The sequence below is a fragment of the Lepus europaeus genome, chromosome 6 (genome assembly GCF_033115175.1).
Source record: "Lepus europaeus isolate LE1 chromosome 6, mLepTim1.pri, whole genome shotgun sequence".
In the NCBI taxonomy this organism is placed as follows: domain Eukaryota; kingdom Metazoa; phylum Chordata; class Mammalia; order Lagomorpha; family Leporidae; genus Lepus; species Lepus europaeus.
The window spans coordinates 122,997,235-123,241,027 of NC_084832.1; the positions used below are offsets into that span (position 1 = coordinate 122,997,235).

General features: G+C 48.6%; 1 protein-coding gene across 5 annotated transcripts; it reads left to right on the forward strand.

The window, feature by feature from the left end:
- Positions 1 to 22,369: 22,369 nt before the first annotated feature.
- On the forward strand, positions 22,370 to 243,103 carry BICD1 (BICD cargo adaptor 1). Of its 5 annotated transcripts, XM_062195051.1 has the most exons (11): positions 22,370 to 22,582; positions 125,280 to 125,492; positions 181,832 to 181,984; positions 191,352 to 191,777; positions 200,894 to 201,988; positions 208,041 to 208,192; positions 211,725 to 212,042; positions 212,959 to 213,152; positions 224,969 to 224,977; positions 233,132 to 233,207; positions 240,032 to 243,103. In XM_062195051.1, exons 1-11 carry the CDS (start codon positions 22,370 to 22,372, stop codon positions 240,117 to 240,119), a joined length of 2,937 nt encoding a protein of 978 aa, XP_062051035.1. In that variant the 3' UTR covers positions 240,120 to 243,103. The 5 variants fall into 5 exon arrangements, with proteins under 5 accessions (XP_062051035.1, XP_062051034.1, XP_062051033.1 ...); XM_062195050.1 differs by lacking the exons at positions 224,969 to 224,977; positions 233,132 to 233,207; XM_062195049.1 differs by lacking the exons at positions 212,959 to 213,152; positions 224,969 to 224,977; positions 233,132 to 233,207 and having other exon boundaries at positions 211,725 to 211,932.
- The last annotated feature ends 690 nt before the right edge of the window (positions 243,104 to 243,793 follow it).

A 243,793-nucleotide genomic window follows, 5' to 3' on the forward strand; every position in this document is an offset into this window, starting at 1 on the left:
GAGTTTCTGACAAAATTAGGCCACCTTGCACCGACATTTATTGGGTGTGCACTTGTTCACAACCAGACACACACCAGTTCCTGCGGCCTGTCCTGGGTCAGTCCCTGACCTGTTAGTGCGGTTCCTTCGTGAGAGGGCTCATTCCGCAGGCAGAGGGTCAGCATCCTGGAGGCAGGCTGTGGTTCACTGCGTTGCTATCCTCAGACAACAGAATCTGCTGGATCTGTGGCTGGGAACAGGAGGCTGAGCCTCGTCGTTTGGTGCCGTCGCTTGGGGAGCAGGCCCAGAGCATCCTAGATCTTTCTACTCTGTTCTGCAAGGGTGGTATAGATACTTCACCCAGTTCCCTGTCTGGACCACCACCAATTTTTACCACCGAGAGCTCATTTCTAATCTAATAATGCTAATGGACAAGGTCTCCAGGGAGGTGATTTGGCCTAGTGGTTAACACCCATGTTGGGATCTCCACATTCCATACTGGGGGGCTTGGGTTCCAGCCCTGGCTGTACTCTTGATTAGCTCCCTGCTAATGAGTACCCTGGGAGGCAGCAGATGATGGCTTCAAGAAGATGGGTTCCTGCCACCCACAGGGGAGACCTGGATTGAACGCCTGGCCCCAGGCATTTGGGAGGTAAACCAGTGGATGGGAGCTCTCTGACTGCCTGAGTTTCTCTGTCTCTCAAATACGAAAATATTTAAAGACAAAACCAAAGTCTTTAAAACAAAGCAAAGTTCTTACAGGCCAAGGCTGCCAGCCAGTCTTCTGCAGGGCTGCGGGAGTTTCTTAGAGGTTGCTGAGTCATCTACATGCCGCGTGCGTCACGCATGTGCTGGGCCACAGCCTCTGCAGTGGCAGGTGGTGTGCTCACTGCCTTTGCACACTCAGTCATACAGGCTTACACCCTCTTACTGCCATATGTGGAGCAGAGACACACTGATACGTTTCCCATTTTCACACTCATTTGCACTCCTATGAAGATAAGGTAGAAAACAACTCAGTGTTTTCCATGTGTTGCTTGATCGCCATTTTATTATTCTTTTTGCCTTCCCTTTCAAAGCTGGAACATATTTTTTATTATATGCTGTTAGTGGAATGATTCAGGGTTTATCCAATGCCTCCTTCCCATTCCCCCTCAATTGTAAGTTCTCCTCAGGCCAAATAGTAGCCGTAGTTTAATTTCGCACAGTAGGCTTGGTTTGAGGTCATTACCACGACTACTCTTCATGGAGTCTGTTTCTCTTTCTCTCTTAATCATTCTCTCTCTCTCTCTCTCAATCACTCCCCCCCCTCCCCGTCTCAAAGTCATCATATTTTGCACAGGCTTCGAAGATGGTAATCTCTATTCCCCCAGATGAATGAATCCATAGGAACCCAAGTCATGCCCTGGTGAGCTCAGTGGAGACACAGGGGAGTGAATCCCTGCAGGCTCAGGTGTATCCCACAAGTTGTGGTTTGCATCTACAGCATTCGTCTGTGGAATCCATCCGAGAGAGCCAACTAAGATACGGACCCAGGATTGTGAAGGAAACAGCAGTAGGCATGGTTTGATGGTCTTGGGGCTCAGGGAATGGTATTTTCCAGTATGGAATGTTTTTGGCATACTGAGTAATTTTACATAAAGATAAGTAAAAAGTCTTAAAAGTATTATTGATTAAAATTTTAGTGCCGGCGCCGTGGCTCTCTAGGCTAATCCTCCGCCTAGCGGCGCCGACACACCGGGTTCTAGTCCCGGTCAGGGCACCAGATTCTGTCCCAGTTGCCCCTCTTCCAGGCCAGCTCTCTGCTGTGGCCAGGGAGTGCAGTGGAGGATGGCCCCAAGTGCTTGGGCCCTGCACCCCATGGGAGAACAGGATAAGCACCTGGCTCCTGCCATCGGATCAGCGCGGTGCGCCGGCCGCAGCGCACCGGCCGCGGTGGCCATTGGAGGGTAAACCAACAGTAAAGGAAGACCTTTCTCTCTGTCTCTCTCTCTCTCTCACTGTCCACTCTGCCTGTCAAAAATAATAAAATAAAAATAAAAATAAATAAAATTTTATTTAGGGGCCGACTCCATGGCGCAGTAGGTTAATCTTCCTCCTGTGGCGCCAGCATCCCATATGGGCACTGGTTCTAGTCCTAGCTGCCCCTCTTCCCATCCAGCTCTCTGCTATGGCCCGGGAGGGCAGTGGAGGATGGCCCAAGTGCTTGGGCCCTGCATCCACATGGAGAATGGGAAGAAGTACTCGGCTCCTGGCTTTGGATCGGGGCAGCTCCGGCTGTTGCGGCCATTTGGGGAGTGAACCAACAGAAGGAAGACGTTTCTCTCTGTTTCTTCCTCTCACTGCCTGTAACTCTACCTCTCAAATAAATAAATAAAATCTTTAAAAAATTTATTTTATTTGAAAGGCAGAGATAGAGAGACAGATAACTCCCATCTGCTGGTTTAGTCTTGATTTGCCTACTGTAGTGGGGGCTGGGCGGGGGTAGGGTGAATGGGGAAGAACATCTTGATGTTGCTCTTGTCCCGAGGAGTTTCTTTTCCAGGAACCCCAGGCCCACAGCATAAAGTAACCACCACCTGTGTGCAACCCCCAGGCTGAAGGAAGCCCACGGTGCCGTCACCAAAATTCCCTAAAGATCAGGGTATGGCTGATGGTTCAAAGGGAGGCCATGAGCATCGCTGACCAACCAGGAACCTGGGCACGCACTGAACATGCAGCTCTCAACACAAACTTTAATCTGACAATCCGTCAGGGAGCCCAGGAATTAAACAACAGCTACCTGGTTCCTAGTTCTGTGCTGTGTGATAAACACCTTCTTCCACAACCCTGGTGTCAGCGATTGGCTTGCTGTGCATTGAGTGAGCGGACCCGGTTTCGGTTTTGGGGGTTCTGTAGCAACTCCAGCCAGTTTTGGGTGTGTTTTTGTGTTCTGTATCACCACTTCCAGGTGGGCAGCATTTGCTGCACTTGTCCTCTGCGCTCTTCACTTGTACCAATTGCTTCAGCAGTGATGTTTGGAGACGTGAAGAAGCAATCACCAGTAGTGTTTCCTTCATGGGGCTCATTCTGAGTGCCTTGAACCTTAAAATTCACTCCTAATTTGTGGAAGTGCAGGTTGGGAACTGTTTGGAGATAATCCAGATTCCTGGTCCTTTTTATTCAGGTCTCTGATGAGCTCCTGGTCAAACTGAGGGCAAAGCCTGAATAAGTGTGCAATCAGGTAAGAAAAACCTCCTGAGTCTCCTATACAATGGGAAATGGCTAATTTAGTTGTCAGGCCAGTTCTGTTCCAGGCTGCCCCCTCTCAGGATGTGGCCACTGACCAAGAGGAACTATTCCTATCATACTATTTGTGAGTCTTGAGTTCTTTTTTTTTTTTTTTTGACAGGCAGAGTGGACAGTGAGAGAGAGAGACAGAGAGAAAGGTCTTCCTTTTTGCCATTGGTTCACCCTCCAATGGCCGCTGCGGCCAGCGCATCGTGCTGACCCAAAGCCAGGAGCCAGGTGCTTCTCCTGGTCTCCCATGCAGGTGCAGGGCCCAAGCACTTGGGCTATCCTCCACTGCCTTCCCGGGCCATAGCAGAGAGCTGGCCTGGAAGAGGGGCAACCAGAATAGAATCCGGCGCCCCAACCGGGACTAGAACCCGGTGTGCCGGCGCCGCAAGGTGGAGGATTAGCCTGTTGAGCCACGGCACCAGCCAAGTCTTGAGTTCTTATAGGTCCACTCATTTTGGGAGCTTGGGTTGTTACCTTCAAAGTCTGTGCAGCTGTTGTTTCAACCCGCAGCCCCTCTCTTTGGGCTGTGATCAGTGGATGACAGCAGGAGCAGCCTTGTGGGACCAGGTTAATAGGCCTTGACACAAGCAGGCTGGCCAGGGCCTACCTGAATGACGTCATCAAGTTGTCGTAGGCATCGAATGAGCCTGGGACACAGTAATTGCCCAGCAGATGTTATCTGTGATTACCGCGGACCACACACACCCTACTAAGTGTGGTTCCAGCATTGCCCTTTTTGTGAAACCACCCTGGCACCTCTCACTAGCACAGATATCAAAAGTCATCATAGGAGGCTGGTGTTGTGGCACAGTGGGTTAAGCTGCCGCTTTGTGACACCGCACATCTCACATGGGAGTGCTGGTTTGAGTCCCGGCTGCTCTGCTTTCAATCCAGTGTCTTGCTAATGTATAACCTGGGATGCAGCAGGAGACGGCCCAAATATTTGGGTCCCTGCCACTCCAGATGGAGTTCCTGGTTCCTGGCTTTGGTCCCACCAGCTCTGGCTGTTGAAGGTATTTGGGGAATGAACCAGTGGATGGAAGATCTGCCTGTCACTGTCTGTCTGTCTGTGTCTCTCTGTCACTCTGCCTTTAAAATAGATACACAAATAAATCTTTTTAAAAAAATCACTGGAGTTGCTCAAAACTTTCCACCTAGCAAAGATCTCACATCTTGGTCATCTCAGTTGATTTTTATAACTAAACTGTGGAGTAATACATGTATTATTTTTCTTTTAAATTTTATTCCTTTATTTTTACTTCATTTGAAAGATAGAGAAAGAGGGACAGATACAGATGGAGAGATCCTTCCATCCACTGGTTCACTCTCCAAGTGCTTGCAATTGCCAGGACTGGGCCAGGCTGAAGCCAGGAGCCAGGTCCTCACATATGTGGTACCTGCTACCTCCCAGTGTGAGCATTGGCAGGAAGCTAGAATTGGAACTGGAGCCAGGACTCAAACCCGAACACTCTGATATGGGATGTGGGTCCCCAAGAGGTAGCTTTACTGTGCCAAATGTCTATATATTGTTATTAAACAGATACCATTATTACTATTATCTAACATATAACAAAACTGAAGCCCAGTGGATTTGCGACTTGATCAAGGCCACTCGAGACGTGAATTCAAGTCTCGTGACCTCCTGTTTACTCAGCATTTCGGTAGACAACATGACTTGTAGTTCTTGGTCATTCATTGAGGAAGTGGCAGAGGAGAGAAGTTCTAACACAAGTTGATGAACACCATTTACTAGCCCTAAGGCCTTGAGCTGGGTGCATAACCCCCCTAAGCCTTTATTTTCTCATCTGTAAAATAGGAATATTGTCTTAATACCCTCAATCTCCCTATTGTAAGGGTTAAATTAAATGATGTATTTAGAAATCTTAGAATAGGGCCTAGTACACATGGAAAGCCAAGACACTCTGGAAAAAAAAAAAAAAAGAAGACGACCTAAATGAAAGATCTCTGCGAGTGAGATCCCAGTGGAAAGAACGGGGCCATCAAAGAAGGAAGTACCTTTCTCTGAAGGGAGTTCCACTTTGACTATGACCCTGTCGGAATAAGATTGAAGTCGGTGAACCCTAAAGGCTAGAGCCTAGGGAGATTACTGACACCATAAATAAGAGTGTCAGATTGTTAAATCAACAACAGGAGTCACTGTGTACTTACTTCTCTTGTGGGATCTGTCCTTAATGTGTTGTCCAATGTGAAGTAATGCTATAACTAGTACTGAAACAGTATTTTTACACTTTGTGTTTCTGTGTGGGTGCAAACTGATGAAATCTTTACTTAGTATATACTGAATTGATCTTCTGTATATAAAGATAATTGAAAATGAAAAAAAAAACTTGGTGTTAAAATGGAAATTGCATAGAAAATTAATCAATTTTTAAAAAAATATCATGTAGGATCCCTGTCCTTAATGTGCTGTACATTGTGATTTAATGCTATAGCTAGTACTCCAACAGTATTTTTCACTTTGTGTTGCTATGTGAGGGCAAACTGTTGAAATCTTTACTTAATATATACTAAACTGATCTTTTGTATATAAAGAGAATTGAAAATGAATCTTGATGTGAATGGAAGGGGAGAGCGAGTGGGAAAGGGGAGGGTTGCGGGTGGGAGGGAAGTTATGGAAGTTATGGGGGGGAAGCCATTGTAATCCATAAGCTGTACTTTGGAAATTTATATTCATTAAATAAAAGTTAAAAAAAAAAAAAGAATAGGGCCTAGTACAGAGTAGCATCCAAGTTTTTTGTTTTTTGTTTTTTTTGTTTTTTTTTTTTTTGATTGTGAGAAATAAGGAAATCCAGGCCTTTATTTTGTAATACAGAGGCCATCCTATGGCTGTAACCCCATTTGCTACTCCACAACTTTTGAATGTTTATCACTCTAGGAGCAAAGTCATTATTTTTTAAATGTTGAGGACGGGTGTTTGGCACAGCCGTTAAGATACTGCGTGGAAAGCCTGCATTCCATATCAGAGAACCTGGGTTCAGGTTCCAGCTCTGCCCCTGATTACAGCTTCTTAACTAATGCAGGCCCTGGCAGGCAGCCTGTGCTTGGCTCAAGTACTTGGGTCCTTGCCCTCCACAATGGAGACCCAGCTTGAGTTCCAGGTTCCTGGCGTTGGCCTGGCCCAGCACCAGCTTTTGCAGGCATTTGGGATTTGGGGAGTGCACCAGTGGATGGAAGCTCTCTGGGTCTCTCTGTCTCTGTCTCTGCTCCAATGTTTGGGTAAAGGACAAAGGAATAAAGCTTTGAATACCAAAGGCTTGAACCCAGCATCCATCACCCAAAGAGTAGCCGCTCTTTTGTTATGTCTGAGGCTGTTTGGCACTGTTTGGTGTCTTGGCACCCTCATGAAAATGGGCGAGTGTGTGTAGGGACCTCATTAGCAGAGACTTAGAAGAGGAACTAGGGAATGGTTATGGAATGTGCTTTGTGCTTAAAACACAGAAAAAAGCAAAAATTCCAAAGAATTCCAAGAGAAGCTAAAGAGTTGGCACTGTGGTATAGGTTTAAGCTCCCACCTGCAATGCCAGCATCCCATATGGGTGCCAGTTTGAGTCCCAGCTGATCCACTTCTGATCCAGCTCCCTGCTAATGTGTTTGAGAAAGCAGCAGAAGAGGGCCCAAGCGCTTGTGCTGCTGCATCCAGATTGGAAACCTGGAAGAAGTTCTGGACTCCTAGCTTCAGCCTGGCCCAGCCTTGGCCATCGCAGCCATTTGGGCAAGTAAACCAGTCGATGGAAGAGCTCTCTCTCTCTCTCTTTAACTCTTTCAAATAAACAAATAAAAATAAAAATATAAATAATTTTTTTGTAAAAAAAGAGAAGAGTAGCTAGGAGGTTGATTTATATGTATAAAGCAGTGCCAAAGCATTTAAATTCCCTCCCCCAGCTATAAGGAAGCTCTTAAAATTGAAGCGATTATAGCAAATCCATTGGTTTGACTTGGTTTACCAAGTCATCTGTGTAAGGTGGTTAGTTAGCTGTGGCATTGGCTGGGTTTCCATGGCTGCAAAAATAATTACTCTTCTGCCCACAGTCTTTGCAACAGAGAAGTGTTTTATTAGGATATGAAAATCACTTGGTAATTCAAGGAATTTTATTTGAAGCTCAAGAACAAAACACAAGGAGTAGCTGTGTTCCTGGAATTGGGCGTGTTTTAAAAGGACGAGAAGAGAGACAGAGCACGGCAGTGTTCCAGAGACTGTGTGGCGTGTGTTTTGCTTTAGGATGATGGCTCCGTTCTCAGGAAGTGAGCTGGCAGCTCCCTCCGCGGGACCCACCTGCAGCCTGCTCACTGCGAGTGTGTCCTTGGTCACCTCTGCTTCCTCCATGACTGACTCCTCCGGAGCTCTGTGTCCCAGCTTCCTCCCCACAGACCACCAGAGATAACAACAGACCCCTCCCCCCACTTTAAATAGATGAAAGGAAGACATAGAGACCCCAGTGGGAAACAGCAAGAGAAGAAATACACATGATAAAATGAGACTGAACCAACAGCGTTTAGCACTGCAACCTCTCTCCAGGGGCTGGTTCCATAGCATAGTGGGGAAAGCCGCTGCCTGTGTCGCCAGCATCCCATGTAGGTGATGGTTCGAGTCCCGGCTGCTCCGCTTCCCATCCAGCTCCCTGCTAATGGCCTGTGATGGTGCAAGTATTTGGATCTCTGCCATCCACACCGGAGACTCTTCTCGAGTTCCAGGTTCCTGACTTTGGCCTGGGCTAGCCGCAGCTTTTACAGGTAAAATCTGTTTGCCAAATTTTCATACCAAAAGCTCGAATCCAGAATCAACCACCCAAAGACTAGCCACCCTTTAAGTGAGTTATGTCTGAGGCCATATGACACTGTTTGGTGTCTTAGTACCCTCATGAAAGCAGCCCAGCACTGGCCTGGGGCTATGCCAGGCCAAAGCGAGGAGCTAGGAGCTTCTTTCAGGTCTCCCATGTGGGTACAGGGGCTCAAGCACTTGGGCCATCTTCTGCTGCTTTCCCGGCTCATTAGCAGGGAGCTGGATCAGAACTGGAGTAGCCAAGACTCGAATGTACACCCATATGGAATGCCAGCGCTGCAGATGGCAGCTTAACCCACTACACCACAGGCCACAGTCCTGGCCCCTACAATAGTTTCTTTTCAATTATTTTAAAATTTCTTTCAGTGCTTAACCATGAGCTGCCCCAAGCCAGAGGTCTGTCATCAGAACTCCTCCAGGCAGACACTATTGCTCCCCGAAGCGCTGATGGGAGGAGGAACTTGCCCCAGGGCACAGAGGCAGGAAGTGGCTCTCATTCCAGAGCCAGGCTCCAGACCCCAAGGCCACTGGGTCCTTCCAGACCAGACTGAAGGTGCCGGGCAGCATCCTGAGACAGAAGATCCTCCCAAGTCTTCTGCAGGGGACAGGCACGAGACGGGCCAGGTGGGAAGCCAACGATACGCACCTGTTGGCATATTCAGTTGCTAAAAGTGGGCCCCAGTTTGAGACCTTCCAGTGGACTGTGGATGGAGGGAAATCTGACAACTGCACACCTCACAGGACCCCTGAGACAGAGCAGACCAGTGTCTCAGGAGGGGAGCACCTCTGCTTGGTGGTGACATGGGCCAGGCAGTGAGGCAGGGACAGACAATGGAGCTGAAGGTTCCCAGCAGTCTCTGTGCCTCAGCCCTGCACTGCTAGCAACTCCACCCCCTTCCCTGCCAGGTCAGCACACCACTTTCCCATGATGCACTGGAACATCCTCCATCATGCATGAGACCCCATAATGAGCCCGTGTCTGCTGAGCTCCATGTGGGGACGCCATAAGACCTCTCCAGGGATGATTACTCACGCTGAACCCTGTCCAAACTGCACCCCATCCATACGTTCAACTAGGGAGCCACCCCTACAATAAAGGGGGTGACTGACATGGGGTACCAGTGATCTTCCTTGTGGGGCTGCCACACTCACCTCTGAGTGTGTACTGTTCCCTCTAATCTCTTTAAAGAAATCCTGTTGCTATTCTTGTACTTTATCTATGCTCTGCCTTGAATTCCTCTCCATTCCCACAACAGTGGGCAGATCATACATAAATTTATTTTATTTTATTTTTTTATTATTTGGGTATGAGATATGGGTGCCTTTTTTTAAAAAAAAAATTTTATTTATTTATTTGAAAGGCAGAGTGACAGAGAGACAAAGGCAAAGAGAGACAGAGGTCTTCCATCTACTGTTTCCTTCCCTAAGATGGCTGCAATGGCAGAAGATTCGTTGATCCAAAGCCAGGAGCCTCTTCCAGGTCTCCAACATGGATACAGGGGCCCAAAGACTTGGGCCATCTTCTATTGCTTTCTTAGGCTACAGCAGAGAGCTGGATCGGAAGTAGAGCAGCTGGGACTTGAACCGGCACCCATATGGGATGCTAGCACTGCAGGCGGCAGCTTTACCCACTATGCCACAATGCTATCCCCCTGACACAGATTTATTTAGGCAGAACACAGAAGGGCCTCATCAAAGAGACTGAGAGTGAGCTAACGGGTGACGTCTCAATAGCATCCCCATGTAGACAAGACTTGAGTCTTCCAGCTTTTCTCATGGCCTCATGGCCCAAGGTCAGAACAGAGTAAAGGCTGTCAGGGTGCAGCACAGGACCTCACTCTGGACCTGTGAGAGGATTAGAGGGAGCCTGAGCATGAGCGGCACCCAGTCTCCAAATAATCCTCATTTCAGTAACATTGCGGGGCAGGGTGGGGTGAGACTGAGGTGGTGCTGTCCAGCAAGTGCCAGACTTCATTTTTACTGTTTTGTCAAGGTTTTTTTTTTTTTTTTTTTTTTTTTTTTACAGACAGAGTGGACAGTGAGAGAGAGAGAGACAGAGAGAAAGGTCTTCCTTTGCCGTTGGTTCACCCTCCAATGGCCGCCGTGGCCAGCGTACCGCGCTGATCCGAAGGCAGGAGCCATCCTCCACTGCACTCCCTGGCCACAGCAGAGAGCTGGCCTGGAAGAGGGGCAACCGGGACAGAATCCGGTGCCCCGACCGGGACTAGAACCTGGTGTACCGGTGCCGCAAGGCGGAGGATTAGCCTGTTGAGCCACGGCGCCGGCTCTTGCATGTTTTAAGGACCTGGATTGGAGGTGTGATGGTGAAAAAAGTAGAATAGGAAATGATCAATTAGGTAGCTATTTGCTTGAGAGGCAGAGAGAGGAGAGAGAGAGAGAGAGAGAGAGAGAGAGACAGATAGACAGACATGTACAATGGCTGGGGCAGGTCAGGGGCCAACCCTGGGAGTCAGAACTCAATCCAGGTCTTCCACAAATTTATAGTATTAAAGAAATGGGGTGGGATGCAGAATTTTGAGAGGACTTCAAAAAGTATGTGGAAAACAATTAAAACACAAGGTTTTGGCTGGCGCCATGGCTCACTTGGCTAATCCTCCACCTGTGGCACCAGTACCCCAGGTTCTAGTCCCGGTTGGGGCGCTGGTTCTAGTCCTGGTTGCTCCTCTTCCAGTCCAGCTCTCTGCTGTGGCCCGGGAGTGCAGTGGAGGATGGCCCAAGTGCTTGGGCCCTGCACCCGCATGGGAGACCAGGAGGAGGCACCTGGCTCCTGGCTTTGGATCAGCACAGTGCGCTGGCTGTAGCGTCCATTTGGGGGGTGAACCAACAGAAGGAAGACCTTTCTCTCTGTTTCTCTCTCTCTCACTGTCTAACTCTGACTGTCAAAAAAAAAAAAAAAAAAAACCAACAACAAAAAAACACAAGGTTTTGTTGCAAAAAAATTTTTAAACCCATGCAGTTTCTTTATAATATGCATTTTCCATAAACATTTTGAAGACCTCTCACATATATAATGAATAATCTCAGCAATGTTTAAAACATATGCAGGTGTGGGCCTGTGGCTTGTGGTTAACTCTCCATTTGGCCTGCCTGCTTTCCATACCAGAGTGCCTGGTTCGAGAACAAGCTTCTTTGCCTCTGATTCAGCTTCCCGCTAATGCGCATCTGGTGAGGCAGCCGGCTAAGGTTCAAGTCCTTGGATCTCTGCCACCCATGTGGGAGACCGAGATGGAGTTCCAGGCTCTTGGCTGTGGTTGGCATGGGCATTTGGGGAGTGAGCCAGGGGATGGAAGATTTCCTTCTGTTTGTCTCTGCTTTTTTCTCTCTGTCTCACTGACTTTCAAATGTAATGAAACCAAATTTTTAAATAACTTGTTATATGTAGGAAGGATTCTTCAGTTTTCTTTTAAAAATTTATTTGCCTTTATTTATTTGAAAGGCAGAGGGAGGGAGAGAGAGAGTATCTTCCATCCATTTGTTTATTTCCCAAATTCCCACAATGGCCGGGGCTCAGCCAGGTCAAAGCCAGGAGCCAGAAACTCCATCTGAGTCTCCTGTGTGGGTGGCAGGGGCCTGATTGCTTGTGCTGTGCGGCCACCTGCGGCCTCCAGGATGCTTTAGGAGGAAGCTGGATTAGAAGCAGAGTAGGTGGGACTCAAACCGAGGTATGTAATATGGGATGAGAACGACCCAAGCGGTAGCTTAACCCACTGCACCACAACACCCACCCTGCTTTTCTTTTCTTAATATAGCATCTTCTTTTCTTTTTCACACTTGAAAGAAATGGGAGCAGTGGAAGGAGGAAAGGCGTTTTCTGGGTGGCTGGAACACCTCGGAAGGAGGTGCGAGTGCCGAGTTGACGATTGGCTGGGTCCTCGGTACGACTGGCCATCAGGTGGAGGTGAAGGAAGAAGAACGCGGGTTCTGTTTTTATTCAGTTCCTTTGGAGGGTACACATGTACTCATGTGGGGAAACAGGCTGGGGCAGAGGGGGACAATGGGCAGGCTTTCGAGAGGGGCCTGCAGACCCCCACAGGCTGATTCCTGGTGTTACCATGAAGAGGGAAAGCCCACAGCGAGGAGATGTCTGTGCTGGCCAGGCTTGGGGCTGAGTCCTCATTCCCTGTCTGTCACCCCAGGGTCCACCCCAGTTTCTTCTCACAGCGATAGACAGGGCCTTGCCCCTTCCTGCACTGCCCCACTGGCAGCCTCTGCTGGACCCCTCATTCCTTACCCTGGAGAAGCAGCCTCGGCACCATGCCCAGGACATCACTGTGGCCAAAGGGGTGAGCTCTCCTAGCTCCTTCTGTTGAGGCGGGTGAGGCCGAGCTAGATGAGCTGGGGGTTGTTACAACAGGTGTGTGCATGTACATATACCCCCCTGCACACACACACAGTACTGGAAGGAGTTAGACTGCTTCAGGGACCCCACCTCTTTATCCTATCTGCTCCTTAAATATGGATGTTGCCCAGGATCTATGCTTAGTCCTCCGTTCTCTTCATCCTGCATACTCTTCTTGGGCTGTTCCAGCTTCCACACAACTTTCCATGTGCCTTAAATCTCAAGTCTCCACAATGGACAGTCTACTAACATCCAAGAAACACTTCTAGTTTCTCACCTACTAGCTTTAGATCGTCACCTTTGTTTTTTATTCCCTAAATCTTTGACAACTATTGCTCCATCATGACACGAAGGGGCCTGGGGGTGGTAGGGGCAGATGTCTGGCACACACTGAGATGCCTGCATCCCATATTGGAGGGCCTGGGTGTGAGTCCTGGCTCCATGCTGGCTCCAGTTTCCTGCTAAGATCCTTTGTGGGAAGCAGCAGGTGAAGCCTCAAGTACTTGGGTCCCTGCCACTGAAACCGGGGACCTGGATTGAGTTCTGGGCTCCTGGCTTTGCCTGACCAAGTCCTGACTGTTGCGGGTATTTGGGAAATGAGCTAGCAGATGGGAGACTTCCCTCACACCTTCTCTGCCTTTCTGATAAAAATAAATTAATATTTTAAAAAAGAGTTTAAAAAGCTACCACATGTGGGTGTTAAAGTGGGACCTCTCCCACCTAGTCCTCCCAGCAGGGGTCAGGGACCCAGGACCCTTCTGTCTTATTTCTCAGTCTACTTGCCTTTCATTGTCAAAATTATTTCATGGGCTAGGACGACACTTGGAGCTCTGGATGCTCTGCCTGCATCCCAGTCGGTGGGGAGAAGGAGGTGAGAGGGGCATACCTCCTCGTACCAAGGACACATGCTGGGTGCCCCCACACTACTTCTGCCTAAATCCCACTAGCCAGATCACAGCCACTTGGCCAGTTGATTAACTTACAATTTAAATGTGTGCTCATTTATGACATGACCATGTGTACACCTAGATGCTGGGGGTTCTATCGCTATGGAAGAGGAAGGGGCATCTAGGTGGAGATATTAGCCATGTGCCTTACTCCACGATTTAACTCATCAGCTGCTTCCTTTTCCGTATTCTCAATTTCCTGGGCTCCTGCCCTCCTGCACACTCTGCTTCTGGACTGGTGCCACTCCCCACCCTTTTATTCTCACACTTGAGCCTTTGGAAAAAAGTGCACGGCCATGTGGCTTATAGTGCCTTTGGAAATTTAGATTTTCACACTTTAGCTGGGCTTCTGATTCAGCTAGTGACCAAAATTTATTTGAAATAATCCCTATAATCCTTGATCCATAGCACCTTAGAAGGCCTTGGATACGTTTCTCACTGTAGCTGCTAGCACAGTTTGATCACTGAAGTTGTTGCCGAAATAAGAGTTCTGGGGAAGAAGAACTGGTGTTCTCAAACAGATGTCTCAGAACATTGCCTCTGATCAAGAAAATCAGGGCTGGTCAGTGGACAAGTCCTGAAGAAATAGCACTCAGTAGTCAACATTTTTTTCATCTTCTTTTAAGGAAAGAGTGAGATTAGCCTGTTTACTGAGTGTGGCACAAATGCTTCTGGTATTTATTGAAAATAAATGGAGGATGGTTTAATATTGAAAAAGGAAGTAATGGTATGCGAGTGTTCCCTGGGTAAGTAAACACTGATGACAAAAATAGAAACATGAAGAATTCTGAAGGCATCGCCATTAACAAAGCAAAAGCAAAAGCAGCCGGGAGGAACAAGTATTTGGTCCAGCAGTTAAGATGCTGTTTGGGACACCTGCATCCCATATCAGGAAGCCTGGGCACAGCTACTGGCTCCGTTCCAATTCCTGCTTCCCACATGTGCAGACCCCAACAGGTAGCAAGTGATGGCTCACGTAGTCTGGTCCCTTTCACCCACGTGGGAGACCTGGGGTTTAGTCTGGTCCAACCCTGGCTGTTGCAAGCATTTGGGGAGTGACTTATCAGATAAAACATCTCCCTCTCCCTCCCTCTCTCCCTCTCTCTCTGCTTTTCAAATAAGATTGAATAAATGAATAAATTAACAGAGAGAGATGAGGGGTGGTGGTGTTTATGACACTGGTATCCCGTATCAGAGTGCCCATTACAGTCCTGGCTGTTCCACTTCTGATCCAGCTGCCTGCTGATGCTCCTGAGAAGGCAGTGGATGGCAGCCCAAGTGCTTGACCCTCTGCTAACCATTTGGGAGACCAGAACAGAGTCTCTGGCTCTTAGCTTCTATCTGGTCCAGATCTGGTTATTACAGACATTTGGGGACAGAAGCAGTAGATAAAAAAAAAAAAAAAAACAAACCAAACAAACAAACTCTGTGTCTCCTTCTTCCCCTGCATTCCAAATAAAGAAATAAATCTTTAAAATAAAAACAGATGGAAAAACACAACCCCAACGTAAACGGAGTACCTGAAGAATACAGTGCCTTTCTAGGGGGGGGGGCAGGGCTGCCCCTGCAAACACAGAGACTACTAGAGGCTGCTCCTCGGGGCAGAGAGCATCTACTGACTCCCCTGGCCTCCTGTACAAAACACTTTTGATTGATGAGCATCTTACCAAGAGGGGGGGGGGGGCAAATGTCAGGTGAGGTGGCAGAGCTGGGAGAGCTCCCTGAACAGGCACCAGGGAGCGTGGCACACAGGGCTCAGGAAATGCCCCAGGGAGAGGGTAGCAGCAACCTTTAGGGGTGCTGCCCAGCTGGGGACTGCGGCAGCAGCTCCCAGGACCTGGAGACCAAGTCCTTCCCCAGAAGGCGCTGACCACGTGTCTCCCTTGAGGATGCACCTGCAGGTCTCAGAGTGTGAGGATTTCCTATCAGCGGAGCACCCCACGTTCTCATTGCAAGGTCTCCCCTGGGTGCTTTCAGGGGACATGGCACTGTCTATCCACTTCTTGAATTTATATGTAGCTTCAATGCAGTATAGTTTGGTGTTGCCCTCTCTGTTCTACACAGGCTACTCTTGTCATTGGCGCCCACCTCCTTGTTGCCAGCTGCAGGGTGTCCCACGTGGCCTTGACCTTGGGTGGCTCTGACCTGGGGCTTATTCCCTCACTCCCCAAAGGCTCCCTCTTTGGTTCCCTTTCAAATGCTTCCTTGCTCCAGATTTTCCTCCCACTGCTGACTGGTGCCTCTAAGTTTCTTTGCTAGTTTTTCCTTTGCAACCCAGCCTTTCCTAGGGGTACCCTAGGGCACAGTACCCGGCCCCTACTCTCCTCTATTTATGTCCCTTCTTAAGAATCCCATCCATTTCCAGGGATTGAAATACCCTCAAGTGCTAATGATTTCCAGAGGGAAATCGTTGTACCTCCCAAGAAGTCTCAGCTTACTTCTGGCCTCACATCAAGTCATCTGCTTAACATTTCTATTCAGATGTCTCCAAACCTTGTATGTCCAAAACAGAATCCTCAGTGTCTTCGAACCTGGCCACCTCCTATGCTCTTCATCGAACTAAATGATAAACTGTCTTCCCAAGTGCCATGCTGGGAAATTAAATCTTGTTCTTGATTGCTTTTCTCCTGCCTATGCCACATCCAGTCTCCAGCCAGGTCCTGCGGTTCTGTCTTCCCCACATCTTGAGCCCCTGCTGTTCCCGCCATCAGCTCAGCCCAGGCCACCCTGTTTCTTCCTTGACAATCATAGCGGCTCCCAGAGGCGACTTCACTTCTATCTTTGGATACCGCCAACATTTTCTCTTGCGTGCAGTTCTATTAAAAACATTTTTAAAAAGATTTAGTTATTGTGGTCAGAACTGTGGCATAGTAGGCTAAGCCTCCACCTGTGGTGCTAGCATCCCATGTGTGTGCCTGTTCCATTCCAGGCTGCTCCTCTTCCAATCCAGCTCACTGCTTATGAACTGGGAAAGCAGTGGAAGATGGCCCAAGTGCTTGGACCCCTGCACCTGAGTGGGAGACCTGGAAGAAGTTCCTGGCTCCCTGATCCTGGCTTTGGATCAGCTGAACCCCAGCCACTGCAGCCATTTAGGGAATGAGCCAGTGGATGGAAGACCTTTCTCTGTCTCGCCCTCTCTGTCTGTAACTCTACCTCTCAAATAAATAAAATCTTTAAAAAATTTTTTTGATTATTTATTTGAAAGAGTTACAGAGAAGCCGGCGCCACAGCTCACTAGGCTAATCCTCCGCCTTGCGGCGCCGGCACACCGGGTTCTAGTCCCGGTCGGGGCACTGATCCTGTCCCAGTTGCCCATCTTCCAGGCCAGCTCTCTGCTGTGGCCAGGGAGTGCAGTGGAGGATGGCCCAAGTGCTTGGGCCCTGCACCCCATGGGAGACCAGGAGAAGCACCTGGCTCCTGCCTTTGGATCAGCGCGGTGCACCGGCTGCAGCGCGCATACCAAGGCGGCCATTGGAGGGTGAACCAATGGCAAAAAGGAAGACCTTTCTCTCTATCTCTTTCACTGTCCACTCTGCCTGTCAAAAATAATAATAATAATAAAAAAAGAAAGAGTTACAGAGAGAAAGAGAGATCTTTCATCTCCTGGTTCATTCCTTACATGGCCTCAACCAGGGCTGAGCCGGGCTGAAGCCAAGAGTCTCAAACTCCATCTGGGTCTCTCTCATGGGTGGTAGTGGCCCAAGTGCTTCAAGTGCTTGGGTCATCTTTTTTTTATTTTTATTTTTTATTTTTGACAGGCAGAATGGACAGAGAGAGAGAGAGAGAGAGAAAGAGAAAGGTCTTCCTTTGTCGTTGGTTCACCCTCCAATGGCCGCCACTGCCGGCGCGCTGCGGCCGGTGCACCGCGCTGATCCGAAGCCAGGAGCCAGGTACTTCTCCTGGTCTCCCATGGGGTGCAGGGCCCAAACACTTGGGCCATCCTCTACTGCATTCCTGGGCCATAGCAGAGAGCTGGCCTGGAAGAGGAGCAACTGGGACAGAATCCGGCGCCCCGACCGGGACTAGAACCCGGTGTGCGGGCGCCGCAAGGCGGAGGATTAGCCTGTTGAGCCACAGCGTCGGCCAACTTGGGTCATCCACTGGTTTGTCAGGCACATTAGCAGGGAGCTGGATCAGAAGAGGAGCAGCTGGAAACTGAACTGGGGCTCAGGTGGGATGTGGTGTCTCAGGTGGTAGCCCAACCTACTGCATCACAGAGCTGGCTGCAGTTGTGATTTTCTTAAAATAAAAAAGAGGGCTGACGCGGTGGTGGAGCAGGTTAAAGCCCCAGTGGGCAATGCCGGCATCCCATGTGGACGCAGATGCAAGTCCTGGCTGCTCCGCTTCCAATCCAGCTCTCTGCTGTGGCCTGGGAAACAGTAGAAGATGGCCCAAGTGCTTTAGCCCTGCACCTATGTGGGAGACCTGAAAGACACTCCTGGCTCCTGGCTTTGGATTGTCCCAGCTCTGGCCATTGTGGCCATGTGGGGAATAAACCAGCGGATCGGACTCCTATCTCTCTGTCTCTACCTGTCTCTGTAACTCCGTCTTTCAAGTAAATAAAAAATAAATCTTAAAAAAGAGAAAAACTAAAAAAAAAAAAAATGAAGTTATTTCGTTTTCTAACTAAAGAATAATCAGAGGCCCCCTGCCCTTAGAACCCCAAGTCCTTATTCTGACATGCAAGGGGGTACCAGGCCCGTGCTCTCCCCTGGGCAGCCTGTCTCTGTGGGCCTTGGGCCAGCTCCCTGGTGCTAACGAATTCTGAGCTTGTCTGACTTCCATCCTTTGTACTCTGCAAGGTCTTTTTTGCCTTAGGGTTTTACGCACGTTGCTCCCTCTGCTTGCAGATAACAGGAAAACCTTTCTTCAGCGGACTCTGCACTGAGCATTCTTACCTTCACCTTGCCCTTGCTTTTACTCAAGCACTTTTTAAAAACACGTGTACTACTTATTATGAGCCAGATAACATTCTCTTCACTGTCATTTTATTAGATTAAATGACTATCCCCTTTAAAAATTTTTAATTTGTTTTACTTATTTTAAAGGCAGAGAGGGATGGAGAGAGTGGGAGGGAAGGAGAGTGGGAGGGAAGGAGGGAGGGAGCGAAGGGGAGAGAGAGAGAGAGAGAGAGAGAGAGAGAGGCTCTTGCACCTTATTCTCCAAGCACCTGCAACAGCAGGATTAGGCCATGCTGCAGCCTGGAGCTGGAAACTCAGTCCAGGTGTCCCACGTGGGCGGCAGGAGCCCTGCCTCTCAGGGTGCACATTAGTAGGAAGCTAGAATCAGAAGCGGAGCCTGGACTCAACCCAGGCAATCCAGTAGGAAGTGCAGGCATGCCACATGGTGTCAGCTGCCTGCCAAATGCCTTTCTGAGGGAGAGGTGACCACAGCACCCGCAGCTAGCAGGTGGTAAACTCGGATCTGACCCCAGCAGACCAGTTTTTAGTCTCAACCACGCTGCTATATCCTGCTGTCAGTGTCGTAATTTGGAATCATTCTAGTACTTTGTCCTTTCGGTTTTTGTTGTTATTGTTCATTTTGTTTTGTCTGTCCCTCCCAGAACTTAACTGTGACCTCAGGGACATCTCACTGGTCATTTACCATTGTGCCTTGTACAAAATGAATGCTTAATAAACGTCTGTTTAAGGAGTGAATAGATGAGTGATAGCAAGAGAAATCAGTACTCCTGTTCACTTGACAAGGCTGGTCAGGGGTTGGCTTGAGTTAGCAGGCCACAAAATGTGATTTTTCCTAAACATTTGTAAGTAAGTGTTCTGTAAGCAACTGGAGGCTCCTAGAATAAAGAAGTATAAGGAAACCTTGCTTTGAGGAGTGGTTCAAGAACTTACTTTCTGGGGTGGAAATTTGGTGTAGTAGTTAAGTTGCCGCTTGGGATGCCTGCATCCCCTATCAGAGTGCCTGGTTCAAGTCCTGCCTCCTCTGCTTCCCATCCAGCTTTCTGTAACGTGCACCCCAGAAGACAGCAGGCGATGGCTCCAGTGCTTGGGTCCCTGCCACAGAGCCCTGGATTGAGTTCCTGGCTCCAGGCTTTTTCAGCTGTCTCAGCTCTGGCTGTTCAAAGCATCTGGGGAGAAACAGCAGAATAAAGATTTTTCTCTCTCTGCCTTTCAAAGATAAGGAAATAAAAATTTAAAAGCAGAAATTATTTTCTACATACTTGTCATTGATATATATATATACACACACATACATATTTATAATTGGTATACATGATTATAGTAATCTGCAGAAATAGAGGGGCATGGTGTATGAGGAAGTAAGCACTCCTTCATGTTAAATACCTACATATATAGTTGCTTAGTTCAATGTTGAACTAAACAAGTTATTCTTAAAATTATTTATGCATTTATTTTTACTCTATTTGAAAGGAGAGAGAGCGAGCGAGCCATTGGTTCATTTCCCAAATGCCTGCAACAGAGCAGCCAGGGCTGGGACAGGCTGAAGCCAGTAGCCTGGAAACTCCATCGTGGGTGGCAGGGACCCAGGTATTCGAGTCACCACCTAGTGCCTCCTAGGATATGCACTAAAGGAATGCTGGATCTCAAGCAAACTACCTGTGACTTGAACCAGGCACCGCAATATGGAATGTGCAAATCCCAAACAGAGACTTAAGTCTTTGTGCCAAACACCTGCCCTGAATTCAGCAAAATCTTAAAGTATTGCTGGATGTGCTTGGATGAAGTCGGACTGAAGGTATTAACAGAAAGGCATCTGTCAGAAAAACGGGGCAGGATAGAGCAGAGAGAATGGGCAGCATGGAAACTTAGACAAAGGAAAATCACGGAGCCCAACTACCGTCTCAGTCCTCGCCAAAACAAAGGGGGGGTCCAGGCAGTGTTTTCCAGCCTGTGGCCCCTTTGGAGGCTATGCTGAGTGCTGGCATGAGCAATGGCCAGGGACTTCCCTGGATGAGGCCGGTGAGGTGAGGGGGAGCAGGTGTCATCAGCAGTGGGTGATCCTTCCTGAGACAGAGGATAGAGGGGAGCAGAGGAGGGACTCTCAGCTGCAGGGGTGGGGCGATGCGTTCCTGGTCACCCCCTATCTGTAGGAGGTCAGAGTTCATGGTGCCTGCGCATTTCGAGTGTGTTCTTTGATTTATCGACTTCTTAGGTGGGATACTCACACGAGAACATACTGCTGGGATGCTCAGCACTTGGAGGGGCTCTTGTGCCTTTTCTGAAGCAGTGCAAATCGTCAGCAGACAGCCCGCTGGGGTTGCTCATTTGCCCCCTCCACACCAGCAGCCTCTGCTTTAGTAAGAAAACTCCGCTGTGTGCTGAACACATTCTGGCCGCTGAGACAGCTTGGGAAGAAGTCCCCTGGAGAGCAGGCAGGGGCTAGTTAGACCCAGTGGTCACCCGGGCATGCTGAAATTGCTCCTTTTCCTTGTTTCTTTATTTCATTTTTAATTTTCATGTTAATGAACTTTTAGCAGATTCACTATGATTTGTAGACACGGGTCGAAGGACGTAAGGAATCCTTGCTTGTTCTTGGCTCTCATCTCCCCGGGTCTCTCCCACCGCTCCTACTCTGCTCTTTGTGCCTCTTGCTCATCGCCCTCACACTACTCCCGAGGCGTTCTCCGGGGAGCTCTCAGGGGCCTGAAAAGCTGGGTTGCTGAGTTTGTGTCGGTCATGTGTGAAGACCAAGTCCACGGAGGGATCCGTGCAGGGCTCTGCAGCCGGGAATCAGGTCATCAGTGGTCTTGCAGAGAAGGTGCTCATGGGTCCGGACTGAACGGCTGCCTGATCCCGCACACATCAGCCCTCCTTGCCTTTCTTCTCCCCTTACAAATGGGGAGGGGGGTCCTGGTTCCTGCCTCAAACAGTTGTTGGGATTGGAAAGAATGGTGCGGCAGACCCAGAAGCCAGCCTGCACGTGGTCCAAGAACTCTTCAGCTCACATGTTTATTGTAGGGTCTTGCTGATGCCTTATATGGGGAATTTCGTGCTATTTTCCTTTACTGAGCAATCAGAGGCCGATGGCACTGTGACAGAACTACCATTGGGGTTAAGAAGTACAGCTTCTGGAACCTTACGGGCGCCTGCTGCCTGGCGCTGCTTTTCTGAGTCGATTGATCTTGGGATAAGATGGGCACAGCGCGCCGGCCAGCCCGGAGGACCAGGCCGGACCGGAGATGGAGGAGGGAGGGCAGAAGAACGGCAGGGGGGAGGCGCGCACCTCGGAGCGCGTCAGGCCTCGGAGACGTCGCGGTTGTTGGGTGAAGCAGGCGGGGAAGGCTGCGCGGGCGCCCACCGCGGTAGCCTGGCTTGCTTTTCTCTGGAGCAGGCGCCCACTCCGGGCTTTCCCGAGCTCCAGAGGGGACGCCCAGGTCACCCCCGGGGGCTTGGACGTGCGCCGGGACAAAGCCGGTAGGGAACGCCCGCCCCCCACCCCGTGCGCACATCCCGCCGCCCCCGCCCCGGCCCCGTGCGCCTTCCAGGCGGAGCAGCTGGCGGCGGCCCCGCGCGCCGGCGGGAGGCGCCTCGGGAGCGCCCGGCCGGTCCCGCCCCTCCCCGCGCGCCGACTCCACGCTCCCCGCCCCCTCCGGCGGCGGCGGCAGCGGCGGCGGCGGCCGGGCGGGACCGGAGGGCGCCGGGAGCGCCTGCATCACTGGGCGCGGGCTGCAGCGCCGCCGGAGCGAGCAGGTGCAGCGAGGCGCGCGCGCCGCGGCCGGGTGCTACCGCAGTGGCGCGGCCGGGAGACATGGCGGCCGCGCGCCCCTGAGGACGCGGAGCCCGGAGCCCCCCGGCGCCCCGCCCGGGCCATGCGGCGCGGCCCCTGAGCGCTCGCGGGGGGCCGGCGCCCCGGACGCGGCCGTGAGCGCCCGCCGCGACCCAGCATCCGCGCGCGCGCGGCCTCGGCTCCCCGGACGCGCGGCTGCGAGCGGGCGCCGCACTCTGCCTGGCGTCCCCGGCGGCCTCGGCCGGCTCGCTCCGCCGCCGCCCGTGCGCCTCCTCCGCCTCGCGCGCCGGGGCTATGGCCGCGGCCGAGGCGCTGCAGACGGCGGACCAGTACCAGGCCGAGATCGAGCGGCTGAGCAGGGAGCTCACGGAGACGACGCACGAGAAGATCCAGGCGGCCGAGTACGGGCTGGCGGTGCTGGAGGAGAAGCTGGCCCTGAAGCAGCAGTACGACGACCTGGAGGCCGCCTACGACGGCCTCAAGCAGGAGCTGGAGCAGCTGCGGGAGGTGAGGGCGCGCGGCCGGGGCTGCGGCTGGGCCCCTGGGTGGGTGGGAGAGGCTGGGGCGCCCTTTGTTTTTCTCCCGAGAGGAAGATCACCCACGAACCGAGTCGCGGGCTGGAATGTGGGGGGGCCGTGCCCGAGGGGCGGAGAGGTCGGAGGGGTCCCCGAGGGCGGCGTTGGAACGCGCGCACCCAACTTCTCCGTTCGGTGTCGGCTCCGTGCCGGTGACCGTGACTGTCCCGGGTTTGCGCCCCCGGACGCACGGTTCCGGATCTGCGCGAGGTGCCTCGGGCTTTGCGCCGGCTGGGAGAGGGAACTGTGGTGCGGAGAAGTCTTGAGCAGTTCGGGTCGCCCGGGGCTGGGCTGGGCGCTGTGGCCCCTCAGGTCGTTGGGCTTAGGGAGACGTTAAAGCGGCTTTGCTGCCCGACCCAGCCGCCGTGGGTTTGCCCCTGAGGCCGGGGAACCGGGAACTCCCCTGCGAGTGCTCCCGGGGCGCCTCGCCTGGCGGGGGGCCGGGTGGCCCTGCGTGTCCGAGGAGGCGCACGGTGTGGGGATGGCGGTGGCCAGGAAGCCAGAACACCGCACGTCGTGTGTCCTCCGTGCTGTTGGAGGAGCGCCGTCTGCTTCCCCTGGTCGCTGAGGCGCTGGGGGTGGCGGGGAACTGGCCAGGAATGCAAATGAATATACACAAGTCTGTGTTTTAGGCGCCTGTTGGCATTTTAAAAGCTAATTCTGGTTTGACATACAGTGTTCTCAAAATCTTTTCTTACAAGGTAAGTTTTTTTTTTTTTTGGGGGGGGTGTCGTGTGTTGTTACAGTTAAAAAACATGATTTATAACCTATCCAACACCCAGCCTTCTAAATGAGTACATAATACAGTAAGCATTTATACTTTCAGGGATGCCTTTTTTTCCTTCTGATGTCTAAATACCAAGAAATTGATGTAGTACATGTGCTTAAAAACCCAAGTGGAAATTAATTTTTATGTATCAGGCTGTAAATGTCTAGTCTGCGCTTTGTTTTGTTTTTTAAACGTGCGCTGTTCTCAGCAGCGGCTGGATTTGTTTATATTTTCCAAATTGGATTAGATCTTGGTCTGACATGTCTCCGTGCCGTGGCGGGAGCCACTTGGAGGAAGGCGACAGGATGAGGACTGTAATTCTTGGAGCCGTGTTGCCGCTGTCTTCACCTATCCACGCTGCTTGGCGGAGCGCAGAGCAGTCAGTGTGAGGGCATCACCTTCTTGGTGCAGGAGGGGTTTCATGTGCCTGGCCTTGCTGCTTGACTTCAGCTAGGGAGTCTGTCCTTGCACTTCCCCTGCATGGTGAACCTTGCTGCACTTGGCTGTGGCATTTGGAAGGCCACAGGCTCAAGAGACCAGAAATCTATTATTTATTTACTTCAAATAGACACACAAAATGGTTTGTGTTTGTCACTGATGACATGATGATTTGAAGCATATACACACCATGGAATGGTTAAATCTATCTGATGGTTGCAAATGTGTTACTTCCTAGTCATTTACACAGTGAGAACACTTACCCACTGTTTGCATCTTTTGAGAATACTGTGTAGCTTCATTAACTACAGTTGTCTTGCTGTGCCATGGATCTCTTCAACTTATTCCTCCTGTCAGAGTGAAATTATGAATCCTTGGACTAATACCTCCCCACCCCTCCTCCACCCAACCACCCCAGCCTCTTGTAACCTCCTTCCCTCCGTCCTTCCCATCTTTCCTTCTTCGACTTATTTCAAAGGCATAGAGCGAGCGAGCGAGCGAGAGCAGGAGAGAGAGAGAGAGCTCTTCTGTCAGCTGGGTCCAAGTGCTCACAACAGTCAGAGCTGGTCCAGGCTGAAGCTAGGAGTTGGAAACTCAATCTGAGTATTTCACACGGGAGACAGGAAGTGAGGGTAGAACTTGATCCGGGCGCTTAGATGTGGGATGGGAGTCAGTACCTGCCTCTGACATTTTCCTAAGAAAACTGGAAGTGCAGAAAGTGACTAGTATAGGGGGAGGCATTGTGGTACACTGGTTAGGGCTGCCATGTGCAGTGCTGGCATCCCTAATACCAGTGCTCCTGTTTGAGTCCCAGCTGTTCTTCTTCTGATTCAGCCCCCTGCTCATGCACTTTGGAGGCCGTGGATGATGGCACGGGTACTTGAGTCCCTGCCACCCATGTGGGAGACCAGGATGGAGTTCTTGGCTCCTGATTTCAGTCTCACCCAGTCTCAGATGTTGTGGGCATTTGGGCAGTGAAACAGTGGATGGAAGATCTCGTTCTCCCTCTCCCTCTCTCTGTCACTTTGTCTTTCAAATAAATAAATTAGCTAGTCTTCAAAAACTATTAGTTTCATTATTAGTACTGAGAAAAATGAGGAAAAATGTTTTTTAGGAATAATATCTGTGGTTTCTTAATGCAGAGTAATGAAAATATCATAATTTTTCTTTTTTAAAAAATATTTATTTATTTATTTGAAAGGCAGGGAGTTACAGAGAGACAGAGAGAGAGAGGCAGAGAGAGAAAGAGAGAAATCTTCCATCTGATGGTTTACTCCCCAAATGGTTGTAATGGCTGGAGCTGCACCAGTTTGAAGCTGGGAGCCAAGAGCTTCTTCTGGGTCTCCCACATGGGTGCAGGGGCCCAAGCACTTGTGCCATCTTCTAGTGCTTTCCCAGACCATAGCAGAGAGCTGGATCAGAAAAGAAGCAGCCGGCAGTTGAACTGGCACTCATATGGGATACCGGCACTGCAATTGGTGGCTTTACCCTCCTCCTCCTTTTTTAAAAAGATTTTTTTTTTTTATTTACTTGAGAGATAAAGTTACAGACAGAGAGAGGGAGAGAAAGAGAGATAGATCTTCTATCCACTGGTTCACTTTCCAAATAACTGCAATGGCCGGAATTGAGCTGATCCAAAGCCAGGAGCCAGGAACTTCCTCTGGATCTCTCATATGCATGCAGGGGCCCAAGGATTTGGGCCATCCTCTGCTGCTTTCCCAGGCACATTAGCAGGGAGCTGGATTGGAAGTGGAGTAGCTGGGACTCAAACTGGTGGCCAAATGGGATGCTGGTGTTGCAGTCCAGGGCTTTAACACGCTGTGCCACAGCACTGGCTCCCATAATTTTTCTATAAAAATATATAATTTTTAAATAAAAATTTTAAGTAGATTTTGTTCTATATGGTAGGATGCTGATAATAACTACTTAGGATTATTCTTGCCAAATGGTACTTATTTATATGTACATTTTGAGCTGCATTTAATATAAACAAACATATTTAAGTTTTCTAATAAACTGGCTAAATGCAGTTTTATGGAAATATATTTTAGAATAATAACGACTGTACTTGATTATTTGATAGCAGGACTTGCAGCTTTTATGCTGTTGATGTGATTTGTACTTCAGTTGGATTATCACTTAAATGAGCTAAAGTAATGTTTTCTGTTAGAAAAATAAATCTACCATATTGGTGCAAACTGAGGCCTTCAAATGATGGTAGCCTAAAGAGGCCATTTTTGCAAAATGTATTTTGTGAGTGGCCTGATTTCTTCATGATCATGTTTATGTAGTACATGATGTAGTACGGTACCTATGAAATCAGGCATAAACAAAAGCTTTGACTTATTCTAGGCTCTTTCAGCAAATATGATTCACAGGCCAGTTTGTGGGAATGTGAACAGAGGACCACTGCCCCGAATCCGCGGTAGGCATTGCTGGTTCGCCTGTGGCAACCTGGCTCAGGCTTACCAGGTGGCTCTGTCTCCCAGAGTGAACAGCTAAGGTGTTGCCGCCTCCCTTCCCGGCTGGGTCCTGCTCTGACAGTAACAGAGCTGAGTCATGTGCCTGAAGATGTGCCGAATCAGGGGGAGGGATTCATTCGTTTTCTTGTGACTTCTTCCGCCAGCCCAGGTGCGTTTTGTCCTGCCTGCTACTGTTTAGGGCTTTGCCTTGAGCCTGATGACGCGGACTGCTGCCGTTCTGCTCGCAGAGGAGCAGACTTCCCAGGAAAACACTCGGACCTGAAGGAAGGAAAGGGCCGTGGCCTTTGCCACGCGGCGTCCTGCAGGCAGCGTGTCCCTGGAGGGCTTGGGCAGCTTTGTAGTTTCACAGACGGTACCTGCTCTTCAGCGGCCCGGAGGCACCTGTGCCCCCGTAGTGTCCAGGGCCTGGCTGGTGCTGTGTCTGGGATGTGTGTGACTCAGCGCCGAGTGTCTGTCACTCAGGCCAGAGTAACATCTGAGAAGAGTCCTAAAGAAGCGTCCGGGAATAGCTTGAAAACTAAAAATATCCATGTCATGTTTGTTTATTTATTTATTTTTTTAGCTTGGTAAATGGTTGCAAAATGCAAGTTGCAATGTAATGTGTAGTAGAGTTTAAAAGAGCCCCTGGAAAACAGGTGACTCAGCATTACTGATGGCACTGAGGGGAAGCTGGGCTGAGAGCTTCGGGGAGTGAGCAGTGAGCGCCCAGCAGAGTCCCAGGACCTGAGCTCTCGTCCTGAGCCCTGACCCAGTGTGGACAGCTTTGTGCTTTCTCGGGGTGATGGATAAACACTGGGTTCACCCGTACACAGGATTAGTTTTTCTCTCGTGTGCTTAGGAAGATTGTTAGCTCCTTTCTCATCTGTGAATTCTAAGTCAGAAAATCATACAAGGAAAAACCTGCAGATTACATTTCCACTCTATGAATAAACATGAAGAGGAAACTAACACTTTATCAATTCACTTAAACTATCATTTAACATCTTTCATATTGCTTTTCAAGGAGAAATGCTTATATTATCACATTAATGTCAAATTAGCTTAAAAATTCAAAATGTGTCATCATATACTTTGGAAGCTTTACGAACAACCTCAGCAAGCAAACTCAGTTACTTTCAATTCCGTCTGTTTTGTTTTTGAGCCAGTTGCTAGTCTTGAACCATCCCTCCTTTTAACTTAAACTCAAGCTGCCATCAGTGGTAAGTTGCTTCTCTCTCAGATACCGTTTTGCAAGGTTGTATCATCTTTCATCACATTCATTGTGTGTTACATGGACGTAAAGAGCAGACAAGTTTGACAATTAGAGTTTGTTTCTCGCAGATACTCTTCCCCATCATTACTTTCAATGCACTTGTATTTAGTGCATTCCTAATTTGAAAACATAATTGCTTCTGTGTTGAAATAAGTGGTAAAGGACATTCCTATTTTTAAAAAAGGTTTTTTTTTTTTTTTAATTTATTTGAAAGGCAGAGACACACACAGAGAAGGAGAGTCAGAGAGAGAGACAGAGAAAAATCTTCCATCCACTGGTTCATACTCCAGATGACTTCAGTGGCCAGATCTGGGCCAGTCTGGAGGCAGGAGCCTGGAACTGCATCCGTGTCTCCCATGTGGATGACAGGGGTCAATCATTTGGGCCATGTTCCACTGCTTTCCCAGGAGCATTAGAAGGAAGCTGGATTGGAAGCGAAGCAGTTGAGACTCAAAACTGTAGTGCTTATGTGGGATGCCAGCATTGCAGGCAGCAACCAAACCCTGTGTGTCACAATGCCAGCCACAGGACTTTAACCCAGCCTTGTACCTGGGACTGAGGCTTTGAAGGAGGGGAGGCGCGAGGGGGTCGGTCAGAGTCTTACTGTTCAGCACCTCACCACAGTGAATGACAAGTCCAGCGGGACAGGGCAGGTGAGCCACTGGGAGAGGGCAGCGGCCACACCTTGTCCTGGGAAAGGAATTGAACAGTGTCTGTGTTAGCTGTCTTTCATCTTATCTCACTTGATCTTCGAAGTTAGTCAGAGGCCTATTGCACAATTTTTGCTGATAAGAAAATAAGAAAAAGGAAAAGTTGTTGTACTGTATACAAGGCTGGTGGAAGACTGGGTGGTTTGCATGCCCTGTCTCTGTGCGAGGCAGACACCGCTCATACTGGGACTTAGAGAGCTTAAGATCCCTTCTTAAGGCTGCAAAACCAAGTGATAGACGTGGTTCAGGGAGAAGCCCACTTTCTGTTCTCTGCGCCATATTCCTCCAGGGGATGAAAAGTCTCTGCCAAAGCCACTGTGGAGTTTAGAAGATCCTGGTGGTGGCCACAGGGGCTGAATTAAAGCTGTGTGGTGGGGCAGGCAGTGGCCGTAGGGATGGTGAGGAGGGGACAGTCTGTGGCCATGTATGACGTTGGCACGGCACTGTATTGGATGTGCCTGGAGGTGTAACGTGGGCGACCGAGCCAAGCTCAGGTCTTCTCAGGATGGAGAGGAGGTGGTTCTTTTTGCAAAGGCAGCTACCATGGGGAAAAGCAGTTTTAGAGGGTCAAGGTCATGCCAAAGGTGTATGAACACTTTTAGGAAATTTTATTTGAGAGGCAGGGGCAGGCAGAGACAGAGAGCATGCAAGGGCGATGGAGAGAGCTCCCACCGACTGGCTCGGTTCTCAGATGCCTGCAGTGGCGAGGGCTGGGCTGAGACTGAAGCCGGGAGCTGGGAACTCAGCGCCTGTCTCCCGGGTGGGTGGCAGGGACTCAGTGACTCAGCCATCAGCGCTGCCTCCTAGCATGCACTTTAGCAGGAAGCTGGAGTTAGGAGTGGGAACCAAACATGGAGCCCAGGTCCTCTGGGGATGCAGGTCTCCTAACGGATACCTTGACTGCTGGGCCAAATGCCCACCCCCTGAGTACTTTTAATTCGTGTTTTCTTTGGAAGGGGCATACATTACATGACAAATCCAAATGCTGACATCTCAGTGTAATAAAACAAATGAGTAAATTGTGCATTTGCCATCTTATATGAAACTAATTTCTAGCATATGGGATATATGAATAGTTTCATAATGTTTTCACCAGTTAATTTGATTGTGTTCTGAATTAGGAGAAATGCAAACTAATAAGCAGAGGACTAAGCAGCTGGCTAGGCCCAGTGAGGGTGCAGAGGGCAGCCTCCATGGGAAACCAGTCCCTGCTGACCCTCAGGGTTGCCTGACTGGGGGCAACAGCATTTGCCAGTCTTTGAGTGATTCTTGGAGGTGCATCGGCACTTTGCATTTCAGTTGGCCTTTTTCTGTTTTTGGTCACAAGAGTGCTTGTTAAGCATTGCAATTGGGTACTTAGGACAATTTCTTACAACTCTCCAAGGTCGAGAAAACCACATACAAATGAATTGTATCCCACTTCTTTCCTCCCAGTCCTGTCTCTGTGGTTAACATGTTGGTGAGCATTTTTTTTTTTCATTTATTAAAGTTTTATTTAATGAATATAAATTTCCAAAGTACAGCTTATGGGTTACAATGGCTTCCCCCTTCCCATAACTTCCCTCCCACCTGCAACCCTCCCCTTTCCTGCTCCCTCTCCCCTTCCATTCACATCAAGATTCATTTTCAATTCTCTTTATATACAGAAGATCAGTTTAGTATATATTAGGTAAAGATTTCAACAGTTTGCCCCATATAATAACACAAAGTGAAAAAACTACCATTGGAGTACTAGGTATAGCATTAAATAACAGTGTACAGCACATTAAAGACAGAGATCCTATATAATATTTTTTTAATTAATTAATTTTCTATGGTGAGCATTTTTTTATACTTGTTCTAATTAACTTTGCACATATTGTTCCTGCGCTTTTGTTCTTCTCAAAACAGGATCTAGCCACGTATATCACTCTGTACCTGGTGTTTTTTAATAGTATGTCCTTTTATTTTATTTTGTTCTCTTTATTTGTTTGAGAGGCACAGAGACAGAGGCAGAACTCTCTCCACTGGTTCATTCCCCAGATACCTGCATTGATCCTAAGCCAGGGTGAGTCAGGGTCCAAAGCTGTGCACCAGGCACTAAATCCAAGTCTCCCATGTGAGTGTCTGGAGTCATCATCACTGCCTCCCACGTCTGCATTAACAGGAAGCCAGAGCTGGTTGTCGAACCCACGCATTCCAGGCATCTTAAGCACCAGGCCAAGGTCTGCTCCTGGTCTGGCTTTTTACACTGCACTGTGTCTGGGAGAGAGCTGAATTTTGAAGAGACTGATTGAAAAAAATTAACTTCATTTTATTTGAAAGGAGGAGAGAGAGAGAGCGAGAGAGAGAGAGAAAGGACTTCGATCTGCTTGATTATTTTCCAAATGCCTTCAATAACCAGGGCTGGGCCAGGCAAAAGCCAGAAGTCTATAACTCCGTCTGTGTCTCCCACCTGGATGGCACAACCCAGGTGTTGGAGCCATCACCTGTTGCCTCCCGGGATGTGCGTCAGCAGGAAGCTTGATTGCAGTCATAGTAACTGGGACTCCAGCCAGATGCTCCGGTAGGGAATATGGGTGTCCCATGCAGTGGCTTTACTTCTGCACCAAATAGAGGCCCCAAGATACTGATGATTTTTTAAAATGTTTGTTATTTTCATGTACTTAAAAGGCAGAGTGACACACACAGAGACAGAAGGAGAGAGAGAGAGAAGAGAGATCTTTCACCTGCTGGTTCACTTCCCAGATGCTCTCAACAGCCTGGGCTAGATCAGGCCAAAGCCAGGAGTCCAGGACTCCATCTGGGTCTCCTATGTGGGAGGGAAGGTGCCAAGACATCACCTGCCGTTCCCCAGGGTGCACATCAGCAGGTAACTGGGTTAGGAGCTGAGTAGCCAGGACATGAACTGGCCCTCTGATATGGTATGTGTCCATCCTAAGTGGCTACTTAACCTGCTGTCCCACAATGCCAGCCACTTACCACTGATAATTCAAGTGTGGGGAAAAAATGGGACTGATAAGAGAACTACAGAGCACTGGGGAGCGGGGGTGACCCTGCGAGTAGGGGTTGGGAAAGGTGGTCCGGGTTGGGCCGAGGATAGCCTGGGTGGTAGATGAGGGGCAAGAAGTGTGGGGTGTGGGGGTGAATGCAGCTGCCCTGTGGCAGGCCTGTGTGATGATACCAGGGCAAAGATGGAGAGCTTTGAGGGGGAACCGGCAGTGCCTCTGCTCCTTGTCTCGCTGGCTGGTCGTGGAGGTCCATTTGTCAGCACAGCGCTTGGCTGCCTCCCAGGGCCAGCAGGAGCGGGTCCTGCAGTGTGACCACATCCTGTCGGTGCCCGGTCTTGGGGAGAGGCCAGGATGACTCAGGCACTTGGACCTTATTATCTTATCCCATCTTTGTCCTCTGATCGAGATTTGAGATCGTCGATGAGGATCCTATCCAACATTTCCGATTCAGCGTGCGTGCTGGAGCTGGGCAGGAGAGGGAACGGAGCTGGGGATCGTTTGCAGAGGGGTTCTTGCTGCTGCAGTGGAGGGGTTATAAAAGGAGCAACTGACACCTTATCCTCCCGGGATTTGTCACATTTTCCACAAAATTAAGGTGTTGGAATGATCTCTGATTTTTACTGGCTTTAAATTTCTGAGATGCTGTGTTTTAAAGCTACTGATGTTGCTTATTTAGCTGCCTGCCCTTTGATTTTCTTTTTATGATTTATTTATATGAAAGGCAGAGTTACAGAGAACTATTGATCATTCTTCTGTTATGTTGGTTCACTCTCCCAATGGCTGCAACAGCTGGGTCAGGGCCAGGCCTAAGGCAGAAACGTGGAACTGTGTCATGGTCTTCTGTATGGGTGCCACTGGGCCAAGCACTTGGGCCATCTTGCACTGCTTTACCAAGTGCACATGCAAGGAGCTGGATCAGAAGTGGAGCAACCAGGACTCAACTTGGTGCTCATATGGGATGTTGGTGTCACAGGTGGTGGCTTAACCTATTGTACCACAATGCCAGCCTGTACCCTTTGATTTTTTTTTTTTTTTTTTTTTGGACAGGCAGAGTGGACAGTGAGAGAGAGAGAGACAGAGAGAAAGGTCTTCCTTTGCCGTTGGTTCACCCTCCAATGGCCTTCGCGGCCGGCGCGCTGCGGCCGGCGCACCGCGCTGTCCGAAGGCAGGAGCCAGGTGACTCTCCTGGTCTCCCATGGGGTGCAAGGCCCAAGCACTTGGGCCATCCTCCACTGCACTCCCGGGCCACAGCAGAGAGCTGGCCTGGAAGAGGGGCAACTGGGACAGAATCCGGCACCCCGACCGGGACTAGAACCCGGTGTATCGGTACTGCTAGGCGGAGGATTAGCCTGTTGAGCCACGGCGCCGGCACCCTTTGATTTTTATATCCATTCTGCTTTTCCAATAGTGCAGAATAATCCTGCTTGCTTGTACTGATTTTACCTGGTCTTTGGAGAGCTGTTCTCCACTGTTTTCTGTGTTTTTCTTCCTAGAACCAGCACTCATATGGATGTCCCAGGCAGCAGCTTATCCCACTGTGCCACAGCACTGGCCCCCAGACTGGATGCATTTTGAAGCTGTATGATTGCATTGAAGGAGGTCTGCAGACTCAGTCTTTGTTTTCATGTGTGCACACACATGCACATACACAGACACACATGCATACATGGACAGACATACATGCATACATGTGATTATATGTTTTATTATTTACAGCTAGTCCAAGTCTTCTAGTCTGAACTGTCAATTATTCGCATCCTGTACCAGTCTGAATTTTTCTTTTTGCCTCAGATTGCCTGTTACTTCTTGTTTGGTCCCACTTATTCACGCAGACATTGGTATCCAGTGGGTACAGTGTTGGCCACCATGCCATTTGCAGAAGATGGAGGTGAGCAAGGTGCACCATGAAGCTGTCTATGCAGAGCTTATGTTTCAGACCTGGAAGAGAAGCAGTAAACACACACACACACACACACACGCAGCTCCGTGGTGAGAAGTGCTGTGAGGGAAGGGCCAGAGACTGGCGGGGGAAGGTGACACTGGCCGGGAAGAGTGTCCTCAGGCCAGGTCTCCTCCAGTGGGTGGCATCTGAGCCCAGTCCTGCATGCTGAAAAGAACTCAGTCCTAATGGAGACTGGGGAAAGTGGTGTTTAGGAAGGGGGACAGGTGCAGAGATCTTAGAACCCTTTTGTAGTTGTTAGGGGGGAAATAATTGATTATGCGGCTCTGTAAAAATAAGCATTCAGATCCGAGAAATACTTGTTCTCTTAGGTAGCTGTATTATCTTTGCGTTGTTCTAATGTTCTGTTGGGTCCTGCTGTTGGAGCTGCTTGAGCAGAGCCTAGGTTTCATCTCCCTGAGGTCTTCTCAGAAAAAGGGTAGAAGCAGACTATGTGGCTGGATCCCCTGGCTGATTGATTTGTAGCTCCACTGTGCTCGAACCCCCATCCCAACTCCCCAGGACACTTCAGTGGCTCACTGGAGGTGGAGCCTGCCCTCAGTGTTCACCCCCTCCCCCTACAGACACGGCGAGGCTGGGAGCAGTTTCCAGCTCTAGGCCTCCATGTGAAGAAAGCAGAGCTGGGAATGCATGAACTTACATAAGCGTCTCTATTTTCCAGAAATAAAGACCCTGTAAAGCATTCAGAAATTGAGCAGATCATTAAAAACTTAACTGCATTAGACAGAATACAGTGTTACATTAACTGCATTTAATGTTCTATTTTTGAGGTTTGTTTGAAATTTCTTTTTAAAAGTGATTTGTTTCTCTTGTTGTGTGTGTATTTTGTTTGCATTTTTCTGTTTTGGAGTTGATTATGCCAGCTTTACAAGATTGTAAATGGAATAGTAGGAAAGAGTTTCTTTGTGCAGTGGATAACTTAGCTGTTCTTTTTGTTATATACGCTTGCTCTTTTCAATCATTTTTTTAAGGAGAAAAACACTACTCTAAATGTAATATTTAAATGCTGTGTTTCCATCTTTAAACTTAGAATGGAAAATAAGAAACCTGTTTACACTTACGTGAACACAGTAACAGTAGCAATTTCCTTAAGAATGTTTTGCACAGTTGGGCATGGGACTGCAGTAGAGATTGTCTTGTATCCTGCAGACTGATAGGGAATCAAATGTCGCTTCTGGGGAGCCCTGAGCCATGCATTTTTGAAATTCAAAGAGGTTTATAATATAACATAGATGAGCTTTCCTGATAAGGGTCACTGCTGGCTGTTTTCTAGATGGTTTTCTTTTCTTTCTTTTTATTTTTTTTAAAGATTTATTTATTTATTTGAAAGGCAGAGTTACAGAGAGGCAGAGAGCGAGAGAACGAGAGAGAGAGAGCGAGAGAGGTCCTTCATCCACCGGTTCACTCTCCAGATGGCTGTAACGGCCGGAGCTGGGCCATTCTGAAGCCAGGATCCAGGAGCTTCTCCTGGCTTTTCCACGTGGATGCAGGGGCCCAAGGACTCGGGCCATCTTCTGCTGCTTTCCCAGGCCATAGAGAGCTGGATCGGAAGTGGGGCAGCCGGGACCTGAACCGATGCCCATATGGGATGCTGGCGCTGCAGGTGGCAGCTTTACCTGCCATGCTGGCCCCTAGATGGTTTCTCTGAGTCTTTCTGAAGTTGACCTCAGCCCAAGGTTACTAGAGGAAGACAGGATGAATTTGGTCTTCTGCATGACTTCTTTTGTTGAGCTGGACATACTGCTGCCTTGCAGAGTTCTCTCTGATACCCAGCCTCTTCTAACATTTCTTTCTTTTTTTTTTTTTTTTTTGACAGGCAGAGTGGATAGTGAGAGAGAGACAGAGAGAAAGGTCTTCCTTTTGCCGTTGGTTCACCCTCCAATGGCCGCCGCGGTAGCGCGCTGCGGCCGGCGCACCGCGCTGATCCGATGGCAGGAGCCAGGTGCTTATCCTGGTCTCCCATGGGGTGCAGGGCCCAAGGACTCTTCTAAACCACACACTGGCTTTCTTCCTGCTCAGTCTGGTGTGTCCAGACCCTTCAGCTCGAAATCTCACCAAAATGTTGTTCGGGACACTTGGCCTGGCCATCAGGATGGAGGTCCTCGTTTCAATACCTGCTTTTGGTTCCTAACTGCAGCTTCCTGCTAATGCAGACAGTGGGAAGCAGTGGCACAGGCATAAGTGGGGTTTGTGGCACCCACATCTGAGACCTGAACTGAATTCCCAGCTCCTGGTCCGTCTCCAGATCTAGCCATTGTGGACATTTTGGGGGTGAACTGTGGAATGGGAGCTCCCTGTTTCTGTAAGTTTGCTCCTCAAAACAACAGCAGCAACAACAAAGCTTAAAGAAAATAACAATTAGGGAAAAGAAAAGAAATAACATTGTTTTCCAAGACCAATTATAAGTACCTTTTGACTTTTTTGAATTTTTTAAAAAAGTGGACAGAGGTCCTTAATAAATGTTGGAACTTGAGGACTAGCTGTGGCTTACTGATCTGCTTCTAGTGGCCCCAACAGCAGGAAGCTCCTTTTTGGCAGCATTTTAAAATAATTCAGAACTAGAACCCCACTTCCTGTTTTAAAGGAAGATTTGTTTATTTATTTGAAAGGCAGAGTTACACAGAGAGTATCTTCCATTTGCTGGTTTACTCCCCAAGTGGCTACAGCAGCCAGGACTGGGCCAGGAGGAAGCCAGGGCAAGAAACTTCATCTGGCCATTGAAGCCATCTGGGGAGTGAACCAGCGGATGGCCTTTGCCTCTCTGTAACTCTGCCTTTCAAATAAATGAGTAAATAAATCTTAAAAAAAGAAGCAGCAGCAGCTGCTTCATCTGGTCTCCCATATGGGTGGCAGAGATCCAAGCACTTGGATCATCTTTCACTGCTTTCCCAGGCACATTAGCAAGGAGCTAGATTGAAAGTGGAGCAGCTGGGACTTGAACTGGTACCCACATAGGGTGCTGGGGTTGCAGGTGATGTTTTAACATGCTACACCACAATGCTTGCTCCTAAAACCCTTTCTTAAGAGAATTCTCAGGCCTTGTGCCTTAATCACGGTAGGTATTTCCAATCAGGTTTTTCAATCCAGGTCATGTGTTTCTTGTGGCCAAATGAACGATGTATCTTTGTAAACTGGCTTGGACACACTTGGATACATTGTATCTGTGCTGCAGTCGATCTTCTAGCTCCCAGCCAACACGAATGAAGTGAATGATGATCATTCATTCATCGATTCACTCACATACGTCATTGGCAGAGGAGGAGGAAATAGTGTTTATTTGTAAGTTACTTATATGCTGTTGAGAGCTACAGAGAAGAGGAAATTTGTGTCCAGTATTTTACTGGAAAGCAAGGTTGTGGACTTCAGCATCAGAGCAAACTGTGAGTCCCTTAGTAGCTCTGTGATTTAGGCCACACTGAGCGCGTGGAGCGTCAGTTTCCTCCTCCTTGAAGGGGAGGAAGTGTCACTGTCAGTAGTCGGGAAGCCACACAGGAAGCCTTCAGGATGGAGCCTGTTACACGAAGAGCTGTTGAGTGACGGCTCAGACGGCGGTGATCATCAGAATCAATAATAACAGAAAGGACTTGGCTGAGCTGGATCAAATGCAAGTTCAAGGGATCAGAGGACACTGCCTGACCGGCAGCTTTTGCAGGGCTTTGAAGAGTGGTTAGGGATTTCCAGGGAGAGGAGCAGGACCGGGTCCTTTCGGAAGAGGAAGCAGCGGGAAGCCCAGGGAGGAGGTGGGAGGTGAGTCTGAGGGATGGTGTGGGCCAGCCACGGCCTCAGCACAATCAGCTGAGAGCCAAGTTCCGGGGCCTCTGGGCAGGTACCTGAGCTAACTTGGGGTCTGTGTGTAGCTGCAGCCTCCACGACCCCTGGTCGGTGTCCAGGTTTGTGAACCAGACAGTGGCAGCTTCCCAGTCTTAGCCCTGGTGCCGCCATGTTGCCCTATTGGCCGGTCAGTCTGGGACCTCCGTACCCACTGTCCTTCCACTGCTCCTCATGGCCCCAGAAGCTCACACAGCCCTCTGAGAGCCACTAGTGCCCTGCGTTCCTGTCTTAGCCTCTGACTTGGACGTTGAACCCTGTGTGCGCTTGACTGTTCCCTTGCCCGCTGCATTTGCTGACGAGGATTCCTGGCTGTCTTCCTGCTCTCTGTTGTCTGTTCTCCCAGTTGCCACTCAGATTCATCCTCCTCTTTGCTTCTGTCTGGGACAGGGTCACCACTGAGGTCAGGAGCTCCAACCTTATTCTGTTTGCCCTGGGAAAAGCAATGAAATGTCAAAGCGTGGGAACAACATAGTTAGCTTCCTGTTTTAAAATTGCGATTTTTGACTTAATTTTGGCAGTGCTGTGGTCTAGGACCTTTGACTAATCTTCCTGTTGGTGACAATTAAAAGAGATGGGTGAAATATAAAAACCAGCCCTTAAAATGCATGAACGAATGGCTACTTATTAAGGGTGTTAGAAGTTAAAGCTGAGTCAAAGCAGAATCCTCAGGAATGGGAATTTAGTGTGGAGGTGAAGATACAGCCTGGGTCGCCTGGGTCCTTGTTTCACTCCCAATTCAAGTTTCTGGATAACACACACCCTGGGAGGTAGCCGGTGGGCCCCTGTAAACCACGTGGGACATCTACATTGAGTTCCCAGCTCCTGGATTCAGTCTCAACAACCCCAGCTGTTGTGGGCATTTTGGGGAGTGAGCCAGTGGATGAGGGATGGATGTGTGTGTGTCTTATCTCTCCTTTTCAAATCAATAAAATAAATAGGTGAAAAACTTAAAAAACAAAACAAAAGTAGAAGCAGGCGTTGTGGTGGCATAGATTAAGCTGCCACTTGGGATGCCTGCATCTCATATCTCAGTGCCTGGTTTCAGGTTTCTGCCCCTACTTCCTGTCCATCTTCCCACTAATGTGGATGCTGGGAGGCAGCAGGTGATAGCTCAGGCACTTGGGTCCCCGTCTAACCACATGGGAGACCTGAATAGAGTTCTAGGTCCTGATGTCTGCCTAGACCAACCCCAGCTGTTGCATGCATTTGAGGAATGAACGATCAGATGGAAGATTCTGCCCTCACCCCACTGCTCTGCTTTTTGAATAAAAGAAAAAATACAAATAAAAGCAGGCACCTGGGAAGTAAGCAGTGCATCCAGCCTGACTTTTGCCTGTGTGCATTTGCTGAGTCAGGTGGAACGGAGCCACTTAGCAAAGAAGAGCGAATACAGAGTTTGGAGTCCCCCACGTTGGGCTCTGTGGAGCACATCCCAGTGGTAAGGGAGGATTGGATTAAGTGTCCTCTTCCATCTCCAGCTGGGGCCACGTGAAGACCTGTGTGCCTTTCCCCAGACTCCCGTCCCTCCAGCTGGCTGTCACTGAGGTTTGCAGACTGTTCCCACAGTGTGTGTGTGGGTGTGTGTGTGTGTGTGCATGCGTGTGAAATCCCCACAGTGTTCAGGTCAGAGCTGAGCCGAGCGTGCTCCCAGGTCGGTCATGCCTGCAGCATGTGTGGCAGGCAGTGCAGCTTGCTCTGCAGAAGTGCAGCAGTCCAGCGTCAGGGCCGGTGTGGGAGAGGCACTGCGGAGGCTGTTCTAACAACAACGAGAGCCTACAGTGAAAAAGAAAATCACAAACTACATCATGAGCAAGGCCGCAGCGGGTCCACATCCTTGCCTGCCACCTTTCATTGTTGTCTTTGGTGGCGAGGCGGCGCCGATCTTGTCCTTCCTTGGCGTTGCCCACCTGTGGCAGGTGGGAAGGGCCGTCTGCTTGCAGGTGTGGTTTGCATCTGGTGACGGCCGCTGAGGGGGGCATCTTCCTCCGTGTTGACAGACATTTATGGCTGCACATCGCTGAGATGCTTTTTCATTTGCTCTGCCCATTTTTCTTTCTGATTGATATTTTCATTTGTTATTTTTGTTTATTTAAAAGGCAGGGGAGTAGAAAGACAAGATGGTCAGACAGATCTGCTAGTTCATTGCCTGAATGTCCTCAACAGCCAGGCCTGGGCTGGCCCAAAGCTAGGAGCTGGGAGCTCAACTCATGTCTCCCACATGGGTGACAGGGTTCCAGCTACTCGATGGACCCAGCAGAACCTGGACTTGAACCCAGGCACTCCATGCAGGCATCCCAAGTGGTGCCTGCCCTGTCTTGCCCATTTTTCCAAGGTGTTGTGTGTCTTTTTCTTACTGACTGTGGGAGTCTCTTTGCCTATGTCCTGTGTACTTGTGTCTGTTGGGGGTCTTTTTCTAGTCTGTGGCTTATCTTTTCATTCTCTCTGTGATGTCTTCTGTTGAAAAGAAGTTCCTAATTTTAGTTTAGTTGAATTATCCTCTTTGATGCTTATAGACTGTAGTTTTTAGCTGGCACCACGGCTCAATAGGCTGCGGCGCAGGCACACCGGGTTCTAGTCCCGGTCGGGGTGCCGGATTCTGTCCCAGTTGCCCCTCTTCCAGGCCAGCTCTCTGCTGTGGCCCGGGAAGGCAGGGGAGGATGGCCCAAGTCCTTGGGCCCTGCACCCGCATGGGAGACCAGGAGAAGCACCTGGCTCCTGCCTTCAGATCAGCGCGGTGTGCCGGTGCTGCAGCGGCCATTGGAGGGTGAACCAACGGCAAAAGGAAGACCTTTCTCTCTCTCTCTCTCACTGTCCACTCTGCCTGTCAAAAAATAAATAAATAAATAAAATTTTTAAAAGACTGTATTTTTTATTATTATTTCAGTAGTTGTTACTATGAGGCCATAAAAACATTCACCTTTATTGTTGTCTCAATATCTTATGGTTTGCCTTTTTAGTATTTTTTTTTAATTTTATTTGAAAGAATGACAGAGAGAGAGAGAGAGAGATATGTCTTCCATCTACTGGTTCACTCCCCAAAGGTTTCTAATAGCCAGGGCTAGGCCAGACCAAAATCAGGAGCTTGGATGTTCATCCAGGTCTTCCAAGTGGGTAGCAGGGTCCTAAATACTTGAGCCGTCTTCTGCTGCTTTCCCAGGTCATTAGCAGGGAGCTGGATAGAAGCAGAGCAGCCAAGACTGAAACCTTAGCTCTGATGTGGGATGCTGTGGTGTCCTAGGTCCAGCCCCTTGTGGTTTGCCTTTTACATTTAAATCCTTAATTCTCCCCAGAACTGATAGTTGTTTTTGGTGTGAGGAGTCTAATTATTTTCCGTAATTTTCTCCCTATGAAACTTGGACAGCCAGTGATTGCAATACCTCCAGTTACTGATCCATTCTTCTTTCGTCCATTAATCTTTTTAAAAAAGATTTATTTATTATTTGAAAGTTGAAATTACAGAGAGAGAGGGGGGGAGACAGAGAGATTTTCTATCTGCTGGTTCATTCCCCCAAATGACCTGGTCTGGTCCAGGCTGAAGCCAGGAGCCTGGAATTCTAGTTGGGTCCCCCATGGGGGTAGCAGGGACCCAAGCACTTGGGCCATCTTCCACTGCTTTCCCAGGTGTGTTAGCAGGAAGCTGGATCAGAAGCAGAGCAGCCAGAACTCAAACCAGCACCCATTTGGAATGCCAGCATTGCAGGTGGCGGCTCAACCCACAATGGCACAAGGCCAGCCTTCCCCACCCTGCTTTTGTTGTTTTTGAACAAGCATCTGTTCAACTTAAAATATCATCTGAAATCTCATATTAGCAGCAGCTCTATAAAAACCATTCCTTTGAGTATTTCCCTTTAGTCGTAGTTGTTGGAAGAATACGTTTCTCTTATTAATTTCTCTATTGGACTATGTAGATATAAATAATATTACAGTAACATAGAATTTAAAACTTTTATGAAGAAGGTTCAGGTGAATTAAGTTGGAATTATTTGCTTTTTATCACTTTGTATTATTTCATTTTCAGTATTGTGAAAAATGTAATTGTTTCACCTCTTACTTTAAAAAACCATTAGTAGTGTGATTTGTGTTCAGATAATTTTAAACTAGTATTTTTTCCTGTATGTGAATGGCTTAATTATATGTTCAAGCCAAAATATTGGAGGTTTTTTCCCTTCATAAGATGAACATATATATGGAAGTAAAAGTATTTTTTGAAGATTTATTTATTAATTGAGAGGCAGAGTTACAGAGAGGCAGAGGTGGGGGGTCTCCCATCCACTGTTTTACTCCACAAGTGGCTGCAATGGCTAGAGCTGTGCTGATCCAAAGCCAGAAGCCAGGAGCTTCTTCCAGGTCTCCCATGTCAGTGCTTGCCCAAGGACTTGGGCCATCTTCCACCACTTTTCCAGGCCATATCAGAAAGCTGGATTGGAGGTAGGGCAGATGGGTCTTGAACTGGTGCCCATATGGGATGCTGGCACTGCAGGTGGCAGCATTACCCACTACGGCACAGCACCAGCCCCAGCCCCTGTAAAAGTACTTTTTTTAAAAAGATTTTTTTATTTACTTGAGAGGCATAGTTACAGTCAGAGAGAGAGTTCATCCGCTGGTTCATTCCCCAGGTGGCTTTAATGGCTGGAACTGTGCCGATCTGAAGCCAGGAGCCTGGAGCTTCCTCTGGGTCTCTCATCTGGGTGCAGGAACCCAAGCACTTGGGCCATCTTCTACTGCTATCCTAGGCCATCAGCAGGGAGTTGGGTCAGAAGTGGAGCAGCCAGGACTTGAACCAGTGCTCATATATGATGATGGTGCCACAGGCAAATGTTCAACCTTCTATACCACAGTGCTGGCCCCTAAAGTATTTTTTTGAAATTTATTTTATTCATTTGAAAAGCAGGGTGATGAGGGACTTGGGGAGAGACTGATCTTCCATCTAGGGGTTCACTCCCTAAGGCCCTCACAAGGGGCCTGGGACTCTATCTGGGTTTCCCGGCGGGTACCAGGGGCCCAAGCACTTGGTTCATCTTCTGCTGCCTCCCCAAGTGCATTAGCAGAGAGCTGGTTTAGGAGTGAAGCAGCTGGGACTCAATGGCTATGTGATACTGGATGCAGGCCTCTCATTCGGGGCTCAACCTACTGTACTGCAATGCCTTCCGCATGCATTGTTCTTTAACATGTCTTTCCAGGGTTCTATACATTCAAATAAAATCACATCTTAAAATCTAGGTGTAATCCCACGCATCTCACTTACTGCTTGTCTCTCAGCTCTATTCCTAGCTTTGGTTGGAACCTTTGATTTAGCACTCTCAAAGTGGCTTTTCTTTTTCTTAAAGAAAAGTTACCATTATGTTGTATTATTTTCAACTCTTCTTGGTCTGAAAAATGTGCTTGTGGGTGTTTTTGATGGATACTGTGTTCATTTTCTGTTCCTGTGGAGGCAGGACTTGCTCTTCGCCACATAAAGCTGCCACCGCCTGCTGGCCCCTGTGACCATCAGGGGCAGGCTCCCCACTGCCCTCCCGACTGTCAGCAGCAGTTCCATGTTTACTCCGAGGTTGATGACAAATACTGCTCTTGGAAAAACCTCTCTTTCTTATCTTTTTTTTTTTTTTTTTTTGGACAGGCAGAGTTAGAGGGAGAGGGAGAGGGAGAGGGAGAGGGAGAGAGAGAGAGAGAGAAAGAGAAAGGTCTTCCTTCCATTGGTTCACCTTCCCAAATGGTCGCTGCGGCTGGCGCACTGCGCTCATCTGAAGCCAGGAGCCAGGTGCTTCCTCCTGGTCCCCCATGTGGGTGCAGGGCCCAAGCACTTGGGCCATCCTCCACTGCCTTCCTGGGCCACAGCAGAGAGCTGGCCTGGAAGAGGGGCAACTGGGACAGAATCCGGCGCCCCAGCCGGGACTAGAACCCGGGGCACCAGTGCCGCAGGCAGAGGATTAGCCTAGTGAGCTGCACCGCCGGCCTCTTTCATATCTTTTAAGAGTTAGATGATGACTTAGGATGTTTCAGATTTCCCGTTGCAGTGTAGAAGAAAACCTTGTGCAATGTTAAGAACAATACCACTGCAGCAAGGGAAGCCGGGCAGAGGAACGTGTCGCTAGTGATGATGGTTAATTGACACTGTACTCCCAAACTGAAGATCTTAGAGAATTCCTGTTCCTACATAAGAAATGACAGTACAGACATTTACTTATTTCACCTGCTATGTACTTGGCATTGTTAGGTGGGAAGGACACAGAGTTCCTGCCCTCAGGGGAAAACTGATCTTACAGAACACACTGCTGAAGCCAAAAAGGTGGGAGAGAATGAGGAGAGAGGTGCCCAAACCCAGGATTGCAGCCATTGTTAATTTATTAGGGACTGTCAGCCTGAAGCGTGTCCTGAGCAGCTGCAAGACGTGAAGATGGCTGTGCCTTGATGCAGAAACAAAGGTTTATAGACAAAGAGGGCTGTGGCCACCCAGAATGTACTTGGGCTTTCTCAAGGAATGTGAGCATTTTAGAGGTCAGATAGGAGACATTCTGGGCACAGGTAAGAGCCTTGAGTTGCCTTAGCAACTTTGTTAGTCCCCTAGTATTTGGGTCACCTAGAGGTCGGGCTAGCGGCCATTATATCCCAGTGGATCCCAGCAGGTGGGTGGATGGACAGGTCAGGGAGTTAGCAAATCAGTCAGCAGTTCTAATGACACGTGCTAAAGAGTAGGTAAAATAGAACTCAAGAATGACAAGACCGCAGGGGTGCAGTAGAGGAGGGTGTTCTAGAATTTCCAGGGCCAGGCACGGCCTTTCAGAGGAGGGCATCTTGGAGCGGAATCCTGGGTGGTGAGCAGGAACAAGCCGGGAAGGCATGTCCGTATCCCAGGGTGAAGACCTTGCGGCAGGAGTGAGCTTGGTGCTAGGGCAGTGGCATGGATGTCACTGGCCTGTTGGGTACAGCGGTCCTTTGTGGTGCAGACTCTGCTGGGCCTTGTGAGACCGTGTGGCTCATCAGGAGGCTAGCGGTTTCCCTGGCCCCAAATGCTCCGTGGCAGTGGGGACCCAGCTCTGAAGCCGTGGTAACTGCAAAGACACAGTTGCACATTCTAGACACCCCCTCCTACCTCCCCCCTTGGGGGGCAGTATGGCCCCCAACCCAGAGTCCCATGCTACTGGGGGAAGAGAGGAGCAGGTGTGAGAGAGGACTGTGGAGAGGTGGTCGCCAGCAGGCTCCTGAGTCTGCATTTTACCGGGAGCAGAACCCCGGTCACTGTGATCTGGTAAGTTCACGAGCATCCCTATGGCTGTTACTGCGGACCGGACAAATGAGCCATGTTGGATGTTGCTGCACGGGTTCAGTAAGCGGCAGTGGAGGCTGTGCTCCGTGAGCCTCTGCTAGGCGTTGGGAATGATCCGAGTTAGGGTGGTCGGAGGGTTTGCGAGTTCTCTGGATGTGAGACACAGAGGAAAGGGAGAAATCTGGGTGACTCTCTGGTTTCTTTCGAAGGGGCTATAGCAAACAATGTGAAAGAATCAAGTGATCAGAAGATATGAAATGAAGGAACAAAATAATGTTTCACAGTTAAATTTAGGAGATGGAATATATTACATGTTTTATTAAATTCTTATGGATCTCAGTTTTTGGTGCTTTCTTTAAAAATAATTTACAAATGAATCTGGCAATATGTTTGTTATTTGGAAAGGGTTCATGGCATTGACAGGAAAATAGGCATCATTCTACAGTTCTCACCCTCTGTGAGGTGATTTACTGGACTTCAGTTGGCTCCCTTTCATAATTCACATTAAGGGCACAACTCATTTCCTAGTTTCTATAAGAGAGATACAGCGTTGCCATCTTTCTTTCCATAGGGTCAAAAAAACCAGCCCCATTCCTTACTAAAATGGACGTCGGACTTTTTTAAACTGAAGAGTTAAAGTAATTATTTCTGGGAAGTAGCAGGTGCATTCCAGATCAGGAACATGGAGGCTAGGCCAGAAACGTATCCTTAAGCTGGAATTCAAGTGAGAAGTCTGAGTGATGGAAGTAACAGCTTCCTTTCTCCCAAGTCTCCACCAACTCACTTATGTCAAAGGATGTGTGGGTGTCGCCGTAGCCCTGGGGGCCAGCAGGCAGGTGTGCTGGACCGGTCAGAGGCTGTGCCATCTTTGCCTGTGTTCACAGATGCCGTGCAGGATGGGACAATGACTGCTGGCTCATTGCTTCTGGAGTCCCCTGTTCTCCGTGTAAGCATCCAGGGACCTGAAGGTTGCAAACACAAGGCTCAGTTGGGAGATACGGCTTCCCTGCTGGCTGAGGGGATGCTTAAGCAGAAGTCATTGAGCTCCTAGTGGGGATGTTGAGTTCAGGAGTCTGGTTCTTGATGAGTTTGGATCACGCCATGCTCGGGTGGTCTTCAGCACCAGGACTCTGTCTCCTTCTGCACCGGGTGCCTGTCTCCCTCACTGCTCAGGAGAAATCCAGACATGGGGCTGGTGTTTGGAGTAGTGGTTGAGACCCTGTTTTGCATGCCTGCCTCCCATCTTGGAGTGCCTGGCTTCCAGTCTCACTCTGCTTCTGATTTCTCCTTCCTACTCATGCATACTTGGGAGTCTTGGATTGAGTTTCTAGTTCCTGGCTTTGGCCTGGCTCAGTCCTGGCTGTTGTGGCCATTTGCGGGAATGAACCAGCATGGAGTAGAGCCCTGTCTCCCTGCCTTTCAAATAAGTGAATAAGAATATATCAGTCAAGTCACAGTAACAACAGCTGTGACCGTCCTGCGTGAGTTCTGCAGCGACTCCTGACTGTTGACCCTGCAGGAGCAACGCCACAGAGAGCAGCGCTGGTGACCACCCCGTTTTGTCTACAGCAGACCGGGCCCCACGCTCAGAATCCATTTGTGACTCAGCAACATCTTGTTTCCATTACTGCTTTTTCAGGAGGGATCCACACATAGAAATCTGGGTGTAAGCCACTCAGAGAACGGCAGGGTTCCGTCAAGTCCTGGTGCTATGTTCCCGTGTGGCGTCAGAGGGCTGGAGTGGAGCCCTTTCCCTTAGAGGGGACATGAGTCTCCAGTGCGCCCATGCCCGTGCTGCCTCTTGTGCAGGTTGGCATCTGCCTCCTTCGTGGACGGCGTCTGCCGCCTACATTTGAGTTTGACTTCAGATTGTCCTGCTGATGCTCCTTCAAGGGAAGAGAAATAGAAGAGAAAGCAAAGAGGAGAAAGGAGAGGGGCAGAAGGGTTCAGGTGCGTGACGAACCCTGGACCTGGGTTGAGAGCCACCCAGAGTTCACTCCCTGCTCTGCCTCTTGTGTCTCAAAGCCTCTGTTTCCTTGTCTACTGAACAGGAATAATACACAGGATGGATGTTATTATTATTACTGTTATTTATTTGAGAGGCAAAGGGACAGGGAGAGCTCCTACCCACTCCTTCATTTCCCAGATGACCCCAGTGACCACAGCCTGGCCAGGTTGAAGCCAGGAGCTGGGGACTCAGTCTAGGTCTCCCACATAAGTGGCTGGGTCTCAACTACTTGAGTCATTGCTTGTTGCCGCCCAGGGTGTGTGTCAGTGGGAAGCACCTGTCAGGAGCTAGAGTCAGGTCCTGAACCCAGTCACTCTGATGTCGAACATGGTGTCTTAACCATCAGTCTAAACACCCACTTCCTGATGGTTTTTTTAATTAATTAGTTTTATTTAAATGTTGGACATGCACATGGATCTCCCATCTGTGCTGGTTCACTCCTCAAATGCCCGCATCAGTTGGGGTTGGGCCAGGCTGAAGCCAGGGGCAGGAACTCCATCCAGGTCTCCCAAGTGGGTGGCAGGGACCCAAGTACTTGAGCTGTCACCTGTTGCCTCCCCTGGTGTGCATTAGCAGGAAGGTGGAATTGGGATCAGAGCCAGAACTTGAACCCAATATGGAATGTAGGTATCCCAAGTGGTATCTTTTTGTTTTTTTTTAAGATTGTATTTATTCATTTGAGAGGTAGATTTACAGATAGAGGGAGAGACAGAGTATGAGGTCTTCCACTTGCTGGTTCGCTCGCTAAATGGCCCCAACAACCAGAGCTGAGCTGACCCAAAGCCAGGAGTTTCTTCCAGGTTTCCCATGCTGGTTCAGGGGCCCAAGGACTTGGCCCATCCTCGCTGCTTTCGCAAGCCACAAGCAGAGAGCTAGATCAGAAGAGGAGCATCCGGGACACGAACCAGTGTCCTTATGGGATGCTGGCACCACAGGCAGGGGCTTAGCCCACTATTCAACAGCGCTGGCCCCCACGTAGTATCCTAACTGCTATGCAAGAACCTGCCCCTGCTGCTTGCTTTTGAGTGGCAGGAGCAATTGGAAGTCCATGTCTTAGTGTGCTTTTTGTTGTGTTAACTAAAATACCTGAGCAGAGCCATTTGGCCAAGGGATGGTTTATTTCATCCTGCAGTTTGAGGTTACAGGTTCTGGCCGCCCCATAGTCCAGCATCTGGGGGAGGCTGATTATGGTAGATTCAGTGACGTTGATGATGTCATGAGCCAAGAAGGAGAAAAAGATCTCCCACTGGTCCTGCCTGCACCGTCCCTGGATCAGGTTTCCACCCCCGATCAATCAACCCTTAACATTAAGATGTTAGTGTTTAAGTCGCTGCATGAGGTTTGAAGAGACAAATCTTGCTGTGTCTGCAACAGTCCATCTTCAGTGCCGGTAAGCAGATGCTTCTCTGTGCTCGTGTGAAACGTGAGGCAGCTGTAATGTTCTGGGGTTCTGTGAGTGCTGATTTTCATGTCTGTCTCCTCCGCCAGACTCTGTGTCAGATCCAGCTTCATGTCTCCAAGCACTTCTTACTTACAGATCTATTTTTTATTTATTTATAAATCAGAATTACAGAGGGAGAGGGCGAGATCGATTGGTCTTCCATCTGCTTGTTCACTCCATGAATCGCTGTAATGGCCAGGGCTGAGCCAAGCCAAAGGCAGGAGCCAGGAGCTTCTTCCAGGTCTCCCACATATGTGGCAGGAGCCCAAGGACTTAGGCCATCTTCTGCTGCTTCCACAGGCTGTTAGCAGGGAGCTGGATGAAAAGTGGAGCAGCCTGGACTCGAACCAGTGGCCATGTGGAATGCTGTTGCTGTAGACAGTGGATTAACCCGCTGTGCTCAGCGCCAGCTCCAGCATGACTATTCGATGAATAAATAAATTAATGAGTGAACTGTGAAGTGGGAGGGGCGAGACAGGGAGGGCGGATGACTGCTTCTTGTTTCCTCTCCCAGGGATTCTGTCTGCCCGTCTAGGCCATCTTTAGTGCCTGGACCACTTTGTGCCAGGGTTGGACATTCTTTTTTTTTTGTTTGTTTTTTCTTCTTTTTTCTTTTCTTTTTAAGTGATTGAAATAGAGTGTACATACCAAGAATTGCACATAAGTGTTCCAAGCAGTGAGTTTTTGCTCTTCTGAGTACATTCATAACCAACACCCAGATTAAGAATGAAGCATTGCTAGTACCCCTGCAAGAGTCCTCACTATTCCCCCCCCCCTTTTTTTTAATGTGGGAAAGAAGGATACATCATCATGTATTTGGTATGATTCAGTGAGGCAGTATTTATAAAGCAAGTGATACAACACCCACAGGCTTTTATACTCTGTATTAACTGCCACAAATAAGAGGGAACTTGGGACACTTGTCTTTTTCTTTCTGGCCTGTCTCAGTTAACATAATGATCCCCAGTTGCATCAACTTTGTTGTAAATGTCAGGATTTCATTCTTTTTTTTTTTTTTTTTTTTTGACAGGCAGAGTGGACAGTGAGAGAGAGAAAGGTCTTCCTTTACCGTTGGTTTACCCTCCAATGGCCGCTGTGGCTGGCACGCTGCAGCCAGCGCACCACGCTGATCTGAAGCCAGGAGCCAGGTGCTTATCCTGGTCTCCCATGTGGGTGCAGGGCCCAAGCACTTGGGCCATCCTCCACTGTACTCCTGGGCCACAGCAGAGAGCTGGCCTGGAAGAGGGGCAACCAGGATAGAATCTGGCGCCCCGACTGGGACTAGAACCTGGGGTGCCAGTGCCACAGGTGGAGGATTAGCCTATTGAGCCGCAGCGCTGTCCAGGATTTCTTTCTTTTTCATGGCTGAGTAATACTCCATCATGTATATATAGTACATGTTCTTTTTTTTTTTATTTTTATTTATTTATTTATTTTTTTAATTTTTGACAGGCAGAGTGGACAGTGAGAGAGAGACAGAGAGAAAGGTCTTCCTTTTGCCGTTGGTTCACCCTCCAATGGCCGCCGCGGTAGCGCGCTGCGGCCGGCACACCGCGCTGTTCCGATGGCAGGAGCCAGGTGCTTCTCCTGGTCTCCCATGGGGTGCAGAGCCCAAACACTTGGGCCATCCTCCACTGCACTCCCTGGCCACAGCAGAGAGCTGGCCTGGAAGAGGGGCAACCGGGACAGGATCGGTGCCCCGACCGGGACTAGAACCCGGTGTGCCGGCGCCGCAAGGCGGAGGATTAGCCTGTTGAGCCACGGCGCCGGCCAGTACATGTTCTTTATCCAGTCATCAGTCGATGGACATTTGGGTTGATTCCATATCTTAGCTATTGTGAATTGAGCTGCTGTAATTATGGGAGTGCAGGTAACCCTCATAGGCTGCTTTCATGTCCTTTGAATGTATTCCCAGGAGTGGGAGAGCTGGGTGGTATAGTAGATCTGTGTTTAGTTTTCTCAAGAATCTGCGTGCTGTGGTCCATAAGGGTTGTACCAATTTGCCATCCCACCAGCAGTGCACTAGGGTACCTTTTTCTCACATCCTCACCAGCATTTGTTATTTATTTATTTATTTTTTACAGGCAGAGTGGATAGTGAGAGAGAGAGACAGAGAGAAAGGTCTTCCTTCTGCCGTTGGTTTACCCTCCAGTGGCCGCTGCGGCCAGCGCATCTCGCTGATCCAAAGCCAGGAGCCAGGTGCTTCTCCTGATCTCCCATGCAGGTGCAGGACCCAAGCACTTGGGCCATCCTCCACTGCACTCCCGGGCCATAGCAGAGAGCTGGCCTGGAAGAGGGGCAACCGGGATAGAATCCGGTGCCCCAACCGGGACTAGAACCCGGTGTGCTGGCGCCGCAAGGCAGAGGATTAGCCTGTTAAGCCACGGCGCCGGCCAGCAGTTTTTGTTTTTTGATTTTTGGAAGATAGCCATTCTCATGGGGATGATGTGGTTGTTATTTGTATTTCCCTGATGGCTAGTGATCTTAACATCTTTTCATGTGTTTGTTGACCATTTGTATTTCATCCTTCAAAAAATGCCTGTTTGTGTGTTTTGCTTAACTGGATTGTTTTGTTGTTGTTGAGTTTCTTGAGCTTCATATGTGTATTTTGGATATTAATCTTGATCGGAGGCATAGTTTGCAAATATTTTTTCCCATTGCATCAATTGCCTCTTTGCTTTTTAAAAAATTATTGTTTATTTGAAAGACAGAATTACAGGGAGAGGGAGAGGGAGAGAGATCTTCCATTCACTGGTCTACTCCCCAGATGGCTGCAATGGCCAGAGCTGAGCTGGTCTGAAGCCAGGAATTTCTTCCTGGTCTCCCAAGAGTACAGGGGCCCAAGCACCTGGGTCCTTTTCCACTGCTTTTCCGGTTCATAACAGAGAGCTGGATCAGAAGTGGAGCGGCCAGGAATCAGACTGGCACCCATATGGGATGTCAGCTTGGTGGGCTTGGGCTTTAACCTGCTGTGCCACTGCACCAGCCCCGCCTCTTTGCTTTGTTAGTTGTTTCCTTTGCTGTGCTGATGATTCTCAGCTTGATGTAATCCCATCTGTCTGGTTTTGCTTTTATTGTCTCTGCTTCTTGAGTTTTACCCAAGAGGTCTTTGCCTGTGCCAGTGTCTTGTAGTGTTTCTCTGATGTTTTCCTCTAGCAGTTTGGTGGTTTCAGGTCATAGGTTTAGATCCTTGATCCACTGTGAGTTGATTTTTTAATAGGGTGTGAGGTCGGGGTCTTAATTCAGACTTACACATATAGAGATTCAGTTTTCCCAGCATGATTTGTTAAAGTGGTTTTTGAACATTCTTAGGAAATTAAGAAGGCAGTACCTTGCGACAGCCAGGTTCTGTTAGCATCTTTGTTATTAGCTTTCTTGTGACTCCAGAGGCAGCTGTTTTACCTGGATCTGGAACTCTCTTTCAGGTCAGCATACCTCTGGTTGTCACTGAACACACTGAATTTTAACATTAGTTGTCTTATAAACAGGTTACTTTGCTTTTACAACCCAACATAGGACTCTTAAGTGTTTGCTGTGGTAACGTATCCCTCAGATGCATATTTTTTTTTCCCAAAGAAGCCTTTTATTTAATGAGTACAAATTTCATAAGTACAACTTTAGGAATATAGTGATTATTCCCACTATACCCACCTTCCCACCCTCACTCCATCCCACCTCCTCCTCCTCCTTTCCCATTCCTAGTCCCATTCTCCATTAAGATTCATTTTCAATTAACTTTATATACAGAAGACCAACTCTATACTAAATAATGATTTCAACAATTTGCACACACATGCACACACACAAAACTGTTTGAGAACAAGTTTTACTGTTAATTCTCATAGTACACCTATTGTGGACAGACGTCCTTCATGGGGAGTTAGTGCACAGTGACTCCTGTTGTTAATTTTAAGAATTAACACTCTTAGCTGTGATGTCAGTGATCACTTGAGGCTCTTGATACAAGCTGCCTCAGCTATGGAAGCCTACACAATCTCCATCAGTATTTAGATAAGGCCATAAGCAAAGTACCAGTTCTCTCTTCCTTCAGAGAAAAGTACATCCTTCTTTGATGACCACTTTTTTCCACTGGGGTCTCACAGAGATCTCTCATGTAGGACATTTTTTTTTTTGCCACAGTGTCTTGGCTTTCCATGCCTGAAATGCTCTCACGGGCTTTTCAGCCCGACCAGAATGCCTTAATGGCTGATTCTGAGGTCAGAGTGCTATTTAAAGTGGTTGTCATTCTATTAGTGTGCTGTGTGGACTGCTTCCCATGTTGGAACATTCTCTCCTTTTTAATTATATTACTATTATCAGATGTTTGATTTTATTTATATGATCAGATGCATAATTTTTCAAGAAGGCAAAAAGTCACAGGCAAAAGGGACGAAGGGGATGTGTCTGGTGGTGAATGTCCTGCGGGTCTCTTGACCTTTTTTCTGGCATCACATAAGCCTTTGGCATGTGGTGTTGCTGTGGGCAGCTGGACCCCCAGCTGGGCTTGTTCCTAGGTCTTGCCTCCAAGTGTGAAAGAATTCAAGGAGGAGACACAGCGGTATATAGGAAAGCATGATTAATTGACAGGGGCACACACTCCAGTGGGAGTGTGGGCAGCTCCTCTTCATGAGGGAGGAAGAGCTGCTGCCCCACCAAAGTTGAGTTCATCCTTTTATAGGGTTGGGGGTGTGATGGGGCCCAGTGGATTAGGCTGCTGCCTGCGCAGCTGACATCCCATATTGGAGTGCCAGTTCTAGTACCAGCGGTTCCATTGCCAATCCAGCTCCCTGCTAATGTGCCTGGGAAGGCAGCAGAGAATGTCCCAGGTGCTTGGGCCCTTGCCACCCATGTGGGAGACCTGGATGGAGGTCCAGGTGCCTGATACAGCCTGGGCTGCTGTTGATGTTTCAGGAGTGAATTAGCAAGTGCAACCTCTCTCTCTCTGTCTCTGTGTCTTGCTTTCACCCTCTCTCTCTGTGCTCACTCTCTCACTCTGTGTGTCACTCTGCCTTTCAATTAATTAAATAAATACATACAAACATACGTAGGTACAACAGGTGTCATGCCCTGGGCAGGGGCTAATTGAATATTCAAATGGAATAGGGTTTGGGTGGGGCTTGAGGACTGCTTGCTTCGCATCCTGTTTTGGGGATCTTGGACGTGTCATGGCTTCTCCACGTGGGGCTGGAGCATGTACGTGGACATCTCTGGGAGGGCATCATGGTGTCTCCTGTGCGATGAGGGGTCAGGCTCAGCTGCAGGGTAGGGGGTGGCTGTGCAGCACCTGCAGCCCTCCTGGATTGGCCGGGAAGGGGCTGTGGCTCGGATGCTGCTGGCATCTCTCAGCTGCAGCCAGTGTCAGGCTGTTACTGTATGGTGATGCATACTGCATCTGATTCAGTGGCCTCTTCTGACTGCTTCCCAGCAGCAGGGCTCTAGGAAGTGCTCCAAACTGTATCAGGAGGCCTGGATTTTAATTCACGTTGCCAATTTACTGGTAACCAAGGCAAACATTTTTATTCAAAAAAATCGCTAAATCATGCTGGCTGCCTATCCTACGTTCTGTGCCAGATGGTTAATATGCCTTTGACAACACCCTCCACAGCTATGCAGTAGACATTTTTGTTATTTTCATTGTATAGGTGAGAAAATGGAGGCATAGAGAGATGAGAATTTTTCTAGTGTTCAAAACAAAACTTGTATTTTTTAAAGATTTATTTATTTACTTCAGAGGCCTAGTTAGAGAGGGAGAGAGATAGAGAGAGAGGTCTTGCATCTGCTCATTCACTCCCCAAATGGCTGCAATGGCTGCAGTGGCTGGAGCTGAGCAAATCTGAAACCAGGAGCCAGGAGCTTCCTCCAGGTCTCCCATGCAGGTGCAGGGGCCCAGGCACTTGGGCCATCTTCCACTGCTTTCCCAGGCCATCAGCAGAGGGCTGGACTGGAAGTGGAGCAGCCGGGACTTCAACCGGTGTCCATATGGGATGTCGTTGCCGCAGGTGGAGGCTTAGCCCACTACGCTACAGCACTGGCCCCAAAATAGGTGTTTTTTAAAAAGATTTATTTATTTATTTGAAAGTCAGAGTTATACAGAGAGAGAGAGAGAGAGAGAGGTCTTCCATCCGTGGGTTCACTCTCTAATTGGCTACACTAGTCCGAAGCCAGGAGCCAGGAGCTTCCTCCAGGTCTCCCACATGGGTGCAGGGGCCCAAGGACTTGGGCCATCTTCTACTGCTTTCCCAGGCCATAGCAGAGAGCTGAATCGGAAGTGGAGCAGCTGGATTTCCAGCCGGTGCCCATATGGGATGTTGGTGCTTCAGGCCAGGGTGTTAACCCACTGTGCTGCAGTGCTGACCACAAAAATGTATTTTTAACAATGGCCCTGTAGTGCTAGAAGTGACAAGTAGGACTTACGCAGTGCTGGCTATGTGTCCAGCAGGTCTAAGTGCTTTACGTCTATCAGTTCATTCAGACTCAGTGAGCTGTGCACTCTGGGTTCTGGAGCTTTTTCACATACCCCTAATGCCTTTGATGTAGGTTTTACCTGGCCTCAGGAACTTCCTCAGCTGGCCCTTTGTAAAGAGGGGGTGACACAGGGTAAGGGACCCTGAATCATGTCCTTCAGATGCCCATAGAGTTTACAGCTCAGTGCTGGCCTCTGTTCTCAGAGCTTCTGCAGGCACTCACAAGCCCCGATCAAAGAAACTAAGGCCCAGTCCACCCTTAGACCCCAGCAGACTGGAGCCACCTCTTTGCCTTTTGAAAAGAAACACCCAGGCCCCTGCCACTGACCAAACAAAGGAAGTCCATGTGGTCCGTAGACCTTTCAGAGGCCACACATGAGTTTGTCATGCACTGCTCGTCCCCGACTCTGAACCTGACACCCTCGGGGAGTCTGGGAAGTGAGCACTAGCTGCCCCACTCCTTGCTCTGTGGTTAGTAATAAACACCCGTTCTTTGTCTACCAAAAATGTGTACTTACATGGACACAGGTCTGTATTCATGGTCTGTAAATTGTCAGTTAACTCCAGATGGCAGGGGCGGAATATTGTACATTGCTGCACAGGAATGAAGAATTTTCTGATTTGAGAGTTTTTAACCATTAAAGTGACCAGGGAGATGCAGAAAAGCTATGTGCGCATCAGCATCATGAAATGGCGTGATGCTAATAACTTGGTCCTTTCGTAAGCACAGTTGAAAATTCAGTTTCCTTAAAATGTTTGAGAATTTCTTCCATGTTATTACTTAACCATTGTCACCACTTCCTAATTTGAGAGACTCGTGATCTGTTTTGTGCCATAGTCTGTCTGGTTGCTAAGGTGATGGCTTTAAAAATGCTGTTCCTGGTGCAGGCATTGTGGTGTGGTGGGTTAAGTCCCCACCTGCAATGCTGGCATCCAATATGGGTGCTTGTTATAGTCCTGGCTGCTCCACTTCCCATCCATCTCCCTGCTAATGCACCTGGGAGAGCATCAGAAGATAGCCCAGGTAGTTGGACCCCTGCACCCATGTGGGAGACCTTGATGGAGTTCCAGCCTCCTGGCTTTGGCCTGACCAAGTCCTGTCTCTTGCAAGGGAGACCCTCTTGGAGGGTCTCTCTCTGTTTGTGTGTGTGTGTGTGTCTCCTTCTTTCTCTCTGTAACTATACTTTTCCAAAAAACAAATAAATCTTTTTTTTATTTAAATAACGTTGCTACTGTTGGTGCTGAATTAGATTCCAGTGCACTGTCCCTGTGTGTGAGTCTGGATTTCTTACTTGGACTTGCTGTGGTTCTGTAAATATGTGTGTATGTTTTTAAGGCCCTGGTTTTATGGTTTTCTTTGTACCTGCAGCATGATGAAAGACAGTTTTAGGCCTCCAGTTAGATCAGAATTTCAACCATATCCATCAACTGGGTGACAAGCTGCTGTAGCCTGTTTCCTGTCTGCTACACACTGTCAGGGCCTGGTAGTTATTGCTGGTGGATTCTCACATTAAAGATAGCTTTTGCAATTGCATATGGCAGGCACAGAGCTTTAAGAAATACTGATACTAGAAAACTTGTTGGCGAGTGTCCATTTCCAGAATCTTCCAGAAGATCTCATAGCAAATGGGGAGCGGCAGAGCCATCTGTCCCTGCAGATCAGGGGAGCTCAGCAGCCCTGCTCTGTCTTTGTAGTGAGCGGTCTTGCTGGGCTGTAATTAAGCCAGCAGCGGGGGGCCTTGGTGTTGAAGGGGCCGCCTTTGTGCTCCAGGCCATGTTATTTTGGGGTGGGTAATTTTTTTTTCCTGCCTGGGTCATGATTTAGCAGCAGGAACTTCTGGGCTTCTTCCAAGAAGCCATGTGTTTCCCTGAAAATAAACAGCGGATGAGTTCTTGCTGGAGATTATAAGAAACTGTTAGATAAAAGATGTTCCTTTTCTCTTGTTTGAAACAATGCTAAGTGTTTATCAGTGTCTCTCCAATGAATTGTTTGTTTCATTGGCTTCCTTGGGTGTGGCAAAGATGGATCTTTTTCCTCCCATGGTAGAATAATTTTAGAAGAATGCAATATTTTAGGCAGTGCCCAGTGGTCAAATGACTCATCTTGCATTTGCTTGGTGCCTATGCTGGAGTTGGGTGGATACAGAGGTTAGTAGGGCTCCTGAACTGGATGGCGCAGACACTCACCAAGTATCCTGTTTCCCTGTTGGCCCAGAGGAGCAAGGTTTCTGTTAGACAGAAGAAAGGAACTCAGGTCTAATGCAATGCATGGCGACTTTAGTGAATGTAATCTGCATTTCAGAGTTGCAGAGGCAGATTTTAAATGTCCACTATTGTGTTGATTAGCTTGAGTTAATCACACCATTTTATATAGATAGATAGATATAAACACACACATATATATCACTGTATGCCATACAATTTGTATATACATATATAAAATTGTCAAATAAAAAAACAAAAATATATCTTTGGAAAATATTTTGTTTCTTAGAAACAAAATGGAAAGAGAAAGATGGAAAACAGAGAAAAGAAAACAAGAGAGATCCACTGGTTCATTCCCCAGTGGCCGTGACATCCAGCCTAAGCCAGGCTGAAGCCAGGATACAGGAACTCCATCTGGGTTTCCCATGTGGGTGGCAGGGGTCCAAGTACTTGGCCATCTTCTGCCTTCCCAGGCACATTAGCGGGGAGCTGGATTAGAAGCAGAGCAGATGGGACCTGAATCAGTGCTCACATGGGGTGCCCGTGTTGCAGGTGGTGGCTCAAGTGCTGTGGAGAATACTGGCCCCTGGCATTGGATTTGCATGTCCCTTATTCCTTTTTCTTACTCTCATCTTCACAGCTTACGTTTTCTCCTGCAGCCACACCTCCCTCTGCCCACCGTTCATCACCATCCTTCTCACCCCTGAATGCTACACTCAGCCGTCTGCCTGCCTGCCTGCCCTAAGTGCGGCTTCCTGCTTCTTTATGGAAACAGAACCGACTTCCTAGCTCTTGAGCTCTTCCTAGCTCCATGGCTTAGTGCAAAGCAGACCGGGCAGTGATAAGACGAGGTGCAGGTCTGTAAGTCGAGGGCGGAGGTCCTGCCATCCATTAGTTATAGGCATCATTTCAGCATGAGATGTCTGGGTGTCCAGTCCCGGGTCCTCCGTTGTCCAGGAAGCATCTCACGGTGTTTATTTTCCGCCTGTGATTGCTGTGAGGACTTATTAGGCACTTCACAGGATGACATAGATGCGTTGGAAAAAGCTCAGGTTACTGACCCGTACACACAGGAATTGCAGATCTCCTGCCTTCTTGTTTGTTTTTCATGTTTATTTATGAGAGAGAGAGAGAGGGAGAAAACATGAACACTCCCCATCATTGGTATTCATTCTGAAAATGCCTACAACAGTGGGGGCTGGGCTGAGGCCAAAGCCAGGAGCTGGGAACTCAATCCAGGTCTCCCTCATCCTTGATCCATCACCTGCTGCCTCCCAGGGTCTATATTAGCAGGAAGCTGGGGTCAGGACCCAGGAGCTAGAGCCAAGCACTGACCCCAGCTACTCCAGCGTTGGACATGGGTGTCGTAACCAATAGACCAGATGCCTGCCCCCGCCTTCTTTTAGAAAATGCTCTTTCTTATTGACGTAAAGTGTAGCATGCCAAAGTTAAAAATTTTAAGTTCCTGCTCATGCTGAACTATGAGCTTGGCCGTGGTATAACCATGATACATCGCCAGTCAGGTCCTGGCCTGGGCTCCTTTGTGGGGTGGAATGCTGGCTGTTAGTTTCTTTGGGCAAATAAATGACAGTAGTTACATCTCCGCCTTCTCACAGTGTGCATGTCACATGGTTCGCGTGTGTCTATATAGAAGCAGAACCAGAAAGAAAGCGACACTGATAGCTGCCGTCAGCAGCACGGAGGGACCAGAGCAGGGGTGGCTCCTGCTTCCACTCACACTTTGTGGTTGAAATCTGGCTTCCCGGGCCCAGGAAGGAGAGCACTCTGGCTAGCGTGACACTAGGCCCTCCTGATGCTGCAGCGACCCCTGAACTCGGGGGTCTGGTAACCGCACGAGGGCATGAGCATCCGGAGGCACAGCTTGCTGTGTGTCTTTGCTGGAGCGCTCCCTGTCCATTGCCTTTGGCATTCCCTCTATGTACACCCAGTCTGCTCTTTGGAAGTACAAATTTATGAGTTACACAGGACAGAGGGTTGACGGTCCTGTTTAATAAGAACTCAACTTAAGACAATGATACTATTGTTCAAGAACTTCTGTGGTTTGTTCACAGTGTATATTTCTGATTTATTGTTTTACCCTGCTGACTGCCTTTGCCCAGGTTTTTTAAAAGATGTATTTATGGGCGGCTGGTACCCAGACACCACCTGCAAGGCCAGCATCCCATATGGACACCTTTTCCAGTCTTGACTGCTCCACTTCCCATCCAGCTCCCTGGGAATAGCAGTGGAGGATGGCCCAAGGGCTTGGAGGTCCAGAAGAAGTTTCTGGCTCCTGGCTTTGGCCTGGCCTAGCTCCAGCCATTGCGGCTGTGTGGGGAATGAACCAATGGATGGAAGACTTCTCTCTCCAAAAAAAAAAAAAAAAAAAAAGTATTTATATAGTGTCTGCATTGTGGTGCATTGGGGTAAGTTGCCACCCACTGTGCCAGAATCCCATAGGGGTACCTGCTGTTGCACTTCTCATCCAGCTCCCTGCTAATACACCTGGGAAAGCAGCAGAAGATGGCCAAGTACCTGCGCTGCTGTACCCACATGGGAGACCTGAAGGAAGCTCCTGGCTCCTGGCTTTAGCCTTGTCTAGCCCTGGATGTTGTGGCTATTGATGAGTGGACCAGCAAATGGAAGATCTGTGTGTGTGTGTATGTTACTCTGCCTTTCAAATCAATACATCTAAAAAATTTATTGAAAAAAGATGTATTTATTTGAAAGAGAGACAGAGAGGGAGGGAGGAAGGAGTGGGGTTGTGGGGTGAGAGGTGGAGGGGCAGGAGAGATGTCAAGATCTTACATCCACTTGCTCACTCCCTAACAGCTTAGCCAGGCAGAAGCCAGGAACCCAGAACTCCATCCAGGTCTCCCAGTGAGTGCAGGGGTTCAAGCACTTGGGCCATCTTCCGCTGCTTTCCTAGGCACATTAGCAAGGAACTGGATGGGAAATGGAACAGCTGAGACTCAAACGGGTGCTCTGATGGGGAATGCCAGTGTCACAGGTGGTGCCTTAGCTCTCTGTACCACAACACCAGCCCCTGCCCGATTTGTTGTGCTTCTGTTACTACCTAAAGTGGCGGAAATACAATCCCGTCTTTGTAATGTCTAGGAACAAAACTCATTCAGAGGCCTCCCCTTTGGACAGAGCTGCACTTCCTCTGGTCGCCTGTCCAGAAGCACCTGGCTCGGGTTTCTCTCTTGTCCATCCCCACTTCTGGGCCTTGTCCTGCGCACTGGTCCTTGGCTCTCGGCAGCGCCTGACACACCATTGATGATCAAGACGTGTTTGCTGAATGAGATAAACAGAGTCTCTTTTTTTTAAAAAAAGGCCTAGGTCTCACCCGAGTTTGGCATTTTTCTGAACAAAAGAGAGAGAGTTTTCTAGGGAGGAGAATTTACCATGAGATGCAAAAAAGGCAGGACAGTCAGTTCTGTGAGCTACATCAGCAGGAGGTCCACTGCGGGCAGACATGCAGTTAAGGCTTTGGAGAGGTCAGGCTAGGGTTAGTCACACTGAAGTTTTTATTTTTTAGGTCAAGTGATGACACGGTGGCGGCGTCTGTCTCGAGCTAACGTATTAAAGAGAAAGGAGGTGCAGTGTGTGGCTTTCAATGTAACGCATTTGGAGAACTCTCGTTACAAAATGAGAGCAAACACCTTCACTGAAGATGGGGATGCACACTGACTGGGATTTTTTACTCGGATGTGCACACACAGAAAAGTTTGTTGGTGAAAATTGCAGTCAGGGTAGGTGTTGTGGCGCAGAGGGTCAGGCCACCACTTCAGATGCCGGCATCCTCTGCTTCCAGTCCAGCTGCCTGCCAAGGCTCCTTGGGAGGCTGCAGATGATGGTCCAGGCATGTGAGTCCCTTCCATCCACATGGGAAACCAGGATGGAGTTCCAGGCTGCTGCTTCAGCCTGGCCCAACCCTGGCTGTTGAGGGCATTTTGCAAGTGAACCAGTGGATGGAAGGCCTTGTCTCTCCCTCTCCATCAGTTTCCCTCTCCCTCTTTCTTTCCCCTCCTCCTCCTTTCTCTGTTACTTTTCCTTTCAAATTAATAAATCAGTGTTTTTAGTTTTTTAAAGATTCATTTACTGGGGCTGGTGGTATGACGTAGTGGGTAAATCCACCGCCTGCAATTCTGGCATCCCATATGGGTGCTGGTTCAAGTCCTGGCTGCTTTACTTCTGATGCAACTCCCTGCTGTGGCCTGGGAAAGCAGAAGAAGATGGCCCAATTCCTTGGATTCCTGCACCCGCATGGGAGACCCGGAAGAAGCTCCTGGCTCCTGGCTTCAGATCAGGGTAGCTCCGGTCATTGCAGCAAATTGGGGAGTGAACCAGCGGATGAAAGACCCCTCCCCCCCCCGGTCTGTCCTCTCTGTGTGTAACTCTGACTCCAAAGTCACAGTTAACACATAGAGAGGGAGAGACAGGGAGAGAGGGATTCCATCTGCTGGTTTACTCTCCAGATGGCCACAATGGCTGCGGTGGGCCAGGCAGAATCCAGGAGCCAGGAGCTTCTTCTGGGTCTCCCACCAGGGTGCAGGGGCCCAAGGACTTGGGTCATCATCTACTACTTTCCCAGGCCACAGCAGAGAGCTGGATCAGAAGTGGAGCAGCTGGGACACAAACCAGTGCCCATTTGGGATGCAGCACTGCAGATCCTGGCTTACCAGTGCTGTACCAGTGCCAGCCCCCATGCTAAAATTTTAAAACTCCACACGTATGAGGAGGTCTTCCAAAAGTTCGTGAAAAATGTGTAATGCAGGTGAAGCCACCACTTTGAGTGCCAGCATCCCATAGTCTGAATACAGGTTCGAGTTCTAGGTGCTCTGCTTCTTGCCCCGCTTCCTGCTAATGTGCCTGGGAATTCAGTGGAAGGTGGCTCAAGTGCTTGGGCCATTGCTATCCCTGTGGGAAACCACGATGGAGTTTCTGGTCCTGGCTTTGGCGTGGCCCAGCCCTGGTTCTAGTGGCCATTTTGGGAGTGACCCCCATGGATGGAAAACCTGTCTCTCTCTGTCTCTCCTTCAGTGTTGTGAATATCAAAGTTCTGGTACCCAAATAAGCTTATCCATCACCCTCTCCCAGGCCAAATCTTCTTTTTTAAAAAAATCATTTGAAAAACAGTAAAATAAAGGAAGAAAGGGAGGGCAGAATGGTGGGGGGTGGTGACAGGAGAGAGAGGGAGGAAGGGAGAGGGAGGTAGAATGATACCTTCCATTTGCTGGTTCACTCCCCAAATGTGCACAATAACCAGGGGTGGGCCAGGCCAAAGGAGCTTCATCCAGATCTCCTATGTGGGTGGCAGGAACCCAAGTGTTTGAGCTGTCATCTGCTGCCTCCCAGGTACACCAGCAGGAAGCTGAGTTGGAAACCTGGAGTAGCTGGGGATTGAACCAGGCACTCTGATGTGGGATATGAGCATCCCAAGTGGCAGCTGAAGTTGCTGTGCCACAACACTTGCCCTACAAGCTCATTTTTTAATTGCATTTTCTTGAATTTTTATTTTTGTTGTTTGAGAGGTCGGGGAGAGGGGAAGAGAGAGAGAAAGAGACAGAGACAGAGAGAGATTGACTTTCCATTTGCTAGTTCACTCTCCAAATGCCTGCAATGGCCAGGGCTGGGCTGCGGTGGAAGCTGGTAGCCAGGAGTGCAATCCAGTTCTCCCTTGTGGGTGGCAGGAACTCAGTTACCTGATCCATCATCTGCTGACTGCTTGTGCCTGTGTTGGTAGGAAACTGAATCAAGAGCCATAGGAAGCCAGGAATCAAACCCAGGCACTCCACTGTGGGATCTGTGTGGCTTGACTTTGTCTTAACTGCTAGACTCAATGCCCGCCTCAGATTATACCTTTTTAGATGCAAGAATGGTATGGTCACATAGCCCCTGGCCTCATCTACACTGAATAGAGAATCATCAGGACATGTATGAAATCATTCCGCTTCTCGTAAAAGCACTTGGTAATTGCTTTCATTAATCAAGGCAGGTTAATATGCTATCTACTTGCATAACTGTCAAAAAATCTATCATCTCTAAAACCTTGTATTTAGCAAATTAAACTCCTGTTTCCTTCATGGAGATTAAGATTCAAATATTAATCCAAACTACTCAGATTCACTTCCTTCCCTTCCCTTTTCCTGATAACATGAATTCTACACCTCTACAGCAGAGAGCAAGGCTGCATTATTTGTCACCCCACAGGCCAGAGCCATCCTCTGTTAAGTTCAAGTATGATGTCATCCGTTGACTTTGATGGACAGATGCCAATGCTGTTATTATGGGCGGGGCACTGCCATTGCTTTTTGCCTAGGGAAGAGCTGGTGGTGTCCTGATGGTTGACAATGGACTGAGGCTTAGAAGGAGACCCGAATTTCTTGAAAGCAGGATTCTTTAATTCTTGTCAGTGTTTTGATCAGTACCAGCATGCATATATTATCTCTGCATTTTTTAGCACTCTGTGTTGGACTCCTACGTGCTGTAGTCTTGGCTTTTGAGGGAGAGCGAGGGAGGGACGAGGAAGTGAAGAGCTGGGTGCTGAGTCCGTTCCTGCAGGGCCCAGGGCTGTGCGTCTCCAACATGAGCAGGCAGCCGCTGGCTCCCATATGAGATGAGGGTGTGGATCTGACAAAACCTGGTAGGAGAGGGGTCAAGGGGAGGCCTGGAGAGATTCATCTTTGCTGTAGTGTTTATGGCCCATGATTCTGCTGCTTTCTGTTGGTAGCTCACTGAGCACCAGTGAAGTTGTCAGGTACTGGATTAAGTCTGTTTATTACGTGGGCGATCCTGAAAATCCTTAAGCTGCTCCTGGCAGTAGAAGGGGGAAGGAGGCGGGCGGCGCTAGAATAACCATCATCCTTTACTAGGCTGATAATATGCAAATACCTTTGGCTCCTGGAGAAACAAACTGTATACTGAGATGGCAGGACTTTAAAAATATTGTATTTATTTATAGAGAGACAGAGCTCTCATCTGCTGGTTCCCTCCCCAAATGCCTGCAGTAACTCCCTGGCTGGGGAAGATGCCAAGAACTGGGAAGTTCATCCAGGTTTCTCACATGGGTGTTAGCAATCCAAAGCTTGAGCCACCACTGCTGCTTCCCAGGGTCTGCATTGGCAGGAAGTTGGAGTGAGAAGAGCTGAATATTGGATCCAAGTGTTATCGGAGACATACCCCTTTGTGAGCCTGAAGATTCTTGCCTAATATTCACAGAAGAATTCTGAGTGCTGGCATAAATGAATGGTGCAGCGTGATAAGTTTTAAGCTTTTTGTTTAGGAGACAAATGCATAGGAAAGTGAGGGCCCCTCCTGAAAGAGAGAGTGAAATCTGGATTCATACCGAGTACCAAGAGCCAGCCATGTGGAGGAGCATGCAGGCCAGGAAGCAAGGAGTGGGTGGCCCAAAGGCCACGCACATCGAGGGTACAGGGACAGCAAGCAGGTCCAGGGCAAAAGGAAAAAAGGGCCAAAAAGGTTTAGGCCCACTGTGTATCAGGCCTTTTATCCACTTCCAAAGGGGAGTGGCTAATTACCCTGATTGGTAATTAGGTAGGGGCACGCGGTCACACAAGGGCATGGTGAAGGCGTGGCCTTCCAGCTCACAGACCTGATGCATTTGATCCTGTATGCCTGCCTACAACACAGGCACTGTGATACGGGATGTGGGTGTCTGTCCCAGGTCGTGGCTTCACCTGCTGTGCCACAGTGACTGCTACAGGATCTGGTGTCTCACCTGCTGGGCTAAGCTGCCCTGAAACAGCAGCTTTGGAGCTGGCTCTTAGAGGACCTAATTGATAAGAATTTGATGATAAGTTCGATTTGAGTGGTTAGCGGGAGGAAGTTTCTGTGTGTGTGTGTATGTGTGTGTGTGTTTAAGGCTGTACTCTTCCGAGGGTTTTAAGGAGAACAGCTTAGGATGAAGTTGCCAGAGGCAGCAGATTGGTTTTCTGTGCTGTGTACTTCAAAAAGTTTACAGGAAATGGACTTAAAAAGGTTAAGTTTGGGGGCTGGCATTGTGGGGTAACAGGTTAAGCTGCCACTTGGACACCCATGTCCTGTATCTGAGCACTGGACTGAGTCCTGGTTACTCTGTTTCCCCTCCAGCTCTGCTGATGTGCCTAGGAAGACAGCAGATGATGGCCTAAGCACTTGGGCCTTGCCATCCTCCTGGGAGACATGGATGGAGTTCTTGGCTCCTGGCATCAGCCTGGCCCAGCTCTTGTTATGGTGTGTTGTGGCCATTTGGATAGTGAATGAAAGATCTTTCTCTCGCAAATAAATAAATATGTAAATCTTTTTTTAACTAAATGTTTTGGAGCAAAAGATTTTTAAATCCATGCTGACAAGGTGTCTTCAAAAAGTTTATGAGAAATGCATGTTAGTTGGGAAACAGTCCACACAGCAGACTCATAGCATGGCAATTGCTTTAAGTTAAGTAACACTCTGACCTCACAATCAGCCCTTAAGGCATCCTGGTCTGGCTGAAAAGCCTGCGAGAGTATTTCAGGCATGGAAAACCAAGACACTGTGGCAAAAAATGTTCTACATGCATGAGACTCCAGTGGAAAGAAGTGGCCATCCAAGGAGGTGCTTTTCTCTAAAGAGAGGAGAGAGCTTCCACTTTGCTTATGGCCTTGTCCAAATACTGACGGAGTTTGTGGATTCAGAAGACTTCCGTAGCCTAGACAGCTCATTTCAAGAGCCTCAGGTGGTCACTTACATCATACATAAGAGTGTTAATTGTTAAATTAACAACAGGAGTCACTGTACACTAATTCCCCATGCAGGAACTCTGTCCTCAATGAGTTGTATTGAGAGTTAACTGTAAAACTAGTTTTCAGGTTTTTGTGTGTGTGTCTGTTTGTGCAAATTGTTGAAATCTTTACTTAATATAGAGTTTGTCTTCTGTGTATAAAGTTAATTGAAAATCAGTCTTAATGGAGAATGGGACTGGGAAGGGGAGAGAGAGGAGTAGGAGGGTGGAACTGTGGGTGGGAGGGCTGTTATGGTGGGAAGAATAACTATATTGCTAAAGTTGTAATTATGAAATTTGTATTCCTTAAAAAATAAAGAGAAGAATTTGTATTCCTTAAAAATTAAAGAGAAGACCTCATGTTAGGAAAAGCTATGCAATGAATAGCATTTTTTCCCCCAGCATAATAAACTTGACTTTTTAATTTCATTTCTTCTTGACATTTAGGAAACACCCTCATACTTAACTGTCGTGATGATACAATTATAGATGCAAGCACTCCTCCATGTACAAGTAGGAGTCATGTGATCTGTGTCTTCACCTGTTCTGAGTGGTCAGCTCTGCTCACGTGGGGCTGGGAACCAGCCTCCGGAAGGTTTGGGTGGAAGGCTTTCTGAGAAATTCTTTCTCCTGGATCTCTTATTGGACTTCAAAGATGAAGTCCCCTCTGCTTGTCTCCTACCTTACTGGTGCTTAGGATTTGGTATCAGAAACATTGTAGACTTGGGCAATCTCTAGAGGAGGCTTAAAAATAACAAATGACCCCCAAGGCTGGGTGGGTTTTGCTCAGGTGAAAATCATTTTCATAGAGTGTTTGATTTAGTGAGAGAGAGAGAAAGTTCTGGTCAATACATAAGGTGAGAAAATTTTATTTTTTCTACCAGACACTTTGTAGGTTTTCTTTTTGGGGGTGGTGGTGGTGGTGGTGTTAGATTGACAACACTGTTGACATGTGCAAGAGTGCTTTGATTGTGGTAGACAAATCTGCTAAGTGTAAGTCAGTTGCATTCTTAACCAGCTGTGTTAGCAACTATGTATCAGCAAGTGTTGCAAAACTGCCTTGTGGGAGGCCCTGTACTGGGTGCTGGATATGCAGGAGTCCTGACCTCAAAACACTTAGAGTTGAGCAAGAAAAACAGAATCAGATTTCCATATTTCTAGTTATAAGTGATTTGTGCTTGCAAATAAAGACTCTCATAACCCATTTAGTTTTCTCATTCACTTTTCTTCTTAATAATTCCACCAGCATAAATTAACAGGTTTTTGTCAGGCTTATTTAGCAACCAACCTTGCAGTTTTCCCTCGCACATTATTAACAGTTACCTGTTATCTGTGCACCAGTCATGCCTGACGTCCATGATAGCTTCCAGATTTTCAACTTGGGGAAGCAGGTGGATGCTGATACTGTGAACTCAAATACAGAGAAAAGATTTGAGATTTTTGTTAGAGAAAGAAAGCAAGAGAGAAAGCTCCCATCCACTGGTTAACTTCCTGGATGCCTGCAGTGGCCGGGGCAGGGCCAAGCTGAGCTGGGACCTGAGACATCCATTCAGGACCCACACACTTGGGCCATCACCTGCTGCCTCCCAGGGTGCCCAGTAGCAGCAAGCTGGAATCAGGAGTGGAGCTGGGCCTTGACTGCAGATATTTCAGTATGGCTTGTGGGTGTCTTCAGAGATATGCCAGATGCTCACCCCAGACTTGAGATTTAGAAAAAAGTGATTGAACAGATGCCATAAAAAGGAGCCACTGCCAGGGGCTGATGCTGCGGCATCATGAACTAAGCTTCTGCCTGTAACACCGGCATCCCATGCCAGTTGGAGTCCCGGCTGCTCCTCTTCCAATCCAGCTCTCTGCTCTGACCTGGAAAAGCAGTAGAAGATGGCCCAGGTGCTTGAGCTCCTCCACTCAAGTGGGAGACCTGGAAGAAACTCCTGGTTCCTGGATTTGGATCAGCCCAGCTCTGGGCCCTTGCAGCTACTTGGGGAGTGAACTAGCAGATGGAAGACCTTTCTCTCTGTTTCTTTGCCTCTCTGTAATTCTACCTCTCAAATAAATAAATAAAATCTTTAAAAAAAAAAAGTGGAAGGGGAAACTGCTATCAAAGCGGAAGTACTGAGTGGGCAGGTACAAGTGTACTTCTGCAGTTCAGGAATGACTACTGAAAAAGCCAGAAAATTATCAGTGAGGAATGTTAGTATGTGTCCTGCTCTACTTATGCACTGCGGTTTCAGGTCATCATATCTGAGTTGTTTGTGAATGGGGTTGCGTAGAGGAAGGAGGAGAAGAGATGTGAGTGGAGTCCTAGCGAGCACAAGCCCGCAGGGCCAGCAGAGGCAGGGGGTGCTGTGGGAAGGGCCTGGGGTGAGCTCAGAGGGCTACATGCAGGATCAGGGCTGAGGGACGCATGGAAACCAACCCTGGGTGCTCCCAGGACCTAGGGGCCAGCGCTGCAGTGCGGCCAGGCAAGATCCACCCTGGAAGGCAGCTGGATTGTCACTCAGAGGTCAGGTGGCTTGTGGTGGTGCTATCCCCTTAGCCACTGTTGGGGATGTTTGGTTTTTTGTTTTCTGAAATATGAGAATTTATTCTTAATATATTTCCGGCATCAAAGTTTATGATCTTGATCTTTCTTTGTTGCCTTTGTATAAGGCAGAAAGAGGCATGTTGGCTACTCTGACATTCGGAAAGCAGGCGCCAGGAATGTCGCTAACACCGCGGCCTGATCAATCAAATCTGTGAAGCAGAACGTCATCCTTTTCTCAGTCAGGTTCAAGCAGCTGTCACTGGACACAAAGGCTGTGATTTCCTGCCGTTCTCGATCGGCTGGACGCTGGCACGGTTCCTGATGGCAGAGCTGGACTGTTTGACTTCCCCTGCTTTCTGCAACATCATTTCCTTGGCGTGAGAAGCACCTTTGAAGGGGTTGACCTTCAGGGCTGTGTCCACATAGCTTTCCTGTCCTGCTTCTTAGCTGCTTCTGGTCCCACCCATGACCAGAAGAGCACTTGAAAAAGCTTTTTCCGATGTTCTAGCCACATAAAGAATTACACAGTAACTTGATGTAGGCAGAAATGCACAGTTACGGTGGGGAACTTGGAAACACAGCATAAGGTAGTACTTGAAGGGTCACAGTAGACAAGAATCCTGGCGGTGTGTAGACCACAGCACTTGCCTGTCCTGCCAGTGCAGGCCTGAGTGAAAGAGTACTGTGGACATTTGACTTGTTATCAGATGGGAAACTTCCTTTTCCTTAGTAGCTGAGCTTAAACAAGAAAAATTTCTAGGTTATTTAAATTAAAATGATCTGTGATTAAAATAATTGACATTCAGTATTTCACTGCTTACTAATTTTTTAAAAGTATTTGAGGAGCAGAGAGAGAGATTGATTGATTGATTTACAGAACTTCCATTCACTGAGTCACTCCTGAGATGCCTACGGCAGCCAGGGCTGGGCTGAAGCTGGGTCTTGGTGCTTTTCCCACGTGCATGGCAGGGACCCAGTTACTTGATCGATCACCTGCTACCTCCTGGGGTCAGCATTAGCAGGAAGCTGGAATCAGGAGGTGGGGCAGAGCATCTTAACTGCTGGGCTATACACGTAGTCCTCCCCATTTTTTTTTTTTTAAATAACATCTACTTCAGAGTCTGTGTAGATCACTTGAAAAAGCCTTTTCCGATTTTCTAGCCACATAAAGAATTACACAGTAACTTAGTGTGGGCAGAAACACACAGTTATGGTGGGGAACTTGGAAACACAGCATAAGATAGTACTCAAAGGGCCAGAGTAGAGAAGATTGCCCACGAGGCAGGGCTCTGGGTCAGTGGACTGTGACCATTAGCCTGGGGAAAATGCTAGTGTGTGTGTCAGGACCGCAGCTGTCAGAGTGTAGCAGAGAGAAACGGCAGCGCTGGCCGTGTGCAGCCAGCGTGGGGCAGGGAGGGCACCTGCTGGGGCCCTGCAGGGGTCAGCCTGACCGGCCCGGCTGTAGAGACTGAGACTGACCACTGGGGTTTCCTGGGCCTGATGTAGGCACACTGGCATCAGGCAGATCACGACTCGATTCTGATCCCACGCCCTCCGCGGCAGACGCCTGCCGTGCTGGCTTTCTGGAGAGCCTGCCGTGCTGGCTTTCTTGAGAGCCTGCCTTTGGGAAGACAGTGTGATTTCCTGTGGAAGTCCTTCTCTGACCTTTCGGCAAGGATGTAATTCTCACTGTGAGATAAATGTCAGTTACGGTTTTGTGGGTTCTGTCTGTGAGCAAGAGCGTCCTCGAGTCTGAGTGAGCCTGGCCTGGGAGGAAGCTCCCAGTCCGTGGGTGCCGGCCCGAGTCGAATGGTTGAATCCTGCAGGCTGTGCTCGCTGCCAAGGTTGCCTGACAGGCAGGTGTGCAGCTGCTGGCCCGCTGGAACCCCTTTGTTCCACCACGACGCCTTCTGCTGGGAGCTTTCATAGGTTGCTGTTGCTTTTCTGAAAGGGATACAATTTCATATGCTAAGAGTTCCGTGACTATAAAGTAGACAGCAGCCATTACCTACGTGCAGAGTGCAGCGACATTTGTAGGCATGGTGGGCGTGGCTGTGATACTTCTGGATTTCCTTGTGTTCACTGATGGGAGCAGCCATTCCTGGGCTGCCCGATCCTCTGAATCAGGGACCCTGCTGCCGTCAGCGTGTGTCAAGTACAGAGCGTGGCTACGTTGGCTTGGACCTTGTGATTGATGGCAATGATACAAGTATCTTCTTGTGTGCCATATCTGATTTGGTTATTCCTGTAATTTTGCTATAAGTCACACAACCTAACAATCTAGCCTGTCTTTCCTATGTTTCCATGTGTATTATAAAAGGAACCATATTTTTTCTATGGTCAGCAAATAGATATTGCTAAATTTGTCAAGGAAGTGTTATCTTAAAATGACCTGCAATGCAGAGCGAAGTTGAAGCTTTGGCTATTTTAGGTGAAACACAAAAAAGAAGATGAGTGTGAGTGTGTGAAAGATGCACAAGGAGATGAAGACAAAACACTGACCCCATCTGACTTGGAAGGATTCTGGCCCTGTGCCCCGGAAAAGGAAGAGGAATCAGTTCGGGATTCCCTGATGGTGCCCGTCCTAGTGCATGGAAGGACACAGGCCAGCTAACCTGCTGCCCGCGGTTCTGGCAGCTGGACGTCAGTTCTGGGTAACAGCGCACTCCGTGTGCCGAGGGCTCGCTGTCCACACCCACCCTGCGGAGGGGCAGGCAGGCTGTGTCCTCACACTGGAATCCTTCTCTTATTATCACATCGGGTAGCTGGTTCAGCAGGAGTAGTGTCGGTAGTTAATTTTGGCTGGTTTGACGGTTTTTATCTAGGGATGTGAGAAAAAAGCAAGTTTATGTTTTCTTTTTATGAATTTTCTTATTTCAAAGGTAGAGTTACAGAGAGAAGGAGAGACAGAAAGAAAGATCTTCCACTGGTTCAGTCCCCCAAAGGACTCAACAGCTGGGGCTGAACTGAAGCCTTAGGAGGCAGGAGCTTGTTCTGTGTCTCCCATGTGAATTCAGGGGCCTGAGCACTTGGGCCATCTTCTGCTGCTTTCCCAGGCCATAGCAGAGAGCTGGATCAGAAGTGGAGCAGCTGGGAGTCAAAGCGGCACCCATATGGGATGCCGGCACTGCAGGTGTAGGTTTAGTCCACTGCATCACAGCGCCGCCCTCCCTCACTGGGTTTCCTTGTGCTCAGTGACAAGGGGACCTTCCAGTCCTGTGCCTCCCCATCCTTTGAATCAGGAACCATGCTGCCATCGAGCTGGATCGGAAGGGGAGCAACCGGACTCAAACAGGCACCCGGACTGGATGCTGGCACTGCAGGCGGCAGCTTTACCTGCTACGTCACAGCGCCAGCCCGAGGCTCCACTCTGTTTTAAGTGGCGGGTGGATGAAGGCGGGATTAAAAGGACTGGCCTTGGGGACTGAGCAGAGAGAATGCAGTTCTGAAGAACACCTGGGCAGGATCCTGCTCTTCAGCTGTACACAGGCCCGTGTCCACATCTGTGAGCCAGAGACAGGTCACTTCCAGGGCTGCTGTGTTACACACCTTTGGGGAGTAGCGATGGACATGGCACCCCTGAAGTTATGCAGTGTGGCACAGCAGTGACCTGGGGTGGGCCTGTGACACCGGTGTGGGTCTGATCATCTGACATCTTGTAAAGCTCCTGTTGTAAAAAGTAGCACCTCGTTTGCAGGCAGAGAAGGCGCACAAGACTCACTGGGGCATTTTCTTGTCATCCTTACCGCCCTTCCTTCTGTCTGAAGTAAACTGCACCATGCATCTCAGCCACGCTGGCACATCTCTGTATTTCAGTAAATACTCGGAAAGAAGTAGGATCCACTGCATTCGTCGTCGTCTTCTTTTTTAAAAGATTTATTTTATTTATTTGTAAGAGAGTTACAGAGAGAAGTAGAGACAGAGAGAGAGAGGTCTTGTATCCACTGGTTCACTCCCCAGATGGCTGCAATGGCCGGAGCTGCGCCAATCCAAAGCCAGGAGCCAGGAGCTTCTTCTGGGTCTCCCACTCAGGTGCAGGGGTCCAAGGACTTGGGCCATCTTCTACTGCTGTCCCAGGCCGTAGCAGAGAGCTGGATCAGAACTGGAGCAGCCGGGACTTGAACTGGCGCCCATATAGGATGCCAGTGCTTCAGGCCAGGGCGTTAACCCACTGTGCCACAGCGCCGGCCCCATGTTTGTCTTTTGTGTACGCACCCAGACAGATGGCAGTGGGTTTCTGGGAAACAGTACCAGAGCCAGTTGCCTGCAGAGGTGACTACCTTGATGTCTAAGAATACTGAGATTTACGTGGCCAGAAACGTCTGCACAAAGCCATAGACAGCGTAGCCCGTTCCCAGCCGAAGTGTGGCTCCCAGCTCCCCGCCTGTTCCTTGTACAGAGCGGCAGCCTCTAGTGATGGAGTCTGGACAGCTTCCAGCAGGAGACAGTCGCTCCCTTCCTTTGCAGTCTGTACCTGGCGCCCCTGCTGACTCTCCGAGCCCCTGGCTGTGTGCCTGCGTGCGCGCCAGGTGCAGCTCGTTAATTGCTTGTATACACTGTGATCCTGGGATTTCGGGACAGCCTTGCCTAAATCGGTTACATTTTTCATTCTTCTGAGAGATGTGTGTGTGTGCCTCCCCAAGCACTATACATTGCCCAGTGTTTATTGAAAAACAAAGTGAGCACAAGGTCGTGTGCCCAGGGATCCCCAGGCCTGCCACTCGGCACTGGGATGACTTTGTGTGAGGCTATGACAAACACCATCAGAGCCTCTGGAGTCTGTGAGACACAGAGAGGACCAGAAATGTCAGGGGAGGCACCCGAGCTGGCAGAAGGCAGGAGAGCAGAGCCTGAAAGCTACTGAGGAGAGTGCCCTGAGTCACGGCGGGAGCTGGGGGGAGCAGTTGTGGCCAGGTGGCACCCCCGCCGCCTGCACTTTCCATACTGCCTCGGATTTGCCTGTCTGTATCTGCTGGCCATGGTGGAAGATGCTGCGCCACCCACAGTTCTCAGGCTGGGTCTTCTGTTTAAGAATTCAACAGAGCCCAGTGCATTCAAGTCCGAACCTCAGCTGCCGGGATGAGAGAAATCGATGAGCTGCCTGGAGTCAGGTGTTTGCTGCCAGTCCATTCTGCTGTAACCATGGAGGCAGATGTGTGCATGTGTGTGTGTGTGCGTGCGTGTGCGCGTGTGTGTGCATGTGCATGAGAGAGAGAGAGAAACAGGGCTGTGAGACCCAGCACTGAAAAAACAGATAATTGCGCAGTGTTGAAACAAATTTTCCTATTTATGGATTTATCTCTATAATCATACTTATTATTATTTTAAGGAATTGAAAACCACCTACTGTAGCAGTAATAGGATCAAAGAAATACACAGCCACATATGGCTAGATTTATTTCTCATCTGATGCCTGAAGCTGAGAGAGGGTTGTTGAGTTACATCCCAGGAGCTCCAGCAGTCCAGCTGCTCTTTCCAAGTAGTCCACAGGCTCATGGAAGAAAAGACCCAGAAGACCCAAGATTATTGAGTCACTGTTTGTTGATCAGCTCTGAAGTCTTGGAATCAAGACTTATTCAACTCCAGGATTTTCCTGGCAAACTTCTCCAACTTCATTATGGACCTTCTTTTCTTTTCCTTTTTTTTTTTTTTTTTTAAGACAGGCAGTTAGTGAGAGAGACAGAGAGAAAGGTCTTCCTTTTCTGTTGGCTCATCCCCCAAATGGCTGCTACGGCTGGCGCTGCGCTGATCCGAAGCCAGGAGCCAGGTGCTTCTCCTGGTCTCCCATGCAGGGCCCAAGGACTTGGGCCATCCTCCACTGCCTTCCCTGGCCACAGCAGAGAGCTGGCCTGGAAGAGGAGCAACCGGGACAGAATCCGGCGCCCCAACCAGGACTAGAATCTGGTGTGCCGGCGCCGCAGGCGGAGGATTAGCCTAGTGAGCTGCTGTGCCAGCCAATGGACCTTATTTTCTATAAAGTCAGTATTTTTTTTCTGATGCTGAAAATTCTGGACCACATACTTCTTGACCCCTCTTCTCTCTCTGGGCCCCCATACGCTCTCCTCTCCCTGTCTCCCTCTCCCCTCTCTTCCTCCAGGCTCACTGAGAGCTCCTTGTCTCCCCTCTGTGAGGAGGGGCTGGGTTTGGATCGTGGCCTCTGTTCTTATTTTCTACCTGTTTCATAGGTTTTCCAGGGTCCTGTTCTAGGGAGACAGGTCCCAACCTTAACCTCCAGCAACATTCCCATCATTTTGTCCATGCCAGAAAAATTCTTCCACTCAGCTAGGCCTGATATGGGGCCCTGTCTTGGATGCTTTCTGTCTCTCCAAGCCTGGTATCCCTTTGTTTTCCTCTTTGTGACTCCCCATTACTGTTCCATGAACACAGAGCAGGTTCTCACGGAGAACCTTCTTCACTTTTCCCCTGCAGGTTTTTTTGTAGGGTGCAGTGATCATAGCTAGGAATCACACCGGAACTTCTTAATGATTTGCAAAAGATAGATGCCTTGGGTTCTGTTAGGATTAGATTTTCTGTTAGGGCCTGAAATTTTTTTTTTTTTAAGATTTATTTATTTGAGAGATGGAGTTACAGACAGAGAGTAAGGTCTTCCATTTGTTGGTTCACTCCCCAAATGGCCGCAACAGCCGGAGCTGTGCTGATTTGAAGCCAGGAGCCAGGAGCTTCTTCTGGGTCTCCCATGTGGATGCAAGGGCCCAAGCACTTGGGCCATCTTCTGCTGTTTTCCCAGGCCATAACAGAGAGCTGGGTGGGAAGTGGAGCAGCCATAGCTAAAACTGGTGCCCTTATGGGATTCCTGGTGCCACAGGTGGAGGATTAACTCACTAGACCATAGTGCTGGCCCCGGGCCTGAAAATCTTGACAAATATAGGCAGGGTCTGTACTGGGGGCTCCTCAGTGGATCTGCCATGTGTCCATGACCAAGGATCACCGCCCTGGTCTTTGCTGCCCTCTGGTCACTCATCATCTTGAGAGAAGTTAATTTTTTATGACTTACTTTACTTTCAAAATGATGCAGAGTGATAGAGAAAGAAGGAGAAACACAGAGAGAAAGATTTTCCATCTACTGGTTCTCTCTCCACATGGTTAGCAATGCTGGGGCTGGGCCAGGCTAAAGCCAGGAGACAAGACCTCCTTTTGTGTCTCCCACGTGGATGGCAGGGGCCCATGCACTTGGGCCATCTTCTGCTGCCTTCCCAGGAGCGTTAGCAGGGGGCTGGATTGGGAGCTGAGTAGTGGGACTTGCACTGGTTCTTGGGGAGAGCGATTCTTTAAACACCCCTGAAATGCTTCCTTTGCCGGAAGCCACCTCCTTGCCTGGCACATGAAGCTCATCAGTCTGACCGATGCTCACTTGCTCTCTGTGTGAGCCCTGCCCTATGGACAGCCAGTGTTTGCTTTATGTGCCACATGCATGCTCACTTTCATGACTTTGCTGGGCTCAGTAGCGGATATCTTTTTTTCCCTCGAGAATCACTTTCACCAAGCATTCCCAGAGACTATAGCTTGTGTGGGTCTTTCGTCTTGCGCTTCTTGTTCTATGGTGGCTTAAATGGTTGGGTCACAGTTACCCATAGCCCACATGGGAGACCTGGATTGAGTTCCTGGCTCGTGGCTGTATCCTGGCCCAGTCCTGGCTGTTGTGGGCATTTGGGGAGTGAACCAGCCGGTGGGGCCTCTGTGTGTCCATCTGTCTCTGTCTGCTTCTTGACAAACCAAGCCAAACACCACCAAATACATTTGCTCTTATCGTCTGTGCTCTTATAATCCAGTACTTGATTCTGTCCTGTGCTATATAAATGAAATATTTTCTATCAGAGAAGATTTTCCATTTCTTAATGCTAGGAAAGTCTTTGGTGTCCAGCGCAACCTAGCATAGCCTGGTTCTCCCAGTCAACTTCGTTGTACTTTAAGTAGTATCTCCATTGATGGGTTGTACACAAAACTCCCAACTCTATCCTGTATCCAAGAAAATGACTTTGACTGGTGATTTCCTCTGACTTTAACATGTTACCCCACATTGTCTCTACAATTAGGCAGAAAAATGACACATCTGAGAAGTCAACCTTTTTGCTGTTCTTTCTTTGAAAGGCTGCTATTTAAAAAACAAAACTATTATTTTTTTAAAAATCCAGTATCTTGAATGGCATTTTTTTTTTCTGTTAACATATTTTAAAATGTGTTTAGTCCCCAGTGCAGATAAGGCCCTAAAAGCACATGTGGATTTCCTCTGCCTTGGTGCTCCATCAGCCAGTTAGCATCCCGGCACATCATTGCAAAGGCACAGCCATCATTTACACTCCTTATTACCCAGGGGACATTTCAAACTGTGGCCGAAACGCATCCATCCCTGGCATCACCATCTGTGAGTGGAAACGCCATAAGGTGGAGAGCAGGAATCTAATTGATATGCAGAAAGGGAAATTTCTGCTGTCCAGATACACAGATTAAAATTCAACCTTGGTAGGCACGCGGTCTCAGCTAAATTTTTTATCATAAGTGTCTGGCTCATGAGCTCATTGTTTTAGGAGAAATACAGCCTTCTTCTCCATCGAGATAAGAACATTTCAAGGTCAAAGTGGTATCCTCTCATGCATGTTTTATTGTAGAAAATGTGAAGTCTCCAGAGGAAGGAAACTGTATAAAATACAAGGAAAGAGCTGACTGTTGTTGCTACAAAGTGGCAGTCTTGCACATTTCTGTTGTTTTCAGGGACCTCAAAATTCCTGCCAGAAAAAAAGATAGGAGATGCCTTATTTTAGTATTTCTGCTGTTGGGCCAGCTCCATGGCGCAGTAGGTCAATCCTCTGCCTGCGGCACCGGCATCCTCTATGGGCGCCAGTTCTAGTCCTGGCTGCCCCTCTTCCAATCCAGCTCTCTGCTATGGCCTGGGAAAGCAGTAGCAGATGGCCCAAGTGCTTGGGCCCCTGCACGCACCTGGGAGACCGGGAGGAAGCACAGTTCTGGCCGTTGTGGCCATTTGGGAAGTGAAGACCTTTCTCTCTGTCTCTCCCTCTCACTTTCTGTAACTCTACCTCTCAAATAAATAAATAGAACCTTTAAAAATATTTCTGCTGTATTAAAGGAAGAGAAACAACACGAAGCTCAACATTTGTTAATATGTTAAGATATATTTGCTTACATTAATTGAGTTTTATAACAGAGACTTCAAATCTGTTAAAAATGTCCCCACCTTCATTGTGACACACAACACCTGAAGGAGTGCTCTGATGCTGCCTTGCCACAGGTGCCAGGCCGTCCAGAGTGGCTGCTCCAGGCCCACGCTGACTTCAGAAAAGGTGTCACTGTGTGCAAACAAGAACCCCTGTCACATGGGGTGGAGTCCTGAACCCGTCCTATTCACAAAGAGAGGAGCATTCTCCCAAAGTCTGTCCTGGTGGCTGGAGACCAAGCCGCAGCTCCTGTCAGTCCATGCGGGCTGTCCAGTTTCTGGAGAGAGATGCAGGCCTTTCGACAGTAAAACTGCACTTGGAGCAGGTTGCACTTGCTGGGTGTTCGGAGTGGGGTGATGCCGTGGCAGGAGATAGCCCACCGCGAGCAGCGGGGGATGTGGGGATCTCTGTGTGGGAGGTGCCTGTGCATGTCCTGTCTCTTCTGGTGCACACACAGCGCCGCCTTCTCCCTGCCTTGGATGGGCTTGCTCTGAGCCCCTCGGGTGTATTAACACAGGGATTGTGAGCTCAGGCTCAGAGCTCTGCATTGCGCAGGTCCAAGTTAGCCTGGCAGGAATAGGGGGGAAGCATGGCAGAGCTGGGGTGGCCGAGCCCTGTCTCGCAGGAAGGACTCTGTAAGCAGCATTTGAGAGCTGCTGGGACTGGACACCGACATTGTTTCCTCCAAAATTCCAGTAGATTTTTTGGTGTTCTGGGCCCCAGGGATTTACTACGCTGTTTTCTAAAGAGCTGTTGACTGCCCGTCAGGTCTGCATTTGGAAAGAACGCGTGCTGGCCCTGGTGTGACCACAGCAGATGTGTGTCCTGCAGAGCTGCTCCTGACACACCCAAGAAGGCCACCTGCCTTCTGTGACCTTGGTAGCTCATTTGCAAATTACTTGTGATCCACTGTTTGAATTTTCCTCTCCAAAGAGGGAAAATTCTGGAGACTTGTATATGTATCTGATACATGCACACACATGCAAATCAGAGAGCGTACCCAAAAGTCTATGGAGAGATGGAATGAAAAGAGTTTATTTTGGTACAGGAAAATTTCGAAATCTATGCATACAAGGGGGGTATTCAAAAAGTTCATGAAGGGGCTGGCGCTGTGGCATAGAAGGTTAAGGCTACCGCCTGTGGTGCTGGCACCCCATGTGGGCGTTGGTTTAAGTCCAAGCCGATCCTTTTCTAATCCAGCTCGCTGCTAGTGCACCTGAAAAAGCAGCAGAAAATGTCCTAGATATTTGGGTCCCTGCACCCACGTGGAAGACCTGGAAGAAGCTCCTGGATCCTGGCTTTGGGCTGGCGCAGTCCTGGCCACTGTGGCCATTTGGGCAGTGAAGCAGTAGATGGAAGATTGTCTCTCTCTTTCTCTCCTGGCCCCTTCTCTCTCTCTCTCTCTCTCTCTCTCTCTCTCTCTGCCTCTGCCTCTGCCTCTGCCTCTGCCTCTCTGTAACTCTGCCTTTCAAATAAATAAATACACCTGTAAAAAAATAAAATAACGAAGTAAGGTGCTGCTTCACAACTGGAATCTTTAAAAAAAAAAAAGGTGCTTTTGTAATCAAGCTGATCACGTTTCCCAGCGAGTCCATCGTTTGATCCTCACAGTTGTCTCCTGGCCTTGGTGTCATCTCACATAATCATGAACAGAGCGGCGGCGTGGGGGCAGAGGCAGGCCCACAGCCCAGGCTCGGAGCCCCTGCCTGCTGCGATCTTTCATTTTGTTGCACAAGAGAGAGAGGAGTGGCCTCGAGTTCAGGCTTTGAAGTGTCTCATTCCTGAGTTGGTGTCGAATAGTCCCTGGGTAGTACGGGATGTTTAAAAGCGTGGCTTCTGTAGTCGGAGTCTGGGGCTTTGAGTTCCGGAGCTTTCCTTTGTTCAGCTGCATGCATGAACTTGGGCAGACTCCTTAGCATCTCTGCCTCAGTTTCCTGGTTCATAAAACATGTGTGTTAATAATAGTGCCTGCGTCATAGGGTTTCGTGATTTGTCTAGCTAGCTACCCACCTACATATATTTATATGTAGTTTTCACCCTCTGTCTTTGTAGAAATGTACATAATATGTATAATCTATACATATCCACATACACATATTTATAGTCACAGACACACAGATAGATAGGAAATGAGATAGTAAATATAAAACACTTTGAACTGTAGCCTGACATATAGTTATGATACGTATGTGTTAATTTAATTATTATTTTTCTAGTCCCCAAAGTCTGGTTTTCATAGGGTTAAAACATCATAAAGTTAGATGTTAATTGGCACAGCTTTTGAAAATATTAGATATTGATTCTGCAGATGAAATACTTTAGAATTGCTTTATCTGTCATGGCTTTGAGTCTAGGTTCTGATCAGAGATGAGCACTTCAGGCCTGCCTCTGTACATTGATTTGAATTTCAGTTTTTATGTTTATGCCTTTAAGAATGTGCGTTATTTTCATCTACTTAAAAGGGAGAGAGAGAGAGAGAGAGAGATATCTTCCGTCTGCTTGTTCATTCCCCAAATGGCTGTTAATTGTCAGGACGTCAGGACTGGGCAACACTTGAGCCAGGAGCTAGGAACTCCAACTGGAGCTCCTAGTGGCTGACAGAGGCCCCAGCACTTGGACCGTCATCCGCTGCCTCCCAGAATGCTTTAGTAGGAAGCAGAGTGGCTGGGACTCAAGCCAGAGCTCTGATAGGCAATGGCAGAATCCTAGGCGGTGACTTAACACACTGTTCCACGATGTCCACCCCAATACCTCTTCTGTGTTGACACAGACGATAGTGAGGGAACTAGTCCTACTCTTTGGGGTATTAAAAAATTTACCTTCTCTTGAAAGGGTAAAATATTAGGACTGGCGCTGTGGCAGAGGGAGTAAAGCCCCAGACTGTGGCACTGGCATCCCATACGGGCACTCTGGTTCGAGTCCCAGCTGCTCTACTTCTAATCCAGCTCCCTGCTAATAGCCTGGGAAAGCAATGGAAGATGGCCCAAGTGCTTGCGTGGGAGACCAGATGAAGCTCCTGGCTCCTGGCTTTGGTCTGGCCTAACTGCGGCTGTTGTGGCCATTTGGGTAGTGAATCAGCAGATGGAAGATCTCTTTCTCTCCGTCTCTCTCTTTCTTTCTCTAACTCTGCCTTTCAAATAAATAAGTCTTTTAAAAAAGAAAAAGAAAGGGTGAAATGCCGATGGGAGTAAATGCAGGTGTATTATTGCTGCTCATATTTTTGGACAGCATTAACAGATTTTCAGACCCTGCCTAAGCAGTTTAGGGGTCTGGGGCAAGAAGGCGAACGAGAGACGGCATATCTTACATCTGCAGATTAAAGGTGGGGAATCGGGGTGCCCCTCATCTTCTGTGGTCTGGAAGCAGACTCTGTGCACCATACACAGAGGATGGCGGCGGGGCTTCAGACCTCGGGCCGCCTCATCCCGGCTCCTTCATCTCCCCGGCACCACTGGCAGCTTATTCCCAAGGTGGTTCTCTCTCCCCCTCTGTTCCCTGTCTTTCCTTGGCCAAAGCCCAATTAACTGTGCCTTAGAAATCTCCTTTTTACTTATGTATGTACCTTTAATTTTTTTTTCTTTCTTTCTTTTGTAAAGATTTACTTATTTGTTTGAAAGGCAGAGAGAGAGAGAGAGAGAGAGAGAGAGAGAGAGAGAGAGAGAGAAAGAGAGAGAAAGAAAACGAACTTCCATCCACTGGTTCACTCCCCAAAGGCTACAAGAGCCAGGGCTGGGCCAGGCTGAAGCCAGGAGCCAGGAACTCCATCCATGTCTCCCACATGGGTTGCAGAGGCCCAAACACCTGGGCCATCATCCACTGCCTTCCCTGGAGCATTACAACTTAATTTGTTGGGTTCCTGCCACCCACATGGGAGATGTTTCCTCCTTTCAGCCTTGGCTGTTAGGGGCATTTAGAGAGTGAATTCCAGATGGGAACTTCCTCTCTCTCTATCCCTCTGTGTGTTGGTTCGCTTCTCAAGTAAATTAATTTTTACTAGAACAGGTTAACTGAGACTCTAGAAGCAATATCTTTATCTTCTGTCTGGATGCCTTAGTGACACAATATTTAATACTGCTCATAATCTTTTCAGATCCCACAACGAAAATGATTTGACTGTCGTCATATATTCAGATTCATCTAAATCCATTCTCTCACATCACTTACTGCCCCCAGCGTGGGCATGGCAAAAGATCTGAACCTGAGAACACCCCTTCCTAATCATTACCCATCATAACTTCAAACGGAGCGATGACATGCTGTATAAGGAGCAGAGGGAGCTCGCGGTAGAAGAGCATTAGTGAGATCAATAGGACTCAACCAGAGATGGCCTCCATTAACGGGATGTCGATATGGCCCGTCGCTTTCCACGGCCCTGACATCATGACTGTGTTTTCTCCCTGAGACTCCGGGAGAGAAGAGCTTTGCTTACCGTAATCGCTGCGCTGCCGTCACTGCCAGGACGAGGTCTTCTTGGCTGTTTTGCGTGGTCATCACTACTGGTGTCAGCCCGTCTTTTTTGGTACCTAACCCCTGATCCTAGCTTACCCCAGTGTGAGTGTTAAGGTCAGTAAACTGGACACAACTTGCAGTAAGCTGTGGCTTCTAGAAATCGCTGGTGGTCGCCGCTGCTCAGAGAATAAAATGAGAGCAGGCAGAGCTTCAGTCAGATTATACACACAATCAGGTGTTACGTGTCTTGTTAACGTCTGATCCCCAGCTATCCTGGGAGCTCCTTACCAGCAGGGGTGTGGATTTTGTCTGCTCTTGTCTTCCCATCACCTGGTATGATAGAGTGGGTGGCAGCTTGAGGGCACTGAGTGAGTTTCTGAGTGTGTTTGTAATTTTGCACGAAGTTGTGGGAGCTGTCTGCCTTGGAGCTTCCTGGGCCAAGGGCCTGGTGAACAGACCCCATGCTCAGGAACCTGCCGATACCACTGTTGCTTCTAGAACCACGCTGGGCAAATGAGAGGCCCTGACCGCACCCTTCCACAGCCAGGCAGTGAGGAAGGAAGGGACAGCTGGCGGCCCTGCTCAGCGACCGCAGAGACCTCACACAAACAGCCCTACTTCTGGCTCACTTGTGCCTTTTGGTCCTGCGTGAGTGTGTCTGCTCAGTGTACCCCGCCCTTAGAAACCTAATCACTGAGGAGTGTGAAGTGTGGTTGTTAATACCCCAGCCTCTGCTGGAGAGAGCGCTATGAGCGCTACTGTATCCGCGCCTCCGCAGTTTTGAACGCTCTTTGGAAGAATATAATATAGGCAAAGATTATTCAATGCCAAATATCAGTTGCCATTTGTAAATAACCGGTTGTGGTTAAGAGTAAGGCTTTAGGGGCCGGCACTGTGGTATAGTGGGTAAAGCCGACGCCTGTAGTGCTGACATCCCATATGGGCACTAGTTCGTATCATGGCTGCTCCACTTCCCATAAAGCTCCCTGCTATGACCTGGGAAAGAAGTAGAAGATGGCCCAAGGCCTTGGGCTCCTGCACCCACATGGGAGACCCAGAAGAAGCTCCTGGCTCCAGGCTTTGGATCAGCACAGCTCTGGATGTTGCGGTCAGTTGGGGAGTGAACCAGGAGATGGAAGACCTCTCTCTCTCTCTCTCTCTCTCTCTCTGTGTAATTCTGACTTTCAAATCAATCAATCAATCTATAAAAACAAAATAAAAAAAAGTAAGCCTTTAGTGATGCATCCTTTTCCACCTCTGTGGACCAGTTTCCGTATCTGTGAAATGGGTGTGATCTTCCTTCAAAACATGACTTGTAGGAATAAGTGAGATGACAAAAATGATATGTCTAGCTCTGTACCTGTTAAACTTAATACCAGTTGAAATGTCATAGTCTTTAGTTCTAAAGTTAACATATTTACTTAGAGAAGAGTAATCTGCAGCTCACAGGTATTTCTTGCAACTGTAGAATTCTAGAACAGGGATCGTAGGTTTTGAAGATTTTTCTAGTATTTCTACCTGTTGCAATGAGCACCACATCTGAACAGCCCCAAACGAAGACTGAGTTTTCCTGTGGTGCTTGCCTCGGCGTGCAGGAGCAGTTTCTTTGTTTCCTGTTTCCTGTCCGCTTCTCACTCTCTGATGTGCCAGGGAGGCTGTATTACGTGCTTGGTGTTGGGATGAACAGGGACCCCTGCTTTATTTGGGGGATAGGCATTCTTGCTTTGATATTTTTAAGATTAGTGTGTGCTCCTTGTGGAGAATTTGGCAATCAGGAAGTAGATGGAGAATGATACTAAATTACCTGTAATGACGCAGTGATAGGAAGCTGTTGGTAGCAGAATGCTATTTTTCCTCCCAGTTTTTGCTGCATAGTTTTAAGAAGATGTTCATCTTGGCATCTTGCTTGTTCACTCAGGACTGCAATGTTAGTGGGTTTTCGTGTCATTCAGTTTCCTCTGAGGGGTGGGCATTTGGCTCAGTGGTTAAGGTACCGCTTGGGATGCCTGCGTCCCGTGTCAGACAGCCTAGGTTCAAGCACTGACTGTATTCCCAGCTCCAGCTTCCTTCTCTTGTAGGCACTGGGAGGCAGTAGTGATGGCTCCCTGCCGCTCATGTTGGGAACCTGAGTAGAGATCCCAGCTACTGGCCTTGGCCTGGCATAGCCCTGGCTGGTGCAGGCATTCAGGGTGTAAACCAGTGGATGAGAGATCTCTGTCTCTGTACGAGGATTGCCGTCTCTGCTCTTTCAATCTTGTAGTGGTATCTTTTGAACATAGATTCTAATGGTCACCAAATACCCCATGTGCCTCTTTATCTTTCTAGCTTCCTGGTTTGTCGGGTTAGAATTGTCAGACAATGGTGTTAGGCAGTGGCCTGTGAACACAGCACACAGGTGCCACTCTCGGGCCTCTGCAGCCAGGAGCTGTTGCATTTCCTTCACTCCTCCCCTTGCGCCAGTGAACTTGGAGGTGGCATTGTGGTCTGATGGAGGGGGGCCGTCAGTCTGTTTTCAACTTTTTCTGAGTGAAATTAATGTTCATCGACTTAAATCATTGAGACCCACAATGTTGAAGCAACTTCTGTTCTTTTCCTGATGGTTTGCAGAGTGTGTCTTGTTTTCTAATGGTGTTGATTTGCTGTTACACTGTTTTTCAGTCTTTGCCATTTCAGCCCCTGGACTGTTACTCCCCATTTCTCCTTAGTGTGCTAACTAGTCACTTCTTTCTACACAGAGAATGCATCCGAATGCATGCTTTGAAAGTAAAGAATAAGGAAAGTTTACTACTTTGCAGTCTGTTTTTGTCTCTTTTCTGTTTTTTACTTACATCAAACTCGTCCCTCTTTCAGACTGCAGAATTTTCCCTGGGTGGTGCAGAGTGGACGGACCGGGAGAGCTCCCTGCTGCTGCAGAGACTGGGAGGGAGGGTGGGAGAAGAGGGCTCGCGGGTGCCTTCGCTTGGTGTGAGGGTCGGAGGGGAATGCACTGCCTGCAGGCAGAGTGCCCTTCTGTGGAGCCTTGGTGCGTATAAGACAGATTGTTCTTCAAGGGCCCTGAAGGACAAAAGAGAATCCATTAACCCTGTGGGCAGAAATCTGAGGCTCGGGAAAATCATTCACTTGGCAAGAGGGACTTTAGAAGGTCATGGGTGCCAATTGTCAGTGTTTGTGTTCTTCCTCTAAATTATTCTTAATGAGCTCCACAGCAGCTGGGCCTCCAGTGTAGTGAGATGGCACAGCGGGGGCTCTGGGGTGTGGTGAGCGGACACCACCCTGCTTTGGCTGAAGTAGAGGCAGGGCTCTTGAGAAAGATCCAGAAGGGGACCGTGATGAGCTGGACGGAGTTCTCCCGGGGAGCCTGAGGAGTATTCACAGAACTGCAGTTCAGGTGCAGTGAAGGAGGAAAGTGAATTGGGCGCGTGGGCGTCGAATGGAGTGTTCTGAGAGGACAGCCTAGGTGACTAAGAGAGATCTGTAGAGACTACAGAGTCTGCTGTTCAGATGTGTGTAACAGTATCCGAGGGGCAGGTGTTCTCTGCGGCTGTTACGATGCTACGTGGAACTCCCGCGTCCCCTGTCGGAGTGCCTGGTTCCAGTCCTGGCTGCATTCCCAATTCCCTCTTCCAGCTAATGGGCACCCTGGAAGGCAGGAGGTGATCACTGCCACCCATGTGAAACCTGGATAAGCTTCCTGGCAGCCCAGCCTTCTCTGTCGTAGGCATTGGGATGTGAACCAGTGGATGGGAGATTCTGTCTTGTGTCTCTGTCAGTCTCTGTGTCTGTCTGTCTGTCTGTCTCTTTCAAATAAATAAAAACATAAATAATTTTTAAAAATGGACAGTATTTGAGCTGACATTGTTGTCAAGAGGATGTGGAGTACTGGTCAGACGACGGAGGCTCCGCCTCAGCCTGATGGACAGCCTGACTGATTGGCAAATGTGCGCGGATTCCTCTAGGTGAACCCAAACGCAACCAACCCAGACACCTGGAAGCTGCAGAGCAGTGCATTCCCTGGGGGAGTCCTGGGGGCTCTTTGTGAATGGGAACCTGTGGATAATCTTGGCAGAGTCGTTCCTGTGAATTGTGAACAAGGCCCTCTGCAGGGAACAGACCAGGAGGTTCCTGAGACGGCGGTAGGTTTTTGTCAGTGGCAGTCATGCTTAATCAGGGGCAGTTTCTCGGCCACCCCTGCTCCTACCCCAGGACGTTTGGCAGTGTGGAGACATTTTCATCATCGTAACTGGGGGACACGCTGGCACCCAGTGGGCCGAGGCCAGGGTGCTGCCCACCACCCAGCAAAGCTACAACAAGGAGTCTTCCACTCCAGTCCCCAGTGGGAATGCGGCTGAGGTTGTGGAGCCTCGGGAGAGAGAGAGAGAGCAAACCAGGGAACCTGACTTGATGTGAAAAACGAGACAGAAGCTGGAAGAAAATGAAACTAAGCTCGTTTGTGAAGTGGCTCCCAGGCCCAACCCCGAGGTGGGTGATAGACAGGGCGCCTGCCTCACTGAGGTTGTGGGGTCAGCAGTCGCTGCAGTCCTAGCTGGCCGAGGATAAACTTCAGACCTCCCTGAGCCACAGGGACCGAAAAAGGAAGAAGATTAACAAGTTCTTGCCTTGTTGGCTTCTGTGAAACTCACGTGGGAAAAGGTGAGTAAACAAGTGGACTGGTGCCAGGCAGGCTTCAGATGCCCAGTAAATGGTAACCAGTGTCAGTGCAGAAATAAAATCGAAGAGGTATCTGCAGATAAGGCTGCTGCCTTCAGTGCCAGCATCCCATATGGGCACCGGTTCGAGTCCCGGCTGCTCCACTTTCTGATCCAGCTCTCTGCTATGGCCTGAGAAAGCAGTGGAAGATGGCCCAGGTCCTTGAGCCCCTGCATCCACATGGGACACACAGAAGAAGTTCCTGGCTTTGGATCAGCACAGCTTTGGCTGTTGCAGCCATCTGGGGAGTGAACCAGCGGATGAAAGACCTCTCTCTCTCTGCCTCTGCCTCTCTGTAACTCTACCTTTCAAATAATTAAATAAATCTTAATAATAATAAAAAAGATGTCTACACCACAATGTTTGCATTGGTTATCGCTGAGAGCTGCAGTCCGAACGTCCCCAGCAAAGCTGCAGCTGCAAGTGAACCCCACTGCCAGAATTCCCAGGGTGGAACGCGGCGTCTGGAGGTGAGCTCTCTGGGAGGTGGAGGACGTTCCTGAGTGACAAGGGTGAGACTCGAATCCAAGGATCTTCTCCAGGAGAGGAGAGCCCGGAGTCATGTGATGCCCGACGCTGCCGTGGGCTGTGCCGAGGGTCCCTCCCCGGCAAGCTGGGCCTCACCAGAAGTGGCTGCCAGACCTGGAGCTTCCCAGCCTTCGGCCCCGTGAATCAAATAAATGTTTGTTCCTCAGCAGTTACGCAGTCTGTGGTTTGAGTGCAGCGACAGAATACGGGCTGGGACCCTTGGTGGTGGGTTTTAGCTTTGTTTCCTAGATTATCTTGACGATTTTTCAAACTGCAATATATGTTACTTTTATTTATTGTTTAAAAAAGATTTATTGATTTATTTGAAAATCAGAGTTACAGATATAGAGTGAGAGACAGAGAGATCTTCCATCTCCCCTGATGGCCACAATGGCCGGTGCTGGGTCAGGCTGAAGCCAGGAGCAAGGAGCTTCCTCTGGGTCTCCTACATGGGTACAGGGCCCCAAGCACTTGGGCCATCCTCCACTGCTTTTCCTAGGCTGTTGGCAGGGAGCTGGATCAGAAGTGGAGCTAGCAGTGGGGACTCAAACTGGTGCCCCTATGGGATGCCAGTGACACAGGCGGTGGCTTAACCTGCTACACACAGTGCTGGCCCCTGTATCACTTTTATAAGAAAATAATAAACTGTTTAACATCAATTCAAAAGGAAGTGTCAAGTTCTGTGTCACAAAGTCTAAGTTTTCTTCTCTTTTTCAGAAAGCTAGGTTATCCATATCACAGAACCATCAGATATTTGCAGCTGCTGCCTAATTCGTGAATGTGGAAAGCTGTGACTCTGTTACTGGAAAGAAATAGAAATGAGAAAATGGTTTTGACTTATAGATGTTATATGAGAATTTATAGTATATAAATACAGATTTTTATATTAAAATATAAATATATGTCATCAAATGTGAATACTTCAAAAAGTTCATGGAGAATAGAATTAAAAGATAAATTTGTTTCAGTCTAAAACATAATCTTTTCATAATACACATTTTCCATCAACGTTTTGGAAAATCCTTATATCTTTAAGCTTAATCCTGTAAAACACTTTGTTTCACTAGATAACTCCCATTCTCTGACAATGCTTATTACATAATTTATTATTTTGCTTCCAACTTTGCTTTAGACATCCTGAAATTCTAAGCTAAGTTTTACACTCATCAAGGAAATGGTATTGACTTTTAGAATTGGAATGTTTATTTTCTCTGTTTCTTCCCAATTTCCCCCTATTTTTATCATTTCCTTTCCATTTTGTTATATGTGCCTCTTGGTAAGCTGTCTGAGATGCTTTGTGGAGTGAGGCAAGATATAAATTCAATAAATAAAATATGACTGAACCACTTATGCACAAAATCTTCTTGGGACCGAGCCTAAACATTACTTATATAAAAAGATCTGATTCCCTCCCTCCTTTGGGAATATTGTTTGCTTGCTCCCTCACATCGTACTCTGCTTTCAAAAGGTTCCTGAATTTTCGTTAACAGAAGGCTAATGGGTCTAGATTCAGCAGGTCAGGCTGCCATTGCAAAGTGTGGCCGTGACATAGAAGGGTCCACGCCTGCTTCCTCTGGCTGAGGGTCTTTGCAGCTGAGCAGAGGTTAGAGGAGCATGGTGTTCTAGGTTCTGGAGCCACATCTGAGATCTGCTGGCCCAGTGCTTCCCTGCCTGGGTGATGCTGGTGATGTTGGGGGACAGTTTAGGTTGTCACAGCTGGGGCGGTTCTGCTGGTGTGTGGGGTGGAAGCCAGGGCTGCTGCTGAATACCTTTCCGTGCCCAGGACAGCCCCACACCCGAATGGCAACCCTGCCACAGCTGTCACACACATGATACTGGGCAGCTTTGTCCACCTGCCTTTGGGGAGTGTGGAAGGATCAGTTTCCCAAAGAGGGCGATAAGCCCGGCAAGCTACAGGTGACTTAGAGTGTCCGAGCACCGGATCTTTGGTCAGAGGGGATCAGCCAGGTTGGTTTGATCCCAGGCCCCTGGTTGTACAGAGATGAATGACAAGGCTCATTCACCGTGAAGCCTGAATCTTATGAGAAATAGACTTGCAGAAGAGCCGCCTTGTTCTTGTCTGCTGAACTTGTGCTGGGATCTCTCATCTTGACACGTTTGTGGCTGAGAAAAGACTTCCTAGAGAAGAGCCAGTAGACGTTAGAGTCCAAGGCCTCTCCCCTAGACTTAAAGTGGATCCAGCTGAATTCACCTTGTTCTCTCAGCCCTCACCTTCCTCGGTGGTTCCCGCAGTGCCAGATGTGTTCAAGGTGGGAAGAACTCAAGACTCGGACCTCTTGTCTCCTGGCTGTGTAGGAGGGTCTGAAATGTTTACTATAATGGGACTTTAAATGGATTTCTTAAAAGATTTATTTGAAAGGCAGGGGATTAGACGTGGGGGGGAGGTGGATCTTCCATCTCCTGGTTTACTCCTCAGATGCCTGCACCAGCCAGGGCCAAGCCAAATGAAAGCCAGGAGACCAGAGCTCAGCCTGGGTTTCCCAGATGGGTGGCAGGAACCCAGTTACGTGAAGCATCCCGGCTGCCACCCAGGGGGCGCGTTAGCAGGAGGCTGCAATCTGGAGAGGAGCGGAATCTAACCTGGGTCCTCCTGTATGCATCTCAGATGGAGGCATCTCAGGCAGGGTTGTAACTGCTATACTGAACGGCCACCCCCAGGGTTTCAGGAGTGACCCTCAGAAGTTCTGAAGGGAGTAGGATGGACGTTTGTGCATTCATTCCTTTGTGTGCTTCCCCTGTGCCAGGCGTAGTTTCACACCTGGGGACCCTCTGCTGAGTGAGACCGAGTGGTCTCTGCTGCTGGAGGGCTTGCATTCTAGATATTAATTGTATTGACCTCAGTGCCGTGCCATGCCCAGCGCCAAATCACCCTGCATCCCATTCTCATCTTTAACTAGGCATTGTTTAGTTGTTAAACCTGCAGGTGACAGCATCACCCAGGTAGCACAAACAGCATAGAAAGCCTGTGTTCACCACCCACTCAGCAGCTCCCAGCTGGCTGCCCACGGCTCCTGCTCAGTGTAGGCACGGCTTTAGCCGATCACCCTCACCAACTTCTGCTTGGTCTGAGAAAAGCTGCTGTCTACTTGCTCATCAGCTGTCTGTGAGAACTTTACCTTACATCGTCACTCTGGTAAACACTCTCTAAAAGAAGAAAAATTATCTGCTAGAGTCCTGCACACCTACTTCTAGCTTCCTTTTGAGGCGCAGTAGCTCAGAGACTGATACACCACTTCCTAACCGGATTCTCTTCAACCTTTCAGCAGTGGGTAGGCAGCTGCTTTTCTCTGACTTTCCTCTCTGAAAAGTTACTCCAACATAATATCATTGCCAGATATATTCCTCATAGGCTTCTCTAAGAAATGGCGTGCTTTTGGAGCTCGACAATACTGGTTGGATTAATGAATGTGAGCTCTTTAGGAACTGCTGACTCCACAAATGGTCTCTTTATAAGATCTGCAGGAACAATTTTCATATTAAAACAAAAAACCAGTCTGCTTCTTCCCACAGCCTTCACATAATGATCTGGAACATATTTTAATCTTGTTTATGGCAGAAAGAAAAAGGCGTCATCACATTTTTCCTTTGGGTGTTCATTGTTTGCCCCTTGTTCATAGGAGTTCTTTGTCTGTGGTGAATGTCGCTGCTTTGTCTGTGCTGAAAATAGCTTCCCCTTCTGTCCTTGCTTTCCTCTTGGCTTCATTTATGTGTCTTTTGCATTGCAGAAATGCAAGATGGCCCTACAGCCCAAGCTTTCTATTTTTTCCTCTGTAGTTTTTTTATTTTCTGTTTCATATAAAAATATCTACCAGATCCCTAAGTTATATAAGTATTCTGAAATTTCTTCTCAGGTTTTTAAATTCGATTTTCTAGTTAATCACTGGAGCAGGTCCTTATTTTCTTCTGGTTGGGTAGCCCATTTGGTCACACGCTTGAATTTTCCGGCCCTCTGGAGTGAGTGACCCCTCTGTCTGTGTTCATGTCCGCCAAGGTTTCCTGTTCTGCTGTCTGCTCTGTTCACAGGCTGTTGTCCGTGATGTCTGAACTCATTGTCTTTAGTGGGAATTAAGACAGTGAAGACCTCATTATTCTTGTTTTTTTTTTTTTTACAGTTTCCTTGTTTATTTCCAGATTTGTATTTTTCAGTATATGTAATTATGAATCATTGCATTCATTGAGCTCCAAAAGCTCATTTGGAGTCTGACTGGAATGAATCTTCTGATTCACAGGAGTGGAATGTGTTTTTATTCATTCAAACTTTTATGCTTTTTAATCTGCTTTTATTGTCTTCTTCATACAGGATGCATACCTTTCCTAAACATTTTGTAGTTTTTTAATACATGGTATTTAAAAATGTTACCCTATCTGCTTGACTGTTACTGTACAGATAGGTTATTAATTTTCTAGTGTATTGTCTACTTCATAGCATTTATTGTTGACCTTCCTGGTCTGTTTCCTGTCTTGCATGTAAGCGCAAGGTGGACTGTAAGTCCTTGCTGTCTGTGTTTGTCCTACATCCCAGCAGGCTAACTGAATGAATGGATGGATGGATGGATGGATGAATGGATGGATGAATGAATGGATGGATGGATGAATGGATGGGTGAATGAATGGATGGATGGATAGATGGATGGATGGATGGATGATGGATGGATAGATGATGGATGAATGGATGGATGATGGATGGATGGATAGATGGATGGATGGATGGATGAATGGATGGATGGATGGATGAATGGATAGATGGATGATGGATGGATGGATGGATGAATGGATGGATGGATGGATGAATGGATGAATGGATGGATGAATGGATGGATGAATGGATGGATGGATGATGGATGGATGGATGATGGATGGATAGATGATGGATGGATGGATGATGGATGGATGGATAGATGGATGGATGGATGATGGATGGATGGATGGATGAATGGATGGATGGATGGATGATGGATGGATGGATGATGGATGGATGATGGATGGATAGGTAGATGGATGATGGATGATGGATGGATGGATGATGGATGGATGGATGATGGATGGATGGATGATGGATGGATGATGGATGGATGGATGAATGGGTGAATGGATGGATGGATGGATGGACAGATGGATGGATGGATGGATGGATAGATGGATGATGGATGGATGACGGATGGATAGATAGATGGATGATGGATGGATGGATGATGGATGGATAGATGGATGGATGGATGGATGATGGATGGACAGATGATGGATGGATGAATGGATGGATGGACAGATGATGGATGGATGGATGGATGGATGATGGATGGATAAATGATGGATGGATAGATGGATGATGGATGGATGGATGATGGATGGATGGATGGATGGATGATGGATGGATGGATGATGGATGGATGGATGATGGATGGATGGATGGATGGATGATGGATGGATGGATGATGGATGAATGGATGGATGGATGGATGAATGGGTGAACGGATGGATGGATGGATGGACAGATGGATGGATGGATGGATGAGTATGCAGAGTCCCAGAGGAGTCAGTGATCTTCTCTGCTTCCCCTTGCCTTCCTTTGTGCTGGCGTTTCTAACACGCACCCAGCTTTTACATCCTTAACTGACTGCTTTAAATAAGTTGGGATAGTCCCCATATTTTCTTAACTTTTTAAAAGCAACTTCATTAGAATAAATTTTATATGTCATAAAAAATCCATTTAAGTGCAGATGTCGTTAGTTTTTAGTAACTATTAAGTGGTAGAACCATGGCTATAATCAGATTCAGAACATTTTTACCCCCTAATGGGGTCCTTCATGTCCATTTGTAGTTAATTCCTGTTTCTCTCCTCACCTGCAGCCTCAGGCCACCATCAGTTTACGTTTGGTTGTTGGACATTAGGCTGTTTCCACGTTTTGCTGGCTGTGAGTGATAGGAGAAAGCTCAGGAAGTTTCTGGCGGGGCGGGCGTTTGGTGCAGTGGTTCAGATGCCGCATGAGATGCCCGCATGTCATATCAGGTGTCTGCCTTCGAATCCTGCATCTGATTCTGGTTCCTGCTTCCTGTTAGTGTGAATCATGGAAGGCAGCAGCTGAGAGCTCAACTACTTGGGTCTCTGCCACCCATATGGAAGACCTGGATTGAGCTCCTGGCTCCTGGCTCTGCCTGGCCGATCCTGACTGTTGTGGGCACTTGGGGAGTGAACGTGCAGATGGCACATCTCCCTTTCTGTCTTTTTTTTTTTTTTTTTTTTTTGACAGGCAGAGTGGATAGTGAGAGAGAGAGAGACAGAGAGAAAGGTCTTCCTTTTTGCTGTTGGTTCACCCTTCAATGGCCGCTGCGGCCGGTGCATGGCGCTGATCCGAAGCCAGGAGCCAGGTGCTTCTCCTGGTCTCCCATGCGGGTGCAGGGCCCAAGGACCTGGGCCATCCTCCACTGCACTCCTGGGCCATAGCAGAGAGCTGGCCTGGAAGAGGGGCAACCGGGACAGAATCCAGCACCCCGACCGGGACTAGAACCCGGTGTGCCGGCACTGCAAGGTGGAGGATTAGCCTGTTAAGCCACGGCGCCGGCCTTCCCTTTCTGTCTTGTTTTCTGTCTTTCTACCTTTCAAATAAGTAACAGTTTTTTAAAAGTTTATGGAAAAATGGAATTCAAAGATAAGTATATTTTGGTGCAAAAATTTTGAAATCTGTACACATGAGAAATGTTCATGATCATATCAAGTACATATTCTGGAAGAACTATGCATGATTTTCAGTTGTTTCTCCACCAAGATAAACATTATCATTTAATTCCATTTTCCATGAGCTTTTTGAAGTGTCCACATGCTGCTGTGAACCTCACATAAAAGTCTGCGTGGGCGTAACTTTTCATGTCTCTTCAGTAGGTGCCTCGTAGTGGAATTGCTGGTTCATTTTATGTTTTTTTTTTTTTTTTTTTTTTTTTTTTTTGACAGGCAGAGTGGACAATGAGAGAGAGACAGAGAGAAAGGTCTTCCTTTTTTCCTTTGGTTTATCCCCCAATGGCTGCTGCGGCTGGCGCATGGCGCTGATCCGAAGCCAGGAGCCAGGTGCTTCTCCTGGTCTCCCATGCGGGTGCAGGGCCCAAGTACTTGGGCCATCCCCCACTGCCTTCCCGGGCCATAGCAGAGAGCTGGCCTGGAAGAGGGGCAACCAGGACAGAATCCGGCGCCCCAACCGGGACTAGAACCTGGTGTGCCGGCGCCGCAGGCGGAGGATTAGCCTAGTGAGCCGCGGTACCGGCCCATTTTATGGTTTTTGAAAATGTCCCAAACCATTTTCCCAAGTGGCTGCACCTTCTGTATTCCCAGCAGCAGGGAGTGCAGATAACAGTTTTTCCTTCCTTAACCCTTCTCCCGATTTCTGCGTATTTGAGAAGTGTTGTTTATACTGCGGTACACTTTACATATGCTAAGGTGCTCACGTCTTGAGCATACAGCTCAGTGGGTTTTGACAGATGTAAACGTGCATGTCCATAGCCACCAATGATTTCTGTCACCATTGATGAGCACTGTTTATTCTAGAATCTCATAAACCAAATCATTTAGTGTGTAGCCTTTGGCATTGGCTTCCTTTGCTCTGGGTTTCATCTTTGTTTTTGCGTCGATCTCAGTGTCTCTCTGTCATTTCTGTGGATGCAGCACTTTTCGTATGTTCAGCTGGTGGCAGGCGTTGGAGCAGTTTTTAGTTTAAGGTTATTAGGAAGAAAGTTGCTACTTAATGTTTCTGTGGACCTGATTCCGTTGGTCTTGTAAGAATACCCCACAGTGTAATTGTTAATCGTAGGGTAGTTGTGTGTTATTTACTGATTTTTGTCTGATGCTCAGTCACCTTAGAAAATTCTTAAGGATCATAGTTTTGAAAATATCATGTCTTTTATTTTCTGTACAGTTTTACAAATTGCTGATGTATCTAATTTGATCTTTATGTGATACTCCTACTGGTTAATTTTCTTGTGCAGAATCTCTGAGATATTCAGTAGTATCTTAATACTAACGGGGATATTTGGCATTCTTGTTTCTGAAATGGTTTTGGTTCATTATCATGTAGTGTGTTTTTGCAACCTTTGTCATATTTATAAAGGTTTTTTTATTTTCTTTCCTTTTGCTTAGTTACTGAATTTCTTTTTTTTTTTTTTTTTAAGATTTATTTACTTATTTGAAAGAGTTACATAGATAGAGAAGGAGAGGCAGAGAGATAGAGAGGTCTTACATTCAATGGTTCACTCCCCAGATGGCTGCAACAGCCAGAGCTGTACTGATCTGAAGCCAGGAGCTTCTTCTGGGTCTCCCACGTGGGTACAGGAGCCCAAGGACTTGGGCCGTCTTCTACTGCTTTCCCAGGCCATAGAGAGAGCTAGATCAGTTGTGTAGCAGATGGGATTCAAACTGGAGCCTATGTGGGATGCCGGCACTGCAGGCGGCAGCTTTACCCACTACGCCACAGTGCCGGCCCCTTACCGGCCCCTTAGCTACTGAATTTACCAAATATATTGTGGAAATTCATTTGCTTTTCCTCCTTAATTGTTGCATAATAAATTATATTTATAGATTTCCTGAAAATGAACTCTTGGCATCCCTGAAATAAATCTTTAAAAAGAGCTAAGGTAGGAATAGGATTCTATTGGAAAGGAAATCTAAATGATCCACAGACATGAAAAGATACTCAGCTTTAGGTTCAGTCTGGAACATGCATATTGAAACAACATTGATATACCTCTTCTTATCCGTCAGGGAAAAGCATGATGATCCTCAGTGCTGAGAACGCAAGAAAAGTACTTACCAGAAGGAATATGAATTGTTACAGCCTTTGGGGAAAACTGATTGGCCAAATATTTAAAAACTAACAGTATGTGTAGTTGTTAGATCATCAGTGTCATTGATTCAAGTGTAGGAATACAATAATTGTTCCATATTATTCTGTAAGAGAAGAAATAGAAAACCATGAAGCCCATCAGTACAGCAGTGAACAAAACCTATGTCATGTACTCATCATGGAATTTAGCCAAGTAACAAGAAGAGCAAATTAGAGCTTGACTTACTGATCTGGAGGAGTTTCTTAGATTTTTTAAGAAATACATTTATTTATTGAGATGGAGAGAGAGAGAGAAACGCTCTGTGTTCTGCTGGTTCACTCTCTGTAAGCCCTCAGTGACTGGGCCTGGGCCAGGCTGAAACTGGCTGCTGGGGACTCCTCCTGGTCTTCTAAGTGCTTCCCAGTGTCTGCACTGGCAGCATGCTGGGGTCAGGGACTAGAACTGGGACCTGAACCCAGGTAAGTCCAGTATGGGCCGTGGATGTCCTAGCTGGCAGCTTAAATGCAAGGCCAAATGCCCGCCTCTGCTTTTGTTTGCTTGTTTGTTTTGTAGTGAAATGAGTGAGTTGGTTAGAAATGTACCTAGTATAATACAGGTTTTATAAGACAATCAGGGGCTGGCACTGTGACAAAGCGGGTAAAGCTGCCACCTGCAGCACCAATATCCCATGTAGGCACTTGTTCGAGTCCTGGCTGCTCCACTTCTGATCCAGCTCTCTGCTATGGCCTGGGAAAGCAGTGGAAGATGGCCCAAGTCCTTGGGCCCCTGCACCTGCATGAGAGACCTGGAAGAAACTCCTGGCTCCTGGTTTCAGATCAGTGCAGCTCTGGCCATTGTGGCCATCTGGTAAGTGAGCCAGTGGATGGAAGACCCTTCTCTCTTTCTACTGCCTCTGCCTTTCAAAATAAACAAACATATAAAGTCTTTAAAAAAAAAAAAGGCAATCACTTGTGCACATGTACTTGTTATCCTGTAGCAAAGGAAAAGATTCGGAAGGTGTCCACTGGAATGCTGATTTCCTGGCCCGAGGAGTGGACATGGCTAAGAGTGGGGTGGAGGGGTTGAGTTGACCAAGAAAAGGAAGGAGATAGAAGAGAAAGAATAGAGAGATACACATGTATATTGGAAAGGAAATTAGTATTTTTAAAGATTTGTTTATTTATTTGAAAGGCAAGCTTAGAGAGAGAAAGACAGAGGGAGAGATTGATTTGATTGATTCTCCATCCTCTGGTTCACTTCCCAAATGGCCTCAATGGCCAGAACTGGGTCAGGCTAAAGCTACAAGCCAGAACTCCCACACGGATGCAGGGCCCCAAGCACTTGGACCATCTTCCACTGCTTTTCCCAGGTGCATTAACAGGGAGCTGCATTGGAAGCAGAGCAGCCAGGACTCAAACCAGTTCTCCTAAGGGATGCTGGCATTGCAGGTAATGGCTTAGCTCACACTGTCACAGTGCTGGCCTCCAAGAGGAAGTTATTTTATTAGAATATGAATATTTACGTAAAATAATATTTATTGCAAGAACTTAAATAATGAAAAAGTTTGGAAACAGCATAAAGATTAGCTTAAAGAAGTGATTTGTACCTGTTGAGTGACATACATTATTTAGAATGTATATTAAATGAAAATTGAAATTTTAAGAGAGTATGTACACTGCCACTCTGTTTTGTGCCAATGTGAGTGTGTGATCATAGGCATTTATTGCTTTTGTCTTTCATGTGATGGGGAAAAGGAGCAGAAGCTATTTCTAGAAGTCTGACTCACTCAAACACTTATAGACATACTCTCTAAGTTGTACTTTTCTTGGGATAGCTGTAATTTAGTGAGATTTCATCAGTGCCTTAATTGAGTGGCAGGCTGATTAGGGGCAGGAATCCTTTCCCAGCAGTCTGTGTGTCACCCTCACGACTTGCAGTAGTTTTGATTCACATCAGGACATCACCATTGCACACGGCCTGCAGAAGAGAAAGGGGGCAGCATTGAAGAGCTCAGGACATGAGCATTTAGAAAGAACAGACCCCTTGGGGGACCTGGGAGAAGCTCCAAGCTCCTGGCTTCGGATCAGCCAGCTCCAGCCATTGCAGCCATTTGGGGAGTGAACCAGTGGACGGACGACCTTTTTGTCTCTGGGCCTCTGCTTCTGTAACTCTGCCTTTCAGATAAATAAATAAATCTTTTTAAAAAGAGAGAACAGGCCCTGAAGTATTATCCCCTGACTTCAGTGCATGGTCCTTACCTGGTACAAGGAGACAGCCTGGACCACCGCTCTGGCCGCGAGGGAAGCAGCAGTTTCAAGGAAGAGGCAGCCAGCCAGGTGGGGCAGGGCCAGGGCTAACCGGGCAGCAAACCTGGCCGGGTTTTCAGAGGTCAGTCTGGGATTTGACTTGATCAGAGTTTGACTGCCTTGGCTTTTGTGTGACCTGGAGCCTCTGTGCCGGGGACGTGCTGGCCAGGGGAGCTCCATGGCAGAGGGAATCTCCCCAGTTAGCAATGTGGGAACTCAACCACTACCTCTCGGTTCTAAGTCATCTCTCAATTTGTACGATAGCTTAGTGACTGGCTGGGGAGGCAAAAACTGGCACTCCCTGTCCCCTAATTAGAGAGTGACTCTGTTCCTGCTGCTGGCCAGGACCCCCCCAGGCCGGTCATCACTGCGGGGGTCCCTCTGTCCAGCACCCTCAGCAGTGGTGAGCGAGGCCCCGTGGGACATTCACACCTCATTTATCAGGAGCAGCTGGATTTTCTGTGTATCCTAGGACAGGTGGGGGGCATGCAAGGCATTAACCAAAGAGGACATGCTGCATGGGCGCCTGCCGCACGTTCATGGGGGAGATGACATGAAAAGATGTTTATGGGTGCAGAAGCTGTTGGAAATCTGTGCACACAAGGTGGCGGGGGTAGGGTGGGTCCAGAGAGTTCATGGGAAGTGCACGCCGTGAAAAATGTGCACCAAAATAAACTCACGTTGTAATTCCATTTTTCCGTGAACTTTTGGAAGGCCTGTCATATTTTGTATTTTTTTTTTCCCAAGGCTACTGAGAGATCCGCATGGAAGAAGGTGTCCCGGAGAGGGCTTGCCCTCCATGGCAGAGGGAGCCTGCCTTGTGTTTTTTGCGTGTGCCCACTCCGGAAATCATTCCAAGAATGCACTTGCATTTAAAATAAACGATCAAGTCAATTTCCAGAAGCAGTGAGCATTACAAAGTGGCAAGCTTGTGCTGCTGCTGTGTTTATGAGTTGTATTAACTGAAGTTGAACCTGACAGGAAAATATTGATCCCTTCTTAAAGCAGAGAAAACACACTTGGAGGTCGGTTGTTTTTCTCCCTGTTATGCTACCATCTAACGTGGTATGCTGACTCCTCAAGGAATCTAAACTGCTTGCTTGAATCCTCCTGTGCTCAGTTGACTAAAACTCTGGGAAGCAGCAGCTGTGTTTTCTTGCAATTGTGGTGCCTGAGCGAGTGCTGACAGAGGAGTGACACACACTGGTACATTTTGGAGTCCTTTATTGCCGGCTGCGGGCTCATGCCAGAGAAGTCTCGACCCCGAAACTTAAAGCAACAGGATTTATTAAGGCAAAAACCACAAGGAAGGGAGGAGGGAATACATGATAACTAGGGTCAAGCTGACCTAAGGCCTCTGCAAAACTAGTACCAACTACAGTCTTCACATTAATCCAGGTGCCGCCAATGTGGTTTAAGCGATCATGCTAGGGAGTTTGTATGCTCTGCCAAGGGGGATGCAGTGGGCTGTCATTGTCCGAGTACTGTTATTGTCTGAGTTTTCCATCATGGTTTCAGACCAGAATCTCATGGTGGGAGGTGCATTCTCAAGATGGAGTCGCGGGTGCTCTAAAACGGAGTCCCTGCTGTCAAGGTGCTACTTCACAATACTGCAGATTTTTGAAAATTGTGTGATGATGGCATTGTCGGCTGAAGTCATTCCTGCCTTTGATGTGGCGCTACCGTGGGTTTGGAGCCCAGGCCTCACCCTGATGCTTGGTAAAGAACCAAAGCCCAGGGCAGTGCTGTGGCACAACAGGTTAAGCTGCCACTTCTTCCATCCCCTATCACAGTGTGGATTCCAGTCCAGGCTCCTCTGCTTCCTATCCAGCTCCCTGCTGCTGCGCCTGGGAAAGCAGTGGAAGATGGCCCAGATGTGTGGGCCCCCGCGCCCACATGGGAGGCTGAGATTGAGTTCTGGTCTCCTGGCTTCGGCCTGTCCCAGCCCAGTGTAAGCCCTTCAGCTGAGCAGACAGTGGACCAAACGGAAGCTAAGTAGGCGAAGTCTGTGTGGCTGTTGCAGGCATCTGGGGAGTGAACCAGTGGTGGGAACATTTCTTTCTCTCTCTCTCTCTCTCTCTCTCTCTGCCTTTAAATTAGGAAATTTAATTAAAAAAATTTTTATTTCTATTTTTTTTTTACTGTAGCTTTAGAGGAGTTTCAGGATGAGATAAGAATAAATATTTTAAATTCTGAAAGTTGAGATATTGTTTTTTTTTCCACAGTGAATCAGAATTGAATTTGGGGATATTTTTTACTTTGGAGAGATGCATAAAATAATTTAAGCAGTATTCACAGAAAATTCCACTTTTCCCCAATTTATCCTATTTACGGCTATGGCGTGTACTATTTCGCTGTACAAAGTAAAAACAGTTTATTCTTGGACTTGGTTCATTTTCTAATTAACCCTGGAAATCACTGAAGGTTACTCTCAGGAGCCGTTATTTTGTGTATATAAATGCAGAACAACATTTGTTTAATCTTACGCTCTGTGTCAAAGATCACATTGAAAAGTACTGTATATTCTAAGTGCATTTTCAAATGCAGCTAAGCTAATGATCCCACTGGAAAATGTTATTTCTCCTTCACTGGTGTGTGACATGCAATTAGATTTTCTTAGCAACTCTTGCTTATAGTTGGAATTTACTTGTGGTTCCAGCAGAGGAAAACATTGAGCTCTGTAGTTTTAGTGCAATTAAATTCTTCTTCTGTCTGGACCTCATCAGTGCAGCAAAGGCGAAACCTGAGCTGGATGGCTGTATGCGGCGGACAGCAGGGAAGACGTGCACGGAGCCTGACCCAGCTGTGGGAGTGATGGCTCTTAGTGGCATGTTGTATCCAAGACAGATGTCACAGCAGCTTTTAATCAGCTGCTGGAAATGAAAAACTACCAGGGTATGCTTGGTCGGTGTACCTAAATTCATTCCGTGTCGGATCAGTAAAGGTGAAACTGGGCACTGCTCCTTATGCACCACGTTCCGGAAGCTGGAGGTGCATAGCTGCCTGAATCCTTCTGATTTTGTGAGGAGGAGGAAAACCTGACGTCCGCTGGCACAGACAGCCCTTCTGCTTCGTGTTGTAGTTTCCTGATTTTTTCCTTATCTGTAAGTTTCTGTCGGAGCAGGTGATTTGCTGGCAAGGGCAAGGCTCTTTGCAGTCCCCACTGTGTGACAAACACGCACTGACAAGAGGAGATTTGCAGCTTTTCTATGCATGAACGTTTTGTCATTGTTTGAGATTTTCAAAGGGTTGAGCATTTTAAAAAATATGTATGTATTTTCCTCTTTTGTTTCAAAGGCGGGGTTGGAGAGAGAGAGGAGGGAGACGAGAGAGAGGCAGGCAGGCAGAGACAGAGAGATCTTCCAATCAGCTGGTTTGCTCCTCAGATACCTGCAACAGCCAGGGCTAGGCTAGGCTGAAGCCAAGAGCCGAGAACTCAATCCAGGTCCCCTCTGGTGGCAGGGGCCAAGGCATTGGACCATCTTCTGCTGCTCTCCCACATGTATTAGCAGGGAGCTGGATTGGAAGGGGAGTGCTCCGAACTGTAACCGGGTATCCAGTACACAATGCAGGAGTCCCAAGCAGGGGCTTAACTGCTATGCCCAGTACCCACCCCAAAAGGTTGAAAATTTAAGAATTCAAAACATTGTTACCAATTCTCAGGAAGTTTGGGGACTCTTGTTTATAGAACAAAGGTGACCCAAGTGCCTGGGCCCCTGCACCCATGGAAGAGACCTGGAAGAAGCTCCTGGCTCTTGGCTTCTGTCTGTCCCAGCTCTGGCCATTGTGGCCATTTGGGGAGTGAACCAGCAGATAGAAGTCTCAGTCGCCCTCTCCCTTTCCCTCTCCCTCTCCCTCACTCTCTCACTCTCTTGTTCTCTGTAACTCTTCCTTTCAGTTAAATAAATCAATCTTCAAAAACAAACAAACAAACAAACAAACAAAAACTGGGGCTGGTGCTGTAGTACAGCAGGTTGATGCCCTGGCCTGAAGCGCCGGCATCCCATATGGGCACCAGTTCAAGACCCGGCTGCTCCACTTCCCATCCAGCTCTCTGCCTCTCCTCTTTCTGTGTAACTCTGACTTTCAAGTAAAAAAAAAAAAAAAGACGTTGTTGCTGTCAAAATAAATAGATGAATAAAAACTTAAAAAAACAAAACAAAGAAACAACGTTCTGTGTCTGTCGGGCTGGACAGTCTGTGTTCCCCAGCCTCATTGCTTTGGGCCTCTCAGCTGTCCTGCTGTTCGTTGGTGCCCGTGGTCAGAGCTACTGAGGAAAGCTGTGAAGGTTTCAGCCGTCTGTGGGGGGAGCCAGTGCAGGGCAGGGCCTTGCAGGGCGAAAACGTTTATTGGTTTGATTTCATGCCACAATGATTGCTCAGGAGTTGACTGTAACTGTTACATGGAAGGCGACTCTTTCCATCCTTATTAAAGACCTAATGAGAATTTGCTTAAAATAACATCAAAGGGAGTTAGGAAAGTGAAACTTAGGATGTAAGTAAATGAATTATGTCTGCGTTAGCTTTCAATTTCTTTTTACAAAACAAATCTTTTATTGATGATACATAATAGATGATACACAAGTTTCATTCTTCTATAATTGTATCTGCTATCATTCAATTTAGATATATTGTGTAGGCAGTGCTAACAATCTTTTCCTTTCAAAAGATTTATTTATTTATAAGTCAGGGTTAGAGAAAGAGAAGGAGAAATGGAGAGAGAGAGAGAGAGCTTCCATCCTCTGGGTCACTCACCAGGTGATCACAACAGTTAGAGTGAGGCTAGGCTGAAGCTAGGAGCTGGGAGCCAGGAGCTTCATCTGGATCTCCTTTGTGGGTAGCAGGGGTGTCTCTTCCACTGCTTTTCCCTGTCTATTAGTAGGGAGCTGGATTGGAAGTGGAGCAGCTCCTATATGGGATGCTGGTGCTGCAGGCAGTAGCTTTACCCAGTATACCACAACGCTGGCCCCACCAACAATCTTTTCTTTTTTTTTTTCTTTGTCTTTTCTTTTCTTTCTTTTTTTATTTTTTTTATTTTTTTTTTTACAGGCAGAATGGACAGTGAGAGAGAGAGGCAGAGAGAAAGGTCTTCCTTTTTTGGTTCACCCTCCAGTGGCCGCTGCAGCCAGCGCGCTGTGGCTGGCGTACAGCGCTGATCCAAAGCCAGGAGCCAGGTGCTTCTCCTGGTCTCCCATGCGGGTGCAGGGCCCAAGGACTTGGGCCATCCTCCACTGCACTCCCTGGCCACAGCAGAGAGCTGGAATGGAAGAGGAGCAACCGGGACAGAATCCGGTGCCCTGACCGGAACTAGAACCTGGGGTGCCGGCGCCGTAGGTGGAGGATGAGCCTGTTGAGCCATGGCGCCAGCCACAATCTTTTCTGTTTCTTTTCTTTCTTTCTTTTTTTTCCAATCATCTTGGAATAATTGATTCTACATACAGGGTACAATGTATTTTGCTACATGTATACGATGTGTGTTGCTCAGAGCAGGGCTGTTGACACTTCCACCTCTATCATTCTGAATGTTTGGAGTCTTTGAGCTTCTAGTTCTTCATAAAGTAGGCGGTAGGTCGTTGTGAACCATAGTCACTCTGCTGTGCACACGACACTGGAGCTCCTGTCTGTGTTTAGGTTGCCTGCTGTCCAGCTTTCCTCTCCCCACCCTCCCCACCTCCCCTTCTTTCTCTGTCACTTCCTGTTCTGCTCTCTTCTACCTTGAACTTGTGCATGTGAGAAAGAACATGCAGTAATTCTCTTCTCTGTGTGGCTTGTAACATCGGACAAAATGTCCTCCGCTTCCATCCATGTTGCCGCAAACGACAGGCCTTCATTCTTTTTATGGCTGAATAACACTCCCTTGTGTTTATATGCGCAACACATTTCTTTACCTGTTCTTCTTGTTGATGGACACCTAGACTGATTTCCATATCTTTGATATGCTGATTTTATTTTCCTTGGGTACATACCCAGAATTGGGGTAGCTGACATCAGATGGTAGATCTATTTTCAGTTTCTTGAGCAAAAATCTGCTGCAGATCTTGGCTGTACTAATTGAGGTTCCCTCTGACAGGGTACAAGGGTTCCCTTTGCTGTGCTTCCTGGCCAGCGTTTGTTATTTTTTGCTCTTTGGATAGCAGCCATTCTGAGTGGATGAGATCCTGTCTCTTCCTGGTTTTGATTTGCATTTCCCTGATGGCTCATGATGGTGATACACTTGTTGGCCATCTGGATTTCCTCTTTTGAAAAATATCTCTTCAGCTCATTAGCCCATGTTTGCACTGGAGTTCTTGTTTTGTTGTTCCTGAGCGGTTTTGACTTCCTTCTATATTCTAGATGTGGATTCCTGGTCAGATGGGTGCTTAGTTATCCCTCCCCTCTGGGTTACTCTGCAGACTGTCCTCTGCAGTGTAGACGCTTTGTAGTTTGATGTACTCCCATTTGTCTTGTCTTCTGTTGACTATCTCTTCAGGATTTTGTCTTAAAAAATCTTTATTTATGACCATGTCTTAAAGTGTTTCCACTGCAGCTTTAGGCCTTATAGTTGGCCTTTTTGAACCATTTTCAGTTAATGCTTGTATAGGAATCAAGTTTCATTTTTCTCCATGTGGGTACCCAGTTTTCCCAGCACCATGTACTGGAGAAGGTGTCCGTTCTCCAGTGTGTTTTTGGCACCTTTGTTGAGATTCATTTGGCTGTGAGTATGTGGCTGTATATCTGGAATCTCCAGTACTGTGCTATCTTGGTTACTGTAGCCCTGTAACAAGCCCTGAGATCAAGTGTAGCAATGCTTCTGGGTGTTTTTTATTTTTCGGTTTTTGAGTTTTTTTTTTTTAAGATTTTTTTTTTTTTTTTTAATTTGAAAGGCATAATGACAGAGAAAGGGAAGGAGAGAGACAGAGATATTTTCCATGTTCTGGTTCATTCCCCAAGTGGCTGAAATAGCCAAGGCTCGGCCAGGCTGAAGCCAGGAGCTGGGAACTTCATCCTGGTCACCTATATGGGTGGCAGGGGCCCAAGTGCTTCAGCCATCCTCCGTTGCCTTCCCAGGCACATTAGCAGGAAGCTGGATTAGAAGTGGAGCAGCCAGAACCCATCCAGCACTGATGTAAGATGCTGATGTCACAGTGCCTGTGCTGGCTTCACACTCCAGGTTTGTCTTTTGGCTCGAGATGGCTTCAGTTATTTGGGGTCTTGTGTGCTTCTGTAAGATTTATTTATTTACTTGAAAGGCAGAGTTAGAGAGAGGGAGAGACAGAGAAAGGCCTTCCATCTGCTGGTTCACTCCCCAAATGGCTGCAGGGGTTGGAGCTGGGCCTATCCCAAAGCCAGGAGCCAGGAGCTTATTTGGCTACTTGGGCCATCTTCCACTGCTTTCCCCGGCACAGCAACAGGGAGCTAGATCGGAAGTGGAGCAGGTGGGACTAGGACGGGTGCCCATATGGAATTCTGTTGCTGTAGGCAGCAGCTTTACCTGCTACGCCATAGAGGTGGCCCCTGAACTTTTTTAAAACTTTATTTGAGAGGCAGAGAAACAGAGGCAGAGATCTCCCATTCTCTGGTTCACTCTCCAAATGCCTATAATAGCCAGGGCCAGGCCAGGCCAGTCAGCAGACAGCCAGGAACTCCATCTGGGGATCATACATGGGTGGCAGGGAATCAGGTGCTTCAACCAACATCCATTGCCTCCCTGGATCTGCATCGACAAGGAGCTGGGTCAGAAGCAGTGTAGACAGGACTTGAACCCGGTACTCCAATGTGAGAGGTGGGTGTCCCATCTAGTGACTTAAGCTGCTGTACCAAATTACAACTCAACATAGCACATTAAACAAAGAAAGCATTTTTGGGCAAGGTATTTGGCCTAGTGATTGGATTGCCTCTTGGAACCCTACACCCTATACTGGAGTGCCTGTATTTGGGTTCTGGCTCTTCTTCTAGGTCCAGTTTCTGCTGAAGAACACCCTGGGAGGCAACAGTGATGACTCCAATACTTGGGTCTCTGCCTCCCACGTGGGCAACCCAGATTGACTTCCACACTGCTGGCTGTGGGCTGGCCCAGCCCCACTGTAGAGGCATTTGGGGAGTGAGCCTGTGGGTGGAAGATCTCTGTCCGTCATTGTCTCTTTTCTCTGTGCCTTTCAAATACATTTAAAGCATTTTGAACCCCGAGTATGCTTTCAGTGTTATGATCAGACTCATGTTTAGCTTCAATACCTTGAGTACAAAACAGCAAAACTGGATTAAAACCCTCTCTTGGAATGTTTTACACTTCATACAGAAAGTAAACCAAAGCTGTTAGACAGTTAGTTGCGAATACCATCCTTGTGTTTTCTGACAGGTTTCGGGGGCTGGCCCCTGGCCTGGTAGTTAAGATGCCTGGTGGGGTGCCTGGGTTTCATGCCTGACTCCAGCTTCCTGCTGATGCACGGCCTTGAAGGCGCTAGTGATAGCTCAAGTACTTGGGTTCCTGATACCCGTGCGGGAGACCTGGATTGTTCCCAGTTCCTGGCTTTGACCCGGCCCAGCCTAGGCTGTTGCAAGCATTGGAGGAGTAAAACCAGGAGATGGGAGCTCCCTCTCTGCCCCCCTTCTTCTCTTTCTCCCTCTGAACTGAACACATTTTAAAAATAAAGTAAAGCATTCTTCTTCGTAGCAGCCAGATGCTGCCACCCTGTGCGTGGCCGAGTTCCCACACCTGCTGTCATCTGTGGCTTCCCGTTGCTTCTCTGCCTCTCCTCTCCATGCTTAGCTGTGTTCCTGGCCGTGAGTAACACCTCCTCCTGCCACTGCCATAGTCGCTGCTGATGGGGCGGCCGTAGCCACTTGGCCCGACACGGGGGCCAGAGCTCGGGTTCCCAGGCTCCCTGGCCTTGTGGGTCCGAAGTTTGAAGGAGGATTTTTTGGTAACTGCTAAAACCATGGTAGCTTCAACCCTTCCCCGAGTGCTTTCATTGTTCTCCAATCCATCCCGCTGCTGCCGTATCCACTGCCACCAGAGCTGCCGTGACCACAGCTGTCATTGCCACCCAAACCAACTCCACAGCCACCACCGAATTTCGGAACCTCCTCAGCCCCCGTGGCGGGGTGCGGGGCTCACCGTCCCCTGCTTGCACAGGGCGTGTGGGACTTGCTGTCGAGGCCGGTCAAGGTGTGCTGTTGCTGGGTGAGGGTCTGTCCGTGGAGGAGCGGTCCTCAGACGCGGCAACAGCAAAGCCCCTGTTCCTGGCCCTGCCTCCGGCAGCCGTGACAGCTGTCGCTTCAGCTTTCCCACACTGTCCAGAGTCATCTCGCAGGTGGTGGTCCTCACTGTTGCACTTAGTGGCACCCACGCGGGTTCTTCCCCACAGCGAAGTGGGCGCCTGGGGCTGGAGGATCTCCTTGTCTGTAATCCCACAGCTCTCCCATGGCCTTGTGTGGCCTCGAATATGTGGCTGTGTCCACCTCCCCTGCGGTCGCCTACAGGACAGACTCACAGCCCTGGAGCGCGTGTGCTTGGTCACTCGTCACTGCACAGCCCGTGAGCGTCTCCATTGCTGCAGACTCCCAGCAGTTGCTCCACAGCCCAGCCCTCTCACTAGCTTCTGCGGTGCTGGGCCCCTCAGAGACCCTGGCCCAGACGGGAGGGCGGTGGGGACAGGGACTCCCAGGACTCTTCCCTGGCAGTGTCGTGGCACAGACGCTCGACTTTGGGAATCTTGGTTTTCAGTGTTTTGTACAAAGATTAGGACACCCTACGGAGACATCAGGTTCGTTCCCGTTAGCTGTGTTCCTGCAGAAACACCCTTGTGGTTTCCTGATGGTGCGTGCGATTCCAGAAGGTTGCTTCTGGACTGGTTGCTGGGAACACGCTGTGTGTGTGAGTTCTGTCTGGATGACTAGAGACAGGGCCTAGCGCGGAACACAGGCGCCCAGCCACACTGCAGGAAGTCCTTGGCTTCCATGTCCTCGCCTGCACCCGGGAAGCAGCGGCTCTGCCACCTCCCAGCCACGGAGAACCCTTCCCCATGACCTGCGAGGTGATTTCCCGAGACGTCCAAGGCAAAGGGGATCACTTTGTCCCATTCTGTAGCGTGCACAGGAGCGTGTTATTAACCCCAAGCAGCTCTTTATCACGCTTCTGCAGGGCCTTGTGTGCTGTGCTGGTTTGCCTCCTGGGTTATGATGTGGTAACAGCCAGCCCCAGCATTCCAGTGGCTTCCAGCAGCCGAGGTTGCTCCCTCGTGCCGTGCTCAGACGTCCACTGTGGGCAGCTCAGTGCTCTCCGCGACCACACTCCTTTCTGGAGTTTCTCCTTGTGAGTATCAGAGATTTCAGAGTGGACAACCTGGCCGTGGGCTTCTGCTTAACTCTGTGTTAAATTTACGAGAGGACTGGGACTCTGGGAACTGTTTATAAAGTTCTTGTAAGAGAATGTCTACATTTGTCTGTAAAAAGTTAGTTATTTGAGGCCGGCGCCGCAGCTCATTAGGCTAATCCTCCGCCTTGCGGCGCCGGCACACCGGGTTCTAGTCCCAGTTGGGGCACCGATCCTGTCCCGGTTGCCCCTCTTCCAGGCCAGCTCTCTGCTGTGGCTAGGGAGTGCAGTGGAGGATGGCCCAAGTCCTTGGGCCCTGCACCCCATGGGAGACCAGGAGAAGCACCTGGCTCCTGCCATCGGATCAGTGCGGTGCGCCAGCCACAGCGCGCCTACCGCGGCGGCCATTGGAGGGTGAACCAACGGCAAAAGGAAGACCTTTCTCTCTGTCTCTCTCTCACTGTCCACTCTGCCTGTCAAAAAATTAAAAAAAAAAAAAAGTTAGTTATTTGAAAGGCAGAGTGGGGGTTTCTTTAAAAAAAAAAAAAAAAGGCAGAGTAGGGGAAGAGATGTCTCCATTCCTTGTTTAACTACCCCTTTGCCTAATAGCTGAGGCTGGGCCAGGCTGAAAACCAGGAGCTGGGAACTCAATCCAGGTCTCATGGGGGTGGCAGGGACCTAACTACTTGAGCCATCACCTGCTGCCTCGCAGGTTATGTGTGTGTGCGTCTGCTTTTCGTTACTTTAAAATAACTGGAAACCTGGAAGGAAATTCTGTGGAGCCAGCTGGCTTATCTGAGCTCACAGTTTGGGTTACAAGATGCAGTGGCCCGTAGTTGGGCATCTGGTTGATGGTGTGTGTGGAGGCAGGATCACACTGTGAAGCGGGAAGTGGATTGGGAACATCTAGGATGATCTTGAGTTCCAATAGTCCAGCTTCTCATGAGAACCACCCTCCACGGGCTCACCCCCAATGGCCCAAGACCTCCTGCAGGCTCTGCTTCTTCGATGGCATCCTTGGATCATGTCTGCACCCTTCACCCGTCAGCCATGGACAGCAACACAGCAGAGTGTGCTTTAGCAGGAAGCTCTAACGGGGAGCAGGTGCAGGCACTCCAGTGGGGGATGTGGACATTTTCCGTGGCATCTTAACTGCCATACCAAATGCCCAGCCCCATTTCTCTGTTCAAAGAACTATTTCAACTCGGGAGCTGAGGGATATATTAAAAAGAATATCGGATTTAGGAGGCAAAATGTCTGGGCTGTGTTGTCCACTGTCTCACTGACTGTGTGCATTTGGGCAGATAATTTGACCGTCTGCATCTCGAGTTCTTCTACGAAAGACTTACAGGGCCTGGAGTAGTCACTCACCTCTGAAATTCTGCACATGGAGAGCCTTCTGTTTGAGCCAGGTTTTCTCTCCTTAACTGCTTGTTATTCACACCTGGAGTGTGAAGTATTACAATGAAGTCTGCCCGTGTCAACATTACTTAAATCTTTGTTCCAGGAAGATAAGACAGTAAATTAATAAATAACTCCACTGTTTACTTTAGGAAAAGCTTGCAAATCAATTTATCAGGACAAACAGTTTGCTCATCTGGGCAAACAGCTCTCTTACAAGAACCGTGTATTGCTCACCTGGGCAAACAGCTGACAAGCATGTGGAGGAATGACATTAGGCGCTGTGGTTATGAAAATGGGTTGGCCGAAATGCTGATTTATTTTACTGTCTAACTGGGAGTAGAGTATCTTACTCTGTGAAACTGGATATGTGCCCTGACTAGGGTGCATCTCTGCCTGGTTCGTTTGTTGATGAGGTTAATTATACCAAGATTAGTGATGTCCTGGACACTGGTTTTGGTATAAAAAGTTGGGCGAGGGATGGGTGCTGTGGCGCAGTGGGTTAAAGCCACAGCCTACAGTGCTGGCATCCCATATGTGCTCCAGTTTGAGTCCTGGCTGCGCTTCCAATCCAGCTCCCTGTCAATGCACCTGGGAAAGCAGCAGAAGATGGCCCAAGTGCTTGGGCCCCTGCACCCATGTGGGAGACCGGGAGAAGCTCCTGGCTCCTGGTTTCAGATGGGCCCAGTTCTGGCCATTGTAGCCTTTTGGGGAGTGAACCAGTAGATGGAGGACCTCTCTCTCTCTGTGTCTCTTCCTCTTAACTCTTTCAAATAAATAAAATAAATCTTAAAAAAAAAAGTTGTACAAGTAAAACCAATTTTTCTATGTCAAACATCATTTATAGATTTATATCAGTAACATTTGCTTGTGATATAGATTCTAAGACATTCATTTTTCTGTTAAAAAATACAGTGTTAAGGTTACAGGTTAAAGCCTTCGTGTTTTTTTGTTTGTTTGTTTGTTTTTGACAGGCAGAGTGGATAGTGAGAGAGAGACAGAGAGAAAGGTCTTCCTTTTTGCCGTTGGTTCACCCTCCAATGGCAGCTGCAGCCAGCGCATCTCGCTGATCTGAAGCCAGGAGCCAGGTGCTTCTCCTGGTCTCCCATGCGGGTGCAGGACCCAAGGACTTGGGCCATCCTCCACTGCCTTCCCGGGCCATAGCAGAGAGCTGGCCTGGAAGAGGGGCAACGGGGATAGAATCCGGCGCCCCAACCGGGACTAGAACCCGGTGTGCCGGCGCCGCAAGGCGGAGGATTAGCCTGTTAAGCCACAGTGCCGGCCTAAAGCCTTCGTGTTTTAAAGGTACAGAACACTGAGGTTCATGCCATTGCTTATTCAACATTTAAGAGCTGTGTATTTGACAAGAAACAGAGCATGTATTCATTTAGACTTAAAGCTCGAGTTTATCTTCGTTGCTTAAACATTCTCTTCACTATGCTCTGAAGACTACCTGCACCCTAAGTTCTTGAACCATCCTGTGTCAAAGTTAGTTTTCTCAAAATTCCTCCCTGTGTACCTTTCACCTTAGTGGACGCTGCATGAGCACGTTGTCAAGAGTACAGTTTTTATCCCTTTATGAACCTGGATGGAAGCACTCTGTCCTTACGGCCACAGTTTGATCTTAGGAAGTTCAGCCGAGGGCTGAAGGCAGCTAGTCAGGGTCTGGAGTTGGAGCTCAGAGTGCGCCTCAAAGGAGAGGTAACCCTGACAAAGACTCTCAGGGAGCTGACGTCTCTTTGACAAAACCATTTTCAAGTGTGGACTGAAAGTGACACTGAGGTTCTTAGTTTTAAAAAGGGATAGATTAGCATGCAGAGCGGACAGTCTTCTCCTAAGCCTCACCCACAGGTGCCTGTCTTTCATATTCTCTTTCTCTCTCCCCCCTCTTCTTTCCGTCTTCTCCCTCTCCCTGCCCTGTCAATACTGGAATTAATATCAGTTCAGAGATGTGATGAGGCATAGAATGAAATCAAAAGGAAGTGTGCAGTAGGTTGAGAGTTAAATAATATCTGAAAGAGCAGCCATGTATAACCAAGTACCTGAAATTTAGTTTATATAGTAGAAGAAAAAGTTTTAAAAATAACGATAACTAATCATGTGTTAATATAAAAAGATGTAAAATATGCCACTGTTGGTATAAAGTGGAGGGAGAAGTGGAAGTGAAGCCTTTTTATATGTGATTGAGGTTATCATCCTAAAATGGAATGTCATAGCTAAGATGTTTTACATAAGACCATGGTAACCACAAGGAAAGAATCTCTAGTATAAACCCCAAAATGTAGAAAAGGAAACTAAAGCATTTTACTACAAAACAGAAAAAAGCAGCACCATTGGGAAGGATGTGGTATGATGGGTTATGCCACTGCCCGGGTGCCCACATCCCAGGTAGGAGTACCTGGCATCCAGTCCCACCTCTGCTTCTCATCCAGCTTCCTGGAAGGCAGCAGGTGGTGGCTCAAGTACTCGGGTCCCTGCCACCCACGTGGAGACCTCTCTGGAGTTGCTGGCTTTTGGCTTCAACCTTACCCAGTCCTCGTTGGTGTGGGCATTTGGAGAGAGAACCGAAACTGCTCTGCTTCCAGTCCAGCTTCCTGGTAATGAACCTGGGAAGGCAGTGGAAGATGGCTCAAGTACGTGGGCACCTGCTGACCATGAAGGAGACAGGGATGCAGCTTCAGGCTTCTGGCTTTGATGTGGTCCAGACCTGGCTTTTGCAGCCATCTGGGGAATCATCCAGCAGATGGAAGATTCTCTGTCTCTCTCTCTTCCTTTCAAATAGATAAATAAATATTTTTTAAAAAGAAAGGAACGAGAAAATAATCAGAAAACAAGGAAATGACAAGAGTAAGTAGTTAACTATTGATGATCACTTTAAATATAATTTGACAAATTGTTCCAACAAAAGATAAAGAATGATTACATTTATTTAAAAAAAAAAAAAAAAAAAACAAGATCCAGTAGTGTGCTGCCTCCCAGAAACTAACCTTTGTCTTTGGGCACACATAGGCTGAGTGTAAACGGATGGCTGTGCACCCATGTACCACAGATGGCACCTCAGATAGACTGCTGGTCAAAATCTGCCCCAAGAGGAAAGGGTGACTGTAAAATAGTAAGAAAGAAGGCAGTTCATCCGGAGAGCCAACAGTGGTAAACAAGCCTGTGCCAGCGCTGGAGCTGTGCAAAGGGAATGCAAGCAGCCATCGCTGCTGCCTCCCAGACCTGTGTTAGCAGGACACTGAGGGGCAGGAGCTGGAGCCGAGAACAACCAAGTGCTCCCATGTGGGACCCAGGTGTCCCAGCTGGGTCTTAACTGAGATTTCACTCATTTTTTAAAATATCTGCATCTCCAATTCCAGTTCCTTCATCCTCCCTATCACCTGAAGCCGTTGGTGGGGTATGAGTTAAAACTGCAGTATTTGGGCTTGTGGAAGAAACATTGATTTTATTGATTGCAAGAAAAGAATCTGCTTATGCTTGATTTTTTCTTATAATTAGGCTCGGAGGAAGAACCCAAAAATCTTCATATTTTCTTAAGGACAAAAGGGATCCGTGTAAAGGATGGGCTAGCCAGCAGGGTGATGAGCATGTTCCAGGAGAGACACAGTTGAGCTTCTCATGGGAACCTGTTACAGACGGGCTGCACACTTTCATGGTGACAGCCCGCAAGTGCGCCTAAGATGGGAAGGAGTCTCCGCCCAGCGTGACTTAGGGTTCAGATCCTTTGTGTGGTGAGCGTTCCCGGTCCTCACCTTTCTCACGTGCTGTGAGTGACTTTCTGACCCACAGCTCTGAGTAATAAGCGCACGTCACATTTCTTACAAATCAAGTGAACCACTGTAAGGCTTTGAGGGAGAGGACCAGGTATGAGTATCCTTAATAAGCCTTCTTTGGGGGGATGATGTTAGGCTCTATCTAATCTGTCTACGGGAACTTCAAAAAGTGGAAAATGGAGTTAGAAGGTGAGTTTATTTTGGTGTAAAAAGTGTGTGAAATGCATGTGTTTTTCCTGGTAATAAACACTTTCCATGCGTGATTTGAAGATCCCTTGTACATATGTTCATCAGTGCCCCAGGAATAACGCAGAGTCATAGTCAGGGTCAGGGAGGGGCGTTGTCCTCACTGGGGACCCGAGCCTTGATTGAGTGCCCTGCTGTGTGCCATGCCCTTGTGTGGTGCCATTGTGGGTTAGTCTGCCTCTCCCTGCAGGGTCAGGGAGGGGTGTTGCCCTCAATGGGGACCGGAGCCACGATTGTCTGAGCGCCGTGTGCGGCGTGTGCGGTGCCCTGGCGCGTTAGTCTGCCCCTCCCCGCAGGCTTTCTTTGGAGCGGTTGAGAAGCATCCCTGAACCTCCTGCCTTCTTCCCCCCTGCTCCCTGTTAGTTCTTCAGACAACACAATGTTGGCCCTCGACTTTCCTGGCGACCAAGGAACCCTCTGTCTGTCTCCTCCCTCCGAGGCCCTTGCTCATCCCGTCTTTCTACTTCCCTCTCGTCGTTTTGCTGTCAGTCATTTCCTCAGACCAGCGTCACAGAGGAGTCCTCGGGACGGTTACTGGGTCTGTGGCTCTGGACGAGGTTCTTTGATTTCTCAGGATCATTTTTCCCTTTGACATCTGGGGCCGAGTTGCTGACTTCCGCTTGCCTGCACCTTTATCGAAACCCCCGTTTCTGTCCCAGTGTGTGCTCTGATTATTACCATCCTGGGGGGGAGAGAGAGAGAGAGAGAGAGAGAGAGGCGGACGTGAATCTCAGCCCAGGGTGAGATGTGTAAATGGAACACAGAAAAGAAGTAAGGATTTAGAACATAATTTTTCTTAAAAAGGTGTATTTATTGACTTATTTGAAAGGCAGAGTGGTAGAGAATGAGAGCGAGATCCATCCATCTTCCATTCCATTTGCTAGTTCACTCTCCAAACAGCTGCAGCAGCTGGAGCTGTGCTGGGCAGAAGCCAGGAGCCCGAAACACCATCCGGGCAGGAATTCAAGTACTTGAGCCATCACCTGCTGCCTCCCAGGCACGTTAGCTGGGAGCTGGGTCAGAAGTGGAGCTGGGGGCTCGAACCAGCACTCGATACGAGATGTAGGCATCCCAAGCGTTGGCTTAACCCACTGTGTCACATCAACCCCAGAACAGAGTTCACTGAGCTCCTGAAAATCTCTGGCAGTTCATTAGACGTTGAAAATTCAACACAACGTCACTTAGGATTAGGGTTCAGCCACACTGAACATAAATGGAGTCCGGGCCGTGCCGCAGTCACCGGGGCCCAGGTTCCTTCTCTCAGTCTTTGGTCCCATCCTCAGTGCTGGCTTACGTGCCTCAGTCTCCCTGTGGTCACCAGGCGCAGTTGCTTCTCCATCCATCAGGTCCGCGTTCCAGCCCGAAACAAAGTGAATCGGCGAGAGCAGCATCAGTTCACGGGAAAGGACTTCCCCAGCTTCCATGCAGCGAACCTCCGCTCGCGTTCCTTGCCCATCGCTGGGGGGCAGAGAAGTCAGGAAACCCGGCCTTTAGGTGGGAGACCCTGTCAGCCCGCGCGGCAGCAGCTTCTGTGGTGAGGAGGGGGAAGACAGGATACTGCGTGCAGACCAGAGCGAGGCACCTGGATGGCGTTTCGCTCTCCCGGAGCCTCCACGAGCTCCTGTTCCACACTGCCGCTTGTCGTTTATCTCATGGGTGTTTCTGCGGAGGGTCCTCGTGCTGGGTTCCTGCCTCCATGCTACAGTTCCCAGGAGAGTGAGGATCTGGGCGCTGGCTTTGCACGCAGGCCCTGACGCTCACCGTTAACCTGTACGCAAAATGGGGGATACTGTGACCTGTTACTGTGAGTAGTGATTTTAGGATGACCTCCAAGTGCAGGAGCAGGTTGTATGAGGACAGGGTGTGCCATTAATTCACTTTGTCAACCAAGAAGAATCCACGGGCCAAATACAGGGCAAGCACACTGCTGGTCAAGAAAGGTTTTCCTAGGGTGGTGGTGTGGTGTAGCAGGTTAAGTGGCTGCCTAGGATTTCCCCATGTGAGTGCTGGTTCGAGTCCCAGCTGTTCCACGTTTGTTCCAGTGCCTTGCTAATGGCCTGGAAACGCAGCAGAAGATGGTCCAAGTACTTGGGCCTCTGCCATCCACGTGGGAGACCTGGATGGAGGTCCTGGCTCCTGACTTTGGCCTGGCCCAACCCTTGCTGTTGTAGCCTTTTGGGGAGTAAACCAGTGGATGGAAGATCTCTCTGTCCCTTCCTCTCACCTTGGAACTCTGCCTTTCAAATAAATAAATAAATATTTAAAAGAAAAAACCCTCTTCTCTTCCTATTAATTAATAATAAAATCTGTCCTCCTACAGGCTAGTCACAGCTGAAATGTAAGACTGTCTAAGCTGTACTAGTAATTCCATGTCAGTGCTACTTCTTGCTAATGACTGAGTTCAAGAATGGTCCCTTTTTCCTCTCTGGTTTGGTTTTCATAAGAGCCTGCTGTGTTTTTTCTTCTGGAAAAGTAGAAGGGAACTTCTAAAATTCATGGAAAAAGGAATTAAAAGAGGCTTACTGTACAAAAATTTTTTAATCCATGCAGAGTTGATTCACACTATGTATTTTCCATGAATTTTTTGAGGATCCTGCCTATGAAGTGACCTTTGTCCTGAAATAGAATCTCCTACTACGGTTCTTTTTTTAAAATTTTTTTTTTTTAGATTTATTTATTTGAAAGTCTGAGTTACACAGAGAGAAGAGAGGCAGAGAAAGGGAGGGAGGGAGGAAGGGAGAGAGAGAGAGAGAGAGAGAGAGAGAGAGAGAGAGAGAGAGAGAGAGGTTTTCTATCTGCTGGTTCACTCCCCAGTTGGCCGCATGGCTGGAGCTGTGCCAATCCAAAGCCAGGATCCAGGAGTTTCTTCCTGGTGCCCGACATAGGTGCAGGGGCCCAAACACTTGGGCCATCTTCTGCTGCTTTCCCAGGCCATAGCAGAGAGCTAGATTGGAAGTGGAGCGACTGGGGCTTGAACCGGTGCCGATATAGGACGCAGGTGCTGCAGGCTTTAACCTGCTAAGCCACCACACTGGCCCCCTACGGTTCTTTCTTGTGCTGAGCCCTGCAGTGGAGCCGTTTCCTCTGTGCTGCCCCCTTCCCTGTGAGGATGGCATGGAGGCCTCAGTGTCCTTGAGTGGAGCTGAAGCCTCCAGCCGTCCTCGTCCAGTGGGGTGGAGGTGTGCCCTCTGACCTCCAGCAGTTGGGCACCTGCTTGCACAGACAGTCCACGGGTGTGTGCTGGAAAGGGGAGGTTGGCAGGAAGGAGGGAAAATCAGCAAAAACCCAAATAAACAAGAGCTCTGGAGGAGAGATTTGATTCTTAGTTGGGAAAAAGGAATGTGACATTTATTAATTTTAAACTTAGAGACCCAGAATATAACTTATAGTGACTTAAAAAGTAATTTTCTTTTATGTATATTTCAATGGCAAAGACACTCCTTGAATAACAGCCAAGGAAAACTATTTTATACAGGCTTTACCTCTGTATTTTATATGTGTTTGTTCAGACAGGGTGGAACTGGGGAGCTGGTGTCCTGGCACAGCAGGTTTAGCTGCTGCCTTTGACTCCAGAATCCCATAGAAAGTCCTGGCTACTCTGTTTCCTATCCAGTCTCCTGCCAATGCACCTGGGAAGGCAACAGATGATGATCCAAATTCTTGGGCACTGGCACCCCCATGGGAGACCAGGCAGGAGTTGCCCACTTCCGGCTTTAACCTGATCCACACTTCACACTGCTGCCATCTTTTGAGACGTGAGCAGGTGGATAAAGGATCTTCTCTGTTTCTATCGCTCCCTCTGTCTCTGTTGCTCTTTCTTTGAAATCAATCAATCAATCTTTTTTTTTTTTTTTTTAAAGAAGTAGAACTATACCAAATCTGGAGAATTTCTTTCTGGTGGTAGTACTCAGAAATGCGTGTGTTTCGGTTTGTGCCTGCATAGAGGAGTTCTAGTAAGCAGGCAGTCTTCCGAGTTGCCTTGCTGAGCAGGTGTATTTCTCCCTGTGGTGACTCTTACAGTCTCTGTACTGGATGGTGGCTGCAGTCAGACTAGACAGCGTCCAGGGCAGGCGGGGGAAGCTGATGAGACCCTGCAGAGCAACAGCGACTGTTAACAGGAGTCGTGGGACGGTTGTGTCTGACGTTTTGGGTCCCTGTGTCTCTTGATGTGTGTCACCCTGCAAACAAAATAAAAACTCGAAAGCCACTGAAGGCTAAGGGAAGATAGCCTGGGGAACTATTGGCCCAAACAGGGGATGCATCTTTTAGGATGAGCCAAGTTCACTGAGATAGAAGACCAGATCTACTGTGCGTCCTACACCCTGCAAAGACTAAGTGTTCAGGACCTCTGGGGCCCTAGGAGGCCATGGTGGGGCAAAGATTTGGAGAAACTTGAACTTGCCTGAAGTTGTAGGGTTGGGGAGGAAAGGTGATACAAGGGTTTCTGTTTTGTTGTTTGTTTGTTTTGTTTCTTTTTGGTATTACTTCTGTTTTCTTTAGTAGTCGAATGCATGAATATTACATACACAAAGAAAATAATCCAGGTTTTATATATTCATTGACTAAATTTCAACCTAAATATGATTTTCTCCTTTTGTATTGCATAGTGTTTGCATTTATAGATTGCCATTAGATATTGTAGCGATGACGTCCAACTTGATACTGACACTTTAGATTTTTTAAAAAATCTAATGAGTGGGGCTGGTGTTGTGGCACAGTGGGTTAAGCCTCTGTCAGCACCATTGGCATCCCATATGGGCACCAATTCTAGTCCTACATGCTTCACTCTGATCCAGCTCACTGCTGATTGGCCCAAGTCCCTGGGCCCCTGTACCCATGTGGGAGACCCAGAAGAAGCTCCTGACTCCTGGCTTTGACCTGACACAGCCCCAGCCATTATGGGCATCTGGGGAGTGAACCAGCGGATGGAAGACCTCTCTTGCTATCTCTCACTTTCTTATCTCTCTCTGTGACTCTGCCTTTCAAATAAATATAATAGATCTTTTAAAAAAATTATGAGTGAGGTTGAGAAGATGTAGGGTGCCCCTTCTTAGGGGATGTCTGTTCACTTCAGTATTTGTGGACAGCAGTGAGGCATTATGGGAAAGCCTAGACATACACATATCTATGTCAATATGATTTATGGCTGACTTGACCCTCGACTTCAGCAGAAAAGGAGTGGAACATTAGATTGTGCGAGGAGAATTGATTATTCATAAAGAAAATAATTAATATAGACCTGTACTCATTCCATCCACAAAAGTCAATTTCAGGTGAGAGCCTTGAATATAAAAGGCAAAACTTTTTAACTTTTAGAAGAAATGTGGGAGAGCTTTGTGAGCTTGGGAGAGTGGTGGGTTTATTTTAAAAAGCAGATACCTGAAGGATGGGGAGAGGGCAGGACCCCAGACCACTTGAAGGTCAAGGATGTTGCTTCATCAGCAGATAGCTGTGAAGGGGGGTGGGGGGTGAGGCAACCAAACAGGAATGAGCACTGGGGAGTGAGGAGAGAGGCCCTGAATGCCGGCTGAGGCGCTTGCTTTCCATGGAACTGATGGATTAGCCCAGGAAGAGATAAGCGCTCTGAAGGAAACCTTAACATAGAAGCTGCGCTCAGAAGCCGGAACTTGACTGGTTAATGAAAAGCCCAAGACTTCCCCTTGTTTGGAGTCAGGGAAATGCAAATGAAAACCACCAGGTGAGGTCAGGACACATTTTGGGAGGTCTGCATCCCACCTTGGAGTGCTTGGTTTGAGTCCTGGCTCTGCTCTGGGCTAAAGCTCCCTGCTAATGCACACCGTGGGAGGCAGCAGGAGATGGCTCAGGTATTTAAAGTCTACAATTTGGTACATTCTGAAATACACCTGTGAAGTCATCTGCCTAACAAGGGAATGAACAGATCCATCACTCCCAAAAATGTTTCTTAGTCCTTCATCACCCATAACACCATACTTCTGTCCCCTCTGATCCATATCAACCATTAATCTGCTTTCTGTCACTCTAGATTTATTGTTTGTTTGTTTATTTGAAAGGCAGAATTACAAAGAGGTGGGGGTGGGAGGTCAGTCGGTCTTCCATCTGCTGGTTCACTCCCCAAGTAGCTGCAACAGCTGGTGCTGCGCAAATCCGAAGCCAGGAGCCGGGAGCTTCTTCCAGGTCCCTCACATGGGTGCAGGGGCCCAAGGACTTGGGCCATCTTCTACTGCTTTCCCAGGCCATAGCAGAGAGCTGGATTAGAAGTGCAGCTGCCAGGACTCAAACCGGCACCCATATGGTGCAGCTCTGCAGGTGGCAGCTTTACCTGCTACACCACTGTGCCAGCCCCTCTGTCACTATAGATCCGTTTGTTTTCTCAGTTCACATATAAACAGAAATGGACAAAACATGCTGTTGTGTGGATGGTGTCTCTGACTTAGTGTAAGGATTTGCAGTTTAGCCGTGCCGGCGTGTGGCTCAGTAGTTCATTCCTTTTTCTTGCTGTTGTATGGATGTGTCACAATCCATCTGTTCCCCTGTTAATGAACACTGAGTTTACACTTTCTGGTTATCTCAAATAAAGCATCCATGAACCTTTGTGGACAGGTCTCTGTGTGGGCACATAGCTTTTCCCTCAGTCAATAAAAACTAGGAAATGTAATGGCTGCTTCACAGGGTAGGCATAAGCTTGTAGTAGTTCATCTTTATTGCGTTTTACAAAAATCATTGGTTTGCCAAAGTTCAGGAATAAAACTCTCCCTTTGCCAAAGTCTTTTTTTTTTTTAAGATTTATTTATTTACTTGAAAGTCAGAGTTACACACAGAGAGAAGGAGAGACAGAGAGAGAGAGGTCTTCCATCTGTTGGTTCACTCCCCAGTTGGCCGCAATGGCTGGAGCTGCGTTGATCTGAAGCCAGGAGCCACGAGCTTCTTCCAGGTCTCCCACATGGGTGCAGGGGTCCAAGGACTTGGGCCATCTTCCACTGCTTTCCCAGGCCACAGCAGAGAGCTGGATTGAAAGTGGAGCAGCCGGGACTCGAACCAACATGCAAGTGCAATGCTAGCACTGCAGGTAGTGGCTTTACCCACTATAGCACAGCACCACAGTATTTTGGAAAGTACCAAATTAGTGGACATGCACAACAGTGTTCATAGCTACGTTGTTTGTCATAGCAGAAAACTGGAAACAAACAAATCACATGTTTTCAGACCAGATTACTGGAATAAGGAATATTTATTTACTAGGCCATAACAATGGAAATAGGTGAGTTACAGCTGCGCTAATCAAAATGGAGAATTTGTAGGAATCTAGTGTTGGGTTCAAAAGCAGGTTGCGAAGAATGCCTGCAGGAGGATTCCATTCTGTGAATTCCAGCAGTGAGCAGTATCCCACAGTGCATTGTTGACAGGCATACACGTGAATGGTAAACTGTAAAGAAGATAACAGGTGCCGAGTTGTGGGCAGTGTTAACCTGCGGAGAGGCCGAGGGTGTGAGGGACGCCGGGGAAGTGCGGGCAGCAGTGTGGCAGCTGAAAGGCCTCGGTCTGTTTCCGACACCCCAGAAATTCGTTTTGATGTTATGTTTTGTGCTTAGGTCTTAGCATTCATTTTCTTAGTGTATATTCAATATATATCAGCAAATTTAGAAAAATCTTTGAAAAGTTAGGATGGGAACTTATAAAGCAATTCAGAAAGTAGCCAGATATAAACCATCAATGTTAGAAGAAAATCCTGACTGTGAGTAAATACATATTTGAATTATAGGCCATTAGATATTATACTGGGACAAATTAGGGGCACTGAGCCAGGTTATCAGGGAGTATTTAGTTAAGAAGTACAGAGGGCCGGGCATTGTGGTGCAGTGGATTAAGCTGCTTCTTGGGGCGACCACATCCCACATTGGAGCCTCTGGTCTGAGTCCCCACTACTCCATGCTTCCTGTCCAGTTTCCTGCTAATGTGCCTGCGAGTTATCAAGGCCCAAGTCCTTGGGTTCCTGACATTCATGTGGGAGACCCAGATGAGTTCCTAGCTCCTGGCTTTGGCCTGGCCCAGCCCAGGCTAATACAGGCATTTGGAGTGAATCTCTGTCTGTCTGTCTGTCTGTCTCTCTCTCTCTCTCTTCCTGCCCCCATCTGTCACTGTGACTTTCAAATAAATAAGTAAATAAATAAATATATATATTTTTAAAAAGTATAGGGCCGGCATTGTGGCCTAATGAGTAAAGCCACTGCCTGCTATGCCAGCATCCAATATGGGCACCAGTCTGAGTCCTGGCTCCTCTGTTTCTGGTCTGACTTCCTGCTAACGCATACCCTGAGAGGCAGCAGGTGGGGCTCAAGTGCTCAGGTCTCTGTCACCCATGTCGTAGACACAGACTGAGTTCTGGGTGCCTGACTGTGGTGTACGTTTAGGGAGTGATCCTACCGATGGGAGTTCTGTGTATCTGTCTTTCTGTTTCTCTTTCTGCCTTTCATATAAAATGAAGATAATTTCTAAAGAGCTAGAAACCAGATTCTTTGCTGATATAAATCTTGAGACATTTCTGTTTGTGTTTTACATTTGTAATGGCTTCGGGGGAAAGAGCCACATCAAGGCTCCTGTCCACTACGAGGTACCGTGTGGGTAGCTGCTCCCCTAGGGAGATCCGTGACCTCAGGGGTCCCTCAGGAGACCCAGGAGAACCTTGACCCCTGTGGGGTCAGAGCTGAGACTTGCGAAGGAGGGGAAGGAGGCTGACCGATGCTGAGTGACCATTCATGCTCCAAGGCCTCCTGCTGTTTGCTTTATACCTCTTCTCTGATACCCTTACCTTTGAAGACCAGGCTGTTCTTACCTTATGGTAAACGTTGTTACTCTTGTCTTATACAGGAAGTAACTGAGGTATAGAGATTGCAGCCTTTGCCAAAGATTTCAGAGCAGGCATGCTTAAACCCAAAGCACTTCTTCCTGCTTCTGTTGGTGTTGAGCGCTCCGGAATTTGCACAAAGGGCTGTTCCAGGTGACCTGTGGGTGTCCCCATCTGAGCCTCGCAGCATTATGACGTGGAAGCTGCTGTTGTCTCCACCTTACAGACGAGAAAACCGAGGTCTGTGTTGAGTGACGTGCCCAGTGTCCCACAGTTCAGGAGCCCGCACTCTGCACCCTGGAATGGCAGCTGCCGTGCAGGGTCAGACTTGACCTAACTGTTGGCGAAACCTTGCATCTCCCAGTAGCCTTTGAGCTCCGTGAGCCATGGGAGCCTCTTTTGGCCAGGTGCTTCTGGGCTGCCCGTGCCCAGTGAGTGCGTCTCTTCAGGTGGGAGCTTGCTCTAGGATGCCCTGGGGCCTGGGGAGTGACCCTCAGCCAGGGCTAGCAGGGTGAGCCAGGTTCTGCTTTGTGCTGTCTCAGATCCTGTGGGTTCCTTTTTTTCCACCGAATGAGAATGAATCCTTAGAAGAACTTTCAATCCTCCTCAGCCCTGAAACTCTGGCCTGTAAGTGTACATTTGTTAAAGCTTAGTTTAAAATGATCACTAAACAGGGGCCAGCGTTGTAGCACACTGGGCTAAGCTGCTGCCTGCAGTGCCAGCATCCCATGTGGGTACTGGTTCAAGCCCCAGCTGCTCCACTTCTGATCCAGCTCTCTGCTGATGCACCTGGGAAAACAGTGTAAAATGGCCCAAGTGCTTGGGCCCCTGCCGCCACATGGGAGCCCGGAAGAAGCTCTTGGCTCCTGCCTTCAATCTGGTCCAACCTTGGCTGTTGAGGTCATTTGGGGAAGGAACCAGCAAATGGAAGATCTCTCTGCCTCTCTCTCTCCCTCTGACTCTGTCTCTACAACTCTACCTTTTGGATTTAAAAAAAAAGTCACTAAACATCGTTTTGATGTTTTGATAATTCATTTTTGGTGGGATTATCACTCATATCCTTGCTTTGTTAAAGTGTTTGGAGCAGATTAAAATAAGAGAAACCAAGACAGTGGGATAAATACAATGCAAATTCAAAATAGTATAGAGAAAATAAGAGGCAGTTCTGTCCAAAATTTCAGTTATTTTAGTTACTGCTATTGAGTGATTCTTGCCGCATTTCCTGGCAGTGGTGGCAGCAAAGATACAATTGGTCAAATAATTTTTGTTCAGTGTTCCGAGGGCGTGAACTGGTTCTTTAGGGAGAGTGGGTTACACTGACAGGCCACTTGCCCACCCTGTCCTTCCCTCCAGTTAAATTCTGTTGAAATGGGAAGTGCTTGCTGGAGCTAAGGCACTGTGGTAGAGACTTGCAGGCCTGGCCGTGCTGCCCTGCTTGCTTGGCAACATTTAAATTCTAGCCCTGGCCTGGGGCAAGGCCAGGCTCTGGGCCACGTCCTGCTTGCCCTCTCTCCGTACCTGTGTTGCCCTCTGCCCCTGCACTGTCCACCATGGTAGCCACCAGCCATAGGAGATTGTGGGCACTGGAGCTGACAGTGAAACCTCAAACAGTGTCTTGAATGCAGATGCTGGGTGCCTTCAGGTCCAGGCTCCCAGTTGAGTCTTCGCGTAACTCGCTGAATTGGGAGCAGGATGGCCAGAACTACAAGATTCTCACCTCTGGCCTCATGAGGTCATTTGTTCTCTGCTAGTACCATGTTGGAGGCCAGCCTTGAGTCGAGGGGTTCAGTTTAGGGGAATCCCAGGTCCAGGACAGAAGGTCGCTTCCGCCCATACAGCCTTCAGGCTGACCAAGGTCCCCTTGGCCATCACAGCAGCCAGGTGACGTGCACAGGCAGCTCACGCAGAGCACCTGTTGCTACCACGTCCTAGTCCTAACCGCTAGGACAACATCCACCCCATGCTGATTTTAATCATTGTTTATTTGAGGGGTTTGTGAAGCATTGCTGTAGTTCTGAGAGTCACAGCTGTATGGAGAGGCCAAAGACGTACTCGGAAAATGTCTCTGACCCTCGTTCCTCTGTTTTTCTACTCGTTTCCTGTCCACCTATGGTAACCAGTTTCTTAAGTAGACATGTGTGTTCTTTTTTCTTTCTTTCGTTCAGATTGAGTTATTTATTTGAAAGTCAGAGTTACAGAGAGAGAGGGAGAGAGAGGGATAGCTTCCATCCACTGGTTCACTCCCCATTTGGCCATAGTGGCTGGAGCTGGGCCCAGCCAAAGCCAGGAGCTTCTTCCAGGTCTCCCATGTGGGTGGCAGGGCTCCAGCACATGGGCCATCTTCTGCTGCTTTTCCCAGGCCATTAGCAGAGAGCAGGATATGAACCAGCACCCATATGAGATGCCAGCATTGCAGGCAGCGGCTTTACCCACTACCCCACAACACCAGCCCCTCACATGCTGTTTTCTACACAAATGGCTTTGCACTGTCTTTCTGTGATAATGGCCTTTGCCAGTGCTGTCTGACAGTTCTGTTTCTTCACATCGTTGTTGAGAACTGGTCTGCCAGTCACTGCTCATGTATTCGAAAGCTAATGAAACCACTCTTTCCTTTCTTGGAAAATACTTGCGGGATTTTGTTTCTATAATGAAGGTGACAACATGAATTTTGATGAGTTTATTAGCTCTCAACAGCCTATTAATAGGATTTGTCTAAACTGATAAAATGAAGCAAGCAGCAATGTTCTGCAAGTTTTTTTAACTCATTATATATTTTTTGCAGGACATTTAAAAATTGTGAATCAACTTTGAATTTTTTCAGACATCAATTAGAGCTGCTAGACTGTTATGTAAATAAATGACATGTTTTTGTTTTTGCTTTGGGGGTCTTTCAGGGTAGCTTTTCTCATGTACAAAACTGAGTAGCGCCTTCTGACTGTGGATTGTTTCATCGTGCACTGTTTTGCTTCCCCAACTCCGTAGGCGTTTGGGCAGTCCTTCTCCATCCACCGGAAGGTTGCTGAGGATGGCGAGACCCGGGAGGAGACGCTGCTGCAGGAGTCGGCGTCCAAGGAGGCTTACTACCTGGGGAAGATCCTGGAGATGCAGAACGAACTGAAGCAGAGCCGGGCTGTGGTCACCAACGTCCAGGCCGAAAACGAGAGGCTCACAGCTGTCGTGCAGGACCTGAAGGAGGTGAGCAGGCCAGCCACTTCCCCACCGGAGGTCTGCGGGGGGCCGGGGGATCAGCACGTTCACCCCGCAGGAGAGAGGAGTAGAACGTTCGTTCGCTTTCTTTACAGCGGCTGTGTGAAGCAAGTGGCTGGTTGCACTGACGCTGCATATTTTTTTCTGCCTTAGTGGTGGAATGCTGGCTTGCTCTGAGTTGAGTTTTTTTTTTTTTTTTAAGAAGCAAAGCTTTGGTGTGTTGAGTGCTTGGGAAGAGGCCTTGCTGTGTCTGCAGAGGTGTTGAGAAAATCGCCACCTTAGCACTTCCTCCCCTCACGTTTACCTGTTTTAGTGCAAGGAGGAGAGGAATGGAAAGGCTGCAGGCCTTGTGCCGGCGCTAATTCCAGAGCAGCGGTGTGGGCTGTGCACCCTTCTCCCTGGGGAATGAGCCTCAAGAGGATTATCCTGAGAGTCTGGCTACGCACATCCCCGCATGTTTTCTGGTTGTAGAGAAAGCAATAAATTGCAGGCAGCCGAGACTGGGTCATGGCATCTCCACGAGGTCCTGAGCCTTTCCCCTTTCCTGGACTCAGGGTTCTCTCCAGCTTCTCCCAGGCGGCAGTGTTTTCAGAGTGGCTGAGTCCCTCTTTAGGGAAGCTGTGGTGTTTGGAACTGGGAGAGCCAAAAGCACCTTCGTCATCCAACGCCTTTAAAAGCAGCGCCTTCCATTGGAAACTGCCATTGAATCATTCACCGTGTCTTTCATGTAAAAGCTGTAGGAAAGGCACAAATGTCCTAAAACTCCAGCCATTGAACACCCCCAAAATTAGCTGGAGGAGTTGCTGTGGAATCCCCAAAACTGGATCCACTTGCCGGTCACGCAGGAAGCCAGTGATTGACACTGGGGTGATGGGAAAAGCAGCCGTTAATTGCAATGCACAGAGCAAGGAGCTGGGCAGCCGGTGCTCAGTTCTCAGATTGTCCTAGGGAGTGAAGGTGGTGCCGCTTAGAGTTCAAAGCTGGGAGTGAGCAGTGTGTGAGCTTCTGGTTGGTCCACAGCGTGTGGCCTTCCTTTGATTGCTCAGTGGTGGATGCCAGCGTGTCTGTTTTGGAATGACAAAGATGGGCTGCAGGCTTTCTGGGTCTGAGGGTGGACTGGGGGTTAGTTTCTTTGGTCAGGGCCCGTGAGTTCTGCAAATACTCTGAGATGAAAAGCCAGTGTTGAGTTGACCCCTCCCTGGGTAGTTCAAGTCTTCAAGATTCAGGCTGTCTTGCCCTTCTGTCACTGTGATAAAGAACGCCCCAGAGCTTGTTAAAATAGTTGCTACAGAGCCAAACTGACTCTACTCACTCAGCCTGCAGAACAACACTCACTGACGTCGGAGTGGTGGAAGAGAGGAGTTTATTACAGGGTGCAGTGCAGGGAGCAGGCAGCACCGCTTTATTTCTGGGTTCCCATGGGGTGCGGGAGTGAAGGTTCTTAGAGACTGAGGTTGGAGCTGAGAGTTACACTTTCATCTCCTATGCAACTTCCTGGTTGGTCTGCAGTGTTTGTAGCGAGATCGTGTCCTGTAGGGAATTTTGATGATAGCACAGCGGCCCCCGGCAGTCTGGGGGAAGCTACTTTTGGCTCAAGGCTCCAGACAAGACCAAACATCAAGATGTTATTTATTGGAGAAGCAGATGACCTCATGGGTCTGGTGACGAGAGGACCTTGTAGGTCAGCAGAACCATGTTCTCAGCTCAGTGAGTTAACTGTAGCATGGGATCTGATGGTGTCCAGCACCTGCCTTCAGGGCTCTGGACAGGGGCTTGGTGTTGGCTCCCTTCACTTCACAAGATAATCTTTGCAGAGGAACTGCCACTTAAGGCATCAGGATGAGTGGATCAGCTGTTCTCCTACACCTGCACAACGGGAACCGACTAACAGGGGCCAGGTCTGCAGCCACGGAGGCCCATTTGGGCATTTTAGTAATAGAAAAATGTGGGATGCAGAGACGGTTCAGGGTGCCACGTGAGAGAAGCGATCCACTCGTATCCTTTCTTGAAGTTAACAACATACTGCAAACAAGGTTGCACTACTGTGAGAGCCAGCTTGTCTGAAAGTCCTGAAATGTAGTCAACAGTGGCACTTAGACACTCCCACACACCGTGAACTGACAGAACCTGGACAGGTTTCTGCTGGACCCGCCTTGTTATTCTTGGCTGTGAGCCTGCTGGAGACCCAGAAAGGAGCCAGCCTAGCGTAAGCAAGTGTTGGGTGTGAGAACACGAGGCCATTCAGGACACCCTGCCTTGTTTCCCTCCGGTGCAAACCATGAGAAACCAAGCTGCTCTGCGGTTACTCATCCGATGCATCGTTTCGTGCTGTTGTTTTTGCCGTCGCTTGCCTGCCTTTGGGGTGCCAGACCCTTCTCCTCCCAAGGAGTTGCCGTTCGCCTTTCTACCTGCAGAGGCAATTGACAGAGCATCGCACTGACAGGCGTGGTCTGCAGTGCACATGCTGGTGAGTGCACTTAAGATAAGCTCACTAGGCTGATCATCCACCTGCGGCGCTGGCTCCCTGGGTTCTAGTCCCGGTTGGGGCGCTGGATTCTGTGCCGGCTGCTCCTCTTCCAGGCCAGCTCTCTGCTGTGGCCCGGGAGTGCAGGGGAGGATGGCCCAAGTGCTAGGGCCCTGCACTTGCATGGGAGACCAGGAGAAGCACCTGGCTCCTGCCATCGGATCAGTGTGGTGCAGCGGCCATTGGAGGGTGAACCAACGATAAAGGAAGACCTTTCTCTCTCTCTCTCTCTCTCACTGTCCACTCTGCCTATCAAAAAAAAAAAAAAAAAAAAAAAAAAGATAAGCAGGAATTCATTAAAATGCAGATGCAGGTGGAGAATTGATGGAAACACGAATACTGGGCCCAGCTCACAGACTGTGATTCAGTAGATCCAGGATCCCACCAAGCTACACTTCTGACAGCCCAGGCGATGTGGCGTCACTGAATTGGAGACCACACAGGGAGACTGCAGATGCAGGTTTTGTGGCCTCCCTGATGCAGAAGGAGGGAGCATCAGGACACTCACGACGTGGGGGCTGTGATATGCGCCTTGGTCTCCAGAATGATTCATGGGGCTGGAATCGATTTTCTGTACTTTCCATAGTTGGTTTGCAGTAAGAGGATCACCTGTTACATCCGGATTTATGGTTTTTTTTTTAATCTGAAACAGCTCAAGTCAATTTAGCCTGTAAATGTGTTCATCAGGTTTGCCAGGCCACTGAAATAAACATAAGCAGGTTGACAGTTCTCTGGTCTTCGAAGTATGCAAAACGTCCTGGGTGGTCATCCTGACCGGACGACAGAGGATCCATGGTGTTTGCATCCAGGTTTCAAGTTTTGATGCAGCTAATAGAATTATTAGCGTTAGGAACTGGAAACCTGCTGCAAAAGGAGAATGGGAATAAATTGTGGTTTGAAGATATTAAATGGAAATCTCAGTTTCAATTCAGATTTGCTTTTATTGTAGGCTCGTGTTTTTATTGTTGTTCTCTGTGCCTCGACTAGTGCAGATCATGTAATTTAGCTGACATGGTGGACCAAGAGAACAGGCAAGGATAGCCTACCCAGAAGTGTAGCAGTCATCAGCCTGACAGATGCTGTAGAACTCAGAATTTAGTTAATGCAATTGTGTTTATTTACCAAAAGGGGTCACTTCTTTTAGTAAGACTGTGGCTCCTGGCAAAGGTGCTGTGTGCAAATGGTAGCTTTCCACATATGCTTATGTGTGTGTGGGAGGGGGGGTATGTGCTTGTGATTCCAAGCCCAGCTTCTCTTCAGTACATGGAGTTTCAGGAGAGTGTTAGGAAATCAGTCTTCTAACCTTAGCTCTCCTAAGAGTTTATTGTTTTCATGGCATTTGCAATATTGACTTTAAAGTTCTGTTGGTATACAATAAACACAAGTGTTAATAATAACGTTCTGCATCTTTTGTAAAAATGTTGTTTGTGAAAGATACTGTTGTTCATTATGTAGATCTTTGTTCTTAAGCTAAAGGCACATTAGATAAATGTCTCTAATTGTTAAAGTGCTCCTTGTTATTAAATACAAAGTTGATTTGCTGTCATTTTCACCAGGTGGCCCTATTTCTGCCCTCTGCATTTATTTATTTTTTATTCTTCAACGTACACAGCAGAAGAGGTGGCTTATTGCACACGTGTTACACTCAGCCACGACTGAGAACAGAACTGGCGTAGAAAGCCAGCAGCCCAGGGCGCAGGGCTATGAGGGACTGTCTAGGTGTCAGCAAGGGGCATCTCACAGGTAGTTTCAGCGATCCAACAGCAAGGGACATTTCAGATCCTTTGAGAGACAAGTCGTGGGTAGTAGCGGGCAGTCCAGGTGCTGTCCCCAGTACCCCGGCCTCTGGCCATCGCGGGCACACACGCCAGTGGTGTACTTCGACCTCTGTCTCATGTTTCCCTGGCGCTTCAGCCTCACATCTGCTTCTTCCTCCACTTGGCTCTCGTGGCCTAAAGGATTCCAAGCAGATGGTGCCAGAGCACAGAGACCTTATTTGAAAAAACAAAAACAAAAACAAAAAAGCAAAACCAGTTTTCCTAGTCCGCTTGAAAGTTCGAACCCAGACACAACAACACCCTCAACTCTTTGTCTCCTGCCTTTCAGGCTGAGCAGATCTAGCTGCCGTGATGCTTGCTCACGTGACGTGGCTTCATACACTGACATGCTGTTCTCTTACAGATGGTGTCTGCTTTTAGCATCATTCACACTATCACTTGTCTTCACTCCTGTTGGAAATCCTTGGAAATTTGGGCCACTGGACCTGGGGATTTTTTTTTTTTAAGATTTATTTTATTTATTTGAAAGTCAGAATTACACAGAGAGGTAGAGATAGAGAGAGGGGTCTTCCATCTGCTGGTTCATTCCCCAGATGGCCGCAACGGCCAGAGCTATGCTAATCCAAAGCCAGGAGCCAGGAGCTTGTTCCCAGTCTCCCACATGGGTGCAGGGACCCAAGCACTTGGGCCATCTTCCACTGCTTTCCCAGGCCACAGCAGAGAGCTGGATCAGAAGAGGAGCAGCCAGGACTGCCCCTGGGTTTTGGCTTCTCAAGCTTTCAGCTTTCGGTTTATTAACTGGATCTTCTCTTCAGTCCCCTGAGCTCTCTGCTTTGCTTTCTGTGAACCAGATGCTACTTAGGGGCCTGGGAAACATCAGGGACCCCGGCCCCAGTGGTGTGTGATTGTCGTCAGTGTTGAAAGAACTAAATGTGTCCAGAAATTGTTTCCTTCCACTCTTTGGCATCTGCAGCTTTGCTTTAGACTGTACCTAGCATTTTGCTTAGTCATGTTGCGTTCCTCTAGAAACTGTGGATTAAATGCCACACGTTCAGCCACCAGCACTTTGGTTAAGGTGTTCGGTAGGTAGATAGTGTGAGAGCGGCCTAAGGCGAACAAAGCACAGTGTGTGGCAGCCTCTAGCCCCCGTGGAAGCACCCCAGTGTTTTACGCAGCAAAGCCCTGGCCACTCCCCAGTAACTCTATAGCTGGTCTCAGCCTTTCCCCCCGAGAGAGCTCCTCTGTGCCCAGTACCAAGGGCTGCCCTGTCTGCTAGCACTGGTAATACAACCTGGGGAGGAGTTTCACCTGTTTCACACCCAGCAGACCCTTTGTCCAGAGGGAGCGGGGAGGATCGATGGCGGGAAGAACCGGACCCCATACCCTTATAAGCCGCAGTCTGAATTCAGAGTGCAGGATCAGCTGTTTCCTGAGATGCCCGCCTGGCCTCTCACGCGTCTTTCAGCTTTCTGCTCTCAGCTCCCAGGTCTTTGCTGAGATGCCTGCCTGGCCTGTCCGGTGTATTTTCGCCGTTAGACTGTGTAACCTTGCTTGCCGAGTCTGGATGGCTGGGCACTCTCGCAGATCTGTTTGGAGAGGTGCCCAGCCATTCTGATGGATGCCCTACCCCAGTCAACCTTGCTACCCGGCTTACCACTGCTCTGTGTCTCACACCTGCATTCTTTCTTGTGTGAAGACTGGAACCTCTGTTCCAGCCATGTCTGCTAACAAAGGGAGAGCCCTTATTCTGCTCTCTAGAAATGTCGTTGTTTCTGTGTGGTGCACTGATAGTTCAGACATAGTGAGAAATTAGAAATCGGGAAACCTGAGTTCAGATCCTCACTCAACCATGTTACTAGCTGTGTGGTTGAATTTCTCGTATCTCCTATAAATACTTTTATAAGAACACTCACCATACTCCTTATGTTTTTTTTTAAGATTTATTTATTTATTTGAAAGGCAGAGTGACAGAGAGAGGGGGAGAGAAAGAGATCTTACATCTGCTAGTTCACTCCCCAAATGCCTGCAGCAGCCATTGCTGGGCTAGGCTAGGCCAGGCAGAAGCCAGGAGCCAGGAACTCCATCCAGGTCTCCCATTTGGGTGGCAGGGACTCAAGTACTTGGGCCATCACCTGCCACCTCCCATCTGGATTGGACGATGGAGTAGCTGGGACTCAAACCAAGGCGCTCTGACATGAGATGCCTGCACCGCCACGTGGTGGCCCAACCTGCTGTACCATAACGCCCGCCGTCCCCTGGTTTGATGAGGATAAACTGAGATATTTTTAATGGAAGTGCTTATAAAAAATAGAGAACTGAGGAAATGCGCCTGCTCTGCTTGTCCTGTGCACACACCAAAAGAAAACCAAGCCTTTATTTAACGTCCAGTGGGTGAAGGAGGGTTGCTGTGTGGGTGCTGTTACATTACTGGTTAACAGCTTTTCCCACCTGGCTAGTCCTTGAAAGGAATCTGTGTGAATACTCAGTGCAGCATCTGTTGTGCTGACCCACGACCTAAGTTACGGGAAAACTGAAACTTGTTGGATGCATCTGCTATATCACAAAGTATTTCTTACAGCCTCTGCTGTTTCTGCCCAGGGAATTGGTCACTGGGAACTGGGTTTACACACAGCTGAGTGAAGTGGACGTTGCCGCTGAGTGTTAATTTTATGTCCTGGGAAGTCTTGTCCTGCATGTAGTTGCAAAGGTGTGTATTTTCCTGACATGGCCCGGTTTCCCGTCTGCTGCCTGTACTTGTTGGAAATGGACTTTTCCTCCTTCTAGAATGAAACAAAGCACCCAACTGGGAAGAATTGTCATTGTTTTTAAGGTGGTTTGTATAACTCAGAATAGTAGCAGAGCTTACCTGTACTGAGAGCTTAACCATGTGCTGAGATAATACTTAGTGCTTTTTCTGTGCTCAGTACCTCCTTGAGTTCTCTCAGTGAACCTGCCAGGCACCTGCTGTTTCTGTCCCCCCTTTACAGTGGGGCTGGGAGAGACCAAACCTCTTCCTTGTACTGGAACCCCAACCAGGCAGACTCACGCCCATGGAGCCCACCTGCTGGTTTATGAGTTCACAAGAGAGAGCTGTCTTTCTGTTGACATTTGACTGTTGCCTGTAGCCTTGTCTGTATTCTTGTGGAACTCTGACCTTTCTACTTGGCCGTATAGAGCTGTTTTTTTTTTCTTTTTGACAGGCAGAGTGGACAGTCAGAGAGAGAGACAGAGAGAAAGGTCTTCCTTTGCCGTTGGTTCACCCTCCAATGACCGCTGCGGCTGGCGCGCTGCCGCCGGCGCACCGCGCTGATCCGATGGCAGGAGCCGGGTGCTTCTCCTGGTCTCCCATGGGGTGCAGGGCCCAAGCATTTGGGCCATCCTCCACTGCACTCCCTGGCCACAGCAGAGAGCTGGCCTGGAAGAGGGGCAACCGGGACAGAATCCGGTGCTCCAACCGGGACATAATCCGGTGCCCCGACCGGGACTAGAACCCGGTGTGCCAGCGCCGCAAGGCGGAGGATTAGCCTAGTGAGCCGCGGCGCCGGCTCCGTATAGAGCTTTTTGTTGGGCGAGGGGTTGAGCCTGTGATTGTGAAGTAAATTGAAAATAAAAAAAAGTTTCTTTCCAAACTTGAATATTCCTATTGATTAGAAATTTGAAAGCAAAGTTAAACAAAATGAAGACAGCTCATTTTTGCATAATTGGAATCTGAATGTGCTTTTGGGAAACATACGTATTTTTTCTTTTAGGATTTATTTATTTATTTGAAAGACAGAATTACAGAAAGTGGGAAAGGCAGGGAAGAGAGATCTCCCATCTGTTATTTCAATCCCCAGATGGCTACAGCAGCCCGGGCTGGACCAGGCTGAACCCAGGAGCCAAGATCTTTTTCCAGATCTCCCTCATGGGAGGCGGGGGCCCAAGCACTTGGGCCATCTTCTGCTGTTTTCCCCAGGCTATTAGCAGGAAGCTGGATCGGAAGTGGAGCAGCCGGGACATGAACCAGCACCCATATGAGATGCCAGCATTGCCTATGACAGGTTACCCAGCTTACCACAGCGCCATCCCCATTAGCTGGTTTTTAATCGAGTTGTTTTCCTTACCTGAGTTTTGAGAATTCTTGATATATTCTGGATACGAGTCCCTTTGTCAGATATGTGATTTGTAAATATTTTATCCCAGGATGTGGCTTATCTTTTCATTTGTTTTAAAGATATATTTATTTATCTGAAAGAGTTACCCAAAAAGGAGAGAGAGAGGAAGACAGAGAGACAGAGAGAGAGAGAGAGAGAGAGAAGTGTTTCATCTGCTGGTTCACTCCCCATTTGGCTACAACGGCTGGAGCTGTGCTGATCTGAAGCCAGGAGCCAGGAGCTTCTTCCAGGTCTCCATATGGGTGCAGGGGTCCAAGGACTTGGGCCATCTTCTGCTTTCCCAGGCCATAGTGTAGAGCTGGATTGGAAGTGAAGCAGCCGGGACTCGAACCGGCACCCATAAGGTATGCCAGCACTGCAGGTGGTGGCTTTACCTGCTACACCACAGCGCCAGCCCGCTTTTCATTTTCTTAGAAGTGTCTTTTGGGAAGTAAGAAGTGTTTTTATTCTGATAGAGTCTAATGTGTAAAAGGTTTTACTACGTGGCTCATGCTTTTGGTGTCAGGTTTAAGAATCCTCCCCATCTCCATTTTACAAAGATTTTCTACTATATTTTCATCTAAAAGCTTTATGGTTTTTCATTTAAATCTATGATTAATTTTGAGTTAATTTTTTATAAGCTATGAGGTTTAATTAAATTGAGGTTCTTTTTAAAAGCGTATGAATGTCTAATTATCTCAGCACCACTTGTTAAAAATTGATATTCTTTCTCCACTAAATTGCCTTTGCACCTTTGTCAAATTCAGTTGGCTGATTGTCGTACAGAGCTGTGCTCGCTGCCACACTGTCATGATGAAATCGGATCGGTACCAGGAAGCTAGATCATTGGGCTTTGTAGACCTTTGGAAGGGGTTTGGTTTCAGCTTTGAGCAAAATGGGGAGCTGCTGGAAGTGTCGGGCCACAGAGTGACGCGACTTTATTGGGGTGAGGACGGGAGTGCGAAGTCACTGAGTTGTACAAATATGAGGACAGGACCGTGGAGCAGGGTGACAGGTGGAGGGGAACAATGACTGTAGCCTGAATGTGGTCTGAGAGTGAGGCCAACATAGCTTTCTACTGGCTCAGCTGTAGAGAACGAGACTGGGAGGAGGAAAGAGAATTCTGGTCCAAAGCCTTTAGCTTGGAAAACTTGACAATGGAATTCTCTGCTGAGCTGGGGAAAGCTTCAGCTAGAACAGGTTTGTTGAGGGCAGATTACAAGTTCCATTTTGAACATGTGAAGTTTTAAATTTCTACTAGAGCTCCAAGTATAGACTTGGTGGGAGAGAATGGCCCGGAGTTCAGCAGAAAGATCTGGGGGCAGAGGTACAAGTTCTGGAGTTGGCATCAGACTCAGTGCTATTTCAGGCCCCGGTGCTGGTGAGATCAGCCAGGGCAGAAGAGTGGGCGGAAAGGAGAAGGGGGCCGAGCGCCAAGCTCTGAGCCACCGGGGCCGCTGGAGGGGGAGGGGATAAAAGGGTAAAAGGCCGAGGAACCCAAAAATAATAGGGAGGTAGGAAGGAAATAAGGAGAGCTTGGTTCCTGGAGGCCAGATAAAGAAAATGGGTGTGGAAAGGGGGCAGTCCACAGTGCAGGTGCTGCTGGCCGGTCAGAGAGGCAAGGGGCTGGGTCCACCCCTGGGGTCCTCGGCCGCCTCCATGAGAGAGGTTTCCGTTGCATGGTGGGAGCAAAGCCTGGTTAGAGTAGGTTTAAGAGAGGATGGGAAGGGAAGCCCTGAGGACCGGGAGTAGAGACCGGCTTTCCATGAAGTCTGTTTGTAAAGAGGAACAAATAATCGAGGAGGAAGCTGGGGATGAAACGCGCTCCAGGCCATTGTTGGCTTTCCCTCTTTTTTCAGATGGAAGAAATAACTGGCCCCCGGCCCGGGAGAGGAGGGGACCTTGTTCTGAAGTCCAGGGAAAAAGCAGACTGCCCAGGGCAGCTGATGTCCTGGAGTGCAGGAGTGGGGTGGAAGCTGGTGCAGAGTGCGGGGTTACCGGTCACCTGAGCAGGGAGGCTTCCTGAGTGGTCACCCCCATGCGTGTGTGCAGGTGTGGCCCACAGGTGGGTGGGGGTGGGGGAGGCTCCGTGCAGGCCCTGCCTGGGCTTGGGTTTCAGCACTGAAGCAGAAGGTGGGGGAGGTGCCGGGCTTTTGAAGAGATGGAAGTGAGAGTTTGCTCCTGGATAGGAATAGAACATCCCTTTAAAAAAACAATCTCTAGGGCGTGGCTTAGGACACCCATGGCCATGTCAGGGGGCCTGGGTTCAAGTCCTGGCTTCTGCCTTTTTCCAGCTTCCTGGTGTTCTGCCTACTGAGAAGCAGCAGGTGATGGATTAAGTACTTGGGTCCCTGCAGCCCATGGGCAAGAGTCAGATTGAGTTTGTGGTTCCTGTTCTCAGCCTTAGAGCAGGCTGCAGTGGGCGTTTGGGAGCAAACCAGCAGATGAGAGAGCTGACTTTCTCTGTCTCTGTCTCTCTCAAATAAATAAGTAATTTTTTTAAAAAGGGAGTCCTAGAAATCGAGAGCATCCATATGGGTACTGAGAATTCCAGAGTTTAATTCCAGATGTTGACCATGAACTGAAGTCCTGGTGCAGTGGGGGAGACCAGCAGTGCTGGACAGTGCAGAGTGAGAGGTCACACCCAGGGGCTAGCTAGGGAGCAGTGAGCAGGAATGCTTTGAGAGCAGCCCCGGGAGCAAAGGCACGTATGTCCCACGTCTGGGTCCTGGGCTGAGGGCTTGGGAGAGGGCTGCAGGGGAATGAAGGTTCTGTTGAAGCAGGCTGAGGCGTGCGTTATGCATGTCTGGAATCCTGACGCCCACTGATGCCTGTGAGCCCAGAGTCAGTGGCGATCGATCTATCATAAAATGCAGGCATTGTTGTTGTACGGGGGACAGTTAATCTCTGTGTTTAAGGAATCGATGTCTTTTTGCTATGATGTGAGATGCTGATAAATAATAAAGCAGCTTTCTGGTAGTGCTCAACAATGATGTCAGGTGATCTTTATTCCAAAATATCTTTTGCCTTTTTGAGGTTATATTGGAGCAGTAATAAGGAACCTGGATCTTCATCATCTTGCTCTGTGGGGAGAGACCTGAAGAATTAAAGCATATTTTAAATATTCCCAGTGTCCACGTGTTGTGTAGCATTTAGACACAGCTTCAGAGTAGTGCTGTTTGGATTGTGACTGTTTTGTTTCTGCACTGGGCAATGAGAAGGGGCATAAACCTCTGGCCTGAGGTGACAATTACATCAACTTCCTGTGCAGTAGCCAGCCATTAAAGCCGTGCCAAGTGGAGAATTAAATAGGAGGCGCAGAGGAGGTCAAGCTGAAGTCAGAAACGGCGAGAGAGCGTTGCTCGGGACATACTGCCGGAATGGCAGCTCCAGAGCTGACCTCAGTTAAAAAAAAATCCGTTTCAGGAGTCATCTCACACTGTCTCCTTGCCTTTCTGCAAGGTCAGTAAGTTCTGATCAGTTACCATTCGTCATTTCCAAGTAAGAGGCCTGAAAAAGGCTTCTGTTTAAAAGGTAGAAGTGGGAGCATGTCGTGAGCGTGTGGAAGAGGTTTCTGCCCGCCCTCCCTCCCTTCCCTCCTCCCTGTCAGTCACCAGCTTTCCACCTTCTGGAAAATGATAAAGATCCATGCACAATCCATTGTGTGCACCTTGATTCTTGGGCTAAAAATAGCTCAGTTCAGCTTCACGCTTTTCCCTCCCACCCCAAGCCCAGGTTTTGCAGCCCGGGAGGAAGGAGTGCCCAGTCAGCGTTTCAGCTGGATGCTTACTGGGCGATTCTAATTTTTTTTTTACATCTTAACCTCTATTTCCAAAGAACATCCTGGTTGGCAGGGCTAGCCTGATTAAGATTCCCTTCAGGTATTGAATTCTCCGGAGGGAATTGACAGCTCAGTCTCACGATCGAGGGTACTGAATCTCCCCGGGACTTGATTTCTTGAAGGTTATAGGAAACCAATACTTGAGCAACTGAAAGAGTGAGCTTAGTGATGTCATAGTGAATTTGGATGTATATCTAGAATTATGCTTTTTAATGTTCAGTCAACAGATGTTTTGAAAAACAAATGTACAAGATGTTCAAGAGTTCTTCCAGGGGCCGGCACTGTGGCGTAGTGGGTAAAGCCATCACCTGCAGTGCCAGCATCCTACATGAGCTCCGGTTCAAGTCCCAGCTGATCCACTTCTGATCTAGCTCTCTGCTATAGCCTGGGAAAGTAGCAGAAGATGGCCGAAATCCTTGGGCCCCTGAACCCGCATGGAAGACCTGGAGAAAGCTCCTGGCTCCTGGCTTTGGATTGGCACAGCTCATTCCATTGTGGCCAACTGGGGAGCGAACCAGTGAATGTAATACCTCTCTCTCTCTCTCTGCCTCTCCTTCTCTCTGTGTAACTCTGACTTTCAAATAAATAAATCTTAACAAAAAAAAGGGGGGGGGGAGTGTTTAGTGTACTGTTAAGATGTCGCTTGGGATGCATGTACTTTATTTATTTACTTGAAAGATAGCATTAGAGAGAGAGATCTTCCAAGCACTTTTTCACTCCATAAATGGCTGCAATGGCCGAACCTGGACCGATCCAAAGCCAGGAGCCAGAAGCTTCTTCCGGATCTCTCATATGAGTGCAGGGGTCCAAGGATTTGGACTATCTTTGGCTGCTTTCCCAGGCACATTATCAGGGAGCTGGATCAATAGTGGAGCAGCCAGGACTTGAATCAATACTCCTTTGGGATGCTGGTGCCACAGGTGGTGGCTTTACCTGCTATACCATAGCACTGCCCCCTACCCCAGCTTACTTCTGATGCACACCCTGCGAGGTAGCAGGTGATCCAAGTGCTTGGGGGGCTGCCACCCATGTAGGAGACCAGATTAAGTTCCTGGCTCCTGGCTTTGGTCTAGGGCTCTTGGGGACTTTAGTGGAATAAGCCAGCAGATAGAAGATTTCAGTCTTTCTGAGTCTTAAGTTAAAAAAAAAAAAAAGGATGTAGTAATTAAAGTTGATACCAGTTAATATTGAATCAGGGTTGCTCACTGCTTAATGGTCAGTACAGCAGAGCAAGGAGAAAAAATTTTATTCAAGTGGCCACGTTGAGGAGGGTGGATATTGTGATCCCAAATATGCTGGTCCCCACTAGTGAGTCATCAGGGAGACTTTCCAAGGAGAAAGGGTAGGGGGGTGTGGGAGAGTTGGGGAAGGAAGTGGGTGTAGTTGATGGTCAGGCAGGTTTCCCGGGTGGGTTCTCATGGTCACCCTGACACGAGTTAGGTGGAGGCTTTTTGGTGTGCAGCTTGTCTGTCTGTAGCTGGTGATCATAGACGTTTTCTTTATCTGAGGTCTGCGGTTCTAGCCATTTCCCTGCAGTTAGCTGTGACATTTTAGATAAGCATTGTTTATCTGCGGAATTGCACAGACCCTCTAATGAGCCCCAAGATTGGCAGCTAGCCTGTGAAACAGGAAGGGAAGATGTATCCAGTGTGGTTACCAGGTGAGGTAGAAGTTGGGTACCTGCACAGAGAAGTGGCCTCTGCGTGTTATCTGGGTAGCCAGCGATTGTGTAGTTAGAATGAAGGATGTAAAAGAACAACTGCGTCAGGACGGCAGGTCCCCTGTTGTCCCCAACAGTTAATGACAGTGACCCCGAGACTTTGTTGAAGAACACCTTTGAAACTGGTTGGAGCAGTCCCTTTGGAGCCCCTAAAGCTGAGTGTGTCTGCCAGCCTGTGTGCTGGAGAGCAGGTGCTGAGATGAGACCACACCGGCCCCTGGGTGAGCAAGAAAGCCCTTTCTGTGTGGTGCTGCACAGGGTGAGGAGTCAGGTGGGTCTGCCTCAGTTCTAGACTCCTGCGGGCATTAAAGACGGCGACTCTTCAGACTGAAGTGGGGAGTGGGCACGGGTGATCAGGGCGAGGAGTCAGGTAGGTCTGCCTCAGTTCTAGACTCCTGCGGGCATTAAAGACGGCGACTCTTCAGACTGAAGTGGGGAGTGGGCACGGGTGATCAGGGCGAGGAGTCAGGTAGGTCTGCCTCAGTTCTAGACTCCTGCGGGCATTAAAGACGGCGACTCTTCAGACTGAGGTGGGGAGTGGGCACGGGTGATCAGGGCGAGGAGTCAGGTAGGTCTGCCTCAGTTCTAGACTCCTGCGGGCATTAAAGACGGCGACTCTTCAGACTGAAGTGGGGAGTGGGCACGGGTGTCAGCTGGCGTGTGAGCCTGTGGTTGGGTCACAGTGCGTGTGACCCTGCTTCGACTCACAGGGACCAGCATGTCCGTTTTGAACTGGGAAAGGGGGCTCCTGTGTGTCTGGGGTGAAGGGTAGCTGGGGTCTTACTCTGTCTGCTCAGGGCCTGTGAGTTCCTGGGAAGCTGAGTTGTGAACGAGAAGAGAAGGGCCCTCGGAGTCGTCGTTGTCGCTCAGGGTCTTGGCTGGGCCTTACCCTCTGTGGATTTAGTGAGTCCCTCTCTGCCGAGGAGCTGCAGGTTGAGGGAGAGACACTGGGGCCTGATAAAGTCTTTGTCAAAGGCATTAGGGGCAGGCCCTCAGCCTCTACTGGGGGTGATAAAACGATGTAGCATGTTCAGATCAGTGCTTGCCAGTGAGTTGTGGTTTTGCTGTCCATTTTATTATCATCTCTTTAAGGAGTCTTTTGCCATGGAGCAGTCCCCGAAACTTGTTGGAGAGGTTGCTGTGTGACCTGCAAAAAGGTTTTGCTTGCCCGGCACACAGAAAACCAGGGGTTCTGGAAGGAGGGAGACTTTTATTGTAGAATGCAGACCTCAGAGGCCCTGGATTCCCTGAGGGCGTAAAGGAAGTAAGTCTCACGGTGTAGAGTAAGTCAGCAACAGAAGTCACTGTGTACTTACATCCCATGTGAGATCTGTCCTTAATGTGTTGTCTAATGTGCAGTGATGCTATAACTAGTACTGAAACAGTATTTTTGCACTTTGTGTTTCTGCGTGGGTACAAACTGATGAAATCTTTACTAATTATATACTGAATCGATCTTCTGTACATAAAGATAATTGGAAATTAAAAAAAACCTGGTGTTAAATTGGAAATGGCATAGAAAATTAATTAATTTTTTTAAAAAAAATATTATGTAGGATCTCTGTCTTTAATGTGCTGTACACTCTTATTTAATGCTATAACTAGTACTCCAACAGTATTTTTTTTCACTTTGTGTTGCTATATGGGGGCAAACTGTTGAAATCGTTACCTAATATATACTAAACTGATCTTCTGTATATAAAGAGAATTGAAAATGAATCATGATGTGATTGGAAGGGGAGAGGGAGCGGGAAAGGGGAGGGTTGTGGGTGGGAGGGAAGTTTTGGGAGGGGGAAGCCATTGTAACCCATAAGCTGTACTTTGGAAATTTATATTCATTAAATAAAAGTTTAATTAAAAAATACATTTAAAAAAATAAAAAATAGAAAAAAAACAAGAGGTTAATTATGGAAGAATTTTGCAGGGCAGGTTGCATGAGTTACTTTTAGGAAGTAGTTGCTTAGCAACTAGATGGGAAGGGCAAGGACACCTTAAGCTAAGGGCTGGAGGCTGGCAGGCTGGGCCCTGCTGATACCTTGCGTCTGCCTTTGAGATACTTTATACGGGTTCGAGTTCACTTTTTGAACTCTCCCCTCCCCCAATTGCCATACAGTTAAATACAGAGCAAGAAGATTTTGTAGGGTAGGGTTGAGCTTGGGAGGACCACACCATGAGTGTTTTCATGGCGCCAAGCACCAGTGTTTACCCCGTTGGGAGCTGTGCACGTGTTGATTTTGTGCGGTTGCTGTCACAAAGCACTACATATTTTGTGGCTCAAAACTCAAAAACCGATTCTTTTCTAGACGTGGGGGCCAGAAGTCTGCAGCTTACTGGGCTCGGTGCAAGTGTTGGTGGGGAGCACTTGGTTCCTCCTCCCGCCTCCCTCCAGTGTAGCTTCTAGAACTGCCTTTGGTGGTCTTCCGTCTTGCACAGCTGCAGCAGCACGGCACCTCGTCTTGGGGTCGTTTTGCCGTCTTCTGTGCAGATCTCCCACCACTCCCCTCTTTGGGGACGCTGTGAATAGATTTAAGATCTGCCCAGGTCATCCAGGGTCATCTTTCCATCTCAGAATCCTTCATTCAATTGCATGTGCAAAGTCTTTGTTCTGTTACTGAAAGCTTGGTTCCTGTCCCCGGTGCCAGTTCAAAATAATGAGGACAAGGTTTGGGGATGAAGGAAGGAATGTTTAGTCTGTGCACAGATGAGCAGGGAGCAGACAGTGGTCTGAAGGAACCCTGCCTGCTGGATGAGAGTGTTTGGGGTTTTTAAAGAGGCTGCAGGGTCCGGTGCTGTGGTGCAGTGGATTAATGCCCTGGCCTGAAACGCCAGCATCCCATATGGGCGCCAGTTCAAGACCTGGCTGCTCCACTTGTGATCCAGCTCTCTGCTGTGGCCTGGGAAATCAGTAGAGGATGGCCCAAGTCCTGCAGCACCGGCCATTGCCACCATCTGGGGAGTGAACCATTGGATGGAAGACCTCTCTCTCTCTCTCTCTCTCTCTCTCTCTCTCTCTCTCCCTCCCTCTCTCTCTCTCTCTCTCTCCCTCCCTCCCTCCCCCTCCTCCTCCCTCTCCCTCTCCTCTCACTGTGTAACTCTGACTTTCAAATAAATAAATAAATCTTAAAAAAAAAAAGAGTCTGCACTCTCACCCCCACCCCCCAGCCTCTGGTTTGGGGCTTGCTGCTGAGGTTTGTACTTTGTTTATTGCTTCTGCAGAAGAAGTTGAGATAAGGAACAAGGCTGTGGGCACCCTAGGACAGGGGCAAGCAGAAAGCCAGCAGTGCAGCCCTGAAACATCAGCAAGTTGCTCTGCTGGTGTGATGGCCAGGTAGGCTACGGTCAGCCTGGGAGCTGCACGCAGGTAGGAGCTACACACAGATGGTAGCTGCTTTGTGCCCCAGACCTGGGATTCCCCTAACTGGAACCCTTCCAGACAGTACTGGCCCCCAACATTGTTACCTCCTGAGTCTGGTGGGCTGTCCCACTGTGTCAGTGCAGGGAGGTAAGGGAGGCGAGTATGGCCGGGAGACTATGACCGGGAGACTGGTGTCTAGCATTTAGTGTAACACCACAGGTTCCAGGATATCCTGGGGGCCATTTCTCAGACTGCGCCACCCCTCACCCCTGGAAATGTATGTCCCACAGCAGTAAGAAGAAGAAAATTAAAGAGGAATAGGAGATAGTAAGTGTGCAGCTTTGGCTACTGGTTAGTTCCGTATTCCATCTTGATCTGTGGGAGGCACGTGCTGTCAGAACAAAGGGGGCGGATATGTGTAAACTTAATAGGGTTCGGAAGAGTCGGTGATACCCATCTCATGCAGTGTGCTCACCCATTCATTGATTCTGCATTGCGCTTTCTGGCCGGGGCCAGTCAGCAGAGGAGGGCGATGAGTCACTCCAAGGTCAGACAGTGTTATTACCCTCTTATTGTGATGGGCAAATCCACCATTAAGCTTCAGATTCAGAGAAATACTATTGCGTTGGCAAATGCTTTCGATGTGTACGTGCAGAGAGTCATATGTATCCACTATTTTCCAGGCTCTGTGGCAAAGAGAAATGGAAATGTTGTGTTGCATTTTAATTTGCTACAGAAATGTTTTCTGTGGCAGTGACCATTCCCTAAAGCACCTGAGTGTGCCAGCGCGGTGTCTGACACTGCTGGAAACAGTGGCATGCATAAGGCATCGTCTGCCTGCCTGAGGCTGCTCCGGGCAATGAAGTGGGTGTGTGGTCCATGCTCCCCATGGGCTGCGCCTCCCAGGCTAGCTGCCTGAAATCAGAAGGCAACACCTGACTGGTGTCCTCCAGGTGCACAACCCGAGGCGTGCTGTGGGAACCTCGAAGGGCCCCACCCCAGGTCTCTGCAGCCCAGGGGACACCCTGTTAGACTTACTGTCAGGTTCTTTGTGTATCGGATTGCTCCTCTCTGCCAGCCTTGAGGTTGATGAGTTCTCTGTGAGCATCCTGTGAGCTGTGCTCCTGATGTGAGAAGTGGGCGGAGGTCAGGATTAGGGAAGTTGAATTTGACAAGGATTCTCATCACTAGCTTGGTTGAAAGCGCTCTGCTCTGCTCCGGGTACTGCTGGAGACGGACTTTACCCAGCAGATTCCTCCTCCATGTCAAGGGGAAGAACACTCACACCTGCCCTTTTTAGAGTCTTTAAAAGAAGTTAGATGACCAGGAAATTTTATTGAATGCAAACAATGTAACATTTTATGTTAAAGAAGATGCACAAGGGAAAATTAAAGAGTTTGTTGCAAGTTTGTTAAGACTTTGCAAATCATGGTAGTTGGAAGCTTTGCATTTCATTTTTAGAGCTAAGTACAGATTTTGTGAGTGTGTTCATCTCCTTATTTGCCACAGTGTGACAAACACTGGTTATGCGCATGTTGACAGAGTAACCTCAGACAAGTGGAGCTTCCTCTCTGTGCCTCAGTATTATTGTATCTGTTAAGTGGGAATAATGACAATACCTGTCTCATGGGAGTGTTTGAGGATTAGATGACTCCTTACCTGTGACACACCTGGAACTAGACCAGACACGGAGTTAGCACTGAGTCAGTGTTAACTCCTGTATATTTCATAGCTGTTTAAAAATATATTTAGGCTGGCGCCGTGGCTCAACAGGCTAATCCTCCGCCTTCGGCGCCGGCACACCGGGTTCTAGTCCCAGTTGGGGCGCTGGATTCTGTCCCGGTTGCCCCTCTTCCAGGCCAGCTCTCTGCTGTGGCCAGGGAGTGCAGTGGAGGATGGCTCAAGTGCTTGGGCCCTGCACCCCATGGGAGACCAGGAGAAGCAACTTGCTCCTGCCTTCGGAACGGCGGCCATTGGAGGTTGAACCAACGGAAGGAAGACCTTTCTCTCTGTCTCTGTCTCTCACTGTCCACTCTGCCTGTCAAAAAAAATAAAATCAAATAAAAATATATTTAGGAATATTTCTTTTTTAAAAAAGTTTATTTATTTGAGAGGCAGCTTTAAAGACAGAGGGAGAGAGAGAGGGAGAGAGAGAGGTCTTCCATCTGCTGGTTTAGTCCCCAAATAGCCACAGTGGCTGGAGTTGGGCTGACCCAAACCCAGGAGCCAAGAGCTTCTTCCGGATCTCCAATGTGCATGCAAGGGCCCAAGGATTTGGGCCATCTTCCAATGCTTTCCTAGGCCATTCGCAGGGAGTTGGATTGGAAACAGAGCAGCCAGTACTCGATCCAGTGTCCATATAGGATGCTGGTGCTGCAGGTGGAGGCTTAACCTAATTTATCATAGTGCCTGCTCCAGGATTATTTCTTAAGGATTCTGGAAGTAGAATGACTGATCAAATGGCACAGGACTCTTCTCCTTTTAAAGGTTATACATGTAGCTATATTGCTTTCCAGTAGGATTAGGCCAGTTTGTTCCCACTAGTAATAGAAAAAAATTCCTATTTCAAAAAGCCCTGGTGAGCACTCAGCTTCCTGATCCTTTTCAGGTTGCTTCTTGGGAAGGTAAATAGTGATGGTTTAGTGTCGATTCATAAGGTCATTGAGGGTGGCATGTGGTTTACCTTGCCCATCATTGTGCCCTACAGAGCTTGGTATAGAATGTATATATATATATGTATATGTATATATAATAGACATCCAGGAAAAAAAGTGAGTGAAATTTTGCTGCTCTCATTAATTTGTGGGAGAATTAGTGTATGATTTAATTATTAATGAATAAATTATTTATATTGCATTATTTTTGCATATTTATTAAGTCTCACTGATTCTGTTATTTATGTGTGTGTCGATACATTATTGATTTTTCCTTAATCCTTTGCTGTGTTTGCTGGTTGGTTTTGGACTTTTACTCTTGACTCCCTGAAGTTTCTGTTTTTAATGGACTGGTTGTTTCCTGTGTGATTCTTTTCATGGTTTTAGGCATAGAATGCTTTCTCTTCTTCCCTTCACCTGTCTCTGAACTATAAAATTTAAGGCTTCTTTCTGTTTTTATGATTTAATTTTTACTTTAATGCTTTAGTGTCTGTGAGATTTAGTTTGGTGTGTAGAACAATGTGGGGGTTTAAAGTAAGAATTTTCCTGGGACAGCTTGGCACAGCAGTGAGGTCATGGCCCAGGACGCCCACATCCCTCATTGGGCTGGGCTCCTTGCTCTGCTTCCCTTGCAGCTTCCTGGCGATGCACATCCTTGGAGGCTGCAAGGTGATAGCTCTCGTACGTGGGTCCTGGACACCCACGTGGATACCCACATTGAGTTTGGGCTCCTGGCTTTGGCCAGGCCCAATTCCAGCTACGGGGGCATTTGGGGAATGAACCTGTGGGTGCAAAATCTCTCTCTCTCTGTCTCTTTTTGTCACTTTTCTTTTCAAATTCAGAAGATTTAATTTAAAAAATTTTCCCCAGTGGCTAAGTGTCACAGCATCATTTACAGTGTGGTGCACCTCTTTTAATAAGAGTAGTAGATTATTATCTGTACTAATTGTTTTCAAACTTAGGAGAAGCAGTTTAAGTAAGTGAATCAGAATCAGTTACAATCTTTAAAAAGGATATTTTTACTAAGTTGGAGAACAAGAGAGAAAACAAAGAATTAGTAAAGTCATTTTCTTTTTTTATTTTAAAAAATTATTTATTTTAAAGACAGAGTTACAGAGAGAGGTAGAGACACAGAGAGAGAGGTCTTCCATCTGCTGGTTCACTCCCCAGTTGGCCGCAATGGTCGGAGCTGTCCCGATCTGAAGCCAGGAGACAGAAGCTTCTTCTGGGTCTCCCAAATGGCACAGGGGCCCAAAGACTTGGGCCATCTTCTAATGCTTTCCCAGGCCATAGCAAAGACCCGGATTGGAAGAGGAGCAGCTGGGACTAGAACCAGCGCCCATATGGGATGCCGGTGTTCCAGGCCAGGGCTTTAATCTGCTGTGCCACAGCGCCAGCCCCAGTAAAGTCATTCTCAGCTCAAGGGAAGAAAATGGGCATATTAAGTATTTCTTACAATATAGAACTTTTGCATCATTCTTTAAAACATGATTTACAAGCTTTTAGAATTGCTGTAAATCTTGGGGTTTAAGGATTATATTTCTGATGAAAGTCTCAAGACTTTCCTTTAAATATCATAAAAAGAGAACAGTGTGAAAAAATTTAATTTTATTTTCCCCAACCTGATTTGTCTGTAGTAGGTTTTGATTAGCTTCCCATAGTATAAATAATTTAGTAGCTTTACGTTTCTTATCAGCTCCAAGAAGAGAATTACATATCAGGAGTCTTCAGAAAGTTCACAGAAAATATGTATTATTTAAAAAATGTGTTATTTTGGCTGGCGCTGTGGCTCACTAGGCTAATCCTCCGCCTGTGATGCCGGCACCCCGGGTTCTAGTCCCGGTTGGGGCGCCGATTCTGTCCCGATTGCTCCTCTTCCACTCCAGCTCTCTGCTGTGGCCTGGGAGTGCAGTGGAGAATGGCCTAAGTGCTTGGACTCTGCATCCACAAGGGAGACCAGGAGGAAGCGCCTGGCTCCTGGCTTTGGATCCGATTGGTGCAGCGCTGGCCGTAGTGGCCATTAGGGGGGTGAACCAACAGAAGGAAGACCTTTCTCTCTGTTTCTCTCTCTCACTGTCTTAACTCTGCCTGTCCAAAAAAAAAAAAAAATGTATTATTTCAATTTTTGCACCAAAATAAACTTGTACTGACATATCTGAACAGTGTCTAGTTTGAGACACTAAGAGGGATAAGACAGCACTTTGAAAAGTGCCCCGTTGGGTTGGCATTGTGTCACAGTGGATAAAACCACTGCCTGCAGCACCATCATCCCATATGGATGTCTTTAAAATAAAAAAAAAAATTTTAAAAGCCCCATCAGAGAATGATAAAATTGAAGAAAGAACAACCATCAAATTTATAATGATGCATGAGTATAGAGGAGTGGTAAAATCTTTGATGCTTAATGAAAAATTAATGGGGACCATGCCCCCCCCCCCCAAGAAATCAGCAATTCACAAAATGGATAACTCATTTTTTAAAGAGTATTTATATATTTAATTTTTTGAAAATAAAAGTAAGAGACAGAGATCCTGCATCTGCTGGTTCACTCTCCAAATGGCTGCACCAGCAGGGCTGGGCCAGACCTGGCCAGACCAGGATCCAGGAGCTGCTTTGGTCTCCCACATGGGTGCAGGGGCTCAAGCACTTGGCCATTTTCTGCTGCTTTCCCAGGCACATCAACAGGGAGCTGATCAGAAGTAGAGCAGCTATGACACAGACCGACACCTGTACACCACAATGTCAGCCCCTGCATAACTCATTTTACAATGTGGGGAGATGATGTTGAAGATGAAGCCTGTGGATGGATGGATAGGTGGATGGATGGGTGGATGAATGAGTGGATGGTTGGTTGAGTGAGTGGGTGAGTGGGTGGATGAGAGGATTGGTGGATGGATGAATGAGTGGGTAGATGGATGGATGGGTGGATGGCTGGATGGCTGGATGGTCAGTTTGTGAGGAAAAAATCCTGTTGGTACCATAATTGAAGAAGACCAGTGATAGCGATCAGAGCAACAGCTAACACCATAGGCCTCTCAGTTGGAATGAGAGTCAGCTTTTCCTTCTACAGATTTATTTATTTATTTCTTGGAAGGTGGTGTGATAGAGGGACAGACAGAGAGATCTTCCATCTACTTGTTCACTCCCCAAATGTTTACAGCAACCAGGCTGAACCAAACCAAAGTTAGGACCCGAACCTCCAGCCCAGTCTCCCATGTGGATGGCAGGGACCCAAGCACTTGGGCCATCTTCTACTGCTTTCCCAGGCACATTAGCATGAAGCTGGGTCTGAAAGCGAAGCAGCCGAGACATGGACCAGCACTGCGATGTGGGACGTCCGTGTCACAAGCAGCGGCTTCACCTGCTGTACCTCAGTGCCAGCTCCTCAGCTCATATTTTTTTTTTAAAGATTTTATTTATTTGATAGGTAGAGTCACAGACAGTGAGGGAGAGAGAGAGAGAGAGAGAGAAAGGTCTTCCTTTCCGTTGATTCACCCCTCAAATGGCCGCTTCGGCCGGCGTGCTGTGCTGATCCAAAGCCAGGAGCCAGGTGCCTCCTCCTGGTCTCCCATGTGGGTGCAGGGCCCAGGCACTTGGGCCATCCTCCACTGCCCTCCTGGGCCACAGCAGAGAGCTGGACTGGAAGAGGAGCAGCCGGGACTAGAATCTGGTGCCCATATAGGATGCTGGCACTGCAGGTGGAGGATTAACCTAGTGAGCCACTGCACCGGCCCCCTCAGCTCATGTTTTAACAACTCCTTATGTACAGGACAATATTTCAGAAGTCCCAAGGAGTTCAGCCCAGCATCCTCCTTGGATAGCTACACGCTTCTGTTTTTCTTTTGTTTCTATTTTTTGGTGGCTCTCATTCATTTTCCAGATTATCAGTGTGCCTGTATTCTTGACAGGAGTTCAGAAGACTAGCTTTGGCTTTCTTTTTATTTAATTTTTTTCTTTCTCTTTAAATTGTGCTAATTTAGTATCTCTTCTGGGAGTGATTTTACAAAATCACTGTGTGTGTGTGTGTATGTGTATTCTGTCTACCACTCCGCCTCTCAAGTAAATAAATTACAAAAAGAAATAATTAGTTTAGCTGTCTATAGGGAAGAAGAATAATTTTTGATCAGCTGTTAAAAAAATTTAGAACTCCTTTTCATATGCTTTGTCTAAAATGAAATATGAAAACCAGTCATTTTTACAAGCAGACATTGAAAAAGCCAATACTATCGGCGCCGTGGCTCAATAGGCTAATCCTCCGCCTGCGGCGCCGGCACACCGGGTTCTAGTCCCGGTTGGGGCGCTGGATTCTGTCTCGGTTGCCCCTCTTCCAGGCCAGCTCTCTGCTATGGCCCGGGAAGGCAGTGGAGGATGGCCCAAGTGCTTGGGCCCCTGCACCTGCATGGGAGACCAGGAGCAGCACCTGGCTCCTGGCTTCGGATCAGTGCATTGCGCCGGCCACAGCAGCCACTGAGGGGTGAACCAATGGAAAAAGGAAGACCTTTCTCTCTGTCTCTCTCATTGTCCACTCTGCCTGTCAAAAAAAAAAAAAAAAAAAAAAAAGGAAAAGAAAAAGCCCATACTACATTTTTTTAAGAAAATTTTATTTATCTGAAAGAGTTAGAGAGAGAGGTAGAGACAGAGAGAGAGGTCTTCCATCTGCTGGTTCACTCCCCAGATGGCTGCAATAGCTGGAGCTGCACCAATCTGAAGCCAGAAGCCAGGAGCCAGGAGCTGCTTCTGGGTCTCCACTGTGGGTGCAGGGGCCCAAGGACTTGGGCCGTCTTCCACTGCTTTCCCAGGCCACAGCAGAGAACTGGATCAGAAGAGGAGCATCTGGGACTAGAACGGTGCCCATATGGGATGCTGGCACTTCAGGCCAGGGCTTTAACCTGCTGCACCACAGCGCTGGCCCCAATACTACATTTCTTTAGTATTTGAAGCAGAGAGCTACAAATGCTACAATTCCTAAAAACCTCCAGTCTCACTTTGTTCTCTGCTAACAGGTGCTTGGTATGAAAGGCTCTTCTTAAGGACGTCTGACCTGGTGTCTGTTTCCCTTCCTTCCTAAGAAGATTGGAGGAACCCCTCCATCCATCACATCGTCACAGCAGGCTCTTCATCATCATTGTCTTGGGCTCAGCCTTGCCTCCTGTTGCCTGATTCCCAGGACGCAGGCAGCTGCCCTCAGTGTTCAGCACAGATCCTGAGGCTGTCACCACAGTTACCCGCTTTGCTACCTGTTACTCTGCTCCTGTCAAATCCGTGGCTAGCAGATCCTGCATGGACGTAGCTCAGGTGACGTGCAGTCCGTCCGTGCCTCAATTTTCCCTTTAGTTTGCTCCTTGTCTTGTCGGATCACTCCTGCTGGGCAGTGTGGCGTGATATTTTCAGTGCTGGGTAGCTCCTGCATTTCAAACCAGGCCCCCACTGTTTGCTTTCTGTGGGATCTTCACTAGATCTTACCATCTTTCTGAGCCTCAGTTGTCACGTGTGTAAGGGGGATGCAAAGACTACTAAATGGGTATATTTCTCTCGAAAGTGAATAGTCTTTTTAAAGTGAGATACCTAGAATTGTCAGACGCCATTTCCTTTTTTACTTATTTGCAAGTTGACTTTCTGGTATGAAGTAAAGAGACTGCTTGGGCTGGAAAGCAGTGCCCGCTGGTCTCCAGAGGGGTAAGTAAGAGCTTGGGATCGCTTGGTTGGCCTTTTAGTGCACAGCTATCTCCCTTCCTTCCCAGGATCGCCACATAACCAGCAGAAAGATGGGGGTGCGGGGGGGGGGGCAGTCATTAAGACAAGGATTGAATGTCTCTGCCTCCAGGAACGACACTGTGTTAACAAGGCAGGTTTCTACCAAACCCAGAGAACAGCAGCCTGTTTGCACTTCTCTGCCGATTAGGCAGAATTGTTAAAGCGTCCTTAGAATTATTTGTAATTTTCCTAGTTTTACTGCTGTTGCCTTCTTTCTCTCATTCTTCTGCATCCCTCACATGTTTGTTGATCGCCGTCTTTTTTGCCAGATACTGGCTTAGCATGAGAAACCTAGCCAGAAAAAAGACAAAACTCTTGTTCTATGGAACGCACATTCCAGCGACTGAGATGGACAGTAAACGTGATTACCATTTGCTGTTGTGCGTCACTTGGGAAACCCTCCAGGGGGACTGGGTTTCTGTGTTGGGGGTGGGAGGGTGACATCAGGGTCTCTGTTTTAGTCCTGTTTGATTCAGGATGCCATTGCGACATCCGAGTGGAGAAGACAAGCAGGTGACTGGAGACGGGTCTGGAGATCAGGGTGGAGGCTGAGGCTAGACAAAGACATTTGGAGGTCATCGGTGAACAAATGACCCTTAAAGCAATAAGAGAGGATTTCCAGGGCTGACACTGTGGCGTAGAAGCTTAAGCCTCTGCCTATGGCGTTGGCATCCCATATGGGTACTGGTTCTAGTCCTGGCTGCTCCACTTCCAATCCAGCCCCCTGCTAATGAGTCTGGGAAAGCAATGGAAGATGGCCTGAGGGCTTGGGCCCCTGCATGCACTTAGGAGACCCTGATGATCCTCCTGGCTTCTGGCTTCAGCCTGGCCTTGCTCTGGCTGTTGAGGCTAATAGGGGAGTGAGCCAGTGGATGGAAGATCTCTTTCTCTTTGTAAATTTGCCTTTCAAATAAATAAAATAAATCTTTAAAAAAAAAAAAAAAAGGATCAGGTAGCCTCAGACACGTCCAGCTACGCAAGTCGGTGCAGAAAAGGAGATGTCATTAGGAGAGAATGAGTGATCCGGGGAAGTCCTGGAGACAGACGTGTGGAAGCTGAGAGCTGGTGACAGACGGAGGTTGCTGATGATGGATGGCTTTTCCCTGCGGTGACGGGAACCACGGCCTGAAGGGCAAATGTGAGGAAATGGAGAGACAAACGCGACTGCTCGGACATGATTTTCCCCTAGACTTATGTGCGCCTTTAAATACCAGAGGTATACTCAGAGCTAGCAGGAGAGCAGAAACCGAAGCTGTTACAGTGTTGAGAGCTGGGGCCTGGTGGGAGGCTGTTGGGCCCTGGAGGTGCTACCCTCAGAAAGGCATTCTTGCAGGAGGGTAGCTACGGAAGCTTGCCTTTGGGTCCAGTGGCTGTGTCTGCCTCCTGGCTCACCATGCAATTCCACCTCCACACATGCTCCCCTATTGCCACCTGCACAGGAGCCAGACCAGTGCGGCTGCCTGATCTTGGACTTGAACCTCGACCTGCCCTATGGCGACCTTTCTTTCACTTAAAAGCTGCTTGCCTTGGGTATTTTGTTGCATTAATAAAAAATTGACTGATATAGCAAGATCCACAATTCACATCAGGATTTTACTATGAAAGGCAGTGAGGGATGTAGGTAGTGTTTGCTGTGGTGGTCATTTGAGTTAAGGGGAGATGTGTGTCTGTAAATTGGTGATCCTTAAGGAAGGAGAAGTCTATGCGGAAGGAGACAGAGAAGAGGGATAATTCCAAGAATCCTTGGCAGGTGAGGCCTGCTTGCTTGTTCTGTGTATAAATGAAAAAGAGACCCTAGACTCTAATGCTGATTTTTTATTCAAAGACTTATTTATTTATTAGAAAGGCAGAGTTGCAGAGGGAGGGAGAGAGGGAGAGGGAGAGGGAGAGAGGGGGGGGGGGAGAGAGAGAGAGAGAGAGAGAGAGAGAGAGAGGTCTTCCCATCCACTGGTTTACTCCCTAGATGGCTGCAACAGCCGGAGCTGCATCAATCTGAAGCCAGGAGCCAGAAGCTTCTTCCAGGTCTCCCATGCAGGTGCAGAGGCCCAAGGACTTGGGCCATTTTCTGCTGCTTTCTCAAGACAGAGCAGAGAGCTGGATCCAAAGTGGAGCAGCTGGGACTCGAACTAGTACTCATGTGGGATGCTGGCACTGTGGGCAGCAGCTTTACCTGCTATGCCACAGCTCTAGTGCTGATTTTTAAAGTCCAGATTAGAAGAAGATGGGGAGGGTATGAGAGCGGGGTTGGGGGAGCCGGGGAGCCTGCATGTTATTTAGTACCAGGCTTCAGTTTGTTGGTTTGTCTGAGAGTTTTTTTCTCTTCTGTTTCCCATTCAAGAAGAGAGGAGAGAATTTCTGCTTGGGTTTTCCCAGAGGAAGGTGAGGAGGATCATGTTGTTTGTTTTGGTTTTGTTTTGTTTTGTTTTTGTTTTTGTTTCTGTGGAAGGTTTAAGGTTTTGTTTTATTTTTAAGATTTATTTATTTTACTTGAAAGGCAGGGTTAAAGAGAGAGAGAGGTCTTCCATCTGCTGGTTCACTCCCCAGTTGGCCACAATGGCCAGAGCTGTGCTCATCCAAAGCCAGGAGCCAGGAGCTTCTTCCAGGTCTCCTATACAGGTGCAGGGGCCCAAGGCCTTGGCCCATCTTCCACTGCTTTCCCAGGCCATAGCAGAGAGCTGGATCAGAAGTGGAGCTGCTGGGACTCTAACCAGCACCCATATGGAATGCCGGCACTGCAAGCGGCAGCTTTACCCACCACGCCACAGCACCAGCCCCCAAGCATCACGTTTTGCTGGGTAGGGAGGCAGCTGTTCCCAGGTGTCCCTGGCAGCACTCCAACCAGCAGGAAGTGCTGCTGCCTGGAGAGCGGCTTCCTGGACAGCACCGAGGGCCTCAGGAGCCCCGCAGTGGATTTTTCTTGTATTTATTTTTTTTTAAGTGTATTTGCTCAGTGTCAGCCTTCTACCCAAGTTGCTGCATAATTACAGTTTGTTCGCTCTTACACACAAGCGTCTTCTGATAATGCCCACGCCTGCCGAGTGAATTCTTTGTAGCACAGCTTTGGTTCCCTGGAATGCCGGAGCACGAGTCCTGGGACAGGGACTTGGCAAGGGAATCGAAGGGATTTAATAAAACTGCCCTGGAGGTTGCCGTACCAGACCGTTTCGTCTCATGACTCGTTCCTTGAGATCCAAAAGGGGGAGAAGAAACGCTGGGAGAGTCTGTGTGTCCGAGAAGCCAGCCGCTGGGCTGGGCAGACGTGGAGGTGTGTGACTGCTAACTCCACTGCCTCGTCTGCCTTGCAGCAAGTGCTGGGCAAAGGAAAGCTTGCCGCCGGCACCGCGGCTCACTAGGCTAATCCTCCGCCTGCAGCGCCGGCACCTCGGGTTCTAGTCCCTGTCTGGGCACCGGATTCTGTCCCGGTCACTCCTCTTCCAGGCCAGCTCTCTGCTGTGGCCCGGGAGTGCAGTGGAGGATGGCCCAGGTCCTTGGGCCCTGCACCCCATGGGAGACCAGGAGAAGCACCTGGCTCCTGGCTTCGGATCATCGTGGTTGGGGGGTGAACCAACGGAAAAAGGAAGACCTTTCTCTCTCTCTCTCTCTCTCTCTCTCTCTCTCTCTCTCTTTCTCTCTCTCTCACTCATTCACTCACTGTCTACTCTGCCTGTTAAAAAAGAAAAAAAAAAGGAAAGCTTGCCTTAGGGCCAGCACTCTGGTGCAGCAGGAGCAGCAGGTTAAGCTGCTGTCTGTAACGCCAGCATCCCATATGAGCACCGTTTTGAGTCCTGGCTGCTCCACGTCCAATCCAGCTCCCTGCTGATGTACCGGGGAATGCAGCAGAAGATGTCCAAGTGCCTGGGCCCCTGCCTGTCCTGTGGGAGACCTGGATGAAGCTCCTGGCTTTGGCCTGACACAGACCTATCTGTTGGGGCCATTTTGAGAATGAACCAGTACATGGAAGATCTCTCTCTCTCTCTCTCTCGCTCTCTCTCTCTCTGTTTCTCCCACTCTCTGTCACTGTGTCTGTTAAATCTATTTTTTTTTTTAAAGTAAAGCTTGTCCTACTCCACATTAACCACAAAGAAATTCTCTTTACACATTGAGTCAAACCTTCTTGAAGGTGTTGAGTACAGGACGAAGTGATTAAGATTGTGCACTGTACAACTCAGTGTCAGCCTTCTACACAAGTTTCTTTCCACATCTGGGCTTTGTTGCTTGCTGTGCGTGTGCACCTTGGGCTAGTAACTCCTTTGTGTCTCGTAGAAATGGGGGTGTCGCTAGCACCTGCCTCAGTGGGGTTATTGTGAGGAAAGGATGCAATAGCGGAGTGATGCTGGGACATAGGAAGTGTCGCTAGATGTTGGACTCTTTGATCCTGAGCTGTTGGTCCTGACAGAGTCCACAGAACAGAGCAGGGGTAGGCTGGGTCTTGGGCCAGATACAGCACGCCTCAGACGACCCCTTGCTGCTCCATCCGGGCACCAGTCTCAGCATGTGGGCGGTTCCTCCCACCTTCCATCCACCTGTGCTCAGTACTGCTCACTGAGTGCGTATTTCATTCACAAAGGTGACCCAGCCCTTCTGGGAAGCTTGTTTTGAGGTTTCTGAGCGCTGCACGGAGCTGATGCCGCCCTGTCCCCAGGGAGCCCCAGGGCGGTTGCATCCCAGCGCTCGGTGTCACAGGGCGCTGCAGCCGGCCTCGGAGCTGTCATCAGTGCTGCAGCCACTGCACGACAGAACGCTGTGAGCATCTTGCTGTGTTTGTGGGCTCTTTGTGCTGCTTTTCCTTTGAGCTAGTGGTCGGTACGTTGCCCATCTGTTTTCTGTTGTATGTCTTAATGATGCCCAGAATTACGCTGGCTGTGAGGGAAACCCAGCCCCTGCTTTCAGACTGGCTCCATTCATGATCTGAACTCCTTCCTTGAGGTGACTTTAACGCCAGTGGACGTGCCTGGTGGTGTATTCCATTTCCTCCCTAACAGCACTCAGCATATATGCCTTTAATTGGCAGTTACTCAGGAAGGACCACGGATGATTATTATTATTATTTTAAGATTTACTTATTTATTTGAAATGCGGAGTTACAGAGAGGCAGAGAGAGAGGTCTTCCATCTGCTGGTTCACTCCCCAGTTGGCCGCAATGGCTGGAGCTGTGCTCATCCTAAGCCAGGAGCCAGGAGCTTCTTCTGGGTCTCCAACATGGGTGCAGGGGCCCAAGGACTTGGGCCATCTTCTACTGCTTTCCCAGGTCATAGCAGAGAGCTGGATCAGAAGTGGAGCTGGATCAGAAGTGGACTTGAACTCGTGCCCATATGGGATGTCGGCTCTGCAGGTGGCAGCTTTACCCACTACACCATAGGGCCGGCCCTAGTGCAAAACTTTACAAAGTGCACACACAAATGCAGGCTGGAGACATTATTCCAAAGTAGTACCCTGGAAATTCAGAATGCAGAAGGCAGAAGGTACATAAACACTTCCTATGGAGTTTCATTAAGTGTTAAATGATGGCACCCACTCCCTGCCCTCCCCTTCTGAGTTACTGTAGAGCCATGATGCAAATCAGCTCCTCAGAGTCCAAGAATGAGGCCTCCTAGAAGTTTTGTTTTTCTTGTTTTTCACTTTTTTTAATAGACCTGGAACACAGGTACAAGAAGCCCACACCTTTCATTGTTTATCCTGTGGACCCTGAGCTGCTGCTCGCGGACCCCGAGCTGCTGCTCTTCCACCAGAGTCTTTTTTAAAAAAAGATAAATAAATCTTTTGTTTATTTATTTGTTTGAGAGGCATACAGAGAGGTCCCCCACCTGCTGGTTCACTCCCCAAATGGCTGCAGTGGCCAGAGCTGGGCCAGTCTGAAGCCAAGAGCCAGGAGCCAGGAGCTTCCTCTGGGTCTCCCGTACTAGTGCAGGGGCCTAAGCACTTGGGCCATCTTCTGCTGCTTTCCCAGGCCTCTAGTGGGGAGCTGGATTGGAAGTGGAGAATCCAGGACTCTAACTGTTGCCCTTATGGGATGCCCTTGCTGGAGACGGAGGGTTAGCCTACCACGCCACAGCACCAGCCCTGCCCGCACCCCCCTACCCCCTGAGTATTTCCTAATATTTCCCTAGATACATAGGGCGGTAGCGATTGTGCATGCCAGCACCTTTAATTCATGTGTTTTGTGTAATTTCCATCGAGTGGCAGAGCCAGCTCTTTTGTGGGCAGGCGTCACCACCAGTCTCGCCCATCCCCAGCATCCAGACAGGTGTGTGGTACTCACGGATGCTCGGTGAGTATCTGCTGACTGAACCAAGTAGGGACGTGCCACGCCTTCCCAGGTGCCGTGTCTTGATGGCCTCACCTGTAGCATCTGTGTGGGAATCTGCGCGCAGCCCGAGCGAATAAATAGAACACAGACCTCCCCCAGATCTCCCCTCCTCTGTTCAGCGTGTAGCTCTCAAGAGCAGGGCCTCTCTGTGTCACTGTCTCCATCCATTGGGACAGCCTCATCGTCTGTCTCTCCCTCAGTCGAGCCTTTGAATCAGATGAATGAAATTTGGGCACGGCTTCTGGAATCCAGTGAATACGATTATCTGGTTTCTCTCTGGGGCAATTAGGGAGGCCTAGTGAACCACGGGTGACGTTGCTTAAAGAGCATTCCTGTTACTGTGCTCCTTGCTTAATGACTCTGTTTCTTCTCCGGGATCTCTTGAGGCTTTTTTTTTCCTCCCAGAGCAGCAGCATTGAGTAGGGTGCACTCAGTACTTTCATTGAGACTCACTTGTCCTTTCTGGGACTCGGTCCTGGCCACGGTGCCAGAAGAGAGCTTCAGAGGGTTTGTGGAAGATGGAATTACAGGATAAGTTGATTTGGGTGCAAAACAGTATTTTGAGATCCGTGCCTCGTTTTGTTCACACGGCGTGTTTTCCTCCAGCTTGTTGCAGACTTTTCCTGCTGGTCTGCTCGGGCGGCCATAACTACGCATCACAGACCAGCGGCTTCAGCTGCAGAAATGTGTTCCTTGCACTCCTGCCGGCTGGGATGCCTAACGTCAGGGTGCCTGCCGATCGGGGTCCTGGGAGGACCTGCCTCTGGTTTGGAGCAGCTGTGTTCGCGTGTGGCCTTTCCTCTGTGCTTGAAGGGGGAGAGAGAGAGAGACAGAGAGAGAGAGACACACACACAAAAAGCTCCCCGGTGGGTGCTAATCCCATCAGACCGGCACCTCCAGCCCCCTGTCTCCTCCCAAAGGCTTAGGGCTTAGGGCTTGCGGTTTCTTCCTGTTTGAGGGACACATACATTCACAGCCACAACCTGTCCATGCCCAGACCTGATCCCTTGTCATGGGGTGGAGGTGAGGAGCTGGTGCTGTGGTGTAGTGGGTAAAGCTGCCGCCTGTGATGCCAGCATCCCATATGGACACCGATTCTATGGACGCCTGGCTGCTGCACTTCCGATCCAGCTCCTTGCTAATGTGGCTGGGAAAGCAGCAGAGGATGGCCCAAGTGTGTGGACCTCTGCACCCACATGGGAGGCCTGGAAGAAGCTCCTGGTTCCTAGCTTTGGGCTGGCCTATCCCTGGCCACTGTGGCCATTTGGGGAGTGAACCAACAGATAAAAGATTGTGTGTGTGGGTGTGGGTGTGTCTTTCTCTGTAACTCTGTTTCAAATAAATAAATCTTAAAAATAATGCAAGTATGACCCTCCCGTGCTGCTTTATTCTGTAATATTTGTTGGCGCCGTATCTCTCAGAGGCTGACGACTCTTCTCTTGAGGAGGGCTGCACATGGGGAAAGTGTCCGCACTGCTGTGTTGCCATCATCTGCGTGAGTGCCGTCACCCGCCTGCTTTGCTCACACCAGCCTTCCTGCTGCAGCCTTCCTGCTGCTGCCGTCTCCCCAAGGCCGTGGCTCCTGGTGGCCTCCCTGCCTGCTGTGCTTTGTCCCAAACATCTGCTGGCCCCCATCGATCAGGTCTCAGCTAAATGTGGTCCCTCCTAGCGTGTCCCTGACACCCCCACCCCCAGAATTATCCCCTGGGCCGCTGGTCTGTAGACCACAGTCAGCCTACAGCCAGGCTCGTGAGAGTCCTACCCTTGTAGGTGTCAGCGTGTGGGTCTGTGTTGTAACAGCAGGCCCTCCAAGGCGCCATGCCAAGGCCCTGCCACTACTTACTGATGACATGGAGTCCCCACGGATTCTGTGTCATCCTAACTTTGTATCACATTGTCAAACTGCAGCTTAAGGAGGTCAGCTCACACAGCAAGTCAGAGCTCAGGTTTACCCAGTGGCATTGAGCGTGTGGCAGCAAAGCCAGTGAGAGGTCCCATTTCCCCAAGGATGACGGTGAATCAGGAGGACCAGCGGATCAGAAGCTAGAGTGTAATGAGATAGTGATGATTAACAAAGGGTAAGGCATTTTGTAATCAAACAGACCCGAGTTAGAATCCTAACTGTTTGGCTCTGCTGCTGAGACTTCAAGACCTCTCTTATCTTTTGTTTCTTATCTCTAAGGAAGAAGTTACTAGTATTGCAAGAGACTAGAAACACTGACACTAACAGTTTCCCCTTCAGTGTTAGCTAGATTTTTCTTGAATTGTATTAAGAAAATTCCTTATCTAGGTACTTAGTGCAGCACCACATAGCAATAAACATTTAACAGTTTCTTGTTAATGGTATAAAAGGTTTTCTAAGCATCACTAGGAGGGGAAATTTATTCAGAAATCTGAAAGTTATGATCAGGTGTTGTCCAAGGGAAGTAGAAATACATGTAATTATATACACTTGGATTATTTTAGTGTGCTGGGATATAGAAAACATTGCTTGTATGAGAGTGCTTGAAAAGTTTCATGGGGAATGGAATTAAAAGTTAATATTTTATGCAAAAATTTTTAAAATCATGCAGTTTTTTCATAATACACATTTTGCATCCATTTTTGAAGCCCTTCTTAGTATGTATGGTGGATTCAGTGGTTGTAGGGACTTGCATAGTGTTTTTTCAAGCCTCTCTAGCTCTTTATTTTTTTTAAAGATTTTATTTATTTATTCGAGAGGTAGAGTTACAGCAAGAGGGAGAGAGAGAGAGGTCTTCCATCTGCTGGTTCACTCCCCAAATGGCTGCAACAGCTGGGACTGGGCTGATCCAAAGTCAGGAGTCGGGGACTTCTTCCAGGTCTCCCACATAGGTGCAGGAGCCCAAGGACTCGGGCTGTCTTCCCTGCTTTCCCAGATGCATTAGCAGAGAGCTGGATCTGAAGAGGAGCAGCTAGGACTCGAACCAGCGCCATATGGGATGTCGTCACCCCAGGTGGAGAATTAACCTGTGCCACAGCGCCGGCTCCCCGTAGCTCTGCAAAGACTCAGAAATGCTGGTGAAGATGGGTCACGAGGAGCTTGTGCACGTGGAGAGTGGTCGTGTGATTGGGTCCAGCCGCGCTCATCCTCATTGGATAGAGCTCCTAAGGTGCAGCACTTCTCAGCCTGGAGAGCCTTGCTCTTCTGAGTCGGAAGACACAGACACTGAAATGCTTCGTGGCACTGTTGGTACTGAGGGCGCTAGAAGCAGCCCAAATGCTCTCCTCCTGTAGGACTAATAAAGTACGACTTAGATGATGCTACCTCATGTCCATGCAGTTTACTCAAGTCGTCGCATGTGGTTCCACGTCGCCAGTCCTCATTATTAATGAAGACATCAGCTCATATATGTAGCGTGATGCATCTATGTGTGTAGAGATGTGTTTCCCCGGATGCCTACATTGCAGCTTGTTCTTCCAGTCTCTTGCCATCTGACGTTTAAATCATTTCAGATAGTTGGCGTTAATGAGTAGGGCTGCCCTGAAGATGCTTGTCGTGGAAATGTAAATTTCTGTTGCTTTGGGGTATGCCTGTTCAGCTTTAATAGAGAATACCTGACAGTATGCCAGAGCTTGTCCTGGGGAATTTGCCCAATAGGAGAAATTTGGTATTATACATCTTATAAATACTTGGTATTTTCTTTCTGCTTCATTGCAGCCCTTTTGGTGAGTGTGTGCTGCTAGTGTATTTTAGCTTTACTGTGAGTTTTCCTGATGACTAATAAAAGTAAGTCCCTTTAGTTGTCTGTTGGTTATTTGACATGCTATTATTTTCAAGCAAGGTGTTTATTAATACAGGGATCACTGGAAACATGACTTAACAGGTTGATTACGAAATACCTATGTAAAGCAGTGTATCAGTGAATTGAGGTAAGTTATCCCACAGCGACAGACACCTGGAGAATGTCCGGAGCTTAGGACAACAGGGTTTGTTTACATCTTGTTCCTGATGCACATGTACTTCGATGGTCAGAGATGCTTCATGTCACCATCGTTCTGGCAGCTTCGAGGGAGGGACTGTCCCCAAACGGGGCATCGTTGGCCTCCAGGCTAGAGAAAAGAGAGGTGACAACATGATGGATCACACACACACTCTGACAGCTTCTACCCAAAAGTGGCAAGCCCTTCACTTCCACTCATGTTCCACTGGCCAAAGCAAATCCTATGTTCAGGCTGATGTTAGTGAGTGGACTGTGTACTCTTAAAGGAAGCGGCTCCAAGGAAGAGGCGGGAGATACCAGTGAACCAGAGTGAGCAGTAGCAGCTCTTTCAGGCAGAACAGGCTCCTAAGAACATCGCTTTCTGGTGGAAAACCCAACCTGTGTATCTGTGGGCTACCCCCCACACAGTTGCATGTCCTGAACTCCTTTTATCTTGTATGTCATTTAGCTGCCAGCATTTTTAAAAATCATTTTTATTCACTTGAAAGGCAGAGCTACAGAGAGAAAGAGGGATGGACAGAGATCCTCCACTCCATCCACTGGATTGGAAGTGGAGCATCTGGAACTCCAGTCAGCACCCATGTGGGATGCCTGCATTGCAGGAAATGGCTTTACCACTGTGCCACAATGCCAGTAGCAGCTGGCAGCACTTGTACAAAGTGCACATTGCTGACAGGAAGTTGTAAGCTACAATCAGAATCACTCAGAGCCTGGTGGCAGCTGCCCTCCCAAGTGGATGTGCACCGCCTGGTGCTTCATGACTCTACCTGCCTTCTCTTTCCTGGGGCCTCCCAAACATTTCTCACATAGCTGTGATCAACAGTGAGTTTCACACTGCGCCTAGGACTTGCATGCCTGCATATGCCTGTGTGCCCATTCATTTACAGGTGTAGAGGTACTTCAAAAAGTGAATGGGAAATGGAGTTGAAAGTTTATTTTGGTGCAAAATATTTCGAAGTCCACGCATAGTGTTTGCACCATTTTGATGCATTCTTTGATGATCCCAGGGACCCTTTGGAATATCCACTCTGACCAGAATCCTTTGAGGGTGTGTGCTGTTGCTGCCGTACTGTTCTGTCCTGTGTTGCATTGTTACTTGTTTGAGTGCTGCCATCAACACCTTACATTGATCTCAGGTGCCACCGCTGGGCATGGCCCACAGGCTGGAACCCCGCACTCGATCAGCAGCTTGTCTGTGACTCCTCGCCGTGCTGCTGGTTGGATTCGGGGCTGGGTTCCTGCCCAAGCCACTTGGGATTCCCAGGAGAGCAGTGTGGTGAGCGCACTCTGCCTCCCGCGCTGATGTAAGCCCACATCATCACCGGTTTTGCCCAAGGATCTTAGCACAGAAACTGCTTCTGGACCTGTCAGTTTTCCTGCTTCCTCTCCCTCATTTGACTTTCTGTTTCAATTAAGCAGCCCCTCTGGCAAATAGAGTACTTGTGTAAGAGTTGTGATTTCCTGGTTAGGCTGGAGAATAGAGGGCAAACAGAAGCAAGCATTCTCAGAGGGCGGCTGTGAGTGGGGCCTGCGTGACCCAGGGTTCCCACAGCGCTGACTCCCCTTCTCATTGATCCATTTAAGCATTTACTGATTACCTGCAAGTGTGCCCAGCCCTGCGCCAGGGAATTCCTCCACAGCTGGGACAAAGGTGTCAGAGCGTTGCACAGCGTGTAGACGTCAGTGATCATCTTTATTTTTTCCTTGTTTCTTACCTTGACCCAGAAATACATCCACTGTCACAGGGCACTTCTGGCCTGGCGCTGGCCACTGGGGTCTGTCTGCTGTGCAGGTCTGGCTGTCCGTGTGGGGGTGGGGGACAGAGCGGGTGTTGTCGCAGGGAGCGCGTGGGCATATGTGACGGCACCAAGTCAGAGGCTACCTTGCTGTCCACCTTCCTAGAAAAGGGTAAGGTAGAGGGGAGGAGACCAGTGTCTCCCCAGGGTCATTTTTAGGTCAGGGCCTTTTCTGTACTGGAGGATTGTGTGACCTCTGTCATGTCGCTGTCTGGAGGAGATTCTACCACCTGGGTGGTGTTGGCACCAGGGGTTTCCAGCAGAATCAAGCAGCAGGGTCTGGGGGTGCATGGCAGAGAGGGCCCCATCAGGGTCATCGGAGCGGGGAGTGAGGGAGGCAGAGGGGCCCAGAAGTGGACGTTCCTGGAAGAGGAGGGCAGGAGCAGAAGGACACAGCTGCTGCCTTGACGGGGAGTGTTTGTGAGTCCAGGAGGACAACCCACGGGACTCCGGGAAATGATCGCAGGGTAGCGTGTGCCCTTCCTTGGTGAGTGATGTGACAGGAGCTGATGGGGCAGATCTCATGCTATGTGGGCCGTTGCTATTAAATGTGGCCCCGATGCTTGTCTGCTCCCTGCTCTCCCTCTCCCTGTCCTGCAACCTTTACAGGAGCTCAGCACCGAGCATCCTTGATGACATACCCTCTTCTGATCGCCCCACTTGAGGTTTCTCCGGTCTGCAGCTGAGGCTCAGGGGAGTCCTGAGCTCCGGGGCCTCTGCTGTCCCCGTGTCTTCCTTCCCCGCTCGCTCTCCCAGTTCCTTCTCCTTTCTTAGCTCTCTCGGTGACATCCTTACCTCTCCTTTCCTGTTGTCACCAGCGGCGGCCCTTGTCTTGGTTCCCTTTTGCTGACAGAATAATGAATTATAATTCAGAGAGGCGAGAAAATAGGGAGAGTAACGCCGAAGTTGATTGAAATGCATTCCAAGGGAGGAACGGGACAGTTCAAAGAGCGCATGGCACCGTTTCTTCCTGGTTGGGGGCTTTTGTCCCTACAGCCTGAGGGGTGTTGACCAGTGATGTAGCCATGACACTCATGATGGGCATTTGTGATTGACGTCTGGGCATTGTATATCTTTGGATTCTGCGCATGTGGCTACAAACTAGATTTTTATAGTTTGGCTGCGCTCCCATTTTATCAGGATACTTGAACAACCAGTTAAACTGCAAAGTGAGCTGAGCGGTCTTGGGCAGGTTCTGGATAGAAATAGGGGTCCTTGGTCCCTCCCTGGGGTGGTGAGAGTGTTGTGACCCTCTCCCCAGCTGCTCATGTCTAATTATCTGCCTGACACCACCTTCTTTATCTCTGGAAAAACAACACAAAATGAGATAAGTGAGGTGGGCACAGTGGATGGCATGGTGGCCTCTCAAAAATGTGCCACCTGGCGTTGGCCTTCCAAATATGACCTCATTTCCCTTGGGAACATAATTCAGGTAGGGATCCAGAGATGCTACCGACTTGGGTTAGATGAAAACTTAAGAAAGATGCCCTGACTTTGTCTTCTGGCTTCAGGCAGAAAGTCAGAAACAGGCAAAGAGCAGATGGAAAGGCAACAATAAAATACACAAGGAGAAGTGGGCGAGTTCTCTGCGAATCCGAGCAGCGAGTTCCTGATTTGGGGCTGCAGACCGAGAGCGGTGCCCATGGAGAACAAACAGGGCCACAGCCTCCCGCTCCGGGCAAGTCTCCTTGGCTCAAGGACTGGACATCCACTCGGGGAGGAAGCGTCAGCAAGACGAGAACGTACTTGACCTCCTAGGAGACTCGGGTTCCACGGAAGGCCCAACCGTCCCGTGCCCTTCCCCCAGCCCTGGGAAAGAACCTGCAAAGCCTGTGCAGCCTCCTTGGTGCCTGATTGACAATGGGCAGGCAGCCCACCCTGCCATTAGCCCGCTGTGTGGACCGAGTCCTGGTGGCTTCCACCTGCCGCTCATTAGAGGCGGTGCTGAACACGCTTCCCACGCGGTCCTTCTCTGTTGACAGCCGAGAGAACCTGCTGCTGGGAGTAGGGCCAGTAGGCGGCCTTTCACAGATACACAAAGGCCAGCCACGCCATCTTCCCTGCCCTGAATTTCAATGAGCACCTTGGACAGCAGCCCCAAGCGCGGCCGGGAACACTCTGTGCTTGCCTCACCTCCAGGGCCGGGGCTGTGCTAGGGAGTGTATACGAAGAGTCAGTGCTCAGCCTGTGTTGGGGGAGTATTTCACAGGACTATCCGGTTAGTAAATTCCTACTTCTTTACTCTTGTCACAGTTTTACCTAAAATCTGATAGCTACCATTCTCTCTGCTTAACCTTTTAGTGAGCTGAATAGTGAAATAAGATTCATTCCCACCCATCTCTGTAAGATAGCTTTGGTTGTTCAGTGGCATTTCACTCAGTTCTGTTTCTTTCAAACTTGTGTGCTTTTGGTAAAGCTCACATTCTCCAGAAACAAACTGATAAATTTTTAAAAACTGAACTTCCCAGGAAGCCAGGACTGCTTTTTGTAAAGAATGAGCTCTATCACAAATGTATAGGGCCATGGCCGGCGCCGTGGCTTAACAGGCTAATCCTCCGCCTTGCAGCGCCGGCACGCCGGGTTCTAGTCCTGGTGGGGGCGCCAGATTCTATCCCGGTTGCCCCTCTTCCAGGCCAGCTCTCTGCTATGGCCCGGGAAGGCAGTGGTGCACCCGCATGGGAGACCAGGAGAAGCACCTGGCTCCTGGCTTCGGATCAGTGTGATGCGCCAGCTACAGCGGCCATTGGAAGGTGAACCAACGGCAAAAAGGAAAACCTTTCTCTCTGTCTCTCTCTCTCTCACTATCCACTCTGCCTGAAAAAATAAAAAATAAAAATAAAAAAAAACACAAATGTATAGGGCCTGTTATATTCTGATTTTAAAGAGATATTGTATTATTTTCTTGCTATTCATATATTAAATGTTTTATTAATAACTTATTTTTTGAAAGATCTATTTATTTATTGAAGGCAGAGTGACAGGGAGAGATAGAGAGAGAGAGATCTTCCATTTGCTGGTTCACTTCCCACATGGCAACAAGCTAGGGACTCAGTCCACATGTCCCTTGGGGCTGGCAGGAAATCAACTACTTCACGCATCACCTGCTGCCTACCTGGGTGCACCTTAGCCCAAAGTTGGATTTGGAATTTGTGCCAGTGATCAAACCCAGGAACTCCAGTATGGGCTGTGGACATCTTAACTGCTAGGCCAAAGGCCCACCCAAACCTTGCTTTTTTTCTGAATTTATTTTTATTTATTTGAAAGGCAGAACCACACTCACATATATATATACACACACACACAAAGAAAGAGGGAATGGGAGAGAGAGATTCTTCAAATACCTACAATGACTGGGGCTATGCCAGGTGGAAGCCAAGCGCCAGGAACCCCATCCAGGTCCCCTACATGGGTGGCAGGGACCCAGGTGTTAGAACCTTCATCTGCTGTCCTCCAGGGTGTGCAGCGCCTGAAGCTGGATTTTAAGCAGAGACAAGACTCAAACCCGGCACTCCAACAGCAGCTTAACTCGCTGCACCACAGCACCCACCCCAGACCTTGCTTTTTGAAGATACTCACATTTTCTCCCTTAAATTCCTCCTCTTTTATCATCCCCTTCATGATTTTTCCTTCCCTCTGTTTCAATGTTTAGCTCTGTTTTCACCAGTCGTGTTGATGCATATTACTTCAATTTCTGTCCGCTCCTATCCCTTTCTCTTCTCAGTGAACATCCACATACAGTCTGTCAAAGCAGTGAGCTATGGACCTGGGTGCTGTTTTGCTCTTGGGTCAGGTCCTTTTTTACAACAAGACAACAGTAGAATCTATGAAGCGAGATGCAAGAATATTTGCTAGAGATTGAACTATTTCTGGAAATTTGTGCATCCAACTCTGACCTGTACAGCACAATCTGGATGTCAAATCCATTTAGAGTATTACCTGAGTTCCCTGGTTGAACCTAATGGGTTGTTTTATTCCCATAACTGTGGTATCAGGGCAGTGTGCATAATTGGTTATCAGATAATATCAGAGAAGAAAATGGTAAGGCTGTCATCTGTTATGGCGCTTCACATGTTTAAGTTAAAATAAAAGAGAACGAGGTGTAGGTGTTTTACAGAGTGGCTTAGTCACTCTTGTTTTGAAGTGCCTGGGTTTGAGTCCTGCCTTTGCTTCTGATCCTGCTTCCTTCTCATGTAGACACTGCTGCTGTAGCAGTGGTGGCTCAAGTGGTTGGGAAATGAGTTGAGATATGGATTGAATTCCCAGCTCCTAGCCTTAACCATTGCAGAATGAACCAGTGTGGGAAAAATCTCTGTCTCTCTGCCTTTCAAATAAAATGAAAATAAATTATTTTTTTAGTTAACAAAAAATTAAAAAGGTAAGCAAGAGATAACCAGTCTAGTTTGCAAAATGATCAATGGTTGCCTAATCCAAGGCAGAGTACATAAAAGAGAAAAAATTCTAGCATTTTACCTACAAAAACTTGTTCTAAACAAATCAGTATACATGGTTCACAAAGCCACATTTTTATTAATAAGAAATAATTTGGGCTGGTCATGTGATATAGTGGGTTAAGCTGCTGACTACAGTGCTGGCTTCCCATGTGGGCACTGCTTGGAGTCCCCTGTGCTCCACCTCTGATCCAGCTCCCTGCTACTGCACCTGGGAAAGCAGCAGAGAATGGTGAATTCCTTGGGCCTCAGAACCCACATGAACCCACATGGGAGACCTGGAAGAAGCTGCTGGCACCTGGCTTTGGCCTGGCCCAGCCCTGCCATTGAGGCTGTTCGAGGAGTGAGCCTGTGGATGGAAGATTTCTCTCTGTCTGTCTCTGTCTCTCTCTCTTCGCCCCTTCCTCTCCCCCTCTCCTCCCTCCCCCTGCCTCCCTCCCTCTCTCCCTCTCTATAATTCTGGCTTTCAAATAAATAAAATAAATCTTTTTTTTTGTAGTGTAATGTTTTAAGGAAGCTTTTATTTAATGAATACAAAGTTCTTAGGTACAGCTTTAGGAATATAGCAGCTTTTCCCCACATACCTGTAATCACCCGAGGCTCTTGTCATGAGCTGCCAAGGCTGTGGAAGCCTCTTGAGTCCACAAACTCTGACCTTATTTAGACAAGGCCGTATTCTAAATGGAAGTTCTCTCCTCCCTTCAGAGAAAGGTACCTCCTTCTCTGATGGCCTCTTCTTTCCACTGGGATCTCACTCACAGAGGTCCTTCATGTAGATCATTTTTTGCTACAGTGTTTTGGCTTTCCATGCCTGAAATGCTTTCATGGGCTTTTCAGCCAGATCCAGATACCTTAAGGGCTGATTCTGAGATCAGAGTGCTGTTTAGGGCATTTGTCATTCTATGAGTCTGCTGTGTGGACTGCTTCCCATGTTGGAACATTCTCTTCTTAATTCTCTCTATTGTTAATACCAGACAGTGGGTCTTATTTATGTGATTCCTTTGACAATAAATCCTATCTATATGATCAGCTGTACACTTAATATGGTCACTTTAACATGTAAGATGGCATTAATACCACGTAGCTTAATCAGATTTGGAGTCCCATTGCAAGTTTTTAGCTTTACCCTAAGGGGCAAGTCTGCGGAAACGTATGCCAAACTATACATCTCCTCCCTCTCTTACTCCCACTCTTATATTTTACTGGGATCTATTTTAAATTGAATTTAAACACCTATGAATAATTCTGTGTTAAGAGTTCAACCAATGATATTAAGTAGAAAAAAAATAGTAAATAAAAGATAATACACTATTCCTTGACAGTCAGGGCAAGGGCTGATCAAGTCATTTCTTCTCATAGTGTCAATTTCACTTCTACAGGTTTCCTTTTACGTGCTCTATTAGTTGTCACAGGTCAGGGAGAACATAAGATATTTGTCCTTTTGGGACTGGCTTATTTCACTAGTATGATGTTTTCCAGATTCATCCTTTTTGTTGCAAGTGACCAAACTTTGTTTTTGTTTAACCACTGTGTAGTAGTTCATAGAGTACGTACCCCATAATTTCTTTATCCAGTCTTCAGTTGATGGGCATTTAGTTAGATTCCATGTCTTAGCTATTGTGAATTGAGCTGCAATAAACATGGAGGTGCAGAGAACTCTTTTATTTGCCGATTTCATTTCCCTTGTGTAAATTCCAAGGAGTGGGATGACTGGGTTGTATGGTAGGGTTAGATTCAGGTTTCTCCAAACTGTCTTGCACAGTGGCTTTAACAGTTTGCATTCCCACCAACAGTGGATCAAGGTACCTTTTCCCCTACACCTTCACCAGCATTTGTTGTTTGTTGATTTCTGTATGAAAGCCATTCTAATGGGGGTGAGACTAGTAATCCTGAACATTTTTTCATGTGTCTGTTGGCTGTTTGGATTTCCTCTTTTGAAAAATGTCTAAGTCCTTGGCACATCTCTTAAGTGAGTTGTTTGTTTTGTTGTGGAGTTTGTTGATCTCTTTGTAGATTCTGGTTATTAATCCTTTATGAGTTGCATAGTTTGCAAATATTTTCTCCCATTCTGACGGTTGCCTCTTCACTTTCCTGTTTCTTTTGCCATACACAAACTTCTCAATTTGAAGTAATCTCATTTTTAATTTTGGCTTTGACTGCCTACACCTCTTGGGTCTTTTCCAAGAAGTCTTTGCCTGTGCCAGTGTCTTGCAGGGTTTCTCTAATGTTCTCTACCAATTTGTTGGTGTTGGTTCATAGATTTAGATCTGTAATCCATGTTGAGTGGATTTTTGTGTAAGGTGTAAGATAGGGGTCTTGCTTCATACTTCTGCATGTGGACATCCAGTTTTCCCAGCACCATTTGTTGAAGAGACTGTCCTTGCTCCAAGGATTGGTTTTAGCTCCTTGATCAAATATAAGTTGGTTGTAGATGCTTGGATTGATTTCTGGCATTTCTGTTCTGTTCCATTGGTCTATCCATCTGTTTTTGTAAAAGTAACAGGCTGTTTTCATTATAACTGTCTTGTAGTATGTTTTGAAATCTAGTATTGTGATGCCTCTGGCTTTATTTTTGTTGTATAAGATTGCTTTAGCTATTTGAGGTCTCCTGTGCCTCCATATCAATTTCAGCATCATTTTTTCTAGAGCTGAGAAGAATGTCTTTGGTATTTTGATTGGTATGACATTGAATCTGTAAATTGCTTTCAGAAGAAAAAAAACCTCACAGCCCACTGAGTGGATTATAGATGATCTTGCTGCTTGTTCAACACAGTACCCCAGTTACTGGGTGTGTGGCATGTGGGCAGATGCCCGCACACTGTGGCAGCTTGCTGACACAGCATGAGGCCGTGTCGTGCTACAGCAAAGCTAAGTATAGACTTCAAAAAATAAGAATTCTATCAGCATTCACCAGATGTTTTGCATTTTACACACAGTCCCAAAGAATCACAAAGCACATGGTTTCATTTGGATGAAATGTCTGAAATAGGCATAGAATGTGGGTGAATAATTGTTTATGTCTTTGGAGGATGGGGCCCTATGAGGTGGAAGCTGCAGAAATAACTAGAAGGTACACAGTTAGGCATGTATGCTGTGTATATGAATGTGAGAGGCAGAGAGCGAGCGAGCGAGTGAGCGAGATCTCCCACCCACTAGCTCACTTGCCACATGCTCCCAGCCGTGAAACTGGGTCAGCTAAAGCCAGGAGCTGGGAACTCACTCCAGGTCTCCCAGGTGGATGGGAGGTACTCAGGTACTTGAGTCACCACAGCTGCCTCTCTGAGTGTACATTGGCAGGAAGCTGGAGCCAGGTGTTGGCGGTGGGTGACAAACTCAGGGGCTGCAGTATGGGACGTGGGCTAACCAGCCTCTCCAACACCGGGTGAAATGCCTCCCTGGGATTAATTTTTGAGTTGATGAAGATGTTCTGACATCTGCTGTGGCAATGTTCATGACTGCAAGGGTTCTTCCAACAGTTTATGGGAAATGAGTTTATTTTGATGCGAAAATCATTTGAAGTCCATGTGTAGTTTTCTCATGACATGTATTTTTCATGGACATTTTGAAGACCTCTCATGTGGCAGTATTAAAAGTCACTGAATGGGACCGGCGCCACGGCTCACTTAGCTAATCTTCCACCTGCGGCGCCGGCACACCGGGTTCTAGTCCCGGTTGGGGTGCCGGATTCTGTCCTGGTTGCTCCTCTTCCAGGCCAGCTCTCTGCTGTGGCCCAGGAGTGCAGTGGAGGATGGCCCAAGTGCTTGGGCCCCTGCACCTGTGTGGGAGACCAGGAGGAAGCACCTGGCTCCTGGCTTCGGGTCGGTTGCCTGATCTGAGGCCCAAGAGGAGGAGCATCTCAAAGAGTGCTAAAGACCCTGGAAGAAGCCCAGTGGGAGGAGAGCATAGGTGGGACCCCATGGCCGGAGGTAACATCCAAGCCGTTGGCAGCTTTGACAAGGCCAGGTTCAGTGCTGAGCCAGGCTCACGAGGGATGTGATGAGGCAGAGGGCCGCTGTGACCACAGGAATGGAAACATGGGTGCAGAGGCCAAAGCTTAAGACAGCACTTTGTATCTTTAAGCTGTGTGCAACAGAATGGAAGAGATAAGTGGAAATGAGGATGGGAGCAAGAGTGTCACACACATACACCCACACACACCCCTTCACACACACACACACACACCTACATATACACACACACACACCTGCATACACACATACACCCCTTCACATACACACACACCTGCATACACACACCCACAGTGTCCTAGGAGGTAAGGTTGCAGTCGGGGAGCGTGGGAGGGACTGGCAGTAGCAAGAGAGAGAAGTAGAAAACTTACTCTACTGTGGACATGCACTGTGACCATTTGGACCTGGGAGGTTCAGGGCTTTTTCTCTTTTCATTATTATTATTTATTTGAGAGACAGAAAGGAAGAGAACAAGTGGTTCACTCCCCGGACTCCTGCAACAGGACTGAGTGAGGCTTAAACTGAGAGCAGGGAACTCGATCCAGGTCTCCACCTGGTTAGTGGAGCCATCACTGTTGCCCCCAGGACGTGCGTTAGCTTTAGGGTGGAGTCAGGAGCTGGGAATCAAACCCAGGGACTCAGATGTGAGACACAGGCGTCCTAGCCAACATCTTCACTGCTTGTCACACACCTGCCTTTTTTATTTTTATGCTGTTTAAGTTTTATATTCATTTATTTGAAAGAGAGAGAGGTGAGGGAGCTGGGTGTGTGTGCCTGAGTCTGAGTGTGTGATGACGGTGGGGTCGACGCTGGGTCAGGAGGGGAGTGCAGAACCCGGGTTGCAGGTGATGGTTCCGAGGTTGCTGAGGGGCTGAGCGGCCAGGTGTGCTGTTGACATAACAGAGGGCACGCGAGTGGGAGGCTGATGGGGGCACACGAGCAAAGGAGGTCGAGGACCTGAGAGGCCGGGGCCTGTCCTGGAATCTGCCCTCCAGTGGTGCCAGCAGCCTCCTTTCCTTGCAAGGGATAACCCCACCCCTGTTCTCCTGGGGTCCTCACGGGAGCATGTGCAGATGGGGGTGTGGGCAGTGCAGGTGGCCAGGTCATCGGCACTCTCCAGCCTCTGACCGAGGGCTGAGAATCCCAGGGGCTGATGGGAGGCAGGGAGAAGTACTGGCCACTCCTCTCGATGGAAAATGAATGTTACCGTCTGGGGCTGGCAGGGCGGAGCTGGGCAGGAAGTGACACCTGCTCTGCCCTCCTTCTCCTCCCAGTCTAGCTGCTCCACCAGCCCCGGCCAGCTGGCCTCCTTCACACCGCTCCAGGATCCGAGACTCCTGCTCGGTCCACCCAAAGTCACCCCCCCCCACCCCGTAATTACCTGTGGGACCCATCACGTTCACTGTGGTGTAAAATTTTCCTTTGTTTTTTACAACTCTGTTTAGTGCTTTTCTACTCATTAGGGTGTTGCTATTATTATGATTACATTTGTCATTACACCATTGATGACCTGTCAGTTCTAAGCTGCTCCTTCACCTCCCCCAAGCCCCACCCGGCTTCCCTCCCATCTCTGTCACTGGGCCATGGGAGCTGCTTGTTGCTACCCTGAATCCATAAACTCTTCCTGCTGTCAACATCGCCGGGCAGAACGTAGCCCGAGCTGTACTTGAAATGCTTTGCTGTTCCCCAGATTCCTTTGTGATAGAATTCCCTGCAAGATTCTCTTTGCACCAACTGCTTTGTGTCCTAGACTACAGCCTAGGGAAGAAGTGTAAAGAGCGCAAGCGCTGAGAAGGTTAGCAACGCCAGACTGTCCTTTACCGTTTCATTGTGAAATAGCGCCAGCCGTAAGCACGTGCTGACAATAGCAAGGTGTCTTCTAGACGTTTCGGAGTTTCTCTCTTCTCTTTCCGCCGGTGCTCAGCTTCACTGGGGCCCTGTGATAAGCTCATCTGACTGTTGGGTGTTTTAGCTCTGCCCTCAACACGAATCCCACGGTGCTTTTGTTGGGAGGCTTCTCCCTGGTGGGAGAGGCTGACTTCCTCCTCCATTTAGCGCTGTCTGTGCACCTTGCCTTCAAGGATCTGCTCCAAACTGTCTTCTCTGTGGAGTGCTCCTGCCTCCCGAGAGGGGCTGATCTCAGGTTTCAGTGTGTGAGCCTCGGTTTGTGTCAACAGTAAATTGTCTGTGCACCTGGCGTCCTGCTCTTCTGTCTGTGTTATGTTATCGAGTCCTTACGATTCCACAGACTCTTGACTTCAAGGTCCCCATTTCACGGATGAGCAGACCAGGGTTGCTAATCTCATGGGACAGTAACTGTGATTAATGTGTTAAGGACACTCGGTGTTTTAATGGGCGGTGTCGTTACTTTTTGTCTGTCAGTCTTTGTGTGGTAACAGGTGTTCATGTTTGTATTTTCCTCGTGCCAGTGATGGAGGGAATTTAGGATTCCTACGTGGCAACACCTCTGTGTTCATCCACGTGAAGCTGTAAGGAGGCTGCTCCCCTCAGGTTAACACCCACTGCCCCGAGAAGCTGGGGCTCAGGTCCCGGGAGGTGAAGGCTGAGCCCCGCTGTGGAGCCCTTCTCTCCCTTTCTCCCCTGCTCTGTTTTCCTCACTCTCAGTATCCCTGATGCACAGTTTCTTTTTTTTTTTTTTTTTGACAGGCAGAGTGGACAGTGAGAGAGAGAGACAGAGAGAAAGGTCTTCCTTTTTGCCGTTGGTTCACCCTCCAATGGCCGCTGCAGCCGGCGTATTGTGCTGATCCGAAGCCAGGAGCCAGGTGCTTCTCCTGGTCTCCCATGCGGGTGCAGGGACCCGAGCACTTGGGCCATCCTCCACTGCACTCCCTGGCCACAGCAGAGAGCTGGCCTGGAAGAGGGGCAACTGGGACAGAATCCGGCGCCCCGACCGGGACTAGAACCTGTTGTGCCGGCGCCGCAAGGCGGAGAATTAGCCTGTTAAGCCACGGCGCCGGCCCCTGATGCACGGTTTCAGTAGCACCCAGCACCATCCTGTCCGAGGGATGAGAGATAGAAGATAAATAGACGATGACGAGTGGTGTGAAAAGCATCTCTTGCAGCCTGTTACAATATTAGGGAATTAAAGAACATTGCCCCTCCGCCTTGCGGCGCCGGCACACCGGGTTCTAGTCCCGGTCGGGGCACCAATCCTGTCCCGGTTGCCCCTCTTCCAGGCCAGCTCTCTGCTGTAGCCCGGGAGTGCAGTGGAGGATGGCCCAAGTGCTTGGGCCCTGCACCCCATGGGAGACCAGGAGAAGCACCTGGCTCCTGCCATCGGATCAGCGCGGTGTGCCAGCTGCAGCGTGCCTACCGCGGTGGCCATTGGAGGGTGAACCAACGGCAAAAGGAAGACCTTTCTCTCTGTCTCTCTCTCACTGTCCACTCTGCCTGTCAAAAAAATAAATAAATAAATAAATAAATATATTAAAAAAAAAAAAAAAAGAACATTGCCGTGGGATGTGATTTCTGGCAGTTCACACAGCAAGGATTTTTAGCAAAATAGGTGAGACACATTTTCTGCCTCTGGGCCTGTGTCTGCGGAAGTGCTGCTGTCCTTGCCCTCAGCCAGCCGCCAGCCCAGCCTCTTGCTTCTCCTTGATTAGCCTCAGGGGTTTGTGTCAGTTACGGTGCCGCTCCCTGGTCAGTGACCCTCGCCAGCTCTGCTGTGGTCTTCAGCCTCCTAGTATTTTACCGTATATGGTGTGTGGCTAATTCCCAGGGTATACAAATGTATAGTTTATGGTTAATCCCTGCTGTATGTAAATGTGTGTTTCATGTTCTTTATAGTGTACAAGTATGTATTCTCACTTACTGAATCTCTTTTTTCTTTTCTTTCTATTTTTCAACAGGCAGAGTTAGTGAGAAAGAGAGAGAAAGGTCTTCCTTTTTCCGTTGGTTCACCCCCCAAATGGCCGCTACGGCCAGCACGCTGCACTGATCTGAAGCCAGGAGCCAGGTGCTTCTCCTGGTCTCCCATGCGGGTGCAGGGCCCAAGAACCTGGGCCATCTCCACTGCCTTCCCAGGGCCACAGCAGAGAGCTGGACTAGAAGAGGAGCAACTGGGACAGAACCGGTTCCCCAACCGACACTAGAACCCCAGGTGCCGGTGCCGCAGGCGAAGGATTAGCCTAATGAGTTAGCGCTGGCACTTACCGAATCTCTTAGATAATTAACTGGTATCCAGTTTATTAGGCTTCCTGATATATTTATATATATTAAACAAATAAAAGTAAATATGTATCTCTCAGTTGATTAATGGTAGCTCTTTCAAGAAATGGAAAAATATAGGGGCCAGTGCTGTGGAGTAGTAAGTTAAGTCTCCGCCTGCAGTGCTGGCATCCCATATGGGTATCGGTTCGGATCCCGGCTGCTCCCCTTTCCATCCAGCTCTCTGCCATGGCCTGGGAAAGCAGTGGAGGATGTCCCAAGTGCTTGGGCCACCACACTCATGTGGGATACCCTAAAGAAGCTCCTGACTCCTGGCTTCAGATCAGCCCAGCTCCGGCCGTTGCAGCCATTTGAGGAGCGGACCAACAGGTAGAAGACCTCTGTCTGCCTCTGTTTCTCCCTTTATCTGTGACTCTGCTTCTCAAATTAAAAAAAATAAATCTTTAAAAGAGAAATGGAAAAGTATTGTTTTCATGTTTTTGTGAGATAAATGAATTTAATGAAATGCTGTAATCTGACTTTGTAGCCAGATGAGGGGGCTCTGCTGTGTTCAATCTGCACTTACTGAGCCCATGAGCCCCAAGTGTTGTTCTAGGAGCAGGGAGTAAAAATGTTTCTGCCTCCAGGGAGCTCAACAGCATCTTGAAGAAGAATTATCACAAGTCTGGTTATTTACAAAGTTACATAAATTTTATTTAGAAGTTTGCTGTTCTTGCTTTATTCCTCCTCCTAAAACAACAAAATAAAAAGCCATCATCTATTCAAAAGTATTTTTTATTTTGTGTTTAACCATTTGCATCCTTCTTTTATTATTCATACCATAGTTGTAAAGGCCTAAAAGGTGCCAGTGGTTATGGGCACAGCCATGGACAAGACAGAAAAGGTTCATTGTATTCAGATGCGAAAGGAAATGGAGGAAGTGTAGAAAATACAAAAAATCTGGGCCGGTGCTGTGGCATAGCAGGTAAAGCTGCTACCTGCAGTGCCAGCATCCCATATGGCCGCTGGTTTGGATCCCGGCTGCTCCACTTTGAATCCAGTTCTCTGCTATGGCCTGGGAAAGCAGTGGAAGACGACCCAGGTCCTTCGGCCCCTGCACCTGCATGGGAGACCTGGAGGAAGCTTCTGGCTCCTGGCTTCAGATTGGCACAGTTCCAGCCATTGCAGCCATCTGGGGAGTGGAGTGAACCGGTGGATGAAAGACTCACTCTCTCTCTCTCTCTCTCTCTCTCTCTCTCTCTCTGCCTCTCCTTCTGTCTCTGTGTAACTTTGACTTTCAAGTAAATAAATACATCTTTAAAAAAGAAAATACAAAGTCAACATCCAGTGTCAAGCTTTGACATTAGTGCCGTTCCCCCACTAGTTATTTTCAGTACATATTCTAGGGTAAACACTGAGTTGTAAAGTAAACCATGCAGTGATTGGAGGGGAGCTGTTTTCTATCACTGTTCAGGGAATGCTTCTCTGAGAATTTGGCGTTTCAACTGAGACCTAAATGACTGGTAGAAAAAGCCTCTTCTGGGCAGGTGTTGTGGTGTAGTATGTCAAGCCGCTGCTTGGGCTGCCCCTGTGTAATATTGGAATACTGGATGTGGGGTCAAGTCTGGCTTCCTCTTCTTCTTCTTCTTCTTCTTTTTTTTTTTCTTTAAAGAGTTAGTTATTTGAAAGAGTTACAGAGAGGGAGGGAGAGAAAGATCTTCCATCTGCTATTTCACTCTCTGGATGGTCAGTGCTGGGCCAGGCCAAAGCCAGCAGCTCCATCTGGGTCTCCTGCGTAGGTGGCAGGGGCCCAAGAACTTGGGCCATCTTCTGCTGCTTTCCCCAGGGCACAGGCACAGTGGCAGCTGGATGGGATGTTGGCATTACAGATGGTGGCTTGACCTGCTACACCACAGTGCCAGCCCCCAGCTTCCACTTCTAATCCAGCTTCCTGTAAAGCACCTGAGAGGCAGCAGCTGATGGCCCCAGTACTTGAACCCCTGCCACCTACGTGCAAGACTTGGATGGAGTTCTGGCTCCTGGCTTTGGCCTGGCCCGGTCCTGGCTGTTCTGGCCATTTTGGGGAGTGAACCAACAGATGAAAGATCTCTCTCCCTCCTTCCCTTTCTCCCCTCTGTCTGTCAGTTGCCTCTAGATAAATAAATAAAAACTTTTTAAAAAGAAAAGAAAAAGTAGAGTTCTCCAAGATTCTGGGAGTCTTTGGGTAGGATTCAGGAAGCTTTTACACTTGGACAGAAAAGATAATTAGATCTTTCTAATTATCACTAAACTGAAAGTTAGCATTTTCTTCCATTTGAATAAGGACAACAAACTCCTGTAGCATTCCCAGCATCTGTTACTTGCCAGTCAACAGAAAGTGTGGATTTGCATGTTTTCTTATCGCATCTCTGCTTTCACAGGTATCTTGAAATATCATCACTGCTTTGAAATCATGGTTTTGCTTCCATCTGCCACAGCTATCACTGTATTCGTTATGTGTAACTGAGGGCTCCCCAAATTCAGGAGCTTAAAGCAGTAACCCGTCCTGTGTCTCAGCACTGTGCACTGAGCTTGACTGAGAGTTCTGGAGGGCAGGCTTGGAAGAATTACTGAGCTGTTGACAAAGTGAGAGCTGAAGTGAGAAAAGCCAGCGGGTCTGGAGGCATCTGGCTAATCAGGAACTCCGACCTCAACCTCTCTGATGTGACACTCGGAGAGTGCTCCTCTAAGGTCACCCGTTAGGCTGGGCAGCCTGGGGATTGATTACATTCCACAGGATATCACGTGACAGGGTGCAGAGTAGATAAACATCTGATGTCCTCAGGGCCTTAGCCCTCCCTGCTGGAGTTGGGTCACGTGGCTCTGAGGCAGGAGTCTTGCACACCGTTTCTGCTTTCATCCTCATCGGCCCTCGGCTCTTGACCGACTGAGACCGACTGTGGTCACACCCCACTGACCGCTAGCTTAGATGAGGGCTTGGTCTTGTCCTGTCCTCCCCAGCCCGCATCCTGTCTTTATCCTGACCAGTCCAGGCTTAGAAGAGAATCATCTTAAGGCATCCTGATACCTGATCACCTGCTACCTGATCGAGTTCTTCCCTCACTTTTTAAGTTTTTTAAAATTTATTTATTTATTTGATAGGCAGAGCTACAGAGAGAGGAGAGACAGAGAGAAAGGTCTTCCGTCCGCTGGTTCATTCCTCAAATGGCCACAACAGCAGGAGCTGAGCTAATCCAAAGCTACTGGCGTTGCTGGACTAGAAGAGGAGCAGGGGCCAGCCTGTGGCATAGCGGGTAAAGCCATGTGATGCCAGTATCCCACGTGGGCGCCAGTTTGAGTCCCAGCTGCTCCACTTCTGATCCAGCTCCCTGCTATTGTAAGGCCACCACAAAACACACTAAACACCAGAGTTAAGGGAAAGGGTTAATTGACGGGGGAAATCCTACAGGCTGGAGGGAAGGGGTAAAGAAGAGAAGAGGGGGGGTTTGAGACAGAGATCAAGAGAGAGAGAAGGTGAAGAAAAAAGAGAGAGAAAGAGATCTGGAGAGAGAGCAAGTGTATGGGAAGCAGGTCCTATTACACCTTGGAGGGGAGGGGGGGGACGGACAGGCAGGGAAGTAGGAGCAGTGAATCCCACTAGGGTGGGGGTGGAGCTGATACCTGTGGTTGGGCCATCTTGTCACCTGGCTTCCAGAAGTGGAAGCAGGGGCTAGAGCCTACAATGGCGTCCAGGTCATAGATGGTGCCACAGATAAGACGGCACCATTTTACTAACAGCTATGGCCTGGGGAAGCAATAGAAGACCTGGAAGAAGCTCCTGGCTCCAGCTTCAGATTGGCCCAGCTCTGGCTGTTGCGACCACTTGGGAAGTAACCAGCAGATGGAAGACCTCTCTCTGTCTCTGTCTCTCTCTCTCTGTCTCTCTCTCTCTCTCTCTCTTTCTGTCTCTGCCTCTCTGTAGTTCTGCCTTTCAAATAAATAAATAAAATCTTAAAAAGGAGCATCCGAGACACAAACCGGTGCCCATGTGGGATGCTGGAGCCACAGAGAGAGGCTTAGCCCACTGCGCCACAGCACCTGCCCCTGCCTCCTCTTCCTGTTGTGTCCATTCTGGGGCTGTCTTTGGCAGGAGTCCTGTGTGTACACTTAGCCCGAATCCTGCCCCCTGCTCCTTGGGTGTCAGCCCCCTCATTGTCTTTGCTGCAGTTAGGGTTGAGCTGGAACCGTCTCCCCTCCACTTGCGATGGTCTGGAGTGAAAGCTGCCTTATGTGCAGCACGTGCGGAACGATTGTCCTCCGACAGTCTAGAGTTTCCGGCCCTGTCCTCCAAAGACGCTGAGCTCATCACTGTTGAGAGTGTCACCTTGGGGTGCCCTCTGTATCAGCCGGACGTGGGTCAGAGATTTTGGAGCTGGGTTTATCATTTTTTACATGAACAGATTTTGAGGTTATAATTTGTTGTTTTCGCGGAGGCAGGGCGAGCTACACCTAGGGATCAGATCAAGCAGAGGGGAGACGGGAGGTCAGGGCCTCAGGAGACCATTTGCAGGCAAGATGTGTGCAAGAGAAGCTGGACGGGGGGCATCTGAGGCTCTCAGGAGAACCAGGCTCCCTCCTAGAGGGGCCTCCCTCGGGACAGGGCCCTGGAACGGTGTCCAGTGCCTGTGGCAGTCACACCCCCATCTGCCCAGGTATCACTGTGTGGTTGGCTTCCCTACTGATGAGTGGCCTAAAAGAGCAGAGCCTCCCTGCCTGTCTGTTCTGCAGGTCAGAAGTCCAAGTTCAAGGTGTCAGCGGGGATGAGCACCCTCTGACAGCACTAGGAAGCAGCTGTCCGTTCCTCTCGCAGCTTTTGCTAATGCTGCCTGTTTCCTTGGCCTCACTCCAGTCTTTGCCTGTCTGGTCCCAGGGCCATCTCTTCCCCATGTCTCTTCCTGGGTCTTCCCCTGGACACTGCAATATTGGATTGAGCCCACCCTAATGACTTCATTGTTACTTTTGCCTTTGTAAAGACCCAGGAGTTAGGCCTGACCCATGTCCTCCTGGGGAGATGATTTAACCTGCCCAGCGTGTGGCTGGACTTTACATGTACAGAATCACACAGGATACAGTTTTCTCAAGCACCTGGATTTCAGTCAGCAGTACGTGAGTGAGATTAATTCCTGTTGCAAACAAGCAGCAGTGTGTTCCTTGTGAGTCCTGTCAGCAAATTACGGCCCGAGGACAAGTGATCAAGGTTCGCTTTTTCCTTCCTGCATAAGAAAATGTGCTCTCTGGCATTCACAGTCTTCCCTCCCCAGCCACACACGTTTCTCTTTCAAATAGAAACCGATCTGGTGAATCCTGACTTTACATCTGATAATATGTTATGGATATATTTCCATTTAAGGACGTTGATGTTGACTGGCATCGTAACTTGACTTCTACATCTGACAATACGTTGTGGACATATTTCCACCTAGGTACATTGATGCTGACTAGCATTGTAACTTCTACATCTGATAGCACCTTGTGGACATATTTCCACTTAAGGACATATTTCCACTTAAGGACATTGATGTTGATCCCATTCTTTTAAATAACTTTATAATACTGCGTTGGAGGGTGTGTGTGTGTGTGTGTGCATCAGAATCTGTTTCCTCATTCTCCCAGGGTGAACATTTAGATGATTTACAATTCTCAGTGTGTGACAGTACATGGATTTATTGCTCCATTTGTTTCCATCTGAATATCCATTTAAGGATGATTTTCCAGCTATCAGATTGTTGGGATTTTAGACGACTGTGACCAAATTGCCATTCACCCATTCCGCTCGAGGCGGTGATGTTGCTGTGGATCGTGGCCCCAGGACTGCATGTACGCTTGCAGAGCCCCGGGCTAGCGCGGTTTTCAGCGGACCTCTCTTGTGTGGTTTCAGAACGGCGAGATGCTGGAGCTGCAGCGCGCGCGGATGAAGGACGAGATCCGCGAGTACAAGTTCCGGGAGGCCCGGCTCCTGCAGGACTACACCGAGCTGGAGGAGGAGAACATCACGCTGCAGAAGCTCGTGTCCACGCTCAAGCAGAACCAGGTGCGCGGGGCAGCCAGGGCTGCGGGGGAGGGTGAGGTACCCCTGCTGCTCAGCGGGGAGCTGCCGACCACGGCTTCTCCCCGCAGTGCAGAGCAAGGAACAGTGCGATTCTGGGTGGCGTAGCTTACAGTCAGCTGCATTGGGTGAGAAAGGGGATACTGGTTTATGCTTTAGCTCTGTGTTAAGTTACTTGGGGAGAAAGTCGGATACATGGTAACAAATTGAACCTGATGAGTTCTTGTTGTAAGCCTGGGCCTAGAAGCTGAAGGTCTCCCTAGCATCATGTGTCTCTCACTCATTTTACTTTTATTTTAGTTGTTTTCAAATCATAGAGGAAAAGGGATTATGAAGAATAAATCAATAAGAACAAAACTGGAATTTTCCTTCATACCCGATTCTTCTTTCAGCTCATTACAAAGATTATGTGTGTCCATTTCAGTAATTCTTTTTTCTGGAGGGGGACTCAGATAGCTTATCTGATGGGCTTGCATTGTTTTTTTCTAGTTATTAGTAATCAGTTATTTCCATTCTTGAATCTACTTTTAGAGCAATTTATCTGTGAGCACAGCTGCATCAGGTGGTTAAGCAGAGGGGAGTTGGAGGCTGAGCTGCTCTGGGGGCTTCCTCAGCCACAGCCGCTGCTCTGCTGGGATACTGCTGTGAGCCCAGAACCCTGCGCCTGGTGCTGTCCTGGGCTCCTGCCTGCCCAGAGCTGTGCTTCTGCCTTCGCTCCCTTCCCAACTCAGTATCTGCGTCCAAAACACAGTTTTGTTAGGTCCAAGGGTTAACAGAAACAGGAAAAGGCTAGGGAAAAAAAAAATCCAAGTATTGATAGTCACGCTTTGATTTTCTAATCTCTGCCATTTACTCTGGGTTTGGAGTTGGGAGGCCAGGGCCCAGGAGAAGGGGCATGGTGTCCAGTACAAGAGCAGAGGGCAGTTTCAGCTTATCCTCCAATTAATTAATAAAATAAAAGCTAGCAGAATGTCCCTGTGTGGTTCTGCCTCATCCTTACCCTCTCGCACTGAGTGCTGGGAGTGCCGGCAGCCAAGAGCCTACAGCTGCGTGGGCATCGCAGGTCGAGATCTGGATTCGGTAGATGAGCTCACAGTGGAGACATTTACACAGAGAGGGATTTTAAAAAATGCACTCCCCAGACATTTCCTAAAATAAGTAGGTTGTTTTTTTCTGGCTTGTTTTATGAGTCACTGGTGGAGAACTTGAGGACCTGAGCAGGTTTAAATATAAAGTGGGCCTCCCTTCCTGGGGTCCCAGCCGCTGTCTGCACAGACAGGACCCCGCCTGGGAGACAGTGACTGTGCTGGGGGTTAGCTAGGGCCAGGCCGCTGTGAACTCTCAGGTGTCCTTGGAGGACAGCCATGCGGGGAGCCTTCAAGACCCCAGAAGCCCCTCGGCGGGGATCCCACCCTTCAGCCTGACGGAGGGCTGTCGTCACTACCTGGGAATCCGATGGTTAACTCCCAAGGTGGTTTTGTTTGTTTGTTTTTTTCAACAGGGCAAATTTATACAATTGCTTAATTGTATTTTCTGAATGTCAAATGGTAATTTCTCAGTTAACTGCCTAATTCATTCCAAATTGCTCTCTGTACAGAGGGCCACTCTGGCTTAGCCCCTGACAAGAGACTGCCCTGTAAGACTCCCAGTTACAAACACTGTCTCCCCTGCCGCTGGCCTTTATTGACAGATTTGGGCATCCATCACAGACTCTTTACTTAGTGTGCATTAAGTGTAATATTTTATGTACAAACACCATGGATTTTTTTTAAGAAGACATTGGCTGGCATTCATCCCCAAGTGTGTCTGAATGTCACTGTACGTTGTCAGCTGAAGTCATCAGAATCTGCATAGAGAATCAGGCTGACATCTTTCCAGCTGGTCACACTGAGGATTTACACCTGGAAACAACGTGCCAGGCGCTGGAGCCGCCTGTGCCCGAGTTCGGTCCCTGGTTTCATCCATTTGTACAGGGTGGGCTCGCCCATTGCCTCAGGTTTATACGAAGATTTATGCGTGGCTGTCAATCACATCACTTGATTGCTAGCAGACTTGATTATCACTGGTGAAAAGGGCGATGTGTTTCACTCCCATGCTAGGTGTTACCTGCAGGGAGAGGCCCTAAGACACAATGCTCCCTCCTGTTACACTGCAGTGGGTATCTCTGCCCACAGCGCAGGTTCGTTGAAAGGTCCTGTTCCCCAGGAGCCAGCTGCAGGTGTGAACCTGCTCTCCCCAGCTGACTCGGGCCCCAGCCATGGCCGCTGCAATCTTCAGTCCTGCTCCATGCCACTCCCTCCCCACCCAGGTGGATGTTCTTCCAGCCTTTTGTTGTGTTTCTAGACAGCAGAGCTACCAGGTTTACCAGATGCTTGGTGGAGAGATTATTTTTTTTTTTTTCCCCACCCTTTGTATGTTTCCCTTTTTGGGTCATGATTTGCTGGTGATTTTTTAAATAACTGTTGTTTACTGAGCATCTCTTACTCCCTCTAGTGTCTGTTAATGAATTTGTTTTCTAGCTCCTTCCATGAAGGTGTAATACTGTAATAGGCATTAAATACATACCTGCTGCAGGAATGAAGCAGCTACTTTCTTTCTCTTACATTCACAGCTCAATTTAGAGGGGAAACTAAAAATTTATAATCAACTCTACAATTCTTATTTGCAATCCTGAGTGTAAGATATGTGGGAGCATTAGCATTATTGAGTCGCATTTGAAAGTTTAATCATGTTCCTTTGTGTGCAGGTGTGGTTCTGTACCCAAAATAAAATCAAGTCTAATCTCCTACACATATTCTACACCTTTGTAGTTTTTTGAGTTGAAATTGTTTGAAAGCAGTGTAGAAAGAAGTCAACGCTGAGTTTCCCAAGAAACCACCAGAAAAACCCATCAGTCAAAGGAAGCTGTTGCCAAACCTCCTACAGTGATGTCTCCGAAAGGGAGATTTCAGGGGAAGGGTGGTCAGGTTCTAGAACTCTTGGGAAGCTGCATCCATGTGCCTGGTGCACAGCTGGCCAACCGCTGGTACCCTGATACCGGGTGGAGGGAGAAGGCAGGTGCTGCTTTTGTGATGTGCACAGCAGGGAGTCGGGCAACTACTGCTCAGCTCCCAGGGTTGGGAGTGGGTGAGTAGCTGGTGAGGAGGTCTCTGGTAGGTCCACAGTGCCCATGGCCTTCCACTGATTGGTCAGTGATAGGCGCCAGTGTTTCCTTTGTGTTGGCAAATGGGGCCCTCAGGGGTCCAGGCCCAGGCTGGGTATGCCTTATTTGATCAGGTCCTGGAGTTTCTGGGAAGCTCTGAGAATAGAGGCTGGCGTTGAAGTTGGAGTCTTTGTGGTTGGGGTCTTGTGGGACAGACCTCACCTTCATGCCTCTTGCATGTCTTGCTGAGTTCATCTGTAGCTGCGGGTTGGCTGGAATCATCCACAGGAAGCAGGGGGCTCTGAGGAGCTTCCTGCTGGGGGGGAGTTACTGGGGCCTGATGACGTCCGAGTGAAAGATGCTAAGGGTCGGCTGCCTTGATGGAGCTGCAGGAGCTGGATTTTGCATGGAGGGAACTGGGCACAAGAGATGCAGTTCATGGCCAAGCTTTCAAGAGGGAGGCCCAGCAAAGGGTCAGGGGGTCAGCTGGGTCGCAGCCCCCAGGAGCAGGCAGTACCCCCAGGCGCCACCTGCTAGTGTCTCGGCCCAGTACTGCTTGACTGTGTAGGACAGCTGCCCGGCCTCAGTGTCTGCACACAGGGCTGGAATTTGTGTTTGTCTGAGTTGTTGGAGACACGATGGTGAGAGGAGGGAAGAAGTAATAAACTCGTGTCCATCACACCTCACGCACGGAGCTGAGCCTCTCAGCGCCATCCAGTCCCTGCTTTCTGAGCACTGAAAGCTCTTGTTAAAATGAACAATTGAATCCTGTTTCTATTCTGAAGAACATTCCCTCCAGGGCCGTGTTTCTGTGTCAGGTACCATCCTCAGAGACCTGGGAGTGCTTTCAATTCGGTTTTATTTCCTTTAAGCACTGTTTCAGGGGTATCTCTCTAGGAAGCCAGATTTTTAAAAAAGATTTATTTATTTATTTAATGGCAAAGTCAAAGAGAGAGAGATGGAGACAGAGATCTTCCATCTGCTGGTTCTCTCTCTAAATGCCCGCAACAGCCAGTGCTGGGCCAGGCTGAAGCCGGGAGCCAGGAGCTTCTTCGGAGTCTCCCACTTGGGTACAGGGGCCCAAGAACTTGTGCCATCTTCCACTGCTTTCTCAGGTGCACTAGCAGGGAGCTGGATTGAAAGTGGAGCACCCGGGTGTCGAACCAGCATTTTTATGGGATGCTAGCACTGTAGTCCGTGACTTTACCTATTATACCACTACACTGGCCAGCAGATATTTTTTAAAAATAATTATTTATTTATTTATTTGAAAGTCAAAGTTACACAGAGAAGGAGAGGCAGAGAGAGAAAGAGAGATTCCATCAGCTAGTTCACTCCCCAGTTGGCCGCAACGGATGGAGCTGCACTAATCCGAAGCCAGGAGCCAGGAACTTCTTCTAGGTCTAGCCCGTGAGTGCAGGAGCCCAAGGACTTGTACTGCTTTCCCAGGCCAAAGCAGAGAGCTGGATCAGAAGTGGAGCAGCTGGAACTCGAACCAGCGCCCATATGGGATGCTGGCCCTGCAGGTGATGGCTTTACCCACTATGCCACAGCGCTTGCTCAGGCCAGATCTTTTTTAAAAACAAAGTATATATTCCTTGGGGGAAGGCAGATAACAAATTCGTGGTGTCAGGGTTAGCAGCACAGGCCAGATTAAGGCCTTTAGATTCGCTGGGCTCTGTGGAGATCATGGTGCCCAGTCCCAGTCACCATGCAGATAAGGGCAAAGCCGCCCAACTGAGAAGCTGCTGAAGAGAATCCCAGCGAGGTCTGTGCGCTGTGCCTGACCGGGTCAGCAAGGAGTTCACAGTCCGCAGCAGAGAGAGGAGAGGCAGAGAGAGAGGTCTTCCATCTGCTGGTTCACTCCCCAGTTGGCTGCAACAGCCGGAGCTGCGCCGTCCGAAGCCAGGAGCTTCCTCCAGGTCTTCTAATGTGGGTGCAGGGGCCCTAGGACTTGGGGCATCTTCTACTGCTTCCCCAGGCTCAAAGCAGAGAGCTGGATTAGAAGTAGAGCAAGCAGCCAGGACTCAAACTGGTGCCCATATGGGATGCCAGCACTGCAGGCAGCGGCTTTACCTACTATGCCACAGCACCGGCCTCTGCAGTAGGTTCTTGACTTAGGTCTTAACACTTGCGCGTTTCCCAGAGGCCAGCCCCAGCCCAAGGCTGAGCAAGGTGGAGTAGTGAGATGAACAGCAGGTGCCTGCACCACGGGCCAGTGAAGCTGCCCAGACAGCCAGAGATCAAGTCTTAGGAGAATTCTAGGCCATCAGCTGAATAAAGATCACAGTTTAAAAGCTCTACAGTGGAAAATAATGTCCCCAAGTCTAGGTCAAGGGTTAGCAAACTTTCGCCAAAAAGGACCAAACAGTAAATACTGTAGGTCTTGCAGGCCAGCTAGCCTCTCTTACAGCAACCTCCCTTTGTTCTTTTTTTTTAAAGATTTATTTATTGGGGTTGGCACTGTGGTATAGCAGGTAAAGCCACTGCCTGCTGCTGGCATCCCTTATGGGCACAGGTTCGAGTCCCAGATGCTCCACTTCCTATCCAGCTCTCTGTTATGGCCTGGGAAAGCAGTAGAAGATGATCCAAGTCCTTGGGCCCTGAATTCATGTGGGAGACTCAGAAGAAGCTACTGGCTCCTGGTTTCAAATTGGCACAGCTCCAGCTATTACAAACAAATGGAGAGTGAACCAGCAGATGGAAGACTTTCTCCCTCCCCCCCCTTCTCTCTCTTTCTCTCTCTCTCTCTCTTCTTCTCTCTCTGTGTAACTCGGACTTTCAAATAAATAAATAAATCTTTAAAAAATGATTTATTTATTTGAAAGGCAGGTTTATGGAGAGGCAGAGAGAGATCTCCCATCCACTAGCTCACTCCCCAAAAGGCCGCAACGACTGGAGCTGAGCTGATCTGAAGCCAGAAGCTAGGAGCTTCTTTGAGACCTCCCACATGGGTACAGGGTCTCAAGGACTTGGGCCATTTTCTGCTTTCCCAGTTCATAGCAGAGAGCTGGATCAGAAGTGGAGCAGCCTGGACTTGAACTGGCGCCCATATGGGATGCTGCCACTGCAGGCAGCAGCTTTACCTGCTACACCACAGTGCTTGCCCCCTCCCTTTGTTCTTGTAATGTGAAAAGCACTGAGAGGTGATCTCTAAAGGAGTAAGCGTGACTGTGTTCCAATAAAACTTTATTTATTAATGGGCCAGCGCTATGGCACAGCAGGTAAATCCCTGGCCTGCAGCACCGGCATCCCATATGGGCACTGGCTCAAGTCTGGGCTGCTCCACTTCTGATCCAGCTCCCTGCTAACGTGCCTGGGAAAGCAGCAGAGGATGGCCCAAGTCCTTGGGCCCCTGCATCCATGTGGGAAACCTGAAAGAAGCTCCTGGCTCCTGGCTTTGGATCAGCTCAGCTCCGGCAGTTTCAGCCATTTGGGGAGTGAACCAGCAGATGGAAGACCTCTTTCTGTCTCCACCTCTCTGTGTAACTCTGTCTTTGAAATGAATAAATAAATACACTTTACTGATAAACAGGTGGTGGACTGGGACTGGTCTAGAGACATGGTAACATTTGACAACGTCTGGTGTAGGCCATCAGCTTCCCACGGATATAGAATGTAGGTCTGCTGTGTAAACTGAATTAATGCCTGCAGATGTAAGCTGTGACATCATCTGGGCACAGCCAGAGAGCTGCTCAGAGACTGAGGAAGGCCGGAGAGAGCGTGTCCCACATGGCGCCAGGAAGGGAGAGATTGTGAGAAGATGACTTTGCCGGAATTTCAGCCAGGCTAAAAGGAACCAGGTGTGGGACTCAGCCTGAGTTGTCCTGAGCAGTTCCCAGCTGGCGTTCCATAACCACTGTGGGGCACTCCCTGCTTCTCCCTCCCCAAGCAGAAAAGGCCCTGCTGATGTCCAGACTCCCTCCTGCCAAGCCACGGGCTGGGCACGCAGACCTGGTGCAGGTGCTTCGTGATGGACAGGGTGGAGCCCTACTGTTCCTGGACTGTGGACAGGCGATCAGCTCAGCATGTGGACCAGAGGAGGGGGTGGCATAGAGGAGTCTGGTCCCTGGGTGACCTCAGAGAACAGGGCTCCCTCCTGGCCCAGGACTCTCTTCCCCCAGACCCTTCCCTGATCTTGACCAGGACGCCCTCACTCAGGTCTTTGCCACTTCAGCCAAACCCACATCCCAACTCGCCCTGTACCCTAACCTTTGCCAGGTAAGTGATTGCGTGAGGTTGGACAAATAGGAGAGCAGTTGAAATAAGTGAAAGTGCTAGTGGTCTATGATCCCCGTTCTTCAGTTTTTAAAATCTTTTTCTTTAAAATTCAAGTTCAAACTGCTATAAATGGAGAGGTAAATACAGTGGCCAGCATTGTGGCACAGAGGGCTCAGCTGCTGCCTGTGACACTGCTATCCTACATCGGAGCGCCAGTGTGAGCCCTGGCTGCTCTGCTTCTCACCCAGCTCCCTGCTCATGCACCTGGGGAAGCAGAGGAAGATGGCCCAAGTGTTCAGGCCCCTGCCGCCCATACGAGAGACCCAGATAAAGTCCCAGGCTCCTGACTTTAGCTTGGTCCATCCCTGGCTATTGTGACCATTAGGAAAGTGAACCAGCAGATGGAAGGTCTCATTCTTTGTCTCTTTGTCACTTTGCCTTTCAGATAAATCCAATAAATATGTTGAACTAAAATACATTTAAAACTAAACACAGTTTATCTTTGCATCTGCTATCACGAGAACTTATTATTTTTTCTGGTTTATTTTTTCAGTCACAGTATTCTTTTATCCAGAAAAGGCATACTGATGAGCAGAATTCTGTTTTAAGCTTGAGGAAGGAGCATTGAAACACTCATAGGGATGCGTAGGTGAATAACATGTACTTTCTGTACAGAGAAGACGTGGTAGTTGTAGAGGTAAAAAGTTGATTGAGAGGTAGCCTGTGACAGTGACGTGGAGGAGCCCTGTGGCAGGCAGGCGGGCGGGCTCAGAAGCCAGGTCCCCGCCACCTGCATTCTCTCTTGCCCAGGAGTGCATGTGAACAGACTCACTGCCCGATGCTAATATGGAAATGGTCTGTTACTGGATGCCTTGTAATTGTTCTCCCAGAATCCATGCTTTAGCACATACACATTTTCTTTTCTTTCTCATCTTACCCTCTAACCCATTTTACTGAGTAACCAAATGAAAGGAACTAATGGTGAGCGTAAAAACTTTGGAGTGTGAATATTCTGACACATGATGACCAAAAACATCCCTGCCTTGTTAGGCAGATACATTATTACCAAAAACATCCCTGTCTTGTTAGGCAGACATTGCCCCCTTGTGACCATGGGAACCTATAAAAGAAATCCCAAGGGGAATAGACATCTTGTTCGTCTCTGCTAAGAATTAAATTACATGTGTATGTTACATATATTTGTATCATGAATCATATGTCTTTATGTTGCATTATATCTGCATCTATGCATGCATGTTATACATGGGTAGATACATGTATGTGTGTTTATACATATGTATATGTGTGTAAGTTACTGTATGCATGGGTAAGTTACATATGCATGGTAAGTTACATATACATGGGTAAGTTACATATGCATGGGTAAATACGTGTATGTATGTTTATGTATACATATGTATATGTATATAATTTACATATGCATGATAGGTTTCATATACATGGGTAAGTCACATACGCATGGGTAGAAACATGTATGTATGTTTATGTATACATGTATGTATGTATATAACTTACATATGCATGATAGGTTACATATACATGGGTAAGTTACATATGCATGGGTAGATACATGTATGTATGTTTATGTATACATATGTTTATGTATATAAGTTACATATGCATGATAAGCTACATATACATGGGTAAGTCACATATGCATGGGTAGATACATGTATGCATGTTTATGTATACATGTGTATACGTATATAAGTTACATATGCATGATAGGTTACATATACATGGGTAAGTTACATATGCATGGTAGAGACATGCATGTATGTTTATGCATTTGTATGTATGTGTGTGTAAGTTACTGTATCACTTGAAAGGTGCACAGTGCGCCTTCGTGATCTGTTCTGCAGACGAGCACTGTTAGTTTTAATGGTTCAGTCCACTGGTGGGTTTCAAGGCAGATTGGTGGGACCTACAGTTTAGCTGTGTGAATCTTCCCTGTCCTGTCTGATCCAGGTGGAGTACGAAGGCCTGAAGCATGAGATCAAGCGGTTCGAGGAGGAGACGGTGCTGCTCAACAGCCAGCTGGAGGACGCCACGCGGCTGAAGGAGATCGCCGAGCACCAGCTGGAGGAGGCCCTGGAGACCCTGAAGAACGAGCGGGAGCAGAAGAACAGCCTGCGCAAGGAGCTGTCGCAGTACATCAGCCTCGGCGACAACCACGTCAGCCTGTCCGTGGACGGGCTCAAGTTTGCCGAGGACGGGAGCGAGCCCAACAACGACGACAAAATGAACGGCCACATCCACGGGCCCCTGGTGAAGCTGAACGGAGACTACCGGCCGCCCGCCCTGCGCAAAGGGGAGCCCCTGCACCCCGTCTCGGACCTGTTCAGCGAGCTGAACATCTCCGAGATCCAGAAGCTGAAGCAGCAGCTCATGCAGGTGGGTGCCTCGTGGGGGCGCCCCGCGCCTCGCGTGGGGCAGGACGGGGGTGGCCGGGTCTCATGTTTGCACTCCACAGTGCCTCCTTAAATATTGCCTACTCAGCCAGAAGCTTCCAGAGTGCAATATTTTAGGACGATGTGACGGGAGGGGTAATGAAGAGGAATCCTGTCATTTGTGTCATCGTAAGAAATGAATATTTTAGAACCACAAATGAGCTTGCAGTCAGGTGTGAAAAATGACAGCGCCTTGACGTGTTTCTGACAGAAGTCGTCAATGGCTTTATACACAGTGAGTGAGATGTCAGAAAGCACATTTGCCATGACAGCCCCCCGCCCCGCCCCGCCCCTCCCACACCCATAGCTTCCGCTGAAGCTTAAGGCCTTGAGGGACATAAAGGGCTTTCTGTGTACACATTAGTCCGGATGTCATGTGATTTAAGAATGCAGAACAGGTGGCAATCTGAAACATGAGCTAAGCCTTACATGTTGAGCATCTTCAAAAGGAAGGACTTGGACAGGGTCCTGACCTTTAGCCTTGCGTCCCTGTGGAAGGTTTTCCTGTTTGCGTTCTTGTTCCCTGCTCCTACCTGCCTGGGCCCGGTGCTGATGGAAGTGCTGGGGGAGTAGCAGCAGCTGTAGTACCAGCACCGGCGGCTTCTTTGTACCATTCACTGCTGGACTCTTCATCGATGTTCTGAGCCAGGGGTTCACGAGTTCCCTAAGTGATGAAATTGGAGGCTTCATTGTCAGTCTCATTCTTAGCCTCCAAGGCGGGGTTAGTGGACTTAAGGTCCGTTGGCCATGTAAGGATGGTGACATCATTTGGTCTGGCCTTGCCAAGGCCACCACAGACGGGACTTGAAATTCAGTAAATCTATGGCAGGCTCATTTTTAAGTTGATCCTTTTGTGTGGCCCACGAATGATGTTAGAACTATCCAAATGGGCCGGCGCCATGGCTTAACAGGCTAATCCTCCGCCTTGCGGTGCCGGCACACCGGGTTCTAGTCCCAGTTGGGGCGCCGGATTCTGTCCCGGTTGCCCCTCTTCCAGTCCAGCTCTCTGCTGTGGCTCGGGAAGGCAGTGGAGGATGGCCCAAGTCCTTGGTCCCTGCACCCGCATGGGAGACCAGGAGAAGCACCTGGCTCCTGGCTTCAGATCAGCGAGATGCGCCGGCTGCAGCGGCCATTGGAGGGTGAACCAATGGCAAAAAGGAAGACCTTTCTCTCTGTCTCTCTCTCTCTCACTATCCACTCTGCCTGTCAAAACAAACAAACAAAAAAAACCTATCCAAATGGCCCTTGGCAGGAAAAGGTTCCCTGCCCCCGCTCCCAGGGCTTCATGTATAGCTGATAATGAGAGGCTTGTTAAGACTGTGGCAATCTCTCATTTTTATGGCGAACAGAGCTGCGATTCTCTGCCTCCAAAGAAAAGATGACTGAAAAATTAAATTGGCAGATGTAGGAAGAGATTAGAGAGCCAGGGAAGTCCATTTGTTAACTTGTTTGCTTTTATTAGCGTATCAAAAGTTAGCATATCCTGCACCGCACACGCCCAAGGCTGTGGCTGCTGAAAGAGAACACATTTTTGCAGTATTTGATTTGAGTCAAGATAAAAGGGTACACCCAGAGAAAGAAAATGAATCTCATGGAGCTGAGGTTTGACATAGCAGGGTTAAGCTGCTGCCCGTGTCACCTGTATCCCATACCAGAGTTCCCATATCCGAGCAAGATTCCTGCTTGCTCTGCTTCCAGTCCAGCTGCCTGCTATTGCACCTGGAAAGGCAGCAGAGGATGGCCCCAGTGCTTGGGCCCCTGCCACTCACGTGAGAAACCCGGATGGAGTTCCTGGCCCATCCCTGACCATTGCGGGCATTTGCGGAATGAACCAGCGGATGGAACTTCTCCTTCCCCCTCTGTTGCGCTACCTGTCGATAAAATAAATCTCTAAAAATAATGAATTTCATACAGACTCCCTTGGCTGGAAAGTGCAGTTCTATGTAAATAATATCTTCATATCCTTTGTGCTCAGCATATGCTAACACAACAGCTTGGTAGAAAGAGAAAAGATAGTTCCTCTTGAAACAGTTTGACATGGTAGATACATTCGAAAGAGTCTGTGCTCCAGATTAAATAGCATTAAGGCAGCAACACTGACTTCTAGTTGTTGTTTTTCGTTTGTTTGTTTGGATAAAGTAATCACTTATCTTATAATCAGCATTTAAAAAAACAGCATATCAACTCTTCCTAAAAATATATTTCAGAGTGTTGGGTCGTAGTCCCATAAAACATTTCTTCTCATGCATTGTTTCTTTACAGTTTGAGTTTCCGCTTAGCTGTACATCCCCTCAGGTTTAATCTGTAGAGGGGAAGATGGTAAGAGCATCACAGGAGACACTGCCTGTGATTCTTGTAATCGGCTCTAATGCTGATGACGCTTGGCTGGGATGTGACAGAGTGTGTGAGTCACCAGTGATGTCTCTCATGCCAGCCCCGCTATTCCAGGCAACCTCAAGAGGGGCTGGTAGCAGGCACTTGCATATGGCGGTTGGAAACACTTGGGCCAGGTGAGTTTTGGAATTTGGAGTTAAATCTTCAGAATGTAGAAAGGTAGTACCTGGCATATGCCAACTGTGTTGCGAGGTCCCTGCTGGAGTCAGATGTGGCCCCAGGGATCCTGGGATGCTAACATTTGTGTAGTGCAACATGTGTGTATTCACACGGAGAGAAAAATGAGGCTCCACGCAGGCCACACAGCTGCCCTTGTGCTGTCTGCAGATTGCCACCAAGTGCCTTCCGAAGGACCTTGCTTGGAGCTCTCTGCATTTTGAAAACATGGCTCCTGTAGGTGCAGCACCTGCTGTGCTGGTGGGCAGCTCCTCCTTTTGCATTGCTCAGCACACCTGGGATGCGACGGTTCGTATTTTCACCATCCCCTGTGCTCTTAGGGTGTCTGATGACTGGGGCCCCAAGCAGCACGTCTGAGTGAAGGCCGTGTGCCGGCTCCTGTGCCGGGTTTGTGTTGGCACTGTGAGGATGGTGACTGGCAGGGCTGTTGCTGTGACGCCCTCTGCCAGGCAGCATGCAGCACTGAAAATCATCTTGTGATTACGAAGAACCCCTTTGCTGGACAGGAGGAACAATAAGTTCAAGAGATCTGTTGTCCAGCGATGGCAGTAGTTAACAATGCATTGTGGGGCAGGCATTGTGACGAAGTGGGTGAAGCAGCTGCTCGGGACACCTACATCCCAGACTGGAGTGCTGGTTTGAGTTTGGGCTCCTCCTCTTCCAGTCCAGCTTTTTGCCAATTATCCTGGGAAGCAGCAGGTAATAGTTCATGTGCTTAGACCCCTGCCGCTCACATGGGAGACCCAGATGGAGTTCAGGCTCCTAGCTTTAGCCTGACCTAGACCTTGCTGCTGCAGACATATAGGGGGTAAAACACTGGCTAAAAGATCTCCTCCTGGCCGGCACCGCGGCTCACTAGGCTAATCCTCCGCCTTGTGGCGCCGGTACACCGGGTTCTAGTCCCAGTTGGGGCACCGGATTCTGTCCCAGTTGCCCCTCTTCCAGGCCAGCTCTCTGCTGTGGCCAGGGAGTGCAGTGGAGGATGGCCCAAGTGCTTGGGCCCTGCACCCTATGGGAGACCAGGAGAAGCACCTGGCTCCTGCCTTCAGATCAGCGCAGTGCGCCGGCCGCAGCGGCCATTGGAGGGTGAACCAATGGCAAAGGAAGACCTTTCTCTCTGTCTCTCTCTCTCTCTCTCTCTCTCACTGTCCACTCTGCCTGTCAAAAAAAAAAAAAAAAAAAAGATCTCCCCCTTTGTGGTTCTGCCTTTTAGGTAAATAAATAGGGACTGGCACTGTGGTGTAGCAGGTCAAGCTGCAGCCTGCAGCGCCAACATCCCGTATGGGCGCCGGTCCCAGTCCCGGCTACTCCACTTCCAGTCCAACTCCATGCTAACGCATCTGGGAAAGCAGTAGCAGATGGCCCAAGTTCCTGGACCCCTGCCACCCAGGTGGGAGACCCAGAAGAAGCTCCTGGCTCCTGGCTTCTGGGACCATTTGGGGAATAAACCAGCAGGCAGAAGATCTCTCTCTGTCTGTGTAACTCTACCTTTCAAATAAATATAATAAAAAATAATAAAAGAAAAATAAACATTTATAAAAAAGTGGAGATGCATGTGGCCTAGCAGGTTAAGCCACTGCTTGGGACACCTGCATCCCACTTCAGAGTGCTGGTTCAAGTCCTGGCTCCTCTGCTTTCTGTTCAGCTTCCTGCTAATGCGCCTGAAAAGGCAGCAGATGACGGCCCAAGTCCTTGGTTCCCCACCACCCTAGGGGGAGACCTGGATGGAATTTGAGGCTCCTGGCTTCAACCTGGTATAGTCCTGGATCTTGGGAGTATTTGGCTAGTAAACCAGCAGCAGATATAAGATCTTCATCCATCTGTCTTTTGTCTCTTTCTCTCTCTGTGTCATTCTACCTTTCAAATAAATAAATCTTAAAATCAGTTATTCCTGGAGTCAATGTTGTGGCGCAGTGGGTTAACCAGTGGATAGACTCACTCTCTCTCTCTCTCTCTCTCTCTCTCTCATTTTTTAAAGATTTGCTTATTTATTTGAAAGGCAGAGATAGAAAGAAGGGGGGAGAGAGAGAGAGAGAGAAACAGAGAGAGAAACAGAGAGAGAGAAACAGAGATCTTCCATCTACTGGTTCACTCTTCAAATGTCTGCAACAGCCAAGGGTTGGTTAGGCTGGAGCCAGGAGCTAGGAGCTTTTTCCCGGTCTCCCACATCTTCTACTGCTTTCCCAGGCCATAGCAGAGAGCTGGATAGGAAGAGGAACAGCCAGGAGAGGAACTGGTGCCCATATGGGATGCTGGTGTATGCTTAACCTATGTCACAGTACTGAACCCGGAAACAGATTTATAAAAACGATAAATATAGGCCGGCACCGCGGCTCACTAGGCTAATCCTCTACCTTGCGGCGCCGGCACACCGGGTTCTAGTCCCGGTCAGGGCGCCGGATTCTGTCCCGGTTGCCCCTCTTCCAGGACAGCTCTCTGCTGTGGCCAGGGAGTGTAGTGGAGGATGGCCCAAGTGCTTGGGCCCTGCACCCCATGGGAGACCAGGAGAAGCACCTGGCTCCTGGCATCGGATCAGCGCGGTGTGCCGGCCGCAGCGCGCCAGCTGTGGCAGCCATTGGAGGGTGAACCAACGGCAAAAAGGAAGACCTTTCTCTCTGTCTCTCTCTCACTGTCCACTCTGCCTGTCAAAAAAAATTAAAAAAAAAGAAAACGATAAATATGTGGAAGTAATACATATATTAATTAGCTCCAGTTAGCCTTTCTGCATTGTATACATATTTAGAAACATCATGTTGTACACAGCACATATGCACAGTTTTTGTGGATTAAATTTTTGTTTAAAAAAGAGCCCTTTTGAGAGCAGCACGCCTGAGCCATGTGCTGTTTTCTGTCTTGATGGCCCAGCCGTGCACAGGAGTTAGGCTTCCCATCTTTAGGGATTTCCTTAACCTGGTTCTTATAAGAAGCCATCTGTGCTTTCTTGGGCAGTGGCCGCTGGGAGTGTCGGCTGAGTCGCTCTCTTCCCTGCGTCTCGCTCGTAAAGAGTTGGGAACCAGTGAGCCCCACAGCTCCTTTGTGTATAGAAACACAAGACACAACATCAGGTCCCCTGCGTCAGGGAACGCTGGCATCCTGTGGGAGACAGCGCAGTAAATGCTGCACAGAAATCTCCAGGGTTTGCATGGTGCCTCCCCGAGTCGTGTCAAGTACGTCTTGCAGGGTTTCCCAGGTACTTTAAAAAGTTCATGGAAAAAGAAATTAAAAGGTTGATTTTGGTGTCAAAGCTTGGAAACGCAGACATAGTGTTTTTCATAATATGCATGTTCCATGAAGTTTGTGCAGACCCTGGAGGTAGCGCCTCTGTGGAATGGTTATGAAGAGCAGGGAGGAGAAAGAAGAAATTAGGTGCAAGTGAGAAATGTTCCATGGTGTTGTTATTGTCCTGGAAGCTGCCGCCAGTTCTTGAGGTGCCAAGAAGATCCCCAGAACCATTTTATATAAACAGTCAAGAAATAAACCACAGACGCTATGGGAAAAGGCAAGGGGCCGCCTATGTCTGAATTAGGAGATGCTTTTCTCCCTAGAGGGAATGGGAGTGAGTGTTTCACAGAACTAAACGAGGGTGCTCCAGCAGGTTTGTAGAAAAGTTGAATGAAAAGACAACACTAGGACAGGGGTTGCAGTGTAGTCAAGGCACTGTTTGGGACACCCACATCCCATGTCACAGAGCCTGGGAGTTCCAGGCTCCTGCTTCTGTCCTGGCCCAACACTGGCTGTGGCAGGCATTTGGGGAGTAAACCGATGGATTATTTGTCTTTCTGTCTCTGTCTCTCTCTCCCTCTCTTTGTCTATATTGTCTCCCTCTCATTGGCTCTTTGTCAAAGAAACAAAAATGAATTTTTAAAATAATGCTCATTCCCCACAATTTTTGAAAAATGTATGTCTTCTAGGTTATGTAATAAATTATAAGAATGTTTTAAATTGCAGGCCGGGGCCGCGGCTCACTAGGCTAATCCTCCGCCTTGCAGCGCCGGCACACCGGGTTCTAGTCCCGGTCGGGGCACCGGATTCTGTCCCGGTTGCCCCTCTTCCAGGCCAGCTCTCTGCTGTGGCCAGGGAGTGCAGTGGAGGATGGCCCAAGTGCTTGGGCCCTGCACCCCATGGGAGACCAGGATAAGCCCCTGGCTCCTGCCATCGGATCAGCGCGGTGCGCCGGCCGCAGCGCGCCAACCGCGGCGGCCATTGGAGGGTGAACCTATGACAAAAGGAAGACCTTTCTCTCTCTGTCTCTCTCTCTCTCTCACTGTCCACTCTGCCTGTCAAAAAAAAAAAAAATATTTTAAATTGCATCAGACATGCGAGCCTTCACAGAACACAGAAGCACATGCGCAGTATGCAGTAAGGAAGCATTTTACCCCGCTAAGAGCCGCTGTGAACCTGACGGCAGGCTTTGAGAGTGAGCAGCTCAGTGTCATCCTTTGTTTGCTGGGAGAAATTTTTCAGGATATTATTGGATAGATTATTTTGGTGTCCTCAAGACCTGGTTATTTCAAATAGATTATAGTTGACATTTTCCAGTGACAGTCAAGTACCTTAATTAGTTTTATTAGAGTGAAAATAAGTGGATCCTGTCTGGAAAAGCTAATCAGATTACTTCATCTACTTCAAGGAGTTCTCCGTGCTGGTGCTGAGGCTTCTGCCTTTGATAAGCAGCCTCTACTCAGCTGTGCAGTCACTCTCTGCAGGAGAAAGCACTTGGCATTTTTTCCAGCATTACATTGTCCGTTTGACTTCACATGTAATATGAGAAAATAATATTATTTCTGTAAAACTAAAATCCTTGTGTTTTGTCCTATCCTTATGGATGTGAAGAAATAGAGTCGTGTTATGTTTGGATCTCCTCTTCGAAAGATAGTTTCAGGGCCGGGCATTTGGGCTTGCAGCAGTAGGGGTGCGCTGTTCCCATGTTGGGGTTTGGTGCGCAGCTCTGGCTGCTGACTGCAGCTTCCACTGGTAGAGACCCTGGGAGGCAGTTGTGACAGCTCAGGTGCCTGGGTTCCTGCCCCGACGTGAGTGCCCTGGGTTGAGTTCTAGGCGCCTGGCTTCAGCCTGGCTCTGCCCTGGCTGTTGTGGGCATTTGAGGACTGAATCAACAGAAAACATCACTCCCCGTACTCCCTTCTCTCTGTCTGTGTCTTTATCTCTCTGCCTTTACTATAAATAAATGTAATTTCTTCAAAAGGTGCTGTTAATGGTAATTTGCTATACATTCTATAAGAGTTTAAAGCAAAGCATTTTTGTAAAAGACATTTTGTGAAATGTGAAAACTGTTTTATGTGGGATATGGTAACAACAATACTAATGGTTAATATATACTGTATACCTGTACTAAACAGTTTATGAATATTGCGTTCAGGTTTTCTGACAAAATAGCCAGCCGTGCTCTGAAGAAACAAAACCCTGGGTTCCAGATAAAAGATGAAGATTGTAGGAAGGAAGTGAAATAAGGCAGCTATCTTTAGTCACTATAGAAGACTATAATTAACTCCGCCAGTCTCTCTTGGATAAGATCTTCACAGTGGAGATTAAAATAGAAACATTTAAAATGTATAGTAATTTTAAACCTTAAAATGCTCTGCATTTATGAATTCAAAGCACAATGAATCTTAGGTTAAGCCCCTAGCCTTTAAAATCCAGATGTGACTTAAGGTACTCTAAGATTAATCATTAGATGAAAATATAATAACAGAGTTTTAGAAGATTATCTGTGAGTTACTAATCATTCTCTTTTTCTTTCCTTTTTTCTCTGTGTGTGTGGGGGGTGGTCTGGGGAGAGGGAGTGGAATATATATAAAATTTGGGTGCCGGTTTCTTGATTCCATCAGAAATGGGTATGGGATGTGCACACACGAATGATGCTCTCTTTGATGCTTTTTGGAGATGTATTTATCCTTTTAGACTTAGAAAATGTTTATGTCAGAAATGAACCAGCAGGGTACATACAAACTTCTAAAGCCATCACCTCATTTATCATAACGCTTTTACATCTAAAAGAAACCTGTGACACAGCACATTTTTTAAATCTAATTTTATCCCCAGCCTTTTCCTACTGAAGGGCTTTTTGGAAACATTTTACCTGTAATCATGTTATAAGTCAAATAGTATGTAGACTGTTCAGAGGAAAATTCATTTAATTTTCAAGGGAAAAAACAGCAAAACTCCTGCAGTCCGTGTTCACTGAGCTTACATACAATGCCAGTATTAGAATGTTTAGCAAATTTCTCATCACCCTCATAAAACATTCAGCTAGCTTGGCTACTCCTCAAGTACCCTATTATGACTGATGTATTTTTAGATTGACTTACCAGAACTGCTGAAATAAAACACACACTGCAGTTTAATTTGAAATAATGGGGCTGTTGGCTCCGGGGCAGGGGTTGTACGTGTGCCCTTGCTCGGCTGTGAGTGGGTTATGGTCCCCGCTGCCTCGTGCTGAAGTCGTTCAGAGGTTGTCTTTCGCTGTTGCAGGTGGAGCGGGAAAAGGCCATCCTTCTGGCCAACCTGCAGGAGTCGCAGACACAGCTGGAGCACACGAAGGGGGCGCTGACGGAGCAGCACGAGCGGGTGCACCGGCTCACGGAGCACGTGAACGCCATGAGGGGCCTGCAGAGCAGCAAGGAGTTCCGGGCCGAGCTGGACGGGGAGAAGGGCCGGGACTCGGGGGAGGAGGCCCACGACTACGAGGTGGACATCAATGGCTTAGAGATCCTCGAGTGCAAATACAGGGTGGCAGTGACCGAGGTGATCGATTTGAAAGCAGAAATTAAGGCTTTGAAGGAGAAATACAACAAATCGGTAGAGAACTACACCGAAGAGAAGGCCAAGTACGAGAGCAAGATCCAGATGTATGATGAGCAGGTGACGAGCCTTGAGAAGACCACCAAGGAGAGCGGCGAGAAGATGGCCCACATGGAAAAGGAGCTGCAGAAGATGACCAGCGTCGCCAACGAAAATCACAATACCCTCAACACAGCCCAGGACGAGCTGGTGACGTTCAGTGAGGAGCTGGCTCAGCTGTACCACCACGTGTGTCTGTGTAACAATGAGACCCCCAACAGGGTCATGCTGGACTACTACAGGCAGAGCAGAGTCACCCGCAGCGGCAGCCTCAAGGGGCCCGACGACCCCAGGGGACTCTTGTCGCCACGACTGGCCAGGCGGGGTGTGTCGTCCCCTGTAGAAACAAGGACCTCATCTGAACCAGTTTCTAAAGACAACACAGAGGCCAGCAAAGAACCCAGTCCAACCAAGACCCCCACCATCTCTCCTGTCATCACTGCCCCACCGTCATCTCCAGTATTGGACACGAGCGACATCCGCAAAGAGCCAATGAACATCTACAACCTCAATGCCATCATCCGGGACCAAATCAAGCACCTGCAGAAGGCTGTGGACCGGTCCTTGCAACTCTCTCGCCAAAGAGCAGCGGCCCGGGAGCTGGCCCCCATGATTGATAAAGACAAGGAGGCCTTAATGGAGGAGATCCTCAAGCTCAAGTCCCTGCTGAGCACCAAACGGGAGCAGATCGCCACGCTGCGGGCAGTGTTGAAAGCCAACAAGCAGGTAACCTGCTCCACAGAGCTGCCTTAACTCGTTGATTCTGTGACTATGGAGTATCCGCTGTGCTCAAGATGAGAGTTCAGATTCCTGGGCAGTGGGAGGATACCGCAGACCATGGCCAGGGGCCACATCCGAATGTGGTGATTTTCCTGAGTGGATGGGTGAGGTAGGAGGAGCAGGTGTGCCCAGCTTGGTGGAGGAAGAGCAGAGAATGTTGAAGCAGGAACAGAAATGGAGCAGGTGCAGGGGTAGATAGGCAGCCTGGGCAATGCTAACTAAGTATGGAAGCCAGAGCTGGTGTGGGCTGGTGTAGCAGCTTGCACCATCCGGAGAGACAGCTGCGCTGGCAGGCGGCTAGAGCACGCAGCACAGTATCAGCCAGACACGATGCAGGAGTCTGAGAGCTGATAGCCAGGACCCAGCTTTGGAGCAGGGGTTGGGGAGTTGAGGAAGTGAGGGGGTTGAGGGGGTGAGAGCTGTTTAGGTTCAAGATGCATAGCCAGATAGGAAAGGCATGCCATGCCCTTTGTCCTAGACTTAGAGAAACCATTGAGTGAGGGGCTCATGGATGACAGGTCAGAGGGTGGGGGTGGGGTGGAATGAGAGAGAGAAACAAAAGGGGGCAGACTGTTACCAGTAGGTAAACAGTGTGGAGCCCTGTTAACAACACGGAGAGAGAGTATATGAGCCCTAGCTCTACCAGTGGCCACATACCTGAAATCTGGGGTCAGTTGCAATGTTAATTCACCTGAATCAGAGCTTAAGCAATAGGGAGTTTTTCCTGACCATAACTCTGTCTTTGAGGAATGAGTAGGAATGTTACAACACGAACCTACCTGATTGATTTCCTGGGCTCCCTGATGTCTGAATATATTTTCTGTCCTTGAGTCGAGCCTCGGTGGAAGTGCTATGACGTATGGGAGAAATACTGTTAACTTCTGTTCGGTTATTGCTCTGGAAGATAGCCTGGAAGCACGGATTTGAGAATGGGGCCGAGTGACTGCACAGCGGAATGAGAAGCAACAGGCGTCAGGTGCCCTTGTGCAAGTGCAGGCAGTGCTGGTGAGCATAGGGCTGGTGCTGTTGCTCACTGGAGAATGAAGTTGCTTCAGATCCAGACGCGTTTTGCTTTTGCCCTCATTGGGGGCCGGGGCGGGGGGAGGGGGGCAACACTGTTGTGAAGTCATCTACCAGGCAGCGTTCTACTCCTCACCTCCAGTTCCCAGTCCCTGGAGACAAATCAGAGGGCTGTTCCACCAGCGGTAATATCACTCGCACTGTGCACGTGTTTTATATAAACTCCAAGATCAAAACGGAGCTTTGTTTTGTCACCCTGAGGAAGTAAATGTGATTTGGGTGAATGTAGAATCTAAGGGATCTGATTCCAGTTTAGGCCACAGTAGAGGAATTTCTTAGCCTCTTTTATAACCCCACGCACCATCCTGCAGCATTCTTGGTCAAGGCTTCTTCCTGAGGGCTGAATAGTCACAGCCCAGCACTGAAGCAGAGCTGTAAATTAGGATGCCTGGAGAGACTCCTTGCTGAGCAGGCATTCTCCATCCCTTACTCCATGGGAGGTAGAAAGTAGGGATGCAAAACTAAACTACTAGGCATCGGCTAATGAGTTACTGGACAGAACTGCCCAGGGTTTTGGAGGGATATAAACCATGCTGTCGGAATTCCAACAGATGGAAGCCTCACGAGCTGAGTTTTTCTTTGCACAGTACTTTGTGGTAGCATTTGCATTACATGAGAGACACAGCCCACATGGTCTCAGTAAAAAATGAGAAGAAAACACATTTCTAGCCATGCATTTGTCCCAGGAGAGCACTTCAAAGAGTGTGTGAGAAAATGGAATTAAAAGATGCATTTATCTTGGAATAAAAGATTGAAATTGACGTGTAGTGTCTCCATCATATGCATCTTCCGTGAACTTATTGAAGACCCCTCCTACATTTGAATGACGTTAGGTCTGTTTTTTGGTGCTGATGTGCCATAAATAGCATCAGTATCAGCAGATGTCATGCATTATATTTAGACACTGTGAAATGCTATTTATGAAGGCCAAGAGGAGAATTTTGTGGTATGGGGAGGACAGGAATCTTCCTGTGTTAAAGTAGGCATTCTGTGTTCTCGTCACACTTTTTATCGCACTTGAGGCTTTTTTGGTCGATAGAGTCTTCTGACAAAATAAGCAAGCGTGGATGGAGCCCCATTTCATATCCTAAGCTGTGCCTGCCGCTCAAGAACCAAAGAAAGCAAATGCATGGCCCCTGGCTTCCCCAAGAGGACTCCGGGCCGTGGAGGGTGGCAGAACACAGACACACACTTGCAGTCGGACATCCCACGTGCTCATGTCCAGGTTATGGGGGCGTTGCAGAGGAAGCTGTCTGTGTTTCCTAAGGAAAGACGTCACCAATGCTGTCACACCTGGGTTTGTCCCCCAAGGACAAGAAGGAGACAGAAAGCCCAGAAGGCAAGAGGAACCAGTGAGACGAAACAGGGTGGTGGCTTCAGGGAGGTCTCTGTGGCTAGAAATTTGATTTTTTAAAAAAACGTTATTTATGAAGCTGGCTTTGGAGAACGTAGTGAGTGCAGACATCAGCAAATGTGCTGATGGGTCACAGCTACTCTGCGTTACCTTGTTCTGTCAGATCGTGTCCTCTGTCATCTCCCCTGGTCCTCCCTCTAGACGCTGACCGTGTCACTCTGTGGCTTAGCATATGTGTTGCATCTGCATTTTCAGAACTTAAAGATCTGTTCTAAAAGAATATGTATCTAAACTTTTAAAAAACTCAACAGCTGCGGCCAGTACTGTGGCACAGTGGGTTAAGCCACTGCTTGTGATGTACTTGTGACTTGCCTGTGTCCCATACTGGAGCATCAACCATATTCCAGGTGCTCCACCTCCTACCCAGCTCTCTGCCAGTGTCCCTTAGAAAGCAGTGGAGGATGGTCCAGTGCTTGGCCCCTGCTGTGTAAGTGGGAGGCCCCAGTGAAGTTCTGGACTCCTGGCTTTGGGCTGGACCAGTCCCAGCTCTTGTGGCAATTTGGGGAGGCCAGGCCGGAGGCTCAGCGGAGAGGCAGAGGGCTGAGCGTGCAGTCCTAGGTTTTTAAGGGAGTCTGTTTACCCACCTCCCCCCATCTTCTAGGACAAAGGATGGAGAGTCCTGGCAGAAGGGTTTGTTGGGTAAAAATTAACAAATTCCTCCCCAGTTTGCTGGCTCGCTGACAGAGTAGGGGGTCTTCCCTTAGGGTGTCTGTGAAGGTTTTATTGCCCCATGTTATCAGGTAACCCCTTTGGTCCTGAGGAGAGAGAGTTCTCCCAGGAGCTTTCCTTGGATGAAGGGCTGGGACCACCTGGGAGGTCATCAGGGTCTGCGCAGGACCTTGAAGTGCAAGATGCTGGGCTTCTGGAGCTTCCGCAGTAGGTGCTGGTCTTCGGGCCTGTCTCACACACACATAGGCTCAATTTCTGGCTTCCTACCTAACACTGCCATTGGGTTCATTAAAACAGGGCAGGCCGGCGCCGCGGCTCACTAGGCTAATCCTCCGCCTTGCGGCGCCGGCACACCGGGTTCTAGTCCCGGTCGGGGCACTGATCCTGTCCCGGTTGCCCCTCTTCCAGGCCAGCTCTCTGCTGTGGCCAGGGAGTGCAGTGGAGGATGGCCCAAGTCCTTGGGCCCTGCACCCCATGGGAGACCAGGAGAAGCACCTGGCTCCTGCCATCGGATCAGCGCAGTGCGCTGGCCGCAGCGCGCCTACCGTGGCGGCCATTGGAGGGTGAACCAACGGCAAAAGGAAGACCTTTCTCTCTGTCTCTCTCTCACTGTCCACTCTGCCTGTCAAAAAAAAAAAAAAACAAAAACAGGGCAGCCATCTGTGTCTACAGACCTCAGCAGTTTGTGTAAGGAAGTTGAAGTTATCCACGTCAGATGACACATTAAAAGCCAGGGTGGTCTTCCTGGTCAATCCCATCAGTGATAGGGCTTTCTTACTAGTGACGGGCTTTTTCTTTGGGTGTTAGATGTTTTTTCTATGTCTGGACTACCTTATGTAAAAACTGTGTGTCTGGTTTGAATCCCAGATGCATACCATGTGCTGTGCCTCAGACAAGCAGTCACTGAGGATTTGCTGGTTTTGTGCCCTGATTCAGTGTGTGTGTGTCTCACTTCCCACTGTGTGCCAGGCTGGCTCTGATTGGAAGCACTAGTGATTCCAAGACCTTCAGACATTCCCATGTCCCTGAATGTGGGAAAAAGAAATAATTCAGTTCGTCCAGTGTCATAGAATTTCTGCTTTTATGGAGATTATGAAGAATTCAATTTGACTGCAGTTCGTGACTTTGAACAAGTTGTATACAAAGACTTAGAAAATGATAGGTTTTTTTTTTTTTTTTCAGTTCTTTTTCTGAGACATAGAGCATGGATTTATGGCTTCTCATATACTCATGTTATAAATTACAGTGATCTGTGTCTTTTATTAATGTTTCACACCCTCAGAGTGCAAGTGACACAAAAATACTTGAATTCTAGCATATTTCAGTTGGAAGTTATGCTTTCTTGCTAATTTCTTTTTTAAAGATTTATTTACTTATTTTAAAGTAGAGAAAGGGACAGAGAGAGAGAGAGAGAGAAATCAATCTATCTTCCATGTGCTAGTTCACTCCCCATGTTACCGGAAAAGCAAAGGATCCTTATTTTCACGCAAGAAAGAATTCAGGCGTGAGGCAGAGAGTAGTGGGAAGCAAAGAAGCAAGGTGTATTAGGGTCGGGACATCCATAAGAACGGATGGGCGCCTCTCCAGACAGGACCTGAGAGAGTGCGCAATTCACATTTAGGCTGGGGCTTTTAAGGGGATGGGTCTTGCCTTCCCTCCCCGTCTCCTTCTTCTCTTCCTGAACAAAGGACTTGTTGGATGTAAATATGAAAAATTCCTTTCTGAGTTTTCCCCCTGAAGTTATCAGACAGGGGAAGCCTGGCTAACTTCGCCCCGCCTTAGAGGAAGGATGTTTATCAGGTAGAAGGGGCAGGACCCCCTGGAAGGTCATCAGGATCTGGGCAGGACCTGGTTTGAAGTGCAAATACTGGGCTGTACCTGGAAGGTTATTGGGATGACTTTGAGATGCGGATGCTGGACCTAGATGTCATTTCCTTTGGATCATTTCTGACTTCCTACCTAACACCCAGATGCCCACAACAGCTGGGGCTGGGCCAGGCTGAAGCCAGGAGCCTGGAATTCCATCTGACTCTCCTGCAAGGGTGGCAGGGACCCAAGTACTTCAGCCATCACCTGCTGCCTTCCCAGGTGCACTAGCAGGAAGCTGCATTGAACGTGCAGAGTAGCCAGAGCTCAAACGAAGCTCTCCAGTATGGAATGTGCGCCTCCTGAGTGACAGGTCAGTCACTCCCCACACCTGCCAGGTCTGCTGTTCTCTTGATCAGGTAGTTCTGTGTCAAGCTACATCTTGTCTTCATCTGTGTCTTCAAATCTCGTAGCTCTCGCAATCTGTTAAATGTGTGTTGGACGACTGAGCTCCTGAGTCTGATTCTGGCTCTGGGCTGACTTCTAGGACAATTTATCTACTTTAATGGATGCACAACACAGTGAGACCTTAAAGAAAAGCTTTCCTATGTCCAGAATATGTTTATGTAGAGTTTAACTCAACCAGGGTGGCCTTGTGATGCAGCAGGTTAAGACGCTGCTTGAGAGTATCCAAATCAGGGTGTCTGATTCTTGTCCTGGCTGTTTCACTTCTGATCCAGATTCCTGCCAATACATCCTTGGAGGCAACAGGCACTGCTAAAGTACTTGGGTGCCAGCCGCTCTTGTGGGAGACCCGGATGGAGTTCTGGGCTCCTGGCAGGCATTTGGGGAGTGAACCAGTGAATGGAAGGTCTCTTTCTCTGTCTCTGTCTCTCTCTCTCTGCCTTTTAAATAATATTTAACTGAACCAGTCTGTTTTCCACTTGAGAAAGGTAGCGATAGGCAGAGGTCTTCGGGGCGGGTGGCCCTGGCGTGCACCTTGTAAGCCCCGTGCTGTTTCTGCTGCAGACAGCCGAGGTGGCACTCGCGAATCTCAAGAACAAGTATGAAAATGAAAAGGCGATGGTGACGGAAACCATGACCAAGCTTCGGAACGAACTGAAGGCTTTGAAAGAGGACGCTGCGACTTTCTCATCCCTGAGAGCGATGTTCGCAACAAGGTAACCACTTTGCCTTCCTAAAGTTGGGTGTGGTCCTGTGGGGAAGTCTTGGAAGTCACCCAGTGTGTCCTCGTTTCCTGGGTGCTGAGTGTATTGGTGCATGGCCCAGGACCATGAAGTGTGGGGAGAGCACTTGGCCTTCCACTTCCACCTTCTGAACCGGAACCACCAGTGCTGCTTTCTGGAGCCCTCCACTGGCCACGTGGGCTAGGGCAGTTCTGTTCCCTACATGTAATAGATGTTTCTCCAGAGCTTAGGTGCCCAAGAGGGCTGGACCAAAAAAGGCACACCCAGGTAGGGAAAAAGAATGTTTTTCTAAAATAACTAAATTTCATATTATCACCATAGAAATCTGTTTCTGTGACTAAAATACATCAAAAGTGTTTATTTACCCTTGGTATTGTGTGAGAAGATACCTTCATTACCAAGATTAATATTTATCGTAGCAGCCAATTAAAGACTTTAATACCTTGTGTGTTAAATTAAATTATAGTTTTTAAAATTTTTGTTTAAAGGCAGAGAGGGAGAGAGAGAGAGAAACACAAAGAGATTGAGAGAAGAAAGAGAGCTTCCATTCTGTAGTTTACTTCCCAAATGGCCAAAACATCCAGGGCTGGGCCAGGGTGCATCCAGGTCTCCCACATGGGTGGCAGCGACCCAGGCACTTGGGCCATCTGGTACTGCCCCCCAGGTGCATTAGCAGGGAGCTGGATAAGAAGTGGGACAGCCGGGCCTCTCTGATATGGGATGCTGGTATTGCAAGCGCTGAGTTAACCCACTGTACCACAACATTGGCCCCTAGATTTTGGTTTCTAAGATGTAATTATGTGTGTGTGTGTGTATATGTATATATCACATTGTATATAAGTTCAAATTTTTCACAAAGGCCAGCTAATTACACAAATACTGGTTTCTGCCTCCTCCCATCAGTTTCATTATGAGGCACTATTGTATTTTATTTTCTGACTTGAAGCGATCATTAAGCTTGTACTGGTTCAAGAGCTTCAGCATCCTGAGGTTGTCAGTATACTATTGAAATACGTCTTTTGCTGTCATAGTGCAGTGCCCACTCCATCCTCCCATGCCAAAAGAAATTATGCATGTTGTGTGATAAAAAATTCACAAAACATCACTGGCTGTATTTGCAGATTCAGGATAACTTACATATAAGAAAACAGCCTAGGCTTAGTAGAATTCTCCTAGAATCTGTTGGACTGGGTCGTGTGTTGGTTCAGAGAATGTGCAAGCTTGGTGATTGACTTGCTGGGAGATGGCGGTGGGAAGGCTGCTGGAGGGAACACAGGGAACTGGCTGGAGGGACCCCGAGATGATAGCATTTGGGATGGGATGCGGCCCCTCTGTGATGAAACAGATCAGGGTTGCATCGAGAACCAAGGAAACAGAAATTTCCTCTTGGGAAGAAAATTTTAAATTTTATTTTTATTTATTTTTTTGACAGGCAGAGTGGCTAGTGAGAGAGAGACAGAGAGAAAGGTCTTCCTTTTTACTGTTGGTTCACCCTCCAATGGCCGCTGCAGCCGGTACATCGTGCTGATCCGAAGCCAGGAGCCAGGTGCTTCTCCTGGTCTCCCATGGGGTGCAGGGCCCAAGCACTTGGGCCATCCTCCACTGCACTCCCTGGCCACAGCAGAGAGCTGGCCTGGAAGAGGGGCAACCGGGATAGAATCTGGTGCCCCGACCAGGACTAGTACCCGGTGTGCCGGCGCCACAAGGCGGAGGATTAGCCTATTAAGCTACGGAGCCGGCCTGGGAAGAAAATTTTAAAAAATACTTTAACCGGGCTTCTGATGTCTCAGTCTGTCCATTCACACAGCCGTTTGTTCAGGTATGGGAGCAGCCCTGCTCCACAGTATTTTTAAAGGGTGGTTATCTGAACAGCCAGAATCAGTCCTAGGTCCTGAGACTCACGTTGTGTGTTTCTAAGCTCTGACTATTCTCTTGACCCACGTATCCCCGTTATGCCTCTGAACATTCAGTGTTAAAGATCACGGTGCCCCTCCTGCGTTTCAGCCTCTTTGGCTAGAGAGCCTGTTTCTCCTTTACAGCGCCCCAGGCCAGTGCCGGTTACCAAGCTGTACCATGCATTTTGGGTGACTCTGTGAAGTCACGATCCGCAGAAGCATGAACGGTATTTGTTATTAGTATCTTAGTGGGCCAGAGAACTCAGGAAAACACTCCCAGTGAGCAGGTCTCCCACCCCGCTGCTTCCTTCTCAAAGCACCTGGGGTCAGGTTCACCTTTGGTGGGGAACAAAGATCGGTGGGCAGGTACGGCAGGTACGGCTGCTACGGCTCAGCCTGCTCTGTCTGCATCAAACCCTGGGCAAATCTTGGCTTCCTTGAGCAGCGTGAGAAGTTCATTGCAAATATTGTTTTCTAATCCGGGCGAATCTGCCCCATGGACAGCAGGGGCAGCTGCAGTCTGTAGCAGATTAAAATAAAACCTATACCCAGAGATAAAGGAGGAAATGTTATTTTGTAAGCATGACTGTTTTGGATGCTGTGGGCATAGCCCATAGCCAACTTGCACAAGGGTCCAGAGAATACAGTGTTACGCCCTAGAAATAGACTTGTCCCTCCTGGAAGGAGCTGGGCATGGGCGTGAGGCCTGACTGCCTTATTTGCTGCCGCCAAGCAGCGCCCTCAGCAGGTGTCCCTGGGTTTCGGTTGCCTGTTCTGAGTGTCCCCATTTCTCTGCTCTGTTCTTTGTGGTTGTTCTTCTACTGCAGGTTCTTGCCATTCTGTTCTAGGAAGACTGAGTGCCTAAATCCCACTCACCTTCATTACAGTAGTCCCTGTTACACACAGTGCCCCCGGTCAGTTCCTGAAACTCTGGATCGTACCGAACACGTGTATGTACTGGCTTTCCCCTACACGTCCATACCTGTGATGCAGTGTTATTCGTTAATTAGGCATAGTACCAAATTAACAATAACTAATAACAAAGCAGGACATCCATGGAAATACTGCAGTAAAAGTTACGTGACTGGGGCTGGTTCCATGGCTCACTGGGTTAATCCTCTGCCTGCGGCGCCAGCATCCCATATGGGCGCCAGGTTCTAGTCCCGGCTGCTCCTCTTCCAGTCCAGCTCTCTGCTGTGGCCCGGGAAGGCAGTGGAGGATGGCCCAAGTGCTTGGGCCCTGCACCCCATGGGAGACCAGGAGAAGCACCTGGCTCCTGGCTTTGGGTCGGCATAGTTCCGGCCATGGCGGCCATTTGGGGAGTGAACCAATGGAAGGAAGACCTTTCTCTCTGTCTCTCTCTCTCACTGTCTGTAACTCTACCTGTCAAATACATAAATAAAATCTTAAAAAAAAAAAAAAAAAAAAAAACGTTACGCGACTGTGGTCTCGCTGCCTTGAAAGAGTCAAGATAAACCCGGGTATTGTCAGGGCTCAGCTGAACGTGGTAACTGGGCCCGCGTGGAAGGGCAGGCGCCCGTGCTTTGCAGCGGAAGTGCCCATGTGGCCTCCAGGTTTCCCTCCCTGACCGTCTCTCTCTCTCGGTCCAGATGTGATGAATATGTCACGCAGCTGGATGAGATGCAGCGCCAGTTGGCAGCCGCAGAAGACGAGAAGAAGACTCTGAACACTTTGTTACGAATGGCTATCCAGCAAAAGCTCGCCCTGACCCAGCGGCTGGAGGACCTGGAGTTTGATCATGAGCAGTCCCGGCGCAGCAAAGGCAAGCTTGGGAAGAGCAAGCTCGGCAGCCCTAAAGTAAGTGGGGAGGCGCTCGTCACCGCGCCCACCGTAGACACTTACCTCCTGCGTAGTCAGGGCCCACAGCCACCCAGCATTCGGGGCAGCAGTGGCACCCAGAGGAAAAGGTATGCGTGCAGCGATCGGCATTAGCGGGGTGCGGTGGCCAGCTGTCAGGGCACTGCGAGAATCTGTGTGCTCTCGTGGCCGTGGTGGAGGCTGGAGGAGGGGAGGGAAGCGGAGGCACGGAGCGGGAGCCAGCTGGTTGTCTGCCCGGGGCCCTCCAGATCACAGCCTGTGCTGATGGTCTCACTCCTCCCTGTCCCAGAGCCCGCCTCGTCCCTTGCAAGTGTCTGTTCGTATCTGCGCTGCTCTTGGTGTGCATCAGCAAGCCTCTCCCTCACCTCCAGCCTAAAGGGTCCGTCCTGGGAAGGGAGCTGTGTTCCACCTGGGTTCTCGTTCTCATTGCTCTTGAACGGGGCGTGGACATGAATGGGTTCTTAGGGAGAGGTCTGTCCGTGTCGCCACCACCGGAGACGGGCTGACACCGGGCGTCTTTTTAGGTGGAATGCAAACTGTATCTTGGGTACCAGCAGGTTTTTGTGTTTTTTCATGGGGCACGTGAATATTGCTCAGAGAGAGCTTTCGTGAAATATTTAGTCACTTGGTTTTGTGACCTTTGTCCAGGGTTCTGGCTGTCGAGTTACTTACCCTGTATTTCCAGTCAAAGTCAATGATACAATTTTTTAATTTAGGAACTGTCCTTTAAGAATCAAATAATACAGATATTTTTCTCTTGGTGGTTCATACTGTCTAACTGAAAAATCTCTTTTCCAGCATCCAAAACTGTTTTCAAACAGGGTTGTATCCTGATGTGAAAACTAAAAACAATTAGCAAAAAGTTTGATTTATATATATATATATATATATTATATTTTAAATAAATGCCAATATAAATAATGTTGTCACTGGTGAGGCGTGGAAAGGTAATTAAAGTAAAACTTTTTTGTTTCCTGTATGTATTTTTCTTGGATCTCCTGCAAGACAATTTTCACCTTCCCTTTGTGATCAGAGCCGTCCCAGGACGCCAGGGGCTTCCTACCTGCAGCATTTATTAAGCGTTCCCCCTGATCCCACCTCCACAGAATCATTGCTTCTGAAGGGCTCCCCTTCCATGGGTGACTTCTTCCAAGGGCAACGGCTCAGCAAGGAAAAAAGGTTAACCGTGGCTCCACCAGGTAAACATTTTTTCCTTGGGTGCATGTGGTACAAGTGGTCAGTTGGACAGACAGCACTCCCCTTCCCGCCGACAGCTCCCGCCCTCCCCACAGAGGGCGCTCCAGCGCTGTGCACGGGGCCTCCTGGGGGCTCCTCAGCACAGACACCCCTCCTTAGCAGTTCCCAGGGCTGCCCTGGCCCTCGCGCACCAGGAATGGGAGATGGGAGTTGGAAGGAGTGGGATAGCAGAGGGACATAAATACCAGGTGCCGTGCAGGGCACGACTCTGGACCCTGTGTGCAATGTGGTGGCGCACGGGGACCCCGCTGTGGTCAGATGCTGTGTTTCCGGCATGATTTTGGCAGAGAGGAACCGAGTTTAAAGCTTGCCGCTCAGGCTGCCCTTCGGTAGGACTCAGGTGCTCTCCTCAGTCGTTACGCAGAAAATAAAACTGAAATCCCCTCAGGGTTTGCTTTCTAAGGAACACTGAGATTCTTGTAGGTTCTAAGCACCCACTGATTGATGCTTACGTCTGTGCTGCTGGTCTGCTTCAGCTTCTGTTTGTTGCTTTCTCTCTTTTCCCCAAGGAGAGGCCTAAATTGAAAACCTGATTGATGGCTAATAAAGCAAATGTAATTCTGCCAGAGAGAGCATCCTTTTGAGACGTGCCCGTGGCATGTATCATGTGGCTATTAAAACCAGTTCAGGTTGCTGTCAGCAGTTGTAATCCCAGAGATTTCCCATGAACATCTCTAATTCTGGTCTCTCTCGAAAGCTTCTGAACTTCTGGCAGCCCAGGTCTGCATTCCTGAGTTGTATGCTCTGCAGTTCACCACATCCCCCCACCCCCCACCCTCCGGCCCTCCCCGTCACAGTCCCCAGCCTGCCAAGTGCACTCCTGCTGTCTTCTGGCCCCTGCTGTCGCCTTGGAATCTGCCACCTTTGTCGTGGAGTTGGTTTTAAAAATTTCCTTCCGTTTTACTTTCGTTCGTGTTAGGAAACCTCAGCTCTAATGCTTTCCTTATCTGATTCGGGTAATCGGCCTGCTTGCTGGGATTAAACAGTGTAGCGATGTAGCACACACTCGGAGCTCAGGGAGTCAGGCTCGGCATTCCCGAGGGCTCGAGGAGCCCAGGAGTGACCAGGAGCTGGAACGGCTCGTAGCCAGAACGTGTTCCTGAAAGAAGTGAGCAGCTGCTGCTGTGTCTGCCTTCGTCCTTCGTGTCCTGCTGTGGGAGTCACCTCAGTCACAGTGACTGATCAGGACACCTGCCCTAGGCAAACCCTGCAGCAGCCTTCTTTTTTGTATTCCAAGTGGATTTAAAAAAAAAAACTTTAAAGCAAATTGGTATATTAATAAATAACACCTGTTGCATCTCAATTGAAAAAAGATGATATGCCAATAAGATTGATATTAACTGTTATTAACTATTTACAATGATAACTGTTCATTTTTGTATGGCTGACTCTTGTTTGCATGACTATGTGTTTACAGCATTATTACATTGTGGAAGCTGCTGGCATTGCGTCATAAGCTTCACCATGCTACTGCCTGATTGTTTTTTTGTGTTCAAAGGTTGTTGTCACCGTAGGTTTTACTGCAGGGGGTGCTGAGCTGGTCACTTCTGCCCCTCTAGTTCTCCGCTGAGATGGTTTTCCATTATTTGTTATGTCACCCAAGGCCACCGGGTACATCCTCATGCATTCAACATCCCATCTACTCAGTGTCTGCTCAAGAATGAGTTACAGGTTGAACATCTTTATGTTTTTTGCTCCGTTTTGATGTTGCTGTCAAAAAGGATCCATCAGTGTACCGGAAGCCCCACGAAACATTCTTGTCATCGTCACTTGCTCTGATTCTCCCTGCACACACACTGTACACGTCTTCAGCTCTCAGACTGCGTAGCAGGCACAGATGAGGGGACCAGTCTGTCGCCTTCAATTCTCTAGTTCTGGAATACCAGAAAACGGCATTAGACACGATAATTGTATGTAAGATGAGAGCGAAAAATAAGGTGGAATCTGGGATCATCACAAGACCAGGAAATCACTTGAATGACTACTTAGCATATTAATAAGCCTCATATTTCTTATAATTGATTTCAAGTTTAAATAATAAAAAAAGAAAAGGAAATTTTTACTATAGCTTGAGGAACGGACAGCTCTATGTCTTGCAATCAACCAGCGCAGGCCTGCGTAAGCGCTTACCATGTCAGTGCAGCGGCATTTTCTAAAAGGCCCTAAAGAAATGAATTACTAAACTGATTGTATGTACCAAAGAAATCACACCTTTAATAGATATTTGCAGTTTTAACGTTATTTTTCCTTAGCTGCCCTATTATTTCTAATTCTTTTACTATATAAAGTATTTCCATTAAACTGAGAGAAGGAAAATATACCATGTAAACTCAGCCTTGGATTGCCTGCAAGAGATGTCTTAAGCCCATAGGACATGGTGGTTTTTACGAGCATTTTTTATTCATGAGTTTAATATAAATTATTGATTACTGTAAAATGTGCTGGCTAGTAACAATATATATTAATCTTTTTTAAGGGACGATTCCCTATTTATTTATGAGAATGTTTTTTGGTTAACTTTGTTCTCTAAAATATAGTTTTAATGTTTTTTAGATGGTTTTAATTAATCCAACAAGCAGACGTGTGTTGTTTTTCTGTTGGGGAGCATCGAGATAATTATATACATAAACAAGAAATTCATTTAATTTTTTTCATCCCTCGGTTGAGGAATTGAGAGGGATGTCAGTAGTTCTCATTCAACAACTGAGAGCACAGAACGGGTTCCTGACTGTTCAGGAGCTGCTTCCACAGTGGCTGCGTCTCTGAGCCAGCCCACAGAAAAGCCCATCATGCCGCAGGCCCAGCGCCTCATTCCTGGAGAATCGCTCTGGAGCAAGGCGCTGGCTCTCAAGCCTAGGACGTCTGTGCTGGCTGATGAGAACCCAGCACCGGCTGACCTGCTCTCTGGGGGAAAGTTCTGGTCTTGTCTCTGACTGTGGCTCAGCGTCTGCTCCCTCAGCCCCGGGCACGGTAGACTTCCTGGCCATACCTGTGGGCTTTTTATTCTTGACTTTATCCCTAGACCACCCACCCACCCCAGGCTTGAGGGTCTGCTGTGTGCTTATCCTAGCTGTCATAGTCTGTGCTGTCGGCTCTGATGCGCTGGAACCCAGGGGCCCTGTCGTCATCCGGGAGTTGGTGAGCAGGCAGCAGATAGTCTGTCTTCCCAGAGTCCCTGGCTCCTTCATCTTTTGCCAAGATATCCTGGTCCTACACAAGTAGAGCAGCAGCAATAAACCAAGATCCTGCCGTTTAACCGGTGATCACCGTCAGCCCGCCAGGGTATGTAGACGGAAGCCGTGAGATTCACAGGCACAGGATGTCACTGTGTCGTGGAGACCGGATGGCAGCGTTTGTACAGGGAAGACTTTCCAGGCACCACAGAGCGTGTTTGTGTGTCTTGGAGAAGTCACAGCCTAGTGATCTGCTCTCTCACGTCTTTTCAGGTCCCTTCTTCCCCACACCCGTACCTCTTTCTCTGCACCATTGCTGAACCACTGTGAGAGAATGGTGGTGTTTAGAAATCTGAATTATTTTTTTCTGTGCTATTTGAATTTTGACTGAGTTTTAAAGCCATTCACAGACGTGTGGTCACTTCAGATAGACAACAGCACACAGAGACACGGTTGCAGTGGGCGTGGCCTCCGCATTTCATTAAGCCAAGCAAGTGGACGGTGTCTGCTTGTTGTACTGCAAATCCTGTGTCCCTGAGCGTGTGCTCAAACCACGTGTCTTTCATCAAACCATTGGCTCGTTGACTCATTCATTAGGATTTAACGAAATGTGTCTACTGGGCACCTACTGTGTGCCAGGCACTTTTTGCAATTGGTGTACAGTGATGTTGCCCAAACACACATAGTCTTGTAGGGGAGACAAGCAGTGAGTGATGTCAGGAGATGTTCCTGGAATAAAGGAGGTTTGGGGTTCAGAAGTCCTCCCACATGAGCTGTGAGTGCTGACCACGAAATGGTGACCAGACCTCGATAGACAGGTGTTAGTAAGGAGAAGAACTTTAGAAGACAAAAGGTTAGCTTTGCAAAGGTTTTGAGCTTGGGCTAGGACCTGGGGAAGGACTTGGAAGGGACAAGGAGTGACGCTGGAAAGGCGGCACGGGCCTGGGAACAGAGGACCGGATCTCTGAGAGCAGAGCAGGTTCCACAGGCAGAACTGATCTACTGGACTAGAATCAGGTTCTCATGTTATAAAACCGTCCTCACAGCAAGGTGGAAGTCAAATGTGAGTAACATGTAAGATAGAGAGGCAAGCCGGCGCCGCGGCTCAGTAGGCTAATCCTCCGCCTTGTGGCGCCGGCACACCGGGTTCTAGTCCCGGTCGGGGCACCGATCCTGTCCCGGTTGCCCCTCTTCCAGGCCAGCTCTCTGCTGTGGCCAGGGAGTGCAGTGGAGGATGGCCCAAGTGCTTGGGCCCTGCACCCCATGGGAGACCAGGATAAGCATCTGGCTCCTGCCATCGGAACAGCGCGGTGCGCCGGCCGCAGCGCGCCTACCGCGGCGGCCATTGGAGGGTGAACCAACGGCAAAAAGGAAGACCTTTCTCTCTGTCTCCCTCTACTGTCCACTCTGCCTGTCCAAAAAAAAAAAAAAGAGAGGCAGGTGTTGGCACAACAGTAAAGACCCCGCCTGGGTCACCCATGTCCCATGTTGGAGTGCTTGGGTCCAGATCACAGCTCCACTTCTGCTGCCAGCCTCCTGCTAGTACACCCCTGAGAGGCAGCCTCATGGCTCAGCCCCTGGAGTCCTAGCCACTCTGTGAGAGGCCTGGATTGGGTCCCACGCTCCTGGCTTCGGCACAGTCCAGCCCCAGCCATTGTAGGCATTTGAGGAGTGAATCAGCAGGTGGAAGATCTCTCTGTGTGTGCTCTGTGTTTCTGTCTCTCTGCCTTTCAGATAAAAAGTTAAGTAAATTTTTAAAAAATGTGCAAGTGAAACAGCACAGAGACTAGTGAAGTGTGCAGACAGCAGGGGCGGGAGATGTTACTGTTCACGTGTGTCACGTCTGGTGGGAGATGTCACTGTTCACGTGTGTCACGTCTGGTGGGAGATGTCACTGTTCACGTGTGTCACGTCTGGTGGGAGATGTCACTGTTCACGTGTGTCACGTCTGGTGGGAGATGTCACTGTTCACGTGTGTCACGTCTGGTGGGAGATGTTACTGTTCACGTGTGTCACGTCTGGTGGGAGATGTCACTGTTCACGTGTGTCACGTCTGGTGGGAGGATTCCAGCTGCTTTGGAAATCCAGGTGTCTTGCGTGCACCCAGCCTGCTCCTGCTGCCTGTGCTCCCTGGTCTCCCCGTGTTTTGTGTGTGGAAGTTGGTAAATACTTCCTTCCCGGACAGACAGCCCCAGTATCGTCTGTTCCTGCAGAGACCTCTCTAGCCACGTGTTCCCACTTCCCGGTATCATTGCACGTCCTCATTCCACAACACTCGGTTCTTGAACGCATAGGAATGAACGGCGCTCTGTTTAGGCTTGGGTTTTGTTCTGTGTTCTTTTAAGTTACCTGTAGGTGAGTGTAGGCGTTATATATGTGTGTGTGAAAATATAGAAATATATAATACTTATATATCATATAAATATATTTAATATATTACATATTTAAAACATTTAATAATGAATGTTTAAATATAATATAGAAATATATGGTTGCTTATTTGAAAGAGTTACAGAGAGAGAGATCTTCCATCTGCCAGTTCATTCCCCAGATGCCTGCAATAGCCAGGGCTGGGCCAGACCTAAGCCAGGAGACAGGAGCTTTGTCTGGGTCTCCCACGTGCATTCAAGGGCCCCAGCACTTAGGCCATCTTCCACTGCTTTCCCAGACAGTTATCAGGGAGCTGGATCTGAAGTGGAGCAACCGGGACTTGAACCGGCACCCGTATGGGAGACCAATGCTGCTGATGGTGGCTTTACCCAGCATGCCATAGTGCCGGCCCCTTGGATTTTCCTCCACATGGATTCCACAGTTCTTTCCTATAAAGGAAGGCCTGAGCATGTCCTGATGCCGGGCAAGAGCATATTGGATTTAGTTTGGCAAAAAAGATTATTTAATTTAAAAACAATAATTTACAAAATTATCAACCACTTGTTGAAAAATGTACTTTTCTGGCCGGCGCCGCGGCTCACTAGGCTAATCCTCTGTCTTGCGGCGCCGGCACACCAGGTTCTAGTCCCGGTCGGGGCGCCGGTTCTGTCCCGGCTGCCCCTCTTCCAGGCCAGCTCTCTGCTGTGGCCAGGGCCAGGGAGTGCAGTGGAGGATGGCCCAAGTGCTTGGGCCCTGCACCCCATGGGAGACCAGGATAGGCACCTGGCTCCTGCCATCGGATCAGTGCAGTGCCATTGGAGGGTGAACCAATGGCAAAAGGAAGACCTTTCTCTCTGTCTCTCTCACTGTCCACTCTGCCTGTCAAAAAAAAAAAAAAAAAAAGTATTTTTCTATGAATGTCTTATCCCAGTGTAGTATGTAATTAGAAATTGGTTCAGATCTCCAAATTTTAGTGAATGGTGCATCTTGTAAGGGTCTATGTTTTATTTTATTTTATTTATTTTTTTAAAGATTATTTATTTATTTGAGAGGCAGAGTTACAGACAGAGGGGAGACAGGGAGAAAGGTCTTCCATCTGCTGGTTCACTCCCCATATGGCCACAATGGCCAGAGCTGGGCAGATGTGAAGCCAGGAGCCAGGAGCTTCTTCCAGGTCTCCCATGTGGGTGCAGGGGCCCAAGCACTTGTGCCAACTTCCACTGTTTTCCCAGGCCATGGCAGAGAGCTAGATCAGAAGAGGAGTATCTGGTTCTAGAACCACCGCCCATATGAGATGCCAGCGCAGCAGGTGGAGGCTTAGCCCTCCACGCCTTAGCTCCAGCCCAGTTATGTTTTACTTTACAGTGAAAATGTGTAACATCCTCATATTTCTTGTTGGTTTTATCTCCTCAAATGCTAATTTTGTTTTTAGAGGAAATCTTTTAGTATAGAATGATCTTGAATTAGAACATACAATGATAAGAATACCATCTGGGATAATTGTTCATTAGATCCTCTTGCTATAATGAGAGACACCCATTAGAACTGAAAAAAAAAAATAGGAATTCATCTAATTTTTCCTAACTAGCTCAATTTTTGCTTTGTTCACATAAGTACTCCGTATCCTCAAATTGAGCACATTGTTTTTCTTATCATTCAGATAACTAGTTTCATATGAAAATATTTTAGCAATTTAAGATGATACCCCTACCCCTATCCCTATCCTTTCTTTTTTTCTCTTGCAAAGAGAATCATGTAAACCAGATTGGCCATAACATATGTAAATAGGCGAGCACTAGGAGGTCTGGTCTGGGTAGACTTCTCTGCTTCCTCCTCTGTGGGCCCCCGGGAGGCTGGAAGCTCTCTGAGGGCAGCAGCTCTGTCGCCCTGGTGGTTGTTTCTCCAAGACCTTGCACAGTAGCTGGCACAGGAGACCTTCGCTTGCTGGTTAATTGGTAATTGGTCCACATTTTCCGCAGTAGCTCCACGTGAACAGTGCACGTCAGGTATGGTTGAATGTAGGTGATATAGTAAAATCCGCATCACAACAGCATTTCAGAACATTTCCAGGTCAGTTAAGCACTTCCAGCCAAATTTTTTACACTATGAACTTACTTTTAATTCCCTTCCAAGTGGAGTTCTTTCTCCTGGCTTTGGCCTGGCCCGGACCTGGCTGTTGCAGGCATTTGAGCAGTGAACAACAGATGGAAAATTTCTGTCTCTGTCACTCTGCTTTTCAAATAAATAAAATAAATAAAAATTTAGCAAAAAAATAAAAGGAAGCTTAACATGTTTCCACGTGCAGGACAGAAATTTTTTTTGCCAATTAAATGATAGTTATGAGATGTTATGCTTGGAACAAAGCTGTCCAATAGAAATGCCACATGAATTTAAATCCTGTATAAGTAGCCACATTAGGAAAAGTAAAAAGCAGTGCATGAACTTAGTTTTCATGATTTACTTAGCGCAGCATATCCGTAGTATTATCATCTCAACAGCTGATCCATGGAGCAGTCATTGAAGAGATCTTCCCTGTTGTGTTTTTCTTACCTGGCCTTTCAAATGCAGCCTGTGCCCTGCGCTCACAGGAGCGCTCCCCAATTTAATGGCTCAGCACCCACCTCGAGCTGGTAGGGATTCCAGACTTTCCTACTTATCCATGGTTTTAACTAGACTTAGTTTCTGCAGAGAAATCCCATTTGTGTTAGATAATACATACCTGATTTTAAAGGATTTAAGATGGTACATAAACTGAAACATAAACTGATGAAATGTTGGTAGTGATAAGTTGATTCTGCTTTGTTTCTGATTGGTAGTAATACTCTTCTTTTCTAAAAAAAAAAATTTAAAGGCAGCATTACAGAGAAAGATGGAGACACACACACACACACACTCTCAGAATCTTCCACCTGTTGGTGCATTCCCCAAATGGCCACAACAGCCATGATAAGCCAGGCCAGCAGTCAGAGCCTGGAATTCCTTTGGGTCTCCTGTGTGGGTGGCAGAGGTACAAGTACTTGGGACAGCCTCTGCTGCTTTCCCAGGAGCATTAGCAGGGAGCCAGATCCAAGTGGAGTAGCTGGGACTTGAACTGGTACCCTCTTGGGATGCTGGGTGACAGCTTAACCTGTGATGCCACAATGGCATCTCCAGTAATGCTCTTCCAAACCGATAAATGCGAATTGCTTGTATGCCTTTTGAAAATGTTTATTACTTACTTTGAGCTACTTGAAAGGCAGAGAGAGAAGATAAATTGATTTATTTCCATTTCCATTTGACTCCTCAAGTGCTTACAACAGCCAGGACTGGGCTAGGCCACAGCCAGAAGCGGGGAACTCAATCCATGTCTCCCACATAGGTAGCAGGGCCCCCAGCACTTGGTCATCGTCTGCTGCGTCCCAGGGTGTGCATTAGCAGGAAGCCGGAGTCAAAAGCAGGGGAATCAGGACTCAAACCAGCGCTCTGAAATGGGTGTGGATATCGCAGGCAGCAGCTTAACCCACTGCACAAGAACACCGGCGCAGCACGATGTTTTATATCCAGAGTGTAGCGTGCAAACACACTTCTTGTTTGCAAAGAACGGTAAGACAGTTTACTCAGAGAAAGCCGTAACACAAGGGCACTTAAAAAAAATCATGGAAAAATGGAATTCAAGCAGCCAGTATTGTGGTATAACAGGTTAAGCCCCTGTTTGGGATGCCCAAATCTCTCCCTGGAGCACTGGTTCCAGGCCTGGCTACTCTGTACTTCCAGGCCAGCCTCCTGTTAGTATTCCTGGGAGGTAGCACAGGATGGCCATGTCCTTGAATCCCTGCCCTGCACGTGCCTGGCTGCCACAGGCATTTGCAGAGTGAACCAGAGGATAGAAGATCAGTCTGCTTCTGTCTCTTGGTCTCTCCCCAGGTGTCATTATCTGTGTCACTCTGCCTTTCAAATAAATGAGTCCGTTAAAAAAAAAAAAAAAAAAAAAACAGAGTTAAAAGATAAGTTTGCTTTGGTGCAAAAATTTGAAATCCATGCTTGGTTTTTGTCACAATGCCCATTGCCCGTGAATTTTCTGGAGACCTCTCCTAGGTCTCTCCTAGGTCCAGCCAGGGTGGGCTGCCTGTCCCTCAGGTCCTGAACACGTGAAGATGAGCCTGCGGGGTCTCCTCCTGGCTTTGAGACTCGCTGATGCTGTGAATTCGACTTACTCCCTCTGACCCTGGGTCTGAAGAGAGGTTCAGATATCCCAGTATGACACAGGATAGCTTCCAAGAAACGGGAAACTTTTTTTCCCCGAGAAAAAGGAGAATTCCCGTTCTCGAGCATAACAGAGCATTGTGTTGGGGACTGATGGCACGAGGCAGAGGGCGCAGAGTTCACGCTGAACTCTCAGGGTGCAGACACCTTGACTTCCTTCCCCAGACCGCTGGGGTGCAGGTTCCGTGGGTGCACGGATGCTGCCTCACTGGGTATGGGCACCGCTGGTTTGATTCAGGGATGTTCCTGTGGTGCCCAGCAGCTGCACTGGGGCACGTTCCTCTAGTCTGTGTGGACCCTGGACTCAGGAGCTCCCCTGAGCTTGAAGGGCGCTGGGCAGCATGCAGGGGCAGAGCAGAGTGATGCACAGCTAAGAGCTCACAGGAGGCCAGCGCTGGCTCTGCACAGCACCTGTGTTGTAACTGCTTGCGTGGCAATGTCGTCCCACAGAGTCCACACCTGGGCTACTTAACATGACCCGGGAAGTAGAGAGCTGCCCAGCGCACTGTATTTGCTGTGGGTCCCTCCTGCCACACCCATCGCCCTAGTGGCCTGCTGATTCTGTCCGGTTTTCGTGGCCGCTTCCCCAGCGCACTCTGCCTGAAAGTGCTCAGCGGGAAGAGGAAAAGCACAGCTCAAAACGGTCAGCCTGCTCCCTTCCTGCCTTTGCTCTATAAAGCATGAAGCCATAAAGATGTCACGGAGTCATCCCATTCATTGTCCTTTAGTGGTCACCTCACAGCCAAAAGTTGAGTCACTGATAACACGCTCAGTGTAAGGCTTTTGTGACAAAGTGGAATTTGCTTTGGCTTCTCATCCTGATTGCAACCAAGAGCTGTCCTTTTTATTTTTGGCACGGAGGTGCTCCATGTCACATCTGTGAGCCCGGTCCCTACGTCTTGCCTGCCGTGGCATGAGTCAGTCAGTGTTCTCAGAACCTGGACTGACTTCCATTGTTCCTCTTAAAATAATGATCTCCCAGAGACAACTAGGGATAAGTTTTAAAAGTTGCATTTAGGGAAACGTATGAAAATATGCATATATCTTTCGCAGAATAGCGACCTGAAGCAGGACTGTCATTTTAACTAAACTTATTGTTAGTGAATGTGCGTATTGGTGTTTTTGGTTTTTTATTTTGTTTTTACTGGAGCAGATAGATTTTCTTCATGTTAAGAACTTGTGTGTGGCAGGCATTGTGGCACTGGGGTTAAACCTCCGCTTGGACACCTGCGTCCCATGTAGGAGTGCTGCCTTGAATCCTGGCTCTTCCACTTCCCATTGTTAGAGGCAGCAGATGGTGACTCAAGTGCTTGAGTTCCTGTCACCCTCACGGGAGCCCCGGGTGGAGCTCCAGGCTCCTGACTTTGGCTTGGCCCGATCCGGATGGTTGCAGGCAACTGGGGAGTGAATCAGTGGGTGGAAGATCGATCTCTCCTCTTCCCTTCCCTTCCCTTCTCCCTTCTCTCTTTCTTCTCTCTCCTCTCTTCTCTCTCCTCTCTCTCTCTCTTCTCTCTCTCTCTCTGCTTTTCAAATAGATAAAAACAAATAAATGAACCTTATTTTAAAAAGCAGGCAGTTTTTTAATAAAAAAGAGGAGTTGCCTGCTTTGCTGTGTTCTGAGCCCCCTGTTCGTCCCTGGACTTAAGATCTTGCCTTACTGCAGACATGGAATCAGAATAGATCGTGACAACTGAAATCAGAAAGTTACAGTAGGACAGGGGGCATTCGCTGTGGGTCAGACAGGGCCCATGTCCCTGGTAAGGCTGAATGGGGGACGTGCAGCCAGTCCCTGGACTGCTGTCTCTAGCCTTCCGGGTAGCCCTGGCCTCCTCTCTGTTCATAGCATCCTTTGAAAAACTAGTGTAGTTCTTTCCCCGGAGTAGTTATTTATGGAATCAGCCATTATGCAATGACAGGAGAATCAGTTAAACATAAACTTTTTTCTCTTTTTATGCATTACTTGACATCAAAAGCAAAAAGAGGTAAGTTGTCTATCAAACTGTAGGTCAACCTTATTTTCCTCAGTAGATGTATTCTGAATAGCTTTGCTTCGATTAAACTTCTGTGTGAATCTGGTACTTCTATGTCAGGAAGCTTGTCATTATAGAGCATTGTTCTTTCTTTGAAAAGTGAATGAACACCTTCTGTAAGCTTGGATTTTGAAAATTCCCGGTTTTTACACTCCGTGCCTTTGCTCTGACCCAGCGATGCGAGCACACGGCCTTTGGAAACATCTGCTTTTGTTTGGGGATGTCTGGCGTGTTTCCCCCAGAAATGTGAATTGCGTGTTATAATTATTTCTCCTTTTTAAAGCAACAGCAAAAAGCAAACACACTAAGAAACAACCGGCATTGGTGCAAGTCTGTGATTTCCAGACTCATCGGTTTACAGAAGAGAATACTGCACCTCTCGCAGCACTTCATCACAGGATTGCTTTTTTTTTCCGGAAAGGAAGAAATTATTAAATTAAATGTTAAATAAGACAATCAAACACATTTCAATGAGTTGTGTCTCACATTTTTTTCTGGTTTGGGATCTGGTTTGATCTTTGTGTAGTGGGCTCTCCTCGTTGTTGGTTTACCTTATTTGTCTTTGGTTCCTTTTTGATGAGTTAATGCTGATGTTGAAGAGGTCTGGCCAGGTGCTGTTGTTGCCTTGGCGTCCCAAGAGCAGCCTCGTCGCCTTGTGTGCCCCCGGGGCCAGCTGGCTTTGCTCTTGAATAGGTCATGGCTAAACCAACGGTTCCATTCTAGAAGGCGTCCAGTTGGAGAAAGAGCCTGGTAGTGACTGCCCTGTTGCCTCTTGGTGCCGCTGTAGTTTCATTTCCCGCTCATTCTCAATCTTTTTCTTCCTGCTTAGGCTGTTGATAGCACACGTGGTCAGGGTTGAATGGTAAAGCGCTCAGAAGCAGAGAGGCCGAGCACGCCAGCGGGCATGTTCACATTTCTGGTTTTTGAGATTTGCAATAAAGCACAAGTGTCTGGCTGTCGCTTTGGTCATGGGATGCTCACCCGTGTCACAACCAGGAGCCAGGTGAAGAAGCCTCTTCTCATCTGGAACCGCGGAAAAGCCTAAGCAGCTCCCTCGCTGCTTGTCTGCGCTGTGGAAGACGAGCTCCCGGCGGGCTGTGAAGTGCCCCACGTCCAGCTGCCGGCCGAGCGTGCGCGGCTGTGCCTGGGCGGATCGACATTCCCTGATGCGTTTCTGCAAGCCCGTGCGCCTGTTCTCCGGAGTGTGCAATAAACAGTGGTTATTGTTCTTGGCTATCCCGGGAATACACACAAAGTGAATCTGCTGTGTTAAACCCTGATGTAGCTATGGGGCTGCAGTGTGTGGTGATAGAAATTAGCCGGTCACAGCCCTGCGGAGGCTGAAAATGTCACACGGGCTTCTCGGCTGCCTTCACAGGCAGACGATACTGCCTGGCAACAAGGGATGAGAGAGCCAACTCTATGTGTTTGATTACAAGATGCTAAATGTTGTTCACGCTTTCATTTTACTGGTGTCACGGTACCATTCAATTCAACGTTAGAGTTTTAAATCTTCCTTAACTGCTGTTATTATTAATGTCAATGTTTCTATCTCATGCTGTCATTATGTTTCTTTACATAATATTGCTAATATTGCTATCTGAATATTTTTTTTTCCTAAATTCTGCCCTCTAGCTGGCTGTGTTTTCGGTTTATGCGTTTAGGAGTCCGTGGGACTACTTAAACGTTCATTAGTACAAAGAGGATGTATTTTGATGCTTCTTTCCATTAACTTTTCTGTTATTTCACTAACACATCATTTTGTAGATTTAGTGAGGAATAACTTAGTATTCACGGTATTCGGCACATCTTAAATGTTGGCGATTTAAATTATTTTCAAGATGTGTACATCAGAGTCTTATCAAAAAGAATAATTGATGACCCGGTATCTCTAACTTTAAAATCGGTATCAGGGTGTGCTTGCTCCTTCTTCCTCCCTTTGTTGGAAGCATGTTGTTATGGACAGGTGTGTCTAAATCGTAAGCTCCTCCTTCTTCACCAGGCGCCCAAACACTGGCCTGGAGGAAGTGCTAAGGGAGACCCAAGAGGCCCCTTGGGGAGGTGGAGCCAGCACATTTTGCACCACATGCAAATCCCCAGGCGAACTGCCTTGGGGAAGCCAAGAATTACCAGACAGGGTCCTGAGATCCCTCCAGGAGCTGAGTGGGGAGGCTGGGAGAGCAGTGGCCAGAGGCTGTGCAGGGGAGCTGAGGAGTTCAGGGGCAGCAGCGATTCCTCCCGGGGCGGTCAGGGCTAGCGGCTGCGGGAGACAGAGGAGAGTGTTTGACAGGAGTGCGGTGGGAGGGGTGCAGGCGCCAGGAAGCGAATCCAGCACACGGTCTGTTTTGCCTTTCTTGTTGCATTGCTGCCAATAGCATCCCCAGGCTTCTTGGAGCTGGAAACCTCGAGGTCACACCGACTCCCTCCTTTCCTTTCTCCCTCTTGTCCAGTAGACAGACCCTAGGCTGATAGTCATGCAAACCATGCAAGATTGGGATTTACTGTCCCCATTTGGCAGCTAGGGAAACTGAGGCTTGGAATGGTTAGGTCGCTTCTTCAGTGGCCCTCAGCTGCTGGCTGGTGGAGGTGGGATCTGCATGTAGGGTTGTCCCGCTGAGCTGGGGGAGAGAGGATAGCAAAGAAACCACTGCGGAAGCGGCAGGAGGCCGCGGTGTCCCCGTACCCTCCTTGCCGCAAATCCCACTTAGTGAAGAGTTTGGGAGAACACGGCTCGTTTCCCAGAAAGAGGGAAGCAGGACACGAAGGAGAACGGCTCTGTGCTTTGATCCCCTGCGTGGTGTGAATCCTCCCCAGCTTGATCCCTAGCTCTGAGCTCCTTATGCAGTCGCTTTCATAATTAAACGTTCTGACTTTTCTTACTGTTAACTTACCATCTGTCCTTACTGAAGACTTGGCGAACGCTAACTGTTTGTTCTAAGGAGGTGTCCAGCATGGTGTCCCTTTGAAGAGCGGCAGTGTCCTCGCCTGTGAGAGCAGTTGTTCAGACAGGCTTTTACACAGTCTTTGAGATAGTACGTCCACTTACCAAGGCTGATAACCGAGGGTCTCACCAAGAGGCCAGCGTGTTCTCTTTGGATCGTGAATTGTGTTTCTCCCATTTTGACATTATGAGGGGTCTGTAAAAAGATCACAGCGTGTGTGATGAAAAAACTGCCTGGATTCCGAATTTTTTTTGCACTACCCTGAAGTTACTTTTTCATTTCCATTTTTCCTGATTTTTTTTAAGTCCTTGCCTAGGAGTTCAGATGAGGGAGGAACACACACATCCTGGTCCCTGTCACTTTTCTTCTTAAAGCGGTGTTGCTGAGAGTCAGGGACTTTGGAAGGACAGGAAGAGATGGCAGGGGCAGGTGGGAGTCAGAGCGGACCCCTCAATGCATTTGCCTTTTTACCCAGTAGAAAAGAACAGACCAACGACCTTGAAGCTGACCTTAGGGAAATTTCTGGAAATGGATGGATTTTCTGTGTCTGATAAACGGGACAATTGGGAAAAGCAGAACGGCTCGTGCTGGACCACCCTAGTTCCCTGTCTCGTTCAACCAAGGGAGAGTGGTAACATCGTGTCCCTGAAGTTTGCCAGACTAACCAGCAGGTCTCTCTTAATACCCTTGAGACAGATGGAGAGATCAGTTCTAGACGATAGTATACTCGCTCAGATTCAAATCTGGGTAAATGACCTGTGCAGAGGTCCAGGTCCACTGATTGATATTCAGACAGCGAGAACTCTACTCAGCCTGGCCCTATCATTAGTTACTAACCTGAGTTAGGGATACCGCAGTCTCGGTGATCACATTTTCCGGTTTGAGAGAGAGACCTGGGAGAGGCAGTTAAATGGTAGATGACAGAGGAGGATCCAGCAGTGGCATTGGAGAGAAGAGATGAAATGAGCGAGGGATTAGCACAAAGGGGACGGATCACAGGCGTACCTGGAATTCTAAACAGCGGCCGTGCAGGATGGAGGCAGCATGACTCAGCACCGCCATCCGCCATGACTCAGCGCCGCCATCTGCGCACCAAGCAAACACAGCCTGCAGCAGTAGTGCGATGTCGCTGCTGCCAAAGCCGTGCTGGTTTCATGGACTTAGAGTTAGGATGTCTGACAGCAGACCAGACTGAGCCGTGCTGCTGTCCGCCAGCCGCGGCCTGCACATGTGGCTGCCCTCGGCACACCTGCTCCCCGGAAGGCTTCGCACCCCAGGGGGAGCCGAGGAAGCAGACGTGATACCTGCTAAGGAAGAACTTGGATTCTGTAGCCTTAAGAGCCCCTGGGGGACAGAGGGCAGCACCCAGCAGTTTGTGGTCCCAAGGGAGGGGAGGGCTGGTATGGAATATAGCATCTCAGAGAGGAGGGGGTGCCTTAGTTCTCAGGTCAGCAAAACAGAAGGGTAGGGTGTGGGCCTTGCAGTAGGAGACCACCTGCCACAAAGAAGGACTGCTCTGCCCCAGCACCAGACCCCCTGGAAGCCGCCAGCCCTGCCCTGTCCCCCAGCTGGGTGCGGCTCTGCATGTGAGCCTCACTCACGGGACCCTGAGCAGCTCCCACTGCTGCACGAGGCTGGTGCATGCTCCTGCTTCCTTGATTCCGTCCACACAAGATTCTCCCTGCTGTCCCAGCCAACCACACCGGGCTCTTGGATTCCTTCAGGCATTGGATTTTAGCTCATGGGCTAATTTCCTCAATTGCATGGAGTCATTTAGAAACAGCAGGAGGCTGAGAGCGAGCCGAGTGGCGAGCTTTTTCTCACTGCCAGTGAAATATGTGACCCTCAGCCACATTTGTTTAAAAACCGGATGGGATCCCATTCCCATACCCTTGGTTTTGTTTGGTGCCTTGGAGGCGTAGTTCAGTTTTGTTTCCTTGACTCTATGACCCTGATAATTCTGGGAGTCACTGGTGTCAGCTGGAGGGGCAGCCAGAGAACTGAGTAGAAAATGGGCCATTTCCTCTGAAAAGTCTATACTTAATCATTGTTCCACCCCCTTCATGTGCACGGTGGTCAGGGAGTAATCGAAGCAGTCGCAGTTTGAGCAGCGTGTCCTGTGATGCCAGGCTCTGTTCCTGGTGGGAGACACCATGGAAACGCCAGAGAAGTTAGCCTTACAATACACGCGAGACTCTGATACAGCCCCGGGTGCCAGAAGCTCTTCTTTTCCTCATCGTGGCAACAGTGGAAACAGAAACTGCAGAGTATCGCCAGGACCTACACCCGGTGGTTAACGTGGTGGAGAGATCGCATCCTGCTGGTCCAGCGAGCACTCTCCTCCACCGTGCCTGTGTTCTCGTCCACCTTCCTGTCCCTTGTCATCGGAAGCTGCCCTTCCTGTGTGCATCAGGACACACCTGCAGCCCGGAGGTGCCTTGTCCTGTTCCTGGGGCACTGACAATCTTTTGGGAGTGCTGTGACACTCTACAGGCCTTATGGTTGTAAGCTTACATGAATCCTGGCTATGGAAGGCCAGGATAATCCTAAACCCTTTAAGTTGATGATAAAATGTCTCAACTTAATTAATGGAGGCCACCAACTGTGGTTGCTAGGAAACAGTTTGGCTGACAGATTTGTCAGGTGCCAGCTCCAGTGTCATGCTCCCCAGGGAGTGTTCCCTGGCCACCTAGATGTAGATGAGCTTGGTTAGGCTTATTCTAATGTAATTTAGTTTCACTTCCCCTATCATAGCGATCAGCAAATGCCATCTCCACCTTAGTGAACTTCGTTAACTTACTTAATGGAATTCCTCTCTTTCTGCTCTGTACATTGGGATCAGAAAGACAGAATCCAAGGAGAACATGCATCTTCAGCGCCTGCACAGGGCACACCTGATGTCATAGTTGTCACCTCACATCACCATCGTCACCATCATCGTCATCTTCGTGCCGCTTTATTGTAATTGCTCATGGAGCGTGTCTGTCTGTCTCGGTCAGTCAGGAGCCGGCACTCGCCACATCTCAGGTCCCTCCTGCCACCCCATTCACCGTGTATGGGATCTGGAAGTGAGCAGGACTGGTGGGCTGTGGACCCTAGGAGGGCATGACAGCTGAGTCAGAGCAATAGTGTGGGTTCTTTTTGTTAGTTGAGTTTTTTCATCCACATTAGCTTATCTATGGAACTGGCTTTTTATTCCCCTAAGGGCAACGCTTAGATCAGTGCTTATGAATGACACATGCAAAAACCTGCGTAACTAGCCAGAGGCAGTGTTAGTTCTAAAGAAAGAGGCAGCAATGCCCACTCCAGATGTTAGCACATCTACTGCACACCAGAGTGAATGGCAGTACACCATAGTCCTCAGTGTCCCTATTTCATCACAAAGTGTGTTTTCAGTGAGCCACAGTCTGCCCTGGCAAAGCAAAGTATTTGTAAGATAAGTGAGAGGTGCAGAAAGACCTGTGCCATCGTTAGCCTTGGATTCTCAGCATCGCATTCCACAGAGCTTGGCCTCTGCTCAGGGGAAACCTCGCTGCCTGGCATTGCAGGTTTCTGTTTACATCATTTACCCAAGTCCACCGGCAGAGGGCAGCACATGCCTGCCTGGCTGGCGCCTGCTCAGAACAGTTGTGTGAATCAGTCCACGCATTCCTAAGTCACCATTCATATAGGCAGGGCGTTGGGAGAGGTCAAAGGAGCAGGCATCTAGAAAGACAAAGGAATGCCTCCCCTAAGGCTCTGAGTTTCTACAAAAGCAAACCATTGGAGCCAATCAAGGTGCAAAATGGGAAAAGAGAGTTCAAGGGAGAGAGCAGAATTCCCCAATCTGAGCAAATGAATGTGTTTCCGTGGAGATGCTGTTCCTGGAGAGGATGAGCCACTCAACAGGAAGCCTGCCTCCTGCTCCCGTCTGTAAGCAGGGCAGAGCGCGGAGAAGAGTCTGCTCCGTGATGGGGTTCTCGCACGTGCACCCGCACCGAGCCTGCCTCAGGCTGACTTCTAGTTTTATCACAGAGAGCTGCGGTGTGTTCCCCGCATCCGAGAAGCATCGGCCATTTTCATGTATGTCAGGATTCTGCAGTTCACTTGGCGGGTGTGTGACAACAGATTAGACTGGGTTTAGAAGAGATGACACTGAGACTATGCTCTTGTAAAGGTAGGATCTAGTAGAACCCCACAGCCCAAGGCCGTGGATCCAGAATTTGTGATCATTTGACTCAAACATGCAAGGAAAGGGATTTCCTTAGCAGACACATAGTCTACACAGTTAGCAACAGGAAATACATTGGTAAAGAATATTTTTTAAGTCTAACGTAGCTTTTTAACTTGCTTGCTAAAATCTTTCTGCAGAAATAATAACATGAATTTCTACCTCACTTCCTGGGTGTTTGTAGTACAGGCAGCCTGGTACAAACAAACTGCTCGTTGGCTGTGGTTAGAACCCCAGGCAGGCACACAGCCGCTCTCGGAGTCAATGATTACCATCTCCCATCAGTGAAGCGTGCAGTTCTGCTGGCTAGCACTTGGGTGACCTCCCATGAGTTACAGGATGTGACTTGGAAATGGTGAAAACAGAGCCAACTGGAGTTCCTGTCTCCATCAATCCAAGTTCCTAACAATTTACTGCATGATAAACATGCTAAGATTTCTGTTAACCAGTCTTGGGTTCAACCTATGAAATCCATTTTCAAGAAATTACAAAGGTGATTTCCTCGTGCAATATCCTTCCATTTGTCGTGGACAACTTGCCTTTCCCCATGTCCTGATGGGATTGACAGTGAATAGCAGATCATAGTGCTGAGCGAGGAGCCACCGGCATGTTCAAGTTCAGAACCCGAAGGTCTTTTGTTATTGCAACAGACCCTTTATTTTATATACTACCAGAGCACCAAATAGGAATGGCCACGTCTGTCCCAATGCACTGGAGAAATCTCGCTACTAATTTTATGTCACTAATTGTGTAACGCTGCTTTCAATTAAGAAAGAACAAAGGCCTGTCTCTTCTTACTGGCAGCACTGGGGCTGGGGCCAGGGATCCTCAGGAAGCTGTTTCCGGGTGATGCACATTCCTCACTAAATCTCGCCGCAGCGCTCTAGTTCTCGTTACTAACACCTTGCTGTGCCGTCTCTTTGTACCCATGCCTAATTTATCAGTTTCTTGTAGATTGTCAGCAGCCTGCTCCCTCCGTACCGCCACAGTGCTCACAAGTAGCTGGGAGGACAGACTGCCCGACGGTCAGGTAAACACACACCTCCTTTCTCTCTGCGCCCAGCTGCATGCCGCCTCCTGGGACCCCAGGCTCCTCTCCCCAGCACCGCACTTAGACTGTCCTCTGTTGGGGTTCTGGAGCGGGCTGCCCACACACATACGGGGCCGCTGGAGTCCGTGGGTCTCCAATGGGAAGAGTAGGGAGCTAGTGTGCATCTGAGTGAGGACATAACTTGGTCAGTGCGGTGCCTCATTCCTTTCCAAAATACAAAACCTGGCGTCTGACACCTGTCGTTCACCCTTCAAATATACTTCTCTGGCGAACAGACGGGAGGGTGGCCAGGAAGGAGTGTCTCCCATGGGTGTCTCTCTGCCCGCTGTCCTCCTCGTGCCTGTACTTCTGTGGCAGGAAGGTCCTTTGCTAACACACTAACGCCTCTCTCTGACCGTGGCTGGCTGTAGAGCTGTTTGAGCTGTGTACGTAATCGTGACTCTCACTGTCCAACCTCGCCACAGCGGGAGTCTGCACTCGTGGTGCTTGTGAACACAGGCCCTTAACCCAAAGCCGGTTCTCCACAGAGCACCTGCAGGCTCCCCTGGGGCCCGGGGCAGTGCCCTGGTCGGGTGACACGTGTTGGAGGCAGACTGATTGCGTTAGGCAGCTCGGAGTCTGGTTGCTCGGCTGTGCATCGAACTTGTGGCACGCACCGGGTGTGCAGGCTTGCAAAGTCGCCCTTGCAGCCCTTGCACTTAGAAAGTGAGGGTGAGGGTCCGTTCCTGGGGAAGTTCAGAGAGGTGCGGGTGCCTGACGTTCAGAACGTGTCTTCCCGGACCTCTGATGTGCTGGGCAGAGTGGACAAGGCCACCGCTGTTGAAGTGTGTCTAGCAGACAGCTGTGAACCGGAAGACCGGGAGGAAACTTTGTAACTTGAATCGTATTTCTTTCCTGAGAACCAGTTTGACTAGAGAGTTGTGTGCCTGGCTCCATGCCTAGTGAGCGCACTCAGTTAAGTTCCTTGCCACCTGCACAGGGATGATGTACCGTAAAGAAAGCAGCCAGTGGGCTGGGCATAGGATGCTGTGGTTAGGATACTGCTTGGGATGCCCTCATCTCGTACCGGAGGGCCTGGGTTCGAGTCTCGACTCTGCTTCCAGTGCCAGCTTCCTGATGAAGTGTACCCTTAGAGGGAACAGGTGCTGACTCAAGTGCTTGGGTCATTCATCCACGTGGAAGACCTGGATTGAGTTCTGGGCTCCTTGCTGTGGCCTGGCCCAATCCGTTATTATGGACATTTGGCACGTGAACCAGCAGATGCAAGATCTGTCTCTGTCTTTGTCTCTGTCTCTTCCCCCCTCCCCCTCTCCCCCTTCTCTCTTCCTTCTTTCAAATAAAATGAAAATAAATAAAAATTTTAAGAAAGAAAAGCAAATGAATTGATGGTGACTGTTCCTGGTGTCTCCCAGCGTGCACACTGCACGGCCCAGAGTGGCTGCCACTGCTCCTCGCTGAGGCACAGGCAGCATCCTGAAGAGGGGCCGTGTCAGAGCCGCTGGGAGTGGGCCTGGCTCCCTTCCTGCCAGTGCCTTCACTGCCCTTTTGCTCCTTCCTGGCAGAGAAGTTCTCTCCTAGACAACGAGTGGACTCGTAGCTGGCCCAGACGAGGGCTCGCCTCTTTGCACGCATATATCGCCGCCAGCCCCCGTTAGGCAGGCACAGCTATACGCCGTGTGACAGTGCCGAAACCTGGGTCTGGGGAGGTGAAGCAGCCAGTTCAGGGCCTCACACGAGGCTGCACTGGGGCCAGCGACTGTGACCGCACAGCCACATAGCAGAGCAGAGCGTCCCACAGGGTCCCGGCCACTCTGCTGCAGATGTGGGCATCCTAAATGTCTTAGGCCAACAGCTACTCAAAGAAATAGTTCTTTATTTTTTAAAAAAGATTTATGTATTTACTCGAAAGGCAGAGTTACAGAGAGATATGGATCTTCTGTCTGCTGGTTCACTCCTCAGATGGCTGCAGCAGCCTACGCCAGGAACCAGGAGCTCCATCTAGTCTCCTACATGTGTGTAATGTGCTGTGCTTGCTTATATACATGTATGTAACATGCTTTCCCAGGCACATTGCAGCTGGGGCTGGGCCAGGCAAAAGCCAGGAGCCTGAAGCTTCTTGTGGGTCTCCCATGTAGGTCGCAGGGGCTCAGGCACTGGGGCCATCTTCCACTGCTGTCCCAGGGACTTTGGCAGTGAGCTGGATCGTAAATAGAGCAGCTGGGTCTTGTACTGATGCTTATATTGGATGCCAGGATCACAAGCAGTAGCTTACCCCATTTTGCCACAATTGCACTTTTTAAAAACATTTATTTACTTATTTATTTTCATGTACTTGAAAGGCAAAGCAGCAAAGAAAATTAGAGGGAGCTCCTCCATCTCCTGGCTCACTTCCCAAATACCTGCAGTAGCTGGGGCTGGGCCAGGCCACAGCCAGGAGCTGGAAACGCCATCTGGGTCTCCCTTGTGGGTGGCAGGGGCCCAAGCGTTGAGCCATTGTCTGCTGCCTCCCAGGGTGCACCAGCAGAAAGCTGGATTGGAAGTGAAGGAGCCAGGACTGAAACCCAGGCACTCCACTATGGGATATGAACACCCCAGGTTGTGGATGAATCCACTGTGCCACGTCACCCACTCGTAATAATAGGTTTCTTACAGATTGCCAGTACATAGTATGCACAATAGGATTGCACTTTATACAAGTTAAAATGGTAAAACTATGCTATAAAACAGAACTCTGACTTTGAGAAATCTGGAATAGTGAAACCAAATTTAAATCATCACTAATGACGTAAAGCCAAGGTGTTGGGTCTGGCAAGCCACCACCTGAGTCCCGGCTCCGAGGACACCTGCCAGACGGTCATGCTGGAACCTTTGTCCTCCTTTATCAAGAACAGCCTTGAGGGGTGGGTGTTGTAGCATCAGGTTAAGCTGCCACTTGAGTTCTTGCATCCCATATCACAGTGCCTAGTTCAAGGCTGGGCTGCTCCACTTCCCATCCAGCTTCCTGTTAATGCCCCTGGGAGGCAGCAGATGACTGAAGTACTTGAGTCCCTGCCACCCATGTCACAGACAGATGGAGCTCCTGGTCCCTGCCTTTGCCTGGTTCAATTCCAGCTGTGAAAGGCATTTTGAGAGTGAACCACTGAATGGAAAATATTCCCCACCCCATCTTTCTGTTGTTCTGCCTTTCAAACAAACAAACAAACAAACAAAACTCCTCTTCCTCCCCTATGAGGTAGAAAAAGAAACAGAGAGAATCTGAGTACTGAATTACACAAGGTCAGCAGGGTGCACCCTGCACAAAGTGCGCGCTCCACCACATTGGCTGTAACTAAAGTCCTGCAGATTCATAGACTGTGGGGGAGTTTGTGGTGCAGCTCCCCTGGCTCCCCAGCCACCCAGCCACAGGAGACTCAGGGGTACCTTTTTTTCTTTTCTTTGAAATAATATTTATTTGCCTTTTTTGAAAATATCATTTATTTTATTTGAAAAGCAGAGCTACAGAGAGAGGGAGAGAAGAAAGAGAGAGACCTGCCATCCATTGATTCACTCCACAAATAGCCCCAACAGCCAAGGCTGGGCCACGCCAAAGCCAGGAGCCAGGAGCTTCTTCCGGGTCTCCCACACAGGTGCAGGGGCCCAAGGACTTGGGCCATCTTCGACTGCTGTCCCAGGCCATAGCAGAGAGCTGGATCAGAAGTAGAGCAGCTGGGACTTGAACTGGTGACCACATGGGATGCCAGCGTTGTAGACTGCAGCTTAACCAACTATACCACAGTGCCACCCCTTATTTATTTACTTTTCTTGAATTCTTTTTTAAAAAATTTATTTTATTTATTTGAAAAACAGAGTTCTAGAGAGAGGTAGAAACAGAGAAAGAGAGAGATCTTCCATCTGCTGGTTCACTCCACCAATGGCCACAATGGCCAGGGCTGGGGCAAACTGAAACCAGGAGCCCAGGGCTTCTTCTAGGTCTCCCATGTGGGTGCAGGGGCCCAAGAACTTGGGTCATCCTCTGCTGCTTTCTCAGGGACATTGGCAGGGAGCTGGATTAGAGGAGGACTCAAACCGGTGCCCATACGGGATGCCAGTGCTGCAGGCCAGGGCTTTAACCTTAATGTCTGTGACTTTTTAAATGACAAAACCTTGCAGCATTTTCATGTTAATCCTTTATTTAAAAAAAAAAAAAGATTTTTATTTATTTGAAAGGCAGGGGAAGGGCCGGAGCTGTGGCGCAGCAGGTTAACGCCCTGGCCTCAAGCGCCGGCATCCCATATGGGCGCCGATTTGAGACCCAGCTGCTCCTCTTCCCATCCAGCTCTCTGCGATGGCCTGGGAAAGCAGTAGAAGATGGCCCAGGTCCTTGGGCCCCAGCACCCACGTGGGAGACTTGGGTGGAGTTCTAGGCTCCTGGCTTCAGCCTGACTCAGCCCTGACAGTTGCGATCATTTGGGGAGTGAACCAGCGCATGGAAGATGCTCATTCTCTCTCTCGCGCGCTCTCTCTGTCTCTGTCTCTGTCTCTCCCCCCCCTCCCCACCTTTCAAATAAATAAATGTTTTAAAAAAATATGTTCTTCAATAAAAAAAAATCTTCGTGGGGGATTTCCTCACCGCTAGTCGCATTGAAAATAATCTGAATCCAGATGTGCAGTTCTGTCCTAGGACACTCAGTGATTTTCTTCCTCATTCATCAGCGTTATTTGTGAAGACCCTCAGGAGCCTGGGTGTGATACAGTCAAGCTGGAGGCTCTTGGGATGGACCTTTGGCCTGGTGGTTAAGACATCTGCATCCCGAATGGAGCGCCTGTGCTCAGTTCTTAGCTCTGGCTCTGGACTCCAGCTTCCTGGGGAGGCCGCAGGGACAGCGCACATACGTGGTCCACGCCACTCCACAGGGCAGTCCTTGATGGGGCTCCCAGCATCCTGCTGCAGCCTGGCCGGGCCCTGGCAGGTGTGGGCATTTGAGAAGTGAATCAGTGGATGGGCACTCTCTCACTTTGTCTGTTCCTTTCTCAAATAAGTAAAATTTAAAATGGAGGCTTGAGACTGGCATTTTTGCCTAGTGGGTTAAGCCTCCTCTTGTAACACTGGCATCTCCTTTGGGTGCCAGTTTGTGTGCCAGCTGCTCTACTTCCGAGCCAGCTCCCTGCTAATGTGCCTGGCAAAGGTGACCCAAGTGCTTGGGCTCCTGTACACACATGGATGACCTGGGTGAAACTCTAGGCCTGGCCCAGCCCTAGCTATTGCAGCCATTTGGAGAGTGAACCAGTGGTTGGAAGATCTCCCTCTCTTTGTTTCTCCTTCTCTCTCAATAACTGTTTATTTACTAAATAAATAAATCTGGGCTGGGTCAGACCAAAGCCATGAGCCAGGAGCTTCATCCATATCTCTCACATAGATGCACAGGCCCAAACACTTGGGCCATCTTCCGCTGCTTTCCCAAGCCATTAACAGGGAGCTGGATTAGAAGCGGAGCAGCTGGGACTTGAACCAGCGCCCATGTGGGATGCCAGCACTGCAGGCGGCAGCTTAACACACTGCACCACCTATCCCCCTTCAGTCACTTTTACACCACCAAGCAAAAATAAGCAGGGAGGGGCCGGCACAGTGGCTGTTGTGGCCATTTGGGGAGTGAACCAGTGGATGGAAGCCCCCTCTCTCTGTAACTCTACATCTGAAATAAACAAATAAAGTCTTAGAAGAAAAAGCCCAACAGGGAGCACCTGCCTTCCACAGGAAGTTGAATATCCTGCAGAATCTGGATGAGGCAGAGAACTGGAGTCCTCCCATCTCTGAGGCACTGGCAGCATCTGCAGGAGCCCCTTAGGAATGTAGCGTCTCGGCCGGTGCCACGGCTCACTAGGCTAATCCTCCGCCTGCGGCGCCGGCACACCGGGTTCTAGTCCCGGTTGGGGCGCCGGATTCTGTCTCGGTTGCCCCTCTTCCAGGCCAGCTCTCTGCTGTGGCCCAGGAAGGCAGTGGAGGATGGCCCAAGTCCTTGGGCCCTGCCTGCACCCAAGGGAGACCAGGAGAAGCACCTGGCTCCTGCCTTCAGATTAGCGCAGTGTGCCAGCCGCAGCATGCCAGCCGCGGCGGCCATTGGAGGGTGAACCAATGGCAAAGGAAGACCTTTCTCTCTGTCTCTCTCTCTCACTGTCCACTCTGCCTGTAAGAAAAAAAAAAAAAAAAAAAAAAAAAAAGGAACGTAGCGTCTCAGTCCTACACTTACTGTATCAGACATCTTTGTCAGGAAGAGCCGCTTCAGGGGAAGCATCCATAGGGCTCTTCCCTAACACATTTCATGTTTCTTCTTAGAGCTTTTTATTTATTGTTGTTATTTATTGTTGTTACTGATTTGTTTGGTAGGCAGAAAGAGAGAATGCTCCCATCATCCAGTTTATACCCCAGCTGCCTACAATTCCCCAGGCTGGGCAAGGCCAAAGCTCAGATCTAGAGTTCAATCCAGGTTTCCCACATGCGTGGCAGGCACCCTAGGACTTGAGCCATCACCACCGCCTCCGGGATCTGCATAGCAGGAAGCTGGAGTCAGAACCAGGTGTCCTGGCTCTGTGTCCCCGCAGGTGGGGGACACGGGCGAGCTAATTGCCACACCTCGTGCACCAGTTTTGTTTCCAGTGTCTGGTTTTGCAGTGCCGCAGGTATCCCGGCATGCTTTAGACGGGGACCGTGCTCTGGGCAGAATTTCCAATCGCGTCGCTGAACTTGGCGCAACTGTAGCTGTCTGAACCTTGCAGGCGTGCCTGGCCGCTGGCCCCTCGCTCACGGCTTTGTTTCTCCTTTCCAGTCCTGACGCAGCCGTCCCCGAGGAGCAGCCGCCGTGCAGCTCCCAGTGCGCCCCCCTCCACTGTCTGTCCAAGCCTCCTTACCCCTAGTCTGCATCTCCCGTGGACGAGCGCCTGGGGTGAAAGCCTGGTGGCCGCACGCAGGACACTGCCCACGGTCCAGCGGATAGCTGCTTCTCACTTGTTAGACGTGCGATCGGATGGATGCCCATCGTGTGGAAGACGGAGAAGGTCGAGCCGAAGCACAGACCCTGGAGTGACAACATCTCGTGGTTTCTCTAGGTCACACGTACACTTCTGCCATCGAACGAATACAGTTCAGTTACAAGACACAACACAAGTAGGACACAGGAAACACGTATGTCAGACTGCTGACTTGGCCTCCGTAGCATGAGAGAGACCCGCGACCACGTCGCACGCCTGTACTGGGACGTCATCTTTCCTCACTCCAGATTTGGCTGTAGAAGTTGATTCCAGTAGTTTTCGTCTTGCATATTTATTTTGTACTTTCTCTGCTCTGTGTTTTATGTCTATAAAAATAACTTGGGCGAGAGGCGAATTTAATTCATTCATTTTCAAGGAAGCATCATCTACTCAGTTATGTCTGAGTTTTGAGTTAGCTTGAACCTGGAATTGGCTGGATGGGGGTCCGTGTCTTGCACAAGATGAGAAGTGAGGTGCATCCGAATGGTAACAATACCTGTATTTTGCTGCTACGCTGATGTTGTTTGTGCACTTATTTCCTAATCAGTAGCTCATTAACTGCTGGTTTTTTTTTTTTTTATTTTAAACTAGAGTTCTTCACTGAACATTATTAAGTAAATCTAAGAGAGAGACTAAGTTATGATTCATTGACTTATTCGAGTTTTCAATTTTTTTGACTTTTTAATGCAATTAAGTAGATGTACTGGTGCTGCCCCTGTGTGTGTGCGTATGTGTGCGTGCGTGCGTGTGTGTGTGTCTGGATGTCAAAGAAGGCTAAAGAACTTGAAGGGAAAACATGGTGTAGTTAGTGACCTGAATTTTTTTTTACTCCTCCCATACTCCCAAATTTAGGGTTCTACCATGCATCTTTCCTGCTAAAAATTATCAAGTATAGATGCAAACGTACACAGATAGGTAGATACGAGTTAGCCGTTGACTGATTACCCAGAAAGTGTTCAGATCTTGATTCAAATGGTATGTTTTGTTGTTGCATTTTTTTCATAGTGAATCTTCCTTGCCAAAAAGAAGAGATAATAACCCTTAGCTCACTGTCTACCTTTGACAAACACTCAGGTGCCTACAGCCCTTGTTGTATTGAAATAACAGCTGTTCCTGATGCATTCACAGATTCTGCTGGGTGCGTGTGTGACTCGGTTTAAGGCAGTGGCTGTTCATGGTGAAGTTTATTTTGCTCCTAACTGACAGACAAGGAAGGCGGCTTGTTGCGCTGAAAGGCCTAACACTTTCGGGCTTCTTAACTCTCAAGGGCTTCCCCAGTGGCTGCTAGTGCTGAGTGCTTGCTTTCCGGTTGCCTTAACATATTTAGAACCATAAAGGTTTTACCACTTTCCACGGAACTTCTCTTGGAAACGCAAAACCATCCTGACTGTTCACACGGGGGAGTTCACACTGTAGACCTAACAGCAGGGCGCGGGCTCTCCGGGGTAGGTGGCCCCGGGAGGCCAAGGGTAAGTCGGGACGCACTGGACAGGCGACTTGGATCAGCCACAGGCCCGCTAAATGCTGGTCACTGTTACCAAAGCAACCAAGAAGTGCTGCAGTTAGAGGGTGCAGCTGGGAGTACGCAGTTGAGAACCTCACGCGAACAGGGATTCAGGCGAACGAGCCGAAACAGAAACAAAACCAGTCTTTGTCCCGTGCTGCTCCCCGCAGCCCGGCTGCCTGCTCTGTGCTACCTGCACTGCCCTGCTGCCGGCCCCGTACCCGCCCGTGAGACGGTGCGGCCCGAGCCCGAGCCCCGCTAGGGAAGCTCGTCTCTGTCTCCACTGTTTCTTTTTCTTTTTCCCTTTTTCAAGCACCATGTGTTCAGACGTGAGAAGGGACGTAGCTGCTAGGTTGACTTTTCATAAACACTCGTGGTGCCTGAGGGAGAACATGCCTTTTTGAGAAGTACCTCAGAACATCCTCTCAGACTTGTTCCGTGGGCCTGCAGGGCTGTCTGCCCGTCCTCAGCATGCTGGTGTGCTCCTGTTCCCGTACTGTGGATCGGCGGCCCACAAAAAGCCAGGTCGTTACAGAACCTTTCATTTCTTTCAGTGCAAAACTTCCCATTAAGAATAGTATGGTCTGGTGATATCTCAGATCTTCACGGAATGGAAAATGCTTTAGTTTTCTGAAAATCTTAAGTTTAGCAAAACTTCACCAAGATCCAGAAACGTGGCAATACAGTTCTCATTTTCAGCACAAAAGTGGGTGACAGCCTCCGCAGGAGACAATATACTGGGCATTTCCATCGTGGCGTCAGTTAGTAGCTAAAACAGAGTGGTAGCTGTGTTTGTTTATAAACCTTTAAAGTGAATAGGTCTGTGTGGTAGTGACCAAAATCAGTACCTGCAAAGGTAACCTCAGGATTCAAAAGGAAACTGAAAAACAGAAGAACTAGTGGAAATCAGAAGCAGTGAACCTCAGACTAATTGGAGGCATCCCCCCGGGAAGAAATGCAGACTGCCGAACTAAGACTGAATGACCGGCTAACCGGGCAGACACAATGAACGCAGGTTAAAAGTAACTCGTGGTTAGCTAAGGAATCAGGTAGTTTTTTAAAGTAAGCACAATTGTAATACTGAAAAGAATAGCTCCTATGTAGAAACACTTTCCTAACGAGGACTTTTCTTAAATGGGACTAGAAGGGACCAGTCACCTGCCGTGGCCCGGAGCGTGACGGACCTTGGTTTAACCGCAGTGAACTCCGGATTCTCCAGACCCCTTTTATGATCCAGTTCTAGACTGCAGTGAAAGGGATTTGGGGAACTGAGAAAACCAAGTCATTCAATGACTGCGAAAGGACCTGTTTAGAAATTACACTGTACTTAGCCTAACAAGAAAAGGTCCAGCAGTGATCTTCAAGAAAAGAGAATTTAGTGAGTGATGCATACGAGCTAAAGGTATCACCTCTGAGACCAGAGTAAGAAAGGCTTCGTGTGTAGGATTTACATTAACTCTAGGAAAAAGATATTTAGGAATGGAAAATTAATCATTGAAGTCCATAACCAAAAGGAAGGTTTTAAGTTGAGTATTTGGTATTTAGTAAGCAGTAAGTGGTAAGATATCTTACAATAGTGTAATTCTGGGAGTCCACGATCTTGTGACCCTTTTCTTTTAAAATTTAAAATACATTGAAGTTTTACTGGCTAGTCATAAAAGAGTTTATCCTTTGACAGTAGGATAGCAATCTTAATTTTTGCAAGATACATGGTTCAAAAAAGTTGATTTTTTTGCAGCTGTATTTCATAATATTTTCAGAGTTGTCCAGAATGTAGTGATTTTGCTATTAAAAAAAAAAAAACAAACCTCAATTGTCAAAGTCTGGAAACCCAAATTTCTTGGGACTAGTCCAGAAATAGAAGGTATGCAACCCCTTAGGTGGAGGAAATGCTTCTCACATTTTATCTTTTCTTAAAAGGATCTTCAGTCTGCAACATTGGCTTTCTCCGTGCTGTGGAGAATATTCTATGAAAGATAAATTATTCTGTATCAAACAAGTACGGCACATTGGTCCAGTAAACTAAGGATGTGGAAATTTCTTAATCTGCTGTTTA

Excerpts from the sequence above, each read along its gene's own strand:
- BICD1 (XM_062195050.1), top strand. The coding sequence starts at position 22,370 with ATGGCCGCGGCCGAGGCGCTGCAGACGGCGGACCAGTACCAGGCCGAG. Across the intron at positions 201,989-208,040 it reads TGTTGAAAGCCAACAAGCAG|ACAGCCGAGGTGGCACTCGC; the intron begins GTAACCTGCTCC and ends TTTCTGCTGCAG. Across the intron at positions 208,193-211,724 it reads AGAGCGATGTTCGCAACAAG|ATGTGATGAATATGTCACGC; the intron begins GTAACCACTTTG and ends CTCTCGGTCCAG.